This window comes from Lampetra planeri, chromosome 3, assembly GCF_965212315.1.
Source record: "Lampetra planeri chromosome 3, kcLamPlan1.2.h2, whole genome shotgun sequence".
Lineage (NCBI taxonomy): Eukaryota > Metazoa > Chordata > Hyperoartia > Petromyzontiformes > Petromyzontidae > Lampetra > Lampetra planeri.
The window spans coordinates 21,893,671-22,182,028 of record NC_136109.1 but is presented as its reverse complement, the minus strand read 5'-3'; the positions used below and the strand labels follow the sequence as shown (position 1 = coordinate 22,182,028).

Here is a 288,358-nt window from a genome sequence, read left to right as displayed (position 1 = left end):
ATGCAACCTACGGGTCATTTTGGCATATGGTGATGTCGGCAATGCACAACAATTTAACCTCTCTGAGATTCCTATAAACCGTATGTGCATCACACAGGTGCATACCTTTGGTCCACTTGAAGCGTTTAAAAGAAATATCACTTTAAAACAATAAAATATATATATGTAGACACAAGCGTGGATTTGCTTGCACATTGGAAGGCTGTTGAATCCCAAGACAGGCTTTCGCGGGGAGACGCGGTGAATGTTGGTAAACATTTGTTTATGAATGGGAATTTATGTAAATGCGTGTACAGGGTGCCGCGCGCACACACACACACGCACGCTTGCATGTCAGCCACGGCGCGCGGCACGCAACCAGAGCACCGTGCTTGGCTTTCGTGAGCAATTCACAGTTTCCAGGAAACTGTAATAAGTCAAGTCACACGAGGACGGCAATTAGTGAGCCGCAGAAGCAGCAAACAAATGAGCGCTAAGTGGTGACAAGAAAAATAAAACAATTAACAAATTAAGCGAAGAATAAATTAAACACGGAAATGATGCGTGGGAAAGGCCATGCTAAAACGAGTTAGCAGTTAAAAGGTTTCTTCTTCAGCCCATTGCATTTGCTTATGATGTGTATCATACAAATACATCATTTAGAAAGAAAGGATAATTGTATTTTTTACAGTTGTGTTTATAAACAATAAATATTTAAATACGGTTCAATCTGACGTATACGATATGCGTGAGGATTGAAGGACATATTTTACGCTTGGAACTGCATTGCCCTTTGTAATCATTCAACTCAAAATTGGCTAAATGTCACCAATTATTTTTCTCAACAGTCTTTTTAAGATAATCAGTGAATTCCAGTTGAAGTACAATGTTCAATTAAATGAGGTAGCCCTTGCCATGGGATTTTAAACTTTGCGTGTCAAACAATAGACCCCCGGTATAATGACCGTGCAGCAGGTGATACTTTGGTTGTGGGTTTTAATGAGTGTGCCATATAACACAGTCTGCTACACAGCATTTATTTCAAATTTCAATGCACATTGCTCATAGCTCTTTTTGTTGTTGCCAGAGTTCGAAATACCAAACTGCTGTTAAGATTCACAAAATTAGTGGCTTCCCACAATTTCACTGTAGGCAGACGCATTATGTGGTGCATTTGGGAGTTATTTCCTGAGGTGGGACAGGTGGCATGCGATTGTGTGACTCAGTGTGACGTACGGAAGCTGCCTTTTGCCGGGCCCAGGTGTGTATGGGGGGGGGGCGGCAACTAGCTCAGCTCTGACCGCAGGCAAATGATGATAATGAGATGAATCTCATGCACAGCATCTCCATATTAATGAAGCTCCGCTTGTCCATGCACAGCCCTGGGCTAGCAAGATATTCACCCCTTGGGAGTCAGCAGATTCTCGCTCCAAGCTCTCTACATGCCCATCCAGTAGCCACCCAAACCCTAATTTGCCATCAAACCGATATCTTTCCCCCCCCTCCACACACACACACACACAAATTATTCCCGTTGCATGCCCCCGGCGTCCAAAAAGTGTTGGCTGACATGTGCCAGTCGCCACGGACCCGTAATTGGCTGCCTGACAGCAGCGCTCTCGTGTCGAGATGGGGACTTGGGAGCAGCCCGCGAGCGCATCCACCAACGCACGCTCGCTCGCTCGCGCGCGCAGTAAATTACACTCGCACGGCCCCGTCAGTGCGCGAGCCTCGAAATTAACTGTAATCGCAACAGATGCGGCGGCAGACCCACGCGCCGATAAATGAGCCCCCGGACGATACAGGCGGCCCGTGACGGCCCAATCTGAGAAAACACGGTGAAAATCTGCTTACTAATAATTTATCACATCGCCCTCCAGCTGGAACGAGTTAATCACCGGCCCCGCTAACGAGGCCATGGCTGCGACGGGCAAAGCGAGGGCCTCTCCTGTGATGGCACCGCAGATGGTGGCTTGATGTCTTCTTCATGCGTCTCTGACGGATTGCTGTGGCGGGGAGCACACGTGTCCATGTGCGGCCCTCGCGCAAGTGCGGCGCACCTCGGACAAAAAAAGAAAAGGTATAAAAGTGAACGGACGACACCTGCGACCCAGTATAAGCGCGAGAAGAGTAAAAGCCGGGGCAATGGGGAGAGTGCCGTCTTCCTCGCGAAGCAAAAACAATAATCCCTGCGACGCTGCGCTGGCACAACGAGATGAGCGACAGCGCAGCAGAAAGCAGATTTACCGAGGTGCGCAAAGTAGTTAAAAAACGTTTAATGTCTCGACCAATTACTTTCATACGAAAGGTAAAAAAAAGAGGAGCAGCTTCTGCTCATTAAATAGGGGGTTAAAACAGCGATGCCTAAAAACAAACTGCATTTTTTTGGGGGGGGAGCAGAAACCAAAAATCCCACAATGAAATCCAAAGTTTTCCAACCGTAGCCATTTTTTTTCCATCAGGCAAGTCACAAGACACATAACGCTGTCAAGTAGAATGAGGCAAGGCACAAGGACTGTGGAATGAGACAGTTGGTGGTTTGGCCAACTCCCCCTTTACCCTTTGTCGAGTGTGAGGAATCAGACGCGAGCTTGGCAAGTGCTCGTTTGAAAAAATACTTGCGCCACCGTGACTGCAGCGCTACGCCGGTGCGATGCTTTTCAGATGGTCCCCGGTGAGTGCGCTGCTTTGTCTGCTCTAAAAACTGACTGCGGTGCAGCGATGAACGGCTCACTATTCCAATCCCACGACTGTTAAGAGGAGGGCAAGCCTCATGCTCAAGATGCTGGGAGAGGAATGAGCCCCGCTTTTAATGCGAGAGGCCGTTTGGCTGTGCAGAGGCATTTTCGGTCGACACATGGGGGGGGTTTATGCCTCCTCTATAAAAATACAATAAGTATTATTTTTACGCCGTTGCCAAGGTGGGGCATACAAATTCTAGTCGGTGTGTCTTCTCTTCATGAATATAACTTAAAAACGAATAGATTCAGTAACTGTTTCGGTTGCTGTGCAATGGTGTGAGGATTTAGACTTGTTATGGGGCTTTTTACCAACACGGTTGCAGAGTCAAAATTTACACACGAGCGTGTTTGGAATTGTGGACATTAATTAATGTGGATGCTTAACAGGTGATCTTGACACTACAGAAGTTTGTACAGGAAAAATAAAATGCCGAGGCTCCTGTGAAACCCGTGCAGCAAACGGAATACGGAAATTGGCCGGAACATTTTATCCAATTAAACCATCACATCATATACAAATCTGTCATATCTGCATTCCCTCTCCTTTAAGTGGCCTCAGCCACCGCGGCTTAAAAAGTAGATAATGTGACTCGAAGGCTCTACTCCTGAATGTCAGCTACGGCACAGAAACAGATTTATAGCCTTACACAGCCACAGACCTCGAGACAAATGGAAGGTGTGCCAAAATATGTCATCATAATTTAAAGGCCATTATAGGTGGCTATAGCAGAATGTCACATTAAATACATGTCAACTGTTGTTGGCCTGAAAATTTGAATATGTGTGGCAATTCTTTGAAATAATAATTGCATTGGCCTACTTAAGGGCATAATATTTTCCAGTGCTGGTTTTCACTGCACTCTTCAGAAATGTGTGGCCACAGGAGAAATGACACGTTCTACACAGGTGCCAAATTACCGTTTTATAACTATATATATATCTTTTTACGTGTTTAGTCTCTGGACATGCAAAGCACATTTATCCTCACAACCATCTACCATTTTCCCCCACCCACTGCACCTCCAATCCCTATCACCCATTCGAATAACCTCCATAGATACAGCATTTAGGAGATGAGTCCACACTATAAACACGGGGTTAATTATGCAACGTTACAAAAAAAAATCTGGCACTTGAATCTACAGCTGACATAGCTGTGGCCTCAGAGACACCGGGGGTCACACAGCAAAGGTCAACCGCAGCTGATCAAAGTAGGAGGTGAGCGGAGGGTATTAATGCATTCACAACAGATGGATTTGAAACTTCTTGGGGAAAAATAATTTGCAATACTTCAATAATACATGCTTGTATATCAAAGAAGGCACTTTTCTGAAGCTAACTAGAGTCACTCGCAGCAGCACACTTGCGATCTACACTGATGTTAAGTAATCCGGCACTTGTAATTAGAACACTTCCAATTAATAAGTTCATTTCGGCAGACAGAAACAATGTGCTTTTTAACTAAAGCACATCTTTTTTTGTTCAAATATATTCAGTTCTCTTATTGTATATCTCAAACATCGTACACGGATAACTAATACCCAATTAGGCGTTGCTTATACTGAAGCATTTTACAGCAAGTTGCCTTCGCTCCAACGCTGTTCACCTCGTGTCCCTAACCGGCACACAATAACCGGCACACAATTACTCGGTGTGCATTTATTCCTCCATCGCGATTTTTGCAATTTTATTCACCAGTGACTTCGTTTGTGCTTGAGCTCGGACCTGATGTAGTTAATGGAGAACGGGGGATATTTGAATGCCGGACTGGCATATGAAGACCGACACACGTCTGTCACCGCATCAGATGGTGGTCCCAAAAACAATGTCAGCTCTCATTAGGCAGACGGGAGGCGGGCATCGACCGATTTCGGTTTGAGTGCGCCACCAATCCGGTCCCAAACGCGTGGAAAAATTAGCGAGGAATCCGCGCTATCAAGGGCAGCAGATGTTGATGATTAGCAAGTTGTTATTTCATTTAAAGCGTAAACACTTCTGACGACAGTAATTTTCTCGGTGTGGGGTAAATTGCTGCTTTGTTTAACATTTATCACACACACACACACCGCAGCAGCCATTTGAATCCTTGGCGGCTCTGTGGGTCCCCCGTGCACATTGCAATGTTCTTCAGCCGAAATGTGCCCCAAGCAAAATTCTGCTTTTTGCGGCAGGGAGGCAAGGTATTAACCGCTGATCTGGAGAACAGAACAAACAGCTGATTTTTTCTCTCTCTCTCTCGCCGGCCCCCACCCCACACAATGCCCAGCTCTCAACACTCATTCCCTTTCTCTCTCATTCTCCCCGCTCCCTCTCCCTTCGTCTCAACAAAAAATCGGTACTCTACCATGGCCAAGCGAGGGTGTGTGGGGGGGGGGGGAATACCACGCACATAACGCATTCTACTTTGTTTAACACGTAGGCTTTCGCAACCAGTATTATTCATAATAAAGGTTTTCAGGTTAGATCGCGACACATTTATAGTAACTCGATATAACCAAAAAAAAATCGTGATTATGCATTCTACTTTCTCAACTACCACAGTGGCATGCCGGTGGTGTTTCTCGTTGAATAATATATTTGGAGCGCGTCCCGATATAATATTGTTCGTTGTTAAAATGCAACCGTAAAGCTCGATGTGCACCAAGGCAAATGGAAATATTTTTTCCTAGTTATATATTTATTTTCTTTTACTTTTATTAATTTTTATTTAAAAATTTTACCTACGTGACTTTACCGAGAAAAAAACCTAAGAATATATATGTTTGGTGTTTGATTTTAATTATAATTATCAAACTACATTCTGATGTACAAGGGAGTAAACATGTACAAAGATTGATGTGTATTAAATTCCTACTTTTATGCTTTCAGCGCTGATGTCGGTGTTTAAAAACATCTTTGATTATTTTAATCAATCCAACCCTCTGCCATTGCGCGTTTACAGCCCGCTTTGATGGTGTCAGATTGCCAACACAACTGGCCGGATACGATTGCACTTTTGAGCTTAGGCCCCAGCGTTTCACAATGGAAAGTAACCTCGCATGCAGATTTTACCGCAGTCTTACATCTAATCAAGCTTGTATTTCACGTAACACCGTGAAAAATATAGTGGCTTTGACAAAAAAAAAATCTCACACATAGGGAGTGATTTAACAAATTTGAAGCATTAGTGCTCGGGGCTTTTTGAACATAATTAGGCCACTTTGGAGCAGATTTTTGATTTTCTTTAAGCATGACGGCCCACTTCAATGAGAGCACCTGTGGAGAAGCGCTACCCAATGGGCTGCTACCCCCAGAGCTACGTGAACGTGGGCCATCTGCGCTCACACGACCACCTGTAAAATCTCCCAAAGCTAATAAGCTCACTCCAAGCACCGCGCAAACCCCCATTGTGTGTCAGAATTGGTTACAGTGCACTGACGGCACATTACCGCTTCCGACTCGGACTTGGAATAACAGGGGTGGTTTGTAGATAGAAAGTACCATCAATGTTTTAAGCAGCTGATAAAATATACAGGGGTGTTATAGAGTGTGGAATCCAGCTAACGGAGCACCAAAGCTAACTATTGGCCCTCAGGGTCAAAACCCCAGGCAGCCCTCATTTTTATTTATACGCCTCATCTGCTTAGCATTTCAGCACCGCAATTTGCAGGGAGACAGGATTCGTGGTGTTAATTGGCCAGCAACTTTAACACTCTCAGGGACCTAAAAATAACGAACAAATACCAGTAATGGCATTAAAACACAAACAATAAACAGCATGAGCTGTGGAAGTGCCTTATATATTTTAAAATGTCAGCTGTGTCCACAATATCATTATGCCATATTATTACTGCCTTTATGTGTAAATATATAATATGCGTGTGTGTGTGTGATGATGACCAAGATTGCATTTGAAGTGCTCAGAGTTGTTTTCTGTTATTCTGTAAAAAGCGGATTTTAAAAAATACTCATCGCTCTTTCTATGTTTTGCTCCGGAAATCATTGCTTAGCGCGTTGAGCAGCAATGCGCTGAAGGTAGAGAATGTGCATTGATAACGACGCGACAAAATACAATTGCGGAAAACACGAAGCCCTATGCTGTATAGAGAAAGAGCTTGGGACGCGATGGTGGTACGCTGCCTGTCAGGGTGGTAATAGAGACAGCGCAAAGAGTCAGAAATAATCTCCCATGCTTCAAACACTCTGGCAAGCCGGGTTTGCAGTAAGCAATGTTGAATGATCCATCTCCCTTTAACGGGAGGTCAAAGAGCCTTCCCTACATCTCGTGACCCTGACAGCAAACAGCCTCTCAATGCACTTGCTTTCTCTGAACATCATTTCTGTTGCCTTTTTTTCTCTTTCTCCTCTGCCTTTTTTAGTGGACAACTTCAACGTAAAAAAAAACGATACGCAATAAAGATCCATCAAAACTACGCAGCTGTGTTTGCAGGTTAGAGACAGTTCCTCGGCATGCAAGAGCAAGTAGCGCTTGCCTTAACAGCACACGCGCAATTACATTTCGTGAGTATGTTTAACAGTGAACGTTTGTCTACATTATTAAGCCCCCCCCCCCCATATGATACCATACATAATGTACACCGTGAACAAATTGATATGCGGCATTATATATTTTTAATTGGAATTATTTGGTTTGGAACACTCTGTGAAAGGGCCTCAGTATACCGTGGTAATATCTTTCTCTCCCTCCGTTTTTTTTTTGTTTTAATGTACCAGCAACAAACAATATGAATATATAACGACCCATTAATCGGAACAGCAGGACGGACATAAAAAGCTCAGTAGCATCAGCACGCTGCACATTATTAATCTGGAGGTTGGTGCTGGGTGTTTATATAATAATTGTTTTAACTCTCCCTTTAAATGTCACCTTTGTGGCAGTTTTGTTGTTCTGCCAGACATGGGGACGGTCAAACGGCCACGCACATCCCAGCTGTCCCGATCGACACACACACACGATCTTTTATTTGTGCGTGAGTATGGGTGCGCGCGCGTCCGTGTGCGCGCGCTTACGGGTGCGCGCGCTTCTGTTGGCGCGCGCTTACGTGTGCGCGCGCTTACGTGTGCGCGCCCTTACGTGTGCGCGCGCGTGTTAAAACACAGACACACAAGCGCACACGTAGAACAGTGTTGATGTCCCTATTGGCAGAGCACTGATTAGATCTCATTTGCATATTGATGTCTTACTAGAGTGAAATTATCATAATGCTGGATGCCGCTTCTCTCTTTTTCCCTTTCAAAGTTTTCTTTTAGGACTCACTGTGGTGGTATTTTAGGAAATATGTCAGCACCAGATTGGGGAAAACACCGTTTTCCCAGAAATATGTAAATATTTGGATTGCAGAGACCACATAAGGCACGTAAATTTATGGCAGGTAATTTTCACAACACCCCCAAGAAATCTCTGCATTATTGTTTACATTCGTCTGAGATGTTTCCATATTCATACTTTTTGACGGTATTGGAACAAATATATTACAATCATCGAAATGAAACCTAAATATCAGTATTTGACGTTAATAGTTAATTTTCCAATTGTAGAAATGGTAATCGGTCGAGAAGTTTAATAGTGCACATTCCTACACCAACATTAGTTATTTATTGTCCAATGAATCAATTAGAGCAATATATACAGTTATTGGTTTCTACAGATGCGTCTTCAAACTCAACTCGGTCATGATGCAGATGCCACTTATTTGATCATGGTGTGCCTTGAAAATGATTTACAATGACACGTCGTAGGGTTGCTGAGCTTTCTCACTAGAACTTTTTTCGAATCAAGTTCAGAAAAAGTGAGTGAGGCTATCTGGCTCGTCAAAGCCACCTTTGTCTGATGACTGTTCTAGCGCTATGCATGTGCACTCTCCCATTAGCACGGTTGGCTACATATGGCACGAAAGAAGTTGAACATGCAATGGATTCAGACACACATTATACCTGTTTTCTACACCTGCTATCCTTCTTCTTTCGATAACTGTTATCCCTTTCAACAGCTGTTGCCTACGTCCTTCTAAAATTCATTGCAAACCCCTTCACTCAAAATGTGTTGATATGGGAGTTCCTGTGGATACATCAAGCTGTGGCGATGCACATTATTTTCACACCCTTGCTGATCTGATATTGCTCAGAAATTATATGTATACCCCAGACATGTGGAGAGAAAAATGGAATTAGGAGTACAGCTGCCTGCCACAGCCATCTCTCGCACCGCTACTCACCGTGCCGTTCCCGTCACCAACCAGTCAATTAATCTAATGGCAGAACTGTGAAAAATCTGTAACAACTTTTACAGAGCACATTAAAATGCATTACATCTTTACAAATCATATGCAAATAGAACGATGTAATTAAAAACGGCGTCTTTTCTCTTTGGTTTAAAATGATCGATGGATATATTGCAAATATGCATTTGAGAATGTTTGTACATATTTACAAACCAAAGGTCTGCGTTAACTTTAATAAATAAATAAATAACATGATTATACTCATGTAGAAAAGTGTACAACAGCATTCATTCTGACTAAACTTCTGTCTTTTTTGTAATGCAAAAATGCTTGTCCAATTTAGCAAGATTCGCCAAAATGAAATATGGTATACCCTTTATAAACACATTATTACAGGCACTGTTGAAATATAGAATAATATATTGTATTTGAACAGAGGGATTTCCATTTGCAGCTTACTTTTCACTTAGACTTTCCAAACACAATCACAGGGCAAAGCAAATTAATATTTTTAATCACGTCTGAAGGGTGTTTGGTACTTTTTAATGATTTCAAAAATATGTCTGCATTGACTCATTTTTACAGAGTAATTCAGTGAATGCACATAATACACCTTATGCTCTTTGACCTAAGCTGTTCTTAGGGAAAGGATTCAGCAATTCTTTGTTCAAGACAAACTAATGCACGCTGTATCAAGCCAACGAGTAACAATAAAAATGACTGCACATTAGCCAAAATCATTCGATGCATTTGGTCATCTTTTCAACAAATTCTGAGCACTGTGACTCACCCCGCTGTACCCTCAAGGAAAACCTACAAAGAAATTTTTAACTTGAACCAGACTAATTCTTGGGCCCACGGTGGTAAGAGAATTTATTTGATGCCGCACAAGTCTGAATGCTCAGGGTTTGAGAAGACAACATCAAAGGCAAAGACGTTGGCGGCGGAATTGCAGATTCAAGGTCACGTATGACAAAAGTTTCCTGCTGAATATTTTGCTGATGGTTAGCTCACCTTTTCTGGGATATTTAAATATGTCATTAGATTATTGCGGGTTTTAACAAATTCTGCTGGATGTCACATGTGTTTTACTTGACGAACAGAAGGGCCGACGCTTGATGGGCTTCCCCTGGGCTGTTTTGATCTGCCTTTACTCTGTTCCTGCGGTATATTAGGTCCCTCTCTGTCACGCTCAGATCTGCCTCGGCTTTACGGGTCCCTAATGAGCTAATTAAGGCCGAAGCAGCCTGCCAGTGTGAGAACAGGACCTGCCCGAGCTAATTACTGCATTAGGCGAGGCGAGCGCACCGAGCTGAGCGCACCGCGTGTGCTGTGGGCCGGATGTCTGCGGACCGGTCCCCCTGGGAGCTGGGGGGCGGACAGCGCAAGCCGCAAAGTCTCTTTCTGCTGGGAGACAGGCTTTGTGCTGCATATCCTCGCCTCTAAGCCACCCTTGCAGACCCATGTGTCCCCCCCCCCCTTGCCCTCATCAAGCTCCCTCTCGAAGCGCAAGCGTGCACACTCGGGCACGCGCACACGCGCACGCACGCACGCACGCGCGCACACGTACGCGCGGCCTGCCTAGCATACCTCTTGAGCATCGCGCCACATTACGGCACACGAAGAAAATGCTAAAACGGCCCTTTCTTTGCAATGCAAAAAAATGTTCTCCGATTTAATTGGTGTAACTTCACTTGAGAGGAAAAGATCGTACTTTTCGAGTGAGAGTGGTCAATGCTTCACTTTTTTTTCTTTGTATGCTTTTAAAAAATATATATATAGTTGATTGGAGAAATACTTTTAATGATGCAGATTCAGTTAGATAATTTCACACAATGTATTAGCGATATAATTTTTTATTATTATATGGTAGTATGCATTGTAAAAAGTGGAGCTCCTCGCGAAATTGCCCTTCCAAAATGATCATCGAAAATTATTTCAGGAGTCACTGCGCTGGTAAGCAACAAGCAAACAAACGAGCTCTCATCGTTGTCTTTTCTTTTAAATAAAAATCGAGGGGCATTTAACTCCCAGCGTGAGTGACGGTTCCTCCTCAACATCCACATTTCAGAGACGGATTCCAAACACCTTATAATCTTGTCTCTCGGTAATTTTTTTCGCAGCTTCGCATTACACTCTGCAGCGCATCGAACACCCCCCCCCCCACCATCATTCTTCCAGCGAAGCAGTGAAAATATCTCAGCAGCAGAACAACAACAACCACAAAAAAAATCAACTCCTGAAGTGAGTGGCAGAAGTCTCTTGGCACACTGGGAATGAGTGCAGGCCACCTAGTGTGCAATGCCTGCTAAAAGAATGCAGTGTCAGACGGCGCGTGTGGCGCTGCCGTTTGCTGAACATTAGACCCATCTCACGGTTCTCCCCACCGCGTCTGCCGCCTCCTCTCCGCCGACTTCCCGGCGCGAGGCTCAAGCCCGTCGATGGATCGCACGCGGCCGCGAGTCCGCGACCTATCGATATAGCGATTAGGGGAAGAATGGGGCACCCCGTGCCGAGCCGAGATATTTGTCGGGTCGGCCGCTGTCGGATTCATGCCGCCCTTCCCCGCCGAGCCGCGTGATGGGCCCGCAGATGTATACAGATGGCACGCACATGAGAGCATTCCCCCCAACTGAGTGTCTGCGTTCATGCGCTTCAGCTTATTTGTGCAGCAATCTCAGCTGATTCTTCCTGCGCTCTGCTCGCAGGGAGAGAGAGAGAGGAGTAAATCATTACGTCTTATTGCCAAAGCAGGTCACATAGACGCCGCAGCAACGCGGTTTTGTGTAACCCGTAACGGGCGAATGGAGCCCACGTAATGACTCGTCGGTTGGGCTCGTGTTGTCGCGAATGTTTAGCGGCTATTGTGTTTTTTTCATTGTTTGTAAGATGAGAGGTGATGCTGGTCGGCTTGGGGAGGCATTCATCCAGCAGTGGATTGCTCATGGCCAATGATGGTGATTGATGGTGTTTGCTTTTAAACATATTAAGTTACATTATTTTTTTATAACTGACTGGGTATTGCATGCGTTTACGTCATGGCATTCATCCGTAAACAGTCACAGAACATAATACTTAAATATAGTGCAGTGGACTCAAGCAGTCCAGTGTTTCAGTGGCATAGTATTTAAATTATACGCACTGCCTACATATATATACTGAAGCTGTGGCACAAAATCCATGGAAGGGCTAGAGATTACTTACATAAATTGTTGTTCTACCCTGAAGCTCTTTTAAGTGGATGGTCCTGTTATACGGTGCAATGGAGCATATTAGCTAATGTAGGAGAATCAAGTTTAATGAGTCTATCATCACACAGTGACAGCATTCTAAATGCCCTAACCTCTTCCAGTTGCCATTCACCCAGCCCGACCCCAAACACTATATTTATCAGGTGTCAACAAGTGCTCTACACTTGAAGAATAAAAAAGTGTGTGTGTGTGGTGGAGGGGGGGGGGTGGCTATTTTAGTCTACGCTGCTATAGAATATCATCAGGTCTTGAATAAGTCAAGAATGTTAAATAAACATTCGGACACTTAGGTTATTTATAAGCCGCATTTCGCCCCCCCCCCCCCTGTGCACAGACCATTTCTGTTTTATTTAAACAAACAAAATTCGCAAAACTTCCGAGTCAATCTGGATAGGAAGTTAGAAAATATATATTTGTAAAAAAAAAAATTGGTAAGTTGTGTTTTCATTATACATTTCATTCCGTGTTTTCTTTACACTTACAACTGGCCAATAACAGTTCCGAAAGAAATCTTGCCAAGATAAACAATTTTCTTGTGGCTTTAGCGAAGCCTAAAAATTAGCGGCGTGCGCAAATTCTGCTGCTGAAAAAAATTGGTGGTGGCTGTAGTCAGGATGAAATTTAGATTGTAGGACAAGCCATCACGTCTGTATGTTTCATCGGAAAAGATAGACTGGTGCTGGAGGGTGAATTCTAATACCGCCCTTGTTGATGGGTGTACATCGACACTACGCCATGTGTCCTACTTTTAATTTTAGTTTTGCCACCAACATTTTGTTTACTTTATTTGCTCCGTTTTTTTGCGCGCGTTTATTTTCTACACTTTCGTAGCATCGAGAGCCAATGCCCCTGGGCCAATCTATTAAACCTGTCATCTATTTACAATAATGGCCGAATCTAAAGCACTCTAATGCGTGCAAGGCTACACCAGATGCCAAAGTGTTTTCAATATCATGTTCAAGAGCTTAAATTAATGCTGCATTGCTTGCATCTCCCAGGATAGTGTGAAGTGAGAAGTCTTGCAAACTTCACCACCGATGCCAAGTCTGCTTGTGCTGCTGCGACATTGCATATTCCGTTTGTGGCTTGTGTATTTCCGATAGGGGAACATACTTGTCCAGTGGGAATCCCAACTGGTAAGATGTGTTCTTTTTCTTCTTCTCCATTGGCTTGTGATTACATTTTGTGATCCCTTCACGATGTGTTCCTTATCAAATGTGTATGTCCCTGTCTTCCCTGACATGCGATGCATATCGAACGCAAATGAACATACCCTGTTATGTACAAGGAGACATCCAGACAAGAGCAGTGCGAATTGTTCCTCCTGGCTAATAAAAAAAAGAGACGTGTGTCGATATATATCAGTCAATTAAATAAATAAGTAAACAACCTCACAGCACTCCCAAATACTGGACAGACATCTGGCATTTTAATGAAGATGATCATGAAGCCGACATATTTGCGACATTTCATCGCCACCAAAATTAACGGCTGGGCTAGAGTATTGGATCGCTGACAGCCTGCCCGAAAACTCTTCAAAGTCTCCGCGTTCGTGACGAAATATTGATCAAGGCATGGGGTCCCTTGCGGTTCAGCAGTTCTCTGTATGTACGGTGCTCTGCCGCCTGGACTGCCCCCCCCCCCCCAAAAAAAAGGCCGGCCATAAGTCCGTAAAGTTGAACACCTTTGGTTTGCCACTCAATGTATTTATGCAAGGTCAGCAGAGTCATCACCACGGCGTAGCCCTTGCACATTTACAGATTAATTAAATATTTAACCGGTGTCATGAAAATGCTTTTGTCCTGCACACTGAGGTTAGTGTTTTCCACTGATTTGGTGTCCCAATGCTGTTTTAGGGAAAATGTACACTTCTGTTTCTGTTAGGTTCACAGGGAGACGAGGAGGAGTGACCGAAGGTTCAGCATGTGTGTGTGCTCACGTGTCCCTCCAGTGAATTGATACTGACCTTGGCGAACACAAAGGAACGGCTTCTAAAATGGTTGGAGTTTTCTCAAAGAATATTGTTATTTTACATGACAAGCATTTTACATTGTTCGAACTATATTAAAGCGATGCATTTTTACGTTTCAGACTCCATGTGAGTGTGTAATTGATTATTAACATTTAATAAAGCTTCCTCCACTGCAATACTGTTGTGATATTATTCCATATCTTTATTGTTTTGGTTTGAATAGAGATCACCTCTGTGTTTGATGAATCATGGATACCCACAGGTGTAGCTGCAAGGTGCCTTCAGCTCTCAATATGTGTATTGCTACAAGAAAATACACATTCTTCGCGTGTTTTTTGCTTTTTAAATGTTCGTAGTATCTTACCATATACAATAAACTGTAATCAAATGTGGGTTGTCGAACAGACGACTGTGGTTTGTAGATCGCTATATGTGCATGGATGAATGCGTTTGTGATTGCTATGTATAATGCATGATTGTGTTATCAGTAAAAGTAATTTTGCATAATGTATATAACGTCATCTTAATGTATATCGTATTTGTGTACTATATGGAACTAAACACACGATCTAATATATATTTTACATGCACAGTATATGTACGTGGGGTGGTAAAAATATAGTTTTAATAAAAAAAGATTCTAAGATAAACATTGGTATGTTATTGAGATTTTTTTAAATCATTTTTTTAAAAATACATGCTATTCATATTAATGATCGGTGTATACTGCTAATTGCATGTTAATTTTTAAGGTGTATTGCTGCAGACTACAAAACAGGAAATACAATTGAAACTGGTTGCTTTGTATCACAGTTTCCTCTGGGTAACATTTATGACCAAAAACAAATAGGTTGCCCTCACAAAACAAATGTGTGAATGCAAGGTGCCTATTTGGGGCCATTTCTCCTATGTGTGCCGCAGAATCAAAGGTTAGGGTAAATTTAAGAGAGGGTGAAAAGGTCAGGTCAAAAACAGCCCCGCAATTTCTTGCTCACAACACTGCTGGCAGACAAGCCTCTAGAAGAGGGGACTCTAAAGAGCCTCCACTGGAGGATACTTTGGTCTACTCTTCCACTCGACATCCTGCTAGTGGTAGGAGCGCCAACGCTTTACCCATCACACTGCTCAGTGGACAAAGACGGTTGGGATTAAAGAAAGTTTGGCATTGTTTTAACTGCTACACCAGTAGATCGTTGGATTGCTAGTTGTGTATACTAAACGTTACACCACAGCAAACAATTGAAATATGACGCAATGTTTGGGTGATTTTTTCAAGCAGTCTGTTCTCAAATTATTCTTCTGAATGAGGTGCAAGTTATGAGAATAATAATAATAAAGGTGGTCCAGGATTTTAAAGAAAATAATGTAAACATAAATGAAGTGTTTTTTTATTTGTATAATCCCGCATTAAACTTTTATCATAAGATATCTATCCTGCATGAGTCCCCTTCATGAGAGAACGTGTGATGGTCATTGCTGCCAGCAGCTTTAGTTGAGGGGAACTTTTTTTTCCAGTGCTGAGCCCTCAACAACCATTTTGCTTCAAGGCTGCGATGAAACTTTGATTCACCGTGGATCACGGAATTCAAAGGAAAAGTTTGATAATTTATTATCTGCTTTTACGAATGCAATTCCATTGACTTGCACAGCATTGTGTCCGCATTTACAGAAAGCCCTTTGGACAAAAAGGCCAGGAAAAAATATTTAGCTAATGTAATGTGTTACCTACAGAAGCCTCCGATATTGTTGTTCCGTGGTTCGTGCACTGCAAAATGTATCTCGGCAAACCTGAGTTTGATTCCCGGAGAGGGCTAGCATCAGCAGTGAATGATATCTAAATTGGGTCTCAGTAACATAACATAAATCTTGACTTAAAGCTTTCGTAACTGCAGGAATTCATATTCTCTGGGTCTTTCGGCAAAGTCACGTCGACAGGTTCAAAGAAAATGACATAAAACACTCCGACGTTTCGATCACAACACAAGCAGTCGTCATCAGGAGGAAAAAAGAGGGGGACAGCTGCTGAGGCAGACTGTTTTAAAGGTTTGAAATGGGTGTAGACCAAGGGTCATAAACGAATTGGGCAGGGCTAGTGATGTTAATGTGAGAAATCAGCATGTGAATATAAGATCGGATCCATAATCGAGGTTTTTGGGTTAGATCACCTAAATATATAAATGTGTCATTATAACCAATTCGAATTGGCATGTTATGTTTACGTGACAACCCTTCCTAGTTGGCTGTGTCGGGTAGTGGCGGGTTTTAACGACACATTTATATATTTACGCGATCTAACCCAAAAACCTCTATTATGGATGATATTGGTCGCGAAAGCCTACGTGTTAAATAAGATCGGATAGCGGCCTCCACAAGGGCATGGAGGTGGCTATGTTAACGTGATAGATTAGCATGTTAATGTAGGACCGATCTCACATTAACATCAATAGCCCCGCCCACTTCGTTTATGACCCTTGGGCTACACCCATTTTAAACCTTTAAAACCATCTGCCTCAGCAGCTTTCCCCCTCTTTTTTCCTCCTGATGACGATCGCTTGTGTTGTGATAGAAACGTCGTAGTTTTTTTGTTATTTTCTTTGAACTTGTCTAACGTGACTTTGCCGAAATACCCAGAGAATATAACATAACTGCCGTTCACCACTAAGTGGCGGTGACATCACCAGGGCACTTGTGCCATGTGAGGTGCACTTTGGGTCTCAGTGCCCACCCCTTCACCCACCACTCACACTGAGTCACGTGGCGAAGTACGGTCAAACAATCCCCATTACTGACACGGAAATGTAGGGGTCTTCATCCACCAATGTACTGACAAAGAACCGTACACTACTATTATTATTGTTTTATTCTTGCATGACATTTATCTTGTTTTTAAGGCCCACGTTTCCTCGGTTGATATTCATGGGAGTGGGGTGTGAATTGCTCAACAAGCCAGCCACTCTACAGGCCAAACCTGGCCCCAAGAGACCCGTACTGTATCTGTTGACAAGCCTCCAACCTTAACTCCATGCTACTGGATTTGTGGCGAATCATTTTCTCTCTCAAAAATGCTTGTGGAAAAGTGGTTTGAGAGGCAACTGGCGGGATTTTTGCTGAGAGTGGATAGACTCCTTCCTCAGGAATGAAAATCATGAAAACGTTGCAATTAGGTGCGACCACATTTCGAAATAAGAAATTCCTGTGGAATGCTGACTGTGCGTATGTCTTCAAGCCACATTTCCAAAACAAATGTTCTTCCCTCTTGTAAATATGATACATTACTGCACAAAGACACACAAATAGGTTATATCTTCTTGGTTCTTTCGGTAAAGTCACATAGAATGGAAACAATAAAAATTATAAATTAAAACATAATAAAATAATTCTCACGTTTCGGCCACAACGCAAGCAGCCGTCATCAGGTTGCGTTGAGGCCGAAACGTCGTGAGAATTATTTTATTATGTTTTATTTTATTATTTTTATTGTTTCCATTCTACGTGACTTTACCGAAAGAACCGAGAAGATGAATCCCTGCAGTCATGAAAGCTTTAAATCGAAAAATAGGTTATATATAGGTAATAGAAATACAAAGATCCCCCGTATAGCCTGAACAGACGCTAGGTGCAAGTGCTGTTAGCGAACACATATGAAGGCCGGCAACAGCACACTAGGCAGTGGGTCGCTAGTACCATGCCGAGCCGCCTTTGTCTTCCCAGTGGAATGTGGTTAGCCACCCATGATTAAACTGCATTCTCAAGTATTCTAAGCTGATGGTCCCAGCTTAGTAATTTACTGCACTATATATGTGCACGTCTGTGTTAAAATGACAGCCAAATTTTAATTTGGGTCAACGAGAGTGACCCGCAAGTCAACTTGCCAAAGGCATTTCACTGCTTTTATTCAATTGGTGTGCACTGTCGAGCTTGGAGTAAACGTGTGGTTTTTGGTCCAATGCTAACAGAAACGCACATCACTCAGGCAAACACCGTTCCCGTGTTAGCACATGTTGTGTTAGATCTCATAAACATATATTCACATACCGTACATATATACACAGAAAAGCGATCGTGAAAGTGCTTGTTATTTATTAAATGACCGTGAATATCCTCGTAAATATCAAGTTTATTAATAGCGTTTAAAAATCCACAAATGACGACCATTAACACAAATTGAAATTCAGTTGACACTGTCACTTTAATTACTGTTTACTTGTTTTCATTAAAAAAAATATTCACGCGGTATGCAAATGCAGGTGGTTCAGTGGTTTGCGCACTGTGCCTTGAACCAGGCGACCCAAGTTTGCATCCCGGCCACAGCCAACAGCAGCGGATGAACGATGTCTGAAGCAGTCCCGGTGGGCCCTGCATTGACCAGCATGGGGAAGTATGACCAAACAACAACCCGACTGACGCAGTGTTTGCGGGAGGCCTTAATACAACGGTGGATTGATTGACAACGGGCCGTGAGTTTTCTTTAAAATTACATTCAGCATCGACGTAAATACGGTTTTATTCAATAGTGCCATTCCATCAGTCCAGCACAGTGGTGTCTCACACCTTACAAAACTAGTCGGGGCCACACAGACCTTGGTGAAGTATAGTCAAACAAGCCAAAGGGATGGCATTGCCTGAGGAGACCATGATCGACTCGTGGATTGTTAAAGAGCTGCAAATTATCATTATCATTATGATCACATGCAAACAAATCCTGGCACAACGCCAATAATTACATGACACATCACAGATGTTAGCAGCAGCAGCAGCTCATCACAACATCGTACCAATTCCTCGTTGCTAAATCTCTCCCCAAAAGTTATGGGGGGGGAGGGGAGGGGGGCATAAAAACAAGAAAGTAAATGAATAATTTAAAATATTGGAGCTTAGTAGGAAAATAAATAAATAGCTGAAAATCATAAGGTGTGTCAGTAGAACCCTGCGTCTCTATACACGCGTGTGACTTGGTTGGCACCGTGATTAGAGGGCATGATGAGAAAGCACGGCAGTAGCATTGCTACCCCTGCTGGCCTGATATACTCAAACAGATTAGGAGAACATGTACATTACACGGGCGCTGCGGGGAGCGCAATAAACTTTGGCTCTCCCGCTCACTTCCACACACGGAGGAGCGACCATTGGGGAGCGCGCTGGTGTGAATTTTTCCCGCTTAAAAATAAGTCTCGTGCAGCGTTTCTCAGGCTGGAGCTGTGTTAATAAGCACACACGCGCGCTTATTTATTTATTAATACATTTTTTTTTTTCATAAAGCCTACATAAACTATTCATAAATGCTGAAAGATCTCGAGCTGCGGCGTGTCTGGGATCCTTAAATGGAATATAACCATAATCAATTCCTGTTTTGAATATATACATGTATAAATCCATTGCGTTTAATATTTAACCAACTCTACGATAGCACTCATTGGTAATTGTACATTATTTTTTAACTGTCGCCAATCAAGATCAAGAAAGCAGGAAGAACATTCCAGCAAAACGTGCTAAAATACACCGCATATTTCACATTTTATTTCAACAAATGACATTTACTTCACCGTGAAAAAAAAACCCCGTCGAAACATTCACCAGCGACCCAGCCCTTGAAGGTAAAATAAAAAGGTGACACTTTGGGCAATGGTCCTTCTTTATAGCACGTACTTCTTTATAAAAACAAAAGCACAATATATAATGCTAAACAACCTGTAAATACAATGCAGGCCATTGTGCACACACATAAACATTCGTGTTTGAAGCCAGATTGGAGAACGTGTCCTTGTACTCTGCAATCTATACATATTATACGTATTATTCTAAGGTCTTATTTTACTTTGGCCCAGGATAAAATCAACCAACTTTTTAAACAACAACAAAAAAGTTCCTTTCATTCGTATTTTTTTACATTTAATGTTTGCTTCTTATCTGTTTCTTTATCTGTTTATTTTGTATAACTGTACCGCACTGTATGGGTTACATTATGCACGTCTATACTTACGCATACCTACACGTCGAATATGTGCATTCTAATTGCACAATGAATACGCAATTTAGAGCGTAAATGTGTAAAGGTTACCCAGAGTTCACCATCTCTCCTGTTGTTAATGGTTAGACTCCTCTTACACGCTGGATGTTTGAACCCTAATAATACATCGTGACCTTTGCAATTGCTTCCTTTCTAGCTTCCAGTCCAAATGCTCAAAGAATCTATTTTCGTTAAAAAATTTAAACACATCTTGCCATTCAGAAGTTGACTAAATCGTGATTAACACGATAGCGTATGCTCCAAGTTAAAGAAAATTGGAGCCAAATATTTTCAAACCTATTTCTTAAATGAAAATAGGGCTAATGCAATATTGTATTTGTCTTGGCAGCCAAGACGAGAGAGAGAGAGAGAGCAGGTTTCTTTTGCACTCGTCTCGTTTGGAGTTCAAGGATGATGGCGACCTTCCAGTAGTCAGCGAGGCACCCAAAAGGACTGTCAGATTTCATTTCAAAGACGAGCAAAATAAAAAGTTAAACGGTAAAGGTGCAAGCCTGAATTTTCCTGCTCATGCTGCTGCCAGCAGAAGCGCCTCCGTTGGAGGGAGTTCTAGAGAGCCCAGTTTAAGAGGGCATTTGGCCTACTCTTCATCACTGGCCAGATGTCTTGAAAGAGGTGGAAGTACTCACGCTTTACCCCACCACACATGACCTGCAGATTCACGATAACTCAAATGAGTACCTGGTAAGGTGTGTCAACGTCGTAAATATGGAGACAAAGGCGGCCGGGCGTGGTGCTGGCTACCCACAGCTTTCGTGTGACGTGCCACCCATTTGTAGGTGCTACTCTCTCACAGCACTTGCCCCAAAATGCTGTTAGGGCTATACGGGCGATCGTTGTTATGCGCGCGTATGTGTGTGTGTGCGCACGTGTGTGCTGGTAGTAAAAAAATGTTTTTTGAGGGGGAGAAGGAGGAAGAAGAAAAAAACCAACACCCTGGCTAGCTCTTGCCAGCAGCCTCGGAACGAACACCGACACGCTGAGGCCCACGGGGGGACTCTACTTTCAGGGGCTGGAGCTCGGGGCAAGAGACATTCCAATCCTTGCCCGTCCACACCGTGTCCATTCCTCCACTTAAACTCACCAGCAGAAGACGGCGGCAGGGAGGCTCGTGGTCAGACTCATCCTGATGCCTGGCAAGGATTTTGACAGCTCTGCAGTCCCGGTAGTGTCTCTAGAGCATGTCCAAAGTGTACCTCGTTTTTTTTCTCTTCTTGTTAACCTTTGTGATGTTCATTGACCCTGAAAAAAGATGGTTGTTTTTTCATCTTCCTCCTTTCTTTCTAGTTTGAAAGTGTTAGAAACTGTGTACGAGTTGAATGCATAGGCAGCGGTTAGTGTGACTCACCCAGTGTTTTGTCCGACTATTAAGGAAACCGAGTTTTAGAAAAAAAATAATAAGGCCCGATATGTTTCGGGGAGATATTCTGTTGCCTAAAATGGCTCACCTATATATGGTGGTGCAGTGGTAAGGTACTCTGCACAATGAACTCCGGTGACACAAGTTCGATATTTTATGGGTCTTTCGCTAAAGCCACGTATATAGAAAAATAATAAAAAAATATCACGACGTTTCGATCGCAACACAAGCAATCGTCTTCAGGTGAGAGAGGACGATTGCTTGTGTTGCGATCGAAACGTGATATATTTTTTTTCTACGTGGCTTTACCGCAAGACCCATAGAATATGTACGTATTCCTGCAGCCACGAAAGCTTTAAGCCAATATATAAGTTCGATATTCGGTTACGGCTGACGGCAGTTGCAAGTGATATCTGAACTGCTTCTGGCCATCGCCCCCCCCCCCCGAACCTAGCCCCTGACAAACTTGCAGTGACCAGCGTGGTCAAGTATGGTGACCAAAAGGTGTGGGGAAGTCTCCAGCACGATATTGATAAAGGGATGTAGACTATAGCTATCGTTGTTTACTTTTTGAACAGCGTTTTTTTGGCAACGTGTTTATAAATTCCGTTTCAATTATACAGTGCGTGCACTTCGTTTAAGGTTTGTTTCCTGGAACAGTTATTAAACATATGCTTAGTCCGAACGTAATTGGGAGCTCTGATGCCAAGTGCTCTTTGAAATCAATATTTAATAATTTATTTGTGTGTGCCAAGAATAAAGTACATGGATTCCAGTGTTTGCAGTGCATTCAAATCATTCACTCACCCAGTGACACGTGGACGTAGCAATAACACCGATGTCTCTTTAGTATCACATTGTAAAGAAAGAAAACGCAGACATTGCGAGCTTTTAACTTTCCACGAAGAATTTGCGCCAGTTGCCAAATTGTCTCGTCAGTGAATTGTTAGAGAGTTTGAATTCAAACGACGATGTTTCGCCCGCTGTACAGCCAATTAATTTTCGGCGGTTTTATTGAATGCCTCAGTTTTCGCTAAATTACAAAGATGTCGTGATGGGGAACAGAATTGAATCTTAAGTAGTACCAGCTGTTTACTTTAGAACTACAATAAATTCGTAGTGCACGCAAGCAGCTTTCTAACACGAGCGCTCCCAGTTATGTCACGTAAACACATTCGCAAAAAAAAAAACCCAAAGCAGCTGCTTAGATGATCTTCAAAATATTAAGCTTCTGTAAGATTAATCCCATCTCGAGTGTACAGAATAAAATATATTTTAGGTCAATTCTTAATTCATTGTAGCACCATCATGCAATGGGTTGCTGTCACGGTATAATTGGCTTAGCACACTGGACTTGCAATCCAGAGTTTGCTGGTTCAATCTCCAGACGTGGCAGTTGAAAAATTGGTGCACATTTTTTTTATCTGTCCACCCAACAGTATAAATGGGTAAGCTATAGTCGATTGGCATGTTGTTTGTGGTTGGGTAAAGGGTGGGTACTCCCACATATTCCAAGACATCTGGGCAATATGGAAGAGTAGGCCAAATACCCTCTTCTAGAGGGGTTCTCTAGAGCTTCGATTCGTGGAAATACTTCTGCTCGCAGTGATGTGAAGAAGACATTTCAAGACCGCACCTTTACCTTTTGTGCCACCTCTTTCTTTGTTGTGGTATAGATTGTGGACATAAATTAACATCCATCGTAAGTGCAGTGGAGCGCCTGTTAGAAGGAAAATAACTTTCATTGTAAAAACCCATATTTTCTAAATCAATAATTTTCCAAATAAAAATTGATGTAAGCTTTCGTCCACGCACGGCACATCATCCTACGATTCGTTCTCGGCTATCCCGACATGTATCGTCAAATGCAACCCGAAACAGCAAATTAATAAAGTGTTTCTGGCTTTTATCTCAGCTGTAGTGATTCAAGCTGGTGATAATGCTTTTATAATGTTTGTTGGGGATTCTTTTTTTGCCAAAGTAAAGGCAGGCTCTCCTGCTCTACGCACTGCACCACGAATGATTCTAAATTAGCTGTGAATCATTTGCTTTGCAATGGGCCAGCTGTTTAGAAGGCAATATGGTCTCCTTTCTGCACTTAAAAGTTGCTTTTGTTTTTTATCTTGACAAAAAAACAAAGCACAAATCCCTCCAGCAGATGTTTACAGCAAAACTGGCCACGCATTAATGGAAGTGGTAAACCCACCTTAATTTTTTCCCCTTTATTGATTTACGAGGGCAATTTAACATTCATATCCATTACCTGTAGCGTATACCTGGTATTTGCATGGTTCACCATATGGTTAAAATACCTTGCATGATCTGTCTACTGACTTGGATGCTGTAAATTTTATTGGCGGTAAAGGCAATCTCATTTCGGAGATTTATCTCCTGAAATATTAAGCAGTAAGTTCTGTGATGCCCATGCACACTTGGAGAGATAAATCCTCTTAATGGCTCTAGCTATCTTTGTAAAAAGCAACGCAATGCTGAAGCACAGCATGAGGCAAATTCAATATGTGTAATTTGCATGTATCAAAGGGAAATTATTGCTTTGTGGGTGATAAACTTCACAAATTTCCAATTTCTTGGGGGTAGGAGGCTTTGATACATTTTTTACAGCATAACAGTTATTTTCGCAAGCCTCAAGTCAATTATAGAAGGAGATCTGTGGACAGAGCTGTGTGAGTGGCCACTCATGTGGAGACCGGAGACGAACACTAAGTCAGGAATAAGTTGGTCTCTTCACAAACAATTATTGAATTTGTACTTCTTCTGCACCGTACGTAGCCAACCGTGCTAATAAGAGGTGCACAACCGCCGGCACGAGTAAGTGAATTCGCTATGCATGCTCGTGTAATGTCTTGACCTGATATCAATATTTCCCGGATTTTTTTCCACCATTACATTTCCACAATTAAAACACATTGCACATTGAGTCGAATATCGTACGACACTTGGTCAATTGCAGTCGCACGCGTAACTGCTTTTATTTATTTTTTGCTTTCCTTGCAAAGGTCTAAACATAAAGTAAAAAAATATGCTTAGAGCTAGCAGCACCGTGGCTTTCATGGAAAAGAAAAGCAATGTTAATGTTTAATGGGCAGTACACGTGGGTAAACGTCTTCATAGGAATAATCAAATATTCATCTGCTTGGAGTCGTATTTGAACTCGGGACATAGCCACAGCAATAGCAAGTTTGCGCTGCTTCCTATCCCCATGTGTGCCTCCGCCGCTGGGAATCTCATCCGGAATTAATCAGAGTTCCAAAACACCCCTAGGGCTGCTCTTAGTGGGCTGGCATTCCTTGGGTGCCCTCAGACAACTGGGTGCCTTCTCTTCTTTCTCCCTGTGATATTGGTAGGACAGAAGAGCACTTTAAAGTGATAAAGAAAAACTTTTTTTGCACAAAATTCCCTGTAAGGTGCTTTAGGCCTCAGGGCGATTGTGCATTTTTTAAAGTGTATTTTACATCCGAAGATATTTGAACAAATTTTCAACAGATTATACCGTACACCATAATGTAAGCTGTTTTACACATGTAAAGTTGCGTAATTACTTTAAATCAGATAATGCACCTATATTACTCTGTATAATATATGCACTTCAAAAACGGTAAGTCATGATGTAAATAATCGGTGTTTTCATTTAACAGTAATTTTCAGCCCTTTTCCAAACTACAGCTAGGAGAATAGCTGTTCATGATGCCATGTCAGTTATTGGGGTTGTTTGACCATACTTCACCATGCTGGTAAGTATGCATATTTGCAGTTTGCATGTCTCTCTCCCCGTGGTCACGTGTTTTCCCCCCCGGTCCTCTGCTCTTTCCCTCCACATGCGTTTCGAGTATTTGGCTGCTATACATTTCCACGAGATAAGCCACTTCGTTGAGTTATGCTTTGTGATAGCCAGGTTGCTTCTGAAAAAGAGCCATATAGCTCAGTGGGCATTACCTGGTCAAACAAAAAATGGTTCAATAGTTTTTAGTTTAGTTTGTGAAAGAGAGGCACAGGAGGAGTTCAAATATCAACGACGGGGTCAAGGTCCATAGCGCGGTGGTCTAACCACTGCGCGACCATTCCTCCCTTTAAATGTATATAATTACACTATTGTGGAATTTCTGTTTGGTATATACAATCGTGCTGTGTCAGGAGAAAAATGTATGTAACATTTTCCGAGGTTCCCTTTTGCAATTTTTGTCAATGGACTTGGTTATTAATAAAGCATATATGGCTTAGTTATTAATAAAGTACAATTTATGGCAACTGTATTTTTTAGAACATATGATTGGACGATGTTTCACATTGCCAATAGCCATTTACAATTAGCACGAAAGAATAGTAGTCTTTGGGTCTTTCGGTAAAGTCACGTAGATAGGTGCAAAGAAAATAACAAAAAACTACGACGTTTCGATCGCAACACAAGCGCAGAAGCTAACCCCCCTTTTCCTGTGTTGTGATCAAAACGTCGTAGTTTTTTGTTCGTTTCTTTGAACCTATCTCCGTGACTTTACCGAAAGACCCAAAGAATATGAATAAGTCACGAAAGACTAGAGCAATTAGCGCAAATATCTCGGTGGTGCCTAATTATGTTCGCAGTTCATAACATTACATTATTTTACACCTCGCAAACATAGGAACGTGATCCCGCCTCTGCGCTGCGGCAGATATTCCAAAAACTTTTTTAGAGTGTATTTTCCCCCCCTCTCTTGCTCACCAATTTCAGCCCCCTGATGCCAAACTTTTTTTTATTACGAATGGCACTGCATCCGCCGTGCTCGTGTTTAATTGATGAAAGGAGAATCAGGGGTGGCTCGGGCTGGGTTCTGAGCACGCTAATCACCTTCCGGCTTAGTTATTCCATGCCCCGGTGAGACTGCATCTGTGGTCCATCTGATCAAGCAGGTCAGACCCAGGTGCTGCGGGACATCAAAATTTCATTGCAAAACACTGCTGCCCAGAAGCATCGTTAATGGCTATGGAGCGCTCCATAAACCTGTGCTCCAAGTGGACCCAGCAAGGACAAATAGCATACATCTTGTAAATTAAGGCAGAAAGCAAACTCGTGTCGACTGTCAAGGGCGTACTCCGTCAGGCTTGCATGATGCACCTTGATGGAGACCTTAAATCTCATTGGGGAGCTCAACAAACTTTGCACTGACATATCACAGCTTCGGGTTTTTATTTTTGTTTTTAACGCGAAATCTGGAGCATGTGTAAGTACAAGTAAATAACCAAGGGAATACTATTAAAGTGTAGGGGAAGTTAGATTGCTTTAGTTGTGCGCTCCCACCACAGCATCAGAACAGCTTACACAGGCTTTCACTGTTCGTCTCAAAGGAAGTAGTTGGAGATGTTCGTGCGCATATATATATATAAAAAAGAATCGATACAATGATAATACAAGTGGACCGTAGGTTTTATTGTCGTGCGTCGTATATACGCGATTTGGTTTACATGATACGGAGATGCTTTGGTGGTTGTAAAGGTCAACAAAACTGGAGCTGCAATCCAGAAGGTCACCGGTTTGATTTGACCTCCCGGTCGGGCAGTTGAAACAAAGGGCTCCTGTTCTTAAATCTTTCCTCCTCCAGTTCAAAACCCGCGGGTATAAATCGGTTCGCTGCATTTTGTCGATCGGCGGGGGTCGCGTGTGGTGGTGGAGGGGAGTGAAGAGTTTGGATACGTCGACCTCTTGCGAGATGTCTGACCAGCCACGGTTGAAGAAGAGGAGGCTGAACACCCACCTAAATGGGGGCATCTCTGGAGTACCCTCTCGAACGCAATTCGTTCCAATTAGCGGTGGCAATGAGCAATGCATTGCAGGGCCTCACCATGTGCATGACGTTGTACGGGGTGAAAGAAAAAAAGAATACGCAAATCTGGTAATGGATCATCATCACGAAGAAAGCCCCGCTCACCTCTGGCTAAACCTGCGTTATTGCCGCGTCCATAATAATGCCAGCATGTTTTAAAACAAGGATATAAATAAGCAACTGTCAATACCTCACGATGCCCAGCAAATGCACCGCGGCAAAAAAAAAAGTGTCTTGTTGTCGTTGTGAATATCGAGAGATTCAATGAAAGCAAAACGCAGCAGTCGCGCGAATGTTCGACAATTCCGCGACGCGCAGTGTCTCGTTGCACGGCGATTTTCCAGCGACAAAGGCCAGGGAAGTGTGCGATGTCATCAACATTTAATGACCGATCAGCCCATCCCCCCCAGGGCCCTACAAGTAATGGGGTGAGCCACAGGAAAACGGGGCTTCCTGCGGCGTCGTCGTGGCGGTAACAAATGCTGAGGACAAAATACTGGCGAAGCACGCAGAAAGCAAACTTGTGTTGGTTCTCTGGCAGTCGGGGGGCGGGGGGCAGGGGGGGGGGTGTAGCGGTGGGGGGGGGCAATGCCTCGGAACCTCTTTGCCATTTTTTATTTCTCATCCCAGGAGGTTTTTTTTTTCGGCAGAGAGAAAAAAGAAGAAGCCAAGTATTGCCAATACATCACTGTTGCCGTGTAAAATCATCATGTCATGCACTCTCTCTCTCCCAAGCACGCGTGTCCCTCCAAGGATAGTGCTTAAAAACATGTAGGGACAACTGCACCACTTTTGTCCCGACACGAAATCAATTTTGCCGGGCCACGCTTGCACTTTTTTTTGTGTTTGTTGTCTGCTGCCAGACACAAGCACTTGTTTTTTTTATTTTCCCCTCCTGTCCCTGAAACCAATAGAAATTCCAAGTTTTCTAGATGGGTTTGCATCGTCGGAGGGAAATTGTTAATCTGTTTTTTAAAGACTGTAAATGTATCAATTTACCGCTATGCTAATAAATGGAGTGAGGGAAAACATTGTACGTTAGTGGTGTACACCGTGAGTTAAAGCCCTCTGGCTAAGATTTTTTTTAAGCAGAGCATATAGAGCACACGCCATGTGCCTCAGGACACCAAACCGCAGTGTTTTATGTACAAGTCGTTTCCTTTACTTGTCAGAAGCTGTTTTAAAACAAAGGCAAACCTGGCTGGAATACACTTTTAATATAAATAAAAGGGGCATTGCTATTGGCTAGAATACAGCATTGCAATGACAGCTTTATATTTCTTGGCAAGTTTTTTGCGACTGTCCTACAAAATTAAGAGCCTTTTATTTTGGCAACACACGTGAATAAATGCATTGTATTTAACGGTAACTCCCACTCACTGAAGAAACCAAATGACCGCTTGTTACAAGCAAACGTCACAGAGCCTTAACGTTTTGTTTTTTCTCCCTCCATTTTAAAAACGTAAGACAAGAAATAGATGCGGGGGGTTCCTCTAGAAAATGTGGTCATGTCAAGCGACTGTCAAAGTTTACGGTTTAGTTTTACATGTTTTATTACAATTTCGGTCGGGGCCTTTAAGTTACTTTTTTTTTGCTCTGGAAAAACGTACACGGCGCATATTAAAAGGACTACGCATTAAGACTGTCAACTTGTCGTCTTGTGTAATTGCGGCTAGGAATGCCCTTCGCAAAACACAAGACTTAGCGCTCAAATGATCTACAGTAGCCTACGTGTGCTTTAAAAATAATGATATTGTATTACGTGCATTGAAGTAAGTCCAACAGACGATTTTTCCATTATATTTTTTTGGCTGAATAAAAATAAAATAGAGGCTACACACATAACTTTTCCCCATTTATTCATTATGAATAGAATTCCAACACTGGAAAACTATTCTAATTTAGTAGAATGCCAGGGAGAATATTGTGTGTATAACTAACAAGCTTTTTTTTGGTTGAGCTTTGTTGCTCATCAAATTCCTCCAGGATAAATAAATATTCTGATTCTGAGTGGTGGTTGTGTATCCAACTACTAACCCAGTGACCTGGTTTAGATTTAGGGCCACGGCTAACATCAAGTGCAAGGGATATCTGATCCGGTTCTATGCCGCCCTCCTCCCGAAATTCACCAATCCGCACTGACTGGCGTGGTGAAGTATGGTCAAACAGCCCCTAAGGTTGAGAGGGCGTGGTGATTGACAAAGGGCTGTATGATAAGTTATTCTCTTGCACACTCATTGAATTCAGGAAATACTCCGACCAGGCACAACCCTCTTGGATGTAAACACCTGCCTGTTAGACACCAGGAATTATGTTTTGGAAATTCCCATTTTTATTATCATCATCCTCATCATCATTAACCAATGGTCAGTCCGCTATGCTGTGAAGGACTCCAAGCTGTCACCATGTCTTATGATCCTACGATGCAATAATAATCCACACAGCACCACACGTACGAGTCGCTATATATAATCCGCTCCATCTCCTTAGCAGACGTTGTCTTGGATGCGTTCCATCTCTCGGCTGCTACTCGGTCATTCGTAATTTACCATCGGCATCCCTTCCAGCAAAGCGTCCTCCCCAAGCTCACTTACTTTTCTTCGCAGTTATAATTATGTCTTTAACCTGGGCCAAGAACCCAAATTGTAATTCCATGTATGCATCTCTTCATGCCTCTTTGCACATATTTCAGTTTTTGTTCCGCATTCAATAATTTTGATTTGGTCACAGCACCGTATCTGCCGGGGATTGTTTGGCTCCGGTTGCATGATCCTAGACGGCCTTCTCAATTTCCAGTTTCCATCCTTTCACGTATTTTTTGTTAACATGCAACTTATTTATTTAGCAAATCGCATGAACATGTATTTGATGAAAAAAAGTGTCAAAGTGTGAGTTTGTTTGAAAACTCCTGCTGGTTAGATTATAGATCCAGGTTTTAAAATGCCATTGATGAACAGCAGTGTTTGTTTTGAAAAATATAATGAAATAATGGGTAAAAGAACATGCTTAGATTTCCAGAGATGTATCTGTGGGTTATGTTTACTTTCAGCACAGTGTTCATCTGCTTCCCGTCGAGGAGTTCGTGCTGTGTCCCACACAACACACTCTTCAGACGCCGTATAACATAAAATAAATACACATGCGTGACACCATAGTCATATTTCTCACATGTATTATCTCGGCAGATAAAGCGATCGTGAACATGTTGCTAATGTCTCCAATATATCGCGAACTCGAGGAAGTCCCGATATGAGATGACGACGGAAGATGCTGGGGGTTCCTCTCGTCTGTGATACCAGATACAAGAGAGCCAAGCATGTATGGCTTTAGCAGGAAACACCTTTCCGAGTCTGGCCAAAATCACCCGAGCGTTGGAATATTCACCCATCGATTAAATTCAACATCACCCATGATCTACCCACTGCTGGATGAAGGACTCCCCAGGTCGTCACCATCCGTCGACGGTCTCATGATGCGATGATCCATGGTGTGGTGCCTTAGGATCTACGGATGAATTGCTCATTACAAATGTGAATTATTACGATTGTTATTGTTATCTAGCTCCTGCACGTGAGCTGATCTCATCGCTCCACGTCTGTGGATGCCGTCCTCTTCGACCAATTCCCTCCTTCGACTGCCACTCCTTTGTCAGTCTCGACCATTAGCCAGCTACGTGTCCTGCCACAGCCTGATTTCTCTACCGGACCAAACTAAATCGCAAACTACTTTCAACGCGGTGCAAATGCTTTGCTGTGCTTTAGAAGAAAGTGAATGACCGCAAAATTAACAACACGCTGCTGCGTGTGAGCACGTGAGATTCGTGAGTATCTATAGAATGACAGTAACACCACAAACGAATACTGCACTGGGTGTGTGCAATTAATTCGTCAGGTCGGATATGCGACCTTGTACTGACATTTTTCCCTCTTTCAGTTTATTGCAGTCCAGTGCCGATATTCAGTTTTTTCAGGGTGCTGTAATTTGTTAATCTCTTCGTCGTGAATTGACGCTCAACCCTGATACAATAATAGCAATAATAGTGATGCACTGGGCAAAAAAGGCCCTTTGTAGTCCATAATAGAGGTTTTTGGGTTAGATTGCGTAAATATATAAATGTGTTGTTAAACCCGCCACCACCCGACACAGACAACTAGTAAGGGTTGTCACGTAAACAGAACGTGCCAATTCGTCACTAGTACAGCACACCGGTGTGTTGGAGAGCCAAGCCACAACATTTACAAGCTGAGTACGACGTCGTGGCTTGGCCTTCCAACACACCAATGTGCTGTGCTAGTGACGAATTGGCCACGTTCTGTTTACGTGACAACCCTTGCTAGTTGGCTGTGTCGGGCAGTGGCGGGTTTTAACGACACATTTATATATTTACGCGATCTAACCCAAACACCTCTATTATGGATGATATTGGTCGCGAAAGCCTGCTACGTGTTAAACTGCCCCTTTGGAGTGTGAATGTCTCACCGTGTTTTGTGTGGCTGCTTGACTTGCTGTCAAATACAGATGGTGTCAAACGTGAAAAGGGTCTAAACAGCCGAACCATGCTGCCTTCAACATCACCAGGGTCTCAGTCATCATGGCAAATTTGCAATACAATTTCAAGGATTGTTTTATATTTTCCATGGTTGTCAAGTAGGAATAATTTTAAATGCCGTGGCATTGTTTTGCACTTGGATTAGTCGGCAGCCGAGTTTACCCCCGGCAATTTACTCTTGGCAATGAGCTCCACTAAAGCACTCAATAAGACAATCGAAGCATCAGCAGCACCAAATTAAATTAGCCATATGCATACTGTTACACCATACTAATAATAATAATAAAGGAACAATGTTGCGAGAGTGTACCTATATGCGCTTGTGTTAACGAGCAAAAAAAAAACAACAATATTGCGACGAGCATGTGAACACAAAGCATCTTCGGTTTCCCTTTTCCAGTGGGCGCTGTATTCAAATTTCACTCGCGATATCAGAATACATTTTCACATCTTTACCGAACGGGGTGACTAGCAACTATGCACTCGTACCACCGTGAATGCATTTGGGGTGGTGGGGGGGGGGCAGGCAGGGGGGGGGGAGAAAGTTCAGCTGAGCTTCGCTGGTTTGGAAAGGAGAGGAGGATTTTGTAATATAGGCATTGTGACTTTGATCATGTGCGAGGCTTTAGAGAGAACAAAAATTACAGCGTTCGAGGGAATTGTCGACCCCCTCTCCAGAGGCCAAACAAAACAAATGCCTCCCCTAATAAAACGGTCGATCGATATGTGCTCAATTTTTCACCGAGGCAGTCGCAAGCGCTGCATCTGTAACAGGCGCTGTGATCCACAGCACGTGTCGGATAATCAACACTGCGAGTGGGGGCACCGTCGCCGCATAGCAGCGCTTCTTTGCAAGCAGTCTCAGTTTGCAGGGTTCATGGTGCAAGCGCGCGCGGTGGATGGTGTCAATGTTCAGCTTACATCGAAAAGATGATCGACGCTTAAGAACTAATTGAACGCGTGGACACTACCTCATGATGAAATGCATTGGCACGAGCAAAACCGTCCTGGTGAAGGAGGGACTAATTATTATACACTTATAAAATTGCTTAGGTGATACTAATAACTGCAAAACCACCAGCTGATGAGAATCATCATGGCAATACAGTGACAATAATTGTTGAAAACATATTCGAACGATGGAAGGATATATGAAACGATAACCTTTTGATAAAGCCAACCGGCTTTTACAGCATGTTAACAATTTCGAATTGTGTGCGCGCAAACCGGCTGCCGCGATGAACGTGCCTCATAAAATGTACTCTAAATTCTGCTCGTGAAAGGCGGCAGATGTAGAACATGAGCGGAAATGGGTGAGCGTATGGATGCGGCCACATGCGCGGCCTGTGCGTTGTCGTCGCAGGAGTGAGGCGCGGTGAAGGTCCGGGTAAATTTAACTGCCCGTCAGAACGCGAGCGAGCGCTACATCAGATTCATTTGCTGTCTGTGTGCCTCGGGATCCCACAAGACCGAGTACCCGGTGCAGAGTAATAACTGGCGTGCATGTAATGACAAATGTGTCATCTGGCAATGATGTACAGGATATTGGCTAATTTTGTATCTCGTGCAGGGACACTGATGTATGTGAAAGTCTGGTGGTCAGGTTTTCCATCTTTTATCGGCCTGAGTTATATTTTTCTTGGCAGCAAGAAGCCCTGCCGTTTCCCCAGTGGAGTCGGCTGGCACTGGCTGCTTACACGCCCTCAAGGGAATGACCCAAAGTCTGCGATTCGCCCACAAACATATAAAGGCAGTCAGTTTAATATCTCCTAATGTATCATATATTTGCTTCCCTTTCGTATCGCTGGGTAATATACGGCGAGATAAAAACATTTAGATGCGTGGCAATGACACCGCCGAGACCAGGACAGTGCTTAAATATTGTTTAGTGGGTTACAACAACAGCCGGCATTGCCTCTAGACTGCCGAGCTGTGGCACTCACACTGTGAGGCAATATTACATTGCCCGGCTATTAGGGCCCGTTAGGATGTTATATGGCAGTTTCGCACACTGGAAAATTCGTTGCTTGTTTGCAGCAGGCAAAGCTACACGACACAACGATATATTTAAGAGGAGGTAAGTGGGGGGGGGGGGGAGTGAGGAAAATGGTTGGAGAAAGAGGTGGCTAGATATTCATCGTGCTCACCGAATATTTGGTGATGCTGACAGTTGAGGATGTATGTTTGCTAATTTAAATGATTATTTTTTATTTGTGCTGAAGGTACTGTGGCCGTTTTTACATTGGATAATAGTGGCTTTTTTAATGAATTTTTTTTCATCAATACAAAAAAAACCCATAATCATCACTAGCCATGCTCAATCCAAAGTTGGATGAAGGCTTTCCAAAATAAAGACTGTAGTTCGAGGTTATATTTTGATTTAAAAAAATGTTTTATGTCAAATGAAAACAATTGTATGCGTAAAAAAGATGAATGTAATTAATATATTTAAGAACAACTTTAAGGGTATTATAAATGTCCCTCTTTATTCAAAGCAGTAATGCAATTCTTAAAACAACGACAAACATAAATCACCAAAACATAAAGCCAGTAACAAGGAAACTTTGTAAATTAAAGGATGCAATATAATGTGGTTAGTTTTCTAGCGTTGTATATTTGAGCATAAATCGTATTTCCATGAAAAGCCTTTAATAAGTAAAGAAAATGCATGCTGTGTTTTTCCGGCACCAATAAAAGTAGCCTTCAGGCAGTCATCCCCATGCAGACATGAAAGCTTCTCACTCATTACTACAGGAATATTACAAAGGTCCCAAGTAGTTTTGTTACAGAGATCGACTTCTATTGCCTGCCAATTTGATGGCAAATTACACACAATGTGATAGCGATACATCAAATTAAGCAACAACAAAAAAATGTGTTTTGAATCATCTGCCAAGGGTTTATTGGGTAGGGTGGAGAGGGGGTTATGGGGGTTAGAAGTGGGGGGGGGGGGGTTTCTAGATGCCCCAAGAGGAAGTGTTGGGGTCCCCGCAGCAGATGTTGGCACCGGCTCACAACGTTTACCCCGTAGGCATCGCCGGCTTATTCCGGCTGGTAGCCCTGCGCATTCATCAGCGCGCTCGCGCCCGGATAATTAGGCGTCTGCGCGAGCCAAGGAGGAGCAGTCCAAACGGCAAACTCAGCAGCTTGCAACAGCTAACTCCCATCAAAGCCGCACAGCGAGGCCCAGGCTATTGGAGATCGCAAACCGGGGGGGGGGGAGGGCTGTTTTGCGAAGAGGGGGGAAAAGCAGCCTTCGTGTCAGCGTTGTGGCGTCGCAGGCGAATGTTTGCGCCAGTGACCAGGTGAGACAGAATGTCTGGTGTTGAGCATTGAGCCACTTTAAAAGAAGTCAAATGCATTTCTTGCTCAAATGAACATTGGGCCAGTGGCGTAAATGTCACGCTCCCTACATTGGCGGTGAGTCTACCAATAGGGCGACCAATGCTGTATTCCTCACAAAGCAGTCATCGTTTTCTAACCGCCGAGAGAAACGATGGACTGAGTCTATACCCCAAACCAGGATTTGAACTGACAACCTTCACAATTGCGAGCCGCTCACTCTTTCACTCAGCCACCTGGCCGGATTGACTTGAAGTCAGTGAATGGGGGGTTACGCGTCATGGGCGAGTTAAGCTCCTTCGTTGCCTCGGGTAATTTGGTGTTGTAAAACATCAAATTGTGCATGCAAAGTTAGGTTTATGGTTCGGAGCTTCGTGTGGATTTATAGAATCGTGCGTGCCGCAATTGTTGATTCTTCGCTTCTGAGAGAAGGACATTAAAACAGTGCACTCCAACGTGGTCTTTACTCTTTCAATAAACGTAATGTTCTATGTTTAGCCTACACTTTTGGCTGGGGCAACTCTCTATCGTATTAAATGCTATCTCTTATTCCTTTAACATTTTAAGTTTCCAAAACATGTTTTTTTTGCTTTGCGTAATTTTTGTTTAAAAAAAAAATCGTACACGCGTCATGTAGCTTGTGCAGAACAAACACAAAAAGCAAGACGTTTTTTTTTAAACAAGAATAAAACATCTTTCATGAGCAGCTGCATAATACAGTGCTCCCCCACAGCATGAAAAAAACAACAACACAAATAAAGAAATCGCAATTTCCTTGAAATTAAGCGATGCCAAGTTCCGAACAGCGGGTCGCTTTGTAGAATGTTTTTTGTTTGTCAAACGCATTCCAATAAATACGTATAATTTTCGTGCGCATTTTTTTCTTCCCCTCTATGAAATACTCATCTGCCGAACCACCACTTCATGATCTATTTAGAAATGCAAGTGAGAATTTACCGTGGCATTTAATTATATCTGCCTAGTCAATATTAACGGCACATTAATTAAGTGCTTGAATGTCAATAACGTTTTAAGACAATGTCAATGTTATTCAAAATAAACCACAGCGTTAGCAATCATCCTGTTTATGAACTAGGGTCCAGTTTTGTCACTCCCACAACTCTCCTCCCGTGACTTCCTTCCCACTCACACAAGCGTGCAACATGTACAACAATAACACACGTACATCATCAACGTTTTGGGTTTAGATCGCGTTATTTATAAATGTGTCGTAACCCTCCACCACCCGACACGGCCAATCAGTAAAAAAGTGTCACGTTGACAAAAGACAAATAGTTCACTGCTTTAGCCCCACACCGGTGTGTTGAAGCGTGAAACCACAACATTTACAATTTGAGTACGACGTTTCGCTGGTAATTGCAACCAGCATCATCGGGCAATTCGCCAGAATGGTGAGGCTCTGCTGTGTCTCCCGCTCTTATATAGAGCAGCAGCAGGGTGACGTCATCATTATCTCATTAACTCATCAGGTGCAAAGATTTGAGGGGGGAGTTATTGTAATTATATACTAGATTAGTAATCAGGCTATTGTTACGCTGCGAGTTGTAGATTAGTAATCATTTGGAATGTGTACATCATTTGGAATGTGTACATTACGAACAATTAGTTTTCTAGAAAATGCAATGGAGTTAATTAAGTAATTATTGTCTCTTTAATATCTCAAGTGTTGACACATTTACGACCCCTTTGTGTTCTTCTACACACAATTGAAGTCTCGAGTCTCGAATAGATCAAAACTTGTGGGGAGCACTTTAAGAGACCCCCTACTGGTCATTACAGCTGTCCGATCTCAATTCCAAAGTGCTGCGGTGACTTTGGTCTGGCGCTGCAGCGTGTCAGCATAAAGCCCTTTTTCACTAAATGTGCGCACACTCTTCCAACAGGAAACCCACAGGGCACTCCCTCTGAACTGATTTTTTTTAAAGCGCTAAACTGCAAAGATTGTGTTGCCTTTGTGGCTGGAAAGGCAGGGATCAATCTCCCAGCAGGTGCACGTCTATAGGCAAAGGGAGATTTACAACTGGTCAGGGCCATGCAGTATCAACCCAGCGCATGTTAAAATGCCTCTCGTTACGTGTGCGGCTGTGTGCAGGGCGTGCGCGACTCCTTACGATATCAGACGGCAACCAAACATCTCAGCGTGGCTCCGCGGGTGATCAAAGCCTTTAAGAGCTGAAGATCACAGCACCGCAGAATTCAAACTTGGGTCAAAGGTCCGCCGGATCCATTATTGATGAGCTTCTTTTTGAAAACAACAGCCTTTATATTCCTGTCTATCGGGACCCTTCTACTGAGTACACTGCATGCATGCGAGATCTGGTCTTGGGTGACCCTGATGGTGACCCACGACCCACAGTGACCACGGCAGACTGTTGAGGAAAAAAAGCAGTGTGATGACCTTGGACCCTGCGATGGCTCGTCTGTTGCTGGATTGACAGCAGATGTGCAACATGCATGCATTTTTTTGGTGTTTGTCTGGTGTTAAGGTGGGCGGGGAAGCGAGAGGAAGAGGTGATAAGGGAGTCAAGACTCGGGGTTTTGAGGTGATGAGAACGAGTAGATGGGGAAGGGCATCACCACCATGTACCCAACACCTCTGCACCTTGACACACACTGCTGTCGTAATGTGCCGTATATCGTTGATGCTTCATCGTTATGCATGTCCACAATGTGACTTCAGCGAACGCGTGTGCTACGCAGTGTACGGTTTGTTCAGGCTAAAATCAAGTCTCTTATCTGTTTTAATGCAGTGTGTATGGTACTGTGGTTTAATTCACCTTGGCCATGACATCGTCTTTCTCAGCCTTAAAAATAATCCCTATTTAAATGTTTTCTTAAACACAAGATGTGAAATTTTATGTAAGCCTGTGTATGAATGTCAACATATTGTCTACGTTTATCAATCACATCATCTCACGTGCAGATGCTAGGCAGATTATCATATCGAGATGGTGATGGCTTGGGGAGGCCTTCATCCAGCAGTGGAATCATGCTTGATAATGATTATGTGTATCCGTCAATGGCCTTTATCTAACCAGGTGAGATCTCAATGCGATGGCAAATCTCTTTTTCAATGGAAACATGGGATACAATACTATTGGATGAAATATAACATTGTATTTTCATATTGATGATCATCATAAACCATGTTATATCCGCTGGTGGATGAAGGCCTCCGCATATTGTCACCATCCCTGCTTGGTCTTGTGGTTCGATCCTGACGCCTGCTGTATATTTGAAGTGTGCGTGTTCTCTCCATGGTCGTGTTGATTTTTCTGCGGGTCCCCCGGGGTTTTCCTTCACATTTAGAAACACGCGTTCCGCGTATTTCGCTGCTGTGCATTTCCACGTGATAAGAAACTTTGTCGAGCTATCATTGGTGGCCAGGTCCCTCCTGAAAGAGAACTCTGTCGCTCAGTGGGCCTTATCTGGTAAAATAAAAAAACATATTTTAAATATACTAATAGGGTTTTTCCCCTTTTTTCTGGCAACAAAACTGACACCTTTTGACTGCAGGTATTGTGGTTAATGTAGACATGATTCCTTGCAAAAGGTGTCAGTTTTGTTGCCAGAAAAAAGGGGAAAAACCCTATTAGTATATTTTGGTACTGGCAAAAGAGGTCCCATGATGAAGATATTTTAAATAGTTTGTGATGCCACGATCCATGTCACTCCTGAGCATTAGCAGAGCTCACGCACGATCCCACAGTGTTGTGTATTAATTTAGTTTTGCTCAATTTATATTGACCCCCAACTCGGTTAACTTATTTTTCAAGTTCTTCCTTTCCTGTAATTCATAGCCTTAACAAATTCAATTCAGGAAGTCATCACAGGCTTGTGTGATGTAAGATATACTTCAATTTCCAAAGCTCATTATAGGCAAAAACAATTCGATTCACATGCAAGCATCTACATTCAGAATTTGGAAGAATTAAATTCTAAGCAACAGATTTGATTACCTAGAAAAGCTAAATCATGATATGCATGTCGCCACTATACAGACATTAAATACCTCCATTGTGGATTGATGACTGATCCATTATAAAATAAAATAAACGGAGACAAACACTGATTTTTTAAATTACGGTTATGGTAAATCTGACAGTTTATTTTCTATCACACCAAGGTATAAATTATATTCTTGGGTCTTTCGGTAAAGTCACGTAGATAGGTTCAAGCAAATGACAAAAAAATAACAAAAAACTACGACATTTCGATCGCAACACAAGCGGTCGTCTTATTTTCTTCCAGAAAACGACCGCTTGTGTTGCGATCGAAAAGTCGTAGTTTTTTTGTTATTTTCTTTGAACCTATCTACGTGACTTTGCGGAAAGACTCAAGAATATGAATTCCTGCAGTCACGAAAGCTTTAAGTGAAGATTTAGGTATCAATTGTTCGTTAAAATCATATGGACAATTTAGAGACCAATCAACCACATGAACAAGCTATCATCGACTACACACAAACTATCAATCAACATTTTTTTTTAAATGATCATAAATGCCATATACCATTATGCCTTGCTCTGGTAGACTGTAATGTGAATTTTAAAAGGAAATTATTGTAATAGCTCAGACGTTTCCTCTCTCTATTTAAACACCCTTGTCTATTTGTTCATTATTAAACATGATTTACTACCGCTGGTCGTTGTTGTTGTATTCGTACTATTAAAAGGATAAATTAATTTTAAAAAAAGACAAGGAAAACGATTGCAATGTATTCAAAAAACACAATCAGAGTGTTTATAGAAGAAAAAAATCACGTGCAGAATCTGCTTCATTTAACTGTGCATTCCAACAGGTAGTGTCAGCTTTACGTAAGTCAGCTTCAATCATACGTATTGTCATGTAGATGTCATTTATTGAATACTTACAATTTGTCTGTATGTATGTATGCGTATTTGTTGCATCCATTCTAGATTTGAAGCTTTCGTGACTGCAAGGAATCATCTTCTTAGGTTTTTTCGGTAAAGTCACGTAGGTAAAACATCAAAATGAATGAAAATAAAATAAAATAAAAAATCACGACGTTTCGGAGGCAACACAAGTCTCCGTCATCAGGTGGGACCGTCACAGCCAGATTAGCTGCATCAAGTGAGGCAATGATTCAAGATGTAATCCCTTAAAAGCGAGTTGAGGGGGGGAGGAGAGGGAGGGGGGAGCTCATCAGACTATGGTAGCCAATGAATGGAACGTATCGGGAGGGAGGGGGGGGCGAGGCCAAAAGGGTGGGCGACGGCGTGCAAGCGATTGTGCGCAAGCGGCTAATTACTGCACACGCCAACACAATGGAGCGATTATGCGCAAGCGGCCAACTGCCGCACACGCCAACACAATGGGCAGAGAGGGGGAGGGAAGCTCTAATACACATGATAGACAAAAGAACGAAAATGCCCATGTTAATACCAATGCTGGCTGAACAATGAAGAGAGTACTGTTAAAAAATAACTGGGGATGTTAACACTCGGTAAAGTAAAGTAAAATAGTGCCTGTCAGATAAGATGGTCCAAAAAATTGTAATTAAGTCTTTTTTGCGTGGTTGATAACATCTTTCCAATGATTACTAAGTTTGTACCCATCATCACGGTTGAAATTATGTCTGTGTTTGTATATTTGTATGGCTTCGTGTACAAACCTTTGATGGTAGCCGGGAGGTTTGCAGAGAACCTTGGTCTCGGAAAAGACAATTTCATGAGAGCCCACCGAGTTGTAGCAATGATCGGCAACGGCAGAAGAATCAGTTCTGCCGTGTTTCAGATCTGACTTGTGCTCGCGGACACGATCAGAAACATGACGTTTCGTTTCTCCAATGTAGCAATCACCACAAATGCAACTCAATTTGTAGACTCCATCCAGTTAGAAGGTGGCAAAAAATTCCCTCTCCATTAACAGTGATGTCCAAAATCTAAATTATTTCAGCACTGATGCCTTGTTAGATGAGCACTTTACAGTTGGATTTTGTTTAGATCGTTATTATTGGATAGGTTTATGAGGAAATACAATTAGTTTTGTCAGTGTTGCAAATCATTAACACGTGTTTAAAATATAGTATATGATTATTTTTAAGGTTAGCAATTTGGGTCATGTTTCATCCGCGTCGTCCCACTCAAATGTGCATTGGAAAACCCAAACTACCAGTACGCAAGCCTTTGCTGAAAATTCCATGTTCTTATCACAGGGGTGATTAAATTAATTGGACAGTCATTGTTTACTTCCCAAAATAGTCTACCCATCGAGTGCTATCCTGGCCATTGAGGGTTTATGTCCAGAACAGAACCTTGAATGATATTCAGCCTCTCTCATTCAGAGTCCCATGCAACTGGTCACAATATCCAACCATTCATTGCCTTCCTCTTCCCATCTTCCTTCCCATGTTTTCCTTTGCAGAACCATCTTCATCACGACTATGGTGGACTCTCTCAGGATATGTCCCACACATCCCACCTTCTCATCATACTTGCCAGTAACTCTTGCTTGCAGCTCTCGTCACATTCTCATTCTTCTTCTGATCACGCCAGCTTACTCGTTCCATTATTCTTTAACGCCTTGTCTCAAATGCGTTTATTATTTTCATCTCATACTTCTGCGGTTTCAATTTTCCACAAAGTGACACTCACTTTATCGACCACCTCTCCTCTCCCCCAAGAGATGATATGCCGAGTCAATCCCTGAGTGGAATTACACGCACGACCTTCCTCGCATGAGCCACGCACTCCGATGACTGTGGCACACGGTTGGCACACGGTTGGCTGATCATGTGTTAAGGGGGAAGCTGTTAAAACATTATTTTTTGTGAAGTGGAAATGGTGGGATGAAGTGGATTAACTGTTATCTATCAGTGTCCACTCCTCTAAGACGTAACAGCTTGAATGTTGGCCCTTGAAGGCACTTAAGACGTATGACCTACGTGTCCATTTAATGCAGCATTAGAGGGGTCAATGCCGTTTACTTGCGCAGTCGAGGACATTTTTATCGCACTCAACAGTAGGCGATCAATTAATTATGCAATCCTGCGAACATAGCACGTGTTTATAGGTAGCAATGGCGCGTACTTTTATTCTTAAACAAATGTGAAAAATTTAGGAGCGTGATCCCTCCCTCGTCGTGAACGTGGTCATTGTTTATTTAAATTCCACTGCGACCTCACAGCCTTTGTAGTTGAGAGGCCACGAGTGATGTAATCTGGCCATTTGAATAGTCGCTTCTGAAAATCTAAAAATATACACGTCTCTACCTTTCCTCATCCTTGCTGAGAACGAGAAATTCCACGACATTGGTCCGTAACGCGTAGTTTGTTCCCAGATGGATACTGCAACGATGACAGTGATGCTGCCACGGAGCAATGATCATGCACACGTCACGTGCGATGCAGAGGTCGCCGGTTCCATCTCCCGGCGCGACAGTTGCAACAACGGTGCAGCTTTTTTTTATTTGATCAAGTTTCAAGTTTCATTTATTAGGTATAGCCCTGTGAGCAATGCCACTCTTAATCTCCCTGGACTCTCTATTCGTGCAGCCGTAGACACTGGGTGCACACCACTTCTTCCAAGACGTCTGGCCTCCGTGGAAGAGTAGGTCCACATGATCTATTCCAGAGGCCCCTCTTGTGGAGGCAACTTCTGCCAGCAGTGGAGTGTGCAGGCAATTGCAGGGCTGCACCTTCGTACCCGTGAACGAGAGAAAAGTTGTCACTCATATCCCACTGCGTTAATATGACCACTGGCGAATAATGTAAAATTAAATAAAACGTTTATTACATTAGTACTATTCATAGCCCAAAGTTTAAAATTAGATTGTAGCGGTGGGAGTCCTGAATGATGACTTGTCAATGTCAGAAGGCACGTTCCCTATTCGTATCCTCAAGAACTCGTGCACAAATGAGAAATGGTCAGGGTGGCTTTTCTCCAATGTAAATTTCAGTTTCCCCACGATTCACCAGAAATTCTCACAGAATAGACAACCAACGGCAAACGAATAAGGCCGGGCACGGCTGTGCTAGGACTGAATGTGACAAGACACCACCACACTGCTTGAATTCATACATGCGAACAGTTTTTTTTTTACCATTTTGGTTTATTCACATGATTTTTAGGGTGGAGTCTCATTTAAATATTTCTAAGGCAAAAAATGTAATAAAAAAATAAACGTATCCACCAACAGGATCACGTGTCGATATACGACATGGTATAAAAAATATATGCTTCATAAGCAATTGCAACAGGGTTAGGCAAGCCAATTACGAGACTGAACTGTGTCTTTGGAAATCCTCCAATGAGAACAATGTTTGAACAGAAAAATTCTCACAAAGACAAACAATATTTTGTCATCTTTCTTAAACAGACAAAAGTCAATGCTTAGCCTTGTACCTTTCAGCAAGCACCTCCTGTGTTAAGACGGGAATGAAACATGAAAACCTGCCTGGCTCTCTTTGTCTTTACAATGCTAATGAATAAACAAAAACTCAACACATTCATCAATCGTACTTGATAAAAAAAAATGCAGGGTACTTAAAAAAAGTGTTAACACTGCTGAGAATTTGCAACAACGGCATCAGAAATGTGCCTCTGGCGAACAAGTAAATTAGGTTCTTTATAAACATTGGTTAGAACTGTTAAATTTTGATTTAAAGCTTTCGTGACTGCAGGGATTCATCTTCTTGGTTCTTTCGGTAAAGTCAAGTAGAATGGAAGTAATAAATAATAAAAATAAAACATAATAAAATAATTCTCAGGTGGAGAACAGGTCTGTCGGGAAGACAGCGTCAGACGCTGTCTTTCCGACAGACCTGTTCTTCACCTGAGGACGGCTGCTTGCGTTGTGGCCGAAACGTCGTGAGAATTATTTTATTATGTTTTATTTTTATTATTTTATTATTTCCCTTCTACGTGACTTTACAGAAAGAACCAAGAAGATATAACTGTTAATTTACAAAAAAAAACATGCATTTTTACTGCATATATTGACACCCGTGGTTAAAAGCAGTTTGTATAGATCAAGGGCGTGGCGGTGCGGTGGTTATCACATTGTGCGGTGGTTATCACATTGTGCGGTGGTTATCACATTGTGCGGTGGTTATCACAGTGTGTGGTGGTTATCACATTGTGCGGTGGTTATCACATTGTGTGGTGGTTATCACATTGTGCGGTGGTTATCACATTGTGTGGTGGTTATCACAGTGTGCGGTGGTTATCACATTGTGTGGTGGTTATCACATTGTGTGGTGGTTATCACAGTGTGCGGTGGTTATCACATTGTGTGGTGGTTATCACATTGTGTGGTGGTTATCACATTGTGTGGTGGTTATCACATTGTGCGGTGGTTATCACATTGTGTGGTGGTTATCACATTGTGCGGTGGTTATCACATTGTGTGGTGGTTATCACATTGTGCGGTGGTTATCACATTGTGTGGTGGTTATCACAGTGTGCGGTGGTTATCACAGTGTGTGGTGGTTATCACATTGTGTGGTGGTTATCACAGTGTGTGGTGGTTATCACATTGTGTGGTGGTTATCACAGTGTGCGGTGGTTATCACATTGTGTGGTGGTTATCACATTGTGTGGTGGTTATCACATTGTGCGGTGGTTATCACATTGTGTGGTGGTTATCACATTGTGCGATGGTTATCACATTGTGCGGTGGTTATCACAGTGTGTGGTGGTTATCACATTGTGTGGTGGTTATCACATTGTGCGGTGGTTATCACAGTGTGTGGTGGTTATCACATTGTGTGGTGGTTATCACATTGTGCGGTGGTTATCACATTGTGTGGTGGTTATCACATTGTGTGGTGGTTATCACATTGTGCGGTGGTTATCACATTGTGTGGTGGTTATCACATTGTGCGGTGGTTATCACAGTGTGTGGTGGTTATCACATTGTGTGGTGGTTATCACATTGTGTGGTGGTTATCACATTGTGCGGTGGTTATCACATTGTGTGGTGGTTATCACAGTGTGCGGTGGTTATCACAGTGTGTGGTGGTTATCACATTGTGTGGTGGTTATCACATTGTGTGGTGGTTATCACATTGTGTGGTGGTTATCACAGTGTGTGGTGGTTATCACATTGTGCGGTGGTTATCACATTGTGTGGTGGTTATCACAGTGTGCGGTGGTTATCACATTGTGTGGTGGTTATCACATTGTGTGGTGGTTATCACATTGTGCGGTGGTTATCACATTGTGTGGTGGTTATCACATTGTGCGATGGTTATCACATTGTGCGGTGGTTATCACAGTGTGTGGTGGTTATCACATTGTGTGGTGGTTATCACATTGTGCGGTGGTTATCACAGTGTGTGGTGGTTATCACAGTGTGTGGTGGTTATCACAGTGTGTGGTGGTTATCACATTGTGCGGTGGTTATCACAGTGTGTGGTGGTTATCACAGTGTGTGGTGGTTATCACATTGTGTGGTGGTTATCACATTGTGCGGTGGTTATCACAGTGTGTGGTGGTTATCACAGTGTGTGGTGGTTATCACATTGTGCGGTGGTTATCACAGTGTGTGGTGGTTATCACAGTGTGTGGTGGTTATCACAGTGTGCGGTGGTTATCACAGTGTGTGGTGGTTATCACAGTGTGTGGTGGTTATCACATTGTGTGGTGGTTATCACATTGTGCGGTGGTTATCACAGTGTGTGGTGGTTATCACATTGTGCGGTGGTTATCACAGTGTGTGGTGGTTATCACAGTGTGTGGTGGTTATCACATTGTGCGGTGGTTATCACAGTGTGTGGTGGTTATCACATTGTGCGGTGGTTATCACATTGTGCGGTGGTTATCACAGTGTGTGGTGGTTATCACATTGTGTGGTGGTTATCATATTGTGCGGTGGTTATCACATTGTGTGGTGGTTATCACATTGTGCGGTGGTTATCACATTGTGCGGTGGTTATCACAGTGTGTGGTGGTTATCACATTGTGCGGTGGTTATCACATTGTGTGGTGGTTATCACATTGTGTGGTGGTTATCACATTGTGCGGTGGTTATCACATTGTGTGGTGGTTATCACAGTGTGCGGTGGTTATCACAGTGTGTGGTGGTTATCACATTGTGTGGTGGTTATCACAGTGTGTGGTGGTTATCACATTGTGTGGTGGTTATCACAGTGTGTGGTGGTTATCACATTGTGTGGTGGTTATCACATTGTGTGGTGGTTATCACAGTGTGTGGTGGTTATCACATTGTGCGGTGGTTATCACATTGTGTGGTGGTTATCACAGTGTGCGGTGGTTATCACATTGTGTGGTGGTTATCACATTGTGTGGTGGTTATCACATTGTGCGGTGGTTATCACATTGTGTGGTGGTTATCACAGTGTGCGGTGGTTATCACATTGTGTGGTGGTTATCACAGTGTGTGGTGGTTATCACATTGTGTGGTGGTTATCACATTGTGTGGTGGTTATCACAGTGTGTGGTGGTTATCACATTGTGCGGTGGTTATCACATTGTGTGGTGGTTATCACATTGTGTGGTGGTTATCACAGTGTGCGGTGGTTATCACATTGTGTGGTGGTTATCACATTGTGTGGTGGTTATCACAGTGTGCGGTGGTTATCACATTGTGTGGTGGTTATCACAGTGTGTGGTGGTTATCACATTGTGTGGTGGTTATCACATTGTGTGGTGGTTATCACAGTGTGTGGTGGTTATCACATTGTGCGGTGGTTATCACATTGTGCGGTGGTTATCACATTGTGTGGTGGTTATCACAGTGTGTGGTGGTTATCACATTGTGTGGTGGTTATCACATTGTGTGGTGGTTATCACATTGTGTGGTGGTTATCACATTGTGTGGTGGTTATCACAGTGTGTGGTGGTTATCACATTGTGTGGTGGTTATCACATTGTGTGGTGGTTATCACAGTGTGTGGTGGTTATCACATTGTGTGGTGGTTATCACATTGTGTGGTGGTTATCACAGTGTGTGGTGGTTATCACATTGTGCGGTGGTTATCACATTGTGTGGTGGTTATCACATTGTGTGGTGGTTATCACATTGTGCGGTGGTTATCACATTGTGTGGTGGTTATCACAGTGTGCGGTGGTTATCACATTGTGTGGTGGTTATCACAGTGTGTGGTGGTTATCACATTGTGTGGTGGTTATCACATTGTGTGGTGGTTATCACAGTGTGTGGTGGTTATCACATTGTGCGGTGGTTATCACATTGTGTGGTGGTTATCACATTGTGTGGTGGTTATCACAGTGTGTGGTGGTTATCACATTGTGTGGTGGTTATCACATTGTGTGGTGGTTATCACAGTGTGTGGTGGTTATCACATTGTGCGGTGGTTATCACATTGTGTGGTGGTTATCACAGTGTGCGGTGGTTATCACATTGTGTGGTGGTTATCACATTGTGTGGTGGTTATCACATTGTGCGGTGGTTATCACATTGTGTGGTGGTTATCACAGTGTGCGGTGGTTATCACATTGTGTGGTGGTTATCACAGTGTGCGGTGGTTATCACATTGTGTGGTGGTTATCACATTGTGTGGTGGTTATCACATTGTGCGGTGGTTATCACATTGTGTGGTGGTTATCACATTGTGCGGTGGTTATCACAGTGTGTGGTGGTTATCACATTGTGTGGTGGTTATCACATTGTGCGGTGGTTATCACAGTGTGTGGTGGTTATCACAGTGTGTGGTGGTTATCACATTGTGTGGTGGTTATCACATTGTGCGGTGGTTATCACAGTGTGTGGTGGTTATCACAGTGTGTGGTGGTTATCACATTGTGCGGTGGTTATCACAGTGTGTGGTGGTTATCACAGTGTGTGGTGGTTATCTCATTGTGTGATGGTTATCACATTGTGTGGTGGTTATCACATTGTGTGGTGGTTATCACATTGTGTGATGGTTATCACATTGTGTAATGGTTATCACATTGTGTGATGGTTATCACATTGTGTGGTGGTTATCACATTGTGTGATGGTTATCACATTGTGTGGTGGTTATCACATTGTGCGATGGTTATCACATTGTGCGGTGGTTATCACATTGTGTGATGGTTATCACATTGTGTGGTGGTTATCACATTGTGTGATGGTTATCACATTGTGTGGTGGTTATCACAGTGTGTGGTGGTTATCACATTGTGTGATGGTTATCACATTGTGTGGTGGTTATCACATTGTGTGGTGGTTATCACAGTGTGCGGTGGTTATCACATTGTGTGGTGGTTATCACATTGTGCGATGGTTATCACATTGTGCGGTGGTTATCACAGTGTGTGGTGGTTATCACATTGTGTGGTGGTTATCACATTGTGCGGTGGTTATCACAGTGTGTGGTGGTTATCACATTGTGTGGTGGTTATCACATTGTGTGGTGGTTATCACAGTGTGTGGTGGTTATCACATTGTGCGGTGGTTATCACAGTGTGTGGTGGTTATCACATTGTGCGGTGGTTATCACAGTGTGTGGTGGTTATCACATTGTGTGGTGGTTATCACATTGTGCGGTGGTTATCACAGTGTGTGGTGGTTATCACAGTGTGTGGTGGTTATCACATTGTGTGGTGGTTATCACATTGTGTGGTGGTTATCACAGTGTGTGGTGGTTATCACAGTGTGTGGTGGTTATCACAGTGTGTGGTGGTTATCACATTGTGCTACGGGCGTGGTGACCTGAGAATGATTTCTGGCCACGGCCGACACCAGCGGCGAGTATCTAAACTGGTCCTGCTGCTCCCCCTACTCCACCTTCATTCACCCACACTGACCATAATGGTGAAGTATGGTGAAATGACCATGATCGAGGCCTTCATCCAGCAGTGGATTGAAAATTACTATCATTAGTATTTTTTTAAAGACTACACAAAGCATCAATGAGAGTATATTAGCCGATGTGTGACCATGACCTTAGCATCAACTACTCTAGAGGACAAAAAACAGTAAGGGCTTTTGCTACGTGAACATATATTTACAAAGAATGTCTCACAGGGGCTCTGTTGCCATCAATCCACCAAGGACAGTATTGGCATTTGTGAGTTTCGTCATTTGTATTAGGATTGCCAGGATGGCGAACACTTTTTTCGAATGTTTACTTTTTTTATTAAAGCAGATGACATTACAGTAGTTTTAAATTCACCGCACATTGTTCAACAAGCACCTAGGACTGAGGGTGCATGTACCTTTAAGGCACCATACTCTAACGATCTCACCTCATTCAAAGAAAAACCCCACTCAAAATTATGGATTTACATCAAGTTATTGAGCTAACCAGCATTTTTCAAGTAGGTTCACGCAACCCAACCAGCACAGCTAAGCAAATCATTGTGACTTTCTCAAGGGATAAGGGTGTGAAATAGCTTACTTTTGTAGGCATGTTATGAAGTCATCAAGGTAAACATTACATTTTTAAACATCTATAGATGTCCACATAAGAAATGCTTGTTTAGGTAATGATGGCAGCCATGAAATAGAGTTGCCTTGAAGCAGGTCGCTAATTATGTTAATGCTTTCGTTAATTCCATGAACAAACACTATGCAAGTGTTTCCATAACTTAGACGATACTTTGCAACGGTTCTTTTTGGAGATGCCAATGAGTGTAGGTGCACGTTGATTATGTATCGCCGTATATCTTTGTTCACAATTATACGGCTTCGTTTAAAATTCCTAAAGAAATGACGGAAAGGTCTCTTTCATGCACCCTCGAGGATTCCCCTCGTCTTGCCGAAGCAGCGGTCTGAATAAAATAACTCTGTTAAAATTTCAACGCGAAAAGAAAGGACGACAGCATCCAGGAGTCCCTGCGCTGGCGGGTGGCCGTTGCATGTGTCCCAATCTTCAATCCCTCCCGAGGCCCAGCTGCGGTGACAGGCAAACCCGCATAATGTTGGAAAGGGAGCGGGGCATATAAAAAAAAACCTTACCCACCCCCCCAACTCCGTTCAATAAGCGCTGAAACATTTACAAGCTGCCCACTGCATTTTGCATCAGGGTTGTGAAGAGAGCAGGCAGAATTGTGGGCTCTCGGGAGCAAACACGTGTGTGTCCGTGCGACCGTCTCCGCGTTACATATTTCGCCGGCGTTCTCCTAACACATTCCCTCCTGGCCGTGATTGACAGCTGAGCTTTTGTCTTTTTCGGATGGGTTGTAGGGAACAGGTTATTTTTTTAGAACATACTTAATAATGTCCTCTGGTGCAAAGAGCACGTCCAGGGATACAACAAAAGTTGAATTACAGTAAAGTTATTTTCGTGGGTATTCTCTACCCCCCCACCGCCACCCCCATTGTCTGCACACCATTAATCTTATGACACATTGCTAATGAGTATAAGTATACACTCTATATAGTAAATAGTGCTATCCTTGTCAAAAAAAAATACTTTCATTCTGACAGAAAACTTACAATGTGTGCAAATATGGTAATGTTAATCCTCCGAGTGTAATAATTTGCAAATTCTGGCACAAATAACCTTGGTGTCCCCTTTACAGTAAAAAGGTTAAATATACAGCGTTGCATTCGCTAAAAAAAATAATTGACAATGTTGGTACAAAGATAATTGCACCGTGTTAAAATAATGACACAAGTTGCCTTTTAGAAACGTAAAATAAGAAAATATGCACATTTTGTTTTACAGGCAACCATTTGAAAACCTTGTGGAATGTATGCCCTTAATATTAACATTTCAAATCACTCTTTGAATAAAATTGTAATCTATAATTGTGTTCCCAAAAGAGCCATCAGGCGTGGATGGTGATGCCAAATGAAAGAATTCTAAACTTGCATTTAAATGTATACAAATCTCCTGTTACCAATTAACGACTCGAAAAAACGATCTTTGAAATGAAAATGGCCATTAACATACTGCACGGTTACAACATCTAAGGAGGACTTGATTCAGTTGCAGCAAGATTTCTACCACAATATGTGATTTAGATTTTCCGGTTTTTAATACAAAAACAAATAATTCTAACCTCATAAAAAAACATAAACGGTAAATTTTACTAGTATAAATTACCTCCACCTATCTATCTTGCTAATGATCTGATATTTATCTTCAGAATGAATGTTGAACCGATTTATACTCTTTAAAAAGCTATTCGGCCATGCATGAACTTCTTTCGCATCGTACGTAGCCAACCGTGCTAATCGTAAGTGCAGGGGAAGGACAACAAACTAAGCACAAAAAGCAGTTCGAAAAAAATGAGTTTTCAATTTCGTTTGAAAAGTGCATAGCTCCAGTGGCTTCCTAATATCGGAAGGAAGAGCGTTCCAGACGGCCGCAGAAGCGCATCTGAAAGCGCACGATGCGGTGACCGGCTTTGTTCGATGTTCACTCGATATAACATCCACCCACCTACCTATCTTGATAATCATCCGATATCTATCTTGTTGGGATTACATTTGTAACTGACTTATTCTCTTTGAAAGCTATTCAGCCAAGTAGGTAGATATCGTGACATCACTGGAGTGGGCAATCGCAGCAAGGTTAGGGAAATCATCAGATGTTCTTGTCCAGTGCCATTGGGACATTCTGTTCTCTTCTCAGCTGTCCCCCTTTCACCCTCTGCGCAGTGAGTCATGTCTGTGGGCGGTCTGCCGAGGTGGTGGTGGTGGGGGAAAGAGTCGGGACTGGTGGGGTGCGTGCGAGTCACATTCAGCTTGGCGACCTGTGAGGTAGGAAATGAGTGGGGCACACCAGCAGCGCCCCCCCCACCAACCAGCCCCCGACCTTGCGCATGTTTAGTCTGTGTCTGCGTCCAAAGACGCTGTGGGGAGTGCAAGGCACAGTCTGTTTGTACAAGGCAGTGGCCGGGCTCAATCCGACCTCCCCGTGTTGCAAGTCAGCCCAAGGGTACAGCGAACTATGCGATCCTAATTCTTGGTTTTTGCATCTGCGACGTGAAAAACCGATGTTCCTTGCCGCCCCCCCCGCCTCCCTCACTCTCTCCTCCCTCTGTAGCGCAGCAAAAATATTTAACTGTGGAAATTGATGCTTTGAGCGAGTTCATGGTCACACAATACAACTTGGATTTATGCGGCGCCTAAATGTGACCGCATCTCAAGACGCCGCACAGAAAGAGTGGCTAAGATTGTCAATGAATAACGAGGTTGTTTTAAAGTGCGTAATAAAGGAGGAGGTTTTTGCGTTTGGTGTTCACGTAACTACTGGGTGTAAACACAAAAGGTAAGAGTGCAGATAAAAAAACCCATGCTGGATGTATTGCGGTGATCATTCGAGTCGTCCATGATAACGACCGACATGACGAAAAACCCGCTTTGCTTCGTCGAATAAAAAAAGATATATAACCCTAAAACACACCATTGCTTAGCTTGCATTTATCAAAGGAGGAGGGCAATATATATATTATAATAAATATATTTTTTGTAAAAGATGATGCAGAAGTACCCAGTAATATGAAAGCGATGCGAATCATTTTTGGTGAATATTTTTTGCATGCGGAAACATTTTTTTTTTACCCTCTAATGTTGTGTGTAAATGAAGCCTCAATTTGACAGAGAGTGAAGCTGACAGGTAGTAAAACGTCCCTTAAGTAATAAAAGCCACTTAAAATGAAGCGCACACAAATTTCACGTATCCTGATGAATACCATGCCACTGTTGTCACATTGCGGAAAAGATGTGAGCTGTCTCAGCATTGAAAATGAAGTGTGTAAACCGATCACATTTTATCTGAATAAGAAATTGCATCGGATTTACTTCGCTATAATGAGGATGCTAATGTTGATCAAATATTACAATGCGTTTACATCTACTGCTTGCATTTATCACAGGTATGTCATGAAAAAATGTGTCAATAGATATGTGGCAAGGACTTGATTAATGTTGATATTGTATACTGCATAGTACGGAATAGTTTCGCCTTATCTTTTTCAGACATCGAACTTTAGACATTTTTGCAACAATAGCGGGTCTTCCGTATCGTCATTTTTAAATTTAAAGATATGATATTTAAGTAACTTTTATTGTTTTCACACTCAGTGAAAACATTGAAATGCATTTTAACGTGAATGATTGCTTTTACATAATTTACATAAAGTTTCTCATTGAATGTAAATACTTTTGTATTTTGAGAAATTGAAGGCACGTGACATCCGACAGCACGGCGTCGTGTGGTGGCACTAATGGGGAGAAATGTACGCGGATGATGCCTTGAAAGTGAAGCCACATCCTACAATGTCATATATTCAGATACATCCGAAACCAACGTGTGTCTCGGATTATCAGAAATGTTGTATTTGTGCCTGATTTTTGTTGATTTTTCTGCTCAGTTTTAAAATCGAGAACACGTTTCGACTGTCTAGAATTTATCAATGGAGGTCAATATAATTTCATCAAGATTCCAATATTCAGAGTTCATCGGTTCACACACTGCGCTGTGAACACAAAGACCCGAGTTCCATTCGCGGTGGATCGGCATCAAATGTATGTCATGAAGACGTAAACAACACAAGGGTTAGAGTGTTTTTGGAAAAAAACGAATTTTGATTACGAATCGCAGCAAAGAATGTGCCTGACGAAAGTTTCAATCACTGATATCATATCACCCGCTGTGACATATGGATCCGAAACGTGGACACTGACAAAATAAAATGGAATAACATTTCAAAAGTTTACCAGAAGCTTGGTGAGATGCATTCTTGAAATTACACTGATAGACAGAAAAGAGGATCACACGGATCAGGAAACAACAGGAATCAGTGACATCATGTGAACTGTTCAGAGAAAGTAAGTGAGTTTGGGCAGGTCACACTGCCAGAAGCGATGGTGGCTAGTATATGGGTGATGGTTTAGAAAATTGTTAAGCACTTGCAGCTGCAAATCAAAAGTATAGGCATATTCTCAGTAGAGACAGGACCATGGTTGGGGAAAAGAGATATGTCCACTAACATGGCAACGAAGGTGGGGGAAACGTGGGAGAAAGGACACAAGACAAGCAAACACACAGCACATGGACACGAGAGCCAGTGAGGCCAAAGAGACCAACAAGTTCCGAGGAAAAATCCGGTGCACAAAGCGGATCAGTTCCATTCCACCACCCAAAGCACAATGTCCTACCACAATATGAGGCGCCGCAGTGGCGAGATGTTAACTACTTCGCATGGTATACAGGAGGTTGTGGGTTCGAGCTCGACCCTGAACGTCTGTGGCCGCGTGGATTTTTCTCCGTGTCCTCCGGTTTTCCCCTCCACATTTAGAATGAACATGCGTTTAGAGTATTTGGTTGCTATAAATGTCCACATAATAAGCCACTTCGTTGAGCTATCATTTGTGGCCAGGTAGAATCTCAAAATGAGCTTAATATTTCAGTGGGGCTTATCTGGTAAAATAAAAAAAATAGTTTAGATTAAGATAGATGTCTGCCTTGCATTCATCATCTCTTAGTGTAAAAAAAAAACAATCGCTGCTTTTATTTGCTTTCACGAAACATCGATGGCTCCGCAATATCTCCGTGGTCAGCACGTGTGCAGGTTTGATTCCCACTACAGCTCCCAGTGATTTCTACAGATGAACAACACCGATGATGGAACGGCAGCCAAAGAAGGGAAGTCGCACGAGAGGACGACCACAGTGGGGATGGAGTGATCGGCCAGCTCGTGCAGGAAATGAATTATGGCTTGGGAAGGGATCATCCAGTCGCATTATGAAATAAGTGAACATACAATTAGATAACACAGCTAAATAAGTTTCATATATTTTATGGAGAAGCTAACGTTTTTCAGAAGTTACATCTTCAGAGTACAGTATTTGACAATGTTTAACGATGTGCAACTGCACTTTTCATTTTCAACATAATCATAGCGTGTGAAAAATGTAAAACGAAGGCAAGAGTACATTTTTCACACGGTATACTAGGCAAAATTTAGAAGTTGATTAAAGTATCGCCTGCAGAAAAAAAAGCTAAATAATTTTTATTAAAGTTTAAAGTAAAAAAAACGAACCCCTATAGATGTACAATCCCTGAGTGGGATGCTCGAGCAGCGTCAATTATGCATGACAGCTGACTAAATAAATATCCAGGAGCGTAAGGAATTTTGTAACAAAATTGATCAAATCGCATTAAACTTTTAAAGTTTTAGGGGCAGAGTTCTTACTTTCATGGTCCCTAACAAATCACCTGGGATAACTTGAACAATTGTGTTCTTGCATGCAGTGTTTTATTGATAACTTCATATGCATTTCAGAGTGAAGAGATGGCATTTCACAAACAACCACTCCTTGTGACTAGAGAAGAAAGCAACATAATACGATTCACAAGAATAAAATGCATGAGGTAAACATGCACAGGTGCAGCTCTACAATTGCTGATGGAAGGGCATCAACTAGAGGGAGCTCTAGAGAGCTCCTGTGAAAGGTATTTGGTCTACTCTTCCACGTTGATGCGAGGTAAAAACATATAATAAGAGAAACGCATTGTATGAAATACACTGCTTTTACATTATAGGTGGACAACATTGCAGCATGAATCTTGATTTAGTGCATTGTAATTTGAGCTTGTTATCCAACAGCCGCCTACTACAACATATTTAGGAGACATTGAATTGTAACAGTAAAGTGCCAACAATATTTTTTGGGATAATACGATTAAAGGTCGTGGATTCAATCACAAGCCTGACGCCTGCTCTATATTTGGCGTTTGCATGTCTCTCTCCACGTGGTCACGTGGATTTTTTCTCCGGGTCCACCGGTTTTCTCCTCCACATTTAGAATGATGCGTTCAGAGTCTTTGGCTGGTATACATTTCCACATGGTAAGCCACTTCGTTGAGCTATCATTTGTGGCCTGGTCGCATCTGAAAAAGAGCTACAAAGCTCAGTGGGCCTTACCTGCTTAAATAAATAATCATAAAATAAAGAGTTAAAGGTGCAGGCCTGCAATTGCTTGCTCACGCCACTGCTAACATAAGGGGCCTCTATCGTCAACGGGAATATTGGCCTACTATTCAACGCTGACCAGATGTCTCGACATAGATGGGAGTGCCCACATTTTACCCCACGACACGTATGATAGACTGTGGGATGTACATATTTAAATCGCTTGTGCCCAGTGCGGGCGCATTGGTCGCAAAAATGGACCGGCGACCAGTGCGCGAACACTTACACAGCGCGGTACTATTACACAGGACTGGGTCAAGAAATTGCATTTCAATTGGCACGCATCCTGCTGTTGCAAATGCTCAGTGATTCTCGTCTTTGTTTCCAAAGTGGGATAATGCAAAATGTCAGCAGTTTACTTCAGCAGTAGCCGAGCAGGCTTCAAATTAACTGTGTTAGTTACATCTGACACGTCTAGGATTTGCCTTGAACCGATTCAATCCCAGGGTATCAAATAAATAAAAGAATGATGAATGCACAGTATTGGCAGGTAACGCACTGTAGTGGTATGTACAATTATTAGCGTTATTGCTACTGGAATGTTGTCAAGAGCCGTCCAGTGGACTTTAATCGGGTTTGTTTGTGATTTTTCAATGATATTCTGAATACCTCACAATAAACGCTGCTTGGGACCGTCTCTACCGACTCATCGTGGACCACGCAGAGTGAAGTCACTATCTGCCACTAGGAGTGCTTTTATTTATATCAAAATAACATTCCCAAATAATTGTGGTTAATGAGAACTGTTTCAAAGCACATTAGAAGAACATTTTCTAAACAACATTTCAGAAAAATAACAACATATTTTTTAAAAACTTGTAAGACCTTCATGCACACTTGTTTCTGTAAAACTTCAGTGTTACACATTTTAAATTGTGCAGATATCCAAAGGGAATTACCAAAACAGTTTATTTAACGACGTGGCTTTTGGCTTTACATTCACGCGAACGCTTCGACCATCAGTGGTCTTGATCAATCCGCTGTTGACGAAGCCCTCCCGCAAACTGTTGCCATCTCTCACGATGCCTGCACAAGAGCCCTTTTGGTGTCTGCATTTTCTGTGTGACGTTGGTAAAAGTGCTTCCTCTCAACTCAGCTTCTCACCCCTTTAGTATCTCCACATCGGCCCTGAATTTAGTTCGCGCGACATTTGCGTTTTTTTTCTTCCGGCGAAACGATAATAATTATGTTTTGGTGCAAGATATATGTAAGCTTGCGAATGTCCACGATGATAGAATTGTCGCGGAAATGCTTCTCTCTAGTGCAATAGCGCCACCAGGCGGTCAACGGAATATAAATGCGCATTGAGTTTTTAACTTCACATTTGAAAATAAAACGAATGTTGCATTGTGCACATACATTACATGATGTGGGCACGCACACACGGAATTATGAAAAATGGCAATGGGGATAATTTTAGTTTTCTGTAAATACAAAAGTAAATGCTGTTTTCTACTTTAAAAAATAAATAAACACAACCATTGCATGGGAAAGACATCTAACGAAAACACGAGGATGATCACATTCTCTATTCAAACACAACACTCTTAATTATTAAGGGCGGAATAGTATTTTACAACGGATGTTTTCTGCTTTAACTCATTTAGCTGAAAGAGTAATATGCTATCACTTAGGCAGTGCTCGAAAATGTAAACATAACTTTTATTCTGTTTTAAAAAGGTCTCAATTGGCTCTCAGCTGAGTTTTAAGAATATTGATTTCATCATAATAATCATCAACCATGGTTTATCCACTGCTAGATGAAAGCCTATCCATGCCACCACCATCATCCCTCACAGTCATCCGATGCCACAACCCATCTTACACACGAGTTGATTTAATGTCTCCATATCTGCGGTGAATTACACTCAAACTCAAACGTGTTTTCTCCTTTGCTTGCCTCTCCATCACCAATTAAATTGAGGAAATACTCCGACCAGGTACAATCTTGCTGGGTGTGAACACCTGCCTGTCAGGCACCAAGAATGCTGTTTTGAAAATTCATCATCTTCGTCATCATCAACCAATCGTCAATCCGCTGTGCTGTCAAGGACTTCAAGCTGTCGCCATGTCTCATGTTCCTGCGATCCAATAATCCACACAGCACCACACGTACGAGTCGCTATGACCCGCTCCATCTCTTTGGTAGACGTCTTGGACGCGTTCCATCTTTCGGCTGCCACTCGGTCATTCGTCATCGACCATCGTCATCCCTTCTAGCGATGTGTCCAGCCCAAACCCACTTACTTTTCTAAAACAGTCAATTTGATGTCTTTAACTTAAGTTTTACTTTATTTATTTACTTGTGTTTCTCTTTTTGTCTCACAGCATACGTTCCAAAACGAATATCTCAAACGTTCTGTGTACTTTTAAACTTTGATTTTTTCATTTACTTCGTGGAGTGCGATTCAATAAAATCGAAACTAAAACTTTAACAATGATTTTTTTAGCAATGAGAACTTGGGGAGTCCTTCATCCGAACAATGGATGTATCATGGCTTATGATGATAACTTAGTGGGTACCAACATTTTAACTTTTTATTTCAAGTTACAGACTGCATACTTGTGGTTTAACTGTATTATGTGGTTAACAGCAATGTACATACTTTTAAAATTATTCATAACTACAGAAATTTGAAATAAATAAATGTTACTACAGTATATATAAGCACCATAATAACCTTATTTCTCAATTTAAAAAAGAGAAACATGCCTTTCAGTTTGAATATTTAATAAAGTTTCTGCCAAAATTAGAGCTAGGGTAGCATTCCATAAAACATTCAATGTTTTTAAACTTTCCGCGTAAATTCACAGCGGAAATAACAGTGTTTGACATCTTGGCAAAAGTAGCCATATGGGTCACATTCTGTAGCAATAGTCCTTTTAAAGGCAAAGAGACGAACTGGATTTTTGGACACGGGAATATATAACACGGAGATTTTGACAACATCGGGATCATTTTGTTCATTTTCATCTTTCTGTCATTGTTTTTTTTTATCCCAATGTATTCATGTTGTGATCTTGGAAGTGCATTATGAGATTACGAAATCAATGAACAATCTTGCAGAGCAGCACACCTCGTGCATCAGATAATTACTGCAGAAGATATGTTTTTTTACAGGACTGTATTTCCTTAATATTTTCTGTCAGGTCGAGCAGACGCTGGATATCAGAGCAACCCCTGGGAACAAGACCAGGTGTGCATGCATCCCAATCTTTCTTCTAGCGTATGGCAAGTGTGTGTAAATTATACATCCAGGTTTAGATTTGTGAGCCACGTGACAGCTTCGGGAGTGGCGCGACTAATACTGTCCGGTCTGCCAGAGAGCAGCGGTAGAATGAAGTTGTTCGCGATATGATCCATTGTTTGGTTCGGGTGACCGCTATCACACTGTAGGTCATCTTTAATGTTCCACTTGTGTACGAGGGGTACGGTTTTCTTGGCAGATCAAAGCCACGTGGAGCAAGCAGTGTGCATGCGTCAGAAGTTGCCCTTCTCTTCTCCTCCATCAGAGTAACGTATGTACGTTTAACTTATTTAGCACTGTACGGAGACAACCGTGTAAGCATGTTGCTTTTTAATGAGAACTGTGTACATATTACGTGTGCTTATTAGAATTCGAATATTTATTTATACTGAAGGAATCCGGTGAGCTATAAAACTCTATTTCACAGATGTCCAGTAGACCCAGTTCATACTGAAAAGTAACAACCAGCAGCTTGTACGCCACGGCTGTTAAAAACATTTCCAGTAAGCTATCAAACAAATGTTTTAAGAGCGTGCACTGCTGTTAGTCCACTTTTGGGTCACCGTGGTACATTCTGGAGCCCTGAAGTTCCACGCCGCTTTCGGTTTGCTCCAGACTGTAAAATATACCCGTGTGCATGAGGCTGTCTGTGTCCCTGGCAAGAGGTCATTTAACAAAGTGTAGTATTGTATCTCAAGTTTCTGCATCAGCATTTTCTGACGAAAAAAAAACCAAGGGAATCAATATACAGCGCACAAAAAGGGGGAAAACAAAATAGTTAACATTTTGTACAATAGCTCTCCTTTGATTGTCTTGTTTTTCTTTCTCAGCGAATATTAATTCCCCTAGAGCATGTGCAGCACAATGGGACATTGTGTCAGCGCAGAGTTTACATTTCTATTTTCTTTGCCACCAGTGCGCTGTGCCTTTTAGTTCACCATCACACGTTGGCTTATGGAGTTGTGCTTGGCCTCCACTGCCATCTGCTGATCAAAATGAGGTTTACTAAAACATTGCCACCTTTCCGAAATGTAGAGCAAATATGCAATCAATAATAGCACGAGCCAAATACATGTGAAGCACGTTTTGTAATGTAAACTAATTTTAGATCATGTAATCATTTGTATTGTTTTAGGTAAATTCACTGGTGGACGAGGGCCTCTCCATGCTGTGACCATTACCCACGTTACGATCATTTTTACTCCCGCACACGAGTTGATGGGGGCCGTCCATAAAAGACGTCATGCACCTACCGGGGGGGGTCAGACATTTGTGACGATGTGTGATGAGGGGGGGTGGGGTTAGAAACGTGACGTCATATCAAAATGCGCAACTTTAAATACGTTCTACTTAATTACATATACTTTTTAATATATGTTTTCTCCTACAACATCAGAGTGCAGCGGCACATTAAATACGCACTACAATGACAATAGTTTAAAGCGATTTGAAGCATGTTTACATTTTTTGGGGGGGGGCATAGCTTTGTGACGTCAAATTTGAGGGGGGGTCTGACTTTTTGTGACGCCGTGTGACGAGGGGGGGGGGGTCAAAAATTGTCTAAAATCGCGTGACGTCATTTATGGACGGCCCCCTAGTATGGCTGCCACTTCGTGATTGGTCTCATCCAAGGGCCAAGCATCCACTTTTAGCAGTTTGTCCTGCCCAAGGCCACTTCTTACTTTCCTTGACTGTTAATATTTACAGCCATTGTTCAAATCAATGCTGCACGATCGTCATATTCACCGTGCTGGCCAGTGCAGGTTGCTGAGAAGTGGGGTGTGGGATGGGACCGGTTGACATATCAGTTATTACTTGCCACTGATATTTGCCATCGCCCAGAATTACCCAGTTCATAGGGCAGTGCACTAACCAATGCGCTGCCAATGCCCCTTCACCGCCATACCAAGTGTAATATCATCACCGTATTGTTATAATGATAAAACTCTCCAGAAAGTAAAAAGGACCGCACATTTGAGCCCGGTGTGAATTTTATACAAGTCTGGTCATACACACACACAAATGTATTAGAATATAAGATGCACCCCCAACTATTGCTTCAAAGTACAGGGGAATGAAGTGCATCTTTTAAGTTGGAGTATACAGTAAACGGTATTTGTCTGAATTTTTTTTAAATTACAGCGATTTGAGGGGAGAGTCAACATTTCTCTCTGGCCTTGCCTCGTTTCTGCCCTCGTCCCATAAGCGTGGATCATTATGCCCCGAGGAATGCAAACTGCATTAGAATGTGTTTTACAAGTGGCCCAAGGCATTTGGATGAATTATTGGGATTATTTCCACAGATATTTTTCTCAAACACTCCCATCATTCTGCCAAATGATGGTGGGATGAATGGCTTTTGTCAATACATGAATTACATCTCACATGTAAAGCTGCCCCTAAAGCGAAACAAAACGTTGAGGGACTGCGTTGGCAGTGGTGCTTAAGGACAAACAGACAAAATCAGCACATTCATCAACAGCACATATTTAAAACTCCGCCAAGGGTGCGTCTTGTCTCCACTCCGCTCGAACGGTTTGATGCCGAGTGTGAATCGGCTGGGATGAAGATCAGCACCTCCAAATCTGAGGTCATGGTTCACTCCCGGGAGTCGGTGAATTGTTCTCTCCAGGTGAGGGGATTAACAGCTGCCCTTACCGGAGTTGCACCTTGGGGTCTCTTTCGCGAGTGATTGTAAGTGGGAGCGGGAAATCGGCCGGCGGATCGGTGCGGCTTCACTACCGTTCCGTGGTCGTGAAGCGGGAGCTGAGTTCTCAAACAAAGCTCGCCGTTGACAGGTCGATCTACATTCCCACGCTCACCTACGGTCATGAGCGTTGGGTAATGACCGAAAGGAAGGGATTGCAGGTACAAGGGGCCTAAATGAGGTTTCTCCCGCAGGGTTTCTGGGCTCACTCTCCGTGATCGGGCGAGGAGTTCGGTAATCCGGGACAGCGTCAGAGGCGAGCCGCTGCTCTTCCGGATCGAGAGGAGCCAGTTGAGGTGCTTCGGGCACCTGGCAAGGATGCCCTCCGGTAGACTCCCCCTGGAACTCTACGGTCCCACTGGGCGACGGCCCCAGAGCGGGCCCAGGACACGCTGCTGGCCTGGGAACACCTGGGAATTCCCCAGGAAGAGCTAGAGTAGTGTATAGTAGTGTATAATTGTGTAAAGTAGTGTATAATATTATATAGTAGTGTATAGTTATGTAGAGCTATAGTCGGTCGCCAGGGAAAGGGAGGTCTGGACCGCCCTACTCAACATGCTGCCGCCGCGACCCTCACCAGGACAAACGAACGAATTCGTACCATATTCGTATTATAAGATGCTCTGGAAAGTAAAATGCACCCCAAACTTGCACACAGTGTTATTAAAGTTATACAAATCTGGTAACCAGATGATGAGATGCACTGTCAACGTTTGCTTTAAAATACGGAGGGGGGGAGGTAAGTGCGTCTTATAATCCAGATATCTATCCATCGCAATCATGTGAGATATACATAATAACTCTAAATCATTTAACACGTAGGCTTTCGCGACCAATATCATCCATAATAGAGTTTTTTTGGGGTTTACGCGATCTAACTCAAAAACACTATATTGTGAATTCTTCATCATAACAATAATACAATTTTGAAAATACTGTATATATAATATGTAAAGTTTATTTAAAATGGTGTAAGACCCTGAGGGCACAAAGTGCAGTCTCTCTCTCTGACTGTTATCTTTGCTCTGAAGAACGAAAGTTTCCCTGTACAGTATTTGTTTATGTTTGTCCCTCTGGTGTTCTGGTTTCTCCCACTGCATGGAGATCTCTCACTTTGAATCAAGATGCAATTGGTGAACCCGGGTTACAAGGTAAATCTGCCTTGGCTGGCCTCGAAACCTGGTTCTCATTGCAACCTAACAGCCTTCTCTCTTCGGGGTTTTTTCTCATTCATTTGGATTTTCCCACATCCGAAAATAATCTTAATATATATTAAATTAGCTAAATATTTTAGACATACCCCGAGCCAAAAAAATGTACTGAGGTGAAATTTCCATTGCTACGGTATGGTAATTCAATTCAGAACATGCGGTACAACCCGAAAACACATCCCAGAACTTACGGTACATTTTCCAAGTATATGCAGTACTGGGACGCTGCCAACTGATGGCATCGGTGACTAAAATGTCAGTATTCGAAAGGTTTTCCTCTGAAAGCCCCACTGCATGAAGCTCTATTATTTTTGGATGTTGGTGGAAAGTGACTTTGGCAGCAATTTCCTGCTAACAGTCAGCATTAGAAATGCATCCGTTCGCTCGTGCATTTTCTCAATCCCCATCTCAATAAATAAACACTCCTACGATATTTTCTTTCAAGCAAAAACTGCCACTACTATGCTTTGAATAATTTGGCTTCATGAAAAACTTAATGCCTGGTTCAAATAAAGTACATCGACATCCAAGTACATCAACTGCTGTACTTTTCTGCTGTTGTTTGTACAAAACATATGTTGGGAGGTTAACATTTAATCCATTGGCCTATCTGCTTTCCAGATGAATGCACAGTAGCATTTGGTCAACAAGCCAAGTTTTGGACAGATTCCAACATTCAGCATTGAAATTGTGGCTTCACACCTACGTCAATCGCTTTCGTAAAGTTATTGGCAGGAGTTATGTCACTTTCACTTTCATGAGTCATCAGTAAGCCATGGCCTATTTAACCATTATTGTCAATGGGTATTGCTTTTTTGGGTTGGATGTGGCCCAGTTACGGTTTTGTTGATGTCGCATTCAAAACGTGGCCTCGTAATTCAATGATGAGATGAAACCAATGAGACTGGATACCATGAGACTATTCGAATTCTCGTTGCAAATTTTGACGGACTCATCAGCTGCTGATGATCTCATCAGCAAGTGATGATCTCAAATGTAATGCAATGTTTCAATCATCCATGAACCCTATCGTAACCCATATAAAACATTGCAGCAATTCAGAAAGTCATTGACTTAATTTGTTAAATGAACGGTTAATCGGGTTAAAAGCACAGTATTATAATTTAACATTTTACTCCAGAGCTCAATTTATCATGGATTTTTCCCAGGACCCCCCAACGCCACCATCCCTGCAACAATGAGGGGAAATATTTTCCAAAGCTCAGCCCGCTAGCTACAGCTGAAATAATCCCCAATTTAAGTCAACTGACCTACAGTTGCCTCAACACATTCATCAATAAAAACAGACAAAATAGGCAACGTTTCAGGCAATTACCCTTCTTCATGCTACACCTTCGATAAGCATGGTTGGCTACGTACGATGCGAAAGAAGTTCAACATACAGAGAGAGAGGGTGCATGAGTTGCACACTGCCCTTTACACTATTAGGGCTGATACAAATTCTAAATGTAAAATTATAAATAGTTGCTGGTACATTGCATTAGAGGTGACCCTGTTGCATTGACTTTCAGAAAAAACACATTTAAGCATCCACTCAGCGATTCATTATTGACCTCAAAGATCAGCCCCACAGTAAATACCTTTAAAACCACCACGTGGCAAAATGTGTCACACTACAGTTCAGAAGAAAATATAAACTAGGCGGGGCCAAGGAATTAATGGGCGGGGCACGTTCCTAAAAGGGCGGTGCCACATCCCAATATGGGCGTGACTTGTCCGTGATGGACGGGGACTAAATCGCGGTGGGGCCTTAGGACAGAGGGGCGGGGATTATCAATTGACGAGGGGGGGGGGCGCCGAGGGGGAACCAGGTGGCACTGCAGCAGCACTCGGCGCGCATGCGCATTGTTGGGTGTCCCTCGTCCCAACCCCCCCTCCCCGAGTTCCATTTCCGACAGACGCATCACGTGACCGCGACATGGACCAATCCGCGCGCGACCCGCGCCCCCAACCCCCCCACCCCACCCACCCCGAGTGCTGCTGTGCATCCGGACTAGGAATTACAAAGCACGTCCGGTCACGTGCGGCCTGCGGTCAGAGTGTATCCCCCCTCCAACCGCGCCGACGGCGTTAGAATTGCTACAGTCGATGCGCATAGGCGTCCACACGTCCACACCGAGCTCGCTGTGTCGCTCTCTTCCCCTTTGCGCGGCAATCCCACTCGCGTCGTCGTTGTGTTATCGCTACTACAGACAGACACACACAAATAAAACATGTCTGTGGCAGGCTTCAAGAAGCAGTTCTACAAAGCGAGCCAGGTACCGTGTGGTTGTTGAAGGTTATTGAGAATACTGCGAGTTGTGTGTGTGCGGGAGATGGAGCCGTGGGATCATCTCGTTTGTCAAGGTCCTCGTTGGGTGGAATCGTGAGGGCTGGCTGGAGGTGGCTTGCTTGGGGGGGGCTTCATCCAGCAGTGTAATTGACCATGGTTGATAGCGAGATGGGGTATACAATTGGTAAATGTGTTTGTGACGGGATTACGAGCGGTGGGACATCGGTTAGCGCCGCTGTTTGCTATGAAACCGGCAGCGCCGAGTTGGAATCTCGGCGATGGCTCACATCGGTGGCGAGTTATATCTGAACCCCTGTCCCGCCTTCATCATCTCCCACCCACACCCACCCTATTCGCCGTCCAGCTCAGCGTGGTGAAGTATGATAAAGGCAATCTCCTTCGCCGACGAGGCTTTGGTTGGTAGGAGACATTCACGTCTATTTGGGGCAATGGGAATGGCTGCAATTCTGTTCGACTGGTAGTGTTTCACTGTCAGCGTGTTGTCGATTTGGGGACAGCTGCTGCTGCTGCTGGTGGTGGTGTGGCTTCAATTACCCGTGTCTCTTCATTCCTCTACGAGGCCGCCCGCTGCTGCTGCTACTCGTCTATGGAATTATTTCATCCACATTTGTGTACAAAAAAACTCCACCAACATCCCTCTTTGTAAAGAGACCTCCCTTAGGGCAGTGTACGTATGGCAATATTTAAATCTGACACGCTTTGTGTTGTAAACAAATGTTCACGTTGGCTTTCTTTGTGAAATGTTTGTTGCTGTGGTTTTTTTTCTTCTGGTTTCATTGTGTTGACACATCTGTGGTGTGTGTGTGTCTGTTAGCTTGCGCACAAGAGCACAGAATGTGAATTATGACCCTTTGGTATGGGGTTTGAATGTCAGTGATCCCAAGTAATACATCTACAGTAACGTAATGCACATCCTTTTTTGTGAATCCACTATTGTGTGTATCAGTATAACGTCTCGATAGTACACTGTATAGCTAGGGTATACCATCAATACAGCACTATAAGTGCAACAAAATATTAGCATCGCACGTCGATGGAAATTAATAAAACGTTTTAAGCATGCAACAGCCAAAATATTAAATGTGACATAGTCCGTCGGATCTCGGTGTCTTTTACGCATGGCTGAGCCCGGATAGCGCCTTGGATGGTGACCACTGGGGCTTGTCACGTGTTGTAGACGTCGGGTTTGAGACGTGTTCAGGAGATGGTGATGCTGAGTGGACACGTTCCCATATGCGTGCTGTGTTTTATCTCGGTACTCCAGTTTTGTTTGCTTTCCAGACCATTGTACGGTTGCTACGTGCTCTCCCATGCCCGTGTGCTACATTGCCAGGTTGCACTGACCAACGGGGTGAAATGTGGCCAAATAACTCGAATGACCCTCAAGGAATCGGGAGGTCCTCATCCAGCAGTGGAGTTGTACTTTCGACAAAATGAAGCCACTCAAAAAATACAATTGGCCAATAATCTCGATGCAGGGTCATCCAGAAAAAGAATCATTTCGTTATTAAATGGGCATTATTATTCATACGTGTGTAAGTTACGGGGGTGTGGATTTCAAAACATGCACTGTTGATTACCTATATCCATTGCCACATCCTCGTGTGCGGTTTTGAACCCCGGGATGCTGTGTTGTGTAAGAACCACATGCCTTCATTGCTGGTCAGGCCAGATAGGATTTCATCACTGCAGAAGTGCATTTTGATATGCTTCATACTCTTCGTAATCACGGATACAGTGTCCCGCACAATGCTCGCTCTATGTTTTACGTGAAATGTAACTCCTCGTGGTTCTTTTATGATCATCAGTTTGTATTTACTTGTATTGTAGTGGCATCTCAATGCCCATTGACTTAAACAGAGATCCTTTTGATGTGCGTAGGGAGCCACACATTACAAGGTGCTGTGCAGAAACAGTGGGAATCTGTTTTATATAGACAACCAGAGGCATGGGCTCTTTGTTTTAAGTCTATGGGTGTATGGGTATCTATGTGAGTCTGTGGTCGTTATGTAAGTATAGTACTCTATTTACAATTCAATGTGTTTTGGCTGGTTGACCCTGGCCGTTTTTTGGATACCGGTTTTTTATCGTGTTTTTTGGAAACCGGTTATTCGAAACTGGTCTCCCAAGCGAACTCCGACCCTGCGTGCGGGCTGCTAGTTTATTCTTTAGCAAAGGAGACATGGGTAAAAAAATAAACAATTGTCACGGCACAAAAATGCAGTGCCCTATCTCAAAAGTCGTTTGTAGTAATCTGAGTGAAATTGAAATGTCCTAAACGTCTCTAAATCTATGAGAGACTAAACTAGATCTCGAGATTGTTTTTACATCACGAGGTGCTTGTATTCATATCACATGCAACGTGAGTGTGTAATACGATCACAACCTGTTGAGGAGGCTCCATCGCATTGTTGTCTGGGTTAGACCACGAAATAGTTGTATGCCACATTTGCAAATATTTAATTAATTCGTGGCCATGTCACATCCTGTATATTGTCGTTCATGATTTGAATGACCTGCAGTACAGGTATTCCTCTACTTACGATGGAGATGCGTTACGACGACCCCATCGTAAGTCGAAAATATCGTAAGTAGGACCATCGTAACTCGGGGACTACCTGTATTTGAACTGTATGGCCGCATGCTTGATCGTATTGCATTTCAGTACGGCTGTAGTGTATATGAATGCATTTAATAACAAGGAGAACAAAATCATTTGCAAATATATTGGCATCTCATAGGATTCGGAATTTGTTTTGTCATACAAGTTACATTTTCAGTTATTTTAAAAGTTATCAAAGCCAGACCATTCACAGTATATTCACTATTCTTGTTGTGGATTTCACACCTGATGATGATTGCTTGTGTTGCAGTCGAAACGTCGTGATAATTTTATTGTTTAATATTTTATTATTTCCCTTCTACGTGACTTTACCGAAAGAACCAAGACTATGAATCCCTGCAGTCACGAAAGCTTTAAATCAAAAGTATATTAACGATTATATTAACTATTATCTTACACTGGAGGATGCAGGTGTGTTTTATGCAGTTGGTATTGGTAGTGATTGTATATTAAATAAAATTCCTCAATAAGCTCAACTAATATGACACTACAAAAATGTCGTTCGTAAAATGTTTGAACTATCTCAGAAAGCCTATATATGGCAATTACTTATATTGTTATTCAGAAAACTTGTCTTGGAAAAGTTAACGTGAATCTTTGAGCAGCAGTGACAGTTGTTGGTTTGTGTTTTTAAAAGCTTAGATTTTTGCTGCCATAATGTATGTGAATGGAGTGTTGCTGTCCGAGTGCTAGATTGTGTGCCTGTCATCGGGCAAGAGAAGCACTAACACAGGCCAATCCAATACATCCATCAAAATGGAGGTATAATGTTTATTTCATACAGTACTGCATCTTGTGTTTTCTTTTACGAATAGTGGCGTTACACATTAATCAACCAGTAATGTAGAGGGTAAGTGTCATGGGTTAATCTCGTCTTTCTTACATTGGTCTGCAAAACCAATAGGCCAATGGACCCACAGATGTTTGAAACGTATGTGGAGATGCAGCAAATGGGGGTTCTGCTCATAAAATGCATACTGTGTTTACGGAATAACAATATCTCCTTACATTGAATGTCTAACATCTAATCGGGAGGCTATGTTCAGATGCGTGTGCATCCACGTGTTTTCGAAGAGTGGGCCTGCAGCCTAAACATTGACAACGATGGCTTTGTGACGAAGTTCTCCCACGACATATTGTTAAAAAAAAGCAAGGTATATAATAAGTACGTGCTCATTAAGTCTAATATTGCTGCTTTGTGGGATGCAAACGTAGGCGGCACCATAATTATCATATGTTAAAAGCTTTTTTCTTCCAGATAAACCGATTGGGAAATACTGATAATCCATAGGTGATCACCATTTGTCTTTAAAAAGGCTGCAATTATGCCTGTGCATCACAATGCCATTGTGACAGCACAGTAATTCTATTTAACTATTTGCGTAATTGGATGTCAGTCTGTTCAATCCATGGTAGGTGTGTACAATGAACAGGTCAACTATAAATCAGTGTTTGCAGTACAGTATACCGTCCAGGATAAAAAGTACTGCGTCAATAACATACGTGGGTGAAGCTTTGTTGTGCTGTCAGAGTGAGTTGACCTTATTAAAACAACTTAACTCGCTGAACTGGTTCTACAGGAACTATACACAGTTACATGAATATATACAAACCATCCTGTATGCCTGTACTGATAATAACTAGTTTCGTGTTTATGCTGTATATCACTCCGTTGCGTTGTTATGTTAAATATGCATAATTTGTCACTCGCAAAAAAAAAACAGCCTTTGCATGTTAATGCTTTCTAAGCCCATAGATTAATACAGTGCGCTGGGATCATGAGCGTATAGATCAGATAGATCAAAAACCTTTGAAAAAAATCACCAACCTCTCAGTGGCCCACAACAATATGTTATGTTGACACCTTTAGCTTAGCATAGCTCATTCATTATTTATTATGTTTTCTGAATAAAAATGTTTCTTGGTACCATTCTCATCGACTGCTTGGCTCTTTTTAGTTGTCCAATACTTGCCTTGTATGTTTCACTGACGGTACTGGATTGGGAATATACACGTTCAGCTTCACCAATGTATGGTAATAAGTTGCAAATTTTATTTGTCACAAATGGATGTCAACTTAAGTACAGTAGTTAGGTTTTGGGTTCATGGCATTTGTATGTATATGCGTTGGCCATTCGGAACTGAATACAACTTAAATAATTACCCAAACACACAAAGAGCACACTACACAAGCGTGGGATGCTCCCATCGTCTAATAGTTAACACTAACACACAGGACTTGCAATCATCTACAGGTAGCCCGCCTGTTTGATTTCCAGACGTGGCACTTGGAACCGCGGTCAGTTGTCTTTCATCCACCTCTCCGATGTCCGCACAGCAGTATAAATTGGTTTTCAGTTCCATTTATTTGGTATAGCCCTGTGAACTATTCGGCTCTTGAATCGGGTGCAAACGCAACCAACAAAAAACAAAAACATGAACAAGAAAACATCTTAAAGTGACTATATGCAAACAGAAAAATCCAGGAAAAAACTGCAAAGTCTTACAGAAAAAAGCACCGTACACCAACGCTGTGCAAAAATCCCAGTGGGATGCAAGTCAAACAACAACCACAAGACAACTTAGATTAAAGACATCATTCTAACTCCGTACTACAACAAACAAACATGGCTAAAGCAAATTTTTTTTCGAAATCTCCAAAATAAAGCCATAAGCAATGTAACAGTGATCATAGGAACTGTGACCGAAATTTCACAAACCACAGTCGATCAGCCGCAGGTCGTAGTACGGTGGGGGAAAATTGTGGGTATCCCCACCTCTTCCAAGATGTCTGGCCAACATGGAAGAGTAGGCCAAAGTACCATATATGGAGAACGCAGCAATGGCGTGAGAAATCAATTTACATGCTGCACCTTTGGCATAATACCTAAGCATATTGTAAACTATGGTTGTAGTAAGCCCCCCCCCTCATTAGACTATTTCGTCTGCATAATTCATTTTGGCCTCCTTAATGGCTACTGTGACACGTCTGAAGCATGTTCTTTATAACCTTCTTAAGATGCAATAATTTATGCCCAAGGGAGTGAAAAAACGTCATCTTCACTCTCATATTCACTTTCATATTCACTATTTCTTTTTAAGCATTCAAAAATGAGTGAATGGCCAAGAGTAAAAGAATTACACCTACTGAATGTGGAAAATGGCTTCACAGTGTTATTGCAGTACTGTTTTGTTTGGATTCCTCGCGTGCAACATACAATAGCGTAGGTGCCTTTTCACTGGTTAAAAACCCGACAGTATTTGAGTTTGAAAGACCACATTCCTGAATCGAAATATACCACTTCCGTTAATCTGAAGACCTCTTGTTCTAACCACAAATTGCACGTGTTATATGTTAGTGGCAACTTAGAGTTCTTGGTGGTGGTTTGACAAGCATTGGATCATGCTGATTACTTAAGTTAAACATGTTCAACCATCTGAGAGGGTCTTGGATCAATAGTTAAAAAATATAAAATAGCAGTCATATTTCTGCATTGGCTTTGACTCTCAGTAGGGAAAGCTAATATATTTGGCAGGAGCGAATGCATTGTCCAATTTATTGCCAGATATTCTTAGAAACATCTTTTTGTGCCATTGCATGGATGGTTTTCTAGAAAGGTGCTATGTAGTGCAACTATGTTTACTTGTCTTTTTATTTAGGGGGAGACATACAGTTAATTAGTGATGGGAATGAATCATATTTAACATGAATCATATTTAAATGCTATGATTCCACTGGATGATTCCTTCACGAATTAAGAGTTTACAGGTAGAATTCTGGTGGCTATACCCAACAGGGTTGTGACATCAGTTGATTTACTTTTTACGTTGAATTTCCAAAAGCATGGCATCTTGTAGGGATCCTCGGAATTTCCATGTGCAAGAATAACAAAACTACACAAGCTCTGCTGAAGCCCTCTGTTGTGGGTGTCAGATCTCGACGTTGGCATTCGCTCCTCGACATATTTTTGTGAATTCTATAAGAGAACCAAAATATATATATTGAATTGAGATTCTATACATGTTTGCTAGGCTATAAATACCACTAATTTCAATGGAGGTTCCTATATCTCTCTGATTCATTGAATCCCAATACATTTAAATGGAGATTGTTATATCTGCAATCGATTGAATGATGAACTAATAGGGCAGTCCGTTGTCAAATTATGCAATGCATTTGTATGGAGGTCTTAGATGAAAGGGATTCTTTGATAGCTTATGCATTCAAGTATCTGGTATCATCGTGCGAGAGGATGGCAGATTGGACAAGGTCACTAAAGTGAGGATCCAAAGGGCACAGTTGAGTGTGCAACACGGAGACTCCAGCTTGGTTAAAGTAGAAAATACAGGACAGTAATAAGGATGTTATTGACATACCGGTCTGAATGTTGGATTCTAAACTTGAGAGGAGCTGATATTTTTAACCACAAAAATGAGAATGACCAGATGGATCTCAAGGGCCACGATATTGATTGGTTTGGGTCAGAATTCAGATGAGGAATAAGGCAGACGAGCTAAGGCAGTGTTCCCTGCAGTAGCCATGGTATTGCTATTGCAGACATGGGCCACTTAAAGGGCTGAAGTAATCCCAACATTATCAGGCAGAGAAGTCATACTTATGACACATTTACTGCCGTAAAAAGTTTACAATACTGTATAAGGACAAGTCATTAAAGAGACACACTTGCATTGGATTATAAACAACAAACACATTTGTGTAGACAATTTGTAGAAACTTCAAATGCTATTTAATTTAAAATAGACCTAAGGAAATGGAATGACCAAAGGGCTGTATATGATTAGGTTTTTATTAACATTTTCTCACAGGTACACAGACATTCTGGTACCATATACTGACAGGCTGTACAGTAAAATTACATGTTCATTGACATGTCAACTCTCAATTATATTAGTTAATGACGTGATACAGATTAAACAAAAAAAGTGCAAAACGCATATAAATTACGCAACAAAGATGTTTTGCTTACCTATGCAAAAAGAGAGAGAAGACATAGAATGTAATAACTGATCCGTTTACTTTAAGACGATTAAGATATTATCTTATCCATGGATACTGAGCCACGAGGATCTTTTATTTTTAAATCCTTTATATTAAGTTCGCTTGCTTGCTTGCTTGCGTGCTTGCTTGCTTGCTTAGGACCGTGCAAATTTTTCGCTCGTTTTTGAACCCACTTCCCGTGATCCAATCGAGCTGACATTTTCCACACAGACTCGTTGTGACAGACAATTAATGTTCGTGAAAAGAAATTCCCCAAATTGTACACTTTTTAGGCAAATTTTTTTTTATTTTACATATATTCAAATAGAACTCATTCATGGCTTTGGCTGAACGTTACAGTATAAGAGCCCAGAGCGTAACCCCTCCACAGGCCGTGGCGGAGTAGCGCAGTTGGTAGCGCCCTCGCTTCCTATGCCAAAGGTCGCGGGATCGATCCCCGCGTCCTCCACAGGCGAATATATTTTTAAATCCTTTATATTAAGTTCGCTGCCACGCATATAAAGGATTTATAGTGAAAAACTTTGTTTTTACGGGTTATACTTATTAAATCCTTTATATTAAGTTCACTTGCTTGCGCGTTTATGACCGTGCAAAGCTTTCGGTCGTTTTTTAACCCACTTCCCGTGATCCAATCGAGCTGACATTTTGCACACAGACTCGTTGTGCGTGACAATTTATTTTCGTGAAAATTTTTTTCCAAAATTTTACACTTTTTAGGAATTTTTTTAAAATATTTAATTACCAATTGCTTAATGGTGGCAGGCAATCATCTGACCCATATGTGGCAGCCATCTCAAGCCAGAGGACGAGAGGACTCTAGCCGCCCGTTTCAAAGACCAATGTGGGCTGGGTTGTGGCCCATTGAACACGCATATAAAGGATTTATAGTGAAAAACTTTGATTTTACGGGTTAATTTTTTATTTTTTTCGAGCATGATTATTCCATTACCCGTATAATTCACCCACAGTTAATGAAGCTTCATTGTAATACCAAAGTTACCTAAAATAAAACAAAGCTGTTGATAGTGTCATTGCAAATGAGGCGTAATATCTATACGTGTATCTGAATATTCCCATTGTCGAGCAGTTGCTAACCAGGGGCACCACAGTTGAGAGGATACATTTAAAGTATTTATGGCTGAATGCTAATGTAGTACAGGTAGTCATCTACTTGCGATGGAGATGCGTTACGACGACCCCATCGTAAGTCGAAAATATCGTAAGTCGAAGATGGCCTAGCCTACCCAGGAGTCTTAAAGAATGGTGATAATTTAGCAAAACAGTAATTTAAAGTACTGTACTGTATAAACTATATACTGTATGTATTTATTAATTACAATACTGTATTGCACAGTAAAATGTAAAGTAAAAAAACAAGGTAAATTCTTGGCCTACCTATATGAACTGCAATGTAATAAAAAGTTTTTTCAGGAAACAATCCTATTTGCTATAAAACTTTAAACATGTATTGAACGTATCGTATTGTGGTAACCTTCAAATGAAATCGCTAAAGCTACGTATCATACATGCATTAAACGTATCGTAACGTATCATATTGTACTGTACTCACCAAGATTCTGTCCATCGTCTGCATACTTGAACGATGTTAGGTTGTTGATGGCAATTTTGTCGTATTGCCATCGTAATATCGAAATATCGTAAGTCGGACCGTCGTAACTAGGGGACTACCTGTACTCTGTAATGTAGGACAAATCATGCCTTCTGTGCATTATACGTTATCAGTTAATACAATATTCTAGTCCCTCTGGTGAGCTCGCAATCTAACTAAATTAATGTTAACGTTACATGAGCAATATGATACATGGCAGGTGGAAACGATTGTGTAGAAAGGCCAATGAAACGGTCTACAGCAAGTGGCTGCATCGCACACATAATGCATTCTAGCACTTCATTGACTAACCTCAGGCACATACACTATATGGTAATAGCAGCATCATAACTTCATAATTTCTATGGAATTGTGTTGCCCATTATTGACTTGGCCTACCCCTCCTTATACCTATTACAGCTAGGAAATGTCTACGATCATAGCAAGTAAGTGTGTCTTAGCAATTAAGTATACAGCCAGGCATTTGCACAGGACACTCTTAGCTGCTCATTGCATCCCAGCCAGGCATGGGCACGTGATGGAGTTTCCAGTACCTAATGCCTAAATTTAACAAGACGCAAAGGTGTGCTTGTAAATAGCAGGTAAGCATGTCTCCCATCATGCCTTGCATGCATGTCATGTGACCACTATATTGCATGTACCGTGCTTGTCTAAGCCACCAGGTTGATAGAGCTGAATACTTGTCATGATTGTTTTCGACCACCAATATGTGGCCATCTCACCAGGCAGCATTGAATCGGATACAACTGTAAGACTAGTTTAATCCTCATCGGTACAGTAATCAATGGTATTATTAATTCATAGGTACTGTAATCAATGGTATTAGGAATTCACTGTATAGTAAACCAACCGATATATATTCAAAGGTTCATAGTCAACGTTTATGGGTTTAGATCGCGTTATTTATAAATGTGTCATATCCCTCCACCACCCGACACGGCCAATCAGCAAAAAAGTGTGACGTTGACAAAAGACAAATATTTCACTGCTTTAGCCCACCGGTGTGTTGAAGCATGAAACCACAACATTTACAATTTTTGAGTACGACGTTTCGCTGGTAATTGCATCCAGCATCATCGGGCAATTCGCCAGAATGGTGAGGCTCTGCTCTGGCTCCCGGTCTTAAATAGAGCAGCAGCAGGGTGACGTCATCATTAACTCATCAACTCATCAGGTGCAACGATTTGAGGCAGAGGGGGGGGGGGTCATTGTAATTATTTGTCTTTTGTCAACGTGACACTTTTTTGCTGATTGGCCGTGTCGGGTGGTGGAGGGTTACGACACATTTATAAATAACGCGATCTAAACCCAAAAACGTTGATTATGAATAATATTGGTTGCGAAAGCCTACGTGTATATTCAAAGGGTTTACTCAAAACTTGGAGGACCCCATTCGGCACCAAACGACCCTGCCTCGTCCGCAGCCCTCCCCGTCAGAGCTGCTACTCGAGCCCTGTTGTGTTTTTGTATCATTTGTTGGAATAACGTTCTCACCCACCTCATACTGGACATCTGGAAAGAGCTTTGTAACTCATCGGATTCCTCCAATATAAATAAATATTAAGATTCTGTCTCATCGGGGCCTGTGGCCATACAGCTTTGTGCACACACCTGGCGCGAGCGTGACTGACAACGCGAATTAAATATCTCCGAGGACAAATGCATGTTGATATTACATAAGCCATGCATATGCATCACCCGCGTTCAGTTGTGACTGTATTTTTGTCATTCTTAATTCTAATAAGGGTGTAATTGTAGTTTGAGATAAAAATGCTGCTGTATTGTAATTATAATTGAGCCCCAGGCCTGATGTGCATGATTTATCTTCATTTGTTTTTGTTAATGAGGATTTTCCTTTTGGCTGGATGAAGTTTTAGTGTGCTTGGATTCTTGGTTTTCTTATTTACAAGCCAAAATTAACCTCGAATGAGCTTTTTGTCTGCAGTTTGCAGATTTGTATAACTTCAATGGGAGTGTATTTAAGGTTTATGAGATACAGCAAGGTATGAACTCTGATTGCTGAAGGGTGTTATCAGCTTATCACTTTGTCTCCTGGAATAGCCATGCTTTATGGAACACTAGAATTAGAAAGCTTTTTCTTTCCGCTTGTGAAGCGCTGAGGCACGAAACGTATTATTGGCCGAGGTATTGCTGGCATATATAAGAATTGATTACGATTAGTGATGTTAAATTATAATTAAGTGCATCACTACAATATTATAGACGCATCATTTTAGGCAGTAAGTATATGAAGCATGTAAAGTACTTTGCTATACATGAGCAAACTACTTTGAACGTTTTAACAATGAAACACATTTTAAAAATGTAAAAAAAAATCTCCAAATAACAGTATCTCGTGTTGTAGGAAGAATGTGGTTGATGTGTCTGTTAGCTTATAAAGATAGTGCATATGTTTTACAGTTACTGTATCTGTATTTCATGTTTAGTTTTTGAGGGCAATGCTGGTTTACACTTAATGCACAATTTTGCATATCCGACCGTCACATATCCATCCTTACCAATTAACCTACCACAGTATTTGGTCATAGTGTAATTGTGATTTTCTCCTAGATGTTCAGATTTTCGATCTTATCACTTATATCCGCCTATACTTCAGTCCCAAGCGGATCAAGATATGCGATATAAAAATGTTGTTTATGTTGTGTGGGGAGGCCCTCATCCAGCAGTGGACTGTAAAAATGACTTCACATGTATATATACAGTCTTTGTAACAATGTGGAATTTAATTCATGTTACAACAAGTCGAGTGTTTTTATTTGGCCTAAGCTTCATTGATGGCAAATGTCCAACAAGAGACAGTATGTGAAGTCAATGGTAAGGTGGGTTAACGCTTGTGCTGTGTTGTTGCGCATGGGGTCACCTTGGAAAGTGGTGATGCGTGGATGACTTATGCACGCATCGCCAATTATCAATGGGTGGGGGGAAACTGACTGCAATATTTAGCATTTCTAATAGCATTATGGATGGATTTTTATGGATTTTAAAATGATTTTGGAAATACATCTTTAATTAAAAATGTTGGTAAATTGTCAAATTGTACAATTATCAAACGAACAACTGTTACGAATCTTACAGGGTGTACATATGAACATGTTTTAGTGGAACATAAATTTACTCAATTAACATTCTTAGATGCTATGGTGTGATCACTCTTGATTTGACTCACACTGGAGAAGATATTTAGGACTTGTCTTTCTGGGATATTAAAATGGTGATCCATTCATGGTACAATAGCTTTTTTCACAACATTCTTGGCACATTGAGAATATTTTCTCTATTCATGACATTACATTTCGTAGTTTGTTAAAATAATGACATTTTTATTTCTCCAGTTTGTCAGTGAAAAGGTGGGAGGAGCGGAAGGCACCAAGTTGGACGATGACTTTACAGAGATGGAAAAGGTTCGTACAACCTCCTCCATAACCATATTGTGCTTTATGTAATGCAGCAACATGTTTATTTTAGAACAATGGTTTGAATCGTTCACTGAAATGTTCAATGACATTGTTTTTTTAGAAATATGACACTACCAACAAAGCAGTTATGGACATTATCACTAAAACACAAGAATACCTGCAACCAAACCCAGGTGAGGACATGCATTTATTAATGTTTTCTGTCGTCTATAACTGCATCTTTGTGCACGTTCTATAGTGTGTCTTGTCATCATAATTGTTTGATGCGTATAAGTGAATGACATTCGAGAACACCGTAATTGTAAGTGTCCAGTGTCTCAAGCGAGTTTTTACGATGATAATGTTGATAAAATTGTGGTATCTCCTCTTTAGCATCAAGAGCAAAGTTGGGGATGTTGAACACCATGTCAAAGATCCGTGGGCAGGTTAAGTCTACGGGCTACCCCCAGCCTGAGGGCTTATTGGGAGAAGCCATGGCCAAGTATGGCAAAGACATGGGCACAGAATCTTGCTTTGGTAAGTACCACTTTATGAAGAATATGTATATTTAGTGTATTTAATTCATAATTTTTCCTGCTCAGTGGCTGGTCAGCCATGGATCCAATTCATATGAGCATTTCCGACAATTTATTTTGGTGCTTTATTTTTCAATCAATGGACATTGAGCGTTTTAAATTAAACTCCGCATATCTTGTGTTATAATATAAACATACAACTGCAGTATAGTGTTTGTGTGTGTGTATATATATATAAAAATTTCAACGAAACGTTTAGAGCCCCATAAAATCGGGGGTGATATTTTTGACCCGATTTTGTGTGTTTTAGGATTGGCATTGGCGGATGTTGGAGAATCGATGAAACAGATGGCAGAAATAAAAGATTCCCTGGATATTGATGTCAAACAAAACTTCCTCGATCCAATGCAAGCACTTCAAGATAAAGAGCTCAAAGAGATTGGGGTAATAACACAAGCTTACTTTTAAAACCGATGTGCTCTTGCTGCAGTGTGAAAAGGTCGAACATAACGACACATCGGGTTGCAAATAAAGCTCGTAAATGTACAGTTGTTAAAAGAGCTAGGTTGTTATATTATTTGCTTTTTCTATTACACATAGGTTTGATTACACGTCTAATGAGTAATACGTAAACAGTTGTGGAAAAAAAAACTCCCTTTCTCATGTGCCATTCTTTGGAGGTGATGGGACCAGGCTTATTGACATCAGAATTATCAGCTGAGTCCCACCTGGGCGTGGCTTGTAGGGGGTTTCCTGCCTTCGGAAGGCAGTATGTGGGGTGGCTTCCTATTTAAAGGCGCCCAAGTGATCCACAAAATATAAAATGTTTTGTCACTTAACTTAATATCTGAATCATACTGGTTCCAATTGTAAAGTACTGCCAAAGCTGATGGTTAGGGTTTCAGTTAAACATGATATGCATGGACAGTTTCTGTAACAAGTTGTTATATAGTTGGAAATATATATTTTTTAACACCTTTCGCAGCATCACCTTAAGAAGCTGGAAGGACGTCGCCTGGACTTCGATTACAAGAAGAAGCGTCTGGGAAAGATCCCAGATGAGGAGATTCGGCAGGCAGAGGAGAAGTTTGAGGAGTCGCGGGAGGTAGCGGCCAGCAGCATGCACAACTTGGTGGAGAGTGAGGTGAGTCTTGTATTATCATTATCATCTGTTGCAGGATGAAGGCTTCCAAAGGCTGTTGCCCAGTTCCCTATCCTGCGATTCTGAAGTTCCTATTTCTCCTACAGTATAACTTGTTTCATTGCTCCACCACCGGGGTGGTGGTTCCTCTTAGGCACCTCCTTGTACGTTGTCCTTCTCCTGCACCTCCGATTTAGCACGGTTGGCTACGTATGGTGCGAACAAAGTTCGACATATATACATTTTCTGCTTTTGCTGCCATTCTGTCACTTGTCTTTTCCATCAGCTGTTATTTATTCTTGTGATGTGTCCTGGCCAGATGTAGTGTAAATGTAAATAATCATAAAACTGTTAAACAATCTACATCTCGAGTTTCCTGGCTGGCTGCTTACTGAGCTCCTTTCCACCCCAACAAATTCAACAATTTTACAAGTGGCTGTGGGATATTGCCACCGAAACGGTGGAAGAAGTTTGGAATACATAGACTAGATAGTGACATCAAGAGGTGGGAATAACGAATACAGAAGACTGATGAGGTTCATCTACAATTGTTCTAACTTTTCAATTTGTGCTTCTATTCGTGGAATTATTTTTCCAGAATATTCATTAAACACTGGATAGTAAAAAAAACCTCCAGCCATTTTGCCATTTTATTACGTAAAAAACAGATCAGTTTTTCTGCTCCGACGGCTACCGGATTGTGAAAACATAAAATTGACAGCTGGACTCTCTGGTTCTTTCGGTAAAGTCATCAGGTGACGGGCGCTTGTGTTGCGACCGAACCGTCGTGTTTCTTTTATTGTTTATTCTACCTACGTTACTTTACCGAAAGAATCAGAGAGTATGGATTCCTGCAGTCACGAAATCTTCAAATCAAATCAAGATTGACAGCTGTCTTACTCTACGAGTTCTAATAAATAAACTATCATAAATAATGTGAATATTTGCTTTGGTCTTCATTAGCGATGAATTTAGTCCTTGTAAAATGTTCAGAAACATAAAACAAATCTATATTTTTAATTTCATAATGCTTGACAATGTCCAACAATCGCACTTGCACTTTCAAAAAGCTATATTTTGTTGTTTCGTACTTTAAATTATTTCTGCTAGCCACAAGAAGGCTTCGGAAAAAAGTGTTTTTTTTGTTGTATGTATGTTGAACTTCTTTCGCACCGTACATAATAGCCAACCGTGCAAATATATTCCTCCGTTGAAGTAGGTTTGCTAAATGGTCCATAGTTTCCATGGCGTGGCCACATTCCCACTGTGGCTTGTCTTTAAAATGCCCGCATCGGCCTGTTGGTGTTCTGTTGCGGTTGTGAAGATCCATTATAGACTGTTTTGCTTGTGCAGTGTATTATAATGGCTTTGTAATCTGTAGGAACGCTAGGTTTATATTGATAGTGCCAAAGGCTTTGAGAAGGAAACTAATGGATCTGTGTGAAATGTCAAGATCTATGCATCACACTAGACACAGCACACATTAATGCTTTCCCACAGCACTAACACTTAAAAGCTACCGTCCAGTTAAAAGTTGGCCGTTCAATGCAGGCAAGCAATTTGGTGGGCAAGGACCCGGGCCCAATGTGGTGTGGCCATAAATTAATTGCATTCTCAGAAAAAAAACAAGCGGATTTTTTTTTATCAAAGAAACACATGTACATCACCTTTGCACATCACTGTGCCAGCACAAACTAGTGGCAGTGAAGTTATTTGCGGAGAAATTGCGTATTAATTTATTGCATTGTGATTTTGCAAGAAAATAAAACCAGTCCTTTTTTTAACGGTGAATTAAAAGTTTGCAGTAGGGAACAATTACCCCTACTACCCTTTTTATTTTACCAGGTGAGGCCCACTGAGTTCCTATCGCTTTTTCAAAAGCGACCTGGCCACAATAAGGAGAAGCGACACAGCAGCTGAAATGTTTTTCTCGTGAGACGTTTTGGAGTTAATCCCTCTAGAACTTTTGTCAAAGTCTTATCAATCTGGGTTAGATATATTACATGTATATAGGTCATAAAATATACCCTGCCCACCTCCCCCCAGCATTGACTGTTCCATTCGCAGCTGTGCAAACATTAAGGATTTTTGGTATCTAGGACTACGTGTAGATAATTCAACTTGCTTAAAAGTAACCCTTTTAATGTACAGTTCTTTACGAATGAAACAACTGCCAATAGATCAGCTAATTGATGTTTTGGATGCGGGGCTTATTAAAGATAAACATATATTTGACTGAGAAACTTAAATTGCAAATGTTGTTGATGTTGCCTAAAAAAGATGATCTACTGGAAGCTCTATCAGGTGATATCCCTAAATACCACACATTGTATGTAAACTTTATATCAAAGTTACACTGCTCATGCATATGTGTGGGATACACAGCCGGGGTGGAGGGTGATTGGATGGGAAGGGAGGCATGACGTTGGCATATGTTAATCAATATCATGTATGGCATTTACTTTTAATGATACAGTATTGTTTCTAGTGCAGGAATCTGATTTTAATGAGGTCATTACAGTACTAATTTTTATTTTGTTTACATAAGCACATTGTGCAATGTAAGATGGATATTAGTTTAAGTAATCGGTGTGTAGAGATTGTTATGGATGGGAAAGGGAATACATCAACATTATAATTAATTACTGAATATTTTATGGAAATATATTCCTCAAATTGCAAAGCAAGAGAACAAGCATCTGTATTCCCCCGTGTTCTTTTCAGATTGAACAAGTATCTCAACTAGCAGCCCTGGTCGATGCACAGCTTGAATATCATCAAAGATCTGCTGCTGTGCTGCAGGATTTGCAAGCGGCTCTCCATGAGAGGTGAGACTGCACGGCGCCGCAGTCCTTCACAACTTAATCATTCTTACGAATTACATTTTAAGAGTCAAACACACTTTGTCCAATTCCCTCCGCAGGAAAAAGATCTTCAAAACATCTTAACGTTTTACCTTCACGTTTAAAATTCACCACATTGAAAAAAACTGTTTTTTTTGTCATTTTGCGACAACGTCTTTTGCCAGTATTAGAACATTTGTGTGTGTGTATTTTCCACAGGAAAAATGAGGCGTCAAAGATGCCAAAGAAAGAATTTAAAGCAAAACCGATGTCGACGTTCCACGAGAACAGCTGGGGCAACGGCGGAGGGGAGAACATTTTCCCGGCAGCGTCTGCGTCCGCATCTTCGTCTTCTAGGTCTCCAGGTACTGTGTTACACTGTCACTAACAGTGGTTATACATGGATATTTAGTTGGTTAATCTCAACCATACGAATACATGCATACCACTATTTTATTCATTATGAAAATCAAGGATTTTGAAATAAAATTCTTTACAAGGGTGTTGTTAACATTTTGCTAATTGTGTTTGGCCTGTTATGGGAGGTTATGATTTGTTAAATGTTTTGAAACCGTGTGCTCACCATGATCTTCATTTCCATGTTGTGCAGCTCCACTTGCTTCAAAAGTTCCTGCAATGCCGAGCCGGTCATTTAGTAAAAAGGCTCAGAGTGAGTCGGGAATCAGAATCTTTTTCTGGGAAAGTAAACCTAAACCTTCTTTTAATGAGTCAATTGAAGGAATTTTTCATCCTGTGCTCACGCAAACACTCACTTTGGTCTCTTTCTGTAAGATATGCATACCTTAGCATTCTGCACCGATTTTTTTATCCCCTGTAACCAAAATATCAGCTTATTACTACAGTCTTTGTAAACATAGTTGCATTTCAACTGAAAGTATTGTGTATTTACTTTATACAACAAGCCAACCATTTGAAGAATATATTTTTTTGGCGATTGGAAAAAAAGAAACCTCCCCTACGCCCTCCAGTTGTTAATAGTTGAATGTATAAAATGTATGTTAAAATCTGTGCTGAATGCATGCATGTTTTACAGCGGTTTTTCTTGTGTATTTTTAACTGGCTGTGGGAAGTGTCACCAAGAGCGTGGAGGAGCATCGTCATGGAAATAATCCTCATTTTTGGAGTAATTGTTTAACTTTGCAATAGATTTTCTTTAAGTTATCATTTTCATAAATTGTAACATTACCTTAATATATACTGTTGTAAACTCCAAAAATGTATGGGGGTATTACATGATGTAAATGTTTCTAGAACTTGCGCCCTAACCGTGGTCTAAATTGCAGTAGCAGTCTTTGGATCGGTAATTTTTTAGGGGCGCTGCGGTGGTGAAATGTTCACTGCCTCGCCTGGTATGCAGGAGGTCGTGAGTTTGATTCCGATCCTGACGCCTGTTGTATAATTGGCGTTTGCATGTTCTCCCCGTGGTCGCGTGGATTTTTCTCCGGGTCCTCTTGTTTTTCCCTACACATTTAGAAACGTGTGTTTAAAGAGTATTTGGCTGCTATACAATTCCATGTGATGAGCCACTTCGTTCAGCCATCATTTGTGGCCTGGCTGCTTCGGAAAAAGAGCTTAATAGCTAAGTGGGCCTTACCTGGTAAAATAAAAAGTTAATAGTTTTTTGTTTTTATTTCATACGATTTATAAGTAATATTTTTTTCCTCGCAGTGGTTTTAATAAGTTATCCATTGCATCCCAAAATGCTTTGTGAATCTATTTTCTGGATCCTCCCCCCAACTGTAAAATGTACAATGTATATATAGCATATATGCATATTGCCTCTTCAAATAAGAGAATACATTGGTATGTACACTGCAAAGGAATGCAGTGTATGATTCATATGACCGATTTGTAAACCATGGCATACAGTGGGTGCTTATAAATATCACTTTAGTGTTTGCTCATGAACTCGTAAAGGTCGTAGAGTGACACAGATTGAGAGAACCACTGAGTTGAGTTAATGCCACACCTTCAGGTTACCAAAACATCTGGATATTGACACTTTATTAAAGAACTAGCTTTACTAGCCGGCTTCGCCCGGGACTTGGATTCTTGTCTTGGATTAATACACGGCCTACGCGGAGGGTGGGGGGGATGCGTGACGTCAGCAGGCACACTGCGTGGCGCTGCCGCATGCGGGTGACATCACAGATGACGTCACAGCTCACTTGCCGTGCAAAATATATCCATTATTGCCCCCCACACAAAATACAAAAGTCTATTTTCATACTTTTTGCATTGTGTACAGCCTGGAAGCTACCCACATGCCAAATTTCAAGTTTGTTGCATGGTGGGAAGTATGCTAAACATTTCGAACAGACACACATATTCACAAATTTCCCTTTTTTATATATATAAGCAAGTGTTACTTGACGGCTAAATATCTAACTTTATTTAGGTTTAACACATTATTGATGTGCACAAAACAGTAAGAGAAATTACATTTGTTTTTGGGTATTACCCTAATTATCTTTTAAGACTGCATCTGCAATTTGGTGATACCACTTGGTACAATATTCTCATAAAACGAATGCAGTAGTGAGACGTTGCTGTACATTGTTTTCAAATATGGTTTGTACAGCACGTGTGTGTGCACGCATTTCTAACTTTGACACATTTAACCTCTTTGTCAACTGATGGGAAAGCTGTCAATATGTTACCATCTTTACATTTTATATATTTTTGCATGTTTTCAGGTTGTGGGAGTTTTTTAAGTACCCTTTCTGTTAAGTATTACACATTTTGCAGCCGAGTAATAATGCATTTATCTTTCCCTACCGATCTATCACAAAATGCTTGTTCTCTCTCCAGAATCTCAAGAGGCAGTTACAGGAAGTTGGTGGTTGACATTGTTGCTGATGTACACGTTCTAATTTGTCGTGCCACGCGTGTTCCCCCGATGCTTCTGTCCACATGGCGTCTAGCTCCAAGCGCAAAAGCTCTTTACGACTTTGATCCGGAGAATGAGGGCGAACTGGGCTTCCAGGAGGGAGACATCATCACACTCACCAAGCAGATCGATGACAATTGGTACGAGGGGACCGTGCGTGGCCATTCGGGATTCTTCCCAGTCAACTACGTGGACGTGATCGTACCACTTCAACACTAAAAAAAAATCGACAAGTCCCCCTTCGCCGCCTCGTTATCGTTAAGCTTCCCTCAAATGTATTATTGTTGTTGTTGTGGTCCCCTTTATCTCCGGTGTATTGACCTACATGCAATATGGCTAGCACATTATAATGTGACATTGGCCGCAATGAATCGTTTGTGATCCGCACACGATGACATTTGCAACATTTAAGATAGGTTTGCAAGAATATATGCTGTGCTTCCATTTTGAAATGTGTTGGATAGTATGTTTATTGCTCTGCAATTTTGCCTTTTGGACAAATTTCATAACCCTTTAAGAAGTAAAATTAGCTATCTTTTTATGCTAAGCACGTTTCAAGCTTAAAACAACAATAATTACTCCATACTGTAATGTCACACATAGCATATTATTACGGTTCAGAGGATATATGTGCAGCATGCTAATTGCTTAAACTCTATTCATATGTTGCTGTGCAAAGGATAATTAAAACACTATGTAAAATTTACAAATTACAAAGTATTCATTGATTCACTGTAAAATGCCAATGCAGATTTACTGCACCGCTCTGTGAACCAACTTTCACACGGCTCCATGTGATAAAAAGTTGGTAATGTCTAGCAACGCTAATCTGCATATCAACATAAAGTAGGTATGTTAATGTCCATTTCGGAACAACGAAAACATTCCACTTTTAAAAAAAAAACATGTATTTCTCATTATACTTAAACTTTTTTTTTAGTTTGAATATGAGTGTTGTGCATGCAGAGGTCTTTATGACCCAGATTAAAATGCTTGCTTCTGGATATCCAGACTCTGAAAGGGACGTATGTGTAATGCAGGAAAGATTACAAAAAATACATCTTCATATTACAGTATTTGCTTTTGTGTCTGTAGTGAAAAATATAAATATCGTTGTTTTTGTTTAACTTTCAAATATGTTACGTGTATACACGTTGATCATTATTACGTTTTTTGTTTTGTAAAGTATTTCCCTGGATGAGGTCTTTCAATTCGTATGGGAAATAGTGAGTGCTATTTTGATCGTGGTGTTTCTCTCTTCATTGTTCACATTGACATACAAATGCACATTGGAGCACTCCAGGAACAAAATATTACACTTGGTTTGGAATATTATGCGAAATAGATTTAAAATTGTGACACATGGTTAATGCGCGATCAATGGTTGTAGTAGAAGTAAGAATACATTGTGGCACGAAACAGTTGTACCCCTTTTTCATTGCTTTTTTCAAGCCGCATTTTATACGAACGTTTTTTCTTTATTAATCTACCCAGTGATGTACATACAGTCTCATTATTTTTTAAACATCCTTACGTGGTGTTTATTATTTATTATTGCAGCATTATATATCTGTCAATTGTGGATATTACCATTCAACAAAAAACTGGAACATAGTGTCAAACGATTAAAATTGCCATGAATATACATATCAGGTTTTTTTTTTCTTTCACTGAAATTGATGCTTCTTTATGTCTGGACTAAAAAGATAGCGTATAATACATTGTGAAAAATGCATCTTTTGTTCGGTAATGCATTCGCTGTTGAACCTAGTTTTATATCCATAAAAGATTAACACCATTCATTATTCAGCTTTTAGATTTTTCAAACTAGGCATGGACCATTCCTGAAAATGTAAAGGTTTTCATTCTTAAAATGCATGCTATGGGTTACAACATTTGTTTTCATGCATTGTTGATGAAATTTACTTGAAATACATTCTTACTGCTACTGCCCACCAAAGTTAAATACATTTAAAAAAAAACACTTGCTTTTCCTGTACAACAACTTTTACATGATGCGCTAAATGTATGTTCAATGTGTTCATTTGAATGATTTTGGCTCTCAAACCTCAGTATCTTGTATTCACTTCTTAGTATTAACATTCTTTGTTAATACAAAATAAAGAAGCCTCTGTGATTTGTCATCCTATACCTGAGTTGCTTGGCTGTTACAATAAAGTCAAAGCTCAACCACACGGGGAGAGTGTTTTTATACACTTACATTGATCACAATAATACACAGTATGAATACAGAAATGAGATTCACACATTCAAATCTGTTTTTTTGTCATTAAGATACCGCAAGTTATACCCACAAGTCAATGTTTTTCCGTGATACCTTTTTCGGTGAAATCTCTCCACTTTCCTCACCCATACGGTACAGTGTCTGTTCTTGGAATTGTTTGTCCAAAGTATTTTTTTGAGCTAAGTTCAAGTGTGGGTGGAGATGTTCTTGAGCATACACATCGTCGTAAGCTGCTGAAATGCTGGAAGAAGATGAACACTTGGTTTGTAGATGAGATGTATTGTCTTGTAGATCATGATGAGGGGAGACTTGGCAACCTGAATCTTCAGCGGCACTTATGGGATTTGTTGTTTCTTCAATTTGCACACGCAAATTATTTCGCTTTGTGATCAGGCTCTTGATTTTCTTCCATCCCAAGTGGTTCAACTCGACGATGTTGAGACAAATGCAGAAAACACCGACAGAAAACATGAACAGCAAGAAGATTTTTTTTTCAGTTGGCCTGGATACAAAGCAGTCGACTATAAGCGGACAAGGGAAAACCTGGCACTTGTAGTGAACGGGGACCCTAAAACCAAAGAGCAACCACTGACCCAACACAAATGCAACTTCCAGAATAGTTCTGCAGCACACGTGCAGGACATAGCAGTTCCATATTCGATTCTGCGGTTGTCCCATCTTGCCCCATTTCGTTGTGCAGGGTTCAGCATTTAGGTCACGAAAGGTGTCCTGTTCGCTGTAGAGAAAGAGTAGATGTTCATCACTCTTGCAAGGTCCACCCGCGTATGGCTTGCATTTTGATTTGTCAGCTTGATCCTTGTTGCTGGCGTCTTCTGAGATGGGACATATCCCTTTGCGCTCATCTCCGACAGTTCCACCTTTGGACAGCATATGCCACACGTAGATAAGGAAGCAGAGCGAAGGGGAAGACACGATGACTATCTGGAAAATCCAGAAGCGTGGATGCGAGATGGGTGCAAAGCGGTCGTAGCAAACGGTCGGGCAGCCTGGCTGTAGGGTGTTGCAGGCGAACTGTGCCTGCTCGTCTTCGTACACGCTTTCACTCGCCACCGCCACGATCAAGACCCGAAATATTAGCGTGACCGTGAGCCACACTTGCCCCAGAAGAGTTGAATGCTGGTAGACGGCGTCCAGGAGGCGCTTGAACACTGCCCATTCCGTCATGACTGCAGGGTTGCCAGTCGCCTGCCTTGTCCACAAGACGGCGATGGAAAGTGACTTATTCGGGAGCACGCTCTGGCTGTTATCAGGACCGGTGAGCATGGCACGTGTGTTGGATCCCGTCCACATTCCAAACCCTGTTGGTCTTTTTTATATAGGCAAGTTGCAGAGGTGCTCCCACTTAACCCATTGCCCATTATGCCTGCTGTAACATTCGCGACGTATAAGGCACGAGTCGTCTCCCTGATGTCTGTGCTGTATCACTGCTGATATCGATAACCATTGGATAAAAGCTGAGGGTGAGTTGAGATAAGCCACACACGGTAAGCTATTTAGAAGCATCACTTATCCCTGCAACGATAAAGGCACTTCTTTTCAAAGTGCGAGCCCATTTTCTTCTAACAATCGGTACGAATGTCATGTTCATGGAATCCTGCCACTTGGCTACAAAGGGAACATTTAACCTCATTACTCATGGGTAATTAATGCTTTTACAAACTAAATTGTTATTGTGAACACAATCGCAGTGATTAGAAATAAGTAAATGTTTAGCCAACTTCACAGGTCTCTGCGGAATTACATTATCAACTGCTTTCCGTTCATCGAGGCATTTAAAGTAGTTAGTTGGGTCACTCAAAATAGCTGTCTTAATGCACCCTCGGCTGAACGCGTGGGACAAAAAGGGCGGTGGTGTAAGTTGTTAGAGGAAGACTGCAATGGATCAGCCTGGCATCTGCGGAAGTGGTGAGGAACCTTGGCCGGTGTAGGGTTGGGCAATCTGAGCAGTTCATCGTTACGAGGAGAGTGGCTGCATCATAGAGATTTAAATACACCCCCCATATCGTTAAACATGTTTTCCGTTTTGCCATATATTTTATATATTTTTAATTTCCATCTGGTGTATGCAGTTCGTACAATTAGACTAAATATAACATCACTTTGTAATGTGCATTCATTAAAAACCTATTTATATTTACACGTGCGATTGATGTATTGTGAGCCCTAATTGAAATTAATGGGAACATTAACTATTGAGAATAGGTTTTCTCCTTTTTTTCTGGCAACAAAACGGGTGTTAAGATGTTAAAACACCAAACTGAAACCTTTTACAAGGAATCATGTCTGCTTAACCACAATACTTGTGGTCAGAATGCAAACGAAAAACATACTCTGATAATATATGCATTGTCTTTGAAACTGATTGGTCCACACCAGAGACAGCTTTCTTTCGAGCCTCGTCTCAATTGGTGCTAGACCAGAGGACGCCAAAAGGCGAACAGCACAAAGACAATGCACTATCAGAGTAATGAGAGATCGGGTTGGGCAGCTACATCATGGGCCCTCCTTTATTGTGGTTAATGCAGATATTATTCCTTGTAAAAGGTTACAGATTGGTGTTTTAACATTTAAACACCTGTTTTGCTGCCAGTAAAAAGGGGCAAAGGAGGTCCCATGATACATTAACGCTTCTCGTCGACTGCATGGCCTTACTGCACTCTTCTGCCATCTCGTGTCAGATAGTTATAATTGCAGAGTTATTTGATTACCATATTTCCACTAAAATATAACGTGAGAAATATTATTATACTCTTAAATAAGCGCACAACTTTATCTGTGATGAACGCTGCACTTTCCGTCGTTTTCATGCAGGGGGCACTGCAAACCTACGCGCCCACTGCATGAACGACGGAGGCGCAGGGACAGACGTTCATTTTACATTGGAATCGATCTGCAGACGGCGGTCTTCTCGCACGGCCAGCAGCTCCGTGTCGCCTAATCTCGATCCCGCAATCCCAAACAGGTGAAAGTGCACATCGAACCGAACCCCCCAGCAAGGCCATCTACTTAACGACGAGAGAAATTTCACACGAAATGTCCTTTTCAATTAAGTCTTCCAGATGTAAAATGACAAGCTTTTAATGAAGATATACAACTGTCTAATTCAAAACATAATACAATTCAAAGATGTTTCATTTTAAAACTTCAAAACGGAGCATCGGGTCCTTGCGTGAATGCGTCGTTCGTGTGCAGGCGCCCCTGAACAACCCTTAGTTTATAATATTAACTTATATTATTACATATGCCGAAGTTACAATTGAAATAGAAATTCATTGAAACATCTTTTAACAACTGTTTTATGTTTCGCATCTCCTCTTGACATTCCATACTTGGCATCTTTGCAGCAAGCTTACATTGTGTTTCATATGAAGTGCCATATTTTATAAACGAACCTCCTGTAGTTATAATTGGAATAGAAATTCATGGAAACAAACTTTGAACAAATGTGTTATGTTTTGAATCTCCTCTTGACATTCCATACTTGGCATCTTTGCAGCAAGCCCACATTGTGGTTCATATGAAGTGCCATATTTTAGAAACGAAGTTCCCTCCAATGTGGACATCATGATCTTGTTTAACCGAGTGTTATTTGTTAAAAAAAGATTAACTGCTCTTAGTCGACGCCGCTGATGCCAATATCCTGGCCATTGCTCAAATGGCGCAAACCCTTTTTGATAATAAAAAAATGCAGTCACTTTAAATTAACTTCTTGAGGATACTTCACCACGCTGATCAGGACGACTTGGTGACCAGTGGGTCCCGCCAGAGAAGAGATGGAGTTGGGTGGACTTGCCAATGACTGGGACCAGTGGTGTCAAGATCGGCCTCTATGGAGGAGGCTCGTGAAGGACGCTGCTACTGGGAAGTTGGAGGCAGTCGCCCTCCAGCAACAACGGGGGGCAGAGGAGTGACGCTCATAACAAAGAGCGGAGTGCCGGGCTGATAAAACAACAAGTTGGCTCAGCAGGGGGCACAGGTGGTGCATCTGCCAGTCATCGCAGTCAGTCAACCCATGGCACTTGGGTCTCTCCCGTGACCTGCCAGCGGGCGTTCGACACTTCACGTGGCCTTGAAGTGCACATAGCCTGGCACAAGCGCCGTGGTGACGTCACCACTTAGTGGCGAATGAGGTTGTTGTAGCGTGGTTGGCATGGTCCCTGGTGCAAATAATGAAATAGGGTCGGCCACTCAATGTGTACTCTCTTTGTGGCCCAGAAGCTGGCCCCTTCCATCCCGTTGGCTCTCGGTGCAGTTGCACCGCCTGCACATCGGACAGCTGCACCACGCGGCTTCGCACCGATTCGGATGAATCTCACCAAGGTTGCTGTGGCTGGGAGTTGAACTCTGGTAGCCGGGTTCAAAGTGCAGTACACTAACCTCTGCACCACCACTCCACCTCCTTTGGATTATCCTTTTTGGATAGGAAATAAAAAAATATAGAGCAGTGAGCTGTACAGTAAATGGCGTGCTGCGTCTGACATGTCCACACGTAGAAGGTGACATGGCATTTTAATATATTACGAGGCGCATGCATCACGCACTGCTTGTTTCACTTGGGATGATCATCCCGAGGTAACAAGCATATTCTGAGCCATTTAGACATTTTAGCGCTGTAAAATTGTCACGGATGACCTTGCCCCTCTGTACGTGATCTCTTTTGTCCAATACTAAAGGTCATTTCTAAACCCACCGTGCAAGATTCAGCAAAATGATTGTGTAGAGTTAGATATTACACACCATCGTCCATCATAATGCATTCTTCATCATCAGCCATGCTCTATTCACTGCTCGTTAAAGGTTTCCTCGCACCGATGTCATCCCTTACAGCCCTGTTATGCAACGATTTACATGTTCTTCTTCAGCATGTGTTGATATCATTGCTCCACGTTTGCGGTGGTCATCGCCGTGGCTAATTTCTCTCCTTTGGGTGCCATTCCATCACCATCGGCCAACGTTCCTTTTGGGGATGTGTCCTGCCCAAACCCCCTTTCCTTAATAGTCAATAGGATGTCTCTCATTTGTGTTTTGTTTTCTGGTCCACGTGTTTTCCTCTTTCTGTCTCTGAGCATAATTCCTAACATGTGTAGGGGTGTCAGGGGAAGGATTCCCACCAATAGATGGGTTAGTGGGAGGGGTGATCGAGGAGATGTAAGGAGAGAACGGGCGGGAAGAAGGGGCCTTTGGCGGGAACGAGATTGGGACGGCTGGGGACAGGTGTGAACGGAAGAAAAGGAATAAAGGAGGAGACCCCTGCAATCTCGTGTCGGCTCCCCTTTACATATGCATCTCTCCATGCTTCACTCATATTTCAGCCTTTGCACAATTTTCTCTGTCCGTGACGGACCATATGATCAAGATGTCATAGCAAGTAATGTGCACTGAACGAAAACATTCTTCTTGAAGCACATTGGTGCTGTATGTGGCTTTTTATAATGAAATTCAGTTTGAAAAAAGCTCTCCATTCGGCTCTTGCCCGTCTTGTCATTTGATCGTGATGATCTTTATCCACCTTCAACGATTAGCCCAGGTCGATACACACCGTTGCTTTCGAGTCGTGTCCCTCCAACAATTATTATACTCGGTGAACTTGTGATGTTATTCATCATATTTAGCCAGAATACACATGTTGCTGGATGAATAACTCCATCTCATATGGGCACGAGGTGTCATGATCCATCTTGCTCTGGCACATGAGTTCATTTATTCTTTCATCTTTTTTGTAAGACGTAATTCTCTCACCAGTCTCGTCCACCAGCCATCCTCCCTTTCTCAAGAAGTGTCCTGCCCAAACACCGTACGTATCCAACCGTGCTAACCGGACGTACTTACTCAAGCCAGCTTACTTTCCTGTCTCGAATTTGTGTTCGTCCTCTTGATCCCGGACTGATTTCAACAATTGCCTTAAGTATGCAGTCCGTTTCATTTTCCAGCTGTGTCCCTCCAGCAATTATATCCATGTTTATTGAACTTGTTGTACATGACTTTTGTTTCGAAAGCTGCAAAGTTGAGCCAAACATCTGCAGTCTTCTGTGTTGGTTTTGTCAGTTGTTTCGTGGTCGATATATTGAGTGTCACCAGCAAATCTGAGGTGATGAATATCATTATTATACATTTATTCTGGCAGTTCTGTGTAATTCTCATCTGTTGATAGGCGTTTTATTTCTATGTCCTGTCTCTCCTTCTCTTCCTGTTTTTTGGAGGCTTCATATAAATTGTGCTCTGCTTTCGTACTTTGCCCTCCGCTTTCAGAGCAGTGTCCATTATTGTGCTAGCTGCATACTTATTTAAAGCGGCGACACACATTATACAGCACTTGTTTAGAAAGTGCTTCACCTGTGAATATTTTACCATTATACTGCGATGCTTCATGAATTTTTAAAATATTCTGCATTTTGTTTTTTTAGCACTAGATGGCAGGATGCCACGGTAGTGTGTTGCCACGTAAAACAATTGTATTTTTTAAATTGTGCATCAGCAATACGTGGAATTTAAAATCAGCATTGGTCATTTCCATCTGTATAGAAACAAGACGCTCAAAATAGATGTCCTGTGCTCTGTTGGAGGTGAGGCTCTTAGCGGATGTTTTTCACATGTTGATGAGCACACGATTGCCATTTTAGGTGTCGGCCTCTGTCAGCATCTCAAACTCAACATATACTTAGAAACCAGGTCGGTGCCAAATGAAGTGGCATGCACGGCCAACACGCAAGCTCACTGGATGGGGATGCTCGAAAATGAATTCAGGTCGTAGCAGGTTGATGCTGAGCATTGTAATCTTCTTAGGACCATATTGGCAGGTAACGAATGTCCGACGGCCCAAGAGCTATTTTGAGATGTATCCACATTCATAACCCATACACGGAGCCAACGGTTAACGGGAAGTATTGGATTGCTATGTACCTGGCAGACAATAACTGAGTACTATAATAAACAACATGCACCTGCTCCAGATATGCTTAGTGATATTTCCATTGAGTCACAATAGACTGATGATAAGTGTTGTAATGTCCTTACTTTGGTCAATTTCTTATTTTAAGAAAAGTGACTATCCATAATATTGATTCTTATGTTGTGGAAGTATATGTATTGCAGATACAATGTTTTATATATGTGCAATTGTTGAAGTGGCACAAATTAAAATCTCATCGGAGTATGTTTACCTAATTAAATGATCTCATGTAGGCTGGAACCAAAATGATGAAATGAAGAGGTGAGCGAGGGCAGGTTGAAGTGCTTTTGAAAAAATTAATCAGAGAATGCAACGCAACAGCCGATGTGCCTCAGTAATAACGTTCTCAATCAATGCATATTACCCGTGATATGGAAACATGGATACTGTCAAAGAAATGGAATACAAAAGCAAACAAAAATGTGCAAACAAACGTGGGGTGGCACTGAGAGATGGAAAGAGGAACACAAACAGGGTGAATATAATATTGACTTTGGTAAAAAAAAGCAAGTGGGACTTGGAGCAGGACAGGTCGCGAGATAAGATGATAGCCGAGAGCCGGGACTGATGGGGTGGAGTGGTAGCAAAAGGAGAGAACATTCACGACAGGACGACTACCACGAAGATGCAACAGCAAGATTCAGCACCTACACATTAGCCAGATGGACTTGTTGCACTGTACGACTGCGAGGAATGGTGGGGAATGAAGGAAGCCTTCATCCAACAGTGGATAGACCATGGCTGCTGATGATGCGATTGTAAAAACGTGGGCATTTATAAACTTGCAGCTGAAGTGTGAACCTTACTTACGTAGCAAACATCCAGGAGATCTGACACAGAGCATGTGATGCTGAAGAACGCAGAACACCTACGTGCTCACACTTACAGAAAAATAAAAATAAAGAACAAGCAACTGAACAAACCTGTTTCAGCTGATAAACCTCCATGATGCACTTATGATGCGTCCATTGAATCGGATTTTACATGTGTCAAGGATATATATAAAACAAAAACATGTATTAGATGTGTACTATTACAGAATGCATTTCAATGAAGGCCTCTATGTACATTATGCTACATTAAAATCCCAGGAATTAAAATAGCAATTTGGTTTACCTCCAAGCATACATTTATAAAGATTAATTTAGTTTTCAAAGGAATAATACACCATACGTCTTTTACCAAATCACCTGGAATGTGCCCGATATTGTCAAATCTCAGAAGCTAAGCAGGTTTTGAACCTGCTTAGCTTCTGAGATTTGACGTGCACATAACAGGTGTTGTAGACTACTGTGGAGCTACATTGGCAGCAGGCGGGCAGTGTGAGGGGGGAAATAAACCCTACACACATTGCACTGCACTACGCTCCCATGTCTATGCTCCCCGCACTGACCAGCGTGGTGAAATATGGTCAAGTAACCCCCATGATCGGCACAGCATGAGGAGGCACTCACTGAGCAGTGAGTTGACGTTCACCATGCACCGCACTGGAACGTTGCACTGTGGTGGTTGTGGCCCAGATTATGGGTTGCTGGGTGCTTTTTTAAGCTTTAGTTTTACCCTCCTCGGTGACTCACCTTGGGAGCGGCCCACAAACTGGGTACAAAGGCCAAACACAATTGTTGAAATTTCAGCCTCGGAGGTTCGAGTTAAGCCCAAATTACTGAGATGGGAGCAGTGCAATCGTCGTTAACCCACACAAGTCAATCAATGCGACTTCAAATACAATTTCAGTGACCGCGTTGCCTGTGATGTTGAAACCTGCTAAATATATCTCATATTATAGCTCAACATTAAATGCGGGTGCTATTTCATGCCCCCATTTACAAGTGGCCGTATCGTTGTCTAAGATATGTTTTCTAGCACCCGCGCTGCGGTTACTAATTTTGTTTTCATTTCCTTACGCTGCAAGGGCATGTTCCGAATGCTAAAGTTAAAGCTGTGAAAGATACAAGACGGTCAATTTCTGTTTCCACTTAACATTCTAACTTTAGTCGGAAAATCGCAGAAAGCGTGCAGCATACCAACACCAGGTTTCCAATAGCAGTTTTGTGTAACTTATAACGCTGTGATGGAACAATGCACTGCCCTTCGTCAATCCAGTCCAGGATTAAGGTCTCCCCACGCCGTGCCAGGTATGGCGGTGGTTTGACTGTATTTAACCACGCGGATTGGTGAAGAGGCTTCTGAAATCACCCGGTCTCTCATGGGAATTAAACTCATCGTGCATTGCGCCAACCACTGTGCCACCGATCCTGTTATTTTACTTATTAAAAATATACATGGGATGGTAACACATCTTGAAAAAAGGTCTACGATTCGTTTGAATGATAATGAATCAAAAGCTACTACTCATGTTGTTTAATTCAGAGCCTAGAACGCGTATAATTTGACCGCACAATTATTTATATAAAAAAAAGAGTGGACCCCAATAGCTATGCCTTCTTCACAGTGCATTCCATTGCTAGTCCAGGCACAGGAAAATTGTGGGACTGCAAGCACCATTTCAAAAATAATTCTTCTTTGCCTCTGAGTGGCTTCTAATTAAGTTCCCTTCCAGTGAGGTTGTTTACCTAACCACGATGTTTAGAGCAGCTGAATAACCGCTTAAAACAACTAGTTAAGTCAAGTATACATTATTTAAACACAGATCTTCAGTGTTCAATTGTGTAAAATAGGATCTTTGTGTTTATTGGAAGTGAGCGTAATACAAAATAATTATATTGGGCGCATCTTTGTGAATACACGGTAATTGACTTTGATGTCAGGTTAATTTACTAACACAACAATTTAGCTGTTAAACGCTTATTAAATTACTAAAATAATGGGCCTAATAGAAAAGTCAACATTTAGAATTACGCCTGCACTTAACATTACGTATTTGTTCATGTGATGCATGGAGAGCATTTTTATGTTGGCTCCTAGCCCTGGGCTGCTAGAGCTTTTATATATATAAAAAACCTTGTACAATGTGCTTCATTTGATTGTTGTAAAATGCGAATTGACAGATGGACCAATTTACCTCATATATCATTCTTGAAATATTGCAATATCCACCCTGGAGTTATCCATTGTTTTTCGAAAACACTTTTAAGTCTTACAATTTGGTGTCTTGCTTCATTTTGTCCTTGGCTCATAGTCGCCTTGTTAAAGTTGGGAGAATCCAGCATTACAGAGCTCCCCATTCCATTGTTAAACACGAACACGTGTTGGGTTCTTTGCATGCACGTAGGCCGCCCTACCAATACAGAAAACCATTCGCGTCTGTTGATGTTGGTTAAGAATGAAATTTCCTGGCACATTGCTTTTCAAACAGCTCCAGATTGTCAAATTATTTCCTGCACTGCTGCTCCGCGAGGCCCTTCTATAAAATAGGCGGAATATTTCTTCCACACTATGACCACGAGCTGAGTGGTTTTTTCTTTTTTCTTTTAAACGAGGTAATCGTGAAAATAATCATTTCAGCTTGTAGCGCGCACTACTAGGGAGGCGCGGTGAAAGACAGACACGTGGGATGGCAGCCGCGAGGTGGTCCGGCTCCAACAACTGCCCAAACCCCGCGGTCCCCTATACATTAAGATGTTTTCACCCAATAAATGCGTGGTTACATGCGGGAGGTAATCGGAGCATCTGGAGAAACCCCCACGCGTGCGAGCGAGCGAGCGAGCAACACTCAAAACTCCTGGCACGTCCAGACGGAACAGGTGAGTCCACATTTTTTTTGCTGTACTGCCTTCTCCTGGCAAGCCAGGGTATGGCATATCTCATCGAAGCCCCGCGGGTAGGAGGAGGAGGAGGTATCACAATCTTGATTTGCAGCTTTCGTGACTGCAGGAATCCATACTCTTTGGTTCTTTCGGTAAAGTCACGTAGGTAGAAAAAGAAAATATATAAATGGTTATTTTATTTTTCTAGAATGAATAAAATAATTTATTTTATTAAAATGAAGTATTTTTTTTTGTATAATATTAATATGATTTTTCTAGTTAAATAAAATAAATGTAAAATGAAAGAAATGATTATTTATTGTATTAAAGTAAATTATTATATACTATAATTTATTTCAGTTTTCTATTTTTATAGAAAAATAAAGTAAATTATTATTTATTTTATTTTTCTACCTACGTCACTTTACCGAAAGAACCAAGGAGTATGAAGTAGTCACAACATTCGTCTATGATCCTCCGACTCCCGTTGCTGCCTCCACACAGTGCTTGGCTTACACGCCACGTTGCATAGCCACCATCGCCCGGCAATACGGGTGATTTGATCATAAGCCGTCGAATGTTTATAAACCCTAACGTTCACCATTTGAATACGAACATATTAAGATGTAACGGACTAAACACCCTGGGCTGGTTAATGAAGCAGAAGCGAAACACATTCTTAATAAATTGCACTTCATCGCAATGTGCGACGCGTAATTATTACTAATTGCGTCATTTCTAATTGCACATTCATCTAATGGCTCTCAGTAACGTTTAATAGCCCGCATACCAGTTCAATTAGTGGAGCTAATCATTAAAGCTCCCAATCATAAATACGATCTAGAGTTCAAATCCCGACAAGAGTTGATTCAGCCAGTCATTCCTCCTCCTCCATCATCATCATCAGTCTTCTTGGTTCTTTCGGTAAAGTCACGTAGAAGGGAAGTAATAAAATAATAAAAATAAAACATAATACAATTATTCTCACGACGTTTCGGCCACAACGCAAGCAGCCGTCCTCAGGTGAAAACCAGGTCTGTCGATAATAATTTTTAGTATGTTTTATTTTTATTTATTTTATTACTTCCCTTCTACGTGACTTTACCGAAAGAACCAAGAAGATGAATCCCTGCAGTCACGAAAGCCTTAAATCAAAATTTAAATCATCATCAGTCATAATCAATCCACTGCTGCCTGAAGGCCTCCCACCCTGAGTGGTCGCCGTCTCTCGATGTAACAATTCGCCCGCACCTGCTCACGAGCTGATTTCTTCAGCGTGTGTACGATGTATGTCAAACTTCTTTCGCGCCGTACGCGGGCGACCAGGTGAGCGAGAGCACCTTCGATGGGAAGTTAATAAACGTACTGGTCCCGCCATATGCACGTGGAATTTCCATATTTGGCTGATGACCTGTCGAGAAAGAAAGCACCTTACAACGCTTCAAAGTTATTATTTGTTTCTTTCGGTTAAGTCACGTCTAAAGATAAAATAATAAATTAAATTAAATAATAGAATACGACGTTTCGATTGCAACACAAGCAATCATCATCAGGTATAATGAAATAGCGACATACAATCTAACCAGAAAACTATAGACAGACATATTAGCAGACAGATATCACCAAGATACATAGCGAGAGCAAACAGGTAACAGAGAGGGGTGATCGTCTCTGTGTGGTGGCCTTAAATAGACAGAGGGGGGGCGGAGGCAGAGAGAGGGAGGAGGGTTAGAGAAAAAATTAGCATATCACTCATTGATATGCTAATTTTTTATCTAACCCTCCTCCCTCTCTCTGCCTCCGCCCCCCCCTTTGTCTATTTAAGGCCACCACACAGAGACGATCACCCCTCTCTGTTACCTGTGTTGCTCTCGCTATGTATCTTGGTGATATCTGTCTGCTAATATGTCTGTCTATAGTTTTCTGGTTAGATTTTATGTCGCTATTTCATTATACCTGATGATGATTGCTTGTGTTGCAATCGAAACGTCGTATTCTATTATTTAATTTAATTTATTATTTTATCTTTAGACGTGACTTAACCGAAAGAAACAAATAATAATTCCTGCAGTCACGAAAGTTCTAAAATTAAGATCGCTTCAAAGTTGTTTCCCGTCTTGTCAATCCGCTGCTGGATAAACGCCCGCCAAAGCAGTGTCTGTATGTATGTATAACTTCTTTCGCTCAGTATCGTGCCAGTCGGAGGTGCGAGTCCATGGGACTTGTTTGACCAAACGTCGCGTTGCTAAGTGCAGGTTAGTGAAGGCAAGGCACCCAGGACCACTTCAGTTATCACTCGCCACTGGCGATAGCCGTGGCTAGGTATGGAACTCAGGTGGCCAGGTGTGTAGGGGGGGGGGAGTGCGCAGACCGCAGCGCCACCGCTCCCGCCAGACGCGAATGATCTGTTGAGGTATTCTGCAGAACGAAGATCCTTCCTGACCTTGTCCTGATTTAAGACATTTATACACGTTGCTATCGGCATTGTCATCATACTCATCATCAGCAGCAGCAGCAGCTATGATGTATGCATTGCCGGACCTCCCCGGAGCCGTCGCCACCACCCACGGTCAGTCGATGCAACATTCCATCACACAAGCCGATTGCATTTCTCTCCCTCTTCGGTGGATGTCCTGTCCAGGCGGGTTGCATGCTTTGGTTGCCAATCCGTCGGTAATCTTGACCGCGGGTCACCATGCTTTTCGAGCGGCATGTGTCACCTATTAACTTTTTTTTATTTTACCAGGTAAGGCCCACTGAGATTAGACAGTATTGCTCTTTTTCAGAAGCGACCTGGCCACAAACGATAGTTCAACGAAGTGGCTTGTCACGTGGGAATTTATAGCAGCCAAATACTCTTTAACGCACGTTTTTAAATGTGGAGAGAGAAAAAAAACGGAGGACCCGGAGAAAAATACACGCCAGCATGAGAGAGACACCGCAGACTCCAAATATACAGCAGCAGGTGCAACGGCGGAGCTAGGATTTTCAGGTAGGGGGGGCAACCCCTCCAGCAATGAAAAATGATAGGAGTTGTTAGTAAGTAAGGACTTGTCCCTTGCTTTTTAATCGACGCGTGTGCGGCGACGGCGCAGCCATCGATCGAGGGTCGAATTCGAACCGTGTGTGATCGGCATCGTGCTCGCTGAAGGTGTTTGCCTTCAAGGGAAGTCGTCAACTGTATACGCAACTGCGCACAATTCTGTGAGTCACTTATAACTGCTTTGCCGATACTTATTGCCAATTATGGACTCAGACTATCTGAAATTAGGGATTTCGATCGGATCATTGGTGGGCACGTGCCACCCCACCCCCACTGGCTCCGCCAGTGACTGCAGGCGTCAGGGTCGGGATCGTACCCACGATCTCATGTGTACCGGACGAGGTAGTTAACATTTCGCCACCGTGGCGCCCATTTAGCAAATAGAAGAGTCTCGACCCCTGATGTTAATTGCAAGTGCAGGTGCGTTCTATTTGCGGGGCCGCTATACTCCAACCACACGTCCACTAAAAAGAATGTTCTTTAAAAAAGCTGATTAACAAAAACCGCTATAATTGCCGAGTGCTAATCATAAACATTTGTGTTGGTCACGTGCGCGCCTGTGTGCAAGCTGCTATTTCCATAGAAATGACCTCTAATGCACTCCTCTGTTGACAATTGATCTCATGATGTCGCAATGGCCCCAGGAAGTGAGAGGGTCAAATACATCGGTGGGCAGACTTTGGCGCTGCCGAGGAAAAATGTACACTTGGTAGTTGCGATTTTAAGTCAATTTAGCGGAATGACAGCATTTGGTCAACATTAACCACAGTCCTGTGAGATTGAGCAATGGGAGCAGCTCGTGTGGAGGTGCTGGGTGGATTGTTCGTACTCCCCTAGGTGGACTCGGCCCAAAATCAATGCCTGGTGCGATGCGCGAGACATTGCCATGAGGAAGACGAAGGCGGCCGGGCGTGGTGCTGACCAAGTGACCCCTCCCGCGTGTGTCGTGTCGGCCTTGATAGGTGCTCGCTAACAGCACTCGCCCCAAAATGTCTGTTAAGGCTATACGGGGGATCTTTGTCTCGTTAGTCCTGTACATAGCAGGTTCGTGAGGGATGCCAACGTTTTGGCGGAGGCCTTCATCCAGCAGTGGATTGAGCATGGCTGACGATAATGATTGGACTCGGTGATTGTCGTTGGTTGACTTTCCGCCCTGGGAATATCTTCTTCGTAGGCGCCTTCATCAACAATACAGTCTATGCAAGTTGACAAGACTGCATATGATATGTAACGCATTTAAGGAACGGCTCCCCGAGTCTCAAGACCCATTTTGACGAGGATCCTGCAACCAGCAGGTTTGGGCAATTTCATATTTTTGAAAAGAGTGTGTATAGCGTATGAGAGGCAACCAGCAATACCGGTGAAAACCGATTAAAGAAAAAACACTTTAAGATCCACACAGATGGGTTCACGAATCCACTTGCTTTCCCGTCATCTCCTTGGCCACGTGTTAGCCCCTGGGGGGGTGGGGTTTGTTGAGTATCACAAAGCTTGTGCGAGATCCGTCAACCCTCGCCTCCAAAGTGCCGTTATCACCGGCGCTAAAGATCCATCGATCACGTGCGTTTCGACGCGGGGTGCAGGGTCCGCCTGTCCACGTTTACGTCCGCCCAGTTAACATGTAAAACGAGGGTCGTAAACACGCTCGGCACGCCCGATGGTTGGTAAACAAGTCACGCGGGACCCACGCACGTAAAGCACACGCGCGCACCATCATCTCGGGTGTTGCATTTTTGAATCGGCGCTCTCAAAACATCGCGCCGGACAAAGGCGAACCATTCACCTGTGCAGCCTTTCAAAGACTGATGGGGCAAGTGTTGTTTGCGAGCACCTATTACTACGGCCGGGAATTGAAGCCGGCGACAGCGCTCGGCCGCCTTTGTCTCCCCAGTGACGATGTTTACATACCCGCCAATGTTATTGGCCTGGAGCGTTAATCGAACTTGGGTTGGCATGCCCGAAGCACCCCACGATTAAATACACTGCGGCTCCATATGCAGCACACGCGCACAATTAGGTACACGTGTTTACCAATCATCGGGCGCGTAGCGCGTGTGTAACCAGTGGTACTGCCGGATAGGTTTTTTTTCGCGGTTGTGCACGCGGTGTTCGTCCACGATGACCGACGTTTCGTTCTCCCCCGGCACGTGGAGTTCCCGGAGAAGCTCCCATCCAGCACGCGGAGTGAAACGTCGTACATCAAACACACAAACAAAAAAACCACGAATCGCAACCATAAAACAGAGAGAGAGAGAGAATGCGAGCGAGAATGAATTAGCCTTGAAAGCAACAACAACAAAAAAAACCACTGGCAAACGGTGGGACTGGCGGAGTCTTTTGAGGGAAGCCCTGCGGTGCAGAGGTGAGCGCGCCTCTTAAGCGCCTCTCTCTCTCTCGCGCGCTGGCTCCGTGTTCAGTTGCCGTGACTCGAGTCACGGTCACACGCGTGCCCTCTGGGCCCCTCCCGAGCCCCCGGCGAGGCGGGGCTCCACATCCCCTTTGCCTGTCCCCCTCTCGCTCGCTCGCTCGACCTACCCACGCACGCACCCCACCCCCCAACAAGACAAACCACACTCTTCACGTTGCAGTTCAGTCTCACCCACCAATCGCTTGCGCAGCGTCAGTATGTCATTCCTCCGGGCCGGTAGATGGACCTGGTGGGGGGGTGGTGGATGGGTGGGTGGGGGTTGGTTGGTTGGTTGGAGGCGTGGGATGGGAGGATAGGAGGGAGGGAGATGGGGGGGGGTTAGGACAAGAGGGGTAGGGGCAAGCGGAGCTAAATAAAACGCGGAAACCCGACTGCGCAAAAGAGCCACAACCGCTAAACCTTTTTTGAGTGCGCAGGAAACGACACAGCGCACTGCCCCGTTGCACTCCCTCAACCACGCGCAGTTTGCAGCAGCAGCATCCCAGCGGGGAGGATCTCTTCTCTCTTGCTGGTGCTGCCCTCACCCGAGGCAGGGCTTGCAGGGAGACACAATACATAGAGGCGGGTATTGTCTCCTCCTCTATCAAGGGGGACAAACCAGCCCTTACTTGATACCTGCCTGATTTACAGAAGAGACGTCTCCCAGTCGTGTACCATATGACACCAGTCCTGGGCCGGGTTACCAGTCCGCGCAGGACACGCTGAACACCACGAGGAGGAGGAGGAATTAATTGTAAGTTTTTTTTGCTGGCTTGAGTACAAAGCATTGTTAAGTCCTGCGTGTGTGTTTTACCCAAAAAAAATATGCTTTGTATATTTTTATTTCTTGTAGTTAATTTTCATAAATGTGCAGTTTTGGAGTGAGTTTCTCCCGCACTCTCTTTCTGTCCCTCTTTTGAAATCTACCGGTGTTGTGGTATTTTGGTTACATGTGAACAAAGACGCGTGCTTTTAATTTACACCGTTTGTGTGCGAGTTTGAGTGTAAACGACTCACGTTTGGTTGGTCCCTCTTCTGCCGCGAGCCACTTTATTTGTGTCCCCACCCGACCCAATTTGTATGCCTGCCTAGCGGCGCGATTTGCATCGGAGTCAGTCGCCGCGTCTGTAATGACGGGGGTTTGCTCGACGATTGTAAACGCTGTTTGTGTTGCGGTTGCGTGCAGGTGTAAAGGGTGTGGAATGGACAGGTGGCTCTTGTGTGCTTATGCGAACGTCCTCTAGCCATGGATGGGCTGATACCGCTGCTTTGCTTGTTCACCTTTGCAACGCCACAGGTAAGGTTCAGGTGTGACGTGCGAACATTGAAATGCAAGCATAATACACCCTTTTTACGTGTCTCTTTCCCAGTCTATTGTTGCCACTATTGTCATATCGGTCTCAGTCCAGTTACTTGCACAGTGTGGTTACTAACCTTACTATTTCACCATTCTTGCTGCTGGGAAGAAAAATATTTGTTTTTTAAATGTGCTTTAAAACATTTTTTTGTCTCATTAATCATACTTTTGTTTGAGATGGAAATTTTTATACTGACTGGTCTAAGCATAATTTTCTTAACCTAAATATTGAATACCGTTTTGGTACTGGGATTGTTTCCGAAACGTGAGCCAATTTGAATATTCTTCCACGTTATTTAAGGGGAATGTTAAAGTAAGATGGGCTATGGAAACGCGGCGATTATTGTTGTAGCACAGGCAGTAACAACGCAGAGGGAACATCGACTGCTATTATTATAATATGGCATTACAATAGAGTACATCGTATATATATTTAGAACTTTGTTAACCAAAGGACAAAGAAAACATAATTGCCAAGCAATCAAATGTTCTTTGGTTTATTTTCTTTGAGGCCAAGTGTTCAAAGTCCACTATTTCATGGATTCAAGCTTCTGGTTATGTAACAGCTGTATAAAGCAAAAAGAAAGTGCATGATCATTCATAGTTCTCAAACCGTTGATGCATTGAACGTATTACAGTTGAAATGGTTAATTTTGGGTGACATTTCACTCAAACTCTATTTAAATTAACCTGCCTCCAAATGATGTGGGCAGGAGCAGGGCACGAGGTGAGGGTGAGAGGTAAGAGGGAAATGTGTTAACCCCCTCTTTCACCCTCTGCATAAAATACGGCATTCCAAACAAATGTTCTACACCTGTGCTCCCCGGCTAGCTTCCATGCAACCCACAAAGGGCATTTTCTTTCTGAGGCATTGAAGCAGATGGGAGTACCATTGTGTGCAAAGATACGGCATCTGCCCACACACCCTCCCCCCATCTTTCCCCAACCCAACCACAGCATCCCTCCCCGATTATAGCACTTTTTAAACGGCTTAAATATCTACTTTGCCATGAAACTATACTCCCGGGGAATCCAAACCGCCTACCAGCCATCATTTATAGACGGTCTCAAGCCACATCTGTTGAGCTGTCTGACATGTACATTGTGTTGAGCCGTTTATTTTCTTGTTTTAAACAATGAAACAAGACTACTCGGACTTTCTGGTGTGCATTAGGCTCGACAGGGCTCAACCAAGAGTGCCTTCTGTGTATATAAATGTATCCCTAGTAATCCTGGTGGAATATTAATGCGTTACTGCTTCACAATGGTCAACATTCTATGTATGTGCAATACTATTTGTTATGTGGTTTTAAAATGTGCACATAATCGTTGTCTATAAAATACTCATCGTTATCATCAGCAGCCATGATCAATCCACTGTTGGAGCAAGGCCTTCCAAAACCATCTTACTGTCTTACACTTTAGACATAGGTCTTGCACCTCCACACGGGTTGATGTCATCACTCCATTTCCATGGTAGACATCCTATCGAGCATGTTCCCGTCTGTAAAATTAATAAAAATAAAATAATAATAATTTCATAATAATAATTAATTTCATTTTTTACCTACGTGACTTTACCGAAAAAACTAAGAGTATGAATCCTTGCAGTCACGAAAGCTTCAAATCTAGAATGTTCCCGTCTTTAACTGCCACTCCTATGTTACTCTTGTCCGCCTGTCTTCATCCCTTCCAGCGATGTGTCCTGCCCAAGCCCACTCTCAACATTCTGCAGTGTGCACTTTAAACGGAGGATTCTGACGTATATGCGTATAATTCCGCATACCTATGTGTACTGTGTATCAATAACTATACAGCATTTGTGTACATAAAATGGTCACAAAATTGCACCCAGGTTTACAGTCGTGGAAGTTGCTTTATAGTAGAAATTTAATATTATTAGTTTCGTTTAGGAAACCTTCAAAATATTAATTTGGTGAAAATATGGCGCTTCATTTAATTTAGCAATAAAATAAAATATTTCCGTGTTTGTGAAGCTGATTTGAACATAATATATCAACTTACATCTCCACATATCGGGATTCATGAGTCCAACTGAAACAGCTGGTTCAAGGGCTCTTTTAACCCTCTAACGGACGATGCATGTCACATTTTTCGTTACACTTTCTTTGCCTTTTTATTCGGGCACGCCGTAGACCTTTGTCGTTTTTTTAAGCACGCAACTCGGGAAGGTCAGAGTTCATGGGACTATGAACAGTGATGGACAATACCCTCATCTTGTTTTCTTCCACATCAGTGGCCGCTCCTTGACCCTTGGTCTGAGCACTCTAGCAAGTCAAAAACCTGTGCTCAGCTCTCTTCAGCTCCTTCATTCAAATTGATCTAATAGCCACTTATCTTCCAAGATAATGAGGCAGCATAGCGCATTTACTACTGTCTGGGATGCATTCCGTTAATAGTGCATATTTCACATTTCGTGCAAATTGAAATGTTTCTGTGTGTCGTGTGTGGAATGGAAGTACAGTGGTTAGCACACTATGCTACAAACCCGGCCACTCGAATTCAATTCCTGATTATGACCAACATCAGTGCCGGATAGCTGAGCTGGTACGGTGTGAAAACGTCATCTCCGGGGAGACAAAGGCGGCTGAGCGTGGTGTTAGCCTCACCACTTCCTCGTGTGCCGTGCCGGCCTTCAGAGATGCTCGCGAACAGCACTTTTCCCACCAGTCTGTTAAAGGCTATACGGGGGATCTCTGTCTTGGTATTTGTGTGGACTAAGGCATAATCTTGGCATCTCGGCCGTTTTTTCTCGACCGACCATTTGTTACAGTATATTATTTTAAAATTGCAACACCCATAAGAACGCGGAGGACTGTTTGGCTGATAAATGGCTGTATGTATTGCAGTATGTTACAGAAAATTGACGTAAAAAAATCCCTGCTGAATACAACAGATTGCAAAGGAGGAAAGAAAAACTGCAAGACTTGACATGAATGCACAAAAAATTGTCATTGCGCGTGAGGCATTTCTGTTTCTCTCCAAACAGGAGGAATTTTGGCCAATAAAATTTTACATTTTAAATTCAATGCAATCTTCCCACCTCTCGCCGCCAAAACCTAGCCCACGCGTGGGTGGCAATGGCAGGGCTCATGCGAGAGGGCCCACATTTAACCCCCTCGTTATTCTTTTGCCACTTTGTTTTTGGTTGGGATTAAGAAGAGGCGATGAAAATGTGATTAGGGATCAGGGCGGCTTTTTGGTCACGGTCGTGAGATTACCTCGATATTGCACAAAGGTGCTGACACGAGTAGTGCGTGCTTTAGTCAAGTGGACAAAAGGAAGAGATTTTTTTTAGCCAGCTGTGTAGACCCACCTTCTGAAATCCAACCACGCATGCCCAATGGAAGTGGCAATTTACTCCTCGGTTGTGTTTTGCATTGGGTTTCAGTGGACACCATACCGTAAAGACCGCTACCTTTTTGCATTTCAAGTTCGAAGGTTTTGTTTCAACACCAAACAATTTTTGTTTTCTTTACTGCTGAGTGGCTTCGAATGTCTCCCCTTGGACCTGTCAGCGAATCCCAATCAAACGCGGCTTACTGTATGAACAAAACACTACGATTGCAGAGCTTTGGAGTTAATAAGCGAATGGAGCATCTGACATTGATCGTAATTCCTGACCTCATTTGTCATTGTCTTTTTTTATGAATATGAACTTTGGTGCTAAACTAACAATATTGATGCCGGGCGCATTCATTACCAATTTCCCAGGTCATTAATCTGTGTTCTATAAAATTAGTAAGAATTGAAGCACACGTAGTCTATATATATGTGTGTGTGTGTATCGCTCTGTGTTAGTTTTCATTCCAATGTGTCATCCCACTAACCCAGGGGTCGGCAACCTACGGCTCCGGAGCCGCATGCGGCTCTTTACGGGCTGCTTCTTGACGATATGTACGTATGTACATAGATGCATTGCGGTTCTTGAAATACTGAATTTTGTACCGAATTGGAAAGAAATGGCTCTTCTTGTTATTTTGGTTGCCGACCCCTGCACTAACCAAATTAATTTTTGCCTTGGTGCCGCACATGTGCAGTGGGCGGGCGTTCCTCTCCCCAAGTCATTGGACGTTGATGCGTGTGACTTACATCTCAGGAAGTTCACTTTGCCAGATGCTCGAGTGTTTTCCCTTTCTGCCGCGTATGCTGTGAAAAAAAAGTTAAACGGCAATGTAGCTCACGACTACATGAGACGAATAAACGTCTCACACAGACCAACTGTAGGGGGGAAAAAATGTTCTCTCGGTTATCTAACGAGCAACAAAAGCTCGCGGTTTTGATGTTTCCGCAAACGCAAAACATCCTTTGGGAAACGCCAATGTGGGTTTTTTTTTTGAAACCCATATTTTGCTGCTTAGGTTACCCAAAACAATTGCCGAATATTATCACGCGTACAAGAAGGTGTTCTTGGATGTCATGCCAGGGATGCGGTAGATGGTTTTGCATTATATCGCAGAGCAGGCCTGTTTTATGCGAGTGAGAGTTGGGTTTTATGGCTGCATTTTCGAACAAAAAAATCTGCAGTTGATCGTCCTTTTATGGGGAAAAACTTTAATGTTTTTTCCCCCCATCGACTTCAATCCTAGATGCGTTAAAATGCAATGATCTATGGCATATTCGCAGAAATTTTAAAAAAAGCTTTAAATAAATGTAGTGTTTGCTTATTGCGAGGAGCATTGATAAACACACGTGTTCTTAAGTACCATATTTCAGTCACTGTTGTGCATGCAAATCCCATTGGTTAGCATCGAACGAGAAAGTTTGTGGAGGAAACAAGCCTCATGGGTGAAATTCAAAGCCTGGAAATGGATTAAACCGAACATTTATCAAGAAGGTTTCATGAAGACATTCAGCTTACGTAACAATAACATGCCCGAATGTGACACCTATGGAACAAGGCTCATATTGCCGCAATTAATAATAATTACTTAACTTTCACAGCCACATGCTGTTAGCAAAAGCCATTGCAGGCCCAGTTGGGTCTTTGTCCATGTGTTTCTTGCTTTACCAAAAAAAATCAGATTGCACGAATGTTTGTACACTGATTTTAAGTGGAAACATATTTCCTCGATGCAAACCCCATACTTTGAAATATGGGTAATGACGAACGAGTATATTTAGCAAGGGACCCAATAGGAGGCAACTATACGACGCATTTGCCCTCTTGGCAGACAAGCACAACAGAGCGCTCATTGATAGATGTGGGTATTGTTAAACTACACATCCATCAGGAACTCATTAGACTTGCACCCATTAGCGCAGAGCAGAAGTTGTTACAATGAGAGCCGTGCCACTTGCGTGCGCCGAGAAAACTGCGTGGTTCGGATTTTGGATGGCTCGCTGGCTTCCGCGCGACACAGCACAGTGGGTGAAGAAAGGATTCAAACCGAACGCGGTTAATGTGCAGTGTGTCTGGCAGACACTACGTTATGCAGTCTTCTGCTAAACGGTGTGGATAAGAGTAAATGGCACACAGCTGTGTTTACCAGCCCCCTTAGCAGCCAGCTGTGGTGTTGGCCTCTGCCAACGTGTTTGCTTTCTTAGCACCGTACTGGCACAATCACAGTTTAGTTAAATAATGATACAAAAAGGATTTTTTTAAATAGGCTTAAGCATTGTAAACACGAAATGTCAGATGATTGCTTACACACACACATAACTTGGAGTGGCCAATGTTTAAGTGGTGTTATGAGTAGGAGGATTATCAAGCATTACAATTGCATTAACAGTGAGAGTCATCATTGGCCTCTTGACTCGCAGGAAAAAATCACTGAAACGCAGCTACTGCATACCGTCCTGAAAGTTTTTAATCATAATGAATCTCGTGGAATTTAATCTATGAAAACGTAATAATATTTGAGAATAGGTTTTCCCATTTTTTCTGGCAACAAAACAGGTGTTAAGATGTTAAAACACCAAACTGAAACCTTTAACAAGGAATCATGTCTGCTTAACCACAATCCGTGTAGTCAAACTGCAAACGAAAAACATACTCTGATAATATATGCATTGTCATTGAAACTGATTGGTCCACACCAGAAACAGCTTTCTTTCGAGCCTCGTCTCAATTGGTGCTAGACCAGAGGACGCCAAAAGGCGTACAGCCCAAAGACAATGCACTACCAGAGTAATGAGAGCTCGCGGTGAGCATCTACATCATGGGACCTCCTTTGCCAGTACCAAAATATGAGAAGAGGTTTTCCCCTTTTTTCTGGCAACAAAATAACATTGAATTTTTTGGATACCCCTGTTGAGTCCTCCTCGCCGTCCAACATCAAAATACATTCCTGCGCACAGCTCGTTAGGCTTGCGTCACGGCACGTAACATCTGCCGATTAGAGAAACAAAAAATAAATGTGATGAACATGGCCAAGGTCTTAACTTTCGGCGCTAATAATATCCGCTACGGCGGTTCAGATGGTGGGCAGTTTACCCACTGATTAAAATATCTCGTGGGCCTAAGAATTCTGACACGAGCCGCCCCCTAGAGCGACGCTGTTTTCTACTTTTATTTTTAACTCCTTGTATCCAGTTAACAAAGCATCCCAGGAGTATTTACCGTGCAGCATAGCCACCACTCAAGGTCACATTACAGCTTAGTCACTGCCCTGACCCTATCTCATTGCTGCTTCACACTTAACCAAAGGCCGCATTGTGAAAGGCAACAAACGTGCCCGCAAAACGAAAAGGTTTCGAGTTGAAATGCTTCGCCAGGCGTTCCCGATGAATTACAGAGCAGTGCACAAGGGAGGCTGCTGGACATGCAAATGTTAATTTAGCTGAGGCTATAAGTGAGCTTTTTGTACGGTCCGCCGTGCAGCTTTTGCAAGCAAAAGCCACTATATGCACAGGAAACCTCACAACTGACCGAGTCCACTTTGTGGTGCAGCACAAAACGGTTTTGCTAATAAAATCAAATGCTTTTGTCGACGATCTTGCTGCGACAACAGATTTGCTTTTTTGATATGCTAAAATGTGTTGCACGGTGTTGTAAAACAACATTATTTGAGGTTTAAACATTTTCTGCTTTCTATACATTTTTGTACCGTTATTTATTTCCACACTCCTCGTGAATGGCCCTGCTTATGATCTCTGCTGACAATGTCCTGTAATACGTTAACAATATTGTTCTCTTTCAAAAAAGGCAAAGTGGTTTTCCAACTCACACAGGCATGGGTAGTAGCACTCATCTTTTGTTTATAACCCTGAGTCAGTGGTGGACATTGCACATTCATACGGTGGTAGCACGTCGACATAGGACAAGCACTGTTCACTTATTATAACATTGCACTTATTTTATTGACCCTGGATGGGATGATAGGCTACATCGATCCCCCTGTCGGAATTTGTACTTCTACAATTATAATTAGACATTGTGCACCTTAACCGTCACACCAAACAGGCAGGTGTTGGCTTTGTTATTGCAAACGTCGACATTTTTTTTTTACGCGTTGGCATTTTTTTACGCAAGGTGTCCAGCATTAATAACTTTAACATTGTCCATATCTCTTTGTCTGTTCTTCTATCTGCCTGTCTGTGACACAGACATGACGACTTTCCTAAAGGTTAAACAATTTCATTGATTATTTGTGTTGCTATTAGGGACTTACCTCATTCAAAATCGGTCAGTATCGGTAAAGAGGCAAACGGATTTTACCCCGGCAGCTCCCCACCACTCTCTTCCCTACCACCAATTAAAAACACGGTACTTGGGAGGGCGAACGCACGTTCGCAAAGCGTTACAACATGCATGCAAATGAATCGGATTTTATCTCCTTCGTTTATTTTTTCCATTACCGTAGCATGACGCCGCTTGTGCGGCGTTCGCAGTGTTACACCAAGGCACTGAGACTCCTCGTCAAGCCAACAACGCGCGCACCTGAATGGAACCGGTGGTTCCGGCATGCTGTGGCGCGCGCGTGGTTCAAGAGCAAAGTTCAGCTTTGCCCCAAGGGGGACGTCAGTCACGACACAGCCCTGTGCGTGCGCGCACGGAGGTTGTCCATCTGATAATGTCGTCAGCCCTGACAAGCGAAAAAAAAGTATTTATAAAAGCCAACACGCGGTGATGGGGGCGCGTGGGCTGGGGAAACGGCAGGGGGAGGGACGGATTCGCGTTTTGGGTGGAGGGCTGAGGGCTTAGAAACTGAGGCTGGAATTTATCAAAAGGAATGCAGGTGACAGGTGAGCCTCCACGCACGCTCTGTTGTTTTTGACGTGGCTGGTAGCTGAAATCCGGCTACTTGCCAACAGTGTCTTTCCTTTGAAATTGTTAAAATTGTGTAGTTTAAATTGTTGTTGTTGTACAAGTAATATCTAGAAGCCGTTGTTGTTGTTGTTAATTCCACTGCTAGTTCAGGGCCTCCCCATGCAGTTCGGCCTGCGAGCATCCGTTTGACCATACTTCACCGCGCTAGTCAGGTGGGAGGCGTGCAGAAAAAATAAAACCCCAATGGATTTTGATGCACTGCCCCTTGCTGCCCACAACGTCGACTTCACGCGTCTTTTGCGCATGGCGGCCACACAACTCTCGCACTAACCAGGCTCAACCCCTGCTTAGTTTTCCGAGATCTGATGATTATGGGTGATTTGCTGTATGTTTCTACGTATGTTTTATTTTTTATTATGGCTTATTTGGCATATTTCGACACACTTTATATCCATATGAATATGGCGCATGAACAACCCAATTTTTTGTTACAGACATTACTTACTCATTTGGTATAGCTTCATAAGTCGAAAGGTAAAGGTGGAATAAGGTAAAGTTCAGTGGTGTTCAGGTACCAATTCTCTTTTAAGCATTAATAACAGTAATATATCATAATTTTGAAGTTTATAATCCAGTGTGTCTGTGTATACATGAGTGGAGTGCGAAGTGGCTAAAATGTAGCAAGTTGGCACAGTGGGCAGCACAAGTGGTGCATCTGTCAGTCATCCCAGTTAACTCAAAACACCTGTGTCTGTCCCGTGACCTTCTGTCAGCGAGCCTTCCACACTTCATGTGGCCTCAAAGTGCACCTAGCCTGGAACACGCTGTGATGACGTCACTGCCACTTAGGTGCGAATGGCAGCTGTTGTTGTTGGGAAGTGATAGTTTAGTGGTCAGCACCCTGCGCTACGAATCCGGTGACCTGAGTTTTATTCACCTTCATAGCCAAGATCAGTGATGAGTATCTGAACCAGTCCCGGTCCTCCCCTAGGGCAACTCAGCCTTAAATTAGTACCTGATGTAGTGTTAACATCAGCACTGGGAAGACAAAGGTGGCCCGGCGTGGTAGTGACCATCCACCCCCTCGTGTGCTGTGCCACCTTAATAGGTGCTCGTTAAAAGCACTTTCCCCTAAAGTCTGTTAAAATCGATATGGGGATCTTTGTCTATTATAGATGGCTCCACTGTACACTTGTGTCGTGTGTGTAGAAGCAAGTGTACGGTATATATATATAAATAATGTTCCATCCTTTGTAAATCCACTGCTGGAAGAACACCTTCCAACGCTGTGTCGATAGTTAACCACCCTCGCCAGTGCGGATTGGTGAAGGCTGGTGGTGTGCCCAACGCAGGTTCGTATGTCACTCGCCACTGATGCTAGCCGTGGCTGGGAATCAAACTCAGGTCGCCCGTGGCACTCACCACATTTTTGTACGTAGCCTGTTTAGCAAAGCAAGAAGTTAGTTTGAGGTCATTGGAGATCAGTTGTATCTGCGGCTTTTACTTCTCCAGTGACACGGTGATCCGTTAGCTGTCAAACCAGGCGCAGGTGTGACGGGACTGTGCGTCATCTCGGTGTTTCCTTTGTGTCTGACAACCAACCATTCCAACGATGGATTCTTGGCATGAATGAACTAGATGTGAAATAAATCCCAGATTGTTCGGCTCTTTACACCTGGGGCAGATACAATTCTGCTCTCGTTTTTTTTTTAATATCCCCACACATTTACCAGTCAACAGCAACTGTCACGGTTGAATTCCAATTTATTGTACATTCTGGGCAAACACTTGATACAGCTAATCTGGCTGTGACGGTCCTACCTGATGACGGAGACTTGTGTTGCCTCCGAAACGTCGTGATTTTTGTTTTTATTTTATTTTACTTTCTACGTGACTTTACCGAAAAAACCTAAGAAGATGATTCCTTGCAGTCACGAAAGCTTCAAATCTAGAATTGAGGCAAACAGCTCGTTGAGGCAAGCGTATGGTCGAATAATGATTTTAAACTGACAGCAAGTATACAAGGTACATATTAAAAAGCTGACATCGATGTCTGTCTGCTCAAACGGGCAATGTGTGATGCTCAAGTTGAATGTTTCCGCGTGCAATACTATGAATACAGGAGAACTCTTATACGTTACCTTATTACTCGCAAATCCTATTATCTGTGAGAGCTGTATGGTCCGCAAGAACAACTGTTGTCAGCAACCCTGTGCTTCCAATGATCTGAAATTACCCCCCATGTACCCCAATAGTTGATTGTGAAATAGCTTCCAATTATCCGTGATCCCCCTCCATCCCACGGATAACCTGCAGATAATAGAATTTGTTATATTGGGCCCACCACATAACCACGGTGAGAGGAGTAAATAAGGCACTCAGCCTTTGTTAAAGATTACATGACAATTTCAAAAAGGTAACATTGCATTGGGGAACGTATCGAGTGTCATTTGCTACTGTGTGAAATCACAAGCGTGTAAATGTTGCCTCGTAATTTTTCTATACAAAGCAAGGACAACTTGCGCGGTGCATTCTGTGAGCAGAAAGCTTTTTGCTTGAGTGGTTTACTATCTTTATGCTCACACTCGCACAATGGGGAAATTCTTATGAATATCTACGTATGAAGTTACAGATGACAAAAAAAACACATATCCTAGACAGCACGAGGTGTGAGTACCATACAAGTCATAGTCTTCCTTCCTCTGCTCATTCCACTGCTGGATGAAGGCCTCCCAACGTGAGGGTGGTCTGACCATATTTGACCGCACTGGTTAGTGTGGGCTGCCGAAGGGGTTTTTCCAGGATCAGTTGAGATAACACTCGTCCCTGCTGTTAGCCGTGGGTCACGAGGTTCAGAGCGCAGCCTGATAACCACTGCACCACCACTCCACCCCAGCACTATTTAGGGTACAATAATGAAAATGCACTATGAACCCTGCAACCTAAGGTCAGTTCCCAGTCATGGCTTATATCAGTAGTGAGTGACATCCGCACCAGTTCCGAGGCCCTCCCTGGTGAAGTATGATGAAACAAGCTCCCCCAACTGCCCGTTGGGAGGCTTTCGTCTATCAGTGCAATGAAAAAAGAGGGCTGTAAAACATTACTGGCATTCAAAATGCATTTACGAATCATTACATTGCTTTTCTTGTAAATGGACACATGGTGACTGGCGCTCGGGATAAGCCAACTAAGCAAAGGCTTAGGGCCCCAAGCCAAAAAAAGGGGCCCCTGAATTAATTAAACTAAATGGTTTAAGGAACGAAACAGGAGGATGTCTCCACGAATCTGGCTGTGGCCTGATGAAGCTGGTTGTAATTACTGGTGAAACGTCGTACTCAGATTGTAAATGTTGTGGATTTGTTATCCAATATACCTGTGTGCTGTACTAGTAACGAATTGCCATGTTCTATTGACGTGGCAAACCTTACAAATTGGCCGTGTCGGGTGGTGGCGGGTTTAATGACACATTTATATATTTACGCGATCTAACCCAAAAAATGTTTTATTATGGATGATATTGGTCGCGAAAGCCTACGTGTTAAACTAAATGGCTAACAAGTAAATCATAATTAACACAACACACTAATTATTATAACCGCCAATTCATATCTCATCTCTACCTTGTCCGCTTCTCTCTTCACTCACCCAACTGCCCCTCTTTTTTGTGTCTACATTTCTCACATTATCACTACTGTACATCCATATCTCGCGTCTGCATCTCTCATTTCACTGCATTTGAGTCCCCATCTGCGTCTCCCTTCTCACATGCCACTGCACCTCTATTTGTGTCTACAGTTCGCTTATCTCAACACATCGACGTCTGTCGTCCGTCTCATTCCCTGTCGTCTCACCTCGGATTTTAGCAATTGAAAGGGTGGCAACCCCCAAAAAAAGAGAATTCCTCCTTGGGGTGCCCCAAGGGATGGGCTAGCACCACCACTGCGAAGAGCATAACCAGAGAGCTTCTGCGATTGGCACATACGATGATGCTAAACCACACGCCAGCATGACTTCCCTCAATAATAATAATAATATTCTTAGGTTTTTTCGGTAAAGTCACGTAGGTTAAAAATAAAAATTAATAGAAGTAAAATAAAAAATAAAATAAAAATCACGACGTTTCGGAGGCAACACAAGCTTCCGTCTTCAGGTGGAACAGTCACAGCACGATAGCTGTATCAAGTGAATCATAATTAACACAACACAGCTATCGTGCTGTGACTGTTCCACCTGAAGACGGAAGCTTGTGCTGCCTCCGAAACGTCGTGATTTTTATTTTATTTTAATTTTATTTTTATTAATTGTAATTTTTTACCTACGTGACTTTACCGAAAAATACTAAGAATATGAATACTTGCAGTCACGAAAGCTTCAAATCTAGAAATAATAATAATGTTTTCTGAAGTATCGATAAAACGCGGCGTCCATCTCCCAGACAGACGATCGCGAATGCTCTCCTCGTAACGAGCTTGCGATTAATGTCCCAAGTTGAACATTCCTGCCCACACAGCGCATCATTCCACACTTCCCTCCCCAATCCTTCCCCCGCTGAGCTCTGAGTGGCTTTTATGCCGGTCATTATGTCTCCCCGTGCCCAGACAGGGGTCCTTGAGCAGAGCTGCACAAAGGCGTTCCATTAGATGATTGATTTAATGATCACGTTTCTCCACGCTGCTTTGTGCGTGCGCGAAAAGCCCACCGTGAAAGTGGGGATGGGCTGAATTGTCGTGGGGATTGAACAAATTTATTTTTTTACCTCTTTGGATTTCCGTAAATGCATTGGAAGGTGATGATTTAAATATTATAGTAATTAAAGATTGGACTTGCAATGGGAGTTTATTGATACTCAAACTGTTTTTATTCACAATACAGTATAATTATTTGACCAGAATGATTGCTGTGCAAATGCTGCACACGTGTGTAAGGTAATGCTTCACCTGGCAGAAACTCGAGGAATTTTCAGGATTTGGGGTAACAAGTTCGTTCAGCAATGGGAATTATTTTTGTTTTTGTTTATTTGTAGTCTCATGCGTCTTGTTTAGATTGTTTTCTCTTTAGTCTCGTTTGCACAGTTTTTGTCAACTCCACTAGACTATGTGTAACATCATGCTTTGCATATGGCGTTAATCATGCCTAAACGTGCACAGTTAAATCCTTGCATTTTGAGTTCGAAAAATGTATTATAATCGATGAATCGTCAGATCGTCAAATGCCTTGTGTGAACAGTGCAATTGTTGTGATAATTTACCGCCACACGCCAATCTACTGCTGGTCGAAGGTCTCCCACCTGTCTCGTTGGTCGTGAGGATACGGCTTGTTCCACGTGCTGGGCAGCACAATGTCCGACGTGTGTGCTGCAAAATGCCGGGCGCTTCCGCAGCAACTGATTCGGTAACCGAAGCGCCTCCTAGGACGTGGATGAAGACGTCGAACATTGCGCCAAAGAGCTTGCGGTATTACCCGAAAACACATCGGAGAGCTTTCTATCCAGCACATCTAGCATACTTGACCATGCTGGTTGATGCTCGATGGTCAATAGGTGTGTGGGGGGGGGGGTGACATGGTTATCCAGGACATAACAGCACTGTAATGTGCATCGCAACAATTGCGTGTGAGAACGTTTGCCAGTTACGGACAAGCTCTTGAACACGGAGCGCGATGTTCATCACCAGACGTGCGTCGCTGTGCCGTTGTCTCTGCAGGTGCGTGGAGAGCAGGGCAGGAGCGCCGTGTTCCTGCCGGAGTTCTCCCTGAGCCGTAAGGAGCCCCTGGTGGACGAGAGTGTCGGGGAACCCCTCCTCACCTACAGGAACGGGGGGGAGCAGGTAAGGACACAGCAGGTACACCGCGGCGTGGATTTACAGCGCGAATAAACCGCGACCGCATCTCAAGACGCTGTCCAGAAGGAGTGGGCATGTTATGTGCATAGTGGCAGCGCTGGATTAAGTTTGATGAGGGCTTGGGGATGTTGTAGATTTGGACGGGTGGGGGGGGGAGTCCTTTTTGTACATTCGGTTCTTTCCAGCACCGCCCATACCTAATGCCAATCACTCCGTTCTTACTCATCTTAGTTTTTTAGAGTTATATTTTTAAAATGTGATTGTAAAGCTAATTCAAAGTAAAAAAAACGCAAAGAAAAATATTTTTTATTTTGGCACCATATTTATTTTGCCGTCAATATGCCATGGCTTAAATGACTAAATTCTATTTTGGCTGTATAATAGTGCTTCGTTATTGTGTTTCAATAATTACAAAACAGGATATGTACATATATATACAATTTGAGGTTCTCTAAATATCCAAGGCCCTGGGCCGTGGTCCCTAAAGCCCCTTGCGTTAATTTAGCCCTTGGAGAGAGTGGATCATAGGTAGAGGATGCAAGGAAGGCGTTCAGCTTGGGCTTGAACAGGGGGCAGACCTGTGGGACAGGAGAGAAGCATAAGTGACCTCTTCATGAGTTGCGGGGGGGGGGGGCTTCGACGGAAAGCCTTGTTTGCTGGAGGGCAGAGTGAGTGGAGGGGAGTCGAGTGATATGAGGAGAGAGAGTTAGGCAGGGAGTGAATGCAACGGGGGATCTTGAAGACGATGGGTGTGACCTTGAGGTTGATCTGGGATTTGAATGGGGGGCCTGCGGAGCGATCGGAGTGCATGTCCGCGGCCGGTCTCTGGTCCACGCACGCAGTCCAAATGAATTCCTGCCTGTGTCCATTCATGTCAGCTCTGCTATATAATCGGACGTGTAGGCTCGGGCTATTTTGTTCACAGCGCTGTGTTGTTCCACTTTGTGCAGTCGCAATGCAGGACTTGGAACCCCTTCTGCTCTCTCTTGTGCGCCGAGACACAGCCCCCTCTATTTATAGGGGCGCTGTGCATTCTCTAGGAAAACTGCCCCAAGGAAAATGTTGAATACGCTACTCTTAATCATGGTGACTTGCTCGCCTAATGTCCCAGTACACGGATTTTTTTAAGTGCCTAAATGTTAACGTTTACAAGTTTAGCTTCAAAGGTACTCACCGCCGTACTTGTAATTCCGATTTATCTGTTTACTAAAACGCTGAGAATTTATTTTTTCATACCGACGCATCATTATGTTCAACTAGAAGTTTCCTCCGCTCAACTTCGACTAAACGTGTACGGAGCCGACGTGCTTGTTTGTGCATCACACAGCCTCCAATTTTGCAGTTTCTTGGCAGCTCTTGGAAAAATCACTGGGCGGTGACAGCCTGTGTTTTTCTCTCCCTGTTGATGTTGGCTGTGCGATTCAAGGCCTCTGTGTGCTCATCTAGACATGTAAATGAAGCCTTCTCATGGTTAATTAGAAATCTGTCTCATCCAGAGGTTCCGTAGAGTTGTTACATTCTACACTTTGGCTTTGTTGTGGGCTTTTGGTAACCGCAACTCTGAAAGTGTCATATTTTTCTATCTGGATGAAGAGTACGGCTTGCAGCAAACGCAATGAAATATAACCGATTGCAAATGTGATATATCGTATTATTTATAGCTGTTTATCATCATTATCAGCTATGGTCAAACCACTGCTAGACGAAGGCCTCTCCAAGCTGCAACCACCTGCTATGATCCTGAGATGTCATTATTGAACCTGTTAAATATGATAAATAATAATAGTCATTATCATAATATCGAATTGCACTGTCTGCCTTTCAATTCAATAACATATCAATAACATATCAATGGAATGTGGCCATGTGGCTGAGGGGTCAGGGCACTGAGCTGCCGCTGCTGAGTTCGTTGGTTTGAATCCAGGCAATTACCCATGATTAAAACGAGTTCACACATCTAACAAGTTGATAGTCTCAGCCTGGCCGACCAACAATCGTCCAAAAACAACCCATCATACTTTGCTTGGTGTTTAAACTAATTTGGCAAATTCTAGCTATGAGAAAAAAATTGGTGTTATATTGACACGCAAAGAACACACTCTTCAGAACGCGTAAAATATGTGCCCCGAGCGTGGGTGGGACCGCGTGCAGGACGAGGGGAGAGTCAGTTTCAGAGACAGGGATTGGCATAGTCACCGTGAGAGCGGCGACCGAGGGGAAGACCTAAGACCAGACGTTGGAATACTGCGAGGGAAGATTTTGTAAGGGCGCACGGTGACCGCGCGGCAGCTGCGGGATTTGGCAGAGGGTGGGAGAGCGTTGGCAATGAGGGACGGTGGCATCAGCGGCCTTGCCCACGGTGACCTTTTGACGTTGAGCTCGTGCGGTTAAAAATGAAGTCTTCAGAGGTAGTTCTGCGACGTTCATTTCCCATGGCTGTCCTCCCGTAACGGAGAGGTGCCCTGCTAGCTTAAAGATTTTCAAAAGGATCTTTTTTCTGCTCGTTCTGTAATGTCAGCAGCACAATTGTAATATTTACATCTGAAAAATAACAAATCAATGTTATTCATACAACTATATTGGTTTGTTTCTGTTATCAATCTATATTTTCTTTTTACAAAAGCATAATGCTTGACAGATTTGGGTTCTTTAACAGTATACGCTTAAAATGGAGCGGAAGCCAAAGAAAACTGGCACTTAGAAATTTTTCATGAATTCTTGGCTGACTACCAAATAGTATAAAATACATTATATAACAACTTGCAGTCCTTTAGCAAGCCACTGCTGCATTTAGGGCTCTGCATGCCTTTCAGTTATGGACCACATAGTAAACCATTGTCAAGTCGTCAGGGTGGTGAGGCGTTATCTCATTCACTTCGTACGCAGGAGGTCGTGGGTTCAATCCCGATACTGACGCCTGTATATTTGAGTTTGCATGGTCTCCCCGTGGTGGTGTGGATTTTTATCCTGGGTCCTCCGGTTTTTCATTCCACATTTAGAAACATGCGCTGAGAGTATTTGGCTGCAATACATTTGCACGTGATAAGCCACTTGGTTGAACATTGCACCATACCGCTCCCTTCGCACATGACGTTTCCAATCAATGATGTGTTTCATATACGGTGCTACTTAGTTCATGACAATAATAGTGCATTCAGAACGCTGCGTGACCAGAAAACAAGCCATATTATACAAACAAATAGACTATTTTACAAATATAAAATAGCCACCTTTATTTTGTGCCAACAAAACAAGAAAAGAGCAGGGAAAATGCATAATCTGCATCATGAAACTCGTACGCAGCAGAATATGAACTGTGCAGCTTCTACGTCAAAGGTGGCAAAATGATGACAGCCCCATGAGCAGTGCTGGGCCTCTCCGAGCTGCAGGTCTCGTGGTGTCACGCAAAGCCGATTGCTGAAAGGCATTTGCACTGATGAATGATTGACACAGCTTTGATTGAATTGGAAATTCGCTGAGAAATTTTGATACGTGAATTACGATGGGCACATTTTTTTTTTACACATTTTGAAAAGGCAGCTGGCTCCCCATGCATCGTTTCGGCAGACGTTGACAGTTTTACCTTAGCAGAATGATCTGTTTACTTCGTTGTGCACAACAGTATGCATTGCTGTGTATTTGTCTATCTTGCTGACGCATGTGCCAAAGATGAAAAAAACTGGTTTTTCCCGTGTTCTTTAATGCTTTTACACTACACGTCAAACATTATGTTGACAGTTTCCAAACTGGCGGGGGTGCGGGGGGTTAACTGATCTACAAGGCAGCAATTTTGAATGTGTAAATACACACAGTGTATTAATGCGTCAGTAAGACGCGCTTCGTTTTATGAGAAAATCCGCAGTGTTCTTTGCAATGCTGACCATCTGTGGCGAAAGAGCTTCATAGCTCATCAGATTTCCCCGGGAAAAATCAAGATTCTGATTCTGAAGTCGCTCGTTCGGTTGTCCAAACCAGTTCTAAAAAGGGTCTATGCTCTCGTCCAAAGTGGGCCACTTATTTGTGATCTGTTTTTCTTGGCCGTAATGAGCCGCGTGTGTGTGTGTGCATGTGCGGCCTTGGAATGTGAAGAAAGAGAGGATACATTTTTGTCTGGGCGTGCCGCAGTTTATTTTTATTGTTGGGCTCCTAAGGTTGTATAAATGATAGGATGGTGACTTGATTAGATAAGGGCCACATGTCACGCACTACAAAAATACCAGTGGGGATGCTGAGTGACGCTGTTTTTCGCGTAAAAATAATTCTGCCTTTGGAAGCAGTTTGCACAAACTGTTTATACATTGCTCTCAGCTCGCATGCTGGTCGTAATTTGCTGTACTGTTGGATTTCGTTTTTTTTAATTCATTACTTTCAGAGTTTTGCCCAAGCTAAAAACAGTCTTCGAAGATCAGAGACGCTGAGCAGATGCTTAATCTATTGCGCAAATCCATTCCGAACATGCGAAGTTATCGTGTAACGTTGAATTATTTTTCGCTTCACATAAAAACGTGGCGTGCGCATGCAGCTTTCATTCTCAGCCGAGTGTGACGCATGTTTAAGCAGTACTTTCTGTGGTGTCCTTTACAAGCTCAAAGCTGAACAACCTACAGAGGCTTTAGAATCTGATTCAGACACGCGGGCTGGCCCCCTCCACCTTCTCGCGTCGCTGACCCCTCCAGCTTGGGTGAAACATTTCAGACCTTTCCACAAAGAGATTCAATCGTACGAATTAAACAATGGCCTTCATGCAACCTGCACTTCTGGCCGGGTCGCGTGAAAAGAAACACCTTAAGTGGAATGTTCCCTTGGCTTGTTGCTTAAAGCTGTGTCGCTTAACGGTGTTTTGTGCGACCTGTCACGGGGCATCTCTCGGCATTGCTACTTGTAACGCTCGATGCAACGTGAGAATTGGTGTGCCCTGCCAAGGGAAAGGTGCAGCTTTGCAATGTCTCGCTCACACCACTGCTGGCAGGAGGGCCTCCACTAGAGGGAGGTCTAGAGAGCCGCCTATCAGAGATCTGTTGGTCTACCCCATCACGCTGGTCAGATGTCTTGAAAGACGTTGGAGTACTCACACTTCCCCCCCCCCCCACCAAACGCGACCTGCCGATCTACTAAATGTGGTGTACTTTAACACGTAGGCCTTCATGACCAATATAATCCATAATAGAGGTTTTTGGGTTAGATCGTGTAAATATATAAATGTGTCGTTAAAATCCGCCATCACCCGACAACATTTGTAAACGTCGTGGCTTGGCTCTCCAACACACCGGTGTGCTGTACAAGTGACGAATTGGCACGTTCTGTTTACGTGACAACCCTTACTAGTTGGCTGTGTCGGGCGGTGGTGGGTTTTACGACACATTTATATATTTACGCGATCTAACCCAAAAACCTCTATTATGTGGTGTACTTGTTTATACTGCTGCGTTGAACAGAATGCGGGGGGGTGGGTGATTTTAGAAACTTGAACCATTTCTTCAGTTTCCATGCCGGGAAACCAAACTGGCGACCCTCTGGATCGCAATTCCGATGTGCTGTCCCATTACTCCATGGCATCATCCCCATTGTTACTGCACAAAATATACAAGATGCAAACAAATAATGATATACAGTAAAACCTTGGATTGCGAGTAACTTGGTCTGCGAGTGTTTTGCAAGACGAGCAAATTTTTTAATTAAATATTAATTTGATAAACGAGCGAGGTCTTGCAATACGAGTAGTACGTGCATACGCTTTGTCTGCCGAGCGTCACGTGATCCCAACTGATATACGAGTGCTTTGATATACGAGTGCTTTGGATTACAAACACGTTTCCGGAACGAATTATGCTCGCAATCTAAGGTTTTTACTGTATATACATATAATGCTTTATTGATCATAGAATTGAACTTAGAAATTATCTGGCCAGTTGGCACGTGTGGTAAATGAGTTCAAATCCTGGTGGAAGCCCATCTTGCAGGAAGTCTTGTGGAGAGGCTATTGCTTACTCACTTACTGTAAGATTTAGGAATGACCACCACTGGGCCCAAGCCCACCAACAGAAATGTACAACAAGGAGACGCGTTGCCTTTGTGCGCCTCACCATACAATGTGCTATTTTATAATTTTTCAACAGAAAATATACGTCACATATCAGACTATCAGAATCAGAATATTCATTTATACGGGAGGAATCTTATACTCTTTGGGTCTTTCGGTGGAATCTTATTAGCTATGACGCTTTTTTTTTTACCCCCAACACTGAGAAGCCCCTTCGTGTCTGGGGTGGGGGCTGGAGGGGACCAGAGCCCCCCCCCCCCGCCTTGCTGAAAGCTCAAGCCCCCCATTCTAAATTCTTATCGAGTCACGTTTTTTTCTCTTTTACATTTGCCGTAACCAAGTTAACGGTTTTACAAAGTGTAAACAAAGATATAAAAAAACACAACATTAAAAACATAACTTAGCATTCATTGCTTCAATTTTATTTCTGGCATTAACAGAAACAAACGTGGCAAGCCAGACAGAGCGATGTAGCCAATTTGTAAAGATGTGGGCGAAAGTACTCCACTCATGCATTCTTCATCATGGTCTTTAATGAATTATTTTATTTTATAGATAAGTAATTGAAGTAATTTACACTGGCACTCTATATAAACGTAATTTGTGGACAATCTTCCTATTATACAGGCCTCTGCAAACTTTACAGTATAAGAATACTATGGGTGAAGGTGAAGGTGCAGCCCTGCAATTGCCAGCTCATGCCTCTGCTGGAGGAAGGGTCTCCATTCGGGGCAGCTTCAGAGAGCCCCTCTAATAGAGGATTTCGGCCTACTCTTCCACGGGAGGGAATACACACACACTCCACCCCACCACACAACGACCTGCCGCCGATCGACTCATTGTTGGTGTCCTTGGTTATACCGATACAGTGTTATGTGCACATATACTACAGTACACGGCGAAATGTCGCATTGCACAGATTTCGCTGGAATCCTCTTAGCTAAGCACAGGATTACGACTCTGGCAAGCATACAAGGAAGGAACTGTTTTTAATTTTCTGTAATTTTAGTGCAGTAATTGCCAAGCAATTTTATAATTTGGGCCACAACACTTCACAAAACGGCCTTATTTTTTATTTTTAAATTATGCCACAGGGTCTTTAACGTCTACTCTTGCCGTACAAGGCACGCTTTCATAATGCATTGCAGCAGCACTGGCCAGAGGTGAGATGTGAACTGTTGAGACACAAAGTTATTCAACCGCCACCTACATACAGTGCACACTGTGTGTATGTCTTCATACATGCTGCTGCGGTGCACACACATGCTGGGATTTACACTCGCCGTGCATTATGCGCACTCTGAAGTGCAACGCACAGCCCTTTGTCAAATCCAATGCTGGACGAATGCCTTCCAACAGCGTGATGGTCATGGGGTTAAAAAAAATCATAATTCACTTTGTTGGTCAGTGCAGCTTGGTAAAAGAGTTGTCCCACCCATCGGTTCAAATGTTATTCACCGCTAATGTTAGCTGTGGTCGGTAATCAAACTTGGGTCGCTGGGTCGATAACGCATTGAGCTACATACTTAGGCACACTGCTCCTTGCACAAAGTGCACGATGCTATTGCATTGTCGTGTCTGCTACGGGAGAGAGATGCAATGTCTTTTAACGTTAAATTCATGATATTGCTGTTGCATTTTACCTTCCACGGCGTGTCCCCCCCCCTCCTGTATGTGTGTTATGTGAGCACTTTGAGCCTCAGGGATTTGCTCTGAATTGTATGAATTCTAGGAACAGCCAAAAAAAAAGGAAAATACATTTCTTTGTACAGATAAAGTCGACATTGGTCTTATCAAATAAGTACTACTGCAGGCATCTTGTAAATGCACTGAATTCAATGGCAACAAATGGAAGTGTTCTTTTGTGGCCTTTAATTCTGAAAAGTGGATATATATATGCTGCAGGCAAATGATTGGATAAAATATTTCAGAATGTTGTTACTTAAGTATTTTTACATGTTGTCTATTTTACATGTATAGGTGTATATATATAAAGAACTTTGCATTCCCAGGCAAAAAAAACAGGCCAATGACATTACCACGTGTGTTACTACATTTGGGTTTTCCACCTTTGAGGAACAAGAATGCGGGGACATATCAGGGGAATACGAACATCTCGCAACGCTGCGGGAGGCGAGACGCTCGTGTAGGTGCATTGTCTTGAGTGGTGTGTAATTACGTAATCGACAAAAATCGGGAATTTTAATGTGCCGGGAAGACTTACAGATTTCCCAGGACGCAGCAGCAGCAGCTTACCTCAGCAAGAGGATATCCTGGGATAAAACAGGAGAGGTTGCAAGCCTCGTACTAAAACGTGTGCAACGTGAAACCGAATCGGTTTCTTTGAGGAGTCTGTGGACTGCAAGTTTAGCGATCTGACTTTATAACTGAACACCTTAGAGTGAGACTAATGCAGTAAATTGCATTTTAATGACATTGCAGATATAGAAAATGTGTGTGGGGGGGGGGCAGCCTTAATGTCCGCACAGCACCTCACCCCCTTTGGTTTTGCCGGTTCATTATTTTTTGTCAAGTTTGTCTATTTTCCAGATCGCATACTGCCGATGTTTTTGGTATGTGGGGACGGCAGGGCTGCGCAGTTGTAACACTCAAAGCAAGAAGGGCCTGGGTTCGACTCCCAATTCGGGTGTATATTTCTGTATTTCGCACGGGTTTCCTTTGGGTTCTCCAGTTTCCTCCCATAGCTAAACATCCAAATGCTGCAAAAGTTACCGACATATTTACTCTATTGGGATTACCCATAGTCACACGGCAGCTTCCTCTAAACAATTGGCAGGACCCTCCTGAAAAAAAGTGTTGAGTCTCAGTGAGGCTTTCCTGGGTAAAACAAGTGTAATAATACTCAAAAAAAAAATGTTTGATCAAGTTAACATTTAATTCAAACCAACGTAACAATTGTAATGCCAGTTTATTTCTTACATCTTTCAAAAATAAAGGACTTTTAAAGTCCGTTATTTTTCCAGGAAAGCTTCACTGAGTCTCAATATTTTGTCAAGATGGTCCTGTTTTGAGATGTTTGGCCAGTTTATATTCTATTGCGTGCTTTCCTTATCCTTTAAGTCACCTTTAAACTATACATTTTGTAAGTGAATACTACAGTCCATTTCTTGCACAATTCTACGTTACACTATTTAGTGTGGTCACATGCATGCTTATGTAAACCATCAACATTATCCGTCATGGTCATTCCACGGCTGGATGATGGCCGTGTAAGGTTAATCCTACTACTACTATCAGCTGCCCGTCGAAATGATGATGGCGGTCTCAGATGCTTGTAGTTAATGGATGTGTTATCCTTTATTTTTTATAAATGTTTTAACTATGCTCTTTGTGATCCAGGAGCGTTCGTGGATAAACTAGGCAAATCCCTTGTTTTGATTTGGGATGGCCAAGAACTAACAAACTGTACGAGGAAATCACCCACTCGACATTCGAGTGGATGGGAATGTGCTTACGCAGCGTAAGCTATGGGGGTGGAGTGGAAGGTTGCTCAAAATTATTCCCTCGTTAAATTTCGATTTAAAGCTTTCGTGACGGCAGGGATTCATCTTCTTGGTTCTTTCGGTAAAGTCACGTAGAAGGGAAGTAATAAAATAATAAAAATAAAACATAATAAAATAATTCTCACGACGTTTCGGCCACAACGCAAGCAGCCGTCCTCAGGTGAAGACCCGACAGACCTGGTCTTCACCTGAGGACGGCTGCTTGCGTTGTGGCCGAAACGTCGTGAGAATTATTGTATTATGTTTTATTTTTATTATTTTATTACTTCCCTTCTACGTGACTTTACCGAAAGAACCAAGAAGATATTCCCACGTTATTCACGCAACTCGCTATCCGCGATTTTGTCCATCCACAAATTGCGCCTGGAACTCTACCCGACTGCATCAAGAGAGAGAGAGAGAGAGAAGAAAGAAATGAAGTGATGAGATGAAGCGATGAGATAATGTGATGAAAGATAAAGTGATGAGAGATCAAGTGATGAGATAAAGAGATGTGAGAGAATGTGATGCACGAGAGTGATGGGATAAAGTGAAGAGAGATAATGTGATGAGATACAGTGATGAGAGAGAAAGTGATGAGATTTATTATTTACGTATTTATGTAAGCCAGATCATTAAATAGATGGGGTTTTCTTAGGCCAATATCATTATTCGTGAAATATGATATTCACGAACATCTCTGGGATGTATGGCTCGTGAATAACAAGGTAATACCATACAGCTAGCTCACGAGCAAACATGAATTTCCCCCAGCTTGCTGTATCTAGAAAAATACTGTTATTAGGCCTGTACAATGTTAAGGTCACTGACTTCAGACTGACACCTAAATTGATACCACGTTTTGTTTGTCGTGAAAAACTAAGGGATGTGAGTTACTGGCTTGGTAGGTATGGAATAGGTAAAAAAAGACATGATTTTACCCTTCTTGTGGCAATTTTAACTACTGTAGAATTCTGCTTGGTTCTTTCGGTAAAGTCACGTAGAAGGGAAATAATTAAATGATAAAAATAAAACATAATAAAATAATTCTCACGACGTTTCGGCCACAACGCAAGCAGCCGTCTTCAGGTGAAGAACAGGTCTGTCGGAAAGACAACGTCGTGAGAATTTTATTCTATTGTTTAATTATTCTTTTATTATTTCCCTTCTACGTGACTTTACCGAAAGAACCAAGAAGATGAATCCCTGCAGTCACGAAAGCTTTAAATTGATACTGTATATTTTTTTAAATATAGTAATTTCTGTCGGTGCTGTACGATCATCCCCAAAACTCAAGGAAGCATGTGGTGTTAACATTTTAAACATTGTATTTTTTTCTCTCATGTAGTACATGCTTATCTTAAGAATACAATTAATGTACTCTTTTGAGAATATTTACCATTGTGGAAATGCGTGTGTTTTTCTCTCACATATGGTATCGGTGTTTGAAAAAAAGATATATAAAATGTGAATTCCACGAAGTATTTTTCCATCCAATTATGGAAAGTAGCTTCAACCTGTTCTTGATTTTCTTTTCTTCCATTTTCTTCCATCTGGCTGCCACTCGTGGAAATTGATTTCCCTTTTTGTCTTATCTTAAAAAAAACTCCAAGTCCATGTGATCTTGGTTTGATGTTACTTTAAAAAAAATGAAGTGAGTTAGAAAAGTGGAATCTTTCACACATGGCTAGCAACTCTGCCAAATATTTCTGGCACTGAATCATTGCGGTAGAGCTGCCATAAGTGTACAAAAAAACACATATTGTACCTAAAATATGGTTCTTTTATGTGATGTAATACCATTGCCAGCTATCAATGCCAGTTTTCTCTGCTCGAGAATTATGGAGCAGAGCGCCATTGGAGTCGCAGTCACGACCAAAATCGGTTGCAAATATCTAAAGCGGTTAAATTTCGATTTAAAGCTTTCGTGACTGCAGGGATTCATATTGTTGGTTCTTTCGGTAAAGTCACGTAGAAGGGAAATAATAAAATAATAAAAATAAAACAATAGAATAAAATTCTCACGACGTTTCGGCCACAACGCAAGCAGCCGTCCTCAGGTGAAGAAACAGAGCTGTCGGAAAGACAACATTAGGAAAGACAACATTAGGACGCTGTCTTTCCTAATAGGACGCTGTCTTTCCGACGGCTCTGTTTCTTCACCTGAGGACGGCTGCTTGCGTTGTGGCCGAAACTTGAGAATTTTATTTTATTATGTTTTATTTTTATTATTGTATTATTTCCCTTCTACGTGACTTTACCGAAAGAGCCAAGAATATCTAAAGAGGTGTTTTTTTTTTGGGCCTCCCCAAATGAGCACTTGGTTGTGATGGGCATTGGGGAGAAAACGGCGGCCGGGCGTGGTGCTGGGCACAATACCCCACCGTGCAACCATGCCGGTCGTCTTCATCGGCGCTGGCTCACGGTACTTGCCAAATCGCCTGCATGGGTACACGGCGGTGAGGGCGGGATATTTGTCTTTAGACGCCACATTGCCAGAGAATGTGGGGGCGAAATATTTAATGGCCTTGTTCACATACGCTCTAATTGTGAGCAAACGGAGTCTTTGCCAGGCGGTGTTGTCTCCATAGGGAACGCAGAGCATTTTGCGCATGAATGGTGTCAAGTCGGCAGTGCTCCTCTTTCCTCTCCACCATCCCCCCCCCACCGCCCCCCCCCCCGGCGCAAACCCTCTCAATGAAAGCATCGCATGCATGATCAAGTAATTCCTCTTTCAATGCAGGAAATCGGCTAACGATTACATTTTGTTGGTTTGAAAACTGGCACTTATTACATTTATTCTATCAACATGTGGTTCATGTTTTACTCCAGAACTGGTTTGAACATTCTCCACCAAACATTTTTTTTTACAAATTAGATAAAACAAGATACTGCGTTAAACATGAACTTCTAATGTGGGTTTAACGTGGAAAGGCTGCGGTGTACTCGTGTTTGAACAAGGAGTAGACTTTTTTAAAAATCTATTTTGAAACAGTATGCTCGGTGTACATTACAATAGCACTTTCTAAATGTAATGCAAATGATGAAACCGCGAGTTGTGTTTGGCTTGAGTGGACCCACATAGCGACGATACCACTGGATCTTGAGATTCCCTGACAGTTGAATAACTTGGTTTAGGTTTCGTTTGTGAAAGATGTATTTTGTTCACGCTCTCCAATGTCTGCCGCTTCGCTCCATGTGCTGCTGGGAGCATCCTCGGGATTCACAATTAAGTTCCTGAAGAAGCTTCCATCACGCGGAGAGTGAAACGTTAGACATCAATAACCCGAAAACAATGAAGTCCCATCACCTTGCTCATTAGATAATCGTAGAAAACTATTCAAACTCGTGGGAGCGTTATGGTAGTTGGAGAAAACACGTCAAGTTGTTATGTTTGTTATAAACATTGTTATAAACATAACATTGTAATCATTGTTATGTTTATTGTTACAGTCCAAAGATATGTATTTCAACTGCAGTATATGCGCATTGCTAATGTCATTATTTAAGAGCTGCCCCCATCAACTTGCATGTGGAGCCGATAAAAACAAGATTTTCAGCTGAAAGTGGGAAAAGGTTGTTTCTGAAATATCTTGTTACATCCATAACGAATGCAGTTTACTCTTGCATTCCAAGAATATGAACATTAATCTTGCCCTGAAGTGCTCACTTGAAATTAAATCTAAACACCTTCGTGTGTAATATATCTTGGATTTAGACCAGGGAAGGCATTTCTTGCTGTTTGCTCTCGTCTGGTTCTGCTGATTAGCATACAGTAACCCTAACGATTAAGCCGCTTGTGGATTCGCACAATCGCTCCTTTTTATAATGAGATCAGTTTTACAGTTACGCAACAGGTAAAAAATGTGCTTTCGCTTAAAAGCTTCCACTTGAAGGTTTATGTGCAAACATTTTTAGACGTATATATAGAAAACATAGGCTAATAAAACCAATTTGTTCAGCTTTAGATATATTCATCTCTATTCATGATTATAATTCTGAACAGAAAAGGGGTTTAGTTAATGAAATACGATTTGACTGAATCTCAAGATTGTGTGCACGCAATTTGCATTCTAACTGGGAAACTGGCTCATGAGCTTGCATTTATGTGATGCTTCAATTTGAAATGAGCATCATTGTTTGGTTACTTGACAATGAAACAATAAATGCATTGTTTTTATCAGGTTTTTTTTTATACCCCAACAACAATGGTTCTTACGAGTTTCTGTGGATTATAAGACACTTCAGAAAATCAGATGCATCGCAAACCTATTACCCACTGTAAATAAAGTTACGCAAAGCTGGCCACACAAGGCACACCTGATGGAGAGTAAGATTGCACCACAAACTGTTACTCTAAAACTATATGGGCGTGTGGAGTCTTGTAGATTCCGATAAAACTATGGGGGGTGGAGGGGAGGGAGGAAATGTCTTAAAGAATCTGCAAAATACGGTAATGGAGAAAATGGTGCACGTTACCAAAAAAAAATAATCACGGAATGAATGTCTAAAATTAAATTTCTCTCGCATTATTTAAAACATTTTTTTTGACCTGACAGTGTTGTTGCAAGGTAGGAAAAAAATGGTCTACAGGTCGAGGTTTTGACGATGTGACTTGCCTTTCCGAGAAAACGTTGGCTGCTTTCCAAATTGCGTTAGCCACGAGAAATATCGTTTATCCGTAACCGTTGTGCACATTTACGCACGTGACAAATTTTTGGCACAAGAGAATCCCCTGAAGCGGGTCAAGTCTGGTTTCCTCTCCAGGGTCCTTGTTCACAATGTATGACCCATTTGATCCTGACACCACCGGAATGTTGCAGCCACCCTTACACGTGAGGGTGATCACGCTGTTTTCAACGATAAAAAAAAATGGGTAACGGTGCCGCCCTGCAATTCCTTGCTCGTGCAGCTGCCTCGCGGAAGAACCTCCACGAGGGGGAGGCTGCCCTCCGGAGGGTGTCATTTTGACTTTACTCTTTCACATGGGCCAGGCCTCTCAGACGAGGTGGGTGTACCCACACTTTACCCCACCGTCGGTTGATGGGTGGGCAGAGGCAGAGGGGTGTAAGAAACCTGCACATTTATATCAACTGTCGTGCCAGGAGTTCAAACCGCCATATCTGGGTTACGAGTCCAGTGTGCTAAGCATTGCACCAAATGCTGAATCAGTTAGCTAATCAATTTAACTCTGCTCGCCCGACTCCCTCAGCTCAATTATCGACGATAAATTATTTTCTGAATAAATGAAGTAATATCATATCTTGGCTCGATATGCCAATACCGTGAAGGTGTCAAAAACGACGGTGCGTAACGTGTGGACGCGGTGTTGTTGATGTTCATTGGTGTGAATGTAAACGTGTACGGAGAAGAGAAACATAAATATTTCAATAACCCCATCTCTCCTTTTCCTCTTTATTTTCCTTCGTGACTTTTGGCAGATCCACCCCACGTCGTCAGAAGAGCGCAATTCTGCTTGGGATGCGTGGGGAGCGTGGAGCGAGTGCTCCCGCACCTGTGGTGGAGGAGCCTCGTATTCTCTGCGGCGCTGCCTCGATAAAGGGTGAGACTCTGGCCAGCACAGCTCTCTCGTCACAAGGGGACACGCACGCACGCACGCACACACGAGGGGACACTCACGTACGGGGGGACACGCACGCACGCACAAAGTCGACACTTGCACTGCAAGATGCGACCGTGTCCGTCCGTTGCTCGCCGAGCTACATTGGTTTCCGGTTGCTGAACGAACACAGCGTTACAAGGTCGCACTCATTACACACAAAGTGCTTGCCACAAATGAACCACAATACCTGGCTGATCTCATCAAGGAGCATAAACCATCACGCAAACTCCAGGCGTCCTCACAGTGGCTTTTGGCTAGCGATTTAACAAAGACGGTCACTGCATCGCGCGCTTTCAGTTGCGCTTGTGCGGCCATGTGGAATGCTCTTCCTTCCTATATTAGGAAGTCACTGGAGCTGTGCAATTCTAAATCTAAATTTAAAACGAATTTCCCCAGAACTGCTTGTTGTGTTTCGTTTGTTGTCCTTGCCACGCACCTCTGGTGAGCACAGTTGGCTGCATATGGTGCGAAAGAAGTTCAACATAAATACATACATACAGACACGCGTAAAAGTGGACATGCACAGACAAGCGTAAATGGACAGACAAGCGGACACACATATTTAATGCAATGCGAGCACATATGCCATGACTTTTTTTAGTTTGTCTTGCAGACAGATGTGAATATATATTCGGTCCGAACTCATATACAGCCATGTTTCCATCTTCCTTATCCCCACACATGTAAGGTTGATATCACATGGAAGTGCCTGCGCTCTCGTTGTTGCTTCAATAAATGCAATTCGTTAGCACGTGTAGTTCATCAATTAATTACAATTATTATTTAGCCATTGTTCCGTAAAAAAAATGCGAATCTACAGGTTTCGTAATCGTGGTGTGTGCGATAGAGCAATCTAGTGCTGCATGTGAATGCTACTATTAAGATTACTTTGTTCGAGATAATGCAGCGGGGTCGGTACCTTTACAGGCATTGCATTTATGGACTCTGGGGTCAATGCACACTGCCTGTAGTCACACCAAACGATGTCTTACAATATTTACGATTCAGTTGTAAACACCACAAGGCTCCAGCAGCCAAACTTAGGCAACTTCATCGAAGATTCCCAAGAGGTAGCGGGAGAAATGATGCAAGCTGGCTCGCCTCGCTACTTTGTTAAATCACGGTAGTTGTTGCCACTGCAGCTTTTTTTTTCCTTCGGGAGTCTAGCATACAGTGCATACGTTATTTTATCTCTATGATTTGCTGCGTTGGAACGATAAAAATCACACGAGGACATTTTTTCTTTTTTTAACCAGCACATACTGGTATTACATAACTTTAAACACAACACGAATGTTGAATGAACCGAACATGCTCTTAAGTCAGTTACAGAGCGCGTGTGCACATTAGCTACATTTTCTGCACATTAGTTGTTGCATTCCTGCACCGATATTTGGCATAGCGGGCTTAATAATGTGTCACGCAACGTGCGTGCAAGCAGGGTAAGGTTTGACGTCCATCGATATGAAAAGCTGTCACTTAAGTGATAAGCCCAAGAATGCAAGCTGGTCTCAGGGAACATTCTATTGCAGTTCCTCCTGATGTTTTTTTTTCCTCTCTCGAAAACTGTACATTTCAGACTTAAGAATTTCTCACCAAGCACACATACCATGGGAGAGGCTCGTTTTATTGTGAGAACTTCACGCTTCCGATGCCAGGGACTCTTTTGTACAAGTAAACACGAAGCAACGTTATGAAGCGCACGAAGGAGGGGTGTTTTGTCAGAGGCTATCACAATTAAGTGTCCTTCGATCGCGCAAAGCAGGAATGTGCACTCCAGAGCGATGCTGATGAAGATGTCAAAAGTCGCATGCCCATACCTTCATTTGGTGTCCGAGACGCAGTTGCATTTGTCATTATTCTTATTCCACGCTTTTCCACGGTTTTACAGTTTTCATTAATTTTTCTCATCTTTCACCGCATTGCAGAAATTGCGAAGGACGGAATATAAGATACAAGTCGTGCAGCAACAACGTAAGTTTTCAAAAACGTGGATGTGTTTCGGATTTGCGTAAGGTGTGGGGACATTACGTCTCGATGTTGTCCGCTCACGCCTCAAATGGTGCCCTTTCAAGTTCTGCTTTGTGGCACCGTTCGATTGCAGCAGAACTGTCGTGGCTGTACAGATGTGGGACAGGGTTTGGCATGGAGAGGCTAATCGGGTCGTGGCTGCAATTTGGCCTTTAAAGGTACAATGTTGGGCAGAATACAATGATTTATATTTTAATATTACATGGGGTGGCAGAATGCTCAAATCACAATCAAAAGGTCAGCATTTAAAATCCTGCTCAAGGGTTGACTGAGTCAATCACCTCTCCAGGATCAACAAAGGAGTATGACCCTTTGATAAGTCACCGGTCACTGTTGCACAAATGGAAAATTAAAAACCCTCCAGTGTGCGAATGCGGTCATCCAGAACAGACGACGCAATGCCCCGATCCACCAGCACGAAGGAGACATCACGGCGATACCACTCCGCTGCTCCCCACGTCCGGCTTGACCGCCCGAATGCCAAAATTGTTAGTCGTTGCTCTGCGTCCACATCGGCCGCGACAAAGAAGACACGGGAGAGGTGTTCACGTTTTGCCGTGGGGGGGGGGGGGGGGTGGTGGGCGCAAAAATCCCCTCCCAGGATTGCCCCGCGGAATCCGGAGACTTCCGTGCCCAGCAGTGCTCGGCGCACAACGACGTGCGCTACCAGGGCCGCTCCCACGAGTGGGTGGCCGCCGGCGGCGATGACCCCGGGCGGCCATGCGCCCTGACGTGTGCCACGCGGGGCTCGCCCCTGCTGGTCGTGGAGCTGGCGCCCAAGGTGCTCGACGGCACCCGGTGCCGCCCCGGCTCGCTCGACATGTGCATCAGCGGGGTGTGCCAGGTGAGGGAGTGTCTCCTGGCGCGCTCGCGCACGCTTCCTGCCTTTGCCGGGTTTGCCCGTCCCGCTTTGTTTGCCGGATCGTCGTGCGCTCCGTGTGAGTCCGCGGCATTCGTCGTGCGGTTGTCCTCTGCCGCCGCGTTGGCTTTTGGCGGTTGTTGCCATACGGCTCAGCGGTGAGTGTTTTTTTTATCTCTTCGGGCACAATGGTGTCCGACATTGCGCTCCACATGCGGGGAGCTTCTTCAGTATCTTCAGCTCACCGACACGGGGAGTGAAACAGCGGAAGGCGACGTGCGGAGGTTGGCAACATCATCAGCGTCGTCAGCCGTCATCACGCTCGTCCGCGCCTCAGAACGAGGTTTCCTGCTTTCAAGAGGCAGGATATGAAAGCAGCTGCCATTGTTAAAGGAGTCTGAGTAATCGACCACAAAACAAGTAGTCAATTATGTTGACTTAATAAATCAGCATAATTAACTCATTGTCCAAACTCTATTTCATACAATAGTGTATTAAATATTACCCTGTCTATTTATAAGTCAACAGAATAGCCCAATAACTCATGTTGAAATGTCACATTCTCATCAGCATTCTGCGTTTCAGTGCGTAATCCTCACATGGATTGTACGTGTGAATTTATTATCGCATAAACATGCGTACGCGTGCCTCACTGCTGTCATCGTAGAACACAGACACGTTTTTCCCATCTCGCTCGACATATAAAATCTTAATGTATTCTATTCTTTGCTGGTAATCCACGTTACATAGGATGGCACATTCCCAAGAACAAAATACACGGTCCACTCTTCATATTCCTCAAGAGGATTTTATCTTTCGTAAGGAATTGCGGTTGATCTATGAGAGTTTAGTTGGCTGGAATTCACATGTGCGGATTTGGGTGGCTGGCGTTAAAAGAGGGTGTACCAACCTCGAGATATTTCAAAAGAATATTGTGCAATGTGGTGGGATTATTCAGAATCAAAAGAGTTCTTTGCCAGCAAAATGAACTTGTGCTCCCCAAGTGGGCGGCTTCCACCCACACCCCGCTGTGTGCTATTGCAGGTACTGTAAATATATCCTTCGGTGAGGCAGATATGTGATTGTTGGAAGAGAATACCGTATTGCATATCCCAGACCCCAACGTGTAAATGTTTTCTTTGCCCCAGGGCATTAATGTACGCGCACATTGCACGCGCTTGTTATATCGTTATCAGAATTGTAAACAGCGTTGAGAAATAGTTTCTCACTGAAGTGTTTTCCTCTGAAGGATGTTGTTCTAAGCCTTGCGATGGCGTGCCCTCAAATTGCGCTCGCAATCGCGGTGCCGTTTTTCGAATTGTATCGCTTTGGTTGAAATGGACCTCAAAATAAATGAAATCTGTGGCAGCTCCACGCGGCATGTAATTCCACGAGACGTTGACAAATCATTCTGGCCACTTCAGAAATGTGATGTTCAATAAACGGAATTGGAGGTGACCGCCAGGGCAGTTGCAGCAGCGGGGACGCATTCCGTCCGCTCCATGCACGACTTGTACAGCAACCTCACGTGCATAAACACTTTTTGGGTCAGAGAAAGAGCCCTAATGCCTCTTGCACGGACAGACGGCGAGAGAGAGACAGCCGCCTGAGTATTAAAACTGCCCAACCCCCACGTCAGTCAGAGAGAAAGAAAACACACCACCTTAAAAGCGTGTAGTGCATTTGTCCCCAGAATGCTCCCCCGGCAGTCTATCGTCTGGCGTCTACTGTCTGATGGGGGGGGGGGGGCGGGGGGGGTGAAATGAGGTTAAAAAAACGCCATGTTCAGGTCGAAGACTCTGGAATGCTCCAGGCCACAGGCGGATGCCACAAAATGACGATCCTCATGTCTGTGGCTGTGAAATTAAGTCCCTAAAGATTATTGCGTGATATCACAAAGCTCCAGAGAGACCTTACATCAGTGGGGGGAGGGTTTCTTTCTGGAAGAGTTAGTACAGTGGTAGTTTTTTTGCTTTTTTTTTAGACAGCGGACTGAATTAAAATATAGAAATCTTACACTGTGACAAGATGGTACTGGATTATAAGAAAACAGAATGTGCCACCAGCTCCCCGTCCAAATCTGTGTCTTGTTAAGGCATGTCTTCGCACATTCTGATGGTAATCGCTGTCGACAAGATGTAGACCATTTTGAGTTTTAAGCACTCCCTGCAATATGTAGGAATGACTACTTTACTTAACTATAATCATTCGCAATAATCAATCCACTGCTGGATAAAGGTCTCCCCAAGCTATTCCCATGTGTCGTGGGTCCTGCAATGCAGAAATCCGTCTCTCACCAATTCCATCACTCCATCTCCATGGGAGCCATACTTTATCTGCCAGTCCAACTTTAGTTTAACACGTCGGTTTTCGCGACCAATATCATCCACAATTAGTTATGGATGACAGTTGGCTGTGGTGGTGGCGGGTTTTAACGACACATTTATATATTTACGCGATCTAACCCAAACAAACCTCTATTATGGACTCCAACGTTAGATTCGACCACCAGGCTATCATTCCTTCCAGTGGCTTGTCCAGCCCAAAGCCTAAATGACTATTGCACCATCATTATTTGTCTGCTTGGTTGCGCAATTTCTCTCGCCTTCGCTACGTTTCCGCCGAATCCCTCAATATCTCGGGAACGTTGTGCATTTGGCTAATTTATAGCATTGGCAGTTGTAAACAAAAAAAAACACTTATGGCACACGCGCACACGTGAGGTTATTAAAGTCTAAAAGAGATTGGCTCCACGATGCTAAATTGTGAGAAATTTGTTTGGCCATTGTGGCAGTTTGTCCGCGGAGTGGCAGTTAATCAATAGGAGCCTGGGGAGGTACAGACCACTTAACACTCTTCTTTTGTGTAGTTGTTTGAAGGACACTTCGCTCAACAGTCGTGCATTGCTCGCAATTCTATTCACAATATTCATCAGCGCTGTCAATGCTGGTCACCGGTGATGTGAAGACTCGTGTTCAAACTGGCCGCGATGCAATTGGCCTTTCATATTTTGCAGCCGCCACGCTTTTTTGGTAGGTCTGATTGTGTCATTGGGATCATCAAATTTGACGCTTGCATTTCCAAGGCCTCGCAGCCCTTGTCTTACCCCATTTTGCCATTGTCAAGTCTGGCAGTCAACTTTGATGCTGAAGTGCACTAAATCTGTGCTGAAGGGTGTTACATTTTTATTGGATCCTTCCTTTCTTTTTCTATTATATTGCAGGCACAAAAAAGAAAATGGAATTGCTTTTAACTTCAACATTTCGCAGAATGAAATGCAAAAAAATGCTAGATTTTTTTGAATTAAAATTAAAATGAATTCTGACCTCAATTTTGTTTCATCTTACATGTGTATAACATCATCACGACTTGACATATTTTCCTACCACATGGTAGAGTTAGTAAAATATCACAACAATATGGGCCAACAGTAGATGTTTTTCTGAGAATTTTGTGGTGCCATAATTCGTTATTTGGCCTCTAACTCAAGCACGCTTGTGGAAAGCTCTCCGCTGAAAACTTAACTCGTGCGAAAAAATGATCTGAGAAAAGTGTGCATATAAGCATAACTCAGTTCTGTCTCCACATACACGTATAACAAATGTTTAGTCTATCAATGGTCGATTGGCTTTCCAGAACAAACTTATCAAGCAGCACTTGTTTAACAAGACTGGCTGAACTGATGAGACCTAAGGATGTCGAAATCAGTCCCAGAGCTTGCTCGCTTAAATAAACGCTGCTGGATTATATTGGTCTGGAAAGCGAGATACGCCGATGAGCTCAACTGTAACGTATTTCTACGTGGAGACACACGAAACAGAGTGCTTGCTTGTATATGCTTTAACACACAGTGTCCTCCCCCCCCCACCCAAAAAAAACACGGCCAGTGGGAGTTACGCGTGGGGTGGCTGCGGCTTGAGTCTGCAAACCGCTGAACAGTTGCTGTGCACGGGCCCTTTGCATTGAATGAACCCCCCGTGTCTTGCCCGTCCCCTGGCAGCACGTGGGGTGTGACCACCAGCTGGGCAGCCAAGCCAAGGATGACAATTGCGGAGTCTGCGGCGGAAATGGCACCACGTGCCGCCTCGTGAGAGGACAGACGAGGCCTCAGCTGTCTTCTTCCGACAAACGTATGTTTCGCGATCACAAACTGCTCACTCGTGCAATAACCATTTACTCTTGGCTCAACCATCTTGCAAGGAAACAAAATCAAGCCCTAGGTTAGCCATTGTCTTGGATGATAAGCCGTTACTATCTGGTCTGATTGTAACGACATAAATGCTTGTCAGAGTAAAGATGAAGGCGCATGGTTGAGATGTTTACAGGAAATGATTCTACTCTTACTCTTAACTAGGGCTCCTCTGTTTTTGTGTATACCAAAAATAACTGAAAAATATAATTTCTTCCAAATGTCTATGCGTTAAACATGTATTTCTTATTGTATTCCAATGACATTGGTCACGTTAATAACAATATACCATGTTGTATTATATCTGTATCATTACATTTGTTAATATTTCACTTCCTTAATCTGTGTTTTTTTTTATCCAGCGGAGGAAACGATCATCACCATGCCATATGGAAGCCGACACGTAAAAATCATCAACAAAGGCCCCAATCACCTCTGTATGTTTCACTGCGCAGTACACGATACATATCATCGCGACACGCATACTGCAGCCTAACTGTATATGCCATCATGTAGCAGATACATATTATTGCTTGCCCATGCTTTTGTCGGTAGACCTCTGCTAGAGGGAGTTCTAGAGAACCCCTTCCAGAGGGTATTTGGCCTATTCGTCCATGCTGGCCAGATGTCTCGGAAGAGGTGGGGGTACCCGTACGTCACCCCACCACACACGCAAACCTGCCGACTGAATAACTGGTGCACTCATCAAGGAGCATGAACCATCACGCAAACTCCCGTCATCCTCGCAGCAGTGGCTTTTGGCTAACCATCGAACAAAGCCGGTCACTGCAATCGTGCAACTTTTCAGATGCGCGTCTGCGGCCATCTGGAACGCTCTCCCTTCCGCCATTATGAAGTCACTGGAGCTATGCACTTTTGAATATAAATTGAAAAGTTATTTCTCGAGAAGTGCTTGTTGTGTTTCATTTGTTGTCCTTCCCACGCATGTCCGGTTAGCTACATACGGTGCGAAAGAAGTTCAACATACAAACTTACATTTTTACTTCTGGGTGGACAGATGCGAGGGGACTTAATAAATGAGCCCCATTGTTCCAACTGCATTGCCGGGAGATCGAATCGATCTGCCAGTCCACTGTGGCAACATCCTCCACTTGACCGTACTCTATACCACGTGTAAATAAAGTTTTGAGTCACTGTATAAAATAGGGGCAAGGAGTGAATTGATGTTTGAGATATTTAAACACACGTGAAGATGGCTAATTGAACGATGAAACAAAGTTGTTGCTGTATCCTTAACATGACCTGGAGATGAAATTAACCCCATTGAGACACACGAAAAATTGCCTCTTTTGCAAGGGCGACCTGGGCTACATCAAGTTGATCCAGGCCATGTGAAAGAAATATCAGACAAATATCACAGCAAAAGCTATAATTCTGCTAAGGGACTCAGGAGTCTAATAAAACAAACACAAAACAGCAGGCACGGGCTTAGAACCATCAGAAAAAATGATTGCAATAAAGTATTGAAAATGATGTATTTGTGTGTGTGTAAAACACCGAATACACATGAGGGTTTGCTTGAGAAGCAAGACGCAGGCTGGAGCCTGTGTTTTATGAGGCTCTGCAGGTACGGGCAAACCCCATTACAAAGTGTGGCAAAACACATTTGTCTTGAAAGCCGTTTAAAAAAATCTCTGCGGAATTTGTGACCCAAAGTTGGTAGGTTTGCACTCTTTGCACTGGCGGTTACCTTGCAGCACGGATTGTGAGGTGTTGACGTTGCCCAGGCTGTATTTACAACCGTTTTAGAACAGGTGTAACAACACCGCATAAAGATAACTTTACTTTTTGTGGTGCCAATGAATGAGAAAGTAACGCCTCTCATCTGTCTGTTCTGACAAAAAACGCTCGCGTGTCAGCTTTGCCGAGGCACTGGAAGTGGGACTAAACATGGGCCTGGGAACCCGCAGTACTCGAATGGTGAATGTTGTTAGTGGGTTTACTCTCCAACACACCGGTGTGTGTGCTGATCGAGTAACGAATCGGAATGTTTTGTTTACGTGACGAACCTTACTAATTGGCTGTGTCGGGTGGTGGCGGGTTTGAACGTGTCGTTCAAACCCTCGATTATGGATTATATTGGTCGCGAAAGCCTACGTGTGAAACCGTTTGATAATGTTTGCGTCAATCTATTCATCTCCAACGTACGCAACCTTGGCTACCAATTATTTCCCCTTAGCTCTCTAAAAGAGCTTAGCCACAGTGGCCAATGATGGTGATGAGGTGTTTTTATTTCTCATACGGTCTGTTCCAATGCACTTCTGTCAACAGTTCACATTCTATTTGAACGTGGGGCAGCCGCAATGAAAGAACGTGTCTTGGCAAGCATGACTGCTGTGCCACTCAAGAGTGCTTGCCGCTGCCCACGCTGCTCACAGGCAATTGATGGCCACTAACCACGAGGAGGGATGCTGCCCTGGTGCAATGGTTAGAGCACACTCGACTTGCAAACTGGAAGTTGCCGGTTCGATTCGGTCTCCAAGGCATTGCATTCGAAGCAATGGACAAAGTTTGCTTTTTATTCCCACCCCCGCCTCCCGCCTCTGTCCACCCAGAAATATAAATGGGGCTATAACACATTTATTCGATCAGCGGGTCAGGTGGGTGGGGGTATAGTGTGAGCACTCGCCCCTCTTCCCTGACGACGTCTGACTAGCACGGAAAAGTAGCCCAATTACTTTCTCGAGGGGCTCTCTAGAGGCCCCTCTATCTCGTCGAGTGGCACGAACAGTGGCATGAGTAAGCCAATTTCATGGCTGCACCTTTAAAATTCACCCATCATCATCCAACAGAGCGGTAACGTTTGCCAACTATTTTCCGTGACGTGGGAGGGCAGTTGTAGAGAGCAAGACGCTGCAGGGGGTGCGGAACACGCACTGGCTGGATTGGTCCGGGACGGCGCTGCTCGCAAACTCCACCGCCGAGTTCTCGCTGCTGCATGACAAGCAGGTCCTCAAGATGAGCGGGCCGCTCACCGCGGACTTCACGATCAAAGTAAGCGGATGGGCTTGTGCGCTCGTACAGTCACCGTTCACTGGCCAGTTTGGTGGCCTTTAACCCTCTCTCCCGTTCCGACGACGTACACGCGTGTACGTCGTAGGAACGGAACCGGAAGGAAAAAAATAATGGCCATGTGGGAGGGCGTGGGGCACAGTTTGGCACCGGCTGCCACACAGTGCAGTTTTGTCGCTACAATCGTCTGCGGTGAGTACAGCGTCTTTTTAAAAACAACGGCACTACGGCTCCCTAAAATAATTAATGCTGAACCGCGTGCGCATTTCGAGATTCAGCGGTAAACGGGACCCAGTCTGCAACTTGTAGACGTCTCGGAACGGAAAAGGGTTAAAAGGTAGCACAGCGACTAGATGGTTGGCACAATATTGTGCTAGGGCCGCCACTAGTACCTGGTTTTCTCAGGATCGTCTTCTGCATTTTGTAAATTTATTGTCTATGCCAAATGTACCATATCGTGTTTATAGCCTTTTTTAGCAAATGTATTATTATGATTAAATCCCACAGTAGTTTATATGGATAATCCCAATTTGTTCTTCCAATATATGGTACACATTACCTTTGGAAAACTCTTTTTTTACATTCATTTTACAGCTTGTATTTACTTTATTTATGCTGTACAGTATATTTGATACTTTTTTAAATCCAGGCGGTCCACGTTTTTTATAACGCAACGCTTCCCGGAAACCCTATCGTAAATTGGATCCTATTTTCCCATAGATAGTAGAAGCAGTAGACACATCTCTTGCCGATGTGTTTTTTCCTTTTATCACCTACATTTAAAAGGGGGTTAATCGGTAAAAGACCACGAAGACACTTTATACTAACAAAAGCTCTGCATCAAGTCACATTGGAATCCAGACCGACTGTTCAAATGCGTTCAGAATCGTGTCGGAAGATGCGTTGTAAATTAAGTTTCTGCGCCGTAAGATCCATGGTGGAATTATATGAACTTCGTAAATGTGGATTGTCGTAAACCGGAGACCACCTCTATAACCTTTTAAACACACCACTGGTCTATATTACGTACAAATGTAAACTTCTTCTTGGTTCTTTTGGTAAAGTCACGTAGAAGGGAAATATTATTATATTATAATATTATATTATTATATTATTTTATTATGTTTTATTTTTATTATTTTATTATTTCCCTTCTACGTGACTTTACCGAAAGAACCAAGAGGATGAATCCCTGCAGTCACGAAAGCTTTAAATCGAAATGAAAACTTATTTCTGGAGGTCGCAAACGGAGTCCCGTATCCTGAATTGTGGATTAATAATGATGACAACGATGGTCATTGTACATTTCGCTTTGAAATAGTAAAAAAAAAAGTGATTGTTACTATTTATAACAAGAGGAGAGGCTACCCCGCCAGAATTCCTCACTTTTTCCCCATGTCCGGGCCAGCACTGAACTCTTGAGGGGTTCCGTCTGTAAGCGATGCATTCCAGTACGGAAATTGATGGCAGCCACATTGGTTTAACATTCCGTGGCACACTCACTGTTTTGTTTCCATCGTGAAATTAGACATGGGATGGCTACTACAATTTATTTTTTTGCACCCAACCTTCACTTGCTTCCACCGAGATTTTATATCTGGCTTGCAAGGGATCGTCGAGTTTTGTTTTACTTGAAAAGTGGACATTGCAAGCAGTTTAAAAGATTTTTACCTCTTAAAAAAATAATGTTAAGCGTACACCAGTTGTATATTTTCAAATGCAGCCCTCTCCGATGCTTGATTATAGTTTTTGGTTTCAGAAAATTCGTGGAAATATTTTCACGTAACGAGTACTTCAACAAAAATACTGTGCATTCCTTTGATAAATTGAACTATGATAAATTACGTCCCAAAAAAGGTAAATTCAACAAAAAAATAAACGATATCACGTGGTGGTGAAATCAGTTGGTCAAAGGAGCGCATTTCAACTATGGTGGTGATTCCTAAAACCTAGGAATCACCACCGCCTAAGGCTGGTTTGGAAAAAAAGATGTGCAGGGGATGGGCATCGATGTTTATTCAAAATTTTGCCTTGTTAGCTCAGTTGGCAAGCCAACCCAACCCGATGTTTGAATCGCTTATTATTCTTGCGAAATAAACTATAATCACCAATGAGCTCGCGTTGAAGAAAGCGGACCATACAGATGGTTAACCGATACAATACAGTGCATGCAAATACCACGTGCGCGTGTGTGCGTGTGTGTGGTGGTGCAGCGGTTAGCGCACTGCGCTATGAACCCAGCGACCCGAATTCTATTCCCCCTCATGGCCAACACCAGTCACGATTATCTGAACCAGCCCTGGGCCAACCCTAGGTCAACTCAGCCTCCAATGAGTACCTGGTGCGGTGTGTAAACATTGCCAGGAAGGAGACAAAGCCGGCGGGGCGTTGTGCTGGCGATCGACCCGCTCATGTGCCCTGCTCTGGCTTCATAGGCGCTCGCTAACAGCACTTGCCCCAAAAGTCTGTTAAGCCTGTACGGGGGATCTTTGCCTTTGTGCGTGAGCGTGCCTACACAGCCACTCAGGAAAGACTCCGTCCTTCCAAATTGATTCCCCCTAGGCTGCGGGATCCTGTTTGGCAGTGTGCGGCGTGACTGACATGCTGTTTGTTTGCTCTTTGCCCCCCCCCCCCCCCCAGAGCAGATTTGTGGGGCCTGGAGAGAGCTTGGTCCAGTTCTTCTTCTATCAGCCCCTCAGCCATCAGTGGCGTGAGACGGACTTCTTCCCATGCTCCGTAACCTGCGGCGGAGGTATGGCACCGACGTGTGCTCTGTGTCTGTCACTTTTCCCAATGGGCAGCACCGTGATGGAATATATGAATACTCAACACATTCGTCGATAACACTGTCCTAAAGAGGAAACAAATATATAGTGGAGATCGTTGTCTGAAGCATCGCCTTCTTAGGTTGATGGAGAAGGACCATTGTCCTAAACGTCGCCTATGACATATTCTTCGGGCAATGTTATGGCGGATGTGTTAGTTTTTTTTTGGTTATTTGTGCACCACTGCCAACGTGGCATCGCACACATATTATTGCAATACAATTTGCAATTTAATGGTTGCAGAAAACAGCTATCACGGTAAAGTATTGAACCTTCTTCAGGAAAGAAAGTAAAATATTGTATGATATGAGTTGTTCCCATTTAAAAAAAAACAATGTTTTGGTGGACCCGCCTGTAAATTATCTGTGGCATCCCTGCAAATAATGGTCTGCTGATAAGTGCTAAGACATACATTGTTTTATTTTATTTTATTTGTGACAGTTATTTTCATGTCGAATACAAGGGAAACATGCTTTCATTTCCATCTAAAATGATGTTCAATTTACCACTGAATTCTTCAAAATATGATGCACTTTCTCCCCTGTACTTCAAAGAAAATGTGAGTGCGTATTATAATTCCCGAGTGTGTGTTTGTGTGTAATCCGATTTGTGTACAACCCGAGCGTAAGTTTGGGCTGCATCTTGCATGTATGTATGTTGAACTTCTTTCTCCACCGTACGTATCCAACCGTGCTACTCTTTTTGAGAGTCTTATCATCTAGAGAATGGAATAATTTGACGAGTTACACTTTTACATGAAGTGGAAAAGGAAAAATAAGCGGAGGTTTCAACCAACTTAACTGTCATTGGTTTAAAAAAATATTAACCATGGGGTAAAGAGCACGTGTCCTCTGCAAGAAGCAGAAATATAAATTGCTTTGTAAACGGTATGTCTGTTGAACGCGATGGTTTTCACATCGCTTGCAAACGTTGACACAGTGCTCGCTGTGTCCGTAATTTATGAAGTAAGTTTAATTCAGATGTTTTTTGAGTCACATGTGTTGTACGCTTATGGAGGGACCCGAGGGGAGAGTTCTGGATCTGTCTAAATCTCATAGCAGGTTAATGTGATATTTTAGTGTTAGAGATAAGTAGCTTTCTCATACACTGAGGCCAAGCTGTCCCTCCATTCAAGACGGCTTAATGAAATAGCTGTTCAGAGAAAGTATGCTGCATATGGGAAAGTTATTTGAGCGTGTTTAATTGATTCTGTTGGTATGGCTGCGTACACAATGAAAACATGATATATATATATTTTTCAAGCGTATGTCTCGGTAAAGAGCACAAAGTGCTAACTGGACATTTAAGCACATGTTGATTTGTCGCACGGATGGTGCCATTCAGCCAGTTGCCCGGCTATTTTGTCAGGGAGATCCGTGGTGCGTGAGCACAGCAGGAGCAAAACAAAGACAACAAACGTCAATGTTGTGGAGAACGAGTGCAGGGTCCCTAAGGAATATTGCACGACTAACTCAACGAAATATTCAACGGTCGTTAAATGAAACATGCGCGATTCAAAAAACATTGCGTGTGTAATGTGAAAAGTCGGGTACAGGTGCTCGTCATGCATGCGTGCTTTAGCCTAACAGTGACATGAACGCACGCAAATTGAAAAAGACAGCCGCAAACACATGGGAGGAAAGAGAACACCAGAAGAAGTTAGGTACAGGTGCAAGTTCGCTCTGTGTTTTGGTTTAATAGGGAAGTAAAGAGGGGGGGTGAAGGGAGGGAAGCAAGTGTGCGGATGAGCCTACGTGTTAAACTGGAGATATTTTTTTTATTTCACCACAGTTTTAACGAATGGAATTTTTAGTTGGAGTAAGGAGGCACTTCTGAGGCTGTGGGTGGGAGTTGGAGGAGCTAGAGGAGCCTCGAACACGCAAGCTCTGCGCACACACAAACGCATTTGTAAGGTTTCTCGACTGATAATAATACTTACTGGCGGGAAAAGAAAGCGTACACAGTGCTTTGTGCCGGATAGGAAACTCATCCATTCACACCATGAAAAGTAGTCTCTATATATGAGTCAATATACATTGGCTGATAATACAAATGAAGACAGTTTTGGAATATGCTGAGGAAAGTGTTTTTTGTTTACTGAAAAAAGCATTTTAATTGCCACGTTTTAATTATAATTTTAATGTCTATGAACACCCAGGCTGATTAGTGGGGGGCATCGTTGGATTGTTAAATTTGTAATTTAATTGTTTTTAATCATTCATCTGCTCTCCCATGGTGCCGATTCCTGACTTTCAGAGTACAGAACGTTTTGTTTTGAAGCATATTCAATATTTTAATCAATTGCACACCTACTGTAACGTATACATTTTTTTTTACGAATTAAACACAGTTACCATGAAATAAGAACGTTTTTAGGTCATAGCACATTTTTATACAAATTTAAGCTACTGACTTTTTTTTTTGTAAGAACAAATATGTTCTTTCTTCACATTCCTCTATGTTGTGCTGTTTCGAACGCCGGTGTTTTGGGTCCTCTCGGCCCTGCTACGGCCGCTTTTGTTTTCAACTCCGAAACGCGTGGCCCTTGAGAAAAATTCGCGGGCCGAATATTTCCAATTCCATCGCCTGAAATGAACGGTAGTTTTTCGACGTGACATGCAGATGGATGTTTTCTTTCTTATTTTTTAAAATATGAAACTTTCGCTCAAAGAAAATAATGGGCACAAGTCGAAGGAACCACCTCCTCTGCACCGTACATACCTTGCCCATTACCCGTACAAGACACACATATCGATGATATCTTTTGAAGGATTTACCGTGTTATCGTGGATTATAAGGGATTTTTTTTATACAGCGGCCATCTACATACCTGGATGCCTATGGCTTAAATCCCGAGCACTGCGTTAGCGCCGCGGGCACATTCAGTACAAGCCTGAGAGCAGGTGCAGCAACACAAAGGCTTTTACTTGCCCCGCGATTTTTGCATACTTTTTGCATTTTCCTCACCTCCTCAAGTGCTTCTATTGAAAGAGCAAACTTCTCGCGTTTATTAAGAGTGGGACAAAAAATGCTTTCTAAAAATTCGGTCTCAAGGTTCGCGTTTGTATGGTAAACACTATGCCACCGTGGTCGAAGCTTTTGGAATGCATTAGTGCCACGACGGTGCTGAATTTCACACACGCGCATGTTAGCGTAGCCTTGATGGGGGGGGGTGGGCGTGGTGGGAGGTGTTTTCCCCTGAATATGTTTCCGAGTAAATAATTGGGAAATTATGCTGGATACATTTACTGACATTTTATCCCCTTCGTGGATTCGTGGGCCCCGAGAGTTGGAAGAGCTTTTTGTTTTCAAATTATTGAAATTAATGTTTGCCATTTTGAAAAAAAACTTTTGACCCTGACATTGCGCACAGAGACTTGCTTTTTGGTCGAATATCTAACACTTAACCTCCACTTTACAAAACACGGTGTGCTTTGGTAATGCCCGACATAAATTACCAGCTGGCCTGAAATATAACGGTTTGCCATTTTGAACTGACAAACTCGAAAGTTCACAGAACAATAAGGCTGTGCAGCCAAGAGTGTAAAAAAAAGACAAGCTTGTTGCTATTAAGTGTACATTGGGAGTAGGTTTGTAATGTCAAATGCATTCCTAATATATATGGCATCGTGGGGAATTTCTGCATAAATCAAAGAAAAACACACGGACGGAATTTGCAGGGCTGCATTTGATCGGCCCGTCGCTTGGAGATGGCCAAGAATATGCCCCTTGCGTTTCTATCAGGAGGCAATAAATGGTGGTGAATGTAAGGTTGTTCCCATAATAAATCAGGATTGAACAAGGGTCACCAGGGTGAAGGGCTTGTGGTCCGACCACCACACCGTCATTTGGGAGCGATCTAGAGTGTTGCCGTTTAAGTACGAGGATTTATGTTTCTGCTTTTTCTTTTTTGCCCGAGCTGTGAAAGGCGCCCGGACATGTTAGGGCCACCCCAGCACGACCACCCAACAACCCCCTTACCCTCAGTGTTCCCTCGCCAATCAGCCCTACGCCCTGCCGCTCACCCCCCCCTCCCCCACCAAGCTCGCTCCTTCCTCCCTTGCAGTGCACAATAACAGATTTTGATGGCCGTGTCGCCGAGCGTAGGTCTACGAATGAACTTTGGCTCTTGCCGTTGCACAGGCTACCAGCTGACCTCGGCCGAGTGTGTGGACGTGCGCTTGGGCCGCGTGGTGGCTGACCAGTACTGCCACTACTACCCGGAGAACAAGAAACCTAAGCCCATTCTGCGGGAGTGCAACATGGAGCCCTGCCCAGCCAGGTTCTGGGAAATGTTGCGCATATCTCCATTCACGACTGCCGTGGAAAGGCGCGCTGTGCATTTCGGGCAATGACCATTCGGTCATGGCAGAACGATGCCAATGCAGAGAGATGGCAAGGCAGGGAGATGCCGTGAAGGAGTGCCACTGCCCGAAACATCACCTGTTGCGTGTCGTTTAATTTTAGGGAAGTTTTATGCTCGAATGTTTTTTTGTTTTGTTACGGTTGCTTTTCCACCGCTGCCAATGTTAAATGAATCAACAGTAACTGATATACATGTACAGTATATTTGTGTATGGCGGCATGTGACTCATTCGATTGCCCCACACATGCTCCGCATTCCGCAGTGCCGTACATCTCACCGCACAACACGGTTCCAAACGTTTATTGGATGTGAATGTACGTGTCGAGGACCGTCTGGCTTATTTATTTTCTCTCTTTTTTTCCCCACAGTGATGGTTACAAACAGATAATGTCCTACGACCACTTTCAACCAATCCCACGGTATGCACGTTTCAGTATGTAATTGTCCTTGTGAGATTAGTGCCAGGTTTAGGGCAAGAGACGAATTTCAGGTTTTGAATGAATTGGATGGGGAAAACAAATAGGGGATTTTTCAGCCACCATGTGACGTCTGAGCTGTCGCTTGTGAGAATGAATTTGAATTTCAATGCATATATCGTATATTACGCATTCGCATGACCCCTGCAGCCCCTAGAGGCCACTATATTCAACACACAAAGAATGAAAAGATTCTCGAATAAATTCATTGAAATGCTAGAGTGGTACATTCTTACACTCCGAGTTAATATTACTCTGAAGTGGCATATGTTCCAGCAGCATGAATGGCTCAATGAGAGAGAGAGAGCTGTAAGCCAGTGCTCTTCACTAATTTTCAGAGGGGGACCACTTTCACTGATAAGACATCAGTGTGAGCTCCGCCACACATTTTAAACCATTGGGGTTTGAAAGCATGATGATGATGGTTGGGGGGGGGGGGGGGCTGTTTTTACCCTTTGTGTATTGTTGGGGGCCGCACGTCAGTGGCCGCACTAAGGCCGCCGGGGGCAGCTATATGGTCCGCCGGGCCTTGCAATTAAGAACAGTGCTATAAGCGCATGTGTACGTACGTACACGTGTGTACATACAGTGAGGGAAAAAGTATTTGATCCCCTGCTGATTTTGTACGTTTGCCCACTGACAAAGAAATGATCAGTTCAATAATTTTAATGGTAGGTTTATTTGAACAGTGAGAGACAGAATAACAACAACACAATCCAGAAAAGCGCATGTCAAAAATGTTATAAATTGATTTGCATTTTAATGAAGGAAATAAGTATTTGACCCCCTCTCAATCAGTAAGATTTCCTCGCTGTACGTACACGTGCACGCATGTGAGTACGCGCATGCTCGCCCGCGTGTTTTCTGCTGGTGCAGCTGGGATGGAGGTCCGTGGACCACCTGCTCGAGCTCGTGCGGAGGAGGGCTTCAGAGCCGCTCGGTGGCGTGCGTGGAGGAGGACCTCCATGGCATCCTGCACCCTGCCGAGGACTGGAAGTGCATGTACACGCTGAGGCCTGTCGCGTCCCAGCCGTGCAACCTCTTCGACTGCCCGCGGTGGCTTGCCCAGGAGTGGTCTTCGGTAAGCGCGCACCTCTAATTAGCACGGTTGGCTACGCGCGGTGCGGAAAGACGTTCAGCGTGCAAGAAGCCCCCCGCCCGCGTCGCGTGGCCGCTGCCCCGGCTGCGTGCGTGTACGCATTGCACAATTGCGCTCCCGTGCTTGACCTTGCACAGCCCAGCTGTGATTCATGATGGGTTTTTTGGGGTTAGGCCGTGGAATGATCTGTCCAAATGTGTGTCGTTCAAACCCTCCACCGGCCGACACAGCCAAACAAATTAAATTGGAACGCGTGGAAGCGTTGTGTGTGTCAAGTATTATTGTTTCAGCTCGCTGGTAAGTTGAAGACCAAATCTCACAACCAAGCGTAACAATTAGATTCTAAAGTATGTTCCACTTATAGTTTGTTATTCATTCTATATGTGTAGTTGCTGAGCTGTGTTTAAAATTTTCTGATTAATCCCAAAACTGTAAAAATTTGGTAGGGATACAATAGTTTGAATCATTTCAAAAAACACCGTCTGGAATTGATCAGAATATGCGACGTCGTGGGAAGTGACGTCGTTCTCTTTGACTTAACGTGTGCTCTTATTCAAGGAAAAGTGGCGTCATGTGGCATCGGGCGATGGAAATTCCTCAAAATGATCCAACAATGTGCTCAAAAGTTACAAATCGAAACATTTCTAATATTAAACTCATCCCGAAGCAGTTACAAATACGTTTACTGTGCACAGCTCCCTAACGTGTTTTTGGGTTGTAGTACATGTTGTTTGGCATGATATCTGCTCTTTCGCTCCACGTGCTGAGAGTTGAAGTAGCTCGCAACCATGTGGAGGGAAACATTGGACATTGTGCAGAACAATATGTGGCACGACCAAAGAACACATCAGAGAGCTAAACACCACAACTGCATAACCCTGTGTAGTTGTATCCGTGCATGTGTGTAGTCTAGAAAAAGAAAAAAAACTCCTTGGCTCTGACTTCTTAAAATAGGGAATTGATGATGCTAATCAGCATTGTTATCATCAGCTGTTCTAATTCAATACTCTCTGAAGCCCTCCCAATGCCAAGGCACTGATTAATTAAAAAGATAATGGAATGTAATCGAAATATTTTTTCTATATCTCATATTAATTTTTACACATCTCAATAAATCAGTCAACTCCCTTTATTTAGCAGCAGATGAGAGCCCCCTTTCCCCGAACAAGAGAATGTGAGATTTCCACCGCTGGCTCCGGGCCCACCAATGCAGATGAGCTCATTTGAGCAGCGAGACGCCTCGACCGTTATGGCCAATTGAGATGAAACAAGAAGAGCTGAGATAAAATACATCCTCACCATCATAATCAGCTTTGATCGATCCACTGCTGGATGAAGGCCTCTCCAAGCCGTCGCCGTATATCAGGGTCCCGCGATGTTACAATCCACGGAGCAACTCTACACGAGCTGATTGCGCACTTTTGGCATCATCTGGTCCAACACCATGTGAGACTAGGCTCTAAGGGTGTGGGCCAATCAATTTCAAGGACAGTGCATACATTATCAGAGTTGTGTTTTTTGTTTGCATTCCGACTGCAGGTATTGTGGTCAATGCAAACATGACTCCTTGTAAAAAAAAGGTGTCAGTTTTGTTGCCAGATAAAAGGGTAAAAAAACAATTATCATATTATTATGGCACTCAGTTATTAGTCTCGATCATTGGCCACGGATGTGTTCTGCCCAGTGGCTTTTATTGACAGTCACTATGATATCTTTAACCTGCATGTGGCTTTCTCATTCTGCCTCAAAATGTATATTTCTGCCTCAAAATGTAATTCAAAGGTACACATCTCTCCACGCTTCCTTGTGCACTTTTCAGTTTTTGTCGTTAGTCTCGACCATCGGCCTGCGTCCCTGCGAGGGTAAAATACAGGACGACGAAAATTCACAACACTTCTGCCGCTGTGCAGCTCGCTGTCCGTTGTGTTTTTGTTCAGGGGGGAGGAGGGTAGGGAGGGCTTGTTGCCGCGTTGTTGTTCGGCATGACGTCCCGACGTTTTTTCGCCCCGCACGCCGGGAGCTCCTTCCCGTTGCTGAAAATGTCGTCACGCCGAGCAACGAGCGACACGGGTCACAGCTCAGAAGCACACCCGCCAGAGTTGAATCACGCGATCGTTTTGGCTGCGGCGGTGAGAACGGCTGCGCCCCTCCGGTGCGGCGAGTGCAGTGCACCGTGACGTGCGGCCGCGGCCTCCGCTACCGAGTGGTTCTGTGCATGGACTACCGGGGCCACCATGCCGGCGGCTGCAACCCCAAGATCAAGCCTCACATCAAGGAGGAGTGCATCGTTCCTGTCCCATGCTACAAGATAAAAGGTCAGTGTGTTGTTCACGCAAAAAAAAACTACTTTCTGTGCACTGCATTCGTGGTTGGGCAGAAGTTTAGGATGTAAGTAATTTTCCTTTACTAATAGGGTTTTCCTCCTTTTTTCTGGCAACAAAACTGACACCTTTTGCAAGGAATCATGTTTACATTAACCACAATACTTGCAGTCAAATGCAAACAAAAAACAATACTCTGATAATTTATGCATTGTCTTTGAAACTGATTGGTCCACACCAGAGACAGCTTTCTTTAGAGCCTAGTCTCATATGGTGTTCGACCAGATGACGCCAATGATTATTGCTAACAGTGTGAATGCCTGCCGCGGCGTAATGGTTATCACACTGGACTTCCGGTGGTCGCCGTTATGGCCGGTGAAACATCGGTGCAAATTCTTTGGGTCTTTCGGTAAAGTCACCTAGATAGGTTAAAAGATCTACGTGACTTCACCGAAAGACCCAAAGAATATGAATTCCTGCAGTCACGAAAGCTTTAAGTCAACATTGGTGCAAGTTTATGAAATCCCCTTGGCGTCTGTGCCCCCACAGTTAGTCGACTGGCAGAGGTCACGTGTGGTGAGGTAAAGTGTGGGTGCTCCCACCTCTTCGAAGTTGTCTGGACGAGTGGAAGAGTGGAGGCCTTTTTGCCCGAAGTGGTTAATCTCCTTTATCCATGAAAGCCTCACTCATTACTCATTGACAGTCACTGCATCGCACGCTTTCAGATGCGCTTCTGTGGCCATCTGGACCGCTCTCCCTTCCGATATTAGGAAGCTACTGGAGCTATCCACTTTACAATCTCGTTTGAAAACTAATTTCTTTAGAATTCCTTTTTGTGTTTAGTTTGTTGTCCTTTCCCCGCACCTCCAATTAGCACGGTTGGCTACGTGCAGTGCTCAATAATTCCAACATACAGACATACAATTGTCCAGACATATTCGTGATGGTTATTAAATTCCTCGTGAAGTATTTATTTTTTGCATGCGATGAAGTGAATGCACCAGAGCAAACCCACGCATGTGTGGACATAGCGCTCGAATTTCTGTACAGATTTCAGCAAATTACTTCCTGTATCGTCTGCTGACCCAGCTTGCAACCTGACAGATGGGGTTTCCCCTGCACATGACAACGTTCGCAAGATCCACGCAAACAGAAGGACTTTGGAGCTGGGGGTCAATGGTCCAACGCAAACATCGATCCCAGCTCCAAAGTGCTGGGTTACAAATATGTAATAATATCGACAATACCTTCAACAGTACTCCTTTGTTGCTGGCCGCTTTGCTCACGAAACGTGATAAAAAGAAAACGTACAGTATATGCCGCCTTATACATGAAAGAGAAATCCCCGTAATTTGCTCGTTTGTCAAATGGCCATTGCCTGAAACTTTAGTTGATTAAATGTTTTTCACTTTCAGCCATATTTTGTTGTTGTTGTAATGACGACTGGAGTAAAGCATTTTAAATACCGTGCTTCCACACATGCGTGACTTATTTTTTAAATGAGGGCTTATTTTAAATGTAAAATTATCCTTTCCCTCCTGATTAGCAGTCAATGTTACATGTATTTTACTCACGGATCTTCACAAAAACATCTCTTGTGAGCATGTTTATGTTACTGTAGTAAAACATTTTCTCTCTCCAAATCCCTGAATAACAATTAGATAACTCATTATTCACAATGCTGGCCACATGTGGTCCAATTCATTGCACTATTAGCAGCTTCCTCTGCAGGTAATATTTGCCCATGTATTACATAAAAAAAAATTGCTCACACTATGTCAGTCATTGGGGTTTTGTGACCATACTTCATCATCCTGGTCAGAATTGGCTGGTGAAGTGGTGGCTAAGACTGGTTCTTTATTGCTTTTCGTTCATGTTGATCATTGCGGGGAATCGAACACAGGTTGCTGGGTTTACAGCGCAGGGCGCTTACCACGGCGACACTCCTCCACTTACATATCAGAGACTTTTCTTATATCTATTTAGCAGTTGTTTACAACAAAGTTCAGTTACATTTCTTGGTTTGTTTTTATTGACTGATGCAAAGACATATATTTTAATTGTAAGTAATTTTTATTTATTTATAACAACCCCAAAACATTTTTGAGCTCAAATAAACAAAAAATCCTCAACACATTCGTCAACGACCCCACCTTAAATGGGAAACACATACACACATTGCTGTCATAGGCGACGTTGTGGGCAATGGGCCTTCATCATAGCACATAGATTGTCTGAAACATTGCCTTAAATATACATATTTTTCAATTCAGACCACAGTATTGTTGATGAACGTGTTGAGTTGTTATTTTTTTTTTTGCTTAGGCAACACCGAGAAGCGGAGTATCACTCGGAAATGTAACGTCAAATATGTCTTGGTTGGTGCAGAAAAACTTCCAGTGGAAGCTAAGCTGCCGTGGCTTAAGCAAGCACAGGGCCTCCAGGAGGAAGCGGAGGCGGAGGTCTCGGAAGAACCAATGTAAGTTTTAAACAAACCTTAACAACAATAATATTAACTCGAGTACTGACGCAATATTTTCGCTCAACAAATAAACACGAAACATTTTTCAGGTTTTTTTTCTCCAGAACTCTGCCAGTGGATTAGATGACTGGCAAATCTTTTTTTTTTAGACAAATAATAAATAAAGCAAATGTTATTGTAAAAGTGGTTTGTGGTGAATGCAATGAGGCGCTGTGTGGCCAAGTCGGAAAATGGCATATGTTAGTGTGTATGAAAGCTGTATTCCATAGATTGCTTTCATAAATAATGACGTAATCACATCGGTCTGTTCTTTTACGGAACTATAATAGAAATCTACAACCCTTTGTCAATCCACTGCTGAATCAAGGTTTCCTCACAATGTGTTGACCATAGGAGTTGTTTGACCATACTTCACCCCAGTATTCAGCATGACTCGACAGACCTGTTCTTCACCTGAGGACGGCTGCTTGCGTTGTGGCCAAAACGTCGTGAGAATTATTTTATTATGTTTTATTTTTATTATTTTATTATTTCCATTCTACGTGACTTTACCGAAAGAACCAAGAAGATGAATCCCTGCAGTCACGAAAGCTTTAAATCGAAAAATGACTCGATTAATTGTGGTGTACTAGGATCATTCAAATATGACTTGCCACTGATGTTAGTAATGGCTGGTAATCAAACTCAGGTCACGGGGTTCCTAGCGTGGTGATGTAACCACTGCGACATCACATCATTAGGTAGTTGCCATGTATAATAATGTTTTTGAGCAATAGTTAAGTTAATTTAAGTGATAGAAACAATGATGGCTTAGCCTACAAACAAATGCGAATTTAATTCTGAAAATTGGGAAAACGGCAATTTTTTTTACATCGCTTTAACTTACCTTTTTTACACTGTTAAGCAAAAGAAAATTGGCGAAAATGGAAGGAAAATGAAAAAGCAGTATCTGCAGTGGGTTACAACAGTGTTTTTTTAACCTGGCTCCTGAAAGCTACATACATAAACCACTCTCCGGACTGGCTGCATGCGCTTCCAAAAATAACATTGTACGTGAGCAAGAGTGCACGCTTTTACTGAGGCCGAGAAAAGGACAATAAAGCACATGATTGGTGCCAGGGACTCGCTGGTTTGTGCCAGAAGGTGTGTGTGAAACCCCGCGACGAGATATTTTATTTCACGTGAAAATGTGCCGCATTTAAAAACGTCTTCTCTTTTTTTGTTGCACGGATAAACGTTGCACTCTGCATGTGAATGTACGGCATAAAGAGCTCTTTGTCTCATTCCTGAAAGAAAGTCACCTATTGCCAACAATCTGTCTCGCCAAAAAGTAAAGCATCTGTTGCACACAATTTTGGTTTGTGAGCGTTTGTACAGAATCATAGCAAGCTTCCTTCAAACAATTGCATTTAAATTTGGGCAAAGAAGTAAATATAAATATATATTCTTCTTGGTTCTTTCGGTAAAGTCACGTAGAATGGAAATAATAAAATAATAAAAATTAAACGTACTTTTTATTATTTTTATTCTTTTATTATTTCCCTTCTACGTGACTTTACCGAAATAACCAAGAAGATGAATCCCTGCAGTCACGAAAGCTTTAAATCGAAATTTAAATATATATTTTAAGTCTCTTTGTTCAAATAAGTTTCTATAGAAATATTAAGAGGTTTAACAAAACATCGGCTAGTTTGCTCAGTGGTAGAGTGGTTCCCAGTTGGAAGGTTTCAAGTTGAAATCCTGGTTGAGGGTTGACTCGGCTCATCATCCCCTCCGTGGCCAATAAAATAGATACCACATTGTGGGGTCGTCAACACTGGTGGCTGTCCGTTTGATATACTCTGCCATGCTATAGGAATTAAGAATTTCCTTGTTTCCTTGACTGGCTCAGGGCTATAACGGGAGAGGAGCAGTCTGAATGCTCTTACGTGCAAAAAAATCACTTTGACTTTTTAAAAAATATGTATTAAAATTGTTTTTATTCGGAAATACAATATTCACGTGTCTCCGATCCATCTCATAACACAGACGTCGAGCACTGTTGTATAAAATGGACCTCCAATACAAATATGCAGCACCTGTGAGTCCCTGCTCGCCCTGATTATTTAAAAAAGCCAAATTAGTTTTTCTATGTTGTGCATTTGTCCAAATGCATGGCATGCAAGCTGTAGGCAATACAATGCCAGCTCCTGCCATCTGTTTTAAACATTTCCAAACCTATTCGCTTCAATATCTCCTGCCGATGTGATCGCCTCTAAGAAATTAGAATTGTATAACACAGGAATTGAAAGACATATGCATGGTGCTACCGAAACTTGGTTATACTTGTAGACCATATCTCTTTTAATCGCAATCGCACCTGCAGTTGTTATTAATATTGTTGATTGGTGCTTCCATCGACCAATCCTGCCTGTCACAGTGCAACGTTGTAATTGAGGCTCTTTATTAACGATCCTATAACCTTTTGGAGATGGAAGGTTAACCGTCACAGCAACAAGTTGTCCTGACAGCATTTACCAGGCGCTGATGAGATCTGCATTTACACTTGTAATCTTCAGCTGATTTCAGCTCACATGCAGCAACACGAGGAGCAGATGGATGGGTTGTTGTTGCGTCGCAGAATCGTGTGAGATTTGCGACGGCTTGGAGAGGCATTCGTGCAGCAGTTGATAGACATTGGCTAATGATGAACGATCAGCAGCCAGTAATGTTCGACATGGCCCTGCCCATTCACCACCAGCAAAAAAGTGCACGGGGAGATAATCCCAATGCATGCGCCAATGATGCGCCAGTGATACGAGGACATCAGTGCCAACCCAGCGTGTTATTGTTTTGCAGAAAAGGCGTGCTTTGTTTGGAACCTGGCCAAGTCTGTACGTAGTGCTGGCCACCCACCCCCTCGTGTGCCGTGCCAGTCTTCATAGGTGCTATTCGCTAACACAGCTTGCCTCAACAGTATGTTTAGGCTATCCGGGCGGGGTCTTTGACATAGGGAAACCCCTCTGTTGCACATCCATTGGTGGCACCGTTGGAGTGCAGAGGAGGGTTTCTGGGAAATACACTTTGGGGAGGTCCGTAGGGGCAGGATCAATGGCTGTGCAAGGCGTAGGCAGATGCTTAGACACCCCAAGCAGCCGAAGTGGGCTCAGGATTCATGACAAAAACAATAATGGTGCGTCAAACATATCACGTAAAAATGCGAATCCACGTACCAAGCCAATTATCCGAAAAAAACAAATATATCTCACCTCTGTTTTGTCTGCATCTCTCATCTCTCATCTCATCACACCTCCAGCCTTGTCTGTATTGCTCTTATATCGCTATATCTATATCTCTCGTCGACATCTCTTCTGTCATCTCACTGGGATTTCATGAAAGTGAAAGGGGTCCTCCCACCAAAAAACGATTTCGACTCAGAGCCCCTTCATGGGTGATCGAGCACCAGCACCGGGCAGGGTGAGTAGGGCAAGCAGCTTGATCGAAGGTGGCTGTGTTGGTGGTGGGGCGCACACGTGTTGCTACATTTCACCACAGTGACAAGATGTTAACTATCTCGCCTGGTATACATGAGTTTGTGGGTTCGATCCCGACCCTGACGCCTGTATATTTGGAGTTTGCATGTTATTTCTGTGGTCGCGTGGATTTTCTCGGGGTCCTCCGGTTTTTCACTCCACATTTAGAAACATTTCTTTACAGTGTTTGTTTGCTAGGAATTTCCACATTGAGCTATCAATTGTGGCCAGGTCGCTTCTGAAAGAGAGCTATATAGCCCAGTAGGCCTTACTTGGGAAAATTAAAATAGTCTATAGTGTGCCACTCTCCAATACCCTGCTGTCACTCTACGTCACAATGTCCTGCAGCTTTGAGCCGGCGGGAGTTTATTCACGCACGCATGGTTGGATGGACAGAATGCCGGCACGGCAAAGAGAACTCGCGTGCAAAATTCATGTTGCCTCCGCCGCCAGGTCGCCCCTGGCCATGCCCACCATAGCAGTTATGCCGGTAACTGCATCGACCGGTGATTGCTGGCAACATGAGAATCCCAACACTCGTTTTTGGTGTGAATTCCCAGCGTCAACAACCATTTGCTGATATTTCCCACCAAAGGTGACCATAAATGCCTCTGCAGGCGGGGATCGAGCCAATAGCGTCCGCTTGGCTCAGACTGCAACAGCTTGGTGTTGAGCTGTGCTTATCTCCATTGTAGAGTGGTAGAAAGCACTCATCAATGCCTCCTCCTGTGGCGGAGTGCCAGTCTTTCCACAGGAAACCACGGTTAACGTGCCGCGAAATGCTACTCACTTCATCGATCCCGGAGGCCTAATGGGCTCAGTCAACTCCCAACGGGGATTTGAGCTCACGACCTTTCAAGCGACAGTGTGCCGCAATGCTTTACCGTAGCCTCACCCAGGCAGATGATTTGGCAACAAATAGTAAGGAAATAACTGCATTAGGATTGCCACCTCTGCGGTACAAAACACCCGGGATTATCTCACAATACCAGCAGAGGGGGAGAACTGCGTTGTGAATGCATCGTTTTGAGTGGTGCGTTGTAACGCGGCTAACTGAAACAGGTGCTATGAATGTGCTGGGAAGACATTCAGACTCCACAGGACCCACTGCCTTCAAAAGAGGACAATATTGGGAAAACCAGGACAGGTGGAAACCACAATCTGGATGCGACTACTTAACTGCATCTTGACGTTCGACTGCTGCAATTTTTTACTGTCGTGCGCTGCCACCAGTCATATGCTTTAAAAATAATAATCATAAATTACATTTATAAAGAACCTGTCTACAAGGAGCTCAAGGCACTGTACATCACAAAAAAAACACAATTTTTTGGCCAAGTGGAGGAAAAAGGAATCGACATCGAAGCTAAATTAGGTAACCAGAATCAAGAGAAAAGAAATGCCTATTTAGGTGGCTTTTAAATGGCACCATTGTCTCCGAATTACAAACAACGCTCTCTGGGAAAGGCGCGCCACACCTAGAGGAGCGGCACAACGGAGGGCACGGTCGCCCATCTTTGACATCGCAATCGTACCTGCAGTTGTTATTAATATTGTTGATTGGTGCTTCCATCGACCAATCCTGCCTGTCACAGTGCAACGTTGTAATTGAGGCTCTTTATTAACGATTCTATAACCTTTTGGAGATGGAAGGTTAACCGTCACAGCAACAAGTTGTCCTGACAGCATTTACCAGGCGCTGAGGAGATCTGCATTTACAGTTGTAATCTTCAGCTGATTTCAGCTCACATGCAGCAACACGAGGAGCAGATGGATGGGTTGTTGTTGCGTCGCAGAATCGTGTGAGATTTGCGACGGCTTGGAGAGGCATTCGTGCAGCAGTTGATAGACATTGGCTAATGATGAACGATCAGCAGCCAGTAATGTTCGACATGGCCCTGCCCATTCACCACCAGCAAAAAAGTGCACGGGGAACAACGCTCTCTGGGGAAGGCGCGCCACACCTAGAGGAGCGGCACAACGGAGGGCACGGTCGCCCATTGTGTGGGAGAGGCGGGTCCGGGGAACGCACAGGGCACCGGCCATCGAAGAACGAAGACTTGGGGATTGTACATTGTTGTTGTTGTAACTGGCTGACCTCCCCCCTGACTGGAAAAAAAAAGCTTCACAGCTCATCGGATTCATCCAGGCTAAATAGAGATTCTGATTCCGATTCTCTCGGGCTCATCGTACTGTCCCGGTCTGTAGCCCCGGCGAGGTCGTCTTCCAAGGTGCAGGGCTCCTCCAGGAACAGGCCGATGTTCCACAGTCTGTGTCTCACGGCATTTACTTGCCGCGAATGACAAACGCGCATTGTGACAGTCGATTCGTGTGCGTGTTTGTCTGTGGGGAGCGGTGCCGCAACGGTGAGCGTGCTGCGCTACGAACCCAGCCACTCGAGTTCGATTCCCGCCCAAGGCCACCAACACCGGTGGTGGTTATCTGATTCGGTCCTGGGCCTTTCCCTAGGTCGACTCAACCTCAAATGAGCACAGTGCCTGGTGGCGGTGTGTAAAACATCGTCACTGGATAGAGACACAGAGGCGGCCCGGCGCGGCGTTGGCCACCCACGCCCTCGTGTGCCGTGCCGTCCTTCCATAGGCCGTGCTCGCCAACAGCACTTGGCCCCATCAGTCTGTTAAGGCTACACGGGGGGAATATTTCGTCTTATTTGTCTTTTCGCTTGTGGGAGGGAGCAGGTTCATCGCGGGCCCTTGGTCGCCTTGCAGCGCCACGTGCGGCGTGGGCGTGCGGACGCGCGCCGTCCCTTGCCGCGTCTTCCTCTCCTTCTCGCGGACCGTCGCCGATCTGCCCGACGAGGAGTGCGGCGAGGGGCCCCGGCCCAGCGCCACTAGGGCATGCCGCGCCGCTTCGTGCTCCGCCGACTTCACTCCCGCGGGCTGGCGAGAGGAGGGGGAGGATGGAGAGTCCGAGGAAGAAGGGGAGGGAGAGCGAGACGGAGAGGAGGAGGAGGAGGGGGAGAGCGAGAGGGGCGACGATGGGGAGAGGGATGTGACCCCGCATGCCATCGAGCCGGTTTTCGAGTGGGAATATCAGGGCTTCACGGACTGTTCAGAGTCGTGCGGTGGAGGTGAGTTTTGTTCTGAGTGTGTTCTTTGAGGCATGTTACGCACGTTCGTAAAATTGTGTTCAAATATAGGCCACGATCTATTGATACTTTTTGTACGAATAGACCAGAGAAATCAAGCAGTTGCCAGGTATTCTTAACCCAGTTCTCCCCTGAAAGAGAGATCGTTGAGACCTCCATTAAGTATCAGGCTTTGCATGAACGAATTGCGCAATGATACGAACAATATAAAATCAATGGAACAATGCAACGATGGCACATCTGCCGAGCGAAGTCCGTAAGAACAACTGTCGGAATGCCCGGTCAACCGGAGCACGAGTTACCCGATACACGCAAAACACCGTTACTTGAGCCGTGCCTGTGGAGCATTTCTCTGCTAACTTGACACGTGCACTTCTTTGTAACCAAAGGCACCCAGGAGGCCAGGGCTGTGTGCCTTAGCAAGGAGGGTGGCGAGCCAGCCGACCATGCTCTGTGCAACGCCTCTCATCGTCCCCCAAGGCTCCTGAAAAGCTGCAACGCGGACCCCTGCCCTCCCAGGTACCTTGCGCTTGCCAAGAGCACACGATGCCGCCAGGAGCCCAGAGAGCCAGATCATCTGGACTGCATCTGGATCCGTTCAATTAAAAATCAGCCGTTCTGACATGAGGTTAAAGTTGCTTTGAGACCTTTAAATTAACCGAGCTATAAATAAGCGAGTCGACTGTCTTTTTTTTCTTTTTTCCTCTCTGCGTTAATATTGGGGTGTAGGAAAAACGAATGAAAATTTAATGATGATATCATACGTAATCGCTTCCAAGATGTCTGGCCAATGTGGAAGAGTAGGCCAAATACCCTCCAGAGGGCTTCCCTCTAGTAGAGACCCTCATGCCAGGAGTGGTGTGAGCACGAAATTGCTCACACCACCGCTGCTTATTATTATTGTGTATAACCGTGAGGTAAATAAAAAAATGAGTGGTAAACATTTTTTCAATGGTGTCAGAATTTATAAACTCAGCTGGCTCGGAGCCTTTAAATGGCACAGCGATGCTTTTGGTCACTTACCAACTGCTACCTTCCGCTGTAGAGTTGTTAATTAATCACCCTGAAGGGACCAACATTTGCAATCGTAGACTTCGCCAGTTTAAGCACCAAATATGAAAGTTATTGCGCAGCACAACTCTAAACAGTTAATAATCCAAAATTGTATTTACATTTATCCGTAATACGTTATTCAAAATAAATGAATGGCTCTTAATGGGCTTCTATTGGGTTAAATAATGTAAACATTCCACACATCATTTGTACCTGACGATGGTTGCTTGTGTTGCAATCGAAACGTCGTGTTCTATTATTATTTTATTTCTTTATACGTGACTTTACCGAAAGAACCAAAGAGTAATTCCATACATGTTCTTAATAAATCTTACTAACTGTTACTGGGTACTCATCTTTTTTAATGTGCAGAGAGTAATACATCACTATTATATAGTTGCATGCTTTTTAAAATATATATCAATATTTATAGAAGCTTTGGGATCATTAAAAAGCAGATAGGTATACAAACCTAAGCCAAGATTTGTTCACCGATATCCGAAGCTTGACCTGATTCAATTAACCATTAGCCACTGGCAGGACATCTCCCATTACGTAAATGGGGGCACCCTTAAAACAAGCATTGCATTACTGTGCCGAGTTTCTGCGCGAGGTTTATGCAGCAGTGATTGAGTGTTCCGCACGATATAAATGAAACTGCAGCATGTGCCGACAGGCATCCAAACCTTCACTTAGCCTCGCGCTGGCTCCGGTATCGCGTGACGCCCAGCGTTCGCTATATTTCCATCACTGCGATGTGGGATTGATTCCTCTTGAGACGTGTATTTCCACACATTAGATGCCACCCCCTCCCCCTGGCTGACATGGCCAGCGATGTCTTTTAAACGTACTCGCAGAGGCAGGCGAGAAGGTGAAAGGTTCAGGATCCTCGCTCGCTATTTTATTTTTGTATTACTTGTCTATTACATTGTAGGGAAGCGTTTTGGATGAAAACATTTTTTTTAAGGAATTCGGATTCATAAGTTACAATTTCACATGTGTGTTCGGATCACTTTACATTGCATGGTTATTTAAAATGTATTCGTGCTTATAATAGGGAAAGCACGGAATTGATCATGTGAAAGTTCTCTTTTGGGATTGATATTTGACTGAACGCTTTTCTTTGGATCGTCTCAAATATCGTATCTCGGTTGGATTTTTCTGCTTTCAGATTAATCAAAAAATCGGGAAAACATTCCTTTAGAATGTAGCCCAGTAGGGAGGTTTTGAATGTAACCGCATGGACATGAATACCTCCACAGGCACAAGCGTGTACATGTGGGCGCAGATTAATTTGCAAACACAGTCAAATACATTGACATCCTGTCTTTCTCCCGAGGCTAATTATTTACAATGCCAGGTAAGCAAGCCATGGTTAGCCCTCTTGGGGACTCACACCATGCGGTTGCACGGCCTTCTTACCATCATGGGATCAGAGCCAAATACGAGCCTGAGGAAGGTATATCTTTAGAAGCAAGTTACGGGCAGTAGTAGTAAGGAAAATAAATGTAATGTACAGCCATTTTGACCGTACTGCATCATGCTGGTCACGGTGGGCGGTGGGGGTGGGATACCGGCAACTGGTTGAGATATCGGATGCCTCCGATATTAGCCATGGTCGGGAATCAGAATCGGGTCACCGGGTTCAGGGCGTAGTGCACAAACCACTGTGTTGCTGCTCCCTCCGAGGTATGATTAATGGGCAGAAAATGCTGTCTTGGCTTGAGCCAAAGCACTGCGTGCGACGCAATGCAACTTTGATTTATATAGTGCGAGGATGTGACCACGTCTCGAGGTGCTGTGTACACAAGGGGGCCAAGCGTTTTGAAAGGAGATAAAAGAAGGCGAAGGGTAGGAGGCTACGAGCAGAGATGGAAATGAGATGACATGTTGGTGAGATGTGAATGAAGATAATTAATAGAGAGGAGACAGCATGCCCTTAATCCGTGTCTGCTTGTCAAGTGCATGGCATCCCACAACCACAGCTTCAAAACGGTGCAAATGGACACGTCCCTGCCCACGGGAACATGCCCCCACACGAACTGAGCTGAGCCTTTACAGGAATGGCTCTCAAAAAAGTGCGGCTTTATCGAAAGCACGTCAGAGGAATGCATTGCATGCAGGCCTGGATTAAGATCCTCCTAAGTACTATTCCTGTACCTTTGAGTCTGTTGTTATCACCAAAAACGCTTCTAAACCCGGAGGGCAGACTGATTTGGCTTCTGGTTAATTGGGGCCTGATGGGCAACGCTCACGAGGGTCTTAATTAGGCCGTTGGTTCTTCACAGTGACCAGCAGAAGGGAAGCCTTCAATTTGTGCCGCTGTGGGCCCCGTGGAGAGCCAAGTGCTGCACCTCAGCATACCAGAAATAATGGATAATTTAGCCATCACAGCACGCCGTTGTATTTCACAAAGCACAGCACTTTCTTTTTCCAAACTCATAAAAAAGGTGTGCAGTTATGTTTCCATAACCCGAAAATACATTGTGTGCTCAATGTCATCCGGCCCACATATTTTCTGCAGTGATGGTGTTTTAGGAATGACAGATTTGTATTTGATAATTATGGCCTATATCAGCGCTTCCCAACCTGCGGCACCTCGAGCATGCGAGAGCAAAAAAAATAAAAAATAAATCACCTCAAGGCGTCGCAGAGACATGGTGGGGGTGGTGCGGTCAACCGGGGTTAGTTACTGAGCAGTGCTGCTTAGCATGCGTGTGCACTCGCGATTCGAAAAGCTATTTACTCATTTGTTGCATGGAATTCAGAAAACCAATGCAATTGGCCACCTCAGCCGTTCACGTGTCCTGCAAGTGCCTTCTCTCCCTCTCTCGCTCGTTAGTCGTATTTGTTTTTAACATGTGTTTTACAAATACGCAAAGGAAATTCTTCACTTCTACCAAATATTTTCTTCAAGCATCCACATTTAGTGAAGCCCAGCCTTCCGCTCTGCTTTATGCCAATGGTAAGTGGCTTCAGGCTTAAGCTGTACGGTTGTGGCTTTGTTCATTTTATTAAATTGTATATAGAGAAAATTATACCTAGTTATTATTAACACCTAGGACTGAATGTCTCTGGTGTTGTGTGTAAATGCAATTACAATGTACATTTTTCATTATGGTGATATATTTGATGATTTGCGTATGCTGGTAAGGGTATATGGGAGGTAAACTGTTAGAAACCAGTGGCTTATACAAATTAAAAGTTGGCTTAGTCAATTGACGCAGTCCACATCTTTAATTCTTAAAAAAAATGGAATCACAAATTGCAAATTAACACATGCAACTTATTATGCAAATGTATTCCATGGAAATAAATTCCATGTATGCAGCAACAACAACAACAGACATGGGAGTGTGTGATCCAGCTATTGCGATCGTACACAATGTCCCGAGAGGCGGGAAAAAGTGCAATATTTGTACTCTATGTATAATTGGAATAACATTATTGGTCAACTTTAACCAAGCCAATCACAAACGTATTGAATGGAGAAATATAAATAAATAAGGCTCATGGAAAACTGCAGCACTGCTTAATGTGAAGCACACCTGCACATAATGGCTTTCTTACGCGCCACTGCTACCATCTGCCAATCAATAACCAAATGTCACCACGTGTATGTACATGAAAAATGGTTGTCATGCCAGATACATTTAGCTGTTTCCCAAATGTATTAATTCATGCTTTCATCATAGCTCTTGTATCCAAACGCAACTTGTAGCTGTTGCACACGTGTGCGCCTGGAAAGGTGAACTATCCAGTCCGTGCCACACACACATATCCACAAAGACCCAACGTACATCCTTAACAGACTGTTGGGGTAAGTGCTGTTAGCGAGCAGCACCTATGAAGGCCGGAACGGCACACGAGGTGGTGGGTGGCCAGCAACCACGCCGGGCTGCCTTTGTCTCCCCGGTGGCGATGTTTACACACTGACACCAGGTACTAATTTTAGGCTGAGTCGACCTAGGGGAGGCCCAGGACCGGTTCAGCCAATCGTCACTGGTGTTGACCATGAGCAGGAATCGAACTCGGGTCGCCAGGTTCGTAGCGCAGTGCGCTAACCGCTACACTGCCGCTCCCCACACACACACACGCACGGGTTCGTGCAGACACGTGTCTGTGTGTGCACGTGTCTCTGTATGCAGTTAAGGCTAGCATGGCGTGCTCTTTTATGTATTTAGTTATCCATAGTACATTTTTTCCCTCCTTCGGTAAACTGTAAGATCTTTTTGTTTGAGAAGTACTTTGTGAGCAAACTAATGCTTTATAACTCGAAGTAAGTGGCTAAGTCACCCGTAACAGTGGCATACAATGGCCAGGCAGTATCTGAGATGGCGTGCCAAGGGCCATCGATTGTACACCCAATAGTTTTGGTTCGCAATACTGGACTTGCGATGCAGAGATCGCGGGTTTATCATGGTGATTTGGCAGTTGAAACAATGGGGCATGTTTCCTTAAATCCATCATGAAATCCCTCCTGTCCACCCAGCAGAATAAATGGGTACACCATGGTTAGTCGATCAGCAGGTACATTGTGGGTGCTCTCCTCTTCCGAGATGTCTGACCAGTATGGAAGAGTAGGCCAAATACCCTCGAGAGGGGCTCTCCGGAGCTCCCACTCATGGAGGCCCTTCCATTGACTGAATCGCCCGAGGGGAGACCTTGGCCAGGTTGGAATTCCAACTCTACCACTGCTGTTATTCGTAGACCATTCATGGAACCAAGATCAACGAATCGCAGTGCAATGCTCTGCACCATCTCTATACACAAGCAAATACATAAAGACACGTGAAAAGACCCCTTTTATAGCCATAAACAGACTGTTGGGGGCAGGTGCCGTTAGTGAGCACCTCTATGAAGCCTGGCACGGCACAGGACGGGGTGGTGTGGCCAGTACCTACGCCTGCCCAACTTTTGTCTCCCCATTGTCCACATTTGCACAGTGTATCAGGTACTGATTTTAGTCTGAGATGACCTAGCGGAAGAGGCCGAGGAGCGGTTGATGAATTTATCACTGATGTTGGTCATGAGCAGGAATCGAATGCAATGTCGCCAGGGTTTGTAGTGCAGTCTGCTAACCACCACACCACCGCTTCAACACACACGCGTGGACATTCATCACCCATTACACACACACACATGTACAGTACTTAACACGTAAAAAAACAGCTTGCGTTAAGCTAATAAATATAGATTACCTGGTTCTTGCAACAACCAATCTTCATTGGGCTTTTTATTTCCTGGAAATTTTAGAAAAACGCTGTAGCAAAACAAATTGGTATTTTGATTATATAGTGTTACTTGTAAAAAGCCAACATTTAAGAGAGAATAAATAATAATAAAATAAACACGCATCTCCAAGAAAGAAAATCGTGCCGTGAAGAATATTGCTACAGACAAGAAACCGGGGACTGCACAACAGGAATCAGTGCCAATCCAATTCCAGTTTGGCAGCAGTATGGCCTCATATTTAAACTGGGTATTTCTTATGTGGCTGAGGCATTTAGTGTCTCCTAAGCAATCTGGTACTTTACAATCACAGACCCATGAGATATCTCCACTGCAATTTAACTCCCCTGCCGTAGTGAAGCACAATTTTGTCTGCTCAGCCAGCAAGGTGTCAAAGGTCTTCAAAGTAACCCCTACTGACAGTTGAGATTTATTGAGATTTTTCCTAAATTAAACAAACCCCACTGGCACCCGATGGGTAATGTTATCGCATTTAAAATAACGAGTGGTGCCACTGTTGGAAAAATAAAATATATTGGTATTTTTTTGCCACATTAGTGACTGTACCTGGGTTTAATCCGATGGTGTGACGCCGTTAAACATACGAAGTTTGGTGCATTTTTTGTCAGTTCTGTTATTTTCCTGTTATCCTCGAGGTCATTGTAAGGTTCTGACCTGCCAGAAGTCTCACTCCGATTTCAGTTTTGTAGCCTGAAAAACAACACACCTGCAACCTCTAACCTTTCTGATTGCCTTCGACTAATTCAAGCCGGGCATCTGAAATCAATTAAAAACACTGACCTTGCTCTGCTTAGATGTTATTTCCTATTCAATGTATTGACTATTTTTTTTCTGGTTATTTATGTTAAGCAATATAATAACTATGAAGCACATATGCTGGCCATGACAAAATATGTATCAAAGACAGTGATTGATTACAAAACGTAGGGTATTTTTTTCCATAAAAATGTATTTTGGTTTGTTCAAATGTTTTACCTGGGTAATATCTTGAGATGGAACATCTCGTTCACAAGGTTGCCCGTGGCGTCAAGAGACACATAGCAAATGCGTACCGATGTGTATACGAACATTAAAACATCTAGAATGTATTCAGAGTACATTTCTACAACGTCATATACACATATGCCGTATCAAGGCAGCGCGAATGAGCTTCACACCGCAGTCACACATGCGCAGCTGGGTTGGTGCGCACTGCCGAATCATATAGAGCACCCTCGAGCTGTAACAGTCATGCATTTTTTGTGCGAGTGAGTTCTAATCAAAGATTTAAATACTTGTCAGACTGGTGGTGCAGTTAAATGTGTCTCCTGATTTGTTCGTGGAGTGAAGCTTCTGACCCCAGCTTGATCTCGGTAGCTCATTAGGTGTTCGCGGCTTAAATCAAACGTCTGTGAAGTTAATTTCCATATGGCCATTGATTCTAGATTTGAAGCTTTCGTGACTGCAAGGATTCATATTCTTAGGTTTTTTCGGTAAAGTCACGTAGGTAAAACATTAAAATTAATAAAAGTAAAATAAAATAAAAATCACGACGTTTCGGAGGCAAATGTAAACTCATTTTTCTTGATACAGCTGTCGTGGCTGTGACGGTTCCACCTGAAGACGGAAGCTTGTGTTGCCTCCGAAACGTCGTGATTTTTATTTTATTTTACTTTGATTAATTTTAATGTTTTACCTACGTGACTTTACCGAAAAAACCTAAGAATATGGCCATTGATGTGTACGAATTGATACGACGATTCAAGGAAGCTCTCTTAAAAACAAATACGTGAAGCACTTCACTGGGTTGAAACTGTTTAAAAGCCATTTTAGAATTTTACCGGGGAAGGCCTACTGGGCTGCCTGGCTCTTTTTCAGAAGCGACCTGGCCACAAATGAGAGCACAGCGAAGTGGCTTAGCACGTGGATATTTATTGCGGCCAAATACATTTAGAATCGACGCATGTCGGCCTGGAGGAAAAAAACACACGACCACGGCGAGAGAGACTTGCAAACTCCAACTATGCAGGCGTCAGGGTCGGGATCGAACCCACGAACCTCCTGTAAAGCGGGTGAGGTAGTTAACATCTCACCACCGTGGGTCTCATTCCTCATCAGGAGATTCCTGCATTGAGGTGTTTGAGGAAACCTACCCATTTCAGGGAATAACAGGAAAAAAAGCAATACAGATAGTCCCGCAGCAAACTCATTGTCATGCAGCTAGATATTCACGGCCAATCCCGGCTCTGTGGGTAGGTTTCTCATGTCATAATGATTAGTATACAATCCAACCAGTAAAGCCATCAGAGGGCTGGTTTGCAAGTTCACGTACGCTTCTTGCAAATGCAGCCAGTGTGGGCTTACATGTGATGAATCGCAATCATGGGAGGAGCGAGACAAGCAGGATGGGCTGGCTACACGTATGACATACATGGATCAAATAAATCAATCATTATTTAATTTATGTGCCAATATCGCCCTCAATAAAGAACACATCAGTTGCACATGAAAGCATAACGGAAACGGTACAGGGGCATATGAAACCCGTCACGACCTCAGCGGCAAAATAGATGGCATCCGCATGCAAAATATAGTTCAACCACCGTGTGCAACGAATAGCATGAAATAAATAAGTACTGTAGTAACTTTTACATTTACACGTTTGGATGCGTGTATCGTGAGCTGGAGAAATAAAATAAATTCAACTAAACTATGTTTATCTTAGTAGCTAAGGTCCACTGAGCTATGTAGCTCTTTTTCTGGAGTGACCTGGTCACAAATGATAGCTCAACGAAGTGGCTTATCACGTGAACATTTCATAGCAGCCAAATACAAAAACACATGTTTCTAAATGCGGAGGAAAAAACCGGAGGACCCGGAGGAGAAAAACCTACGCGACCACGGGCAGAGAGAGAGAGACACCGCAAATTCCAAATATACAGCGGGCATCTTCAGGGTCGGGGATCAAAACCCACGAGACCTCCAGGCCGAGGCAGCTCAACATCGCGCCACCGATCGCAAACGAGTCACGGCATCCACTTCCCGCCGCTGTTGTCGCCCCCCGCCACCGCCGCCGTTCCAGGTGGGAGGAGGGCGAGTGGAGCCCGTGCCCCGTGAGCTGTGGCCAGGGCCTGCACACCCGGGAGGTGGTCTGCGCACGCCGTGTCACCTCGTCGCCCGCCGGGAGGTCCCGCGAGCGGCCGCCGCCGCTGCTGCTGCCCGATCGCGAGTGCGCCCTGCCCAAGCCGCCCACCGCGCGCCCGTGCGCCCGGCTGGACTGCCCGCCTGCCTGGCACGCGCAACCTTGGCAGCAGGTGTGTGCACGTGTGCGTGTGTGTGTGTGTCAGTGTCTGCGTTCGCGTGTGTGTGTGTCAGTGTCTGCATACGTGTGTGTGTGTGTCAGTGTCTGCATGCGCGCTAACTTCTCAGTGTGCCGGGAAAGGTCCTGGCAAGGATTATTCAACATTCAACATCGTCTTGCCAGGCACGCTGAGGAGAGGTTTGTGGAGCCCCAATGCGGTTTCAGGAAAGGGTGGTCCTGCACAGATGCCATATTTTCTGTCCGTCTGCTACAGCAGAGGTGTAGGGAATTCCAACAAGACCTACATCTCTGCTTTATTGACCTGGTCAAGGCCTATGATACCATGCTGCTCACGCTCATTAAGGACCTTCACGATGGTGAGCGGGCCCAGGTAAAACTACATGGCCGGGAGTCGGAGCCATTCCCTGTTCACTTTGGGGTGCGACAGAGATGTCCTTTGGCTCCCACATTATTTAATATCTATTTCGACCACGTAGTTCGTCAAGCCTTCAGTAGCTGTACTGGAGGAATTTCCATCTGGTACAGATACAATGGGAGGCTGATCGATGCCTGGGTGCGATCAAGGGATGGCTCCCTATTGCTCAACCATGTTATGTATGCCAATGATCTAGTAATTGCTGCTCACTCAGAGGAGGGGTTAGAGGCGATGCTGCTGAACCTGGAGCTTGACACTAAGAGGTGGGGACCTACCATCAGGCCCACCTGCCTGAGTATTTTGTACCATCGGACACTCCACCCCCACAACTCCCAATTGGTGATAGGACAGTTGTGGAGAGAGTGGAGAGTTTCCCATACTTGGGCAGTGTGCTCATGACCGGCTCCGGTTTGACAGCAGAGGTCTCACTCCGAATCAATTGAGCAGCATTATCTTTTAATCGGTTGCGTAACGCTGTGTGCAAGCTACCTGGTCTTTCGCTCTGCATGAAGCTTCAGGTCTTCTCGGCCACAGTCATTCTATCCCTTCTCTACGCTTGCGAAACGTGGACCCCCCTAATGGAACATCTTCGCCGGTTAGAAACATTTAGGGTGGCCTGCCTATGATCCATCTTGGGTTTAACCAGGCTGGATTGTGTGAGGAGCTCACATATCCTTGAAAGATCTGGACAAAGTCCCATCGGTGAGGTCCTCCGGCAGGCAAGGCTGTGTTGGCTGGGTCATGTAGCCCACATGCCCAGCCACCGCATGCCTAAACAGCTTTTGTTCGGCCGGATCGACGGGAACTAAACGGGCACGGCACGGGCTAGAGAAGAGATGGAGTTATGTGGTACAGGAGGATGTGGAGCTGAGTGGACTTGCTGATGACTGGTACAAGCGGCCTTTGTGGAGGAGGCTCGTAAAGGATACTACTGGGCAGTTTGAGGCAGTCGCCCTCTAACAACAACAACGGAGTGGGGAGGAGCGACGCTCACAACAACGAGCGGAGCGCCGGGTGGCTAAAGCACAGCAAGTTGGCACAGTAGGGGGCATGGGTGGTGCATCAACCAGTCATCTCAGTCAGTCGACCCGTGGCACCTGGGTCTGCCCCGTGACCTCCTGCCAGCGGGCGTTCGACACTTCACTTGACCTTAACGTGCACATAGCCTGGCACAAGCGTCGTGGTGACGTCACCGCCACTTAGTGACGAATAGCGGTTGTTGTTGCGTGCGCGCGCGTGTGTGTCAGTGTCATGTGTGTGTGTGCGCGTGTGTGGGGAGCGGTACTGTAGCGGTTAGCGCGCTGCGCTATAAACCCGGCAATCCGGGTTCGATTCCCGTTCACGGCCAACACCCAGTGACGATTATCTTTTTTGTGCGATTTATTTACGTTTGCCATCAGGTTTTTGTTTTGGTGACATGTTTCATCTTTACTCACGTGTGTTTCTGTTCAAGCTCAGATCGTTTTCTCATTTATTGAAGTACATTAATATAATTTTTTTGAGCGTATGCTGTAATGTTTAGTGCACTGCGCTTGCGATGCAGAGTTGATCGGTTCAGACTACAAGCAACGGGAGTTGAAGCAATGGTACAGTTTCTCAAATATCCCTGCCTCTGTCTACACCACGTTCAGTCGATTGGTTGGTCGCATGCGGCGTGGCAAAGTGTGGATACTCGAGCCGATTCTAAGATGACTGTCCGGTGTGAAAGAGTAGGCCAAATAACCTCTCGTGGAGGCCCTTCCACCAGCAGTGGAGTAAGCAGGTAAATGCAGGGCCGTACTTTCGCCTATATTCGAAACTTGTTGACATCAATTGGCAAGGTCATTTGTTCTGTGGAAGAGAGTAACTTCCTGTACTGATTATACGGAAGAGGTAATTTCACTGTTTTGCACTGCTAACAGATCTGCCTCTTAGTACTCATTAGTTTTGTACCGAAGGCGAGCACTATTAAAAGCACAACTGAACCCATTTCGAATTTGACCAAAATATTTTTTCAATTCCAGTTCATGATTTTATATAGTTTTTTTGTAATTCTCCAATTTCATTTGTAGGAAATCGTTATTCATCAATGAACAGTTCTTCCGGTCCAAAATATAGCATCAGCGTATTCATCAGCGTATCGTTAAAACCATTTTTATTCTTGTACAACTGGTTAAAATAAATATTGCATTTCTCCATTCAAGTATATTATTTCTTGTTTAATATATTATTCTAAGTTACAACGATATAAATGTTGCTCCATATAAGGAATTGAAGTCGGTAGTGACTGGCATGCTTCACATATATTTTGTATATTTGCTGACAGGTGTGCTGTTTTTAAATGACTTGATTTCAATCCACAAGTGGTTCAAGAAGTATTGGTTTCACGAAGTTAATTTCCTTTATGACTTGGGTTTTTTTTTATTTCACCAACTCTTCATGCGGTATTCATTGCCAGGCTTACTTTTTTGGGGGCATAAAAGTTGAAGCCCTTGTAACCGCACACTTCTATTTCGGAATCCTGCTTGAGGATTTCGTTTTATGATAGAAATAAAATGGAAGTCATTGATTTACAATGAACATAAAGTGTTAAGTATGTATTGCAACTTATCGATTACAACTTTAGAAATTAATAAGGCTGTTAATGGTGCTGGTTCTTGCTGGTCTTTTCACATTTTGGTTCTTTGGGCCTGTGCACAGAAACCGTGATAAACGTATTTATTGCATTAATAAGCTCATACGTATTAGTTCTTCTCAACTGAAGATGCCATAAATATCAACACGTTTATGAATTTGGTTAACTCAGTATTACAGCAGGCATCAAGGGTCAGGATTGAACCCACAACCTCCTGCTTACCAGGCGATGACGATCACGTCATGCCAGCGTGGCGCCTCTACATGTATAAACCCACCCCGACCACGTGAACGTTTGGCAGCGTTGCTGCGTGCGAATAATTAATGCTGTCTCGTCTTAATTTTGGGCAGTGCTCCCGGACATGTGGCCGGGGCTCGCAGACGCGGGCGGTCCTGTGCCAGCAGCGGCGAGCCGACGGGACCTTCCTGGCCCTGCCAAAACCGCTCTGCCGAGAATCCCCCCCTCCTGCACACCGGCAGCCGTGCGCTCAGATCGACTGTGCCCCGCGGTGGGCCACTCGACCCTGGCAACAGGTGAGCACTAGGCGCAGGCGGGCATGTCACGTTAAAGTGATATGCGACGGGTAAAGGTGCGGCCCGGAAATTTCCTCGGTCATGCCGCTGGTGGCGGGAGGGCCCTCCACTGGCAGAAACTCGAGAGCTGTGTCGATTTAAAGCTTTCTTCTTGGTTCTTTCGGTAAAGTCACGTAGAAGGAAAATAATAAAATAATAAAAATAAAACATCCTAAAATAATTCTCACGACGTTTCGGCAAATTATTTTGTCAAGACGCTCTTCGCCCCTCCATCCCAGCATAAATAGTCACTCCAAGCCTGGGGCGTGCCATTCAGACTCTGTCTCCTCGACAGATCTGTTCTCCACCTGAAGACGGCTGCTTGCGTTGTGGCCGAAACGTCGTGAGAATTATTTTATTATGTTTTATTTTTATCATTTTATTATTTTCCTTCTACGTGACTTTACCGAAAGAACCACGAAGATCGAGAGCAGTGCTTGTGAACATTTTCTAATTCCACGGCACACTTTTCAGCTTGCTTGATCTTCGTGCGCGCACTGAGCCAAATGACCGCAAAGTACCCACGAACTACCGCTAAGCACCACAAACAAAAATAACCTCAAACACCCTTCCCCCCCCCTCCGACCGCGGCTGGCTGGTGCGTGGGCTACCAATAATAACGTGCGCTGGTCGTTGGGGGGATGCCGTGGGTGGCGGTGCCATGGGTGGTTGAAGTTCTTTCCTTTCCTATTCAGTTCTTTTACAAATACGGGCATACCTCCCATAGCACTCAGGGAGTGCGACGTGAAACAGCGCTGCTAAAGGAGGTCATTATAACGTGGTACCAATGGCGATGCATTCCCGACCGCTATTTTTGTTTGACCTATGACCGATATATATGAGGGCTTCATTGGGTTTAGGTAAACGCCTTAATAATGATATTGCGCACATAAAAAATGCGTTAACGTATTTTATGTACGTAAAAAAAACTTTGAATGATGACGACATAAAAATGCAATAAGTTACGTACTCACAAGGGCATTCGGTCAGAGCTTGCGTTAACCACCGTCTGCCGTAAATACACTTTCAGCGGGAAGCTGTACAGCACAAATGGGATTACTCGATCCATTGATCGCCAATTAAGCGACGTGGTGATTAACCCTCGATGATTCGGTGAGCAGAATCGATACAATAGACACCTCGGTTCAGGTTCCACAAGACTAAGACCATGTATGGGCAAAGACACGCCCCTACGAGCAACGGCACGCCTACTTTCCTCCATATGTTGGCAAAGACACGCCTACTTTCTTCCATATATGGGGCTGATCTCTCCCAGGAATTTTCCTCCAGGACAAAAGAGCGTTATAAAGAAACAGCGTTATAGGAGGCAGTGCGATGTCTGTAGGTTCTTTCATGATTCCGAAAATTTCACGGCACACCTTTTACTTTGCCGCAGCAGACTGGTGTTCTGTGTCACACCGGTTGAGAAGCCCTCTAGAAGGAGTTTTTCCTCTTCTTCCACGCTGGTCAATGTTGTATAAATGTTTTATGCGGTATAATTGGAAAATAAATCAACATTTGCACAATCGGTGTGTGAGTCAAAAATGTACTCTTTGTGGGAAACCAGCAGCGAGAGATTAACTCCCATTATAGAAATGTGGAATTACCATCGTTCAGCCATGGCTGAAAGTACATGATCAGTGAAAGGGTTTAACCTTTTTTTACTTTTAAATCAGTCCATCAGTGACTTAGTTGGCTGTAAGGTAATGTCATTTTAAAATAGTCATATATATTGGGAAATAAAAACCTATATTATGGATGATATTGGTCGCGAAAGCCTACGTGTTAAACTAATTCTCTGCATGTTGAAAATCACGTTTATACTGGTAAGATTTGTGATGTTCGAAGTGGCATCCCATTCAGCATGAGCGGCTTTGAAAATGAAGAGGCAGATACAATATTAACAGCCAAGCTGTAGTGGACATATCTACATGAATGATTATATATATATATGTACATATATTTAAAACATTTGTTTTAAAATATGAATGTTTCACAGAATTGAATGCCCAATGGGAACTTTGAGATAATCAGGCCTTCCGTGTAAAAGAAACTTGTCTCGATGGGTTGCTATTAAAATAGAGCATTTATCACCTGAACTGCAGACTAAATGGACAATACGGAAAGGTTGGAAAACACCTCGGGAAGCGCCTCCATCGTGGTCATAGATAGCTGCGCACACAACTCTGAGCGCTAACCAGGAATCACGCCGATTAAATTACTTCGGTCAGAAATTTGTGCACGAATAGAACGGCCCTAAAAAGGAAAATATAAATATAATTGGTGACTTGTGATATGCTATGTGAAGAAGGGCCAATGCTCGGCACATCGCCTATTTAATTTTTTTTTAGCATGTGTAGTTGACGCATGTGTTGAGTGTTTTTTATTGCCTCATGCACCACTGCCAACGCAGCATCACCTGCTTGTAACATCGCGTAAGTCTGTGCAAATGCTACTGAAGTGGTTTGAACAAAACATCTGACAAAATGATAATCGGAGAACAACTAAAACTCAGCAATCGAACACAGCGTGTCAGTGGTCACATGGTGAGCGTTCATCCTAATTATATCAACGATTTTTTTCGACTGACCTCCATCTCAATTATGAGAATACGTTTGGGACAATTAGTCCCTGTTGTGTTTTTTTTTAAAACGTTATTTATATATCGAATGTGCTAAATAAACAGCCGTTATTTATGCCGCAGGGCTACTTTTAACATGAGCCAAGCGAGGAACGTGGAAAAAGTTAGAGTAACTTTAGCCTCCCAGTGGAGAGGGGGGGGCTATATGGGCTTGGGGCTGATGTGATATCAGATATGCCTTATAGAGGAGAGAGTTACGATGGCACACGAAAAAATAGCGCTTACATTAAATGAATATGACATCCTAGGCAAGATATTCGGGAGTTTGAAGATGCATTAAAAAAATCACCCTTCAAATTTCCTTTTTCCAAGACACGCTTCCTTTGCACATTTATACATGTGTAGTGGTGATACGCGCTGGGTGTATATGTCGTGTGCCAGCGCGTATGTACGGGTGTGTGTGTGGTGACGCGCGCTGACGGGGAGGAGCAGGCGTCAGTGCGCGGGTGGGGGTAGTGCTGCTGATTGGCTGTGTGCCGGTGACGCGCCCAGAGGGAGTGATCGGGTAGCAGCGCGGTGTGATTGGTCGGAGAGTGGAAACACGCGCTGAGCGGAACCGGATCGTGGGGATAGCGCGTGGGGATTGGGTAACGGAGGAGCGGTGCCGACGTTGAGGTCCGCATCCGCTCCGTCTCCCGGGAAGAAGGGGTATATAAGGTGATGCACAGAGGAGCAAGGGGCAGAAGTGGAACCATCTAAGAATGAAGACGAAGGTGTAGAGATAGAGCCCGGAGAGGAGAGAAATGGAGAGTAGAAGAGAGTAAGGTATAGTGTGTAGCCAGCGAGATAGAAAGGTCTACACGAGCTGAGTAATGTATAGTGTGTAGCCAGCGAGATAGAAAGGTCTACACGAGCTGAGTAATGTATAGTGTGTAGCCAGCGAGATAGAACGGTCTACACGAGCTGAGTAATGTATAGTGTGTAGCCAGCGAGATAGAACGGTCTGCACGAGCCGAGTATGCATACGGTGTAGCCAGCGAGAGAGAACGGTCTGCACGAGCCGAGTATGCATACGGTGTAGCCAGCGAGAGAGAACGGTCTGCACGAGCCGAGTATGCATACGGTGTAGCCAGCGAGAGAGAACGGTCTGCACGAGCCGAGTATGCATACGGTGTAGCCAGCGAGAGAGAGGCAAAGTCTACACGAGGCGAGAGAGGAGAGTGTAGCAGAGGCGCAGAGTCTACACGAGGCGAGAGAGGAGTGTAGCCGAGGCGCGGAGTCTACACGAGGCACAGAGAGCCGGCAGCACAGAATCCTGAGTCAAGAGAAGTGCGGTGTGAAGAAGAGAGGCCACGCGTTGTATTGTTACAAGTCAAGATTTAATAAAAGAAGTGTGTTCCCGTCAAGGAGTTTCCTGCCGTCATTTTCCAATACTTCATCTGGCGTCAGAAGTGAAACGGGCTTCCAAGTATGGAGACGAGGAAGACCCGTAGGACCCACGGGATTGACCGCGAGGAAGACCTGGACGACTCGGAGCCGCTGGTGGCGGGGGGTGAGGAAGAGGACTTGCCCACGCTGCAGGGTCCGTCGACGGCGCCGGCCGAGCGACCGGGGACAGACGCCGGGCTTCGTGAGGCGCACTCCCGACTGGCGGAGCTGCTGCTCGCCGCCGCGTCCATCTTGGCGGAGATCAGCTCGTCGGGAGGAGCGGGGACGGTGGGGGACATTTTACAAGGTCGCCCCGCAGATTCCCGCCAAAACGAATGGGGGATTCCCGCCATTGCGCCTGGGCCTGCTTTTGGCGGGAACGGCGAGCGCCACGTGGTGGTGGGTTCCCAAGCGCGCGCATCGACTTCATCAGCGCGCGAGGGGGTCCGCCATCTTACGTCTGCTGCTGGAGCCGCCATCTTAGACACCGACGGACAGGCGGAGAGGAACCACGAGGCGGATGACTTCATTTTTCAGCAGCGCCTGCCCACGTTGTCAGCCTTCAAGGCGGAAGGCGGAGACTGGGGCCAATTTCAGCGAAGGTTTTTGGCGCATCAAGAGATGTCGGCGTGGTCCGATGCTACGGCGCTGCGGGCATTGCCCGCCATGCTGGACGACAATGCGCTCGCGGCCTTCAGGGCTGCACGGAAGTCGGACCGCTCCACGCTGAAGGATGCGCTGGGTTTGTTGGCCAGGGTCTACGGGCCTCCCTCTACATGCCGCCATCAGTTCTACGCAAGACGGAAAGCGGCCACGGAGACCGCGCTGGCCTATCGCACGGCGTTGCTGGCTCTTGCTGATGCTGCGTTCCCTCGGATGGACGAGGAGGGCCAAGACGCGATGGTTTTGGAGCAGCTGCTCAAGTTGGCGCAGGACCTGGGGGTCCCTATCAACACAGCTGACGACATTGATATTTCTTCTTTGAGAGTCGCCACGAGTATTCAAGCGCACGAGGCCCTACAACGGAAGCAAGGCGTTGGTTGCAACGCTGCTGTCGTCGCAGCCCCGGGGTTGGTGGTCGCCGAACCCCAAGTCGTCAGCCCACGAGAGGAGGCGTTCGCCACGGGACGACCAGGGGACTGGAGGCCGGGGGCCCGGTCGCCTCTGCGATCGGGCCGAAAGTCGGAGCAACCAAGATCTACTCCGACCCTCGTCACGTGCTATAACTGCGGCCTCCGGGGCCACGTGGCGTCCGGGTGCCGCGCTCCGCGGCAGCGCGCCATGGGAGCTCGGCTGGACGACGACCGAGAGCCCAAGTCATCTCTACAATCCCCGGCAAGTCGCGGCACCTCACACGCTCGGCCTGTTTATTCGGCACACATGGGACGCCGCGTTGCGGCGGAGGAGGGCCGGTTAAGGTTCGGGGATTCGGTTTGGCGAGGGGGGTTCGGCCGGGACCAGGGAGACATTGAATGGGCGGAATTGGGGCATAGAATTGTGGCTGCTTCGGCGGGTTCGTCCGTTGTTACGGGATCTATTGATGGGGTTGAGATTAGGGTGTTAGTGGACACGGGGGCATCGGCAACTATTATATCGGACCTCATTTATAATATTCTTCCAGTCCAATGTCGTCCGCTGCTTCCAGTGGATGTGCCATTTTACGCCGCTAATGGGGGATCGTTGGGCATTATCGGTCAGGTTAGGGCGTCCATTTGCATTGGAGATATCAAATTATCGGGACCCGTTTTCGTTTCGTCTTCCTTGGCAGTTCCGTGTCTTTTGGGCACTGACTTTTTGGCTAAAATGCCCATTAAAATTCTTATCGATCAACGATGCATTGAACTGCCATCGGGTCGCCGGATTTCATTTTTGACGGGCCCTACTGACATTCGGACGGCGTGCGCTACGATACAAGCGGTGGCGACGCAGACAGTGCAAGTGCCCCCGGGTTCACAGATGTTGATTCCCCTCCGGTTGCGAAAACCATGGGTGAGGGAGGCTTCGGGACAGAGTATGCTTTTGGGTCCTTCTAACAAGGCTGTCGGGGGTCTTGATTTATCGGTGGCTCACACTTTGGTGCGGGCTGACAGGGATCCGTTTGTGATGGTTTTGAACGCGGGGTCGCGACCAGCTGTCATCCCGCAGGGCACCGTGCTGGCTCACGCGGCGCAGGTTCCTGGGGATGATGGGTTGGTTGCGCAGGTGGGCTCGAGCCCCGCGCGGAACGTTGAGCCAAGGGAAGACCTTGAGTGGGTCCATTCGTTATGTGCCGCCTCGGACGATTTGTCGGCGGCGCAGTTGGGTGCGCTGCGCGAGTTGCTCATTGAATTCTCTGATGTATTCAGTAAACATAAGTATGACATTGGGTGCACGGATTTGTTGCACCATCACATTGAAACGGGCGATGCGGCGCCGGTCAGGCTAAATCCCTTCCGACTGAGTCCCGTGGAGAAGGAACATGTTCAGTCGGCTGTTAACGATATGCTAGAAGCCGATATTATTTCACCCTCCTCTAGCCCGTGGGGAGCGCCTATTGTGCTGGTTAAGAAGCAGGACGGGTCCCTGCGATTCTGCGTTGATTTCCGTCGCCTGAATAAGATCTCTGTGGCTGACGCGTATCCGCTCCCCAGGATGGATGAGTCCCTCGATGCATTGTCTGGTGCGCGATATTTTTCGACTCTTGATTTGTTATCGGGGTTTTGGCAGTTGCCGCTCGACGAAGAGTCGAAACCTAAGACAGCATTTCGGACTCCAGGGGGGCTGTTCCAGTTTAACCGGTTACCCATGGGACTTCACTCCTCTCCAGCGACGTTTCAGCGACTTATGGAGCTGGTTTTGTCGGGCTTGCAGTGGGATACATGCTTGATTTATATGGACGATGTCATTGTTTTCAGTAAAACGTTTGAGGAACACCTCCGGCGATTGAGAGGGGTGTTCTTGCGAATGCGATCGGCTAAGTTGAAATTTAAACCGGCCAAATGTCACCTCCTTCGTAGGTCCGTTAGATACTTGGGTCACATTGTCGATTCTTCGGGGATCTCCACCGATCCCGCGAAGACGGATTGTGTCGGTTCATGGCCGACACCTACGTCCGTTTCCGACGTGCGTAGTTTCATCGGGTTTGCTTCTTATTATCGGCGGTTCGTTGAGCACTTCGCCACTATTGCAAAACCCTTGCACGCTCTAACGGCGAAAGGAGTGAAGTTCAAATGGGGACCGGAGGAGGAGGCCGCGTTTCGCTCCCTCCGGGACGCCTTGGTGGGTGCCCCACCCTTGTGTTATCCCGATTTTGCCAGTCCCTTTTTGCTGGACACGGATGCTAGCAACACGGGCATTGGGGGGGTGCTATCCCAAGTCGTTGGGGGTGTCGAAAGAGTTGTCGCCTACGGTAGTAGGGTGTTGTCTCCGGCGGAGCAGCGCTACTGTGTCACCCGTCGCGAGCTGCTTGCCATTGTTTTTTTTGTGCAGCAGTTTAGGCCATATCTGTATGGTCGTCACTTTACAGTCCGAACGGACCACGCGGCGCTACAGTATTCATTGAGGGTCGCCCAGCCCTCGGGCCAGTTGTCGCGTTGGTTGGAAGTCCTCCAGGACTATCAGTTTACGACTACGTACCGTAAGGGGTTGCGACACACGAATGCCGATTGCTTGTCGCGGTTGTTGCCTTGTGATGAATGCGCGTGTTTGTCGGGATCGGCGCGCTGTAAACCGACGCTTGCGGGGGAGATAGGGGCACTGGCTGCGACAGCGGGCGCACCGAGTGGGGATGATTCCACTGCCTCTCAGGGTCGGGACTCGCTGCTCTCGCTGTCGCTCAGCGAATGGGGCCGCCTCCAGATGGCGGACAGCTCGCTGCTAGCATTGCGCCGCAAGGTTGGGGGTCCCGAGGGGGACCAGGAGCGTACCGGCTCCTATGTACTTGAGCGGGGCGTGTTATTGAAATGGGACAGTTTGTCCCGGCGGAACGCACTCGTGGTGCCTTCCGCTGTGAGGGGGAGGGTTGTCTTGGCGGCACACGAACGCCTCTTGCACTTGGGAGTTAACAAGACGCTTGCCCTGCTTCAGCGTGACTATTACTGGCCGGGAACGGGAAGTGATGTGGTGCATATTCTGAAGGGGTGCGTTGAGTGCGCCAGGCGTAAACCACCGGCCGTGGCAGCTAATCCACCGCTGCAATCTATTCAGGTCTCGCGTACCAACAAGCTCGTGGCACTCGATATTTTGGGGCCCTTCCCAGTCACGCCGAGAGGGAATAAATATTTGTTAGTGGGGGTCGAATACTTTACCCGATGGCCTATGGCGTGGCCTCTCGCTAACCAGTCGGCAGCGGCTGTGACGGATGCCTTCGTCCAGGGCTATGTCCTGGACAAGGGGGCTCCCGAACGCCTGCTGACCGACCAAGGTAAAAATTTTTCGAGTAAATTGTTGCAAGAGGTGTGCGATCTGTTGGGTACCAAGAAGGTGCGTACCTCCCCGTACCACCCGCAGACTGACGGGATGGTGGAGAGACTCCACAAAACCTTGACTTCCATGCTGTGCCAGCAGGTGTGCGAGGCACATGTAGATTGGGACCTGCAGGTCCCGGGAGTCCTTGCCGCGTATAGAATGGCCCCCCATGCAGCTACGGGGTTTTCCCCATTCTATTTGATGTACGGTCGGGAAGCTGACCCGCCAATAGAAACGCAACTTGGCCTGTCCGCTCCACGAACTAATTCTAATTTGGCAGAACATATTAAGTTTAATATTCATAAGCTGACAGAGGCGAGGGAGGCCGCACGGCTTAATTCGCGGGCTCGCCAAATTGCTAATGAACGGTTGCGGGCACGGAAGGTGTCCATGCACGAATGGAAACCAGGTGACAGGGCCTGGCTGCATTGCCCTCAGGCACCCTTGGCTACGTCGCCTAAATTGTTGAGACCGTGGAGGGGACCCGTGGAGGTCGTGCGCGTTGCACGGCCCCAGTGCGTTCAGATAAAGTGGGGAAAGCGCCGGTGGTACGTTCACCCCTCCCGACTGAAACCGTTCTCGCCTCCATATGGCCTCCCCTTGTGTCGTGATGGCCGGGCGTGTGACGTGACCGGCGACCCAGAGGAGGAAATGTCTCTGCCTGATCCACACGTATTGTCGCCTGATCTGCTCCCAGGTGTCTCGGAACTGACAGCTGCCGATCACCGGCGGCCGGATCTCCGCGGCGGGGCCGGCCCTTTCAGGCCCGTTCCGCGCCGTCTGGAGCGGCCGGAACCGCCGGACGGTCGTCAGTGTCCCGCCCCATACGATGGACCAGCCAGACGGACTCGCGCCAGGTCGTGCTACTTTGCATGACCTGCCTCGTGAGGAGTCGGGGCAGCTGGAGCGCCTCGTCACTGCGTGTAGTCGCAGGGACGTGGGGCGCGTTCGTTTCGTATTTGCTCGTATCGTGTTATTGTTGACTTTTCGCGTTCATTGTCAATCTGTACATAGTTATTCTTGTTGTTGTTGTTGTTGTGTTATGTTACGGGGCACACTCGGGGGGTTATGGGGTTTTTTTTGTTGGTTGTCGTTTTATCGTCGTGGTTGGTTGTTGTTAGCAGCCGGGCCGGCTGCGAGCTATGTGGGAGGGGGTGATGTAGTGGTGATACGCGCTGGGTGTATATGTCGTGTGCCAGCGCGTATGTACGGGTGTGTGTGTGGTGACGCGCGCTGACGGGGAGGAGCAGGCGTCAGTGCGCGGGTGGGGGTAGTGCTGCTGATTGGCTGTGTGCCGGTGACGCGCCCAGAGGGAGTGATCGGGTAGCAGCGCGGTGTGATTGGTCGGAGAGTGGAAACACGCGCTGAGCGGAACCGGATCGTGGGGATAGCGCGTGGGGATTGGGTAACGGAGGAGCGGTGCCGACGTTGAGGTCCGCATCCGCTCCGTCTCCCGGGAAGAAGGGGTATATAAGGTGATGCACAGAGGAGCAAGGGGCAGAAGTGGAACCATCTAAGAATGAAGACGAAGGTGTAGAGATAGAGCCCGGAGAGGAGAGAAATGGAGAGTAGAAGAGAGTAAGGTATAGTGTGTAGCCAGCGAGATAGAAAGGTCTACACGAGCTGAGTAATGTATAGTGTGTAGCCAGCGAGATAGAAAGGTCTACACGAGCTGAGTAATGTATAGTGTGTAGCCAGCGAGATAGAACGGTCTACACGAGCTGAGTAATGTATAGTGTGTAGCCAGCGAGATAGAACGGTCTGCACGAGCCGAGTATGCATACGGTGTAGCCAGCGAGAGAGAACGGTCTGCACGAGCCGAGTATGCATACGGTGTAGCCAGCGAGAGAGAACGGTCTGCACGAGCCGAGTATGCATACGGTGTAGCCAGCGAGAGAGAACGGTCTGCACGAGCCGAGTATGCATACGGTGTAGCCAGCGAGAGAGAGGCAAAGTCTACACGAGGCGAGAGAGGAGAGTGTAGCAGAGGCGCAGAGTCTACACGAGGCGAGAGAGGAGTGTAGCCGAGGCGCGGAGTCTACACGAGGCACAGAGAGCCGGCAGCACAGAATCCTGAGTCAAGAGAAGTGCGGTGTGAAGAAGAGAGGCCACGCGTTGTATTGTTACAAGTCAAGATTTAATAAAAGAAGTGTGTTCCCGTCAAGGAGTTTCCTGCCGTCATTTTCCAATACTTCACATGTGGTAAATATCCAGGAATATATATATAGATCCATAATAGAGGTTTATGGGTTAGATCGCGTAAATATATAAATGTATCGTTAAAACCACACCACCACTCGACACAGTCAACTAGTAAGGGTTGTCACGTAAACAGAACGTGGCTAATTCGTCACTCGTACAGCACACCGGTGTGTTGGAGAGCCAAGCCACGACGTTTACAATCTGAGTTCGACGTTTCGCCAGTAATTACAACGAGCTTCATCAGGCGACAGCCAGATTTGTGAGAAGAAGTCTAACTGTTTCGTTCCTTATATCGAGGCGTAGATCTGTTGACCACCCTTCTGCGCTCTTGCACAATGTGGGGGGGGGGGATTACTGAGGCAAGTACATTATGCAAGTTCATTATGCGAGCCCTTTTAACTTGGCCTTCCTGTCTATTGTGTGTATCAAAATAGCCGTACCAACATTAATCCCTATTGCAGTATGCTGCCCTTTGTAGGCATGCATTTAAATAATGTATTATTTGATGATTCGCTTCCACGCAGCACTAAGACGGTAGCTATCCGAACGGTTAAAGTTATTTTGATTTATTTCAATTTCGATAGATTATCTAATTAGTCTTGGCCAGTAGCAGTAAGTTTTGCACAAAACTTCAACATTATCAAAATCAATTGAGTGTCCTTGTTGACACGCGTGTTCTGCTACTGCTGACAGTTGCATTTGGGAGAATTTAATATTTCTCTGATGTTCTTTTAGTCTCGTGCTGACCATTCGTCCTGTTTGCCCAACATACCATTTACCACACGTGCAGTTAATCCTGTACACACCTTCTGTTGATAGCTTCGGTAATGCATCTTTTGTACCAGATATTCAATTCTGTGTTTTATGTACCGTGCCAAATCTGACTCGGATGTTTGGTTTTTCCAGACATCTGGCTCGTTTATCAGTTACTCCCGCAATGTACGGTATTTTGATCCATACTCGTTTTAATTACTTGGGCAGTTTCAATGCTCTTGTTATTTGATTTTGTTTTGGTATCCAATGCCATGTTGACCTGTGCATCATTGTAAACGTTCATTTGCAGCGCCTCTTTAACATGTTGAATTTCACTTCTCAGACTGTCACCATCTGACACTTTCTTAGCTCGATGAATGAGCGTCTTGATAAGAGCAGATTTCTGTGCGGGGTGATGGTGTGACTCTGCATTCAGATAGGCGTCAGTATGCGTTTTCTTTCGGTAAACACTGTGTGTTATTTTACAATTTCTACCCCGTCCGAGCAGAATATCCAGAAATGGTTGAGTTCTGTCAGCTTCCACTTCCATGGTGAACTGGATGGATGGGTTTTGTGAGTTGAGATGATTTAGAAATGTGTTCAGTGTTTCTTTGCCGTGTGGCCAGACCACCAATGTGTCATCCACATATCTAAACCAAGCAGATGGTTTTAGTGTGCTTGAAGCTATTGCGTTTTGTTTATTTATTCCCTATTAATTGTTTACATTTCATTTACTACCATTCAAACATTTCCAATTTAGTTTTCCACTTCAAGCAGCTTTGGGCGTCACCGTGCTTACACGTGTTTTAACCGAGCTCGATTTCCTCTCCGCTGATCTCGTGATACTTTGTGAACGTATTTAAACGTCTTCCATTTTTTCACCTTCCCGTGACCCCCCCCACCGCCCCCTCCCGCGCACAGTGCTCGAGAAGCTGCGAAGTGGGGACCCAGTGGCGTGCTGTCTCGTGTCAGACGCTGTCAGGCGCCGGGGAGACGCTGACTGTTGATCCGGCTGTCTGTCAATCGCTTCCCAAACCCCTCTCCACCAAGGTTTGCAGTCTTCGCCCTTGCACACGTGAGTGCTGCATCCCTTGAGCCTTTGCGTGCACATGGTTGTTTCCAACCATACTTCACCGCACTTGTCGGTGTGAGCTGGTAAAGCATTGGACCTGTTCAGATATAATTAATTTGCCACTTGGGTCGTTAAGTTAAAAGCGTCGTGTGCTAAGCACTGTTGCCACTGCCCTTTCTCTCTCGATATTCATATGTTGGCCTTTGCATATTATGTAGATGTTCACATCATTAGAGGAAAACTCAAGCAACACATATGAATATTTATTCGAGACTTGTGCGGGCATACGTATCTGTGACACATTGTTGATGCGTTTTCTAATCATAATGATGTCACTAGGGTACAGCTGAGCGATGTGATTCACGTGGACAGCAGAGTAAAAATTCGGGAGACTACACGCTCCCCAAAACTTTCACAAATTCTGGACATCTGCTGTAATTGCACCTTACAGCTGCACAGTAAGACATCCGTGCAACACTCAAAGCTCTCCTGGTGACAATCTGCATGAATGCTGCTGGAGAACTGCTGCTGGTGTGCATTCATTCTCACAGGGCACAAGTTGAGCCACACGTCAATGTGCATTGGGTTTGCAAGGACACTCGCTAGCTTAGAACTACGCCTGCCCGAGCAGTGTCACGGCGACACCCTGCAGTGAATCTAGAAGCCCAATCTTGAAATGTAAATCATAATTATTCTTTACGCAGAAGTTGGTGAAATGTAGTGAAACGGTCCCGCAGGACTGACATAGCATGGGGAGGCCTTTCGGTTCCAGTGGATTGACAATGGGCTGAATTTTTAAAATATTTATTTATCATTGTGATTAACACTGCAAGCCACGTACGGTGGAAAAGAAGTTCAACATACATAATGTGGCGTTTTATAGCAAGTACTTTCCCCTTTTATATCCACATTTATTGTTGTTGCTCATTCACTTTTCTCGGGGCTCTCACAGATGGAAAAGGCAAGCAGAGCAACAGGAAGTCCACCAGGAAGGAGCCGCAGATTGCGGCGATGCACAAAGTGTACATCCAGTCGCGCTGGGATCGCCGGCTGCACTTTGACGTTGGCGGCCGTGCCTACTTGCACCCCAAGACGACGGTGGTCGTCCGCTGCCCCGTGCGCCACTTTGACAAGGCCCTCATCCGCTGGGAGCACGACGGGCTGCCCCTAGCCAACTCTTCGCGGATCGTCCTCGGGCGCTCCGGCGCCTTGAAAGTGCGCCACCTGGAGCCCAGCGACATCGGCGTTTACACGTGCGTGGCGGGCTCGGCCCGAGAAAACTTCGCCGTCAAGTTGATCGGCGTCATCGGCAGCGGCGACGTTGGGTCGAGCCAGGGCTCGCGAGTGGCCAAGCAGAAGAGCGAGCCGGAGGAGTTGAAACACAACGAGGCCGCGAGCTCCGCCAGCAAGGAGATGGACGTGCAGAAGCTGCGTAAGCAAATCAAAGCGAACAAGTACGAGTTTTACAGGGACGATGGGAGTTTGTATGACCGGATTGTTCTCCGAGTCCTGGAAAGAAAGCTGGAGGCTAAAACGAAGCCGGCATCCGCTGAATCTTCCGACTCGGCAGAAAAAGATTACTCGTACGACGACATCATTAACTTGGATGCTTCCAATCCAGTGGCGTACATTACCGAGGAAGACAAACTGGAGGGCCTTATCAGAAACATCACCCTCCGCCTCCGAGGACAGCATCAAATCGGTGCCTCCGCTCAACCAGCGAAGGATCTGATTACCAAGAGCCCGACGCAGACTGTGAGCCCGAGAGCCGCCGGAGTGTTTGAGCAGGGCAAATGGGAGGGGAATCCTAACGTTGCATCCACAGCGGTGCCCACGAAAATCCCTCGCAGTCTCTCTGCAGAACCGGGGCCAACCACTGAAGAGCCTGGCGATTTTACGCACGCAGCTCAAGTGAATGATGGTTATCGAGCGTCCCCCAGGTTTACGAGTGCCCCCTACGAGGTTCCGGCTATCGAGAGAGAGGATCTACCATTAAGTCTCCTGTCTCACAAAGAGATCAGGGTGCAAGTGGGCCACCCGTTGCTCCTAAGCCATCGGCCCGAGGCCCTGACATTAAGCTGTAATGCACACGGAGTCCCTTCTCCTGTTATCACTTGGCTACAAGACGACACGCCTGTGGCTTTCGGCAACAGGTAACTTTCGCGTGGTGATAATAATAATGATATTGTGAAACTTCTCTGATTCATATGTATCTCCAGTCGTGTAAATATTGTGTCCGTTCATAATATAGGCTTTTTGGGTCAGATCGCGTTATTTATAAATGTGTTGTAACCCTCCACCACCCGACACGGCGAGGCAAAGGTGGTCGGGCGTGGTACTGGCCACACCACTCCCTCATGCTCGTGTTGGCATGAGTAGGTACTCCCTAACAGCACTTGCTTCACCATTCTTTGAGGATAGATGGGGGATCTTTGTCTTTGGGTATGGATGCATACATCAGAAATGGGGAGATATAGGCAGGTGAGCGTGGCACTGGTCACACTCCAACCAGGTGTCCTGTGAGGACATTAATAGGTGCTCTCTAACAGCACTTGGGGAGTGATTTGTTGTTGTTGAGTATATGCGTATGCTGTGGGGTTGGAACACAGTGGTGTCTTCGCAACTGGTTACTCACTGGTGGTTATACTTTACCGGACGATGATCTTAATGGTGTGATGTTGATTCCTGGCCATGCACATATCTGGTGTGGTGTCTCTGTGTTAACAAACTTAATGTCAGCACTCGGAAGGCAAAGGCATCCCAACATGGTGCTGGCCTTGTGATGTGTTGCGAGCACCATAGCTCCATGGTATATCCATGATAATAATAACTGAACTCACAACCGTTTGTCAATCCACTTTTGGATGAGGGCCTCTCCACACCGTGTTGGTCGTGTATAAACAATTCATAGAAATGCAGCAGAGATCAAATAATATAAAAATATAGAAATTTGCAGCCTTAATAAATATTTTGGAGTGGTGGTGGTGGTGTCGTGTCAGGTTTGCCAATAAAAACAGAGGAATCTTGATGAAAGTTCATGCTGAAAACAATATAGCCATAAGGGCTTGCAGGAAACTTAATTAACAAGATGTCGCTATCTCAATTGAGATCTTGGCTACGATGCCCATCACTGGCCAGGGATTGCGCTGTTTGAGTGTTGAGGGATTAGAACGGCTATTGTCAAAGCAACAACCTGAGACGACACAGCCAACCAGGTTGGTCCAGTGTGCTGTAATCCGAGACTAATGCAAGGCAAATATACATGCGTCAGTGAGCATTCTGTGGGCCGCTTGCAAGCAAGCCTATTTATTGATCCCTAGACCCAACACATGCTTTGCTCATCCTGCAAGGGACGGAACGGTTGTTCATTCAGGACAATGCGGACGTATTATGGTTGTCCCGCATTCGTTGTCGTGGGCCATGATATATTCACCGCTGGGCAAAGGTATGCCCAAGTCATTAGAGTCTTTCGTGGTTCCACGATGTAATAATTCTAATTACTTTTTGGTTCTTTCGGTAAAGTCACGTAGAAAGAAAATAAATTAAATAATAGAATACTACGTTTCGATTGCAACATGAGCAATCACATCAGGTACGAATGAATGAGAAAAAAAACCTAGCAAACTTGAAAATATAATGCAATACAACACAGAGAGTCGGCTAACGTAACAGTCAAAACCCCACCTGGTTGATTATATTTAGTCCAGCTCAGTGCTCCATCGCTGATTTTGATGTCCTCTTTGGCGACTTAATTCCTTTGGCTGCTATTCCATTCATCGTCTCGACCGTGGCTATCTTCAATTTTACTGATTAGTACTGCCAAAGCGTGCTTACTCTTTTTGTATGTATATAAGAAAAATTGGAAAGAGATACATTTATCGCAACCGTGTTAAATAAACATTGAATAGTGCACAGCAAAAGCATGAATGTAACTGCTCTTGGTTTATATATGTATGGTCTTCCCACATGGCTCAAAATGCTTAATTCTATTTAACAGGAGCACATATGCTGCTTTAAAAATGATTTAAGTCATACCACACGTCTTATGCAGACTCATTGTTTTGGGCTTGACAATAACCATTTTGGAAAAGGGCTTTGCGCACAGGTGCATAATCATTTTCTAGATAAACACTCTGTCACCGGTAATAAATAGTTGTCCGCGTTTGCCTGCAGGGTTTCGGAGCAGACGGACGGCTGCCTGCGCATTGAACTGCCCGTCGAGTCTGACAGTGGACTCTACACCTGCCTGGCTACCAACGGGGCCGGCACGGACACCCTGTCCTCCCTCGTTACCATCACTGGTAAGCTCGCGTTTCTCTTTCTCTCTTTCTCTCTCTCTCGCTCACTTGGCAACGTTGCACTTGCTGTGGGAAGTACATCAAAGCTCGAACACGTGAAAATTATGTAATTCAAGAAGAGATGTATGCACTGGCCATTTTAACGCGACTGTCAATGTCGGTGATTTCCTTTTGGCTGTGCAACATTGCTTCGCAGTGTGGGCATTCCATTAACCTCCCGGGTATTTGTAAAGCAAAAAAATATTAATTTCACGTGAGTACCACTTCGTGGCAAAGTTAACAGTGATTCTATGGATAGCTTGGACACCACCACAGCAATGCGGAATTTTCACCACTCACTGGTTTAAGCCCATGAGCAATAGATGAGTACTGCCTCATTTTCTGGTCATTCGAGCAGAAAATTACTTTGACTCTTGGCGAAATTCAATTATGCACTCATTATGAATACATGCATACTTTGTATATAATATTAATATGGATGTTATTTCTGGACAAGACTCAAGACATTTATTTTTCTTAATTACATTTTGCTTCGCTGATGAAATGAATAATAAAAGAAAAAATGTCGACGTGTAATTGTTCGGTTGTTGTTTCGACGGATGTTGTTTTAATCAACAGCAGACTCTCTGATTGAAACTACGAGGGAGGTCATCACCGATCTGAGTTCGAGGTTCGTTGAGGTCAACGTTGGAGGCATGGTCCGGGTCCGGGCTGGCACAAACGTCACTCTGGGCTGCCATATGGACAGTAAGAGCTCTCGGCCATAAATTGCTTGCTTACTTTACGAGCACACGAAAGAGTACTGAATGTTTGTTTGGCTGTGACGGATTTAGATTTGACTGTGACCGTGACTCTTTTTGTCAAGCCTAATAAAACGAAAGACTTGATTGAGTATGTGATTTTTATGAGCGTACATATATATATTTTAGATGCTTTCGAGAAAATGTCATGTCGCGTTCATTCACTCGTTCGTGTTTCATATGCGAAAGGAGTACAATTCGGGTTCTGTTTTCAGTTGTGTAAGTTAATGCAAAAAAAAGGTCCCCGAGGAAGGTTTACGGTCAAGAGACATTCCCAACACTGCAATGAAATGGACACCTTTGACCATACTGGCATGCACAAGGGTCAGGGGTTGCCTCATAGGTGGTGCATTGTCCCAAAGCACATTTTAAAGACAAATTCGTTCCGACTTCTAAAGGTCAGTGCAGTAATCACAAACTATACACCACGTTTCTGTTTGTGTGTGTTGGTGGCCGTTTAAATGGAATCAACTGTAGCTTTTGTCCATTTTACTCTGTCGGGACGAAAAAAAGTACCCAATGCGTGTGGATTTTGCTCTCCCAGGTCATACGCGCGCAGTTACTGCGGGTGGCGTGGATGTCTGGACACCCCCCCACGAAAATTCTTAGATATGGATGGCTCGGAGACGTTCCCACAAACAGTCAAACAGAAATCGTCGTATTTTCAAGTCCACACTTTTTTTCTCCCTTCAGCGAGGTGACATACATGCAGATTATCCTGGCGATGGGACCGTTAAATATGCCGTAACTCACAAACAGAATCAGAATCTGAATATTTATTTATTCTGAAGGAATCCGATGAGCTATAAAGCTCTTTTTCACAGATGTCCAGTCGGGGCGGATAAGAACGTTACAACAACAAACAATACAAAAACACGATCGGAGTGCAAAGTACAAGAAAGGTAAACAAACACAAATAAAACTCAACCATCACCATCCTACCAGAAAAACAGTGGGCGCAGCGCTGAGTCAGTATCCAGCAATTATATATATGTAATATAAATACAGCTCAATAGTTCAGTTGGATGAAATATGTGAAGTAAAATATTTTATGCTATTTAAATTTTACCAGGTAAGGCCCACTGAGCTATACCACTTTTTCTCAGAAGCGACCTTGCCACAAATGATAGCTCATCAAAGTGGCTTATCACGTGGACATTTTACAGCAGTCAAATACTCGAAATGCATGTTGATTTTAATTGTGGAGAGAGAAAAACCCAGAGGACCCGGAGAAAAACCCACACGACCATGGGGAGAACACGCAAACTCCAAATATACAGCCATCAGGGTCGGGATCGAACCCACGACCTCCTGTATACCAGGCGGGGTAGTTAACATCTCGCCATCGCGCAGAGATCATCTGTAACGTGCAGCCGTGTTTGTCCTCTTCCACAGGGCCATCCACAGTCGATACTGCATGGACGAGAGGTGGGGGAGACTTGGAGAGATCATTGCCTTCGCTCGCCAATGGTTCGCTGATTCTTGTGAACGTCACCGCAGCAGATGAAGGCGTGTACACGTGCACGACCAGCAGTCCCTTTGGCTCCGTCTTGGAAAGCACGACCCTCATCGTTCTCGGTGTGTACCTCCGCGCCGGTCTTTTTTGTTGAAACACGGTGACCTCATTATAATATACAGTCTGTACTCCTACAACGCGTGTTTTCATAACGGGAATTTTATATAGCTCGATGAATGTATTAGGGAACACTTTTTTTACAACGCGCATGCGAATTGGATATAACGCGATTGAATGAACATAACTATGTCTCGCGAGTAGGAATAAGCGGTTGTACGGCTGGCCCGGCGTGGCATCACACAAGGAGGGATGCTGCTGGATGCTTCTAGATGCTACCCACGCGCCTCGGTCTTTGTTCAGCCAGCGTACGCATCTCACGTGTTATCGCGGACTGTGCTTTACCCTATATTGTATATCATTTATCATAACGCGATTTTTCCATAACGTGCTGTTCTTCAGGAATGCAACTACTGCATTAAAGGAAAACAAACTACATGTTTAATTTGTGTAATCAACTCCACACAGTGGGTGAGCCCATAATTAGATGTGTAAAGATGCATCGGTTTTGCCGATTGAAATCTATTCTTACGTTCAAAATAAAAGCATGAACCGATGCATCGAAGACTGGTCATTGAACCGAATGGATTGAACAAGTCGAGGCTGAACATATAAAAAACAGTCAGAACTAGACGGGTGTTGTTGTATCCGTTACAAGTGCCGATATAGTGCATAGAGTTTCATCTGAAATACACATTAATTCGGGGTGTAATGGTACGTCGATTTGTTAATTAATATTGATTCTTCAGCTCATGATACAGGCATTCAACGTATTCTTTTATTCGACTGTGTTTTGTATACTGGGTTCGAAATGACGCCTCAAACTACTTATGCCACTACCTTTCAAATGTATATTGTTTAACCAAGCGAGAACTCAAAAGACCAGGGTTGTCTCATTCGCAACGTCACATATAAAATAATCGATTCCTGAATCAAATCGCAACCCCCGCACTGTTGCGATGTTGCAGAGCCTCCAAGATTTCACCGCCACTCCGTGGAGGTGGCCGCCCTGCTTTCTGGGACAGCGGAACATGAGCACGCCGGGATGGTGTCACTCAGAGGAGACACCAGCCTCAATGTGCCCACTGGACACGACCTCATTGTTGGTGAGTGGACACTCTTTATTCAGTGGCAACTGGCGGTGGCTTTTCTTTCGGCGTCACGAAGGCTAGGCTGGGAGCTGGGTGGTGGAGAGAAAGAAGAATCCTTTTTCAGGGGCGGAATTATTTGCCCCCCTTTCGTTTAATTTTGGCATTTACTGGGAGTGGTTTAAATTGTCCAATGTGATGCCAGAATATCCATCTCGTTGGGGTCGTGAGACCGATAGCCCCATATTTCAAATCTGTTTTCATCGATTCAATTTGAATAAATTATATCTTAATCTATTTTATCTAAATTGATTTGAAATGAAAAAAACGTAAGAATATTCCTGAAACTGGCTACTTGTTTTAAGCTTTTAAATTAGTTTTTTTTACTGTTTAAAATTATGTTGTCATCCGGCCTGTAGGGCACCCAGGTAATGATTGTGCCATTTTCCACTTACACACAAATGTAGGCTGCTATTCAAGTAGTTAGACGCACATTGCAGAAGCTAGCCTTGTTTATGTAGAAGATAGACTTATTTTTTATCAGTAATAAGGTGGGTCGGCAAAACACATTGGCACCAAACTTTTTCTAAACAATTGCGTGAACTGACAAAAGGATTGTTGCAAATGGTAACCTTGTTGCATTCCAGCAAAATTGTAGGCAGTCAAACAGTTTCTAATCTCCTTGTCACTCAGCATCATCATGGAGCTTGTACCCCTCAAGGTGCAATGTAAGACTGCAAATAACCCCGACTCAGCCCCATATGCTCAGCTGTCCACATTCAAGCAGAAAAATAGTCGCTCCAAATGGAACCGAGGCAAAAGAGAAAAGATGAAATGCATTGCGTGACGAGAGGATCGCGTTTCAGAATCGATGCCCCACAGAGTACATCAGATTGTATCTCAACCCGGTACATTTTTGTTTTCCTAAGACTTCACATCCCACTTGTGCAATCTATCAAGCCGCCGGTCTGGCATGACCATGAGTAATGACCGGCATTTGAGCTCTGGATGGATCCCCAGTGGTACAGCTACCTCCGCGGTTGTTTGAATTTCTGCCGCGAGCAGCCCGGATTGAAGAACAGCCTCGTTTGTTTATTTGGTTTTGAACAAAGATGTCTAACGTAGGACAGGGAGGGAATATCCATTCCTTTTACCTCCACTTCTGGATGCTGATAAAATCAGAAATCAGAATAATTATTCATACTGGAGGAATCCGATGAGCTATGAAGCTCTTTTTCACAGATGACCAGTAGGGGCTGGTGAAAACGCTACAACAACAAACAATACAGAAACACGATAGGAGTCCACAGTAGAAGAAAGGTACAAAGTACGAGAGAATGCATTGTTTAAGCCCCTGAAATCATTGTAAAGATCGCACACAACACGTGTACCGTTATTTCTGAGTTCACTTCTCAATGGATAGTTATTTAATTCGTTTTGTGTGTGCACTTGTCAACTTTAAAATATGCTCGTACGTGTAGTCTACAAAATTTAAATGACGTGGGAAAAAAAGGAAAGCTAAAATAAAAAAAATGCACCCTTTTACTTGTTCAGCAGAATACTTAAGTTGATCATATTTAAGAATATATCATGCATAATAAAGTTGATGTCGAATTCTGGTATCCTTTTGCAAAAAAGAAAGCAGACTTTGTCTCAGTTGGCTCTCTCGCGTTGTTCTAAATAAAGGTCACGAGCAGCTGATTAGCATGTCCAGTTAACGGTGTACTATTTTGCAGAGGACGTGGATTTCCAGCTGGAACGACTGCTTTGTTGAATTTAATATGAAACAGAAAAATGAGGGCATGCAATTGGGACCCTTTGAAAGTTACTTATGTATATAAAAAAATAAAGTCCTTTCAGATTCAATTTCCATTGAAAGTAACCAGTTCCAGTTTTTCAGTGCACACTTATGAATCTATACAGTTTTATTATTATTTGGTCATGAGCCAGTGAGATTTTTATTATTGTAGAATTAATTATTATTACAATGCTTTATTTATGATACATTTCCTAAATGTTCCTGGTGAAATATTCATTATTTCCGATAGAAATATGGCATACCAGAACGTATAATTGAAATGCCCATGACATTGTGTTGCACCTACTTTCTACTCAGTTATACAACTTATTTCATTACTGCGCACTTTGCTGAACATTTAAAGAAAACATATTTACGCAATCATTTTCTATTTTATAAGATGTTGATCTTAACCTTCCATTTTAAAGACTTTGCAGTGTCTCACTCTTTCCACAAAATCCTAAATATATTTAGATGTTTTTTTTTTGTTTCTTTGAGAAGCAAAGCACATGCATTTAATATCGCCAAATAATCACATTCATATTTATATATTTTTTAAACTATATAAAATGTACATTTCCATAAATGTTGTATCCATTGCATTATACAATTGGCTTCCCATCTCTTAAAAGTGTTTCATTGGCTGAGCCAACTGCAGAAATAGGTCACAATGCAAACATTTTATATGAGTGGCCAAGAGATTCCATAAAAATACTTCGTTTTTTCTTGGTAGTGTGTAATTTCCCCGGAGGGAGTCTTAAAGCACGAACATTTTTAATCTCACAGAGATGTAAAATGTTAGCTTGTTAAGACTCAGCTATACAGGGATACTTGAACATTTATTTTACTGCATAGAATTTTTATCACCTACCCAAGCCTAATGAATGATGAATGTTCGCTGGTGAGTGTTTTCCTTGCTAATAAATAAGAATGCGTCACTCGTTTGGAATAAAAATATGCCAGGATGTGTTTTATTTTTTGGAGTGGATTCATGTCAAACAGTATTAAACAATGTTACGTTAAATGTGAATTTTGAATCAACTTATACATAAAGTGCTCATTATTTATCCAGACAGGCCTCACGTAGTTTTCAAGACTTTTGTTTGTAGGGAGGATCATACTTGGAATGTTGGACTAATTCCGAAGAATGTAATGCAAGGATGATTTGGCTAAGGTTTACATATGCAATGCTATGCTGTGAAGAATGGCCGTTACCTGAAAAGTCACAGGTTATATATATTTTTTCTTCGAAGGCAGCGTATGTTGACAATTGTTTTGAAAAAAATTTTGCTTTCAGAATTATTTTGCTGAGACTGGTTTGAGTGGACAACATTGTCCTGGAATCGTTTTGCTATGCACTTCTATCACTAACACAACCAGGAAGTTAAACTAAGTGTCTCATTTCCATGTTGACCCTGTGACATCAATACTGGTGCCAGGGTCAGCCGAGCTAAGAAAAAATACCGCGATCCAGTTCAAAAGGTAGCATACGGCTGTGGCACTGTGGATAATAATAATAACATTTGTTTTATGAAGCACCTTTTACATTGAAATAGCGCTGTATGTAAAACAAATAAAACCTACACTCACAAGCATAGATGACATCGAAGTAAAATAGAAAACTAATAAAAAACAATATCAAGGACAACCACACCTGGAAGCCAATAAAATTAAGAACAAACTATAATTTAAGCAAATAATAATGACACAGTAATACAATCAGACAAGAGGAAAAGCCAAGACATCAAATTGGTTTTAAAAACTTAAGTTACAGGGAAAGCCTGTACAAATAGGTGAATTTTAAGACGTGATTTAAAAAGTGAAATAGACTCAGAATCCCGAATGGACCATGGAAGGGATTTCCACAGTCATGGATCGTGGCTGAGGAAGGCTCCATCTCCCATAGAACAATACAGTCTTGTCTTTGTAATGATATTGTGTGACTGGGATCATAACACAGAGGGTTTCGCAGTAAATATTCATGAAACACAATTGGCGTTTTGGGTGAGGCCATGTAATGATGACGTAATTACGTGCCCTAACCCAGCGGTCAATAATGCATTGTGATTGGGATCAGTCTGGCCAGATTTAGGATCACAGGCTCTTCAGCCGAGTCTTGTTCCAGTACAATACCCACACAGTTTCCCCACTGGTCATGGAAACGAGGCATCGGATTATTGTGTTTTTTCAGAGACAGAATTGAGTTCCACAGCCACGCTGTGCATGGAAAGACAGGATGAGAAATATTCCATCCTGCAGTCAGGCAGTTGGGTGCAGTACAGAAGCTGCCGTGGTTTAACGGTTAACTCACTGGACTTGCAATACAGAGGCCACTGGTTCAGTTCGTTCTCATGGCGTGGCAGTTGAAACAACAGGGCAAGTTTTATTTTCTTTCCCAGCAGTCTAAATTGGTCCACTGCAGACAGTTCATCAGCAATTGTTGCTTGAAGCGTGTAAAATGTAACGACTGCAACCCCTGGCCAGCGTTGAAGCGTTATATTTGGGAAGCATTACCGCCAGCAGTGGCATGAGCAAGTAAATTTCAGGGCCGCATGTTTAGCTTTTTTTTTACCTTTTACAAATGAGACGAGTATGTTGAACTTCTATTGCACCGCCCCTTGCCAACCGTGCCTAACCGTAGATGCGATTGCTGCATTTCGCCTTTCTCACCTTCACTTGTGGTCTGTCTGTTGTTGTTTTTCTTTTTTTTCTTCCTCAGGCTGTCCGGTTGCAGGCAACACCAAGCCCAATATGACGTGGTACCTGGGCAGCCAGCCTGTGCAGAGCTTGCCTGGGTTGTCGTACCAGCTCCTGGCCGGGGAGCAGGTGCTGCGCTTACGGGGTGTTGTTGGGCCCTGGGATGGCCCCGTGCGCTGTGTGGCCCAGAACGAGGCTGGCACCTTGACCGCCACACTGCACATCGCTGTTGGTGGTGAGCATCAATGTGGGGAGGCTCTTACATTTCACAGCTGGAACAAAGCACGTACATCATCATCATCGTTAACTAGGGGAATTATAACATGTGTATAGTATATGCAACTGTGAAATTCCTTTTGCTGTTTATTATACTGTACAAATATATGTGTGTGTTGGTATTTAATCGAATATATCAGTATTATACACCAAGAACAATATTTTTGCAAAGCAATTGTTTATCTTCACCATCTCATTAAAGTCCCACAGTGCCTGACTCATTATCTTTGGCTGCTGTAATCCTTTCAAGGATACTGCCGTTGGGTCTTATTACAGAGAGACATTTTCTCTGTATTTTAACAGTGTTCTTTGGCATTGTTAAAATTAAGGCCAAAAGTGCATTAGTTATCATTTACAGTATTTACTTATCCTATGGTTCATATAAACAACATTATTGCTGGCTTATACATGTTGGGCTCAGATCCCAAACTTCTTTGCCGCACTGAAGGGAACAGTTAACAAGCTCCTTTGACACTAAGGGGTTAGATTAAGAATAATTACTTTCAATATCAGCGGCATATCTGGGTTCACTCCCAGAATTGAGCTGGACGCCGGGGGAGCCGTCCCCTTGTTCGGCAAGCTGTGGAAACACTGGCGTGCAGTCCTGGCGTCTGCGCTGCGTCCGAGACGACCTGGAGGAAGTGGACCCCTCTCTCTGCCAAGGCCTCCCAAAGCCGTCATTAGCTGCACCGCAGCAGTGCAACCGGAGAGACTGCCCACCAAGGTGAGCCAATCACATCGACAGGAATGCTCTGGGGGCCGGGACATGGACGGTCGATGTTCGGTCGCCGCGTCGATGCCGTTCGTCGCGACTTCTCGCCTGGCAGAGTGGGCCATTTCGATTTAAAGCTTTCGTGACTGCAGGGATTCATCTTCTTGGTTCTTTCGTTAAAGTCACGTAGAAGGGAAATGATATAATAACCTGAGGACGGCTGCTTGTGTTGTGGCCGAAACGTCGTGAGAATTATTTTATTATGTTTTATTATTTTATTATTTCCCTTCTACGTGACTTTACCGAAAGAACCAAGAAGATGAGAGTGGGCCGTGCGAAGGCTGCCATCTTCCACTCCAAGTGGCTGGGTGGCTCACTAGTCAGGGACGCTAAACTAGAAGAGCTCAGGACCTGGGTTCGAGTCCAAGTTACGGCCGCCTGTTGATTGAACGGGGTTCACAGTTGTGGTGAGTAGATGGTATAAGCCCGGTCATAAACAAATAGATCACAGACAAATGATTGTGTTCAATCAATTTGTGTTTTCACTTGATTTGGCATAAATTGTTAGCTTTGGCAATGAAAAGAAATAAAATGCATTTTTACTGTATTATTTTATAATGTCTGTCTTTGTAGCAGGGTGCGTTGGAAAGTGCCGCCCCTCCCCTAGTGTGGCTAACAAGTCACGTGAGGGTGTCTCAGGGGTAGTTCTGCGATGTCACCTTCCGCAAGCCGTCTTTAACATTGGGTGGTGCACTGCTCCACAAGAGCTGAGTGGACGTGGCATTATCGCATGACCAGTTGCTGATGGTCAAATTGGAATAAAGTTTGGGGATAGAAACAATATTGATGTCGTTTTGCAAAACCACCCTGTTATGTGATACTATCGTCACCATTTGTGTTTGTATTTGCACCTCATGTAGCCCTGCATGGCAAGTGACACGTGTACAATGTGAAATTCTGAATCACAATGCAAAACAGCGATGCCAGTGTTGTGGAATCAGCTATTCTGCTTGCAATGAAGAAATGCCACCCTGCAAACTATACGCTGATTGTATTGTGTTTATCGGTTCGCTAATGTTTCCTGTTGATGGTAGTTGTGAGTGTTTTCAGGCTGCATCTTGCTTCACTGTATAATACAGGGTGTTTGAAAAAGATGGACACAATTTCAAAGCAGTATATTTCACGATGACAACATGTTACAATGACACAAAAAGTCACAAACGGTTTAATGAGTTATCAAGTTTTACAAACTATTTTATAAATGCTCTATGTGTCCCCCACCTGCTGTATGAACAACATCGAGACGATAGTTGAATTAGTCCCAAACGCCTCTCAAAGTTTCTTCTTCCACTGAAGTCACCGCTGCCATGATTCTGTTTTTGAGGTCATCCAGATTAGTCGCTAATGGCGGCACAAAAACACCACGGGTCTTTGACGTATTCCCACAAGAAAAAGTCGCAGGGTGTGATGTCTGGGGATCTTGGGGGCCAAGAGTGTAGTGCCAAGTCTTGGGCTCCCGTGCTACCTATCCAACGTTGAGACAGTGAGTCTTGCGAATGACTGAGGCTAGGGGCTGTTTGTGCACTGGGAGAGGCATCGAGCGGTAATCATTTGAAACTCGATGCCCCGCCCTCTCTATGCCCCGCCCTCTCTATGCCCCGCCCTCTCTATGCCCCGCCCTCTCTATGCCCCGCCCTCTCTATGCCCCGCCCTCTCTATGCCCCGCCCTCTCAAGTGGTAAGTGTTTCATTCATGGGCGGTTCGTGGTTGCAGAGATATAGCGATTTCAAATCGGGTCCATCTCTTAAAAACATCCTGTATATATTCTACCATTATACATTCTCGTTCCAGAGTTGACTTATGACTAAAATAATTCTACTCATGTCAGCACAAGGGTATTTAATCCACAGAGAACCTGCAAACTGCTCTCTTTATTAAATGCTTTATTATGGAATTCTACAAAAAGTTAAACTTAGTTCCCTCTGTGGCATGCATCAGTCTACTCTAATGCGTGATTCTGTGAAGTAACCCTCTTCATCCTTTACGTTTCCCTTATTTGTACAGCATTTTGCGTTGGCATTTAGATGCTTCACAATCCAATTGTATTCTGTCGCAATAAGGTAAATTTGATCGACATGTGTTCACATGTGTGTGGATGCTGCCATGGCGTAATGGTTAGCACACTGCACTTGCACATGCAGAGGTTTACCAGTTGGATTTGATCTCCCGGTGCGGCAGTTGAAAAGAATGTGGAAAGGTTCCTAAAGTCCGCCATCCTCTCGACCACCCCCTCATTTCCCACCCCTGTCCACCAGGAAGTTTAAATGGGCGTACCACAGCGAGTTGTACGGCAGGTCACGCGTGGTGGGGTAAGGTGTCGGTACTCCCATCTGCTCAAAGATATCTGAGGAGCGTGGAAGAGGAGGCCAAAATAACCCTCCAGAGAAGCTTTCGAGAGCTTCCTCTCATGTAGGCCCAGCAATGGTACGAAGAAGCGATGACAGGGTCTATATAACTCTCCAGATAGGTGTTTGAACGAATGGCTTTCGGGGTGGCGATATGTTATCTCTCTCGCATGGTACGAGGAAGGTTATGGGTTGGATCCAGAACCCAGCGCCTAACGCCTGTGAATTTGGAGTTTGCGTTTATTTCCGCTCGTGGTGGTTGCGTGGATTTTTCTCCAGGTTCCTCCAGTATTGGCCCTCCTCCGCATATATGAACCATGCCTTTCGATTTATTCGGCTACGAGAAAATTCCCACGTATTATGACACAAGCCGCTTCGATGAGCTATCATATCAGAGTCAGAATCTTTATTTAGACTGTAGGAATCCGACGAGCTATGAAGCTCTTTTTCACACATCTCCAAGAGGCCGGGATGGGGGGGGGGGGGAGTCAGCAAAGCTACAACAACAAATTAACGTGTGGCCAGGCACACCTCTGAGAAAAGAACACGCAGCTCAATGGGCATTCCCATGTTATAAAAACTAAATGCGAATGAATTTGTGTTCCTTTCCAGCTGGAGCGTTGAGGAATGGGGCGCTTGCTCACGCTCGTGCGGAGGAGGGATGCGCCTGCGTCGCGCCACCTGCCAGATGTTGTCCTCGGACGGAGAGGTGACCCCACTGCCCGTGGAGCTGTGCGAACACGACGCCGGCCCGCGACCCACCGAGGAGGAGGCGTGCGCCACGCACGACTGCCCTCACTGGGTGGCACTCGACTGGGGGCAGGTACTGGCTGCACCACGATGCACCGCGGACAAATCCGGGAATGGTGAGAAGCAACCGGTCGCGTAAACAGGGCGATAACACATTCCCGCAGCGGGAGCTGGTAGGAACGTTGGGTTGCTCGGTCAATGGCCAGGGTCAATGGCGGCGTGGTGTATTCCGCAAATATGGCCGATTGTGAGGGCGGGCACAAGCCGGCGTGAGTAGGTTAAACGTTGAGTTTTATAAGGGCACCACGGGGTGACCAGCCCCTCCCCACCCAGCCCCACCCCTCCCTCCCCACCCAGCCCCTCCCCACCCTCCCCACCCAGCCCCTCCCCACCCAGCCCCTCCCCACCCACCCTCCCCACCCAGCCCCTTCCCACTCTCCCCTCCCCACCCAGCCCCACCCTCCCCACCCAGCCCCTCCCCACCCTCCCCACCCAGCCCCTCCCTCCCCACCCAGCCACTCCCTGCACGATGGACGGATGGACACAATAATCCCCTGTGGGCTGGTGTAACCAGAGATTCCTACCAGTAAAACGGTGTACAATTGTCCATCTCTGTGTCGCCGTTGCCTGTCGGTCGGGGACGTTTGCTCAAATGTTTTATCGTGGTGATTCAAGACAAGACGACCACAATGCATTTCTGCAGGAAATGATGATGCTTTTTTTGCATAATGCACAAAGGCTGAGTGCTTTTTACACTTGTTTTTGTTTTTTGATTTAAAGCTTTATTTGTTTGAAATACACCGTGGCATAGGTGTGAATAATAGAGCTGTTGACAATGATCACAGAGAAATGTCTCTTATCTTACCTATAATGGTAAAGGTGCATCCCTGCAATTGCCTATTCATGCCTCTGCTGGCAGAAAAGCCTCCATCAGAGAGCGCTCTAGACAGCCCCTTTAGAGGGTATTTGGCGTACTCTTTCATCGTGGATGAGTAGGCGAAATAAATTCATTTCAAATTAAAATAACTATAATCACACAATGAGCGAAAATAAAATTCACAGCCCTTTGTCAAGTCACTGCTGGATGTAGCCTCCCCACGCCATGTCGGGTCATGGATATTCGTTTGACCATACTTCACCACACTCGTCAGCGCAGATTAGTTGAAGAGGGGCCCAGGATAAGCTCAGATATCACTCACCACGAATGTTAACCATTGTCGGGAATCTAACTCAGGTTACCGGATTCGTCGTATAGTGTGGTAACAACTGTTATACACCGATCCACTATCTGTGAATATACGCGATATATATAGGAGTGTGATACGCGAGTTTAACCGTTCATGTAGCAAGTGCCTTTTAGTGGCATCGCGTTGTACAATTCTGTCCAGAAATATTCCAACTTCCCTTTTCACCCTGCCACGGGGAAGGACCGGTGTCCAAAAACAATTAGACCCCCATGTATATTTGCCGTTCTGAGGCAATGCCGATGACAGACGGTGGCATTGAGCTGTGTGTTTGGTCTCTGCTCAAGTCTCAAAAGCTTCCGAAGAGTGACTCTGGTGGCCCGACTGCGTTGGTTTCTCGACAGTGCACCGGGCGCTGCGTGGGATGGATGACGGGGACCAAGCATCGCCGGGTCTCTTGCCGCACTACGAACGGGACCCTCGTGCCTGACAGTGCCTGTGACAAATCCTCCAGGTAAAGCCTCCCTTGCCACTAATGCTCAGGCCAACTCACTTGCTACTTTTCATAAGCAGGGCGGCTAAAGCGAGGGGGGAATATTGGGGGATCTAGCTGTGTGTGTGTATACGTATGTTGAACTTCTCTCGCACCGTACGTAGACAAGCGTGCTAATCAGAGGTGCGGGGGGGGGAAGGACAACAAACTAAACACAATAAGTAATATTAAAAACAAACTTTTTAAAAAACACGCTTTTATGAAATGTACTAGTAATGCCAGAACTCCACGACTCCAGGAAGTGGCCCCGAAGCTTGCCATAAGGTAAGGGGCCGTGGTGATTTACAGCCAACGTCAGTTGAGCGTGGCCAATTAGACCCAAGCCGAAATATAACATATAAAAAAGAATGTTTAAAAATATTTATTTTTTATGATAGAATATAGTATTGTCATCAGTATGACATAAGTATACCAAGTTTGCAATCGAAACCACATTGGGAATTGGGTTAAAATTGAGTTACAAGATTTGAGGATACAACAACGAAAACAACAACCACAAGAGACAGAGTGAGTTAATTAAAAGCGTGTAAAAAGTGCCCCTTCATGGAACGCGTTAGATTGAATGCAGAGGGAATGGATTTGCACAACGTGTTATTACACTGGTACACGGAAGGTCGCCGATCAAGTTTTGTTCACTGAGAAGGCTGCACCACATTTCCACACGATGCCATCTCAGCACCCCACCCCCCCCATGCCTCTTGCCGATGATTTCCCCTGTTTTGAATATCTGCTTTATGACATAATCATCATTGTCATCATGGCAGTGTTGTCGTTGGGTATGACACTCAAATACTTTCTCGCACAATTGTCTCATTCAGCATCCGAGAAATGTATCCTGAGCTCACAATGCTGAGCTGCATTGATTGAACTTAACTGCATCGTTTTTTTGTGCTCTATAGCTCTCTGATGTGTTTTCGGTTTGCCAAACAGCACACGGCGCAACCCAAACGCACACAGGAGAGCTGTGGTAATATGAATCCACTGGCACGTTTATTCATTTATTTTAAAACATCGCCCACTATTATGAGTTTCCACTAGGTACACGTTGCAGGAAAATTGCCATTTTTAGATAGAGACATTTATGCACGTGTGCCGCTTACCCTGGCTGGCTGCACAAGGGGCGGAGAGGTGGAGGTGGAGGGGGGGGATGCGTAACTGCCGTTAAATCGAGATCCCTTCTGGTTGTTGCAACGTTTTGAGAAACTCGAGGAGTTTCACGTTGGCGCTCGGGCATGTGGCGCGTGTGTGCGTGCGTGTGCACGCGCGTGTGTGTGTGCGCGTGTGTGTGCGTGTGTGTGTGCGTGTGTGTGCGCGTGTGTGTGCGCGCGTGTGTGTGCGTGTGCATGCGTGTGCGCGTGTGTGTGCATGCGTGTGCGCGTGTGTGTGTATGCGCGTGCGCGCGTGTGTGTGTGCGCGTGTGGGGAGCGATAGTGTAGCGGTTAGCGCGCTGCGCTATGAACCCGGCGACACGGGTTCGATTCCCGCTCACTGCCAACATCAGTGACAATTATCTGAACCGGTCCCGGGCCTCCCCTAGGTCGACTCAGCCTCAAATGAGTACCTGGTGCGTTGTGTAAACATTGCCACTAGGGAGACAAAGGCGGCTGGGCGTGGTGCTGGCCACCCACCCCCTCGTGTACCGTCCCGGCCTTCACAGGTGCTCGCTAACAGCACTTGCCCCCACAGTCTGTTAAGGCTATACGGGGGATCTTTGTCTTTGTGTGCGCGCGCGTGCGTGCGCGTGTCCAGGCCGGCACTGAGCCAGAATTGCAGCGCGGAGGCGTGCGCGGGCGAGTGGCTCCCGGGCCGTTGGAGCGAGTGCACGTCCACGTGCGGCAGCCACGGCTTCCAGTCGCGCCGCCTGGAGTGCGCCGGAGCCACGGCCGATGCCGGCGGCGGTGGCGGCGGCGAGCATTCGTGCGCTTGGCAGCCCAAGCCCATCACTTGGCAGCGCTGCAACATCATCCCTTGCGAGAAAGGTGCAAGGGCGGCAGAGCCGGCAGCTCGGCTTTATAGCCGCGCTGCTGTGTTGTTGTTATCACACCAGTAAAAAGCTTGGATTGTTTGTTTTTGCATTGCACGTATTGATTGTGTGTATGTGTACTGCGGCGACCCTTTTGTGGGTCGTAAACTATTAAACGCAAAACTGTTCCCGGCACCCACATCTAAAATCACGCTCTCATATGTCACTACGTAGTGATTCTGGCGTGTGCCCATCTTTTTGTGTTTGTGTGTGTGTTGAGCGGTACTTCACGTGGCCTCAATGTGCACATAGCCTGGCACAAGCGTCGTGTTGACGTCACCGCCACTTAGTGGCGAATGGCGGTTGTTGTTGAGCGGTGGTGCCACGGACAACATCAGTGGCAAATATTGAAACTGGTTCTGAGCTGAGTAAACCCATAGGCTGAGTAAACCCCTCGGTAAACCCCTAGGTTTACTCAGCCTGGTGTGGCGTGCAAATATCAGCATTGCGGAGGCAAAGGCAGCCGAGCGGTGGTGCTGGTGGCCACACCACCCTCATCGTGCACCACGCCAGCCTTCATAGGCGCTCGCTAACAGCTCTTGCCCCAAAAGTTTGTATAGGCCACAGGAAGAATCCAAGTGTGGGGTGCATGGAAGCTGACACCTGTGCCTTTGTTGTGTATTTCTCCTCCATTTTTCAGGTGAATGTAAAGACACAACCAGGTACTGTCACCTGGTGAAACGGCTGAAACTTTGCCAGCTGATGATGTACAAGCTGCGCTGCTGTGAGTCCTGCAAAGATTTGTAAAGAGAAAAGACAAAAAAACACGGAGAAGGGAAAAAAAGTCTCTGCCTGTAAATGGGTTGAAACGCAGGGGAGGAAAAAGGAATTGCGGTCATAAGACGATAAAACATGAAAGGACACATGTGGATTCTTTTCGAAGAGGAATGGCACCTTTGGCAATTCTTATTATTCCAAACAGACGTCTGTGTGGAGAGAATCGAATTGTTTTTAAAAGGAACAAAATAAAAAGCAAACGTGGATGGTAACGCCTACCGTAGGTTTTCTCAATGTTGTGAACCAGATCGTGATTTTCGGAGACACAACTTTTTCGGGGATGCAAGTTGTTTTTCCCCCTTCTGTACGTTATTCACTGCGGCAACAGGACGAAGTAACTTTTTTTCCTGGAAACAATCAAGACGGTTGCTGATATCAGAATCATTGCTGTAAATAGCTGAAGCTTATATTTCAAGAACATTTAATTTTAATCCAGGAAATGTGATAGGAGAAAAAAAAATCGTTCACGGACCCTCATGCCATGAAATAAAACTGAAAGAGAAGATTAGCAAAATCAATTTTTATATTTTTGTCAACACGCCGTTTTAAACTAACATGACATTTCTTCTCAAAGTGTTTTTTTCCACGTGTATTTTAAAGATGGATATTTCTCGTGAAATGAACTAAATTATGTGTTTTTTTGTATCACCTGATATTCCTACAAAAATTGACAAGTTAGGAGCAATTACTAACAACACACAATACAGTATTTACTGAAACTGAACTTAAAAAAGAAATACGTTGTATTATGTTACACGGTGGTAATGTTCACATTTATTTTAAAGTGAAAGCAGTATTATAAAAAATAAATATATAAAATAATATTAAATAACAACAATTCAAACGCTAAGACGAAATACGGAAAGACTGCAAAAATGTTGCATTCATCTCCTGCCTTTTTTTTACATCGGCTAATTATGCTTTGTCCGTGATGTTTAATCTATTTGTAATTTTAATACAAGGTAGTTTAAAGTAAACATTTGTAAATAATTTATGAACTACATTTGTTTTTTTTTATTAAAGTGCAATAAATATGGTTGTATAATATGTTACGGTAAATAAATGTGTGGTTTTTATTTGTCATTGGGTTTTACAGCGCTTGCTACCAAAGCTAATCTGCTTAGAGAGAACACTTAGGGCTTACTGTGCTACACAAACACTTTTTTGTTAAATCGTACATTTTAAACTTGCATATATTTTTTATTGTATTGTAACGTGTTGCATGCATGGTCTGTCAAAAGATGTACCCTGTCAAATTTGATTTTGAGAAATAATAAGTTACGAGAACATGTGAAATGAACTGTTTCTTAACGATACGAACTATTTTAATGATAGCCTGAATTAATTGAAAGTTTTATGCAACTAACAGTCAATTGAAATTTATCACGTTGTTGGGTAGTTTTATTAGAATGAATAATTTAACAACTTTCCATATTTATATATACACTATTTCCCGTTCTCTTCAATATGATCCGTCCTGTGCGCAATTGCGTTTGTGTGTTTTCATTATCGCAGTTAATCACATACTTAATGTCTGGAAGTGTATCAAAATATGTGAAAAGTACATTAATAAATCTAGAGCATTATAGATTACCTCTTGTATTGATCAATGTTCTAACAATTGCTTTTGTTTTTCATGGTAAAAGGCAAATTGGCTATGGTATACGTGCGATATATTTGCCAGTGCAATTAATGCATGAAAAAAAGTGATTTCCCGCTCAATTGACCATTGAGGCAGTGCTCATGTCCTGTTTATAGCCCTGAGCTAGTGGTGTAAATTCCACATTCCTATGATGGGGGTAGTCTATGAGCAGGACAACCACTCTTGACTTCCCCACAAAGTTATACTTGTTTTAATGACCCCTGAGAGATGATGGGCTGAGTTCACCCCCAACCAGGATTTGAATTCATAACATTGTGATTGTGTGCTTCCCGCTCCAGCACTGAGCTCAACTGTATGGTGTTTTAGGAGGAATGTGCTCACGGGAATAAAAAAAACTCAACACATTTTTCAATAACACAGCCTTAAAGGGAAATACTATATATTGTATATAAAATAGGTGACGTTTTAGGCAATGGTGCTTCATCTTATTTATGCCCGATGAAGATTGGATGTTGCCCAAAAACATTGTTATATTTTTCCTTTTAAAGCACTGTTATTGAGAAATGTATTGAGTTGTTTGTGCTTATGCACCACAGCCAACGCTATCACCAATGAATGGTGTTTCACAGGAATGGATTGGTGTTAAAGATGCTGAAATGCTGCAGTGGTTAGCACCCTGGTCGTGCAATCCAGACGTGGATCTTCCGGCGTGGCAATTGCTCCCTCCTTTGTCCACCCAGCAGTATAAATTAGTACACCACGAGTAGCTGATCGGCAGGTCCACGTATAGTGGGGTAATATACGTACATTTAATTTTTTTCGCACCGTATGTATCCGACCGTGCTAATCAGAGGGGTGGGAGGACAGCAAACAAAATAGAGTTCAAAAGATTTGAGTTTTCAATCTAGATTTAGAAGTGCACAGCTCCAGTGGCTTCCTAATATTGGAAGGAAGAGCGTTCCAGACGGCCGCAGAAGCGCACTTGAAAGCGTGTGATGCGGTGGCAGTCTTTGTTCGATGGCTAGCCAAAAGCCGCTGCGAGGATGACCGGAGTTTTCATGATGGTTTATGCACCTTGACGAGATCAGCAAAGTATTGTGTGTCATATGAGTGCGTTAAAAAATGTGTGGGTACTACCAGCTCTTCCAAGATGTCTGGTCAGCATGGAAGAGTAGGCCAAATACCCTCTAGTGAAGGCTCTTTAGCTTCCAGTAGGGTCAGAAAGAAATTGCACATTTGGTGACCATGCAAAGTTGTTTGAAATTCTTAGGTTTTTTAGGTAAAGTAACGTAGGTAAAAAATTAAAATTAATAAAAGTAAAATAAAATAAAAATCACGACGTTTCGGAGGCAACACAAGCTTCCGTCTTCAGGTGGAACCGTCACAGCCACGACAGCTGTATCACGTAAATGAGAGATTACAAGAGCTACCACTCCGTATATATAATGGTTGATGAGGGGAAGGGCCAAGTACGGCACACAACCATTATATATACGGAGTGGTAGCTCTTGTAATCTCTCATTTACGTGATACAGCTGTCGTGGCTGTGACGGTTCCACCTGAAGACGGAAGCTTGTGTTGCCTCCGAAACGTCGTGATTTTTATTTTATTTTACTTTTATTAATTTGAATTTTTTTACCTACGTGACTTTACCGAAAAAACCTAATAATATGAATCATTGCAGTCACGAAAGCTTCAAATCTAGAATTGTTTGAACTTAGTGTGGAAAGGATGGCCATAACTGTAGGAATGTGGAATATTCGTCTGCGGCTCAGGGACGAACAATTGAGATGAAAACTCCCCACCGCAGTCTGGAACATGGGGACAGTGACTGACTCTGTGTAAAAGATAATGAATGCGGTATCATTGTTTGCCCTCTGGAATGAGACACAACACTGTAGTGTGACGTGTATTATGGTCGGCCTTTCTCTGGAACAATGTGATTAAGCTGATTTAGAAGTGCACAGTTCCAAATATAAATGTTGTGGCTTGGCTCTCCAACACACCGGTGTGCTGTACTAGTGACGAATTGGCCACGTTCTGTTTACGTGACAACCCTTACCAGTTGGCTGTGTCGGGTGGTGGCGGGTTTTAACGACGCATTTATATATTTGCGCGATCTAACCCAAAGACCTCTATTATGGATGATATTGGTCGCCTCCGTGTTAAACCGCTACGAGGTCGTTTGCAAAGTCGTTACCAGAAACATTTACAATCCCACTGAAGCGACCGCATCGTTTAAATTCTCATCATTTGCGACAGTATTTAACCTTGTGGTCCTTTCTGGAAGCTTTTGACAGCACTGCTGTAACGGACTTTTGTTGACGTTTTCAACAAGAGGGGTGAATAGATGGCTTCGCGTGGGGAGAGCTGCCGTGTTTTCACAGCTGGCGAGCCAGCAATCTGACATGGCTGCCCCCTTTTTTGCGTTATGACAGCGAGCCACTTTCTCTGCCCCTAAAAATGCGACACGCAAGTTTAGCTCCTTGCAAAAAAAAAAGACAGCTCAACCCTGGCTAATTTACGTAGTGCTGTGCTGAATTATTTATCTCGTGTTTCAGTCGCCAATTATGTTTAAACAGTTGCTTGCTTTTTACGCGATTCTGCCAAAAGGCCAAGATGTTTAATGCAAAACGCAAACATATAATCTTTCGTTAACTACAAGCCAAGCACAACTGCTTCGAATTCTAAAAAATGAGGGTAAATAATTGGATTTAAGTACCAGAAAAATTGCCTAATTACTGTATTGCTTATTCGCTCGGGGCTAACGGTGGCTGCAGCACAGTGGCTGCATCATGTCCAAAAAAAATCTTCTTCAAATATTTTTTCTTACGTGTAGTCAATGAAATCATAATATATCACACAAAACTCAAGCATTGTACTTTTTTTTTATCTCGGGAACAGAAAACCCCCACCGATATTTCACTTTGACAACATTCACTATTATTCACCGACCGAAGGGCTCATTCCACGGATGAATCTCCCAACGAACTTTCATGGAGGAGTCAACCCTTTCAAATCATCGGCCCAAAGTACAACAATCCACTTTCCCCCCTCCAAGATTTCTGAGAACAGACATTTCCTGGCCACGTGTCAACAACTTCATCTCTTGGCCAGAACAGAAAGATCAGAAGGTAAGTGAGTTTGACTCTATTTAACCACGCTCTGTCAAATCAAATTGGCTGTATTAGGTAAGTATCAATTTCTAATTGCAATGTCCACATGATTCCCCCCCTGTTACCATTTTGTCAAACTCATAACCTCCTTGAAAGTACAGGGTACACACGATTTGATATTTTCTTTTCAACTCCCATGGCAAAGCATTGCAAGTTATAATTATCTGTGCTATATCCCGTTATTCATTAAAAGCATTGTTGCTATGATCCCAGTAGCTTGCACGTGATGATCAGGTACACTTTACTCACAAGTTCATTCCACTGCTGGATGGAGGCCTCCCCATGCCACCACCACCTCTCATGATCCTGGATATTTGGTCTCGTTCGTACGCTTGATGTTGATGGAGAGCAACACCTATGATTTTACATCGAGGTGGTTGAACCAGATAATTGCGTCAAGAGTGGATCACTGCGATGCCTTTTTCGTGTTTTGTGACTCGGGCATTGAAGTCGTTATTTGTCCCACGAACTGTTCTGGGTGACCACAGTCAGCGCACTCCCGGAGAATGTTTTTATTTTCCATTTGTGGAACAATCGCTTGGAGGAAAATAATGTACACGCATTTATGTGAACTATGTTCAAGGCTTTGCACTGCACCAAGCATCGCGTTGAGAGTGAAGTGCCGATGACAGGGCAGGATCACGCACTGTTGCAGGTGTGGCAAAAGTCACGTAAGCACGTACACAGGACAGCAAATAACGTGCGCTAAGTATGCTTTCACCCCAACACATGATAAACTTCCCTCTTATAGCTAAACATAGTATTTTATTACTGTAAAGCATGCTGCTGGTGCATTTTGTGATATCTGCATCCATGGCTTTTGCTCTTATAGATTGTAGTTATTTCTTTAATTGGTTTGGTAGGATGCTGTGGTGGTGGTGGTGATGTTAGCGGTCAGCACACGACTTGCCATCCAGAGGTTCGTCGGTTCATTGTCCCGACGTGCAAGTTTCTCAAGTCCCCTCTGCCTCTGTCCACCCAGCAGTATAAATGGGTGCACCACGGTTAGTCGATCGGCATGAAGCGTGTGGTGGGTTCAAGTGTGGGTAATCCCACCTCTTCCAAGAGGTCTGGCCAGCGTGGCAGATTATTCCAAATGCCCTCCAGGGGGACTCTCCTCGAGCTCCCACGAGTAGAAGCCCTTCTGCCAGCAGTGGCACGAGCAGAAACTGCAGCACTGCACCTTTACCATATTCAACTTTTAAGTAAGTTGCTGACAGGTCCAGCCACATAGTCGGTTGGTGCAGCACTTGCCGCTGGGGCATGATCGCAGTGCTGGCTGCACTCTCGGCGGTGTTTAAATGTGAGCACTGATCTCAACGTCAGGCTTAGGCTTTTCACGGGAGAGGAGTTGGACAGGTTAGCTGACTTGCTCAATTTCACTCGACATGGGTGTGCGCTGAGCAAAGCCACTAAGAGGCACCCACAGTATGAACAGCTCAATGGGCGGGAGGTCCCATCCACCCCTCCACCCCTCCAAACATTTTTATGTGCCAACACACTACTACTGTGTGTTTTGGTGTTTCCTTTCGCCTGGACACAATGGCAATGAGACAGATGCACTGAGCATTTGTTTTGCTTTATAGATCCCTTTATGGTGTATTAAAGCCTTGCATCATCAGCTTTTTCTGCCCTTGGTAGATTCCATCTGGGCAGAGAAACGAATTCTAGTCTCCAGAACGTCTCTCTGGGATTACCCTTGCCACGCTAAATTTCCCTTTTGTAAGTGGTGATTTAATCTTGACAAACGAATGACTTGCTTTACCCTGTGGTGCACAGTAATAATGTGTCTACATGTATAGTAATGTTTAAATATAATAAGGGCCTCTGACTAAATCACCGAGAATGCGTCCGTCTTGTCATGTCTAGGAATATTAAGCTTAGTTGACCCTATGTAGTGTTTGGATGGGTAGCTTGATACCATGCACAGCAGGTGTTATAGGCTGCAGGGCTATGTTGGTGGGAAGAACTTCATCCAGCAGTGGATTGACAAAGAGTTGCTCTGTTTTAGGATTGGTAACACGAGTTTGTCTTCAAAATTCGGATAGTATTATCATCGTCATCAGCCATGGTTTATCCACTGCTGGCGTAAGGCTTCCACAAGACATCACCTGCTAATTCAGCGGATTAGCATCACCACAATTTATTCGAAAAAGTATTTTACAGGGTATATTAGTTTAAAATATTTTTACCTATTTCAGGACTTTATTTCCAGGATGCTGCACGGGTTGGCTTGGAGTATGTATTCGTGGCATTCGGCACTGCCACGAGAGTATGTCGCATACCTATCCATAATAATCCTATATTATTGTGCCCCAATACCACGAAAATCATATGAGAGTAAAATACGTATCTAGAGGACGAAACGAATCGAGACGGATGTCAAAATAATTCCCGGAAGAAGCTTTTCGGACTTCCAGCTGATATAAACACGTTCCTTCGGAGTGGGCAGGTAGGAACTTGGTTGGGCAGCGTATTCGTGCACGACAGACAAATATGCACGACAGACAGACAAATAATCCCTGGTGGGCAGTGTGGAACCTGTTGTTCCTACCTGTATCACTGACCCATTCTCGCATCACAATAAGCGACAGCCAGTTCGAGAACTGCCAAAGCAGCGTGCACGAGGTTTGCCCTGCAATTCGAGAGGACATTGGCTTGCTTTGCAGCGGCCTACTTGAGAGCATGCAGAATGCAATTAAACAGCGAACTTGGCTCTGAGCAGGATTGGAAACAAATCTTTCTTTCACTTGCTTGCGCTTTTCTCAGAGCCAGACAATTTTTTTTTCCAGGATGTGTATTTGCCACATGGTGTTGTGGAATATTTTCCCTGTCAATTTTGAATATTTCCTATGTCATCACTGCGTTATTTCCAAAGCATGAATGGAAATCAAGAACAGCATACGTGATGTAAACTGAAGTTATGATCTACAGTATCTGCAATATATTCTCCATTGCCAGAGGTAACTCACCCTTGATGAGGGAAGGGCAGCTGATAAATGCAAAAAAATTTAAACAAAATTTGCAAAATTGGTGAATCTGCAACCTGGATAATGTGCCCATACATCACCAATAGTTAACTGTACATGACATATCAATGCCCATGAAATCGGTGAGAGGTTAAACAGCTCAATAAAGCAAGTTGGATCATAGGGAAGTAAGTATTCGTGGAAGAGGCTTTTTAAACTAACATAAATCGGCAGATTATTTCAAGAGTGAGATTGCCAGTACAAAACGGTGCCAAAATAGATGTATTTTGTTCCTGGTCAGAGATTATGATATTGCAAGTAACTTACATTGCTATTTCCATAATATAGGGGTTTTTTTCCCCCCAACACACCAGTGTGCTGTACGAGTAACGAATTGGCATGTTCCGTTTACGTGACAAACTTACTAATTGGCTGTGTCGGGTGGTGGCGGGTTTAAAGACACATTTATATTTACGAGATCTAACTAAAAAAAAAACATATATTATGGATGATATTGGTCGCGAAAGCCTCCGTGTTAAACTACATTGCTATTTGTCAGAGATCTGATCTAAAACATTGGTTGATCGACCTACAGCGACAAGCATGCATCATGCTTTAAAAAGTACACGTTTACGAATATTTAATTGAAAGTGTTCGTTAAAAAAAAATCCATGAATTTGCTTTTTAAACAAGCCTGTAATAAAACTTCAGCCATAGATAAAAACATATATCAGCTCGTATTCCCACTTCAAACGTGCATTGTACAATGGACAAAATCCACCTGTGCCGATTTGTTTAAACGGGACACGGCTACATCAGCTGCAAATGGTGGTTGCGAAACATTGCAGCACGTGGTCTCTCGCCGTTTCGCGGCCCAAGGAACATCTTGTGTCTGACAGAGCTAGCAGGTGTCAAGGTTGCATTCCGAACACAGGGTTAGAGATCTTGACGCCCGTACTGCTGCTGCCTATCCCGATTGCCCACGTGTCTCGTCTTACACAGCTCACCGAGGCGGCCGTGTGATAGGAGACAAGCTTTAGGTGTGTCCTCCTTTTCAGAAGTGTCACTTTTCTGAAGAAGTGCGATAAAGTTGCAAAGGGATTGTAGCAATTGTGGTCGTAAGGGGAAACATCTTTTATCACTTTTCTGTCAGTGCGAAATGTACACAAGAAAAACAACGGGTGTGTTACCTTATTGAACGCCCACACAGTCGTGTGGTAACACAAACGTGATGTTAAGATCAAGTCATATGCAGCCGTTGTTGTAAATTGTGCAACTGGGCTGGAACGGTGGCACAGTGGTTTCTGCACTGCGCTGTTATGATTTCCATTATATGAGTTTGACTCCTTACCATGGCTAATATCGGAAGACAAGTGAAATTAGCAGCAGTGTCTGGACCAAAGCCTTCACCAACCCGCATTGACCAGCGTGGTGAAGTATGGCCAAACAATCCACGTGATCGACACAGTTTGGGGAGGACTTTATCCAGATGTTGATTGACGAAGGGTAGCACGTAATTTTGTTATTGTTTACTAGTTTATACAACTGTAATTACCGTTAATTTGAAGCCTCCCAGATTTGAAGGGCACGGGTTCGTAACCCAGGCAACGTCAACTCAACACGAATGATCCCTTCCAGGTCCCGAAATGGATACCACCTGATGAGCACCACTTAGTGGAACGTCAACAGTGAGTGCCATAGGAATGTGGAACGTCCACTAATAGCTCAAACTACTCATGGATATGAGTACTGCACAGTACATAACAATGCATCGATGTATCAATACAAAGCTGTTCTTTGCACGCGATACGCACACTGAATTGGGCATGTGGGATTCAATTATTTTCCATGGCTGGATATAGTTTGTCTATGGAAATCAGTGGCCCTGTCGCACAGTGGTTAGCACACTACCCTATGAACTCGGCCATCTGTGTTCAATTCCCGTAATATCTGAACCTGTTTCGGTACCCCAATCACCAACCCGCACTGATCAGCTTGGTGAACTATAATCAAACAACCCAATTGACTGGTAGGGAGTGAGGAGGCTGCATCCATCTGTGAATTGATTAAAGGGTTGCAGATAATTTTCATATTTCATCGTAAGTAATTGGGGGCACATGTAATTCACGTCCACTGGAGGCGCTGCATTGACTACAACGTGAATATAAAAATTTGTATTCTTAAATCGAGTTACGATCCCAAAAAGTATGACAATTCATCGAATACTCTTTGGTTCTTTCGGTAAAGTCACGTAGGTATAAAATAAAATAAATTACGACGTTTCAGGCGCAACACAAGCGTCCGTCATCAGGTGGGAAAGCATGGTCTGCTGCTGAGGCAGATTATTTTAAAAGGTTTGAAATGGGTGTAGCCCAAGGGTCATAAAGAAGTGGCCGGGGTTAGTGATGTTAACGTGAGAAATTCGCGTGTAACTGTAAGATAGGAGCAGAGCGGCCTCCTGGACGAGGGCACGGAAGTGGCTATGTTAATGTGAGAGATTAGCGTGATGTTAATTTGAGAAATTAGCATGATGTTAATTTGAGAAATTAGCATGTAACTGTAGAAATGGAGGAGAGCGGCCTCCTCGACGAGGGCACGGAAGTGGCTATGTTAATGTGAGAGATTAGCATGAAATAACAGCTGACATAAGCAGATAGGATGGAAACATCACAGTCAGTTAATACTTTACCTGGTTAATAACGTCCTTCCAATGATTGCTCAGTTTGTACCCATCCTCTCGGTTGAAGTTTTGTCTGTGTTTATATATCTGGATGGCTTCATGAACAAATCTCTGAAGGTTTGCAGAGTACCTCCATCTTGGAAAATTGTATTTCATGTGAGCCCACAGCGTTAAAACAATGATCAGCAACGGCAGAGGTATTGGTCCTACCGTGTTTCAGATCTGCCTTGTGTTCACGAACGCAGTCCGTGACATGTCGTTTCGTTTCCCCAATGTAACTGCTGCCACAACCATAACTCAGATCACATCTTTTACAGATGGGATTAAATCAGGGATTTTGTGTACTGTGTTGAAACGAACCTGGATCCTGTGTTTGTTTAAGATTTTGGAAATATTTTTGGTAACGCCTGCTATGTATGGCAAAGTGATGGTTTTGGTTGGATCCTCAGAAGTTTGTCTGCCCATGGCTGGGGAGGCAGCTTTGCGGATTGTACGGTCCGAGTATCCGTTCATCCTGAGGGTTTGGTGTACGTGCTCCAACTCACTAGCTCGGTGGTGCTGGTCGGAGATGCAACGAGCTCTATGGTGTAGTGTTTTGATTAGGGAATTCTTCTGGGCTGGATGGTGGTGGGAGTCAGGCTTTAGATAGGCATCCGTGTGGGTGGCTTTCCTGTAGACAGAATGTCCCAACTAGCCATCAGGTCTCTTCTCGATCAAAACATCCAGGAATGGCAGCTTGCCATCGTTTCCACTTCCATGGTGCATTTGATAGACGGGTGTATGGAATTGATGTGGTTCAGAAATTGGTTCAGTGCGGGCAGGCCATGTGGCCAGATGACGAACGTGTCATCCACGTATCTCTTCCACAAGGAAGGACGTAGGGTGGATGTCTGGATGGCATCTGTCTCAAATTTCTCCATGAAAACATCGAATCATGATGGGAGCCGAATTGTTGCATTCCAAAGCATGACGTACCAATCTCTTAAGCAGATGAACACGTTGCCATTATTTTTAATTGGTGTGTAATCATGCAAAATGGTACCAATCATTAATTATGCCTTTTCGAATAAACACTAAAGACAGAGGCGAGGCGATGTACCATTTTTATGTACTTTCTCCTCCCATTTAATATCAATTATGCTGTTAGCATCTTGTCATGAGGTTTTTTTTTTTGTAAAGTTGGCAGAGCAGCGTGCCCTTTGTGTCAGAGGACAGCTGTAGAAGGGAAGCTTCACGGGACGTCTCCCGAAAAAATGATCTTTTTTATTTTATTTTAGACATTGGTTTCATTCTGTTGTCCTTCCCCCTCACCTCCGATCAGCACGGTTGCCTATGCACGGTGCGAAAGAGGTTCAACATACATACATACATACATTTTCCCATGGACGCAGCTATGAAGCTGTTCGTTGCATGACGGTCAAACTGAACATTGAAATTCTCACAGCTGGAATTTATCCAATCAACTTCAAATATAAATGTAATGTGATGGGCTGAAGCCATCAACTCGCAACACTTGAGAACCCTGTTAATGACAGGCTACAAACCCTGGGTTTAAGTGGAGCCGGTTCAGCGCCCCGACCTTTGAGCCACAAGGCCACCTCTGAAATCACTTTCATTATTTAGCATTTCAGACTTTTGGACGGCAGGTACACAGAGCGAAGAAACACTTGCACTGCCATTCTGGAATTGCATGTTTTGTTGCATGCACCGTATTTCCTTGTTTTCCGTGGATATATGTGGAAGATAAAATACAATTGATTCACCCACGGTTCGTTAATGGAACACCAAATTAAAGGCATTATTTTCAGATAGCACCCGAATATCTCAATTGATGTGGACAAAAGAGAGAGCAGTCGCAAACGCAGTTTAGCATTATAGTGTGGTTTATTCTCATTTGTTGTGCATATTGTCTGCACTGTATTTTTTCATAATCACTTTTGTCCTCAGTCACTTAATTACTGAGTAATTAACCCAAATATAATTTCGTTCTGGCGCCTCTATATGTACTTCATGGGGTATGAGATATATATATATAATAAATAATGAAGATAATGCTAAAATATATAAACATGTTGCATTGAGAGGTGTCTGTTTAAGGTACGTTCATTTCGACGTTATTTTATGAACCTAAAAAAAACTAATCTCCTGGAGGTTATGTCAAAGTTGTGGGTGATTAAATTGGCTAGCAGTCACGACTCGTGCCACTGCGCCAGTTTATTCTAATGAGCAGTTACGATCTCACAGCTGCCTGATAATCTCTGCAAGTAATTACCAGAGTGAGTCATTGTCCATGAAGTTTACGGTATAGACCCTGCCATGATTATTTGGCAAATTATCCACGGGAGTCAGTTGGTGGTGGCGTATGCCTGCAATGCGGCATTGTGGAAGCCGAGCACTGGTGGATCATGCAAATTCCTGTGAAACTCCTTTCTCCTGGGCGTCGCGGGGCCGCCATTCCATCGCTCGCCAGGAGAAGACGGCACAGCGAGTGTGGACACCATCTGTTCCATCTGGATGCGAGAGAGAAAGTGTTTTACCCTCTCACGTGCGTGGGCCTTTTGGTGTTCTCTGGTCTGACACTGGTGAGACTAGGCCATCAAGAAGGCTGTCTCTGGCGTAGGCCAATCAATTTCAAAGACAATGCATCATATATTATATTATCAAACCAAGTTTGTTTGCATGTTCACCACAAGTACGTGTGGTTAATGCAGACTTGATTCCTTGCAAAAGGTTTCTATTTGGTGTTCGAACATCTTAACACCAGTTTTAGTGCCAGAAAATGTAAACATTATTATTTTTCCATACTTCCTCTGGGTGCTCTGTTTTTTCCCACATGTAAACATCACTCACTAATTGGCCGATAACACCTGAAAACGAAACTATTTTTTTATTTTGCCAGGTAAAGCCCACTGAGCTATATAGATCTTTTTCAGAAGCGACCTGGCCACAAATGATCGCTCAACGAAGTGGCTTATCGCGTGGAAATGTTTATGAGCCACATACTCTGAACGCACGCCGATTCTAAATGTGGAGGGAAAACCGGAGAACTCAGAGAAAAATCCACACGACCACGGGCAGAACATGCAAACTCCAAATATACAGGCATCAGGGTTGGGATTGAACCCACAACCTCCTGTATACCAGGCGAGGTAGTTAACATCGGAATTTTACCAAATGGCTGCCTTTCCCGTTTGTATGTGGTCTCTCGCGCCTCTGAGTCCTTCTCTGTCTTCGAGAGTGAATGAAAACCGTGTACGTTACAAATTGCATTGATTATCATAACATGTACTGTATCAACATTTTTAAATGGCCCGCGAAAAAACTTTAAAAAAATGCAACAACTGTCGCCATATATAGTATATGGTATTCCCCAGACATACTTGTAGATCCGAGTGAATTCCCTTGAGCTCTCACCATATTAATGGCAAGACACGATGTAGTCTTTTATAAGCAACCTGACATGATGCACTTGTGATTTCAACGTCATCAGCTAAGTCATGCGAATCTCAGAGACATTGATACTCGCTTCGTAGCAGGAAAATTGGTCTCTCGCTGTTGTTATAACCAGTTTAAAGTCACTCATCTCTGCAAATATGTCTTCGTGTACCCTTTGATTTACAACTATATCAAGTGAGAAAATAAAAACGTGAAGATCAATCTGAAACAATATATACCCACATTCTGGCTTGGATGCCACAGTGACAAAGTGTGATCTACAATCTCTGTAAAACTATGTAATAAGCGCTCGCAACAAAAAGAGCAAGATCTATGTTGCAGTAAAACTCAACAGATTCGGCAATAACACCGTGGCCTTAAAATAACAAAAATGAAATATATAATAGGCGACGTTTTGGACAATGACCCATCTTCATGGCACATGACGCAGTACAGTTTTACCCAATAACTAAATAATGCGCTTATATTCCACTATATACAAACTCCAAATGTGACCATGCACTCGTTCTCTTGTGAAAAACAAAACCCCAAAAACTACTTGTACGTATTTCGAAGGCATTTTTATTTTACTAATAAAACAATGTTGTGCTTTTTGACAACCCAGTTGCAGCGCAAGCAAATCCCAAATGTGTGGTGCGATCCGTTCCCTGTGCCACTCCAGCAAACTGCAGGAAATGTCAAAATTTAATATCCTCACACCTGTGTTGCTGCTCAAGTCTGTGCATGGCCAGGCATGCACGCCGCTGTGTGCTGGCACGCGAGAAAATGATGCAGTGATGCTGCATGGTGCGTATCAGAGATTAACCTCAACTCTGCGTGGTGAGTGTCAGGAATTAACCTCAAATCTGCGTGGTGAGTGTCAGGGATTGACCTCAACTCTGCCTGGTGTCAGGGATGGACCTCAACTCTGCCTGGTGAGTGTCAGGGATTGACCTCAACTCTGCCGGGTGAGTGTCAGGGATTAACCTCAACTCTACGTGGTGAGTGTCAGAGATTAACCTCAACTCTCCATGATGAGTGTCAGGGATTAACCTCAACTCTGCCTTGTGAGTGTCAGAGATTAACCTCAACTCTCCATGGTGAGTGTCAGAGATTAACCTCAACTCTGCCTGGTGAGTGTCAGGGATTAACCTCATTGGTGAGTGTCAGGGATTAACCTCAACTCTGCCTGGTGAGTGTCAGGGATTGACCTCATTGGTGAGTGTCAGGGATTAACCTCAACTCTGCCTGGTGAGTGTCAGAGATTAACATCAACTCTGCCTGGTGAGTGTCAGGGATTAACATCAACTCTGCCTGGTGAGTGTCAGGGATTAACATCAACTCTGCCTGGTGAGTGTCAGGGATTAACCTCAACTCTGAATGGTGAGTGTCAGGGATTGACCTCAACTCTGCCTGGTGAGTGTCAGGGATTAACCTCAACTCTGCATGGTGAGTGTCAGGGATTAACCTCAACTCTGAATTGTGAGTGTCAGGGATTAACCTCAACTCTGCATGGTGAGTGTCAGAGATTAACCTCAACTCTGCATGGTGAGTGTCAGGGATTAACCTCAACTCTGAATGGTGAGTGTCAGGGATTAACCTCAACTCTGAATGGTGAGTGTCAGGGATTAACCTCAACTCTGCATGGTGAGTGTCAGAGATTAACCTCAACTCTGCATGGTGAGTGTCAGGGATTAACCTCAACTCTGCCTGGTGTCAGGGATTGACCTCAACTCTGCCTGGTGAGTGTCAGGGATTGACCTCAACTCTGCCTGGTGAGTGTCAGGGGTTGACCTCAACTCTGCCTGGTGAGTGTCAGGGATTAACCTCAACTCTGCCTGGTGAGTGTCAGGGATTGACCTCAACTCTGCGTGGTGAGTGTCAGAGATTAACCTCAACTCTGCCTGGTGAGTGTCAGGGGTTGACCTCAACTCTGCCTGGTGAGTGTCAGGGATTAACCTCAACTCTGCCTGGTGAGTGTCAGGGGTTGACCTCAACTCTGCCTGGTGAGTGTCAGGGGTTGACCTCAACTCTGCCTGGTGAGTGTCAGGGATTGACCTCAACTCTGCCTGGTGAGTGTCAGGGATTGACCTCAACTCTGCATGGTGTCAGGGATTGACCTCAACTCTGCCTGGTGAGTGTCAGGGATTGACCTCAACTCTGCCTGGTGTCAGGGATTGACCTCAACTCTGCCTGGTGAGTGTCAGGGATTGACCTCAACTCTGCCTGGTGAGTGTCAGGGATTGACCTCAACTCTGCCTGGTGAGTGTCAGGGATTAACCTCAACTATGAATGGTGAGTATTAGGGATTAACCTCAACTCTGCATGGTGAGTATTGGGGATTAACCTCAACTCTGCATGGTGAGTATTAGGGATTAACCTCAACTATGAATGGTGAGTATTAGGGATTAACCTCAACTCTGCATGGTGAATGTCAGGGATTGACCTCAACTCTGCCTGGTGAGTGTCAGGGATTAACCTCAACTATGAATGGTGAGTATTAGGGATTAACCTCAACTCTGCATGGTGAGTATTGGGGATTAACCTCAGCTCTGCATGGTGAGTATTAGGGATTAACCTCAACTATGAATGGTGAGTATTAGGGATTAACCTCAACTCTGCATGGTGAATGTCAGGGATTGACCTCAACTCAAGCACTGTTTTTCACCACGCGTAGTGGCTCGATCTGAGTCGGTGTATCCAATGTAAGCTTTGTGGTGAGATATCAATCATTCGCTTCGCCGCGATGACCCCATTTAATGTGGGCTGTCTTGTAGACTTCAGGCTGTCACGTGACCCTTTATTGATGGAGTTTGGGATATTTTTATTTGGACTCCAGAACTGAAACAATCATTTTCGTAGTTTACCATTGTATTCATTGTAAAAGTCTCCAATGCGTGCGCGACGTGCATTGAATGTGCAACATCGGTTTCAATGCATTCACTCGCAGTGCCCCGTTTCTTTTGCCGAACCGCGTATAATGTTCAAGCTATAACTTTAGCCATAAAGGAGACAGCCCTTTAGCAATTCAAACGACCCTCGCCGGCCAGTTGCCAGCAGATCAAGTTGCACCTAGAAATGGACCACGCTCTTAGTCTCGTTGCCAGCTGTTCTCTCTTTCTTGTCCACAATTTTCTGTCATCGGCCCATGAAGATCTTTGCGAGAAGTACTGACCCTGCTTTTAGCCTTGTCCCATTTCTCTGAAGGAGCTTGGCGGGCTCCTGTGATCCGTGACCCCAGATGGCCACTGCTCTGGGACGAAAGCCATCACAGCCGACTGGGATTTGCTCGTCAGATGTCCTGCGGCTTGCGCCTGTTTTACTTTTCACTTTTTGAAACTGTCATCGGGAACGGGCGAGTTTGTGAGATGTGTAACACGAGTATGTTGACGACACCTGCCTCCAGTGGATTAAAGGTAAAGAAAGTAAAGTACCGTACTTATGATAATTGGACGTCTGTTCACGAAGACAAACAGCACACAATAACAGTAATAGCCGCAGTCGTACCTTTATTGTTACAGTGGACTCGCAATAAAAAAAAACGGTTCGGTTAACTCCACACGGCTGGCGCCAGATTTCCACGGGCCCCTAAGCAAGACATATTAAGGGCTCCCTTAAGCATGTGGAGGGAAGTGGGTGTTTAAGAACACATGGGGAGTGCTGTGGTGTAGGCAGATGGTATTTCTGCAGCATGCTACACCTTGCTAAAGTGACTCAATGAAGTCAAAACAATTCCAAGATTGCCATGTTGACATACATCCCATTGGAACACATTGTTCTGGAAGATTCAAATATCAAATTTCACAAATACCTTTCAAAAAAAGTTTTTTTTCAGAAAGACCTACAAAACATTTAAAACAGTCCTCTAACATATACAGATGAATCCCCTCAAACACACTATATACATACAAACTGTAATCGTACGATCATAATGACTTAGTCTTTTGTCAATTGACTATTGAATGAAGGCTTTTCGATGCCTTTCTGTTATGTGGTTTGTCTGACAATAGTTCCCCATCCTGGTCAGTATAGGTTAGTGAAAGAGAGAGCCCAAGACCAGTGCAGATATCATTCACCAATGACATCAGCCATAGATGGGGATTAAACTCAGGTGGCCATGTTCACACAGCTGGTTTCTATCCACTGCACATCTATATTCGTGTATAAATAATGCAAGCAATATACACATATTCATGTTGTAGACGTATATAATGACACTTGTTGATGTGTTCTTGCCGTGGGTCGTAATATCAGTCAGGAGGCAACAAGGGCTCGGTGAAGGGGACATTGCCAAATCTAAGATGTTTTAGCCTTTTTTTCTTGGAAGTGTCTTTTGTCTTGGAACTTAACAGTTTAATGTGAATGTCTTCTCAGGATTTATCTCATTCAATGTATTGGTCCTGTTGGCTTAAGGCATGTTTGTTAGTTACATTTTGGGCCATGATTGTTTTGTTGCAATTTGGGTGTGCATTTATGAATCGGAGTTTTGAACTAAATCGGCATGTTTCACTCAGATTCAATAATTTAATTGGGTACGTGAAACAGGGTAAAGTTTTGTTTTTAGAGGATAAAACAAAATCCCAACACATGCAGTATTGATTTGGATTATTCAGTTCAGGGTGATAGCGGGGAACATTATAGACTGTCAATTTTAAATGAATGAATGTGCTTGTGACTATATGTATTTCACCACAACATTTTCAATATTTATTGTTAGGGCAAATCTTGGAGTCCACATGTCGACTCTGCAGCAGCTGGCAGAACATGGCAGAGGGCAGAAACTGTTGACAAGGTGTTCCCGCATAAATGTCTTTGACCATAATGACACCTTGAAGTTAATCTTGAACCATTATTTAAACAACATAGCTTGATGGTAAATCCCCAACTCCAAGGTACCTGTAAAAATTGGGGGGAAAACTTTGATAACACTGGCTGACTCTGCAGTAGGTGCAACTTCTGAAGGAAGGGTTTGGTACATTTACTGACAAGAGGGAGACATTTAAATTACCATTGTCTGTGGTTAGACTGGACTTGGGATAAGCATGTGTCTCCACAGGAGGAGAGTTTTATACGTTTCCATAAAATATCTCATGAACCAGAAAATAAAGAATATTGGAGATCAGGAAGGAGAAATTCAAATACTTGCAATAAACATAATTTGTTTTGCTAACATTCAAATGTAAAACTTATAATCATCAGCCATGATCAATCCACTAATAGATTAAGGCATCCCCAAGCCAACATCTGTCAAGATAGCAGCCATTTCTCAAGATCCTGCGATGTCGTCATCCACTTCAGGGAAAAAAACATTCATGCGGAGGGAGCTGGTAGGAACGTTGGGTTGCTCGGTCAATGGCCAGGGTCAACGGCGGCGTGGTGTATTCCGCAAATATGCCCGACTGTGAGGGCGGGCACAAGCCGGCGTGAGTAGGTTAAACGTTGAGTTTTATAAGGGCACCACGGGGTGACCAGCCCCTCCCCACCCAGCCCCACCCCTCCCACCCCCCACCCAGCCCCACCCTCCCCACCCAGCCCCTCCCCACCCAGCCCCTCCCCTCCCTCCCCACCCAACCCCTCCCCACCCAGCCCCTCCCCTCCCTCTCCACCCAGCCCCTCCCTCCACGACGGACGAACACAATAATCCCCTGTGGGCTGGTGTAACCAGGAGGTTCCTACCAGTACAACCTTACCATTCTAGGTCCTACTTGCAATAACTTTTGCACCTCAGATTGTTCTTTCAAGCGTACGTGCAATTGATTGAGTTCTGCTTTGCAGACTTTAAGTAATATTTTTGTATGTGACGTGTGTTAGTAGCCTGTATTTTCTGTGCCGGTTGCACCATGTTGATGTGTGACCTTGCCATTAAGTACTTGACCATGTACAGTTGTTTTTGGATTGTTTCGTGAATCATTTTTGTATTGTTTGCTGTAACCATGTTTCTGTAGTATAACCAGGTCCCCATTGAAAATTAACATTTGTTGCCCAATGTTTTTTTTATCTGTGCCAAAATAAAACCGAAAACTTAGCACCCGCGCACGAGCTGATTCCATCACTCCATCTCTTTGGTAGATGTCCTCTCGGATGTGTTCCATTTCTTGGCTGCAACCGTCATTATTCTTGGCCATCAGCCACCATCCATTCGAGTGAAGTGTCCTGCCCAGTCTGAATTATCATTAATCCGCATATGTTTTCTATTCCACGCGGTCATCTTTCTGTTTCCATACTTCTTTGAGGACTAAAACCTATAATTTTATAAAATTGTATGTAATGCTACATCTTTTTAAAGTAAATTCTATATCTGTGTGTGTTTTAGCCCACCTCCGTTGCTTTATTATCTTTGCAATTTTCTTTTCCCGAGTCACTAATAATTATGTTCAAAGTAGTGATTCATAACTATTTGGAATACAGTGCATTTATTTCAGTCCAAAGAAAACACGAGGCAATGCAAACATGTGCTAAGATGAGAGCTGTGGAGAACCATTGACATTTTGAATAAAATTTGCATTCCCATATGATATTAATTAAAATTTACTTAACTATGTTAAATGATTTTTGTTTTATTTTATTTGTGCAATGAATTGACATTCAATTGACAGTTCAGTTAATTATATCGATTTCAGTCGGATTGTGTTGGTTCCAAAAATTAATGTTATTTTCTATGAATAATTTGAGAACACATAAATGTTAAGGTTCTAACAGTGGATTTGCATAATGAAGTTTGAGGCAGAGAAAAATCTAGATTTTGAACGTGCATGTGCAAAAACCAGCCAGCCAGACAGGAAGCATTGAATAGAGAGCGCATAATTCAGGTGACAGGCCATGTCTACGTAAATGGTTTATATTTGTGCATTCTAAGTATGCATTCCCGGCCACGTAGCAGCTACAAGCAGCCACATACCCAGCTGCGTGCTTCTCGTTGCCATCACCATGTTCTTCGCAGAGAAACGACCCCTATAATTCAGCATGTGGACTCTTTCATCTTTCCAGGTAGAACATTTTGCATGTGGGTCACGAAAAACTTCCAAGGTGTTGGTTTGTTTTGTTGTTTACGGCACTTGATCAAATTTGTTTTCAAATTGCAATGTTTAAATGGTGATAAAAGACAAATAGTGTATACTTGTCTTTTATGTGAGAGAGAGAGAGAGAGAAAAACGCGCGTCTTATTACCTAATTTAGACTCAGAGGCCCTTTCATTTCGTGATATCTTTTACTCTGTACTTAAGACAGAAAAACACCGCACAAATGCGGGTTTGAATGCGCATGTCTTTCGACGTCTTGGCACGATTCAATTGACGAACAAAAACTCGCCGCCGTGATGCTGGCCATCAACAACTTTCAAGATGAATAAGATATACATGAATGTTGTGTCGTTTGTCTGCAGGAGATGTGGATACACCGTATCCCTGCAAAACCGTGCGACGAGCATGCATTGCAGGGAGGCACGACTGCGTGCGTCTCTCAACCTGGCTCTCGGACAGGTGGTGGGTGTGGTGAGAACTTCTGTCTGCGCGTGCTTTGGGCATGATTAATGGGCTGGGCCGTCCAAATGCAAAAAAAATGCGGTCAAAGCAGTTACTCTACACACCTTGAGGGCACCCAAAAGTACCCTGCGTAATTTAAATACGACGCACCCGATATTATACTTGGAACCAATTTCAATTAGAGAGCCCTTTTAATGTTGTGCTATAATAAAAGAAAACTGTTAGGTGTAGAAAAGCAACGAGCTGGGCTCTGTGCTGTTCACACCGGGGACTGGTATTACACGGGGATAATTCCCCCTGCTAGGAGGTTGAGATTTCTCGCTCACTGCTCATGGTCTTGTTTAAACGTGCAGCCCCAATTTGAAATACCGTGCGTTGATGTCATGCAAGTCTCAGTCCCCTGCAGGCAGCTAATGTATTTATATTCTATTGCGTTTTGCTATTAAACCTGCTTTACAGCGCGGCCTGCTACATATTATAGGCTGTTTGGGTAAAGTGTAGTCTAGGGGTGTTTATGTAATTTTTGAACAATGCAATGTTGGAAGCATATTAAATGTTGCCTGACGCTGAACGACATTTTGACAGTCAACTCTCAATTACGCGAGGTCATGCGGTGGAGGAATGGCACAGATAAAACAAAACAAAGATGATGAAAATCACGTTCACATGGGCTATACAAGAATAAGTATTGTTTACATGTTTAACACGTAGGCTTTCGCGACCAATATCATCCGTAATATAGTTTTTTTTTTGTGGTTAGATCGCGTAAATATTAATTTGTCGTTAAACCCGCCACCACCCGACACGGCCAATTAGTAAGGTTCATCACGTAAAACAGAACATGTCATTATCTTACTAGTACAGCACACCGATGTGTTGGTTGCTAGTACAGCACACCAATGCACTGTATTAGTAATTAATTGACATGTTTTGTTTACGTGACAGACCTTTCTTAATGGCTATGTCGGGTGGTGGTGGTTTTAACTACACATTTATACCATTGGAACCTCATTTGCCAGTAGAAAAAATATGATAATAGTTTTTTTACCATTTTATCTGGCTACAAAACTAACACCTTTTTTTACAAGGAGTCATGTTTGCATAGACCACAATACCTGTAAAAAAGGTGTCAATTTTGTTGCCAGATAAAAGGGTAAAAAAACAATTATACACATTTATATTTATGCGATCTAACCCAAAAAAACATTGTTTACCTACATGGAATGCAGGTGAAGACTTTGTAAGTGACATGTTTTATTGTTTCTTAAAGAAATCGGTCACTGAGTCACGAGTGAAAAGCAGATAATAACAGAATAAGCGTGCTTGTAAAATACATGAATGAGTGTGGAATACCACATTTCCCTCTATTTTATTTTATCGCAAGCGCGGTTAATCCACAGCTTGGATAATGTGGTGCAATGGCTCTCAGACGTTGCAATCAATTCACTCACCTGTGTTCAATTCCCAGCCACAGCTAAGATCAATGCAGTGATTATCTTCACAGGTTATAGCGTTTCCCTTCCCCCAACATCAGAATCAGAATCTTTATTGATCCCGGGGAAATCCGATGAGCTGTGAAGCTCTGTTTAACATATGTCCAACAGTTTCACAGATGTCCTGAAAGTATGGTCAAGTAACCCCCTTGACTGACACGGTATGAGGAGGCCATTATGCAGCAGTGGATGGACAAGGAGCTGTGAATGATCACTTTTTAAAATAATCTCTACGGTAAATCTCTCCAAAGTGAGAGATGGTGGTGGCTTGGGGAGGCCGTCATCCAGCAGTGGATTGACCCTGGCTTATCATTGTGATGATGATGAACATGCATTAGAGAGGATGAGCTCCTTTCGAGTCAACTACACCTCGCCTTGAATGGCACCGTGAAACTAAAATCACCACCAAGGCAACTTCACGCATTCCTGCAGCTCTAAAGTAACCGCTTCGCACGTGAATGAAAAAAAACACGCCAGAAAAGACATTGCATGCCACATAAGAGCGCAATGTTTTAAGGTCCACGGAGGATGCTCGGTTTTATGTGTATAAGCCTCGTCGGTTACAGAAGTCCTACAATTGTACAGAGATGAGAGAATGTAGTGATCTTCAAAGTGCTGGCCAAGACAAATCACTGGTCACTCATTGAAACAGGTAAGAGTTTGTTTTGCAGTTGGAAACTCTCAACAATTAAATTACAACTGATGGTGGAGCATTCCTGTATAATTATGCATATATTTGTTTTACGGTACAGTATGATGACGAGTAGACCATAATACCCTCCAGAGGCGTTCTCTGAAGCTCCCTCGCTCTTCTCCTCCCGTCCCAACAATCTCCTTCCCTCCTCTCTTTTTAATTTATTTACATTGTTTTCTTTGTTTTCTCTCGCACTCCTGTATCCTCTGCCCTCAACCTTGGCGTCACCTTAGACTTCTTCCCTTACTCTTTGGTTATTTCGGTAAAGTCACGTAGGTGAAAATAATAATAAAATAAAATACAAAATAAAAAAGTGAAAAACAACTAAATTAAATCACGACGTTTCGGGGGCAACACAAGCGTCCTTTATCAGGTGGGGACCACCACAGCGAAAACAGTTGCTGAGGTATGCCCTTATTTGTTACACCCACGTCTCCACTACTACTCGCATATGCCACTTGAATCTATTCAACATCAGGAAAATCAGCAATTCCTGCCGTTATTTAACCACCTGGACAACCTGAACTCTCTTCTTCTTATTGGTCTCGCTGCCTCTGTGCTCACTTTCCTCCAATACATTCAAAATTATTCTGCACTAGTTATTTTCAATCTCCCTTTGAATGCTCACACTTCGCCTCCTCTTCAACTCCACTGGCTTCCCCGTTATCCGTATTTCTCCCTCTTTGCACCCCTCCACTGGAATAAACTTCCCTCGAAGCAGTCCCCCTCTTTAACCTCCTTTTATTCCTCTCTTGAAGCCTCACCTCTTCTCTATTGCCCGTCTTCTTCCCGTTCCCTCCCCTCGCCACTCCACTCCTTCCCATCGCTGTCACTCATTCCTTAATCCATGAATGCCCCTGTCAACTACATCATTCCATTCTGTAATCGTTCTCTAAGCTACATCCAGCGCCCTGAGTGAAGGCTCCCTATAAATATAAATTAGATATGATTCTGCCATCAGTGACGTGAGAAAGACATTTCGGGGCTGAACTTTTGCCTTTTCCCCTATAGCAAAATTTTTTTTTAAATATTCAATCTTCTGCCTGATGCAATGTCAGTCACGGGGGTTGAGTTAACGTACTAGCAGATTGGTCACACGGGGGACCCAACACCAGTTCATGAACAATGTACCACTGATGTTAGCCATGGATGGGAATCAAACTCAATTCATAGGATAGTGTGCTCACCACTGCACCACCCGATTGTAAGCAAATATATTATTCAATGTTCAATTCTTCATAGCTGTGCATCTCATACAATTCAAGCAGGAATACCGAGTTGTGGTGATATCCCATTGAGACGTAGTCTCTATGTACGTCTGTACAAATATGGCTAACATATTTAGAAACATACGTTTAGAGTATTTGGCTGCAATAGATTGCAACATAATGAGTCACTTTGTTGAGCAAGGTCGCTTCTGAAAAAGAGCTATATAGCTCAGTGGGCCTTACCTGGTAACATAAAAAAAATGCTTTTTTAAATACAATATATTTTTTCAACTTTAGTTTAAGGTTTAATGCTTTCCTCTGGCTTCTTGGCAAAGAAATTGCCAAGGAAATGAGCCAACCTGCAAATTCCATTCTTCACATTTGTAATTTTATTAGGCTCCAAAGGTTTTTGGTGCACAAAGGTTAAACATGTGAAATTGATTACATTGTTTTAAAAAATGTCACAGAAGGTGACAAATGTCCAATAAATATAATTGGCTCGCGAGTACTTGAAACTGCTGATTTAGTATTGAATTACTTAAGTGTGACCATGTTATTTATTTTAAAATGTGTATTTCCGCAATATTTCAATATCGTGAATATTCCTGATTTGCTGTGCAATAAAAGTAGAGCAAAATTAAGATTCATTACACTATTGGTTTGTTTCATAATATTCTAGCTACATAAAATATTATTGCACACATAGCACTCCTGTTTTAAGTAAAATGTGTTTCTTTTATATATATATAAGGGGGTCAATTGTCTCCATCATCACTGACATAATAGGAAGCCTTGTTTATGCAAATATCAAATTGCAAATTGCAGCCACTAATGTGCTATCATTTGGGATTCATCTGTTTATTCTCAGCGTTGTCAAGCCCAAGAAAGCTCTCCCTTTGTGTGACACAGAGGGCTGCTGTGCGGCTGCGCTCTGTCACGTCTGGATGTGCAGATTGTGGGAGAGAAGACGCGATGGACTCGTTAGTGCTATGTCAAAAGCAGTAGCACATCTCTCAGCCGGTGATTTTCAAAACACGGTCTGGGTCAGACGAAGTTTGATGGGGGCCCAGGGCTGTGAAAGTTTTGGGGGCCCAACTTGATGTCGTATATTCAGTTCCTTCCCTTGACTGTTTTATTATCACCCATGGACGATGCCAAAGACTCCATTATTATTTACCTTGGTTGCTCAGTTTTAGGTATTAAATTGGATACATTGTAACGCTAAATCAAAGTTTAAATGAACAAAACTATTTCATTTACGGCACGTAGCTGGTTCTTATGCACACAGCGATGCTATGGGGTTTTATTACCAAATTACACCAGGATTTATCATCGTGATCCAGAATTGCGTTTTTACCATTATAAAACAGTTATATATTTTCAGAGGCCCCTCAAAATCTGCGGGGCCATGGCTGAAACTCCAAAAGCCCCCTGCGTTAATCCGACCATGAACACAATGACTGTACACAATTTTATTTACGGATTTTACACATTCGGTTAAAGCTGCATGTGAAACCTTAAAAGCAACACGGATGTGTACTATCGATTCAATGAATGCACGGCATTGAAAAATGATCTTTTTTTTTACATAGCAGAGTGTATATTGCCGAAGTAGATTGTCTTCTGAATGAAAATGTAGCCTTCAGAAGGAAGCAGATCATGAATAGCAATCAATTAGAATGTCATTTATATGGAGCGGTGCATTAAGCACACTACTTATGTAACATTTAATACCTCTAACCACAGTAATGTACTGCAACACAATACTTACTCATTGATTCACTGAAGTTAGACATTTGAGGTGAATTCGAGAAGGTGGTGTTGAAAAAGTAAAATTCTACCTCACAAACATGCATTGCTCGTTACCTAACTGAGTAGAGTAAATTTCACTACGTTGAATGGAAGGGCAAAAAAATCACGTGTCAAGTAAAATGCAGACTATCACTTACTACATTCTTCCAGAAAATATGCATCAACAATATAGGTGCCAGACTGTCAAGAGTTTCCGGATAGACACTCTAAATCATTTAGGAAAATGCTCTTTCTTTATTTTCAGATTTTAGTGATGATAATGCATAAAAGAGGGGGGGAGTAGAGTGATGGTGCAGTGGTTGGCAAACTGTGCTAAGAACCTAGCAACCTATGGCGAACACTCATGGTAAGTGATATTTTAACGAATTCTGGGCCTCCCATTTGTGGTGAATCGTCATGGAAGTGGAATCTACGAGGTCGTAATGGGAACTTACCATGCATTGACAAGAGCCTATACATGTTTTAAATTATAAAATATAATAATATAAAATCATTATTTTGAGTTATGTATCATGTAACTGATGTGAAGTCAAACCTTTATCAATTCAGTAATTTGTAATAAAAGTGAAAAAGTTGTCCGTATAACTAAAGGATTAGAGCTATTTCAAGTCAGAAGCATACATTAATATATATTTTCTAAAATTGTGCCGTTATAAGTTTAAGGGAGATAAAAAGCCAAACAACGCGTTTTTTCCCCATGTGATTTTCTTTGGTTACTTAGCAGAGAAAAAAGTTAGTTTTGTGCCTTAGTAGCAACCTCTGTCGTGAAAAATTGAGCCTTTAAAGTCTGACATTCAACTGTAACTATTTTCTGGAACCATGCAGGAGTGAGGTATTTGCATCTTGCTTTCACCAACACGTGTGAAAAGCACAATTTAAAAGTAACGATATCTTCTTTTTTAAATTCAAATAATAAAATAACTATTATAATGACTTGTGTCTTTGGTTCTGTCGGTAAAGTCACGTAGGTAGAAAAATAAAATAAAAAATAATATATCACGACGTTTCGATCGCAACACAAGCGATCATCCTCAGGCGGAAAAAGTAATGCAGCAGTGGAAAAATAACCCACTGCTGGGGACGACTGCTTGTGTTGCGATCGAAACGTCGTGATATATTATTTTTTATTTAATTTTTCTACCTACCTGACTTTACCGAAAGAACCAAAGAGTATGGATTCCTGCAGTCACTTCAAATCAAGAATGACTTATGTCATCAGAAAATCTAAGATGATTAACATACGTATATTCATGTTTTCATTTCTCAACTGCCATATTTGGAATGCGTGTTGTTGAATAAAATAAATGCGCCTAACAACGATCTCTCCTTTAAATGTTAGGCATGTTTACGCTGTAACAAATCACCCTCAATGCAAGGCTTTACTTTGTGAAAAGTGGCATTATAAATATTCCTAAAACAACTGCATAATGGGAAATATTTCCTTATCCAATTCTTCGCCTGTACTTAGATGGCTAGATGGGTGTGTAACTGACTCACCATAATCGGAAACATCTGGTAATTAGCGCTCATTATACAAAGAACACTGCTATAATTGCATTCTAATTGTAAACAATGCGATCGACATAATTGTGAGCTGCGGTTTAATTTTAGGCCCGCATTGCTTGTGGATGCCACTGACACATACCACGAAATGCCTCTATAATATTGGTATTACAGATCACACACTGCAACCAAGATTACATGCTTTAAATGACAAAGGAATCCTCTGCTGTGTAAAAGGCAAAGATGCAGCCCTGACAAAAGTCTTACTCACGTGACTGCTAAGTGGTAAGGGCCTTCACTGAAGAGAGCTCTAGAGTCCGTCTGGAGGGTATTTTGGCCTACTCTTTCACTCTAGCCAGACAGAGGTGCGAGTACCCACACGATACGCCACGACATGTTACCTGACAATACTTTTAATCGTGGTGTTCTCTTCCTACTGCTGGTGGACAAAGGCTGGAGTATTTAAGAAACGTGCACCATTATTTCTACGGCCACGCCAGGAGATGGAACCGGTTGATCTTGGAACTGTGAGGCTGCTGTGCTAATGACAGCACCCCCTGTACTGTGCCGGAAATTGATCCATAAAGCCCATAAATCAATTAACTTATACATTCATTAATTAAATTGGAAATCATTTCAGGAATTAGCACACTCTCACCATGCCTGTTATTTTTCTTAAATGCATTAAAACCCACTTACCTGTTATTTACCCGAACACACGCTTGATTATTTAGACGTTTCAATAATTGGAAAGCTGCACAAGTAGTTCTAAAATTCAAGATAAGAGCAAAACAAATAGACCAATAATTATCTCGTTAAAAAATAGATGGTCATTGTTTTTATTCTTTTAAAATTGCAGGGTAATGGCGTAATGCTAAACAAAGCACACATAATATCCTATAACGGAGGTGGTGTCCTTGAGGAACCATTACATTCCATTTAAGTGTATTTATCCGAGCACTTATAATTGCCAGTAATGTGCAGTGTGAAGTGGCTGGCCATTGTAAACATGACAAAGTTCCTGTGCTTCCTGGCATTTATCTACAAAGTTGTGTTTTATCTATACGTTTTTAGTAAATGCCAAACCAAGTAAACACCACTTAGTATATGTTGTATTTGATCGACAGGTCACCTGTGGTGGTGGTGGCGGTATAAAGTGTGGATACACTCCCACGTCTTCCAAGTGTCATATGTCCAGCATGGAACAGCCTACCAATCTACCCTCTAGACTAGAGGAACTATCTTCAGCTCCTTCCAGTGGCAGCCATTCCTCCAGCAACAGTGTGAGCAAGACATTTCAGGGCTGCCCCTTTACCTGTGCTGTACATAATATTTGATTTAGTATACGAGGAGGTGTGCATGAAGGGTGCGAGATAAAGCCAAATGTGTTTTATTGTTAAAGAATTGTGCAGTCCTAGCTTCTGAAAATTACGCTTACAATCCAGGATTTGGATGAGATGACATTTCCTTCCACATCCCATGTAATAATATTGAGTATTGAGTAGCAATGGAAAGTATGTTATGACACATGGAAACGCACTTAATCAAAACAATTGTACTTAAATGCTGAAAGCTCTCTTGCTCTTTGCAACATGTGCATTATGATAGTTTTGCTGCAATAATATTTAATTGTCCAAAACAAATGTGCAACATTTACGTAAAATGTTACATTTCATATTATACTGTACTTTATATGCCTTAAAAAACTATTAATAATCAACGATGTTGAAGTTATTGCACTTGCTTGCAAACCGCAAGTTGCAAAAAGAAACTCTTTCAAAGTATTTATATTCTAGTCAAAAGGAATGTGTGCTTACTCTGCTCTATATTAACGCTTCGAGGAATCGGTTTACACTAATGTGCAATACACAGGCATTCAATTATATGAAACATTGAATTGGTGCCACGTGCAGAACAAATATAATTAAACGTAGCTGAAATAAGGAGGCATACATTTCCTTGTAAAAGCCTGTTCCTTCCATGAAGAGTATAATTATTGTAACTTGACAATTTTAAACTTTTGAACACCACCCCTTCTTCGAAAACTACAGAGAGAAATATTACCAATTTAATGAAGAAAAACGATTACTCAGATTCTTATTTTCTTATTTTATATATACAATATATGTATGTATACAATAAATATAAATTAAACCACACGGCATACTTGTTAATCAGAGGTAAGGAAACATAATTTGAGCGCTATATTTAAAACGTTATAACCAGATGTGTAACGTTAAAAATGAAAACCAAAATTTGTGCAGACGATGCAGAATATGCCCATTACCGTATCTACATTTTGGAATTGCAAAATAAAATGTGTGGCACCACAAGTAAGTAAATGTAAAGTGAGAGTAAAGCGCTCCATTTTTCAAATTTAGTAATCACCGAGCATAAATCTCTGGCACCAGTGATTTAATGCGTATATTAAATATATATATGAGGTTAACAATGCTATGTAATATGACTAGAAAACACTTGTTTACATATTGTATTCATTTTAAACCTTTAAGTTTTACATTTCATAAAGATACTGTTTCCCCATGTGCCCGAATTCTTTACAATTCCATATCTACTATTTTCTTTAAATTGTAATTGTGTTAAATTACGTGTTGCTATATTTCCCCCTAAATTTTGTTTCAATCCTTTAGGTCAAATGAATGGGGATAGCATCCAGGTTAGATCTGTGCATAGCGTATTAAGAATTCATTATTTAATAACTTCATAGCGAGGGATCCCTCCAGGCCAAGAACAATCTTTGCCATGGCATTTCGAGCTGATGAAGGCTTTGATGGTTTTTGAACGTGTTGACGTTTATCAGACTCACATCTGGCATTCGAAATGGAACGAGTGTTTGTCTGAATTGAATGCTGGTTTATGGAAGCTCCTGTTGATTAAGCTAATTTAACCCATGGGATCGCTTATTTATGTAACATTTTTGCAACTGTTGGCCAATTGACTAGACAACTCAGGTTTGCTTGGCCATTGGAAATGCTTGTGGTAGTTTACCATCATAATGTTTAAAATAAATACCAACAGTACATATTTATGAAGAAATGACACATGCTCTGTGATCTATGGTCCATTTTATAAACGTGCCTTTTCATCTTTAATTTTGCACATCCATATCAGAAATATAAAAATAAGGTAGTCTATTATAGCATGGCAGTTTAACACAAAAATGGCCAAATTTCTTTAAAAAATTCTTCCTGCCATTGTCCAACCAGTAGCGTACATGGATGTGGTGGGAAAAGTGGACCAAATAGCCAGTTAAAACTTCCTCTGCTAGAGTCCTTCTGCCAGCAGTGGCATGATCATTTTGCGAGAGCCGTACGGCTGTCGACCTTATTAAGGTGCAAGCAAAGTTTGGCATACTGAATTCGTAACCTGATTTCGAAACCGAGGTGGTTTAAATCTTAGACAATTTCTTCGCCAAGATAAATGGGCAAGCGGGTCAATTGACAGGTTGTTTAAGGTGGAATAATTCAAAGTTACTTTTTTTTATCGCTGCTTTCAGCTCGTCTGGACAGCGTGAACCAGACACGGATCAAAGGCCCTTAAACAGAAGCAGGAGCCATGGGCGCTGTGTGTCGTGCACAATGTTACCGTCGCCAATTAGGCAACTGTTACTCAATGTTTCTTAAGAGTATTCATTATTAAAAAAAATATAATACTGTGGCAATGTGTAAAAGCAAACTCAGACTGACTTTTTATTCTTTATCAAAGAAGCTTGATTTCTTTCGTCGTGGATTATTTTTTTTATATATCTGCAGCTGTTAAATAACACACAAGACAACCACATTTCCCTAAATCATTTCCGACACCATCCTTGGTCTTAGAGGACTCGTATTTATTTTCTCAGCTGTAACTGCAGCAATCGCCAGCATTTAAAAAAATATATGACAGCGGCTTGAAAGATGAGTGGATTTCTTTCGGGCGCTAAATGTTTGTGTTTCAGCGGCTTGAAAGATGAGTGGATTTCTTTCGGGCGCTAAATGTTTGTGTTTGCGAATGAGCTCTAGGATGAAGTGCGTGCGTGTGTGTGTTTCTAATTACTCCGGCACACGCAACACAGAGAGAGAGAGAGACGGTGTATTAAAGCAACAGCGACATGTGCGCTTAGAAGCACAACACATTCTGCTCCTACATGACAAGCTCGCGAGCACTGTGCTGTTTCATGGACTCAGGCGGGCGGGGGAGATTGTGGTCATGCATGGGGGCTTAATGGATCGCAGGTTGCTTTGCTTAATCACCGTCTGGAAGCTTGAAATATGCTTTCAAAGATACGGGCCACTGTCTTTAATCCTCCTGCCTCTGTGTTACCCAGCAGCATAAATGGTGGCGCGCCACCGTTAGTCGGCAGGTCACGTGTGTGGGGTAAAGCGTGGGTGGACTTCCATCTTTTTCTAACACATCTGGCCAGTGCGAAAGGGTAGGGCAAAATGCCCTCTCAAAGGACTCTGTCGAACTACTTATTTCGGAGTCAGCAGCGGCATGAGAAAGACATTGTATGGCTGCACATTCACTCTTTTGTTTAACCACTTTGCTTAAGAAGGGGCCATCTTCATCCAGAATCTTTGATACCTTTCTCGCCGTGGCCACCGCTACTTTGTTTCCAGTAATCTTTGTTTCAACATCGGTCTCCAGTGACATCTCAGCGGGAGCCTGAGAATGAAGACAACACTCTTGTTCTCCTGTTTATCAATTAAAAGGACATCAATTTAGGCTGGTGAGGATTAGGAAATGCTCACCAGCCTTTGGACTATTAATTATGTTGATTGTTTTAGAAAGTTGGCTTTTAATGCTGATTCCCATTGTCGATGAATGCAAACCTTGGGGGAAAAAACAATTACGTTTTTAAGTCTTCAATGGCTCATTTGCACATGCTTACGGTAGCTGTATAATGGGGATTGTTTCCACAAACTAAGCTTAACATTGCACAACATTGGTCATATGTTAATGATAGTGGAAATCAAACTTCATAACCGCCTTGCTTAATATACTCCGCACTCATTGAACATTCAAGGGGTAATAAAAAAAAGAATATATTTCACGATATTTTTTTTGTAAAACTGACAACATTGAGTCCATACATCTGTCGTTCCGTTTTGCTGGATGTGTTCGTGCACGGTCTCATTGCTGACAAAATGCCACCCAATCATCAGCCATTGTCTATCCACTGCTGGATGAAGGCCTCCCCAATTCATCACACCATCTCTCAGTCTCAAGATGCAACAATCCGTCCGGTTCCTGCGCACGAGCTGATGTCATTACTCCATCTCTGCGGCCGATATCCTCTCGCACTTGTCTTCTCCTTTGACTGCTGCTCCTTCATTGGTCTCGACCATCGGTCGTCGTCTCTTCTCGCGACGCGTCTAGCCCAGGGCCACCTACTGTTATTGACAGTAAATATGACGTATCTTACTTGTGTATCTTCTCAAATCCACGTGTTCCTCTTCCTGTCTCTCTTTGCATATTGCAAGATGTTGTTCCATTTTGTCCATGTCTAACCTTTTGAGCCGTATCCCATACACGCTGATTGAAAACTGTGTTCCCTAAGTCAGAGTACACTATTTATTCACACATTGCGGGGCTTCACAAAAAAAAAACATCCGAAGAATGACGCACACGCAACTCCTCCGTTGGTTCGGATGGTATTGCGACGTTTCTCACAAGACCGCATGTACATAAATGATGTTTCATCCTGAATTGAATTAATTATTTGTTCTACTATAGTAGCTTAGCGCCAGTGCTCCATAAGTGCAACAAATGCAAATGTCAAAGGTGTGCCAAAATGTGGTCTCAGTCTGAAGTCAACATCCATGATGTCTTGTCCATTATCAACAGTGCAGACAGTGGGGGAGTGAGGGGGAAGTAAAACACTTCTTTTCTGGTCACTTTGTCAGGATTCAATTGCCTAACAATGTCGTATTGATCCCACACAGTTATGCATATAAATTCATATGTCCGCTAATTGCATATGCTTTGATGATTTCTCGATGCCAAAATAGGTCATGCATACGGCTATAAATGATCGATCGAAGATTGTTTTTTCTCACCACGCTTTCGAATAACGGCGACAATTTAATAGTTTGACAAGACAGGGGCAGAAGACAAATGATGTCTGCGTGTTGAAGTGTTCCCATGACTAATGGCTATGAAACGTAATACACTAACAACAGTAACATAGTCCCCACACAACATGCTACTGACTAAACCAAGGAATGTGATAGGCCTTTGAAGGTGGCACAGATATTTCCCCTGTATTGGGGTTTTAATATAACAAAAGCTTCTCTTCAAACCGTTATGAAAAAAATTAAGTTTCCATCACCATCCCAGTAGTATGTTTGGAAAAACGACACACGTTAACTCAAAGGAGATCATGTGGATTTCATTAAATGTTACATTATTAGCAAAGGCAATGAACGATGACAGAAAACTACTTGTGCAGCAGGGAGGTTTAATTGATATTTTTTTAGTTTTTGTGAATTTAAAACCTCATCGGATATAATTGGAAAATTCTGAATGTAATTATACTATTATCACTAATAACCCTTTTTTATTTAGGGAAATATTAAACTGAGTCTTTAGACTATTTTGTTTTCAGGAGGATCTTAATTCAGATGTGTGACCAAACTCCTGAATGACTACCTGAATGAAACCTACGCATTCGGAGATGACGTTCAAAAATCACATATATATGCAACTTACCTTCCTCGCTGCATTACAGAAGCCACTTTGTGGCCATGCAAGTGTGTGGTTTTGCCCATATAAAACGTATGTGTGATTCACACATTCTACTTAGAAAGTGCAGGATTAAATATTCCCCCGGTCATTATTATTTTAATATCTGTTTTATTTTCTGTCAAAATCTTGCTCATGCACACAATGCAGAATAAAAAAAAGCTTTGCATATTGGCCTTGGATCTTCATAAGGTGTTTAAAGAATGTTAAATCAACGTTACTGCCTAGATCCTGACATTTCACATGGATCAAATTACTTACACACTTCCAATTGTATTATAACTACAAAGAGGTGTTGTGTGGGCCCGGAATTTTAAAATGGATATTCCAACATCAATATGTAATATTAATAATGCTCAACCGCTGCTAGTTCGAGTCAAATCAAGTTCATGTTAAACCTATAAATTGAAGCTTACAGATTGGTTTTTTTAGACAAATAAAGATATGTTAAACAGAGACAAACCCAAACCAAACTTGTACGTTTTTGGCTATAAAATTAGGTCAGCGTCAAGGCTGATAGTGATTAGACATTTAAGGCATTTTGCAAAGAATGGTTGGTGAATACATTTTTTACATTGGCAAATGTTTACAGCTTTGCAAACTATGCAATCTACAACGACTAGGCGAGATTAAATCAAATAGTTATTTGTCCTCTATTGGACAGGGACAGCTAAGGAAAGGAAGGAATGGGAGGAAATGTGGGAGGCATTTGCCCAGCATTGGAATGAATGCAGGCTGAAAACAACAACATATGTAATTGCTGACTTGTTTATGCAGGAAAGCAAATACCGAGTCATACGACTCTCTTTCAGGAAGGCCCTGCATTTTATTTTGTATATGTTTTCATACAATGCATGAGAGTTAAACGTGTGGGAGGAAACTGTTGCACCTACAGAAAAGCCATGCACGCACGGGGGCAACGCTCTATCCCCATACAGATTGAAACTGATGGCGATTAGTCCACTTGCTGTACTGCATTCTCCTGAGGAGCCTTGTCTCCACAGTGCTGGATTGCAGGCACGTTCTTCCAAAAGGACAGTAAAGGATATTTCACTCTGGCTCAGAAGCCCTTTGCATTTACATTCTCCTAAGAAACGAAAATTTCTCACAGGGAACCACGTCGTTTTTATTTGGAACTCCCACAAGGAATCAGTTCTTTTTATATTTTATCACAATCAATCTTGGTCAATCCACTGCTGACTGAAATAATCCTCTACCCAGTGTTCTTCATTACAAGGCCAGCAGGCCACTAGCGGTCCCTGGTGGCCTTTAGTGCGGCCCCGGACGTGTTTCATCGTGTGTTTTCACCCATTGTGTGTATTGAATGATGTATTTTCACCGATTGTTCAAACCAATGGTTTCAAATATGTGGCGGCTCTCACACTGATGATGTCTTATCGGCGAAAGTGGCCCCACCTCTGAAAATGAGCGAAGAACACCGCTCTCACCGCTGTCTCTCATGATTCTGCAATGCAACGATCCAACAGCAACTTGCACACGCAGTGATTTTATTGCTCCATCTCCCCTCGGACGTTTTCCGTTAGAGATATAGTGACTGAGCAGTGGACTAATGTACATTCAATACCAGCGCAAGCACGCAATTTAATAAATGCATTCACACATAATATAGGCTTTTTGTTGGGTTAGATCGCGTAAATTGAAATGCATCGTTAAACCCGCCTCCACCCGACAAAGCCAATTAGTAAGGTTTGTCACGTAAACTGAACATGCCAATTCGTTACTATTCAGCACACTGGCGTGTTGGAGAGAAAATCAGCAAAATTGACAATCTGACCCTAAAAAAACCTATATAATGGATATTGGTCGCGAAAGCCTACGTGTTAAGCATACACACATCCACAACAAATATATCCAATGAAAAAAAACTGACGCTTACATTCGCCACATCCACATATGGGTCTGTTATGCCATTATACATTATATAGTACCAGTGTCCGCTCCTGCAAAATCTCTCAGGGGGGGGCAAATGTCTGGATGATTGATAAGGATAAGGTCCACCCATGCAATGGATAAATTAACAGCTTAAGCATGTAAAGGCAACTTCACTTCTTTAATATTAATGAAAAATAAAGTGACTCTTACAATACATCTTGTTTGTTTCTATACTCACTATTAATACAATCCACTCAAGTTTCTTTTATTAAAGATTCCACTAGGTGGCGACAAATTATATTGTTGGATGAAACGTGCTTACGTATGATGACGTAAGCACGTTAGTGCGAGCCCTCCTGGAAGCCATAGAGAATGCATTGCAGCGCCCCCCGTTCGAAAAAAAACATCTTTGAATGTAAGTCTATGGGGCCACTCGGGGCGATTCTCAGCCGGAGTGAAATCGCCCAAAAAGAGGCGGTACTCCACAGAATGTGACATGACGCTGATTGGACTATATCCAGAGGCACAGTGATGGCTAGCGTGACTCTGTGGTTGAATGACATTGGTGGTGCGTCGCCCAATCGCCCTAATGAAGAAACCGCCCCTGTATAGTATGTTATTTTACTGCATGCACACACATTTCAATGTGAATAATAAAAAGGCACAAAATACAAGCAGAATAAGATTCACTTCAACAAGCCCTCATAAGAGTACACAGAAGATAACCACGTATTACTTTTCTTATGAATGTGAACGTATGTGTATGTACACCGGTACTGACCAATTCATCCACATCTAATGTAGCTCTCAGAGACACAGCCTTGTTCAGTTATATTTATTTTGAATAAAGTATGCCGACTCACTGCGAGTGACTATATACACTTGGGTAACTTAGATAGCTCTATTCTGAGACAACAGAACTCTAGCCATCCAAGACTACACGGTGCCCACTCCAGGATGATGAAGATGACCCGCTCCAAGGTGATGACGGCGACTGCAGTTCCCCCACAACAGCAGCCCAGAGCCCCGGTTCGCGACGGCTTTTATCCCCCTCACGACCCGGCCACGCCCCTATTCCCGAACCCTCTCTCACTGCACCTGGCCCTGTCTGTCTCTGCCCTGATTACAATTTACGACCGTAAATTGCAACCCTGTCAAAGCTTGTAGCATCAATCATGATTAGCAACCACTTAGGGCCACATTACCCTAACGTGACCTTGTCTGTTCCCGTTACGTTAATTAGTAGCCATGGTCACGGGGAGCTGTACTGTCCCTTCATCACCCTGTACTGTCCTTACACACATATTTAATATAGCCATTACAGCAAATATACATATGTGCAATCTCACCACACTGTACTTATTTTTTATAACAGTTTTAGGAAAATCGACATTTGAATGTAAATTTGTTTTCGAAAATTAAATAAATAAAAATTCCCCATGAATACAATATTAAAATACGAAATTTGCTTTCTACCGTGCTTGTTCCGTGCTTGTTATAAGTCCATTCTCTCCTCCGGCCGCTATGGGCAGGAATTCCACACAACTCCCCATTTGCACCCCCCCCTCTTTCTCTCTATTGAAGGCCTCAACACAGAGATGTTGTCTTTCTGTGTGTCTATGTGTGTGTCTCTCTCTGTTTGTCTCTGTGTGAGTCTCTCTCTGCTTGTGCGTCTCTCAAATTTAGCAATCTTTGGAAGAACGTGATCAACCAGGTCGGGACTGTTGTGTTGGCCGACTCTCTGTGTTGTATTGCATTATGTTTCCAAGTTTACTATCGTTATTTTTTCATTCATTTGTACCTGATGATGGTTGCTTGTGTTGCAATTGAAACGTCGTATTCTATTATTTAATTGAATTGAATTTATTTTTACGTGACTTTACCGAAAGAACCAAAGAGTAATTCCTGCGGTCACGAAAGCTTCCAAACTAGTTTGAATATTAAAATAATCAATATTTCAGTAATAAAGAAACATTGTTCAGTTTACCTACTGATTAAATGACGGAACACTTTATTTCACTTAACATTATTTTTTAGGATGCATTATGGAAGGCAAGTTTATCGTGGAAGTAGGCCAATTCCGTACATTAATCAACAACAGTCATATACCCACGTCATTGCTATTCCTCTCCATCCTGCAAATAATAAGCGATACATTTGCTTATTTGCATGAGACGTGGTTGGTAATCATCTGAGGTGCATTCTCCCCTTTGGTTGCGTTTCTATCACCAGTCACATCCATCAGCTATCATACCTTCCAATGATGTGTCCTTCACAGGGTACTGTGGTGGGGAAATGTCATATGCCTCGCCTGGTGATTCAGGAGGTTGTGGGTTCGATCCCAACCCTGATGATGCCTGTTCTCCCCGTGGTCGCATGGATTTTTCTCCGGGTTCTCCTGTTTTTCCCTCCACATTTAGAAACATTCGTTTGCAGTATTTGGCTGCTATAGCTTTCCACATGATAAGCCACTTCGTTGAGCTATTCTTTGTGGCCAGGTCACTTATGAAAAAGAGCTATATAGCTCAGTAGGCCTTATCTGGTAAAATAAAAAAATAGATTAAATAGTTTTCATATGATGTCTCTATTTTGAGTTTGTTCCTTAATTTGTGTGTTTCTCTTTTTGTCCATCGGTGTAATTCCAAGGATACATATTTCAATGTTTATTTTCGTACTTTTAGGTACTGTTCCCATTTTTTACTCCAACTTTCTGATCTCTGTCAGGTGATGTGCACTGAATAAAATTACACATTGATGGGTAAAGAAGAATACTGTCGATACAATTAGACGATATACGTTTTCACTGATATGGTCTTTGAAGAGTCACAAATAAAATTGTAAATGAATTCAAAAAATTCTGCACAGTATTTAAAAATGGTGAGTGTATTGTTTCTACTCGCTGTGTAAATCACTAGTTTCCGAAAGAAAACTCAGAAACAACAACACAACCATTTTTTTTGCCAACGCTTGCAGGAAGACTCTGGTGAATTCTGCTAAAATAAAACTCCCTGAAAAAGAAGTGAGGGGGGGGGGTATGCAAAATGTTTGAGACTCTGCGACTGTTGAAAGTTTAAACTAAGTGCGGTGCAATTTGACATTTATGAGAAATGAGAGGGTTATGCCAACAAATGTTAGAGTATAGAATTCACACATGTGCTGGCATATCTCATACCTTCAGCAATCCCCACTAAAGTGATTAAAGTCAGACGTATATATGATGAGAGACAACCTGTACCTTGGTACAGAATTACCGTGTCTCCATGATATTACTTTTACACATAATTATAGCCAGAATATATTTTAAAATAAGAACAAAAGATCACAAACAACATATTTTCCAAAACACGTGTCACATGCTATGGAAATGGATCGAATTTGCAGACACGTTTATTATTATGGTTAGAGTTTACCAGTTCTTCCTTGCAGAGCAAAAAATATATACGCCAAAGGAATGCGCATGGACCAAAGCCATTTGTATTTATAAAACATATGCTTACACAGTTTCACCTTTGATTTTGCATACTTGAATATTGACTGCCAAGTTAAAGAGTAGATAATCAACGTCAACAGCTCTACAAAGAACTTGCTTATATTCGTGCTTTTCCATGAACTGTCATTGAGCTGACTGTAGCACAGTGTCAGAGAAAAGAAATTAAAATTCGGAGTTATATTTTGCAGTTATCCCATCTGGATTCTAAAAACAACCTGCATGGTCATGTGCAAAAGCGACGGGCCTAACGATCAGAGCAAAATGGAAACTATGCTGAAAATAGCTTGAGGCTTTTCAAAAGTGTAAATCCTAGTGAGAAATGCTTCCATGTCAGCGCTAATTGTACGCACATAAATTAAGCCAGCGCATTTCTCTTCACAAGGACTGTGATAAAACTGAGCACCTCATAGGATCCAATCCTTTATGCATTCACAGTTTTAAAACTGATATATTTACATGCCTCACGAAATGCAATTTTATATTCATTGGGAAGAGACTTGTATCAAGCTGTGCTCAAGGTGTTATCAATATGTAGTTTCAACTTAATAATTATTTTAATTTACAACCCTTTGTCCAATCCAGTGGTGGATGAAGACATCCTCATGCTGTGCCAGCCATGGGGGATGTTTGATCTATGACCTCACTACGTTGGTCCGTGTGGGTTTATCAAGTGGAAGGGCACCCAGGATTACCGAGCAGGGAATTGAACTCAGGTGGTCACTGGAAACTATGCTGAAAATAGCTTGAGGCTTTTCTAAAGTGTAGATCCTCGTGAGCAATGCTCTGATGCGCCATCGCTCTGTGCACGCCAATCTAGTGAGCCTTTCATCTTTCTATAAAATAATAATTTGTTGGCTTGTATATTAACATTATAATCAGAATATTGTTTAGCATTCATAATACTGTATTGTCAATAAGATCAATCATAATATTTTCACCAATTTTTTTTGTGAATGCAATTGAAGGTCTATTTTTATAAGCACAGACATTTTATTTAAATTAGATATTTTGCAAGAGCTCAATTCGAACTATGGGACTATTTCACAACGACAAGGCTCAAGTAATTTAATGCAGAAACAAAAACGATCATATTTTCATTTAAGAGTAGTTCGTGGCATTGTTTTGCAATCACATAACGAATGCATGCAATCATGCAAATGTTTTTTTACAGCCTTGCAGTTTTCTCCATAAAGGTTTGGATAGTAGATGGTTTATAAGAGTATCTGCACGTCTAATTTGCTAATGATATTTTTGACTCGAGCTTTAAGAAGGCATTTGGCCAGCTTCCACATTGTGATGCATGATACTGTCATTGTTGAGATCCTGACAGGGTGCAACTGAAATATTATTTTGTCGAGTTAAAGGTTTATAACTGTTTGAAGCAATCTCATGGAATGTAGTAGCAATACTCAGCTAATGATATATGTGTATCCAGGAAATATTTGCTAAATGTCAAGACTCTTTTTAATGATGGCCCTGCATTGGAATGTTTGGATCATTCCTTTACACAGAGTGTTTGCTTCTTATTCGTATTCTTAGGTTTTTTGCTTCTTGCACCATGCATACAATGAGGTAACACGGAAACGTCTACACAGATGCGTTCATGAATCCACTTTCTGTATCACTATCTTGTATGTATGTTGAACTTCTTTCACACCATACGTAGCCAACTGTGATTATAATCGGAGGTGGTCACCTCACAGGTCAGTAGATTTGGGAGTTGTAACATATCTGTATTTGCCACCAATCTTTGCTTCAGTAGGAAATGGAATAAGGAAGTAGGTTGTCAAGAGAACGGATGGCTGAGGGTAGAGAGTTCCAAAACCATGAGAGCAGCAAAGAAGAATAAACGACCTCCCACAGAGAACATTTATTGGGGGCTTCAAGAGGCCTTGGTTGCTGGAGCATAGATGATGTGAGGGGGAGTAGAGTGGATCAGATGAGAGAGGAGAGGTAGAGGCAGGGGCAAGTCCATGGAGGATAGCTTCCCCGTGTGTTGTCAGGTTGTACTATGTGCTGTTCGGGAATGATGTCTGATGCTTTGCTCCACTTGCTTCTTCAGTTCTTAAAGAAGCTCCCAGATGGCACTGGTTTGGCAGCCAGTGAAGGGCTTAGAGTCTTTACGTGGTTCTATTTACACGTGGAGTCTGATAGTGGAGTTTTGGTACATCTACCATTCATACTGCATTTCTTGTTGCCCTGAAGAAATATATATATAATCGTGTTATAGTGTTAGAGTATCATTCCATCGATGCATGTTCAGAAAACCACATTTGTGGGTGAAAATAGCAAAGTTATTGTAACCTCTATTTATGGACTAGAATATAATTACTGTGTTGTAAATATGTTTAATTGTTTAAAATAGTTTGAGTTTAGATTTCAGGAATTGCTTAATGTATGGCCCAATCAACTTTTTAGTTTGGTAACTATTCTTGTAAATTTAAAACGTGTTCATCAGGCTGCATGGTGTAAAGTTCAGTCTTCAACTCGTATCCACTCTATCTTTTTGGTCTCTCTATTTCTGTGCTATAAAGGGCCATTGCCCGAAACGTCGCCTGTAGTGTTTACCATCACAGTATCACAGTATTTACTTTGTTTTCTTTGGTAAGTATTCAGAATGCTATACTACGTCGCCCTCTGCTGGGAATGATGAGGAAATGCAACATTTCTTTAAGTAACACTTCCTGAATTTTATAGCAATACCAAAATAGGACATTATGGAGAGAAGCTAATACAAAAAATCGGATTAACTATGTGCTTTGTATATTCCACTGTATGCATATATATATATTATCGTAATAAAATGCACATACAAATGAACAGAACGCATTGATGCATTATTTTTCCATCAACCGAGACCATTATTAATTGCAAGCCACGGTGTGCACGCATAACACCAACAAACATAGAGTTAATGACAGGAGTTAGACAAAAGCATGGTCATGCATGGTTTTCATTTAGCTTCAGAGGACCAAGGGGATCTGGAATTGAAACCGAACTGCCCTAGGATGTTTCTTAAGAAAAAATAATGACTTCAGAAAAGTTCTGACAAAATAATGAGATCTCATGGGGCCACCCACGGTTTTTTTGCTTCCTTGGAAAAAACAAGGCTCCCCAATCCATATAAAGCCTGGACAATAGCTACTGGCTCAACCATGAAAACAAGTTTTGCCAACTTCAGTCCATTCTGTTTTAACAACGAAGAGATTGAGGCTCTGCATGTAACGTCTGCTGCATTTCTATCACGACACACTAAAAAAACGTTCATAAGAAGAAGATAAAGGTGACAGATGAAGAGTGCATGCTAGCGTTGTTGGAACTTTAGTGGACATGAAGTTCAATGTAAGACATACTAACTGCCGTGTTTGTCTCTATGGGTAAAAACACTACTTGTGATGTTTAAATGAACATTTCCATTTACGTAAGCTGGGCACTTACAAGAAAATACCGATTTGCTTTTATATTCAACGATAAATGCAACACAAAAGCAATTCAATAGAGTTGTGTGGATTCTTGCAGTTGCAGTGTTCGTATTTCAGTTGGAAATGTTTTATGACGTTATTGTAAATGTATCATGACCAATGTATATATATATGTTCTTCACAACGATGCTAATGATGTAAATGCATCACATACAGTCATTATACTTGTTTGTTTTTTCTAATCATTCTCTGGAGAGATGTTTTATCTCAATCCACAGAGTATTTTCCACATCTTTAAAACGTTTGTTATTGTTTAACAAACAAAATAAATACGCAATATCTCCTTCGAATATTTGTTCTTCCATGTAAGAAACAAAAGTATGTTTTCCACATCCCATCAGCCCCACATCCTTTTAGGAGTGCATATTTCAGCAGCATTGGCGTAAAATGTCGTTTATTATTTTGTTTGATATGTTTTAAACTTTGCATTTAAACTTTGCATTTGAAAGTAAACTTTTCGTAGATATCGAGTAACAGGCAAACACTTCAATAACCCGTAAATATATAACTAAATTACCTAATTTGTATTAAAAGTAAAGTTATACAATGTTGCTGACACATTGCAGTGAGGTTAACATCATAATTTTTGACCGAGCCCACTGAGTGATGCAATCGGTCTTTGCAAGATGATTAAAAGGGCCTTTCAGACATGTTTAGTTCCTGAACCTTGCATATAGGACTCAGGAATTTACCGGAGACAATTTAAAGTGCAGTTTTCGTCTGATCCATATTAGGTGTCTTTTGTGTGCGTTTAATTTGATTTTATTGCATTGTTACTTTTTTTGCGCGGTGACGTCATGTCAGTTCCCCGCAAGCGACGTCTTTGCCCCGCCCCCTGTGTGTGGTGACGTCATGTCAGTTCCCCCTTGACCACGCCTATCGTTACGTCACGACCGCGGGAGAACACACGTGCGTGTCATACCCGGTACAGTGCGACATGAACTCGCAAGTACAGTGGCGCTTTTAGTCCTGTTGTGTATCGTCGACGTGCCGGCTGATGAGAGGCGGTAACGTCAGACTGTTATAAACTCAGGTAAGGGCTGTACGCACGTTGACCGTGGATTGGGGATGGGGGGTGGGTCTCGTTAATAGGTTCGGCAAATAGGTTCGTCAACACGTGTGCTCGCATGGTCGGCTGCATGTGTTTTAGTGAGGCCAGGCCTCTGGTTTTAAAGGGTTTAAATACTGCTCCGCATGTTTTCAGGGAGACACGCAGTTAATTAGTTTTGGTTTAAAGCCTCTTCCCGACTGTGGGAGACCTCATTGTCTGTTTATTTTATACTTATCTTGTAAACAGCTTGGATCGGTGTCTCCAATCTACTGCAACGCACGTTTTAAGCTTCGTAAATTGATTAAAAGACTCTTAACGTTGGCGGTCAGGCGCGTCATTATTTCACGGTGATTACCTCAGCAATGTTCGTTATGGCGTAGGGACGTCACCAGAGTTGTGCCATTGAAATCCGGACCGTCAATTTACTAAAGTAATTATTGACCTAATTTTAACACAGCTGCGAGGAACACACGCGCAGAGTATATATAGAGCTTTTAATACAAAGGTTTCTTTCGTTGAAAGGGCAAAGTGTCTTCGCGTGCGATCATTGGGCAGTGTGGCAACCCTGAATGCTTGGGTGTAAATTCAACATGCCTGTAGTACAGTACAGTACTGTATATCCAATCAACCACAGGACAACCAACAACTTTTGGCATGTGCTCATTTAAATGTACTGTACTGGACGTAATCGATCATGGAAGTATGATTGGCTGAGCCGACCATAATTCAGGATGTAAGCTCACCAAATCACCGCTGGCCACCAATGTGTATCTGAAGCCAATGTGTATCTGACTTGCATCCCACTGGGATTTTTGCACGCAGCGTTGGTGTACGGTGTTTTTTCTGCAATATTTTGCTGTCTTTTCTTGGATTTTCTGTTTGCACTTAGTCACATATTCACTTTAAGATGTTTTTTGTTTGTTGCGGTTGCACCCGATTCAAGAGCCGAATGGCTCACAGGGCTATATACCTAATAAATGAACTTGAAACTTGAACCGTGTTTAAGTCGAGGTTTAAATGGTTGCCTGGTGCCGGTGCGGTTATGATGAGACTGAGGTGGCGCCTACGTGAGTGTTGCTGGCTCTCCGAACGCCGCGTGACTCGTTAAGTCCTCATTTTTTTTCGCCAACAAAACAATGTCCTGAGTGTCGAGCGAAATGCTTGTAGGTTGTTGACAAAACATGACAAAATATCCGGTCAGAGATTTAGAGACGGCGGGGCGGGGGGGTTTAGTAGGTGAGCACGTTGTTTATTTGTGGACTAGATTTTTTGCCTGTCCAAGGATGGGTGTATATTGCAGTAAATATGAAATATTCAATAGAAAATTAGTTCAGCTCATGATTATTAATGAGGTGGGTTGCCCCACTGCAAAGAAACGTCATATTTGAAGCGACTTTGCGTAATACATTTTTTTATTTAGCTCGACCTTCCTCTGCGTTAGTGTAAAAATCCACCCATCCATGAATATGTAATGAGGGGGGGGGGCTCATTTGGAGTGACGTTACGCACGGGACGGACAGACATTTCTGGGTGATTATAGTCGGTAATGATGGAGAGAGACTCGTTTTTTTTACTGGGTCAGCACGTTACAAAGTGCGTCAATTTGAGTGAAACCGACTCATCAGTGAGCACAGTGCTAGGCTGCTTGCCCCCCTGTTACATACCTCTTGGTAAGACTTTGTTATATCAGATCTTGAATGAGGTTTTATTCAATCGTAGGACTAATGTCTGGTTTTTCTTAACTTTAAGTTCATCGTTAATGTAAAAATACGTCACCTTTCCATTTATCTACGCTACCTGCATATTTTAGATTTACAGTGTGTATCAACACATTTGTCATGAACACACCTTTAACAAAAAATATATAATCAGGGCACATTTTAGTTGAATGCTCTTCTTCGGAGCAGAATATAGACCATTGTTATAATTAAGGACAACTGGTCAAAACATTATGCTGTTATATTATGTTATAAGACAATATTAATGATGAATGCGGCACTTATTTTTGATGTGTGCTTGTGCAACATTACCAAGTACAGTAACCTCAATTTATTTTGCACATAAAACAATAACTGTTTTTTCTTCTGTCCATTGTATCGTTCAGTTATTTACAGATTATTAAAGTGACCATGAAGGACGTGGAGGTTGCGAAGATCAGTGCCCTGCAGAAGATCACCAGCAACATCCGCAACATCTGCATTTTGGCACACGTTGACCATGGTGTGGCAGTGTTTGCTGCTTTCTTTGAAAAACACACGGCTTCCATATATAACACGGCCCTTTGCAGTATCATTCCTTCTTGATTTTTGAAGTATTATTCCTGTTGCGAAGATTTGTGTGGTGATCTCTAGATGCCTAATAGTTCAGTGGTAACATATAAAAAAAAAAATCCACTCTTGATTAATTGTGCATTTTGTATTGTTATTTCTTTCAGGAAAAACCACCTTAGCTGACTGCCTGATAGCCAGCAATGGGATAATTTCGAATAGGCTGGCTGGAAAGGTACATTTTAAAATGACTACTTGTTTTTATGCTCGCTATGCATGCTAATAATCTACTATAATTGTGATTAATATATGAAAATGATTTATGAAACCAAAAATGTAAAAAAAAAATTAGGGACAACATACTTTCTTTTCATTATACTGCTTCGTAGATGTATGCGGGTATGCTTTATAGCTCTCCGATGTGTTTTTTTAGGTTGCTTTGCCTATTGTTTGGAATTGTATCCGATGATTAATTCCATATCACATGCTGGTAGCTTCTTCAAAAATATGTACATTTAGGTGAATTTATATATTTTTGTTATATTAAAGTCAAATTCAATGTAGCTTGTAAATAAGCAAAACAGATTAGTTGACTGTTGCCCGTAAAGCTTATTCAGTTAAATAAGCTAAGGTACAGGCATTATCACAGAGGTCAGTAACATATGCTCTTGGTTCCACAGGTGCGGTACATGGATAGTCGGGAAGATGAACAGATCCGTGGAATTACAATGAAGTCAAGTGCCATTTCGCTCTTCTATAACAAAGGTTTGAATTTTTTACCAGAATTATATTAGTTTCCCAAACTATGCTTTCTTGCCAAAGATTACACTGACACTTTTGTATACGAAAACATCTCTCCACATTCTCATTCACACTGCTTTATCGCTGAAATATATATACATATATAAATTGTCTTAACATTTATAGCCTTTGAGAGTCAAGAGAAAGTAGATGGATTGGCTGACTTATAGTTGGAGTTCATACTTTACACTGGTGCCTTAAAAATCTTAAATAAAATTGATATGAATAGTTTGTTATTGATGGATAACACTTTTTTTTTCCAAACGACTTCAAATTAATAATTCTATTTCATTATCAAGTGTCAAGCGCATATTTCATAACTGTTATGAATTATGATGTTTGGTCAAATCCATATGTATGTTTTTGCATTTGGAAGAAAACCAGACTACCTGGAGAAACCCCTTCGTTGAGGGGATGGATAACGTGAAATATCGGCACAGACCGTTCATTACGAACCCACATTTTGTTTTGCAATCTCCTGGCCACCCTGTAGCCCGGCAGGTTTGCGAGTATCAGAAATCTGTATGATCAAACAGCCATTGCCTCTATAAAGTGCAGAAGCACCACAAAACAATTATTTATGTTTGCCAGGCTACCCATGTTGAGTTGTAGCATTGTTATTACTTGCTCAAATTGTAGTGTGCAAGTGTCTGAACTGTGACACTTTTTATGGTAGGACACAAGAGCTTTGTTGATATTCTTCAGTTGTATACGTGTATTGCTCTGGTGACAACACTGCCCTATTTTTACAATTTTGCGGCATTTTTCATTCACACTATCTTAATATATTTTTTTACTTTTTAAAATTATGGATTGTAGTTGAAGCAGTGCAGTGTGAAAATGTCACATCAGATTTTGACATCATTGTTTTGTTGCCTTTATCACGTGATAATGTTAACGGTTTTACATGTGCTTTCCTGTTGTTTGTGGTTGCAAATTACTCTGCAGATGACGAAGAGTACCTGATCAATCTGATCGACTCGCCAGGGCACGTAGACTTTTCTTCGGAGGTCTCTACAGCTGTTCGCCTTTGTGACGGGGCCATTGTTGTGGTTGATGCCGTCGAAGGTGTATGTCCGCAGGTAACGTTTCCAGTACCATTCTCTTTCAGGAGGTGCTGTTGCTCTTTTGCTTGCTTATTTTTGAATGAGTTTGCGTTTATGTCATTTGCTTCATCCCTGGACACGGCTCCTCACATTGGGTGACCTGTGCCTTCTGTTCTGCTGCTCCCCGCTGTGTGTAAATCCCTTGCTCAGCGCTTTTCGAAATTTAGACACAACGGCAGTGCTTACACCCAACCTCAAGATGCATTTACTTGTTCTTGCTTTTGGTTCTAGAAATTAGCTTCTATACTATGTAGTTTTTCCTCCCTTTGGCCAACGTTTTTAAAAATGTCTTTTTTGGTGTACGATGCCTCGAGTACCTTGTAGAAAGACGCTTAATAAAAGAGATTTATGTATTTATTACCACTTAATGAGGGAAGCAATAGTGCAGCTGTGGGATGTCAATACTTGAAAAGGGTGCTTGTGAAATACCAGGGTTGATCCACTGATAGTTACCCCAATTCAAAAAGAAAAACAGAGAAAACTCAATTTTATTTCAAAGCCTCTACATGTCTCCTCACCATTTTTTATGTAATATTGTCTTACTCTCCTCAAACACTTTGTCCAACATAGCTGATGTGATTGGCTTATAGCATTCAATGAAGCGTGAGCTGAAGTGGTTGATATTTTGCGATTTTTGTGGCCTTTGATGTTACCCTAAAAGAAAAAAAGAATTATTGTGGGGAGATATCTGGCGAATGCAGGGCCATGCAACTGTTCCGCCTTGGCCAATCCAACCCAGGGCCACTCAGGGCCACCTCGGGCCACCTCGAGATTCCCTGATGCCCTGAGGGAGAATGCCACATGGGGCCTCATTCATTAGTGACGTTAAAATAGGATAGCTGTCGGGGGGTTGGGAGGGGCCTCTTTTGTTTGAGTACAGGCCCATAAGACAAGGTCTTTAGAAACCAGTGGGGTATTCATAAATGCGTCACCTTGTATTATGTATAAATAAATGCGCCCTCTAGAAGACCAAGATACAAACTGCAGACAAATTGTGCCATTTTCACTCCAGTGTAACATCCTACATTTCTGTTATCCAGATCTGTAGATACGTTTTAACTGGACATTGTGGTTAACCTATCCAATACAACATTGTGAATTTGTCCTGCTGGTGAATTTGTATTGGCAAATAAACATAAAGATTATATTATGTATATGTGCATGGTAATGTAGCATTCACTATGCCATCTTCCCAACCAAGAGTTTGAAACTCACTTGTATCCGTGGGTGTTTGAAATGGCTTGCCAGCTGTTATGCATTAGCCATTATTTGCACAGTAGTTTATTTTTTTACTAGAACAACGGTTGCATTTGAGAACACAGTTGATTAATAAATGTAATGTTATTGTACAAACAATGTTACTTTTTACGACTTAAAATAAATAACTTTTTTTTCTTACTAAACTATTTGTTTATTTGTCTAGAGTAGCATTACCCATACAGTGTATATTTGTGTCAGGTCCTGTGAGCATGAATGTTCATCCCACTACGTTTTGGGATCAGTCCCTGTTGAGGCTGCTTTATTATTTGTTAAAATATACCTAATTAGAGTAACTTTATATATTTTTTAAACTGTCGCATGGCTTCCCCAAACTGGTTTTATGCAGCTTACGGTTTGCTCTAATGTGTTGTAGACTTGTCCGTCGTAAAATGGAATCATTTCAAAATGTGTATACTATGATATCTTACATTGATACTTTTAACACACCACGCACAAAACAAACAACGCATTTGAAGCAGCTGTATGTCTGGCAACTTCACTGTTTTAATGATGCCCATATGTTTAATGTTGGTGCTGGCAAAGGCATGCCATTTAGCACCTTTGTAAAGTTTAAGGGGAAACTTTTTTTTGTTGAAACATACAGATAGTCCCTTTGACCAACCTCACAAAAGCACTTTGTTTTAAATCTTAACAAAGCTCCATTGGCTGTGAAAGAAAGCACCGCAGGGAATCTAATAGCTCTAGTTTTCTTTTTAGTGGAGACAAGCCAGTGTGTAGTGGGGCAGTTGAGACATTTTAAAAGGGCACTAAAAATTGAGAAAAGACATTCATTTAATATCACAAATCTATTTGGTTTTAGTGAATGGGTCATTGTAGTATTCGTATCTGTGTGTTATTTTAATATCTGTGAAATGTGAAACCCACATTGCCGTGGCAGCATTATTAGTCCTGTACGCAAATTAGTACACTAACTTTCCCTCGAGAAAGGAAACCTAGCATGCTTATCAGCTGTTTAAAGCTGGCCTGTGCGTTATTTTAAATGATTTATATTCATGGTATCTATGAAAGTTGCACAGCAAAGATGGATAAGTCTATTCTGACATTGGTTTTCACCTTGATAATACAATAACTTTTTTTACCAGCGATATACTGTGGGACAAAATTAACGGTTTATTTATTCTTTGCTCTTTAAAACAAAAACATTTGAATTATGTAGCATCTAAATTTAACCCCATCTCAAGACGCTATGCAATCTTGTCTCACGACATTGTGTCCAGTCTCAAATGCAGAATCATCACATGGGTATTGATAGACATGTTTATTGACCAAATAGTCTGTAGTGCACTCTGAATGGATTTATTTTTCTGTGTTAATCACCAAACGAGAAAAAAATAAGTTACAAATTGCATTGAGGAAATGCATTGTGAAAGACAACTAAATTGTCCCTTCATCCTGTGGCTTCTAAAATAAATATATAAAGCCTTACAGGCTTTCCTTTTGGCTGATTTACTTCCCGTGATTAGTATGTGTAAAATGTAAACGGTGCATATTAAACCGGTTGCACTCCAGTAAAGCGGGAACATTGGTGTTTTGTTACCTCAGACCCAGATGGTGCTGAGACAAGCATGGCTGGAAAACATTCACCCTTGCCTCGTGATCAACAAAATCGACCGCCTCATCACAGAGCTGAAGCTCACTCCAACCGAGGCACATATCCAACTGCAGAAGATTCTGGAACAGGTAAATTCCATCCCCACCCCCCCCCCCCCCAGGATGATCTTGTGTATACGGTACGCAAGATCATTACGCGCCACCGTAGGAAACTCCATTCTCTTGTCATAACGTGAATACAAATGTAGCTATCTTACCATCAGCCTATTGGCGTTACAGACCATAAAAAGTCTGCTGGACATAAAAAAGACTGCTAGTCTGGAAATCCCATAGGCTTATGTTCAAACATACATTGTATTTATATGTGGAGACACAATGGGGTTCTGCTTATTAATGATTTTGTTTACGCGGTAAACTTTTAAATACATTTGTATGGGGTGCATATGTACCTGCTACAATTATAAAAAAACAAGCTTAGTGTGCAAATAAATATTTTTTTACCCAACCATGATGTGTGTCACAGGTATTTTAACCTATCATTTTTTGTTGTTGAAAAATGTCTCACAATGACGTCAGTCTTGTGATTATTTCTGTCTCTCGTTAGGTCAATGCTGTCACTGGCAGCCTCTTCACCTCCAAGGTGCTCGAAGAGAGTGCAGAAAAGGTTTCCTCAGGACCAGTGGAGGGCACCCTGGCGAACGAAGGGAAAGCTGACCCCTTGTTCGACTGGAGTGCAGGCTTTGAGGAGGCAGACGACTCGAGCCTCTACTTCTCTCCAGATCAGGGGAACGTGGTGTTTGCTTGTGCACTCGATGGCTGGGGATTCAGGTTTGTCACGTGAACTAAACATGCCAATCGGTTACTAGTTCAGCACACCGGTGTGTTGGAAAGTAAAGCCACATCATTTACAATTCGAGTACGAGATTTATCTGGTAATTACAACCGGCATCATCAGGCGACAGCCAATGCTGTGGAGAAGTCCTCCTGTTTCGGTCTTAAATAGGTGTGAAAACTAGAGGGGGGTTAATCTATATATATAAAAGGGAAATTTGTGAATATGTGTGTCTGTTCGAAATGTTTAGCATACTTCCCAACATGCAACAAACTTGAAATTTGGCATGTGAGCAGCTTCCAGACTGTACACAATGCAAAAAGTATAAAAATAGACTTTTGTATTTTGGGGGGCGGGGGGGGGGCGCAATAATGGATATATTTTGCACGGCAAGTGAGCGGTGACGTCACATCTGTGATGTCACCCGCATGCGGTAGCGTCACGCAGTGTGCCTGCTGACGTCACGCATCCCCCCCAACCCTCCGCGTAGGCCGTGTATTAATTCAAGACAAGATTCCAAGTTTTGGGCGAAGCCGGGTAGTGAAGCTAGTGTATACATATAAATTATAATGGATTTCCATTACTGCTTTATTGCAATATGTTTTGGTCTATCATGCGAGTACAATGCGAGTCCGTGGTGGGCAGCAGAGGGCAGTGTAGCAAAACAAATACTTAGTGACTTCAATGTCTCCACATATAAGCTTTCTGCCTTCATCGGCATGATGCAGTACGGTGAACCCAAACGACCTTCACGGTGTGAGGAGGCCCTCAATCAGCAGTGGATTGATAAAAAAAAAAGTTCTTGCATTTTGGCGCTGAAGAAAACACACTTAACCATTAAATCATTAAAAGTACTATCATTGCCCTACGCAGTACCATTTAAGGGGTTAGACTTAAATCAGCATTCCTGTTCAAAACAAGTAATGGAGCAGCACTCCTCTCCACTGGTGGCCATGAGCCAGCGGTGGAGAATCGACATTTCCTTGGCAGGGGCCAGTCATTCCATAACAAGGCCGCTGTTGACTCGCCACAAAGTGGTGCTACACATTTCATCGACCTTTGTCGGCTCATAGCCTCAGTTGTGCCTCAACTGGGAATTTGGGCTCGCAACCTTCTGATTGCGAGTCACTCACCCTAACTGCATTGCCACCAAGCCGGATACAATATATATGGCTATCAATATGTGTCCTGACATCTTGTTATTGTCTATAGGGCCGGAATGGGCTTTCTCATGTGTTGCGTAACCCCTGGGGAAACCACACACATTTCGGTCACTTAGCAGTTGGTGGAGGGTTTTGGCTCGTATTAAATCTTTACCCTGCCACTTATGTGGCAGAAAATCAAAGACAGCGTTGTTCACAATGATTGCTCGCTCGCTCTCCTCCTGTCCATTTTGCAGTATAGAGCATTTCGCACGACTCTACTCGAAGAAGATAGGAGTGAGAAAGGAAGTGCTGCTCAAGACCCTGTGGGGTGATTTTTACCTCAATACCAAAGCCAAGAAAATCATGAAAGGGGCCCAAGTATGTGTCAAAATGCAGTTGTTTATTACACTTACTTTAACATCATGAAAGGTGTAATGTATATATATGTGTGTTTTATAGATAAGAATATTTTTTCGAGTGCATTTCTGTACAAAATGTAATTAAAAGTGAGTGTTTGATTTTATGTTTCAGGCCAAAGGGAAAAAGCCCTTGTTTGTGCAGTTGGTTCTGGATAATATTTGGGCCCTCTATGAAGCTGTTGTCATTAGAAGGTGAGTTGTTGCCACGTATTTTTCTCAGAAAAATAAATATTCATTTTGGCTTCAAATCTTTCAGGTTTTTTTTTCTTCTTACTCTACATTGTTTTGTTTTTATTGCAACAGAGACAAGGAGAAGTCTGAAAAAATTGTGAACTCATTGGGGCTGAAGATCCTTGCAAGAGACATGAGACACACTGATCCGAAGGTCTACCTGAGCGCCATCTGCAGCCAGTGGCTGCCACTCTCTGAGGCTGTCCTTTGTATCCAAAAACGGCTGAAATTGCGTTTACATTGTAAGCTTCCTATGTACAAGGATGCTCGCGTGATGCATTTGTTAGCACACAGGACTTGCAATCCCAAGGTCGCCGCTTTGATGTAATCTCCCGGCACAGCCGTTGAAACGACGCGCAAGTTTCTTAAATTCTCCCGCATTTATCTACCCGGCAGTACAAATGGGAGCACCGTAGTCGATTGGCAGGTCACGCATGGTGGGGTAAAGTGTGGGTACCCTCGTCTCATCCTAGACATCTGGCTCGTGTAGAAGAGTAGACCAAAAATTCCCTCTTAGACTCTCTAGAGCTCCTTCTCGTGGAGACCATTCCGCCGGCAGTGGCGTGAGCAAAAAAATTCAGGGCTGACACTTTACTTCTCTACCTTTGTATTAATCAAAGGAGAAAGCAATACAATTCATTACATTTGGCTTCTCTCTAGCGCCCCAAATGTAGAGCATCCCAGGGCGCTTACAATAAAAAAAACTTGACAATACAAAAAAACGTTCACCAATCAGTCCAGCTCAAGGATAAGCTAATGCAAACAAATACGTTTTCAAATGTGACTGAAAAGATTCAACTGTGCTTGCATTCCTGATATGACTTGGGATCGAGCTGCAATGGCAAAGCTGAATGAAAGTATCTTTGAGGGCCTCCGCTGGATGGCAACATGGATATACATGTTGCTTGACAAAGTGATGCAACATAAATGCAGCTTTTTTTTTCCCTTGGTGTAATAAAAGACCACGTTACAAAGGAAGTGATGGAAATAGAAAACGTGACCTTCGGTCCTGTCAAATACGACAATATATCTTCCAGTGCATAATCGCGTGCGCCTTGAGAGTTTGGTTTCCTTGACTGGCGCTGTGCAGCAATGGTAAGCTGCCGTCTTCCCAGCCCCTTGGAAATGTCTGCACAGCGCGTGGAAAAGCTGCTGTGTGCTCGCGCTCAACGCTTCGAATCTCTTCCAGAGCAAACACAAACTCTGAGGGACGGTGAGAAAGAACAGAGATGCAGACTTCTGCAGTTTACCTTTACAACCACTGCTTGTTACATGCACAGGCCTATTGTCAAAATCCACTTGCTTGATGAGGGCCTATCCAAGGCAACGCGGGATGTGGAACTTATTTGACCATATTTCACCACGCGCGTCAGACCGAGTTGATAAAGGCGGGGGAGCATAAGTGCTTGAGAATGGTACGATGCAGCAATGAATTTGTCTGCACTACCCCCTGCAGAAAACATAAAACCCACAGCTGCTTATCACAGATATCTGTGTTAGGCATGGTGGTCGTCCATCCAAGCACGCACCAGACTCCTGCTGCTTTCTGATATATTATTGTTATTTCCAGTCTTATCTCGATTGGCTTAATCCCCCAATTAAATTTTTTTTGGAAATGTTTATAATGTTTCTGAAAATTAGGAAGATTTTTTTTGCATGATAAGTTTGAGGTTTTATTATGAAATGCATGTTTAGAAAAATATTTTTCGTACAGTAACATCTTGATTTGAATCTTTCGTCATGGAGATATAAAAAAATACAAATATATATATCTACGTGACTTTACCGAAAGAATCAAAGAGTACAATAACATCTGTAAAGCCTTAAACCAAATTATTACCATTCCTGACAGTTCAGTCATAAAGTGTCCGGTGTTTAATAGTGTCAGTCATTGTTGGAACAAACATAGATTTTAAAACTGTCCTTTTCTTCCCCTTGCAGATTTCATTTCATGTAAAAGTTCTGACGACGCCCCTGTGATTGTGTTTGTCTCAAAAATGATTTCTGTTGATGCAAAGGCCCTTCCTCAAAAGAAGCAAAGGTATGAATGTACTCCATATGGCCGTGATACTGTGGCAAGATGTTAAATACCTCTTCTGGTGGTATGCAGGAGATCATGGGTTCGATACCGACCCTGACGCTTGTATTTTTCAGTGACGTGAGGTCAATGGCTGGGGAGGCACTGGCTAGTGTCAGAGCCAGATTCACACACGTGGCCTCACGGAGGGGGGCGTGTCCTCACGGAGGGGGGCGTGTCCTCACTGAGGGGGGCGTGTTAGACACGTCCCCCTCACTGAAGCAGATGTGATAGCTGCCTCCCCTGGTGCTTTTTCATTTCAGTTTCATGACGAGACCAGCGAGCCTAAATATCTTTATACACATACGTGAAATAAGTAACCTGGAGTATGGAAGGCGAGGACATGAAATGAAGGGGTCTACCAACATTACATTGGTGACATACTGAGATAGTAACAGGCACGCGCTGATTGCCCGCGCTCCATCCAGTTACTGAGGGGGTTGCGCAATCAGAGGGGAGGCTGAGCTCGTCGCTGCCTCACCTCTCGTCTCTCCCTGTATTTGCAGCGGAGCTCCGCAAATTTTAGCGATTTTGACTATAAAAATGATTGGAATCGTACAGAAATTACATTTATAATAGATCAGTGGAAAAATCTTAATATTTATTTAATTTAATTATTCTCTTTTGTACTTTTCGTAACAGCTATTTTCATTGGAGTATGACAGGTGAGGCTCTGCCTCCCCTGCCTCCCCTGACCGCACATTTAGAAACATGCGTTTTAGAGTATTTGGCTGCAGTATATTTCCACATGATAAGCCACTTCGTTGAGCTATTATTTGTGGCCAGGTCGCTTCTGATATAGCTATATAGCTCAGTGGTAAAATAAAATCGTTTATTTATAGTTTACAGAAACCACACTCGTTATGCCAATCTTATTGCATTGCTATTGCAGTAAAATACCACGTGGCCTCTCCGACTCGCTGGGGACCGGGGTTTGGGCTGATTTGTGAAAAGGTTGGATATGTGAATATCTAGAAATTTACAGTTAAATTGTACACAAATGTGTTACTGGACAAAAGGATAAAACTGTTTTAAAGATGTAAAAATGCTTATTACGTGTACATTTGTTGGATTTTTTTAACAGATATAGAAAATAACTGCGACACTGCACAAATACTGCACTAGGTGTGTGTGGTTAATTGGTCAGGGCGGATATGTGATGTTCGGTTATGTGACGTTCTGTAATTCTGTTTATTTTACTTGTCGACTGGTTTTGCTCATTGGCCATGTGCCGTGTGTCTTTAGACCTCTTACGCTGGAGGAGATGGTCCAGCGAAGGGAGCAGGCCAGGCAGAGGCACTTAAACAAACTCACCGGGCAGCAAACACAGACAGAATCACCTGGCTCCAAGACAATCATGGGGTGCTCGGAAACAAGAGACAACCAAGAAGCCAGAAGTGACCAAGGTGATGATGACCGTCTAATCATAACCAGGGAAACCCATCTGAGGTGAAGGACCTCATCTCGTGATCTTGATTTGTGGGGTCCGGCCAACTCCTTTTAAGTAAAATACACAGACAAGATTTGGCTCTGTTGTAATTTACGAAATAATATTTTAGTCCATCATTCTATGAACCTTTCTGGCCCAATGTTTTTTTCACAGCAATTAAGCAGGCACGCACTAGATCATCAGTTACAACCTTGTGGTGGAACAAACTCTTCTCTGTATGATTGTTATCACCCACAATCCACGATGGTAGCATGCGCCACATTTTGATCTCTTGTGAATTGTTTTGCACGTGGAAGTAAGCGAAAGTGCCCGGAGATAACTTGATGCATGCAAGGAGACAATCCTGAAATTCTGCACAGACTAGTCAAAACCCGTTCCTGTTGTACTGCTGCCCCCATACGGACGCAGCAACAACAAAATAGCAATTATCCTGCGGCCCCTCTATTCCAGGTGTCGACGAGAAACAGGAGACTGAGACGGTTCCATCAAGAGACCTGACTGAGCGGCCAGAGGAGGACACGGAGGCTTCAGATAGAGAGCACTTTGTCGCCTTTGCGCGAGTGTACAGCGGCACGGTGCGGAAGGGCCAGCGGCTCTACGTCCTGGGGCCCAAGTATGACCCGGCAACAGCGCTGGAAAAGGTATGCACATTGCAGTGTCGCATTTCGTTGAAGGAAAAAGGGCAGCCCTGGAATTGCTTACGCGTGCCACCCACTGGCAGAAGGGCCTCCACTTTAGGGAGCACCATCGACATGGTATATTGCCAGTTTTTCATGCTCGTCACATAGGACAGTGTTAGAATGATAATTTTAAAAATACTTAATTACAAGGGTTCCAAAAACGATACATGTTGAATAATTTTGCCAAAAGCATATTTTTTGTTTCTACCTAAAGCAGGGGTGGGGAAGTGCGGCCTGCGGGCCCTATAAGGCTCGCAAAATCATTTGGCAGTTCCAGCCATCACATTAGGGGTGAGTTAATTAAATGTTTAACCAAATATAACAGGCTAATTTTTAAGTTGATACTTTTGCATGGCCCGCGAATGATGTTATTAATGTCCAAATGGCCCTTGGCAGAAAAAAGGTTGCCCACCCCGGACCTAAAGGATACTCAAGACGGAAGAGTTTTCTTGTCCAAATCCACTGATTTTTATTTAGACATACTCAGAATTTCAATACTTGAGCCTTCAAGGAATTTTACCCAACTGTTAAAAATAATATATGTGCCGTCTTTATTTCTAAAGAAAGGCCATTGCCAGAAATTTTCGCTTGATATATTTTGGTTGCAAGATATTGCTAATGACAGTCCTGGTTGAGGGTCTTGATTTTTGCATTGCTTATATCCGCAGACTATCGACTGTTATTGATATAGTAGCATAAATGTTACATTGCAACACTGTTTTATACTGTTATATTTTTTATTGACCAATATCAACGACCACATCAGAGAACACGTACAAACACGGTTAACATCGGCATGTCAGGGGAGGGGAGGGGGGGGTGCCTTCTGGGTAGGCTTTCCTCTTCAAACAGGAACCGGTTAAGGGTTGTACCAGGTTCATTTTCTTACCCAGGCATTAGATGGGGACCGGGGGGCAGGGGAGGGAGAGAAGGGGGACATTTTTTTATATTCATAATGTAATTATGTCTCTTTGAAGAGGTGCCTTATTTTTTTACTGAATCTAATTTGCTTAATTCATTGACAATTTAAGCTTAATTTGGGTGATCTGATGTTCCACATTAGTGAAATCGGTTCACAGTAATGCACGCCTTGTGTAGCGTGCAACGCCTAGCTTGGCATGTGGGAGATTTTACATTTGAATTTTACACGCCGGAAAATGGTCATTGGCAGCAGGTGGAGCTCTTGTATTATGTCTTGTGGAAAGCAAATTCATGGCGTGACAATTTCTTTGTTTGCGACATTGTACATTTTTGTAGCTGTAAAGTGCACAATTTGTTTTTTTTTTATATTTCTACAAAACGAATGTAATCATAAATATAATTTTAAAAACAACCGCTGCTGTATTATACAACTCTTGAGTGACTTGTGGAGATAATGGTACACGTTTGAACACCGGGCCCCGACTGGGTTTGAATCATTCAGTCACTGGAGGAAAAAGAACAGCATCTCTTTTGTAGCAAGTTGAATTTCTCAGCACAGCCACTGCATAATGACTGCCTAAAATATTGCATTACCATTTGCTTTTTTCCCTTCATTCTGAATGACACAATTTCAAGGGCTAAATGTTTCTAGATCTAGTTACATATATACAGGCAAAGTATTAACCATTCATTTTACATAACTGATTAGTGACCAAAATAGCGCCTATATAAGATAGACCATTGAAGGATGCTGGTGATGGAAATACCCTTGAAGGGTATTCTGTCTTGTTTATGAACGCTGTGTGCGAAGGTTATTTTTGTGTGCATTATTAATATGGGAGCACATCCGTGTTTACAGATTTGCTTGTGGTTCGTGTGTATGCGTGTCCCCTGCGCTGTTGTGTGCCAGTTGCCAGAAGGCCCAATCAGCGAAGCGCTGCTGGTAGGGGTGCCCCACCTGGCCTGTGTGACAGTGGACAGCTTGTACCTGCTCATGGGCAGAGAGCTTGAGTCTCTTGATGAAGTCCCAGCTGGCAATGTGCTTGGTAAGATTCTTTATTTAGAAGAGGTGTGAATTATTCATCATTCTTTAATTTTCTATACTTGGCAAGCATATATACTTACTAACCCCCTCCAGATCAGAACCGCACAATTGACTTCTTTCATCCATTGTTGGAGCGGTGGACATTTCAGAATTCCGTTCAAATTGTATGCACTGGTTAAAAAGAAAATGAGACAGCCTTTATGGGATAAATGTAGCCTCTGTTCAATAATGTTGGTGTATATTACCGTCTTTTGTAAGCCTCTGGGCATTTACCTTGTGTTATCCTGCTGGAGGATAACGGAAAGTACAATAATACCCCACCATATTTTGCACTTGCATAACCTCTCTTGGCCCAGACAACTTCCACATATGTCACACATCCAGTGCAGCTGCAAAATGTTTTTTTTGTGTTACTTTTACCGTTAATAGTGGTTATTTCTATAAAAGGCAATGTGCATCATTGAATCGGCTGGGCGCCTATGGGACATCTAATGCACTGTTTGAAGATACAAAGCCAACATATCTGTGATCTGGAGTTTGAGCTGTAGGGTGGACAAGTAAAAAAAGGTTAGAAGCATTGCCTCCCCGGGTTACGAATATTTTTTGTTCTGAGTGATTCAATGCCCCAACGGAGTCACTTGTGTTTTCTTAAGATTTTTAATTTAATTTATATTGATAATGCTCAAGTCTTGGCTTAGAATTTGGTTGATGTGGAAATGAATTAATCATTCCAAGCTACATTGGTGGCCAGGCTATGTCAGAACTTAATATACCATCTGAGTTCACTTTTAAGTGGTGCTTGGGGCTGAGCTTTACTGTGTGAAAAATACAAAGGTTCTCTATCACAAATGGTAATAGAATCATGGTTGAGCTTATAAAAAGAGTGTGCACCTTACTCAAATAAAAAAAAATACTGCCATTATTTTCCATCGGAGCATAAGGTGCCATTAAGTCCACTGATCAGTGTTGTGTCACAGTCACCATTCTGAACATATTTACTGGTGATGTTCGGCACGCTGGAAATCTAACTTAGTTGGCCAGTTATATCGAGCATAGCGTGCAAAGCACTGTACCGCCATGGTATTTTGATTATGTGCATTATTATGAAAACATGGTGCATTTGCACCATCCATTTCATTGCACATTGTTGGTCAATAAAAATACCTTGTGCAAAGAAGCTTCAGTACGATTACACTTAACATTGGATGATTGCCTTTTTAACGTGTTTGGTTTAAAACGAAATACATCAAAGGGTGTTTGTATATTGCATCGAAAATAAATTACCCAGCTGCAGACCTAATTCATAAGAAATTCCACACATTTACACGAACGCTATAGTTTCACTCTCGCGAAGAATGCAAAGCATGATGTGGACTGCCAAAATGTGAGATGCTTTCCATAATTGATACGTGTGTATGAATAACTTCAAGCTTGTCACTGTTGGTAAGCTTCCTTAAATGTTGATGCAGCAGAAAAACACTGACTCTCACATTAGCTCAGTCGCGGGTACGCTTAATGTAATCAAGAAAATCTTAAGGCTTGCGACTGCAAGTTACAAGCACGTGTATTGTGCAGGGCTGCAGCCCTGGTGGGGGACGGGGGTTACGTTCGTGACCCGGACTTGACCGCCTCTGGAGAATACGCAGTGCGGCGATACAGTGAAAGCCACGGCACAGCGGAGCACCATATGCCGTGTGTTCTTGCCGAGTCTGGAATATAACCTGGCAGGCGCCGGTCCCATGGGCACCTATTTGCGCCTGTAAGGGTCAGAATGGCACACGGGGGAGGTTAGCCGAGGATAAGCGTGACCATCGAGTGATACATTTGTGTATGTATTGTTTCATTAGCTGCCTGTTAGTGCTTGGAGCAGGCCACTGTTGGGCATATTGCTTAAACTACTCGGCTTATTTTGGTGAGCACCTACATTTTACATTCCAGATTTAATTACGTTGAGCAGTCTAACAATACGACTCGACTCCGTATTGACCGTAGCAATATAGTTTCTGCAAATGTCCAACATATTGCCGTTTTGAAAAAACTACGACAAACTTTCAGTCTGCACTCCACATTATTGTAAACGCTACATCCATATGTAATTTCCAGCGTGCGTTGCTGTAATAATCTTCGTATTTAAGCTTCCGTCGTGAATGCCAGTTAATTGATTATAAAGGGCACTTGATGCGCAGACCACCAGTGGCTGTTATGCAGGAGTGGCAGGGTCTGCAGGAAAGCTCATGCACTTTCTTTTAATTCCAAGAGTCACTGGGTTAAGCTGCAATCTTGGGAATAGGTGGGGGGGGGGGCGTCTGTGCTTGGAGTCTCGAGCTCTTACGAAGCGTATAGCTTCCTTAAGGGGCAGCTCCGTGCGGTTCTATCAAGGCCACGTGTAAACTTCTCGGGGTCCCTTCACGCGACGTTGCTTTGGTCACCCCACTCCCCATGAATTGAATGCCCAAGTTAAACCCGGTCGCAATGTCAACCTGCCCAACGGTCGTCGCCGATTTCTCACTTTTAATGTGTTCGTCTCGTCGACGCGTTGCACGTGCGTTTGCGTTCGTTGAAAGGTGTACGCAAAACAATGTGTGGTTGAGTTCCATCGGTGATGTGAGAAAAGCATTCGAGTAGGAGTAGAAATTTAAATAAGTAGTTGAAAAGACTTGGGTGAGATTTAAAAATATGGTAGTTCTCCGCATGAAAGCATTTGGCACGGGCACTTAAACCAATGTTGTCATAAGCTTACTGAGAACAAGCTTACTGAGAACAGTTTACAATTGGAAGCTATGAGTGGGGGTTGATGGAAAAAGTGTCAACGAAGCTGTTAATTATTTTGAGTGAGTGAGAAGACAAGCAAGCAACCATAATACGATGCCAAGTGATTAGACAAATGAAGTGTTTAAAATCACAACAAGAATGCAAGCATTCAGGTCTGAAAACATGTTTTGTTTTGCCTTACATATGATAGAGGACTTTATTAATAATTTTCTGAGTGAACACTTGCACGCTGGTGGCATTGCAGGTTATCAAGAAAAATTTAAGATTTTAAAAGTTACGTTTTTGTGGCATCGTGTGGTTCTGATGACCTTTTTGAGTCATTCAAAAATAACTGATGGAAACAAAAAAATATACTTTTACATGACTTAGAACTGTGCCTTCGTTCTCCCAAGGAATCGGTGGACTGGAAAACCATGTTCTCAAGTCAGCCACCATCTCCAGCTGCCTGGCATGCCCTCCTTTCATCCCGCTCTACTTTGAGGCCGTCCCAATCATTCGCGTGGCTGTCGAACCCAAACACCCGAGTGAGTCGCCCACGATTGTATGTGTGTGTTTTATTTAATTATTGCGTGTACTTGGTTGTGTTCTCTAAATGTCACAGTGCCTTAAAAGAGACTCCATTGGCATTGGTTTCAACAGAGACCGTAAACACTGTATCAATTCCTTGAAACGTCCTAAGTTCGTAAAAGATGGTGGCGGCTTGGAAAGGCCTTAATCCAACATTAGATGACAATGGCTGATGGTGATGAAAACAGAAATTATATATTTGGATTATCTGGGCAGTGAAAATCATTTACAGCAAGAAGCGGGGGACAACATTTTCATTGATAGCTAGTCAGAGACCGCATTTTAGAGATCTATTCTTTTCAAGCACGTTGCCAAATTATTTTTCCAGCTGTGCCAAAACATTACAACCGCCCGATTTCTCCACTTTGGAGAAGGGTCATTACCTGAAACATGAGACGGCTCTGATTTTTTTCTGTTATAAGGCAGTAGTTGGGGGTGGAGTGGTGACGCAGGGTTCATAGTGCTATCCTGTGAACCCAGTGACCCGAGTTCATTGCCTAGCCACGGCTGACATCAGTGGTGAATGATATCTGAATCCGTTCTGGATGACCCCTTCACCAACCCCCACCGATCAGAGTTGTGATGTATTGTCACACCACACCCGTGACCAACACCGCCTCCACACAGCAGCGTATTAACAAATGGATGAACATTGTGCATATTTTTACGAGCACACTGTTAATGATGACCTTGGTGCAGTGTTTTTGCGCCTATGCATTTGTTACCGAATGTAACAACCTCTTATGCTTTACCTTAATGAGGCGCAGCGTATTCCTTAGAAGAGGTGCGTGAGTGTGTAGCACATCCTGGCGGGTGCACACTGCAATTTCAAAGATGACACAATGTCCCCGAAGAAGGTTTTATCTCCATAGGTGTCTTCAATGTCACGCTAGGCGGCTGCAAGTTTTGTTTTAAAATCGCGGATCTATACACATTCAACACCTGCACCGCTGATGGTGAAGTCTTGGATTTCTTTTTTTATTTACCATCGGCAGTAATGAATTGCATCGGCACCTCCGTGCCCCTTCTGTTCTTTTCTTGGCAAAGGTGAGATGCCGCTGCTGGTGAACGGCATGAAGCTGCTAAACCAGGCAGACCCCTGCGTGAAGGTGCTGATTCAGGAGACGGGGGAGCACGTTCTCGTTACAGCAGGGGAGGTTCACCTGCAGCGCTGCCTCGATGACTTGCGCCAGAGGTGTGAGATGAGCGAAAGAAGTAACATCGCCCCTCTCTGGCGTTTACCAATTCTTGTTCAGCATGATGTCCGATGTTTCGCTGCACTTGCTGGGAGCATCTTTCGGAACTTACTCCATTATTCAGCTGCCAGCAAGCGGAGCGAAACTTTGGACATCATGCCGAACATCACGCGGGACAACCCGATAACATGTCGCGCGGAGAGCCAACACAGCGCTTCTATGAAAACGTGCAGAGTAATAAAATCACCGCTGCTTATGAATACACATTTCAAAGATTCCATTTCCATTAAAAATGAATGCGTTAAATCTCCAATGCAAATCAGCTACGCACATAACTCAACGATATTTCATTCTACACTTGTGCATGGTGCCATTTATACCCATTGCTGCAACCCGCATTGGCCGTTTATACTAACGAAACAGAACGCAAATTAACTTTCATGCATCGCTGTCAATCACTGTAACTGGCTGACATCAGTGCTCGTGGTGCACCGACGGGCGAGTGTATAAATGGTCATTTAATGACGTTTGCCTTTACGCCTCGCAGGTTCGCCAGAATCCAGATCAATGTGTCCGACCCCATAATCCCGTTTCGCGAGACGATCATTCGTCGTCCGAAGGTGGACATGGTGAACGAGGAGATCGGGCAGCAGCGCGTGTCGGTCATCCACCAAAAGCAGAGACAAGACCAGGGTGCCAGGTGCCCGCTGTGTCCCCTGTGTGGCGTGGCACGTCGCTCATTTATTTCACGTCCGTCAGAATCTACTGTGTTTTTTTTGTTTAAGCTAGTGTCTTGTTTACGTGAAATGCGTTTGTTGTTTTTTTTTATCACGTTGTTAGTTGATATGGCCTCCTTGAAGGCCCTATGTGCACAATTCGATGAGCCGAGCTGCAGGTGACGAAAGTTATTCTGGGGGGAAGAGAAAACAAAACGGCCAATGTTTTGTTTTCTTCTTATTTCATACCTTTTAATGAAGACCTTGAAGGTGAAATAGTTAGCTCTGTACTTGCTAATATTGTTGCCTTGGATAAATATTAGGTTCTCCAGAACATAGATCAATGTATAATGCCTTTCATGAATATTAGTTGAAAGGGAAAGGTGGGGCCTTGCTGTTTGTTGCTCATTCCACTTCTGCTGGATTGGCCTCCACTAGATGGATTGTCTAAAGAGCCTCTCTAAACGTAAATTTTTGCTGACTTTTCCACAGTGGCTAGACATCTTTGAGGAGGTGCTAGCACCTGCACTTTACTCCACCATATGCAACGTGGTGATCAACTTACTTTGATCTTCCATCCATATTGCTGGGTTAAAATCTAAAGTAGGATTAACATTTTTTTTTACATTCTAGTCAAACATACATTGGTCACAGAACTCTTAGGCAAACGAGTAATTCAGGAGTGTGTTGCGGTGTATTTCTGCAGTTGTCCAGCTCTGTTTTCTGACCATGTTCAACGTAGCTCATTTAGAACAAAGACGGTCACTGCATCGCGCGCTTTCAGGTGCGCTTCTGCGGCCTTGTGGAACGCTCTTTTTATGTTCGGAAGCCATTGGAGGCTTTGTACTTTTAAATCTCGATTGAAAACTCATTTCAGTAGAATCGATTTTTGCGTTTAGTTTGTGGTCCTTCCCCCACATCTCTGATTAGCGCGGATGGCTAGGTACGGTGCGAAAGAAGTTCAACAGACATACGGACATTTGTGTTGTTGAACGCGTTGTTGAATGTTTGCCCTGTGACGGCAGGATCCCGGAAGATGTGCACGTGAGCGCGGACGGGCTGGTGCTGATGCACACTCCCAGACGGCAGTGCGCCATTGCCATTCGAGCCACCCCTCTGCCAGAGGGCATCACGCAACTGCTGGAAAAGCACGGAGACCTAATTCGCACCATGGAGAATTTCAACATGGCTCTTAAGGAGGGCCAAGATATGACGGCTTGGCAGATCAAGGAGGTGGGCTGGAGCTGACCGTTGTGTTTGTTAGCCTACTTGGGGAGTTGTGTTGGAATGAAGCCTTGACTCATGGATCAATAACAGTTATTAAAATCGCGGTACATGCAGCGTATAACGTACGTGAGAATAAATGTTGTTACCACTGTGGGGAATTTTTGCGCTTGCGCTGTGTAGCTCTCGAACCTTTCGTTGGCCATGACTCTCCGACCTTTCACTCCACTTGCTGGGAGTTTCTTCAGACACTCGATTGTGAATGCTATTTTAATAGTATGCGTTGCATTTAGTGGTGACACATCCCTCCCTGCATCCACTAGATGAGCTAAAATTCACTGCGATATTAAACGAAAAGATTATCTGGGGAGTTGCAACCCTGAATCGCCATGAAATGTGTTGAATCACCAAGGCGTGGATTGTTCTCTCTTGAGGACAATGTTAATACTGAAATCAATCGTTGATGAAAGAGAGTGATTCATATTCATGTAAATGAGTTAATCTTGTCATTCTTTTTGCAGAGTATTTTGCTGGCAATTCGAGATTTTAAGAAGCAACTTGAAGATAATTTTCGTGGACTGAAATGGAAAAATGCAGTTAATCAAATCTGGTCATTTGGACCAAGAAGGTATGTTTTGTTTTAACTTTGAATTACAGGTAATTTGTTCTTGAACTGAATCATTACAAATACAAACCCGTAAGAATTAAAACGTGTCAATTCTGATAAGTATAATATGGAAAGTAGTCCAATATCATGTTAAGACGTTCATTGTTGTTGTGTTGCTCTGTAGGTATGGACCAAACCTTTTGTTAAACCGTATCAGCGGGTACCATCGACCATCTGTCTGGCAATGTATTGAAGGGAAACCAGAAGATTTTCATTCCTACGGAGAGTACGACAGTAGCCTGGTAAGGCTCTTATTTTTTTGTGTTTTCCAACGAAGGTTAAATAGCATTGTGTCTATCGTGGAGGTGATAAGTGGTAACCACCGTAAATATTATCTCGTGTAGATTCAATTTTAATATAAAGATTTGCTGCTTTGGGGGACTTAAACCTGCAGAACAGTGGCGAAATTGATCAATTTAAAAAACTGTTGGCCAAAATATGGCGATTGAAACCAGCACTTAGGATAAGCCTTGTTGGCCAAGGCAATGACGTCACGCATCATGTGCTCGCCTCCCCTCTCAATGACCCCATTACGTGCCACATTATCTCGCAACGTCGCACATCATGCACCGTGTGACGACGTCATCTCGTGCGGGCTCGGAAGGTAACATAATTATCGCTAAATCAACACCTTGGAAAACAAATGCTGGAAAGCATTACAGAATCCATACACACACTTGATATTTCTTATTTGTTTTTTTCTTAATCGTTTGCTGGTAATTTATTTGGGTGTATTTTTAGGGGCCTGTGTTATGCCCTCCTTTTATAATGCGTGGCGCAAGTATCCGTCTCTCTGAACGATACGAAAGTCTCCACTGTCACGTGCTGCAGGCGAGCGGCTTCCAGCTGGCCTCTCTCGCCGGACCCATGTGCGAAGAGCCGATGATGGGCGTCTGCTTTGAGGTCGAGAGATGCGAACCGGGCTCCGTGGCAGGTTCAGACCGGGAGCGGCACGGCGGCACCGCAGAGGCTCACGCGAAGGCGCTGCAAAGCGAGAAGAAGAGCGAACGGGCAGGATCGCCGGGCAGCAGCCATAGGGAGCCACCAACTAATGCATCGCACGAAGCTGGCGACAAAAAAACAGCCGAGCTGGGCAAAAAAGAGGAAACGAAAGATGATTGCAATTCGTGCACGGACAGGCCTTCAAGCGGCAGAGTGAACGCTAGTGACAGTTATGGCTCTTTCACTGGACAGCTTATTTCCACCATGAAGGAAGCGTGTCGGTACGCATTCCAGGCCAAGCCGCAGCGCCTTATGGCTGCCATGTACACCTGTGAAATACACGCGACCGCTGAGGTGCTAGGTAAGCAATGTGGGGAAAGAAGTATCGCATACGTTCTGATCTCGTACTACTGTGTAGGCTTTTTTGTGATTGTGCTGTACTGCTCTCCGATGTGTTTTCTGGGTTGCACCGCATATTGTTGGGGGGGGTGATATTCAACGTTTCAATCCACGTACTGGGAATCTCTTCAGTTGCTGAAAAATGCGGTCCAACCCGAAATAACATCGGAGAGCTTTTTGTGATCTCTTGCCCTGCTGGGAGGTACTGCTGTCATCACACCTTGCTGACAATGATAGGTCACTCGACCTATCATTTCATGTTCAATAAAACGAGTGCCACTTTTGGGAAGTAAACAATGATCATTCTGTTTTGTTTTGTTGTTATATTTTCACTCCTTTCAATGAATAAATGAAGGTCCAAAAAGGGTTAGTTCTGTAATATAGGTTAACCAGAATCGTCATCAATGTGCAATGCCTTTGATACATCATAGTAAGCACTTTGTTTTAATGGAAATCTGCTCTGTGCCCACACACACTCGCGCGTGCCAGGCCGGGTTTATGGCGTGCTGTCGAAGCGCGAGGGCCGCGTTCTGCAGGAGGAGATGAAGGAAGGCACGGACATCTTCATCATCAAGGCCGTGCTTCCCGTCGCCGAGAGCTTTGGCTTCGCCGAGGAGATCCGCAAGAGAACCAGTGGCCTCGCCAGCCCGCAGCTCATATTCAGCCACTGGGAGGTAAATTGCACCGTTAATGTAATAGCAGGAATGGTGCCGGAGTGTAATGGTTAGCAGACTGCAATTGCAAATCCAGAGAGGTCTACGGGTCTGTTCCCTCTCCAAGCACGTCAGTTAAAACAGCGGGCCGCGTCTCTTAAATTCCCCCGCCTGCTATAGTCAACGGTATAAATAGGTATGCCGCAGCTGGTCGATCGGCAGGTTGCAATGTGGTGGGGATGCATTGTGGGTACTCTCCACCTCTGGCCAGTGTGGAAGAGTAGACCAAATAGCCTCTAGAGGGGGGCTCTTGAGAGCTGCTTCTCGTGGGAGCCCAAGCAATTACTCGGGCTGCACCTTTATTATAACAGCCAAGGAGCTTTTGCCCATTTGACAATGCCGGCTATAATGAAAGCCAAAATAGTTCAATGAAGAATAAATGTTCAAGCAGCGAGTGAATTAAAATTGTGACCTTAAAGGGCACAGAAGGTAATATAAATAGTGTTTGAAGTTGTTTAACTACATGCATTTTCATGAAAAAATATATCCTTGGAAGGTCCTAAGGTCAAACGATCAATTGTCTAATATCGGGAGGGTTATTTTAATTCCAACGAGACCACACGTGTCAATAATCATTTAGGTTAACGTAGTAAAAGCTTGCTCGCCGACGTTTCTGCTAAGACTTGTGTGTGTGTACTTATTGTTATCAAAGGTAGTTTTATATCATTGTCATACAATTAATTATAATTCACAAGACCGCTGTCAGGCTACGACTTAATGAATGACTACCCACACATTTCCAGACATGACTGGCCATACTTCACCAAGCTGGTCACAGTACAGGTTGAAGAAAGGGGTGTGGCAGGACCATTATTTTAATATCACTAGCCGGGAATAAAACTCCGGTGGTTGGCGTTCATGAAGCAGTGTGATATAACCTTTTTGCCACCGCTTCACCCCAGATTTGTACAGCTTCGTGTAAGTTTGGTCGCATGCATATTTTTACGTTTTTCAAAACTTTCCATCACTCGGTCTCATTATACACCATAGGTCTGGACCCTGTTGTTATTTTATGAATGTATGGGATTCCTAAGATCTTTAATTCCAGTTTGAACAGCTTGAACCGTGTGCTTCCAGCAAGTTAATGCAATGTATAAAAGTAGTGAAGCCTGCCTGCGTCGATGAGAAATCTTGAAAGTGTTTACAGTATTTTCACCGATGACAGGGAGTTTACAAGCATGTAAGCATTCTTTAAATAGCAGGTTGTCTGGACGCCTGAGTAATGGTGATTGCAAGGTGCTATGTGTCTGCCACTCAGGAAAGGGCCCGTTGCATTGATACTTAATGATTGTAAACTGCTGCCATATGTCATATAATTAGAGTGGGGTCAAGAGTCAGGAGGATGTATGACCTGGGAAAAGGTCACAGAGAGTAGAGCGCTGGTCAATAGCGTATCAAAGGATGAATGTCTCGTCAAAAGCATGTGCCTTAATGCGCAACACTGCTTTTTTGGCGCTTAAAGAAAACCCATTGTAAGTGGTTTATTTAAACAATGATTTATGGCACAATTCAATTATGAAATATATGCAGTCCTAAATTGCATCACTGTCTGATTACAGAGTCAATGGAATTACATTAAAAAAATTAGGGAAAAAGGCTATGCTGGTGCATCTGCTTCAGACAATTGAGTCATTCATGTTCTCGTAACTTTTGACTTTTCAACTTTGGCAAATGTAAAGGTATTTTGTGTATGAATATGAAAATATTGTGGGCAAATTTAGACATATTCTTCTCAGTTTGTACATTATTGTAAGCATTAAAATAAAGAATCAGAATCTTTGGATATGGCCACATTAACATGCAACATTATAGTGCCTTTCAATGTATGTAAACATTTAATTAAATATATCACGTCTTCTTTTGGCTACACAGCTTCGGCTTTTATTTAAAATAAAATATAGTTTTCTAGGCTTGCAGGATCCCCTCCTAATCCTTGAGCACCGCAGCTTTTTGTTTGCACCTCCGAACATGGGCACGTTCATGTGTGCGCGCTTGTTGTTACGCTTGCACTGGGAGCTGTGGCGTAGCGGTGAGCGCATTGCTTCTACGAACACAGCGACCGAGGTTTTAATTTTTCGCTCACGGCTAACCAGTTACATTTCTGCTCACGGCCAATCTCGGTGACAAATATTCAGACCGATCCTGGGGCTCCCCTAGGTCGACTTAGCCTTAAATGAGTTTACCTGGTACGACGTGAAAACATCTGCGTTGGGGAGATGAAGACGGCCGGGAGTGTTGATTGGCCACACTGACCTCCACTTTCGCCGTGACGGCCTTCATATGCGTTCGCCAATCGCGCTTGCCCCAGCGGTCCTTTGTTAAGGGCCATCTTGGGTTCTTTGCCCCCTTTGTCCCTGTGAAGGTGATTTCCAGCGACCCGCTATGGGTGCCCACCACGGAGGAGGAGTACGCTCACTTTGGCGAGAGGGCCGACTCTGAGAGCAAGGCGCGACAGTACATGCGGGCCGTGCGCAAGCGAAAGGGGCTGCACGTGGAGGAGCAGGTTGTGGAACACGGAGAGAAACAGCGTACACTCGGCAAGAACAAATGAGAGGTTTTTCTGTTGTTGTGGTTGTTGTTGGGATTGCTGACAGGTCGGCCGACTTCATTTGGAACTCAAATTCCAGGTTTTGCAGAGGATCGAGGTAGCTTCTTGGTGTATTTATCAGTTTACAGTCAAAACGCAAGGGCTTTATTTTCATAATATTAAAGGTATCGGTGGTAAAACAAAACTCGTAAAGGTTGGGCATTTTTTTGTGGTTGAGGTTTTTTACACATACGTATTTGTGATAAAATGCCTTATTTGTTTTGGTTTGTATTTTAATGTACATTTCATTATTATATTATCTTTTGCTGCCTTCAGTAATCGGTGTATAAATATTTGATGACAAAGATATTTCCCTGCTATTTTATTCTGAAAGAATAAACATTGCTCAAGTAAACGTTTAGTTGAGATGAAAAAAAAACACTGATTTTGCATTATGAATATTTATTTAATGTTTATGCCATCTTTTGAAAATTAGCATTTATAATGCTAACTTTAAAAAAAGTTACGGATCGCTTCGAGCCTTTGAAAAGTTTCTTGGAGAATGTAATTTTGCTAATTGGAAAAATTAATAAAATTTACGGCAAAGAGCCTTGCGAACGATGTCTTGAGAGTTTTTATTGCACTTTTGTTAATATGCTAAACCTTCAATTAACTGCACCTCAATTAATCACAGACATGATCGTCTGCGCTCGTGCACCATTAAATGCATTTTTATTTATGGACCTGGGGTGGGAGGGTGATACTCATGTTTTTGTAATTTAATCACTGCCCTGACCCCCTCAAGTCTTCCTCCTCACTCGTACCCGAACCCCACATCCTCTCCCGCTTGCCTCCGTGCACCCCTCCCTCATTCCTCCCCTCACTAAATCGGTTAGTCTTATTAATAATAATGTTGGGTTAGCCACAAAATTGATAATTTGCTCAGGAAACGACCCCCTCAGGCGATGTGATCAATTGAGAATTTGTTGTTGAACCTGGTTCAACGGCGTTTAAGACTCGTCGCACAGTTAAGCGACGTAACAGTTCTGTCATTACCTGTTGCTATTTTGCCCTCGTTACAAAAATGCATAGATACCCCTAATGACTCAAATGATTATTTAGAACACCGAGGCCAAAAGGCTAGAGATTTTTTTTTTACACATCTGTTAATAATTACAACGCACATTTACGGTGCCCTGTTTCATATCAGAGAGCGGCAATTATTTTTGGCAGTTTGTAATTCTCTCATAATGGTTGACCTGTGTTTTTAACTAGGCCTTTGCCAGGGCAATATAAATAACTTGAGGTTATATACTAAAAGTTCACTTACAGCCCATTTTCCTTGGGTCACGGAGCTGCTGCTGTAGCTGGCTTGCTGCTGCTGCAGCTGGCTTCATGCTGCTGCTTTCAGTCTCACGAGAGCCCGCATTAAGTTGGAGAGGAAAAGCATTTCGTTGAACTGCTTTCCCTTGACACCGCTGAACACGTCCACATGGATATTTGCTGACCCTTTGACATTAAATTTTTCGTGACATTTTTTTTCATTTATATATTTTTTGGCTTTGTAACCTGACACTGGAGGCTTCACCGTGTGGGCTCATAGGATGCTGCTTTTCTAACAAACAGGAAAAAGACACTCAGTGCTTCCTCAATCAGATAAAAGTACTCCCGTCTGCCGAAAATTTTAAGGGTGCAGGTCAAAGGCCATTGTAGATTAGTGACCCAGTAAAGGGTCATCAAAGGTTGACTTGTTGTAAGATGCTGCGAAAGAAGATTCAGCCCAGCAATTAAAATGCAAGAGGGTCCATTGTTCAATTATCTGTGCACGGAATGCTAGGTGGCTCAATTAAGTGGATGGCATTGATGCTAGCCAAAGGTCACCCTTACTACGCAGTATATTATTGGGAAGTGAGATTGTTCGGTGTGACTAGAGCAATTTGGTTAATAATTAAAATGTAGTTTATAACTCCGTAAGCGTGTGACGTGCATGACTAAATGCTCATGATCCAAAGTGTCACAAGGTGCGGCTTTGTAGATTATGCTACTCATTGCGAAAGTGATGTTTCATTGACTTTGGCTGATACATAATCTGGTGGGTTTTTTTGGATGGTGCATTAGGTTGGAGAGTCATTGTTAATGGCAGATTCTTGTAAAAAAATTAGTGCTGCTATTTTTTCAAGTGTATTTTTCAGAAATATAGAGCTCATATCGATGCTTCAACAAAATTATGTGCTTTTAGCAATCTCGTAACGCAGCCTTGTATTCTTCCACTGTTTTCATTTCGCCACTAAATTACAATATCAGAAGTACTGCTCTTCAGATATTGTGTTCTGCCAAACACAATAGTTCTATTCACAATATGACATTACAAGACGTGGATTTTTTTTTTTTCACGGAAAAATAAACCTCCAAAGAAATTACGTGGAACTCTTTTATAGGCATGAAATTGCAAAAATTTGTTGCAGGCACGCTGCCTCCTAATTGAAGTAGAATTTGGCAACCGATGTTTTAATCACCCGCTGGCTGGGTTTTTTTTTGACCACACAGGTTAATGTTTAATTTTTTGAGGCACCTTGAAATTGGCGCATTAAATGCTGTGCCTTGTGTGTGTGACCTGATGTGGCTGCGCGAACCTCCCCCCCTCCTCCTCCTCCTGAGCTGAATGGGCTCGGTTGTGGGTCCCGTGCATGGCTTCTCGCGAAACGTGTGCAGCCGTCACCCAAATGGGGGGTGGGAGGGGGGGGGTTCAGCTGTTCCACGGCCTCTCCTGGGAGCAACGATAGCCTTCAAGCTTTCGTTCTCCACAAGGGAGGGGGGAATGAGAGGGGCTGTTTTGCTAACAATTAGCCGTAGCCCGCCGTGATTTTAGCCTGCGCGCGCATTGAAAGGTGACAGACCAGCGGCGAGGAATGCATTCACGTGAACGTTCGGGCGGTCGTCTGGCGGCGGGTCTGTATTAAACACGATGGGATTTTTTTCCCCTTCATATATATGTGTGTAACGTTCACCCCGAAGATGTTGATCGAGCAATTGAATAAAAAATGACTGATTGGGAACATCTTGACATTGTCCCGGGCACGGTTATTTTTTTTTATAGGCTGTAGCAACTTGTTAGCTTGAAGAACGCCTCGTTAGAGATTTAGTATTACTATTCCCTGCAAGCTCTTAACAGTTAACATGCTTGTTCTTCAGTTGCGCATAAAGACGTAAAACCTCCCCCCCCCCCCCCCATAACCACCACCCTCTTTGGTTTAAGAGCAACGTTGAATGGATGTCCAGTGTGTTACAGTGGCTCCGGGCATAAATGCGGTGTGTAAGTATTATGATGTCTGACACATTGCATCCTGCGAGCAATCAGTCGCGTACATTTTTTTGGAGGCCCCCTCAAATTTTTTTTTCGACGCAGCGGCTGTGTCTTTGTTTAGGTGTAACCTTATATAACTTCAACATGTGACTCTCATTAAGTGAACTGTGGTGTACTAAAATACCAAAGGTGGCTATTAAAAAAAAATCCTCTGCTGTATGTTTTAATTGCAATGCCACAGGTATTGAATTACGCTAAAACAAGGAGATACAATTTCATGGCAACTGAGGGAGTAGTATGTAATGTTTTTTGTTCTTTTCATGTTACATTTTTTTAAATACTTAATACAGTAATACAATTCATCATATAAGCCTACTGCTTATGTAGTGGCGTATTTTGGTTGAATAAAATAAACACGATACATTTCATTAGGTAATTTGATGTAAATTTATGAAATATGAACGAAAATGCATTTCACTGATATTCGCCATTCTTTAGGCTCTGAAAACCACGCTTTGCAAACAGCGTAGTTGAACGTATAAATTCTGCGTAAGAATCCGCTTTGTCCTCTGAAATGTTGAATGCATTTACAAACCCCCTTTTTCTTATGAGAAATGTCCAGTACGTTGGTGAGGACTGGAGCATGTAATATTTGAAAGTTACACAAGAGGTCAATGTTGAGCCAACTCTTCAACGTGTGAGAGATCTTTTTTTTTTGCGTGGGTTTGATGTTCTTGCACTGGCTAGACTTGCAACGAATAACCCCCTGGTTCTCATTTTAAACCTGGTTAGGCATCGGTTGCAGGAATCCTCGATGCACACCCATTTTATCAGAGGTACGAAAAAGAGGCGGTGTAACACCTCGCACAAATAATTGTACATGCGTGCATATGCATGGTCAGCTTTGCTTATTTTGGAACTTGTGTCTAAAACCTTTTGGCCAGTCTACACTGTCACATGCACTATACAATTATCTTTTTTTCGAGCATTTGCAATGGCTGGACGAAGCAGACCGAGACATCTTTTAATCTGAAACATCCTACTCAAAACAGCTTGCTGTCTGTAATGCTGCCAAGAACAACCATTCAAAGGCAGGACTCGTACTGCGACCCGTACAGCTTAAATTACTTTTGCAGAACTTGACACACTTGCTTGCCCTTTTTACAGTTTAGATTATT

At 43.3% G+C, this 288,358-nt stretch overlaps 3 protein-coding genes, 1 long non-coding RNA gene and 1 pseudogene across 7 annotated transcripts; 4 read left to right on the top strand and 1 right to left on the bottom strand.

Moving 5' to 3' along the window:
- Positions 1-51,334: 51,334 nt before the first annotated feature.
- Positions 51,335-60,606, top strand: LOC144741208 (uncharacterized). 2 transcript variants are annotated; one of them, XR_013589936.1, is made up of 4 exons: positions 51,335-55,619; positions 58,064-58,251; positions 59,290-59,336; positions 59,587-60,606. It is a non-coding gene; the product is annotated as an uncharacterized LOC144741208 (long non-coding RNA). The 2 variants fall into 2 exon arrangements; XR_013589926.1 differs by having other exon boundaries at positions 51,335-55,651.
- A 4,699-nt stretch (positions 60,607-65,305) lies between these two features.
- LOC144741189 (endophilin-A3-like) lies at positions 65,306-87,929 on the top strand. 2 transcript variants are annotated; one of them, XM_078623803.1, is made up of 10 exons: positions 65,306-65,584; positions 78,246-78,314; positions 78,430-78,502; positions 78,702-78,845; positions 79,155-79,288; positions 79,830-79,988; positions 82,710-82,813; positions 83,048-83,193; positions 83,439-83,498; positions 85,774-87,929. In XM_078623803.1, exons 1-10 carry the CDS (start codon positions 65,540-65,542, stop codon positions 85,956-85,958), a joined length of 1,119 nt encoding a protein of 372 aa, XP_078479929.1. In that variant the 5' UTR covers positions 65,306-65,539; the 3' UTR covers positions 85,959-87,929. The 2 variants fall into 2 exon arrangements, with proteins under 2 accessions (XP_078479929.1, XP_078479930.1); XM_078623804.1 differs by lacking the exon at positions 83,439-83,498.
- On the bottom strand, positions 87,914-89,423 carry LOC144741178 (gap junction delta-2 protein pseudogene; annotated as a pseudogene).
- A 15,073-nt stretch (positions 89,424-104,496) lies between these two features.
- On the top strand, positions 104,497-213,226 carry LOC144741157 (ADAMTS-like protein 1). Of its 2 annotated transcripts, XM_078623783.1 has the most exons (32): positions 104,497-104,865; positions 105,298-105,408; positions 119,404-119,526; positions 134,526-134,647; positions 136,636-136,681; positions 137,340-137,582; positions 141,598-141,727; positions 142,149-142,223; positions 144,644-144,801; positions 147,460-147,571; positions 151,788-151,926; positions 152,379-152,429; positions 153,363-153,567; positions 155,753-155,900; positions 158,295-158,385; positions 164,600-164,991; positions 165,399-165,528; positions 174,377-174,608; positions 177,996-178,178; positions 190,549-190,702; positions 191,652-192,852; positions 194,873-195,000; positions 195,616-195,744; positions 196,622-196,699; positions 197,193-197,375; positions 198,339-198,476; positions 202,976-203,188; positions 203,767-203,953; positions 206,959-207,169; positions 208,685-208,794; positions 210,583-210,812; positions 211,497-213,226. In XM_078623783.1, exons 2-32 carry the CDS (start codon positions 105,358-105,360, stop codon positions 211,601-211,603), a joined length of 5,700 nt encoding a protein of 1,899 aa, XP_078479909.1. In that variant the 5' UTR covers positions 104,497-104,865; positions 105,298-105,357; the 3' UTR covers positions 211,604-213,226. The 2 variants fall into 2 exon arrangements, with proteins under 2 accessions (XP_078479909.1, XP_078479910.1); XM_078623784.1 differs by lacking the exon at positions 196,622-196,699.
- Positions 213,227-256,193: 42,967 nt separating this feature from the next.
- On the top strand, positions 256,194-284,494 carry EFL1 (elongation factor like GTPase 1). The gene is made up of 24 exons (XM_078623774.1): positions 256,194-256,329; positions 258,452-258,567; positions 258,782-258,849; positions 259,295-259,379; positions 260,364-260,497; positions 263,345-263,482; positions 263,958-264,181; positions 265,585-265,708; positions 265,862-265,941; positions 266,053-266,189; positions 267,071-267,193; positions 267,922-268,021; positions 269,303-269,463; positions 269,958-270,148; positions 272,019-272,154; positions 275,318-275,449; positions 276,540-276,687; positions 277,236-277,388; positions 278,430-278,637; positions 279,150-279,256; positions 279,420-279,537; positions 280,127-280,598; positions 281,126-281,310; positions 283,712-284,494. Exons 2-24 carry the CDS (start codon positions 258,477-258,479, stop codon positions 283,898-283,900), a joined length of 3,504 nt encoding a protein of 1,167 aa, XP_078479900.1. The 5' UTR covers positions 256,194-256,329; positions 258,452-258,476; the 3' UTR covers positions 283,901-284,494.
- The last annotated feature ends 3,864 nt before the right edge of the window (positions 284,495-288,358 follow it).

What these genes read in the sequence shown, in the direction of transcription:
- LOC144741189 (XM_078623803.1), top strand. Translation starts at nt 65,540, where the DNA reads ATGTCTGTGGCAGGCTTCAAGAAGCAGTTCTACAAAGCGAGCCAG. An exon ending in GGGCACAGAATCTTGCTTTG is followed by an intron (nt 78,846 to 79,154) that starts GTAAGTACCACT and finishes TGTGTGTTTTAG; the next exon opens with GATTGGCATTGGCGGATGTT. An exon ending in CAAGCGGCTCTCCATGAGAG is followed by an intron (nt 82,814 to 83,047) that starts GTGAGACTGCAC and finishes TATTTTCCACAG; the next exon opens with GAAAAATGAGGCGTCAAAGA.
- LOC144741157 (XM_078623783.1), top strand. Translation starts at nt 105,358, where the DNA reads ATGGATGGGCTGATACCGCTGCTTTGCTTGTTCACCTTTGCAACGCCA. An exon ending in ACAGGAACGGGGGGGAGCAG is followed by an intron (nt 119,527 to 134,525) that starts GTAAGGACACAG and finishes GACTTTTGGCAG; the next exon opens with ATCCACCCCACGTCGTCAGA. An exon ending in CACGACCCTCATCGTTCTCG is followed by an intron (nt 197,376 to 198,338) that starts GTGTGTACCTCC and finishes GCGATGTTGCAG; the next exon opens with AGCCTCCAAGATTTCACCGC.
- EFL1 (XM_078623774.1), top strand. Translation starts at nt 258,477, where the DNA reads ATGAAGGACGTGGAGGTTGCGAAGATCAGTGCCCTGCAGAAGATCACC. An exon ending in CGGCTTGGCAGATCAAGGAG is followed by an intron (nt 278,638 to 279,149) that starts GTGGGCTGGAGC and finishes TTCTTTTTGCAG; the next exon opens with AGTATTTTGCTGGCAATTCG. An exon ending in CGCGACCGCTGAGGTGCTAG is followed by an intron (nt 280,599 to 281,125) that starts GTAAGCAATGTG and finishes CGCGCGTGCCAG; the next exon opens with GCCGGGTTTATGGCGTGCTG.